We start from the raw sequence: 288358 nt of genomic DNA, 5'->3' as shown, positions 1-288358 counted from the left end.
CTTATTCAACATAGTTTTGGAAGTTTTAGCCACAGCAATCAGAGAAAAAAAAAAATAAAAGGAATCCAAATTGGAAAAGAAGAAGTAAAGCTGTCACTGTTTGCAAATGACATGATACAATACATAGAGAATCCTAAAGATGCTACCAGAAAACTACTAGAGCTAATCAATGAATTTGGTAAAGTAGCAGGATACAAAATTAATGCACAGAAATCTCTTGCATTCCTATACACTAATGATGAAAAATCTGAAAGTGAAATTCAGAAAACACTCCCATTTACCATTGCAACCAAAAGAATAAAATATCTAGGAATAAACCTACCTAAGGAGACAAAAGACCTGTATGCAGAAAATTATAAGACACTGATGAAAGAAATTAAAGATGATACAAATAGATGGAGAGATATACCATGTTCTTGAGTTGGTAAGTCAGAAAGAGAAAAACAAATACTGTATGCTAACACATATATATGAAATCTAAAAAAAGGAAAAAAAAATGGTCAGAAGAACCTAGGGGCAAGATGGGAATAAAGATGCAGACCTAATAGAGAATGGACTTGAGGATACAGGGAGGGGGAAGGGTAAGCTGGGACAAAGTGAGAGAGTGGCATGGACATATATACACTACCAAACGTAAAATAGATAGCTAGTGGGAAGCAGCCGCATAGCACAGAGAGATCAGCTCGGTGCTTTGTGACCACCTAGAGGGGTGGGATAGGGAGGTTGGGAGGGAGGGAGATGCAAGAGGGAAGAGATATGGGGACATATGTATATGTATAACTGATTCACTTTGTTGTAAAGCAGAAACTAACACACCATTGTAAAGCAATTATACTCTAAAAAAGATGTTTAAAAAAAAAAGAAAAAAATGAAGGGGGAAGGGGACCAGCCTTTTAAATTCCCTTGAAGTCACTTCGGCTGGATGGGTAGGGGCTTTCAACGATAGGAGAGGTACAGCAACAATGCTGGGCCACCTCTTTGTCTGTGCCTCTGTGATCAGAAACAGCAATTGGCGATCAGAGCACAGACCCCTGACATGTGGAGGACAGGACCCTTTTTGTTGACTCCAGCTCCAGCAAGCTACTCCAGGAACATATGCGCAGCTGCCTACCACATGGCTGGGATGGAGGGTGGGCAGCTGCTCCTGTGCAAAGAACTGAAATTGACCAAAATTAACTGCAATTTACTATCCAAGCCTTCCTCTGGAAGTTGCAAGCCTGGAACAGACTCCAGAGTACCAAAATAGGTACATCAGACAGATTGTGCCAAAGCAATTGTTGTCTAGGTGCGAAGATAGATTCCTGGGGTTTCTTAGTGTGCTCTGTTCCCAGAACCCCCTCTTGTATTTAGTCTTAAAGGATTGTTTGGTACACTAGATGGACTGAGAGGAGAGAGCATTCCAGGTAGTGGGAACAGCGTATGCAAGACTCAGACAAGGAAGGGTATGGGTATGCTGGGGAAATGATAGGAATTTCAGTATGGGTGGGGCAAGGGGAAGGAGAAGAGAAGGGAAAGTAAAGAGAGATGTAGACAAGGAGAACAGCCTTTGGCCTTTGTGGTAAATAAATTTTCATGGCACAATTCTTGCTGATGTGCAAACTCAAAATTTTATTCAAACATAGAATATGCAGTGACCAGCCAAAGGTCTTGAACTTGAAATGTTAAGTAAATTTTATTTATTCAATTTGTGTAAACACAGTTATGAAAAGAGCTAAATAACTTGAAGAGGATATTTTGAATTCTAAAAGGCAAGGGGTGGGGCAGAGTCAGAAGAACCTCTTGCTGTTTTGAGGGAAATTGTCTTCTCAGGGCTTTGGAACTGGTGACTGCCACCTTGCATAGTTAACAGAAGTGGAAGATCCTGTGGTCCCAGTGTCTCACGGGCACAGCAACCTCTCAGGAGCCTCTTCTGAGGCTTCTTTCTACAGGCCCACTGCTTTCCTCATCTCTGCTGCCTCCAGATTTTCTCCCCAGTAACCAAGCAACAGCCTGTTTATCCACAATCTAAACAACCAAGAGAATCAGGGAACCCCACGGTGGTGATGGTATATGAGAGCAGTTTGTATTCCATTCTATGAGCAAGAAATAATAAGAAAACATGCTCCTGTTAGGCACTTAGTTCAAAAATAGCCCCCTGGGTGGGTGTAGCCCCTCAGCTGGCACCATCCAACTTCTACTCATTTTGCGTGGCACTCAAGACTTTTCACAATAACATTTGTGAAATTATAACATGCCATTTGCATCTTTAAGAATCATTAAGGTCTGTTCAGTGAGGGCCATATTTGAGGACATTCAGACCCTTTGATTGAGTCAACCAGAAAGTTCAGTTAACTAGAAAGCTCCATTTTCCAAAGAATTCAGAATAACCAAGAATTCATTGGAATCTCTCTAAAAGTAAATCTTCTGGACTTACTCCCCAGAATTTAATTTAAGAACTTGAAGCTGCAGCAACACACTTCACCTTAACCTAGAGTGGTTCAACTTTCTAGGAATAGCCAAGGGGTAGGGGCCTAAGTGCGCTCAACTGAGCAGAAGGAAGAGACTGCACTGTGGAAATAAAGACCACCCAAATGAGAACAAACAGGGGCTGATTCCAAGCTTGCTATAGCAAAGGAGACGGCCACCATCACTTGCATTTGGCAGGCAAGGGAGCAGGAAAGCTTTATAGTGGAAAAAAAGTGAAGGCTTCAAGGGTACTCTGATTGGAGGTTGTTGGCAAAGAGGAGTGGAACAGCTGACTAGAAGAGGGACATCTGTGTAATTGGTTTGGGGAGCAAATTTGGTTTTCTCTGGCTGGTCCTGAGTTGAAGTGAGGGCAAAGATTCAAACAGCTGACCATTGTTGACTCAGTCCTGATTGTTTTGGGCTGATTACTTCAGAGGTTGTTGTTTTGCTTCCCAAGCTGGTTGCTGCAGAGTTTGTGGGTCAAAATTCAATTGTCAAATATGATCTGACAATTGTGTTTATATATTTGATCTCTCAGCACACACACACATCTATGATTTTCATTTTCAGATTGAGACATTTATCAAATAGGACACAAGCTAGAGGCAAAGCTGGGTTAAGAGGTGAGGAGGGGAGTTCAGCACAGTGATGAGTGGACAGCAGACATTTAATAAGTCCATGGTTTATTATTGACGCTGGGAGATAAATCTGGGACTTCAGGCTTCTATTATAGCTCATCCTCAATTCCCTTCAATTCATTCCATCCATTCAACAAACATTTTTATTTGTTATTGTTGTGTTAAAGTTGTCTTCCTTTTCTTCCACTAGTTCTTCCCCCAATAACCATCATCTGTTCTGATGTTTCAGCTTGGTTTCCCTCCCCCAAGTTTCTGAATTCCCCCCCCCCGTTTTCTGAATTCTCTTAAATGGCTTATAGTGGGTTGAATGATGGCCCCTCAAAAAGATATGCCCACATCCTCCCTGGGATCTGTGAATGTGACCTTATTTGGTAAAAGGATCTTTGCAGATGTAATTAAATCAAGGATTTTAAGATAAGTAGATTATTCTTGATTATACGGGTGGACCCTAAATCCAATGTCAAGTGTCCTTATAAGAGCGAGTCAGAGGGGGACCACACAGACACAGAGGAGAAGCAATGTGAAGACAGAGACTGGAGAGATGCAGGCACAAACCAAGGAAGGCCAAGGATTGCTGGCAGCCACCAGAAGCTTGGAGAGAGGCATGATTCTCCAATGAATGGGTTCTCCCCCAGAGGTTCTGGGGTGGAATGGCCCTGCTGACACCCTTTTTTTTTTTTTTTTTCTGTCACCAGGGAGCTGGGATTTTCTTTCTTTCTTTCTTTTTTTTAATTGGGGTAGAGTTGTTTTACAATGTTGTGTTAGTTTCTGCTGTATAGCGAAGTGAATCAGGTATATGTATATATATATCCCCACTTTTTTGGACTTCCTGACCATTTAGGTCACCACAGAGCATTAAGCAGAGTTTCTTATGCTATACAGCAGGTTCTCATTAGTTATCTATTTTATACTTATCAGTGTATATATGTCTATCCCAATCTCCCAATTCATCCACCCACCCTTTCCACGCTTGGTGTCCATACATTTGTTCTCTACATCTGTGTCTCTGTTTCTGCCTTGCAAACAGGTTCATCTGTACCACTTTTCTATATTCCACATATATGCGTTAATATATGATATTTGTTTTTCTCTTTCTGACTTACTTCACTCGGTATGACAGTCTCTAGGTCCATCCACGTCTCTACAAATGACCCAATTTCGTTCCTTTTTATGACTGAGTAATATTCCATTGTGTATATTTACCATATCTTCTTTATCCATTCATCTGTTGATGGACATTTAGGTTGCTTCCATGACCTGGCTATTGTAAATAGTGCTGCAATGAACATTGGGGTGCATGTGTCTTTTTTTTTTAAATAAAATTATTTATTTATTTTTGGCTGCATTGGGTCTTTGTTGCTGCATGTGGGCTTTCTCTAGTTGCAGTGAGAAGGGGCCGCTCTTCATTGCAGTGCATGGGCTTCTCATTGCGGTGGCTTCTCTTGTTGCATAGCACAGGCTCTAGGTGCACGGGCTTCAGTAGTTGTGACACGTGGGCTCAGTAGTTTTGGCTTGCGGGCTTAGTTGCTCTGCAGCATGTGGGGTCTTCCTGGACCAGGGCTCGAGCCCGTGTCCCCTGCATTGGCAGGCAGATTCTTAACCACTGCGCCACCAGGGAAGACCTGCATGTGTCTTTTTGAATTATGGTTTTCTCTGGGTATATGCCCAGTAGTGGGATTGCTGGGTCATATGGTAATTCTACTGTTAGTTTTTTAAGGAACCTCCATACTGTTCTCCACAGTGGCTGTATCAATTTACATTCCCACCAACAGAGCAAGAGGGTTCCCTTTTCTCCACACCCTCTCCAGCATTTATTGTTTGTAGATTTTCTGATGTTGCCATTCTGACCAGTGTGAGGTGATACCTCATTGTAGTTTTTTTTTTTAATTTTATTTATTTGCTTATGCTGGGTCTTAGTTGTGGCAGGAGGGCTCCTTAGTTGCGTCATGCAAACCTTAGCTGTAGCATGCATGTGGGGTCTAGTTCCCTGACCAGGGATTGAACCCAGGCCCCCTGCATTGGGAGCGCGGAGTCCCAACCACTGCACCACCAAGGAAGTCCCCTCATTGTAGTTTTGATTTGCATTTCTCTAATAATTAGTGATGTTGAGCAGCTTTTCATGTGCCTCTTGGCCATCTGTATGTCTTCTTTGAAGAAATGTCTGTTTAGGTCTTCCACCCATCTTTTCATGGGGTTGTTTGTTTTTTTGATATTGAGCTGGATGAGCTGTTTGTATATTTTGGAGATTAATCCTTTGTCCATTGATTCTTTTGCAAATATTTTCTCCCATTCTGAGGGTTGTCTTTTTGTCTTGTTTATGGTTTCCTTTGCTGTGCAAAAACTTTTAAGTTTCATTAGGCCCCATTTGTTTATTTTTGTTTTAATTTTCATTACTCTAGGAGGTGGATCAAAAAGATCTTGCTGTGATTTATGTCAAAGAGTGTTCTTCCTCTAAGAGTTTTATAGTGTCCAGTCTTACATTTATGGCTTTAATTCATTTTGAGTTTATTTTTGTGTATGGTGTTAGGGAGTGTTCTAATTTCAGTTTTTTACATGTAGCTGTCCAGTTTTCCCAGCAGCACTTATTGAAAAGGCTGTCTCTTCTCCATTGTATATTTTTGCCTCCTTTATTATAGATTAGTTGACCATAGGTGTGTGGGTTTATCTCTGGGCTTTCTATCCTGTTCCACTCATCTATATTTCTGTTTTTGTGCCCGTACCATACTGTTTTGATGACTGTACCTTTGTAGTATAGTCTGAAGTCAGGGAGTCTGATTCCTCCAGCTCTGTTTTTTTCCCTCAAGATTGTTTTGGCTATTTGGGGTCTTTCATTTCTCCATACAGGTTTTAAGATTTTTTGTTCTAGTTCTGTGAAAAATGCCCTTGGTAATTTGATAGGGATTTCATCAAATATGTAGATTGCTTTGGGTAGTTTAGTCATTTTCATGATGTTGATTCTTCCAATCCAAGAACATGGTATATCTCTCCATCTGTTTGTGTCATCTTTGATTTCTTTCATCAGTATCTTGTACTTTCCTGAGTACAGGGCTTTTACCTCCTTAGGTAGGTTTATTCCTAGATATTTTATTGTTTTTGGTGCAGTGGTGAATGGGATTATTTCCTTAATTTCTCTTTCTTATCTTTCATTGTTAGTGTATAGGACTGCAAGAGATTTCTGTGCATTAATTTTGTATCCTGCAACTTTACCAAATTCATTGACTAGCTCTAGTAGTTTTCTGGTGGCAACTTTAGGATTTTCTATGTATAGTATCATGTCATCTGCAAACAGTGACAGTTTTACTTCTTCTTTTCAATTTGTATTCCTTTTATTTCTTTTTCTTCTCTTATTGCCACAGCTAGGACTTCCAAAACTATGTTGAATAAGAGTGGCAAGAGTGGACAGACTTGTCTTTTTCCTGATCTTAGAGGAAATGCTTTCAATTTTTCACCATTGAGAATGATGTTTGCTGTGGGTTTGTTGTATATGGCCTTTATTATGTTGAGGTTGGTTCTCTCTATGCCCACTTTCTGGAGAGTTTTTATCATAAATGGGTGTTGAATTTTGTCAAAAGCTTTTTCTGCATCTATTGAGATGATCATATGGTTTTTATTCTTCAATTTGTTAATATGGCTGCCACCTTGATTTAGGACTTCTGACCTCCAGAACAGTGAAAGAATAAATTTCTGTTGTTTTAAGGCACTGAGTTTGTGGTAATTTGTTGCAGCAGCCATAGGAAAAGAATAGTCACCCATAGGAAGAAATTTCTTTTACTCAGGTCAAATAATTGTGTGATTTTGAGTACTATGTTTATAGAAACACTGTTAAAACCACCTAAAAGTTTTTCAAAAGAAACAAAAAAAATACCCAAGATCCTCACCAGGCATATTGATTCTTTCTATATCTTCATATTCTCTTCCATTCATTATACTTATGAGTATTATAAAACTAGTATTCACAATTCTTTATTTTCATTCAACTTCAGAATGGAGACATTATCCCATGTGACCCCCTTGTCTCCACCATTGTGTTCATGCTTATATTTCATAGAGTGAAGCTGCAGGCATGAATTATTTAATTATATCCCTATTGTTACATATCTAGGCTATTTCCAAACATTTTGTTACAGATAATGTTGCAGTGAAAAATAATAGTAATAATACCACCATTTATGCTGTGCCTATGATACCACATGCCCAGACACTTCCCTCTGTGTGGTTTTATCTAAGCCTCACAATCAATAATTCTTTGAAACAAAAAAGAGCTTGAGGGGGGAGATGGGTATTACAGATGAAGAAAATGGGGCTCTAAGAGGTAAATCAACATGTCCCCAAAGATTCATAAAGTTAGGAAGCAGGGGTGCCTGGAGTGGAATTTGGTCAGTCTGTCTCCAAAACCCACACTTTGTCATTAAGCCATACTTCTTCCCAAAAGTTAGTATAAATGAAAATTTTAATTGGCATCATATCCTCAAACTACGTTCCCAGGAGTGAGATGATAAAAGTCAGGGATTAAATGCTTATCATGTCTTAAAAACATCTTGTCAAACCACTTGGGCAAAAATTTTGAAACGAACCAAATTTTTAACTAACGGGGATTTGTCAACTAAATTGTGGAACAGCCATATAATGTGCTATAAAGAAGGCCTTGGGGAAATTTGGTTATTCATATGAAAAGATGTTCATAATATATCAAGAAGGAATATATACAATAGTTAAAAGGTAGAAGCAACCCACATGTCCATTGAGAGATGAATGGATAAGCAATATTATTCAGCCTCAAAAAAGGGAGGAAATTCTGCAATATTCTACAACATGGATGAACTTGAGGACATTATACTAAGTGAAATGAGGCAGTCACAAAAAGACAAATACCATATGATTCCACTTATATGAGGTTCCTAGAATAGTCAGATTCATAGAGATAGAAAGTAGAATGGTGGTTGCTGAGAGCTGGGGGTTGGGGAGAATGGGGAGTCACTGTTTAAGGGGCACAGAGTTTCAGTTTTACAAGATAAAAAGAGCGCTGAAGATGGACGGTAGTGATAATTGCCCAAGAAAATGAATGTACTTAATACTACTAAACTGTACACTTAAAAATGGTTAATTCCCTGGTGGTCCAGTGGTTAGGACTCCGTGCTCTCACTGCCGAGGGCTCGGGTTCAATCCCTGGTCAGGAACTAAGATCCCACAAGCCACACGGCCAAAAAAACAAAAATGGTTAAAATGATAAGTTATATTTTACGTGTATTTTACTACAATTTTTAAAAACTGGAAAAAGAAAGCAGTGTGTATGTGATCCAGCAATTCCGCTCTGGGGTACATACCCCAAAGAATTGAAAGCAGAGATTCAAACAGATATTTGTACACCCATGTTCATAACAGCGTTATTCACAAGAGCCAAAATGTGGAAGCCACCAAAGTGTCCATGGATGGATGAGTGGATAAACAAAATGTGGCATAGACATACAATGGGACGTTATTCAGCCTTAAAAAGGAAGGGAATTCTGACACATGCTACAACATGGATGAATCTTGAGGACACTGTGCTACGTGAAATAAGCCAGTCACAAAAAGACAAATAGTATATGTTCCACTTATTCGAGATACTTAGAGTGGTCAAATTCACAGAGACAGAAAGTAAAATGATGCTTGCCAGGGGCTGGGGAAGAGAGGAATGGAGAGTTGGTTTTTAAAGGGTACAGAGTTTCAGTTGGAAAAGATGAATGGAAAAGTTCTGGAAATGGAAGGTGGTGGTGGATGTACAACACTGTACATGTACTTAATGCCGCAGAACCATACACCGAAAAATGGTTAAAAGAGTAAATTTTGTGTTATGCATATTTTAGCGTAAGGGAAAAAGAAACAAGCAATATGAAAGCTTTTGCAAAACAATATTTAAACATAGAAAAATGTATGTTATTGAGCTGCATGAGCTGCTTATAAATCTTGGAGATTAATCCTTTGTCAGTTGCTTTATTTGCAAATATTTTCTCCCATTCTGAGGGTTGTCTTTTGGTCTTGTTTATGGTTTCCTTTGCTGTGCAAAAGCTTTTAAGTTTCATTAGGTCTCATTTGTTTATTTTTGTTTTTATTTCCATTTCTCTAGGAGGTGGGTCAAAAAGGATCTTGCTGTGATTTATGTCACAGAGTGTTCTGCCTACGTTTTCCTCTAAGAGTTTGATAGTGTCTGACTTTACATTTAGGTCTTTAATCCATTTTGAGTTTATTTTTGTGTATGGTGTTAGGGAATGTTCTAATTTCATACTTTTACATGTACCTGTCCAGTTTTCCCAGCACCACTTAAAAAAAAAAAAAACGTCATAAAGAACCTAGGGGTAAGACGGGAATAAAGACACAGACCTACTAGAGAATAGACTTGAGGATATGGGGAGGGGGAACGGTAAGCTGTGACAAAGTGAGAGAGTGGCATGGACATATGTACACTACCAAATGTAAAATAGCTAGTGGGAAGCAGCCGCATAGCACAGGGAGATCAGCTGTTGGTTTTTGACCACCTAGAGGGCTGGGATAGGGAGGGTGGGAGGGAGGGAGACGCAAGAGGGAAGACATATGGGAACATATGTATAACTGATTCACTTTGTTATAAAGCAGAAACTAACACACCATTGTAAAGCAATTATACTCCAATAAAGATGTTAAAAAAAAAAGAAAAATGTATGGGAGTATAAACTAAAAAGCTATTTCTGAGTGTTAGAATACAGGATATTTTTGTGTTTTTCTTACTTTTCAGCAATGAACACATATTCTTTGAAGCATTTTCTTTTTTAGCTGAAAAAAGGAACGAGACGGGCAGTACAGGTACAAACTGACTGGTGGGCCATGGTGGCAGGGAAGGGTGTACCTCCACTGGCAAGGTCTGTGTGATGTGTGTTTCCCCTCTGCCTCTTCAGCCCAAGACCCTCTTCTGGGCAAGAATTACTTCAGGCATTGATTGATGGAACACAGTTAACTTTAATGGTCTTCATGTAAGTTCCCCCACTGTGGAGCAAGGCAGAGCAGTGAGTCTGAATGCTGGGCCCACTGACGCTGCCCGTTGCCCTAGCATTTCACTTCTGCAGTCGAGGGGCCTGTGGATTCAGGTTGTTTCCATGTCTTGGCTATTGTGAATAATGCTGCTGTGGGGAGTGCAGCGATCTCTTCAAGATAGGAATTTCATCTTCTTTGGATATATGTAACGTCTTGAAGCTCTATATTGAATATTTAAATTGTGTAGGTTCTATTTTTCCCACCTGTCTCAGGAAGGCTGCAGTCCTTACCTGGACTTTGCAGAAGCCCTGGTAAGGGAAACAGTGGTAGAAATTAGTTTTATCAAACATGTTAAACTTCAGTGTCTCTGCTGGATCCCCACAAGCCTACCCCAGCAACACAGGAATATTTTAGCAGGAAATTCTTTCAAATTGCATTTTGTCTTGTGTTTTCATCATAAAACTTTTCCAGACTTCAGGTCTTCCTGTCTCATGGACCCAGTTTCACTATTGAAAATAAAAACTCAGTAAGATAATTATCATTCTAAACTAACTTGATTATATTTTTAGCCTTTACTGAAAACATCACAAGTAGATCATTGATCATTTCTAATGGGAAAAGTAACTTTCTTGGCAAGTGACATGTCCACGTATATCTTGTATTTGAATTATATTTGTCAGTATTTCTCACCTGGACTTGAGCTACTCAAGAGCAGGAAACCCATTATATGTCCACACAGTAGGTCCTCTTTATCTTTATGCTAATTAGTTAACCAATTAACTTATTTACAGACACCAGGAATACTAAATGCTGATGATAATGGTTAATACCTTTATTACTATATTCTTTCCTTTGCTGTGTTTCCTATGCTTATGCTACAGGCATTGTTCTAGGTGCTGAGGATACAGCAGGAAGTAAATATTACAGAATGTAATCCCACCTGCCCCCCACCAAAAAAAGCCTTACAAAATCTTACCAGAAGCTGGGGGCCATAGATTTGCCTATTTTAAAAAAGAGAAAGGGAGGAAGGCAGGCAAGACTATGTTGCAGTGCAGTAGAATAAGTGCAGGTTAGGACTCAGAAGCCTTGGGTTTACTTTGTGCTTTCTAGCTGTCTAACCCTGGGGAAGTTAATTGACCTCTCTCTGCCTCAATTCCCTCATCTATAAAATAGAGATAATGAAAACATCTAATAACATTGTGGTGAGGATTAAATTAATCAAGACAATGTAAAGTGCCTAGAATAATGCCTGGCGCATGTTGAATACCCAATAAACATTAGCTATTGATTGTTGTCGCTGGTATGAACAACCCTGAGTAGGTCACATAACACCTCAGCTTCAGTTTCTTCCCCTGTAAAATGGGGGATTGTAGTAACATCTACCTCATGGGTAAGGTTCAAGTGAGATGAAGTAAGTGAAAGCTCTTTATAAACTGAGGACTTAATCTAGGACTCAAAGCCTTCAGCGGGTAGCTGTTCAGGGAACCCAGGGAGATGCGGGGTGGTGAGGTGGAAGGTGGAGGAGTCATGGGGACTGCAGGCAGAGCAAGAAGCCAGCACTTTGTTCCAGTGATTATGGTCGTGCAGATGTTTCTAATGAAACCACAAATCCAGATTTTTATGTAAGATCTCTAGTTTTTAAATGTTGGCAATTAAGTCGGATTTTTGTAAAACACTTTGAAAGCCAATCAAAATAAAGATGCAGGCTGCCAACTTGTGACCTGTTATAAACTTTTACAGCTATTACTTAATAAACCCCAGGGGAGAACTATAAAAGCAGCTGATGCAACAACTAAATTGAAAAGCCAAGAAACAACTAACATTAATGGGGTTCTATGTGTCATGCACATTATAGCATTTGATTCTCCCAGCAACCTCAAGAGATGGGCATTAGCACTCCCATTCTACAGATGAAGAAACTGAGGCCCAGAGATGCCTAAGGTCACACAACTGGTGAGGGGCCAATAGGGTTGAATGCCACCTCTCTGTGCCTCCGAAACCCAATCTCTTTTCACTCTGATGACTTTGCAAGATTGCAACACAGTATCACCTGAGCCCATAAGCCCCTCTACTTCACAGCAGAAGTATAATGTCATGGCAGTGGGCAAAGTCTGTGCGCCCAGCATTCAGACTCATTGCCTTGCTCTGCTTCACAATAGGGGAAACCTACTTGAAGACCATTAAAGTTAACTGTGTTCCATCAATCAATGCCTGAACTAGACCTTGCCCAGAAGAGGGTCTTGGGCATTAGGGTATCTTTTCAGTGAGGCTTCCAGATCTACAATAGGCAGCCTAAAGAGATAGGAGAGAGAGGACATCAGTCTCCCGATCAAAAAGGGTCTTGGAACCAGTCCCAAAAGCAATGTACAAAAATGCAGCAAGGTCTATATACTAATACATTTTATGTTAAGAATACAAACCATAAGTCTCTAAATTGCTGTGGTTTAGACCAATGACTCCCATCAGCCTCAACCTAATGTTGGGTCCACCTCCCCACATTACATCAAAACCCGGGCATTTAACAGGGTCAGTGGTAAGTTTTAAAAGCTCCCCAGGTGATCAACCAAGGATCACTGACTGTCTATTAAGAGAATTCAGCAGATACTTTATTCATTCGACAGCTGTTTCTTGAGCACCCACTATGTGCCAGATACATAGTATGCTGGAAATTAGTGAGCAATAGAAAGACAATGTCTTGACTTTAGTCTAGTGAGGGGCGGACAGGGAGAAAAGCATGTAAACAAAATAACATCATTTTAGGTATAATAATAAGTGTTATAAAGAAAAATAAAACAGTTCAAGGGATAGAGAGTGATTGAGGAGCAGGTTATTTTATTGGACACATTGGTTTCTCTAAATTGAAATTTCTTTTTGAGTAGGTAATACTTTCATATGTTTAAAAAAAATCAAAGTGATAAAAAAGTATAAACCTTGAGAAGACTTACTCCAGCCTCTGACTCTATTCTATTTTTCTGGCCCAGTAGGTCTCAAAATATGATCCCCTGACTGGTAACCTGGGAACTTTAGAAATGCACAGTTTGGGCTCCATCCCAGACCTACTGAAGCAGAAGCTCTGTGGGTGGGACTAGTAATCTGTGCTGTAGCAAGCCCTCCAGGTGATGCTGATGCATGCTGGCATTTGAGAACTACTGCTCTAGTCTAATAAACATTTCTCTTCATTTCTGATGTATCCTTCCAGTGTCTCTTTTGTAAATAGCAGTAACGTGAATATTCATTCTTGTTTTTCCCCTTCTTATACAATTACTATTCTGCATCTTAGTTTTATTACTTAACGTGCACTAGAGATCTTTCTATTAAACACAAAGTTCATTATTTTCTGTACGTTCCTATGCTTTCGTAGTGTGGATATACCAAGGAGTATTTAACCATCTCCCGCTTAATGATTGTAGGTTATTTCCATCTTTTGCTATTACTGTTTGCTCTTACCATACTTAATATCCTTGTGCATGCGTCATTTCACATTTATTCGAGTCAGAGGATGAATTCCTAGAAATGGGGTGTAAGATCAAAGGGCAAATGAATTTGGAAATTTCATAGATGGTGTTCGCTGCTCACAGAGGTTTTTGCTTTCTTGTCTGCAATGATGAGAATGTTTGTTTCACCACAAACTCACCAAATACAATCTGTTGGATTTTTGCCAATCTTTCAGGTAAAAAATTGCACCCTCTAGTCATTTTAATCTATATTTCTCTTATTTTGAATGAAGTTGACCATCTTTGCATATGTTTAAGGGCCATCTGTATTTACCTGTGAACTTTTCATTCTTGTCTTTTGCCCATCTCTATTAGATCGATGTTCTTTTTCTCCTTTATTTCTAGAAGCTTTTTAGATATTAGGGGGATTAATCCTTTGTGACATGAGTTACAAATAATTTTTCCCAGTTTGTCACTTGCCTTTTGACTTTATGGAGTTTTTTGGTTTTACTTTCATTTTTAATTTTAATAATTGTTTTCTACCTAAAATTTAGTTCTTGCAAATCTGAATTTGGTAACTCATTCAAAATCAATTACAAGGCTTACCAGGACCTATCAGAAGCAAGTGACCAGGTCCTAAGGAAGGCAACTGAGACCAAAAACAAGTTAGTTTTTTTGTCTACAAATATTTTGTCTACAAACATGTATGCAGAATCTACTATGTGTCAGGAACAAACACATAGTTTTTTTTTGAGCTGCTTATTTTTCCAACAATTTTTCATTACAAATATTCATAGAGAATCCTAAAGATGCCACCAGAAAACTACTAGAGCTAATCAATGAATTTGGTAAAGTTACAGGATATAAAATTAATGCACAGAAATCTCTTGCATTCCTATACACTAATGATGAAAAATCTGAAAGATTTTTATACACTCCCATTTACCATTGCAACAAAAAGAATAAAATACCTAGGAATAAACCTACCTAGGGAGACAAAAGACCTGTATGCAGAAAACTGTAAGACACTGATGAAAGAAATTAAAGATGATACCAACAGATGGAGAGGTATACCATGTTCTTGGATTGGAAGAATCAACATTGTGAAAATGACTATACTGCCCAAAGCAATCTACAGATTCAATGCAATCCCTATCAAATTATCAATGACATTTTTTACGGAACTAGACCAAAAAAATCTTAAAATTTGCATGGAGACACTAAAGACCCCGAATAGCCAAAGCAGTCTTGAGGAAAAACAACGGAGCTGGAGGAATCAGATTCCCTGACTTCAGACTATACTACAAAGCTACAGTAATCAAGACAATATGGTACTGGCACAAAAACAGAAACATAGATCAATGGAACAAGGTAGAAAGCCCAGAGATAAACCCACACACCTATGGTCAACTAATCTATGACAAAGGAGGCAAGGATATACAGTGGAGAAAAGTCAGTCTTTTCAATAAGTGGTGCTGGGAAAACTGGATAGCTACATGTAAAAGAATGAAATTAGAACACTCCCTAACACCATACACAAAAATAAACTCAAAATGGATTCGAGACCTAAATGTAAGACTGGACACTATAAAACTCTTAGAGGGAAACATAGGAAGAATACTCTTTGACATAAATCACAGCAAGATCTTTTTTGATCCACCTACTAGAATAATGGAAATAAAAATAAACAAATGGGACCTAATGAAACCTAAAAGCTTTTGCACAGCAAAGGAAACCATAAACAAGACAAAAAGACAACCCTCAAAATGGGAGAAAATATTTGCAAATGAATCAGCGGACAAAGGATTAATCTCCAAAATATATAAACAGCTCATGCAGCTCAATATTAAAGAAAGAAACAACCCAATCCAGAAACGGATGGAAGACCTAAATAGACATTTCTCCAAGTCGACATACAGATGGCCAAGAAGCACATGAAAAGCTGCTCAACATCACTAATTATTAGAGAAATGCAAATCAAAACTACAATGTGGTATCACCTCACAGCAGTTAGAATGGGCATCATCAGAACATCTACAAGCAACAAATGCTGGAGAGGGTGTGAGAAAAGGGAACCCTCTTTCACTGTTGGTGGGAATGTAAATTGATACAGCCACTATGGAGAACAGTATGGAGCTTCCTTTAAAAACTAAAAATAGAGTTACCATATGACCCAGCAATCCCACTACTGGGCATATACGCAGAGAAAACCATAATTCAAAAAGACACATGCACCCCAATGTTCTTTGCAGCACTATTTACAATAGCCAGGCCATGGAAGCAACCTAAATGCCCATCGACAGATGAATGGATAAAGAAGTTGTGGTACATATATACAATGGAATATTACTCAGCTATAAAAAGGAACGAAATTGGGTCATTTGTTGAGACGTGGATGGATCTACAGACTGTCATACAGAGTGAAGTAAGTCAGAAAGAGAAAAACAAATATCATATATTAACGCATATATGTGGAACCTAGAAAAATGGTACAGATGAACCGGTTTGCAGGACAGAAATTTAGACACACATGTAGAGAACAAACATATGGACACCAAGGGGGGAAAGCGGCAGGGGGTGGGTGGTGCTGGTGGGATGAATTGGGCGATTGGGATTGACACGTATACACTGATGTGTCTAAAATGGATGACTAATAAGAACCTGCTGTATAAAAAAATAAATAAAATTAAATTTAAAAAAATATATATATATATTTCAAATCAAAAGGACAAGAAGAAAAAGATAAATCTGCTATCATGTTGTTAGATTTTAATACCCATCAGTAATTGATGGATCAAACACACACAAAAAAATGAGTACAGGTATAGAAGATTTGAACTAATGTATTCTCAAGTTTGATTTAATGGATATACATATAACACTGCACCCATCATTTACCGAATACACATTCTTTATAGGCACAAGCTGAACATTTATAAAAATCATTCACTGGGACATAAAGCAAATCTCTACAAATCTCAAAGGATTACTCTCATAGATCCTCATTCTCTGTCCACAATAGGGTTATTAGAAAACAAAAACAAGTTTTTTCAAGCAACAGTGCTGGAAGAATTGTATATTCACATGCAGAAAGGTTATTTATACCTTTAACTCACACCTTACATAAAAATTAATTCAAAATGACCATAAACCAAAATTTAAGAGCTAAAACTATAAAACTTTTAGAAAAAAACATGGGAGAAAATTTTCTTGACTTTGGATTAGGCAAAGAGTTCTTAGATGTGACACTAAAGTCATGATCCATAAAAGAAAAAATTGATAAATTTGATTTAATTTTTAAAAATTGGGGGAATTTCCTGGCAGTCCAGTGATTGGGACTCTGCACTTTCACTGCCGAGGGCCCAGGTTCAATCCCCGGTGAAGGAACTAAGATCTCGCAAGCCACATAGCACTGCCAAAAAAAAAAAAAAGAAAAAGAAACAGAAAAAGAGTAAAATACATAATAAATCTATTTTTTTTTTAAAAATTGTACTTTAAAAGACACTACTAAGAAAATGAAAAGGTAAACCACAGACAGGGAGAAAATACTTGTAAGTAATAATTCTGATAGAGGTCTTGTATTCGGAATACAGAGAACTTTCACAAATCAAGAAGAAGAAAAACAACCCAATTTTTAAATAGGCAAAAGATTTGAATAGACATTTCACCAAAGAAAATATATGAATAGCTAATAAGCACATTAAAAGATGCTTAACTTCATTAGTCATTAGGAAAATGCAAATTAAAACCACAAGGAGATGCCACTTCATACCCACTAGGTTGCCTATAATTAAAAAGACAGAGAATAATAACTGTGGGAAGGGATGTGAAGAAATTGGAATCCTCGTAGATTGCTGACAGGAATGTAGAATAGTATATTCACTTTGGAAAATAGCTTGGCAATCTCTTAAAAAGTTAAACATAAATTTATGTTTAACAACCTAGTAATTCGACTCATAGATATGCACTCAAGATAAACAAAAACATGTGTCCACAGAAACACTTGTACAGGAAAGTTCATAGCAACATTATTCATAAAAGCCAAAAAGTGGAAACAATACAAATGTCCATTAACTGATGAGTGGGAAAACCAAAGTATGCTATATCCATACAATATAATACCTTTCATCAATAAGAGGAATGAATCACTGATACCTGCTACAATCATGGATGAACTTCAAAAATATTATGCTCAGTGAAAAAAGTCCAATTAAAAAAAAGACCAAATATTTTATGTTTCCATTTATATAATATATCTAGAAAAGGCAAATCTATGGATATAGAAAGCAGATTGGTGTTTGCCTGGGTATTGAGGATTGACTAAAAATGAGCATGAGGGGGTCTTCTGGGGATGATGGAAATGTTCTAAAATTGGGTTGTGGTGATGATTGCACACTCAGTAAATTTACTAAAAAACATTGAATTCCATGCTTAAAATGAGTGAATCATATGATATGTAAATTATACGTAAATAAAGCTTTAAAAAAAAATAACACAAAGATAAGTAGGAAAACGTTATTCTGGGAAGTTCAGAAATATACTTATAAAAAAACCAAAAAACAAAAACTCTTTTAGCAAGTTAAGAATAAGAGAGTACTTCCTTAATCTAATAAAGAGCATCTACCAAAAAACTATAACAATAACAATACTTACTGATGAAATGCTGAAAGCATTTCTCTTTAAGATCAGGAACAAGACATGGATGCCCCAAATCATGATTTTCATTCAACTTTGTACTGGCGGTCTTAACCATGGCAGTAAGGGGGGGGGGGATATAAAATGTGGAAGCATTGAAATGGAAGAAGCAAAGCTATCATTATTTGCTGATAATATGCTTGTCTACATAGAATACCTCAAAGTATAAGAGAATTTGGTAGTCAACAGGATACAAAATCCAGGAACAAAAATCAGTTGTATTTCTATATACCAGCAACAAACAAAATGCAATAAAACAGGATACTATTTACAATTTCATCAACAAAAGTAAAGTATGTAGTAACAGATCTAAAAAAGGATGTTCAACACTTGGAGAAAAATGATAAAACTATTGAAACAAGATCTAAATAAGTGGAAAGATACATCATGTTCATGAATTGGAAGATTCAATATCATAAAGATATCAAATTTATCAGATTGATAAAAATAATTTCCATGCAATTACAATAAAAATCGCAATTTTTTTCTGGAATTTGACAAGTGGTTTCCTAATTTTTTTGTGCCTTTATTGAAAACTATTACATTCCTAAAAAGGAAGAAAAAGATATTTGCCTGACAAAGTATCAAGAATTATCATAAACTTATAGTAATTAAGACAGAGTGGCATTATAGATCCAAACACACACAAAACTTAATTTTACCGCAGAGCAAACATTTTAGTTCAAGGTGAAAGGATAGATTTTTCAACATGTGGTACTGGGACAATTAGCTAACCTTAAGGAAAACATGATAGTAGACTCTTAAATTAGTCTTTAACCAGTTGGTTAGACCCATATGAGAAAAGTAAAAGTACACAATTCTTAGAAATTTACCTAAAAGAGTAATTTAATAGAGGAGGGGAGATTTTTAAAATAAGACACAGACAAATCATAAAGAAAAAGACTGATACATTCAATTACGTTAATAGTTATAAATTCTATTTATCTAAAGATATCATAGATAAGCCATGAACAGGGAAATGCATATAAATGATAAAGAGTTAATATCCAGATTCTATAAAACAGGTAAAAAAGATTATATAAAGAAGATAAATCAATAAGAGAAGATAAACAACCCAATTAAAAATGGGCAAAAGAACAGGAATTTTACTGAAAAGGAAACACAGATGGCTCAAAAACATATTAAATATATTTAATTTCAGTAATCAGGGTTACAAATAGACACCATAACGTAATACTATTTCACACCTACCAGATTGGCAAGAGTTAAAAATTAATCTATACCAAATGTTGGTGTACACGTGGAGCAAGGGAACGTTCGTAGATTGTGGATGAATCTATCAACTGGTAAAAGTAATCTGGAAAAGAGGTGGCATTACCTAGTAAAGTTGAACATCTGCAGAAGCTATGAGCCAGCAATTTCATTGCAATGTATGTAACCTAGAGAGAGTTTTGCACAAGTGCAGCTGCAGTTAACGTTTATAGTGGCATTATTCATGATAGTCCAAAACTGGAAAAAACACAAATGTCTATCTACAATATATGATAAATATATAATATTCCAGGGAATTCCCTGGTGGTCCAGTGGTTAGGACTCGGCAACTTCACTGCATGGCCCGGGTTTAGTCCCTGGTCGGGGAACTAAGGTCCCACAAGCTGCTCAGCACAGCCAAAAAACAAAAACAAACAAACAAACAAACAAACAAAATATATATATGTATATTCCATTCATACCACGGAATATTACATAGCATAGAAAAAAGAAATTATAGCTACACTCGATGACACTGAATCTCTAGACCATGATATAAAGTGGAGAAAAAATTCAATGGCATCAATTTACATAAGTTCAGAAATAGGCAAAACCAATACATTCAAATCTATAAAGAAAAGCAGTAGAACGATAAAACACAAAGCTTGGGAGACTGGTTACTTTGGGAAGAGAAGAGAGACATAAAATAAAATCCCTCTTTTAAATATTCAGCACATGAGATGGTTAAGACTTATGTTCTTAATTATGGCATCCTTAGATTTTACTGATCAGAGCTAGGGGCCGAGGGAAGCACAACAGCCTTCTGCTAGAGCGAACTTGCCCCTTCATAAGAGTTTGGGACCAAGGAGCTGAGCCAGCCTTACTGACCCCAACAGGAGCCAACCCCTGACCTTGACCTCTTGACTCAAGCTAACGGCTAAAAATTCTAAATACTATTGCCCACATTGTTTTCCTCAAGTGCCACATAACAATCATTCAATCAATCAATGCATTAAAGAGTCCTGGACTTAATGAGAAAAGATAAGATTTAATTACAACTCAGAACCAGCTCACTTCTGACCTTTTGTAGTCTTTTGAACACATACTCTCTTTGGAAGAACAGAAAAGTTTCATACTCCCCAGAGATTATGATGTGGACCTTCCAGGGGAACATTCTCTCTCCCCTAGCTTTTTGGGAATTTTCTTGGCCGGCGGGGTTAGGTAGAAACAGTACCACCAGCCAAGAAGTTTTTGTTGAGCTTTACTCTGTAGCTCATGGAGTAAAAGAAAAGGGAATTTGTGTTTATTTTCCAAAATGAAATTGTGGTATTGGGCATGCTTTTGAAAGCCAAATCTCCTTCAGAAGTTGTGCCATGCCCGCCAAGGGACTGTGCCGCACCCCTTCCTCCCAGAGAGGAGAATCATTTGATCAGATGACCAGTCTGCAGTTGTGCCCAGGTCTAATGTCTGGTCTGGCTGTCTGAGAAGGCCCAGGAGGGCAGGTTTGTGAACTGCTTCCCTGAACTCCTCATTGCTGCTCCCATGAAGTCTCATCTCTGGCCTGGAGATTCTCTGTGATCACTGCAGATCCCTCTTTGGCCAGGCTGTGACTGAAGGAGTCCGCTGGCCAGCCACCTGAGCCATTTCCTCTCGTAGGACCAGCCCCCGGCTCTACGAAGGGGAAATCCAAACACAGGTGTGTGTGATGATGTGGAGAGACCTGTTTACAGTGGACTTTCCTGGTGGCCAGTTCTCAGCAGGATTTTCCTTAGTGTTGCCCAGATAAGAGTTTTCAGTGGTCACCACCCACCTCTACATCTGGGGTGGGGGTGGACTCTGTGTGGGAGAGGGTCTGGAAAAGATCGCTGAGGGCTGTAGCCCAGTGCCCTCCTCCCCTCACCCCTATCCCATTAGTTGCTTGAATCCCTTCTGTCATGTGCCCTCCAAGACACCTCCCAGCTTTTTTTGTTTTTCTCTGGGAACAAGGAATTTACTGCCTTCAGAGGTAGCCTATTCCATTCTTAGATATATGTGGTTGTCAGGTTCTAAAACGCTGAGCAATTGTGAAATGGGGATGTGGTGGGAAGGAGGGAAGGTTCAAGAGCTTTTGAATAAATTGCTCTTTTAAGTTTAAGTTTTCTTCATTGGGGTCTCTATACCTTGCAACCATTTACTGAGCAGTTAGTACGTGCCAAGCTCTGTATTAATTATTATGCATGTAAGATTCTATTGAAACTTCCCCAAGCCCTATGAGTTATGTATAATTACTATCCTCATTTCATAGGTGAGGAAAAACAGATTCAGAGCAGTGAGGCCACATGCCTGAAAAGTCACAAGGCGAGTTAATGGTGGGGCTGGGTTTACATTCAGGTCTGTCTGACACCAAAGCCCTCTTCCCCACCACTGTGTTTGCCTGTCTCACAGCCCCATTGCAGCCTCATGAAGCAAGGAGTCATCCTTGAGCTGAGAAAGCTAAGGCTCTGGGAGGTCAAATGACTTCCCCGAAAGCATCCCTCAGTACTGGAACAGGAACCTAAATCTTTGCCCTTCCCCTGACTTGTTCACCCTCCGTCCTGAGCCTCTGTGCATTGGCCTACTCTCACCACAGCTTTCATCGGAAACTAAGGCTGAATCCATTCCCTGTTCAATTTCTTAATCTGATTCCCTAACATCCGTGGTCCCAACTCCCCAAGTCTTTCCCCAGTCACTGACCACTGTGGCTCTGCAGACAGCTGTCCTGTGTCCCCTGCCCTGCCTCTCCCATTCAGCAACCACTGACCTCAGCACCTTCCCAAAGGAAAAGAGCATCTGACCGCCAGAGGCAGCGGCAGCAAGAGCCTGGACACAGGTTGTACAGGAATCAGTGGGCAGGGGGAGGGGAGGGGGCTTGTCCCAGAAGAGGGTCCATACAGTTACTGCCATGCAAGTTAGGAGGTAGAAGCAAAGTCTAGACCATAAAGGAGACAGAGGCTGCAAAATAACAGCCCACAGCAGAACGATTCTTTGCGGAGTGTTCCCGGCTTTAGGGAAGACGGAAGAGTAGGGAGAGGAAGACCCCAATTCTGTTCCTGACCTGACACCTAGTTTCCAGTGACTTTGCCCAGGTTCCTTTCTCTCTTTGGGCCTCAGAGAATGTTCCAGAATGTCTAGGGCTCCTTGTGGTCTTTAAGCCTGAGTGTTGAATGCTGGTTCACTAAGTTGGTGGCCTTGTGGACCCAAACAAGTGAGAAGCAGTGGGCTGAGGAATAAGAAATCACCTGGACCAGACGGTGGCCTGCAGTCTGTTCTGAGCCCACTGTGGGTGGGGCCCCAGGTGCCTGCTGCCATAAAGGGGAGAGATAGGCATCAGAGAAGGCAGAGCAATGACGAAAGTTGAGCAGCTGATCCTAAGTTCTGGAGCAGCCTTACAGGGGATAAGATGTTAGGCATTTTATACAAGAAAGAAAAGAAAGCCAAGAGCTGAATGACTAGGACAATGTACTACTTTGCTGTGTCTATTCAGTCCACTTTTCTAATTGCTACCACATACATCTACAGGGTTTCCATGAAAGTAGCAATTTTAAACAATGTGACCCTGCCCCCTGCCCCTACTAGCCACAGATGATTGGTCTAAGCTGGGCCAATCAGAACCTACCCTGGGAATTTTGGACTTGGAGTGAAAGGGAGCTCTGGTAGCCATGTTTCCTCCACCTGGACCAGAGCAGTAGTGGAAATGCTCCATTTTCTCCATTAGAGAAAGAATAATGTAGCACAAATATCACCACCAAAACGTAAGCCCTATGAGAGCAGAGATTGTTGACTATTTCTGTTCATTGCCGTATCCCTAGAATATGCCTGGAACATAGTAATAATGTTAATAATAGGAACAAATATATAGTGCTTATTATGATCAGACAACTGTCCTAAGTGCTTCACACATGTAATTCATTTAATCCACATAACAACCCTATAGGATAGAATAATATTATCACCATATTCCATATGGGAAAACTGAGACACAGGGTAACTTGCCTAAAGTCACACAGATCATTGGTCTAGGAACCGGAATTCAAACACCAGCCATGTGGTTCCAGAGTCTGTGCTCTTAATCACCATCCTACATGAGGTGTCAGTAAACCTGTGTTGAAGGAAGAATGAATGAATGGATCAGACAGGCAGAAAGGAGAGCGGGTGAGAGAGAGAATTCTGTAACAATTGAACACCTAGTTCAGAAGGTCTCTGCAGCTCAGTTCTACTCTTGCCCTTGGGTTCTTGAAAGCCTCACCAGCCAGTCTTTTAAACAGGACTGGTTTCATGGGCATCAGAAGGGCTCCATGCTTTGTTTAATGCTCTGCTATCACCACCTCTAAATTCTTTTTTTTTTCCTCTTACTGTTATTGTTTATTATTTTTTATCTTTTTATGTCAGGACATATATTCTCCTTGTTATCGTAACATTTTAATCACATTACAAATTGATCAGTGTTGTCTTCAGTGAAGAAAACTCTACTGAAGCAAGTTTAAGTGTGCGTGCTTGAACAAGTCCCAAATTTATGTAGGTGTGGCTAGCAGTCCATTTATTTGATTCAATGGCTCAAGTGATGACAACATTGGTTTGGCACCAGCTCTCCTTGTCAAAGTCTACACACACCAGGTGACCAGAAACTCTTTTCAAGGACTGCAGTAGTTAATTTTATGTGTCAATTTGACTGGATCAGCGGATGCCCAGATATCTGGATAAGCATTATTTCTGTGTGTCTGTGAGAGTGTTTCTGGCTGAAATTAGCATTTGGATCAGCAGATGGAGGAAAGTAGATGGCCTTCCCCAGTGTGGGTGGGCCTCCTCCAATCTGTTGAGGGCTGGGATAGAACAAAAGGACAGAGGAAGGAGGAATTTGCCCCTTTTTTCTGCCCTATTGCTTGAGCTGGGACATCTCATCTCAGAGAACTGAATTTTAAACTTTAGTTTTCATTAATTTCATTTTAAGTAGTGCTACTGTATTGGACTGAACAGAACCAGCACTTGTGCCCTTCTCCTGTACCTCAACACTTGACTGGATTCAGCAGTGCCTGTGGAGGGGCTGAATCACTCACTGGCTCCCTCTGGTGTGAGGCTCTTGGGCAGAGCCTGACACATAACAGGTGCTCAACAAACAGCAACTGAGTGGTTTCGTGCGTGCTTGAGGCCACTTCTATAGATGAAGAATCTAGACAGGGGGCTGGAAATGGAAGAAGGAAGGCGACTGTCACAGGAATGTCACTTTATCCCATCCTGAGGCAAACACAGGAAAGGACCAGCCTCAGCGGAGGTCGGACAGCCCCACGGTGACTAACGCTCACAGGAATCCACACCCAGCTGGGTTAGCTGTCCACAGAAAACCTTCCGAGAAGGGCCCAGCCTACAATGAGCTGGGAGACGTGTCAGGGAGGAGATGAAGGCGCCTCTGGTATGTCTCTGAAAAGCAGCCAACAGACCCAGAGCTGTCAACACCATAAACCCAGCTGGGAGCTCAGAGAGCTCAACCTAAACTCACTTGATACATGGTGGAAGGAGTGAGGCCCCAGGCCTGCTGGCCGCTCCAGCCCACTGGGTCAAGGGTTCCCAGAAGCAGCTCTTGCATCTCCAGCCTGGGCCCCTCTTTGGAACAAGATCTCCTCTTGCCTCCCCCTCGACCAGTGCCTGCCCCCCACCCCCAGGTTAACTCCTGGCTCATTCAGGTCTCTGACTAAATGACCCCTCCTCCGAGAAGCCTTCCTCCACCCACCTTCCTGAGCTGAACTGACCCCTCTGCCGGCCCTGGAGAATCATTAATAATTAGCAAATAAACTGACCCTGCAGCTGTCTACCATGGCACATCCTGCACAGGGTTGCCATGGTGAGAAACAGTCCGACTGCAAACTCACTCCTGCAGAGTGGGCAGCTCTTGTGATTTGGGGCTCTTTTTTGACAACACTGTTTATCTTCTCTGTCCATAGCATCTTAATCAGTGCAGCTCAAATCTCCCAAGAAGCATCTCCCGGGCTTCCTGCTGCCCATCAGTTTCCGCTGCTCTGGAGGGCAACTCCTTGCCCCTTGGGGCTCCCCCGGGCTCCCCTCTAACTTTGAGGATGATCCACCAAGGTGTTTCCAAATAACACGATAACAGAGACTTAATTTGATCCTCACAGATTTTTACTTCCTTGTCAGAGCCACTTAAAAGGGAACTGGGGGGAGTTTCCTGGTGGCCTAATGGTTAGGATTCCGGGCTTTCACTGCTGTGGCCCAGGTTCAATCCCAGGTCGGGGAACTGAGATCCCACAAGATGTGTGGTGCGGCCAAAAAAAAAACTGGGGGCGGGAACTGGGGTTAATCCCCGGTGGTGACTGAGGAAGGGCCTGAGTTAGTGGGAGCGGAGGGAGGGTGTGTGTATCTGAGGAGGTCAGCGAAGGTTTCAGGGAAGATGGGGCATTTGACCTGTGACTTTAGAGACAAAGACCTTCCAGGCAGAGGAAATAGCCTGAGCATAGGTGTGGAGGCCTGAGAGAGGATGCAGGGCTCAAGGAACTCAAAGTTGTTTGGTATTATAGGAACTCAAGGTATGATGCCGAGGAGGCCCAGGCGGTGTGCTGGAGAGGTGCGCAAAGCTCCTGAGGACCTCAGAGCCAGGGACTTCATCCTGGGGGCAGTGTTCCAGTGTGTATTCCCCAAACACTAGGCCCATGGAACTCTCAGCTCCAGAAGAGGGCTGGGTTTCTGTGTCCCCCACGTGGAGACTCCCTCCGACATATGTGAATTTTGTAAAGGTTTTGCTAAAACTAATAGTAACCACCTGTGAGTGTCTGCAAGGCACCAGGCAGGCATCACCAAATCGGACCCACCTCACCACCCTATGAACTAGGTCCTGTTGTATCATTCCTATTTTAGAGAGAGGTTAAGAAATTTTATAGGGGGGTAAAGGTCACACAGCTGGTAAGTGGTAGAGCTAAGATATGAACTTGAGCAGTCTGATTTTGAGCTTCCTGGAGTAAAGAATGGGCTTAACTTTATTTCATCCAACTTTTCCTGACTTGTTTTTAATTATGGAAAAATTTGTGCACATCTAGTAACATTGCAAGACAATTGATTCTGTGGGCAATGGGGAGCTATGAAAGGGTTCTTATCCAGGAGCTTTCTATCTGATTTGCAAATATCCTTAGTATGCTGTTATCAGTCACTTACACTTTGGTGTGAGTTAGTCCTTTCCTAGAGCACCTCAATAGTCTTGGTATCTCCCCAGTACCCAGGAGGGATGACATGAGATGGTGCTATAAGAACATTTGCTTGAGTGAATTGTAACTTCCCCTGTTGAAGACAGTGGGAGCAACGGAAGGAAAGGCCTGGAGCCTGGGACATGGTCATGTCAGAGTGTGAAGGACAGGAGGCAGGCAGGGACAGTTGTGAGGGCACCATGGGATCCAGAGTCTTGGAATTGAAATGCAAGAGCCAAACTCACCTACTTCACGGCTAAAGGCCAGGCCTGAACATTAAGTGCAAATCCAAATATCTATTCAGAATGTTTCCTCTTTTAGACAGCAGCTAACCCACCTGGTCAACCGGAAAATGAGGCATTTGTTGGAGCTGAAGGTGCATCAGTAGATTCTTGCTTTTAAGAGTCAGAGTTGGAGGGAAAAAAAATCACCCTCAGAGCCTATATCCATCCCCACACCCACAAAGCTACTGGCAAAGAGCAGGGGATTTGGAAGCTTGGCTCGTTGAACCAAGGGATCCTTAGAAAGCACCTAGGCTGTTTCTCTCATTCTAAGGAGGGCAGGACTGAGGTCTGGAGAGGGCAAGGTCACAGAGCCGGTTGAGACCAGAATCTGAGGGTCCCTTCCCAGTTCGGGGCTCTGCCCATGGCTTCGGGGCCTGCACTGCAGTCCACTGCCACTTTCTTGGCCCCGTCCCCTTTGTCAGGGGGGGCAGCCTTGTGCACACACCGCCCACCACAGACCCACAGACAGAGCTCCCTGCTGTCATCTGACTGCCCCTAATGAGATTACAGACTCCTGGTGAAATAGACGAGAGTTAATTCCCTCTGGCTTTAAAGGGCAGGCCAGGCCACAAGAAATAGCAAAAAACAAAACAAAACAAGCAAACAACCCCACCCAAAACAAACAAAAAAACACCTTTATCTAAAAACACTAAATATAGATGGTGACCCTAACAGCCATTTCCCTGCTTGGCATGTTGCAGTTCATTCCTGCTTTCACAAATGTTCTCTGGATGGAATGTTGCACCAGCCCTAACAAAGTAGATGCTATTATTATGTCTGCTTGGTTGGGGAAAGAGCACACTGAGGCAGTGTGCTCCTAAATGGCTGCTCCAGGATCACACAACTAGTAAGTGGCAGAGCTGGGACTTGAAAGTAGGTCCCTTGGGCACTGTCGTCTCTAAAAATAATAAGCCCTGAGAACCTACAGCGTTCCCAGTTTTAGGCTTAAAGCAGCCCTGAAGGACATACCTCACAACGGGTAACACAGCCCAAGTTTGAACTCGGGTCCACTGGACTCAAATCCTACATTCCCCACAATATTGGGAAGCACCTTTGAATCCATCCACCTGTACACGTGGTGGGAACCAAACAGCGTAGGCCTGATTTCCACTCTGCTACTTGCTAGCTCTGGCCGGAGTCCCATGGCCAAGGGACTCTGGCTCCTGGGGTCTCAATCTCATTTTACTTTCAGTAAAATGAAGGTTGGACCCCTGGGGTTGTTGGGATGATTCCCAATCGTTCACACAGGTAACGCAACTGGAACAGGACTCCCACACAACCTGCTCGTTTCCCGACCTCTCTTTGCCTCAGTTTCCTCATCTGTAAAATGATACTTATAGTACTTACTTCTTGGATTTAGTGCTAGGATTAAATGTGCTAATACAAGTAATGTGTGTCTAGAACAGCACATGGTGTACAATAAATGCTTAATGCTGACGATTGCTAGCATTGCTAGTTATTCATTATTTTGCTAGTTTATTGTTATTTATTATTGCCAGTTATTGCCTTGCCTTCAATGCTTTCTGGAATGAAGTGGAGGTAAAAATCAAACCAACCAAACAAATGTTTCTCTTCTTCCTCCCACCAGTCCCCTGTCCCCTCCCCTTTCTAAAAGGAGCACTTGGCTTTGAGGTCTGATCCCCCAACCACATGGCCTGCTCTAATTTCCCAGGCTCTAATCTGCTCCCGGCTCCTAATGATGCAGCTGGTAATAGGATTGTGGCCTCCCTCTGGGGCAACCACGCGGGCCATGGCCGTGGGGCTGGCAACTAGCGCTTAGCAACCCTGACCACCTGCCGGCTGAGGAGCTAGAGCCCCCAGCCAGGACCCTGTGCCCGGGCTGGCCTCCCGTGCATGGAATGGTGCTGTGCCCTGGGCCAGCAGGTTGGGCTCGCCATGGTGCTGGGTGCCATCCTGGCACGAGGGCGGGATGTGTGCAGGCGGAATGGACTGCTCATCCTGTCTGTGCTCTCTGTCACCGTGGGCTGCCTCCTCGGCTTCTTCCTGAGGACCCGGCACCTCTCACCACAGGTCAGCCATGCGGGGCATCACGGGTCCCCATCTCGGAGGGCTGGGTGGGCCTGAGGAATCTGGGGGTCACATTCCCACTCCGTGGCTCCCCGATGGCATGACAGTGGGTCACTTTGCCTCTCTGGGTCCCGGTTTTCTCCTCTGTGAAGTGGGTGTGATAAACGCATTGCAGGACTAGAGTGAGAGAGGAAGTGGCTTCACACCAGCATCTCCAGGTGAAAGAGAGGTAAGGATGCCTTCTTGGAATAACCACAGGCTAAGAGCTGTAGGGGAGGGAAGAATGGGATCCTATAAGCATGCAAAGCAGGCATCAGAGAATACCTCCTAAAGCAGCTCACGGGCAGAGAGCCGGAATGGGCATTCTAGGCAGAGGTAACAGCAGAAGCAAGGCAAAGGGGCGTGAAAGGTTTGCGGGGGGCTGGGTGGGGGGCAGGTGGAGCAAGCTGTTCACAGCAGCTGGAATGTACGCCGTGAGGCAGGGGCTAGAGCACAGGGGCCATCAGGCCTCTAGATCCCACCACCGAGCACGGGCTTGGGGCAACCATGAGAAGCTTTGAGCAGTGATATGGTCAGACCTGAGCTTGGAGACATCCCTCTGGTGCTGAGTGGAGGATGGGGTAGTGGTGGGACTGGCAGGGGGCCAGGTGAAGGGTGAGACATGACAGTGGGGATGAGCAGGGCAGATCTGAGAACTGTTTCCCAAAGAGGTAGCGTCAGGATGTGGTGGCTGATTGGATGTGGGGTTGGGGGGACAGGGAGGCAATGCAGGCCCCCAGGGTTCTGGCCTGTGTAACTGCAAGGGTGATGATGCCTTGCCTGGGGAAGGGCCCTCTTCTCACTTAGCGCTCATCTCATGCGGGAGACGGAGGGACACTCATGCTGTGGAAGGCAGAACTTTTCTAACACTGTTAAACGGTAAGAAGGACTTTATTCAGGACTACTGTGATAGGTGTTAAGACCATGGCGACAGGGGAGAGCGATCAGGAGCAACTCAAATACGGCAACTGCAGCTGGGGATTTACAGCCAATGAGCACAGTGAGGTCAGTGACTAGAAAATTACTAAGAGGAGACATCAAGGATAGGGGAGGGGGAGTCTTGCTAAACCCACTAACAAGGTCTTTGTTGAAGGCAGAGTTGGGGGGATTCTCACTAAATTGACTTAGCAGGGTTTTCGCTACAAATGGGTGAAGCAGGACGAAGAAAGGATGAGGCTTAGTTGAAAAGAGGGCTCAGAATGGCCGGTCTAAAGTTTGGTCAAGGAGAGTTTTCGTCAGTGGGCTCCTGGAAGATTCCTTATTTCATAATATTCCTCTTCCTTCAGTTCAGTGATATCTAATATGTTCTCTACAACCGGGGCTCAAGGTATCAGATTTCGTCTTCCATTAAAAGGAAAACACGCCTCTCTGGGAATTGAGCCCGCTATTACTATAGTTACACTGTTAAGGTGCTATCAGTTATTTAGGGAGAAGCATAGACTCTGGAGTCAGAGGAACCCTGAACTTGGACTCTACTAGTGAATGGCTGTGTGGCCCTAGGCCAACTCCTGTCTCCTTTCTGGAGCTCAGTTTCGTTATCTGTAAAATGGAGGCGGGTGGGACTGTATGTCTGCTAGAATTGCTGTGAGGAGTAAACAAGGATTCATCAGTGCCTGGATACAGCGGGTGCTTAGTGAGTGTTACTTTACTCCTCCCTCCCTTACCCACCTGTCCAAGTCCTACCAACATCAAGAACCGCCTCATAGATCCCGTATCTTATGAAAACTCTTCCAGACCTACCCACATCTGCCCACTCTCCTCCCACACTCACCCCATGCTCGTCCCTCCACTGGAACCCAGCTGCTGGAGGTCTTGCTTCAGAGCTGTTTGTTCAGAGTCTATTTCTCCCATCAGCCTTTGACTTGCTGACTATCACATGGGCTTTCTTGAACCAAAAGGTGAGCCTAGCTCAGTGTCACAGAGAGAACCCTCAACTAATGCCTGAATTAAATTGGCAATGGCACAAACAATTTGCAAGCCACTTTCTTTAATTTTCCTCAGCAACGAAAATATATTTCTTGCAGGAAGATTATTTTGTGAAAACAAATTGGAATGCCTATTCTTAAAAGCCAAACTCATCTGGCGCCTCCTTTGCCAAAGCTGCCTTCCCCATCTGTTTGGAAGCGCTAACATGTTCTGGTCTGGATTAACCTGCCAGATAAATTGAAGGAAGGATGTGGAGTCTTAGAACAATTACTTGTCAGGAATTGGCTTTGTCAGCATCTTATTTTGAAATCAAGGAGTTGTTTATTTGATCTCTGCCTGTGACTCAGAAACCAAACCCCTCTTATTTTGTAAGCTTATGCAACAAGGCAAAAATCATAAACAATATGCAAAATGGTAGAATGTCCTATTTGTGAAAAGAACTTACAAAATCACAAGATTTATCTTTGGAAATAAGTATCTCATTTAAAAATATAGATCATTTTGAGAGTTCCAGTTAAACCATGATGAATTTATAATTGTACCCATTTTTCTTTCCTTCCTGGGATACCACTAAAATTGTAGTAATGGAATTGTTTAAAAATATAAACTCCCAAGAACAAAGACAATACAAACGGAGACAACCGAGAAAAGAAGTCAAGGAATGACAATAATTCCTGGATGGGAAGTGGATAGAGTTGAATGATCTCATTTAGTAGAGCACAGAAAGCTGAAATCTTGTGTCTGTAGAAGTAGAATGACAGCGGATACCACCTGAGTTTGTCTTGGAGAACTCCAGAAGGGCTCTGGACCTGAAAGTGCAAGGCGCTGCAGGAGGCAAGGGTTAAGCATGCAGCTGAAATCAGGGACGTTGGTTAGAATTTTGTAACTGGAGCAGTTCGACCCCTAGGTCCCTTACAGTTCATGTAATCAGGGGACCCCTCATCCACTAACTCTATCCCCCTGCCTGTCCCAAGGAACCAGAGAAGGTTGACTTAGGGATGTTAGGCCCACCTGTAAGCGTTGGGGGAGGGGAGGTGGTGAGGCGCATGCTTCAGGTGAATTAGTGGACATCTGCATCTTGAGCGTGGGGTCCCCACAAGACTGCTGTCAACTGGGCTTAAGTACAGCCCCATCCCCCCACCTCCCACCCCACACACAGCCAGAGGCAGGAAGGGACTTGTCTCACTGAAGCCTCAGAGGAAAGATCTCCAAATTCTGCTGTGAAGGGGAATTCTCCCCATCTCACCCTCCCCCCAGTGAAAAAGCTACATCTTCACCTGTTAGCCTTCCTTGAGGAGCCATCAGTTGACAAGTCCCACTCATGCACACAGCAGTTTAGTGTGTCACACTTATACACAAGCAGAAGCCGAAGACCAAACGAACAGAACGGTAGGTCTCTAATGAAGCAGAGGCAATGCAGGGAGTAGAAGAAAACTCTTAAAACCTTTCCTCAAGTTCTTTGAAGATATGAGAGAAGGTACAGTGACCATAAAATAGAACAGGGTGCAAAAAGAAGAAACGATTCGAGAACAAGAAAGAACTTTGGGAAATTAAAAATAGATGAGCCAAGATAAAAATATCAATACCTGGGATAAAGCTGCAGAACTCTCCCAGAAGGTAAAACAAAATGAGCTAAAAATAGAAACATATAAGAAAATTAGAATGTCTAACATTCAAGTTACTAATAAGAGTTTTAAAGAGAGCTAACAGAAAAAAATGGAGAGAAAAATTTCACAGAGAAAACAAGAACATTTCTCTGAAGTAAAAGGTATACACAGCATTATGAATTTTTTTTTTTTTTTTTGTGGTACGCAGGCTCTCACTGTTGTGGCCTCTCGCGTTGCGGAGCACAGGCTCCGGATGCGCAGGCTCAACGGCCATGGCTCACGGGCCCAGCCGCTCCGCGGCATGTGGGATCTTCCCGGACCGGGGCACGAACCCGTGTCCCCTGCATCGGCAGGCGGACTCTCAACCACCGCGCCACCAGGGAAACCCAAGCACTATGAATTTTTTAAAAAGAAAGGAGAAAATCTCATACCATGGTATGTCTTCATGAAAAGTACAGAAAAACTGGAGATAAATAGGTGATCCTTAAATGGTTCTGAGGGAATAAACTGGGTCTAATGTAAAGAATAGGAAGTAAGGCTCCCAACATCTTAAGCAACACTGGAATCTAGAAGACAAAGAGGAAACACCTTTGAAATTTGGAGGGGAAATTCTTTAAACTAAGAGTCTTATATATAGCCAATCTATTATCAGAGTTAAAGCTAGAATAAAAAATTTTTACTATGTAAGACTCAGAAGTTTCTCTCCCATTGACGCTTACGAGGAAGCTACCAAAGGAGATATTAAAGCAAAACAAAGAAGTAAGCAAAGAAGGCAAGGGATCCAGGAAAGAAGGGTTCCGATATGGGAAAAAGTCCCAGAATGACAGCGAAGAAGAGACCCATGACAACCACTGGGCCTAGAGAGCAATCTGTCCAACCTGGAACAAGAGGATGGAGAGCTCTTGCACTGAGGTCCCAGGGGCCTAGAAACGGACCTATGTGTTTGAGTATATAGAAAATACTATTGTTAGACATTTAAAAAGCAATGTTAAAACACTTGGAAGAAATTAACGAGTGGCTCACAGAAAACAAGGTAAATGAAAAATCAGTCAATTCTTAACTTCAGGGAAAAACTGAAGGTTGTACAGAAAGGAGGCATGGTTGTCTCAACAGTGAGCAATATTTTGTGATCAAAATATTTTAAACCTTGACAATTAGTTAAACCAAAAATTGATATAATGGTGAAATGGTAGGAGGAAAAAAGGAGTAAGAATTAAGTCCTCATCTGTCATGGCAGGGAAGTTAATAGATGTCAAAAAGATATATCTCGAAATAGCATTATAACCATATTATTTACAAATAACAATACTAAAGGAAAAACAGCTAGAGGAGTTGGGGATGGTCACTCCTGGGAAGTTGGGGTTAAGCATAGAGATGGGTGAGGAACGGCTGCCTTTTTATCATTATAGTGCTATCTAAATTAAAGAAGATACACAGGGATTAAAATTAATTCAAAAGACATAGCCACGATGGGTAAATTTTTAAAAGTTGATTTTCTGGTGTGTTGGAAATGGTAATAGAAGGGGACTAGGAGGCCTGTTTTCCGGTCCTGCACTGTCACTAACTCACTCTGCGGGCAAATCACCTCCCTCTCCTGGCTCAGCTCCCTCATCTGTAAAATGTGTTGTCAGCTGCACTAGGAGATCTGTAAAACCCCTTCTCAGCACCAACATTCTATAATTTGCGACTTTTCAAAGCATCAGGCCAGTAACCAAGGGTTATGTTTGGCTTTGTGTTTAAAAAAAAAAAAGTTACAAGTACAAAAATTTAAGTCAGATGGTGTTTGCAAGTCCACGTACTGGCCTCACCCAGAAGCTTACCCTCTGAGGAAAGCGGACTCAAGCTAGCATTGCCAGAAATAGCAAAATTGAACTAAGTTAAATGTAAAAATTTTAAAAGAGCACATCCAGTTAAATTTGAATTTCGGATAAACAACAAATAATTTTTAGTATAAGTAAAGAACCAATATTTGTTGTTTATCCGAATTTCAAACTTAACTGGGCTTTGGGGTACCTTCCTCTTCCGCTGTTAGGTGCCAGTCATGTGACCGGTTACTCTGGCGAGAGCTGACTGGGCAAGAGCTTGGCGCACTAATCCAAGGGCCGGCAGATAGGCTGGAACCAGCAGCCCATGAGGAAGCCCGACGCAGGAACTCCGCCCAGTAACGGCTCTTTAATATTGAGAGTGGTGTCTCACAAACCAATCCGATTCTCTCTCTTTCAGCATTTTAAATGTGAGCCCTGCTTCGAGGGTCGGTAAGAATTTACGAAAGTGTGGGGCGAGGGAACCCAGTACAGAAGGGAAACTGACTCAAAAATGCTGTTTACGAGTCAGTCTTTTCATCAAGTAGACTGACAGTTCCTCCAGTGCAGGAACGGTGCCTAATTCACTCTTGGGTGCCCAGTACGATGGCTGCCAAAGTACGGGCTGAATGAATGTGTGAAGAGTACGCAGCCCTGCCCTCTCGCCACTTATCATCTGTTCCATGAGAACGATTTGTAGCAAGGCTAGGCAGGTGAATGGCGAAAAGGTGGGGGAGAGCTGTTATCTGCTGTGATTACTGACCATTTACTGTCCTCCAGACCCTCTGTCAAGTGTTCATGTTCTTCCTCTCCTTTAAGCCTCCCAGTGGCCCTGCGAAGTGGTTATTACCCTCACGTTACAGATGAGAAAAACTCAGAGAGGCCGAGGAACTTGCTTAAGGCCGCAGCTACTTCTAGGGGGCCAAGGTTAGAATCCAAGTCTGCTTGGCTCCAAAGCCAGTGTTTTCTCCATGGACTCTGCTGTCCATGGGCTAGACAGGAGAATACGGATGAAATGGTGCTTTGAAGATTGTAAAGCAGCTGTGAAGTCTGTACTACCTGCTATAACCCCAACTCCTGCTGTGTTTTCAGGAAATCAGTTACTTCCAGTTTCCCGGAGAGCTCTTGATGAGGATGTTGAAGATGCTGATCCTACCACTGGTGGTCTCCAGGTGAGGGGCGGGTGTTTGGCTGGGAGGTCTGGGGTGGGGTTGGAGGAAGAGGATTCTGTACGGATTCTGTAGGTGCCTCCTCCTGCTGTGGACAGCTGGACTGCAGGCTCTGGGTGGTGTGACTCTGGGGGCTTCATGGGGCATAGACTGTGGCACAGGCGCTGGAGTCTGGGTCATTCAGTGACACCAGTTGTTTCAGTCCCATTCAGTGGACATTTGAGTGACTTGAGTAAGTGATTTGGAGTCCTGGGACGTGACCTGACTCCAGGGTAGCTCGGGGCCAGGGTGTTCACACACTGTTCCCAGGGAGAGGCTCTTTGTGGTGATTGCAGCAAGACATGGGGGAAAAGATGACCTTGGAGATGATCACGAGATGATATCCTGGCTCAACTCTGTGCTGTACTGGCTGTGGAACCTTGGACAGGTCAGACTTCTCTGAGCCTCCGTTTCCTCATCTGTAAAATGATAATAGTAACACCTACTCCAAAAGGTTGCTGCGAGGACTGTAGGAGGCTATCTATTTGCTAAACGTTCAGGGCTGATCACAGGGTATGAGGGCAGACAGGTGGGAGATGAAGTTGGAGGATGGGTTCTTGCTTGATCATGAAAGACCTTGAATGTCAGGCTAAAGAATTCAGTCTTGGGGCTTCCCTGGTGGCGCAGTGGTTGGGAGTCCACCTGCCGATGCAGAGGACACGGGTTTGTGCCCCAGTCTGGGAGGATCCAAGGTGCCGCGGAGCGGCTGGGCCCGTGAGCCATGGCCGCTGGGCCTGCGCGTCCGGAGCCTGTGCTCCACCGCGGGAGAGGCCGCGGCAGTGAGAGGCCCACGTACCGCAAAAAAAAAAAAAAAAAAAAAGAATTCAGTCTTTACCCACTAGGGTGGGGCCACAGCAAATCCTTGGAGGTCACCTGGTCTCTACCACTGGTGTGCTGGTGACCTTGGACAAGCCCCTGGTCCTCTCCAGGTCTCAGATTTTCCAGATGTGTAATGAGTTGGCGGCTCCAGATGGTGTCTAAGAGCCCTTTGCTCTGAGACGGTGGGTTTGGAATCCTCACTTCCCAGGACTTGCGCGCAGGGAGGGAAGTGGACAAGCCTCTGAGTCCTGGGGGACGTACTGGGCTCTGTCCCCTGGGACAGGGTCGTCAGCCTTCTCAGCCTCCCTGCTGAGAACCCTAACCCTTTCCCTCTAGGGTGGTGGAGATAATGGTCCCCCCGCCCGGGAGGCCAGGTAATGGTGCTTTCTGCTGCCCCCAGGAGGCCTTGTTAAGCTCAGTTCGGCTTTGTGCAGGCAGCAGTTGGGTCTCTCAGGACTCAGCCTTCAAGTCTCTGCTGAAAGGCCACCTCCCTCCAGAAGCTTTCCCTGACTCCTCAACCCGCTTCCGTGGTTGTCTCCTCTTCATGCTTCTTTTGAGTCATTCACTGAGTCAGGGAATCTGTCAAGGTCACTGGTAGGCTCCATATTGCTAGACCCAAAGGACACTCCGAGTTCTTGTTCTGCGTGACCTGTCCACAGCAGTTGATACAGCAGTTGGTCACTCCTTCCCTCTTGAAACACTCCTCCCTATGCCCTTACACTCTCTGGCTTTATCTGCTCCCTGCTCCCCCGAGCCGAGTTTCTCTCTCTCTACCCAACCTCTGAACGTTGTAGTTTCTCAGGCCTTTTCCCATCTGTCCTCACGGCTTTAACGTACCACCTACAAGTCCAGCCCTTCCAAATATAGATCTCCCTCCCCAACCTCCCCTCTGAGTGCCACTCAAACTACCTACCTGACATTGCCACTCGATGTCTCACGAGGATTTCAGTTTAGCGTAACCAACTTGAGATTTTACCCGCAAACCAGTTCCTTCTCCTGTGTTCTGCTGGTCAGTAAGCGGCAGTTCCACCTACCCAGTTATTCAAGCCTCCGTATTTATTCTCTTCCCCCACCCCCAGCTCTTCCAGCAGCGACTCCAGCTGATTCTTCCCCCCAACTACAGCCCAGCATCACCCCTACCACAGGGCAGACTCCACAGTGACCTCACTGGTCTCCTGGCTCTGGTTTTTGTTCCCCTCCCATCTGTTCTCCACCTGGTGGCCAGAATGATCTTGTGAAAAGCCAAGCGGGCCATGCCATTCATTCACCTAAAACCCTTCAGTGGCTCCCGTGGCATTTAGAATAAACCCTGGCATCCTTAACATAACCTTGGAGGCCCTGCAGGATCCTGCCTGCCTGTGCCCCACCTCATGTCATGCCTCATTCACTCCAGTCCCCAGACCTCTTAGTTTCCTAAGCAGACCAAACCCTTCCTCCGTCTCAGGGTCTCCACACATGCTGTCCCTTCTGCCTGGAGCACGCTTCCTCAATGCTTTACACGTCTTTCCCTTCCTCTTCCTTTAGATCTCAACTTCCATGTCACCTCCTTAGAAAGGCCCTCCCAACCTGTGCCCCTTCACCACCACCTTCACTCTCCCCCAGCATGCCCATTTCCTTTTCCTGCACAGCACTCATTTTGTACTGTTATTCTATATGGATTCAATTGCTAACCTGTTTATCTTCCACTGGACTGTAAGCTCTGTGAAGGCAGATACAACACTCTGTTAAGGTTCCGCTCTGGCCTTCACACGAAAAGCCTGGCTCATCATAGGTGCTTATTAATACTTGCCAAGTGGATTAATGAATTCAGCAATCATGCACTGTGCTTTCTGGTACACGGCCCTGCCCTGGGGGACTGATGAGAAAATAAATATTTACCTGACAGCCAAGTAAGCATGTTGATGCAGGAAGCACAGGACTTTTTTTGTTGTTTCCCTTTTTCCCAGTTGTATTGCAATATTGTTAGGCAGCTTGACCATCCTTTATTGTGTTTTTGTTTATTTATTTTTTGCTGCATTGGGTCTTTGTTGCTGCGCGTGGGCTTTCTCTAATTGCGACGAGCGGGGGCTACTCTTCATTGCGGTGCGTGGGCTTCTCATTGCCGTGGCTTCTCTTGTTGCGGAGCATAGGCTCTAGGTGCGTGGGCTTCAGTAGTTGTGGCTTGCAGGCTCTAGAGCGCAGTCTCAGTAGTTGTGGCACACGGGCTTAGTTGCTCCTCAGCATGTGGGATCTTCCCAGCCCAGGGCTCAAACCCATGTCCCCTGCACTGGCAGGCAGATTCTTAACCACCGCACCGCCAGGGAAGTCCCAATCGTCCTTTATTGTTGACCTTACTTACTGCCAGGGCATTGCCTCTTACTCAGAACTGAAATGCCTCCAAGGCAGAGGCCCTTGAGTAGACCCTAGAGTCAGACAGACCTGGGTTCCTATCCTGGCCCTGCCATTTCCTTGCTGTGTGACCTTGGGCAAGTTATTTAACTTAAAATCCTGAAGTCAGAGTCAAAGGCCTGGGTCCCAGACCTGCTTCTCCCCAAATCACGTGATCTTGGGACAAGCACCCTCACCTTGAGTCTCAGTTTACCCAGGTTACCCAGTGACTTTGGGCCCATCCAGCTCTCTGGGTCCTGACTCTCAAAGGTTTGGTCTCTCACCACCAGACTCAAGTGCTTTCTCTTGGCTGGAAACGAAATGTGGTATTAACTTGAGAAAAGCCAGTGTGTGCTCATATGTTTCATTTGTTTATTATACAATTTCGGCTGGTTCAAAGCAACTGTGTCACTGAAAAATGGAAGTGCTTTAAAATTTTCCTACTAAGGGAGAATTAAACCTTCTTGGGGGAAAATGACACATTTCTGAGCTCCAAACCGCTCCATCCCTGAGCTCTCATTCCTTTAGCTTCAACTGGTCTATAATCCATCCATCCATCCGTCCATCCGTCCGTCCATCCATCCATCCATCCATCCATCCATCCATCGCTCACGGTCACCTGATCTCTTGCTCCTGGCCAGCCCAGGGCGGGGCATCCGTATCCTCAAGGAGCAACCACTCTGGTGTGGCGGTTGTCATTCCGGACAGAGCAGAGTCACCAAAGCTACTCTGGAAATTCAGACGTCAGGTCTCATGCCGGGCCTACTGAACCAGAACTGCCAAAGGGCCCAAACAGGTTTAAAAGCTCCACAAGTGTTCTAAGGGTTTGAAAAGAAACCCTGATGTCTTGGGATCAGGGCTTCTGGCTGGATAGCTGAAGAGCCTGGCATGAGCACTGCTGCTTTTCGGTCCCCAGGGCCCCCAAGCTGTACCCCCCACCAGGAGACAGAGGTTTCCTGCAGTGTAAATTGCTCCAGGGCAGTGGGAGGATACACATCAAGGCACATTTGCTTCAGTTCCAATAACCTGCAAGCCTGGGTCCCAAAGCCTGGCACCCATGACTCTGGGTGCTCCCACCTCTTCCAGTAGAACCTGCCACCCTTCCCTATGCCAAGCCTCTGGCATCAGGCTGGTCACCTCATTAGCCTCTAAGCGTGCCACATACCACCTCTGTTCATGCTGCTCCCCTCCCATGAACGCCCTTTTCTCTTAATTAGCTAAGTCCCCCTCTGTGTTCAAGACCTAGATCAAGTTTCTTCCGTGAAATCCTCCCAGCCCTTCATTTACTGGTAACTAGTGATGATGACCTGTCTCCATGCCTGATGCTGCTTTTAACCCTGGATGGACACAGTGTTGTTAGTTAAATGAATTCACACTCACAGCTGGCACACCACATTATGGGGTACAGACACCATTTTTTGCACAGTAGTGACATAGAAATAAATTAGCATTCTTATCTGGACTAGCCACTCATGCTGCTGAGCAAGAAATGGCCCAGCCAATGATGGGCAGAACCAGTCGCCATGACCTCTCTCTGGAGGAGAGCCATGTGCACTGCTGTGTTTTTATGTGAGATACTGGGAGGGGGCCAGTTCACTTCCCCCTTGTCATTCACACTAACCTCTTCCTGGTGGTCAGCGTAACAGATTTTTGCAGGAGACGGAAATCTAATAGACAAGCAAAGAGAGAGGATGAGATGTAAAGAAGTATGGGAGGTAATGGTGGGGTTGATGTGAGGGGAGAGAAGACCTGTGCCTGCCTTGGAGGGTCTCACCATCGGCAGGGAGACAGCCACAGAGCCACTTTGTTCCAGAGAACGGAGCCCCAGGGGGAGGGAGGTGGGGCTTGTGGCCTGGGTTAGAGCCCAACTCAGTCATTCTTCCCACAATCTGACATCTTCCAGCTCGTGGGCCTCTTTTCTCTAGAATCCACTCCAAACCAGCCCCCAGCCTGACCGCCTCCTCAGACAGGCACACGCAGTCCAGCGGAGGGCCACCTATCCTTGGCCAGTCGTGGCTTTGTAAGGCACAATGAAGGGAGTGAGCAGGCAGCAGAGGTTCCAGGGGAAGAACAGGGTCTCGAGTCACTCACCAGATGTGTGAACTTGACCAAGTCTCTTAGCATCTGAGCCTCAGTGACCTTGTCTGTAAAATGGGAAGAACACCTCCGTCCCTCGCAGGGTTATTCTGAGAATGAAATAAGATAATGCACTTGAAGCACCCAGCGTAGCTCCTGATACATCACCAGTCTTCTCCAAGGCCCAGATGAGATGTTTCATGAAAACCTCTACCTGTGTTCCTTCTCTCAGCAGGCAGCCCCTTGGGGTGACCTCTTCCTTCCTCGTGCTCCTTTAGCACCTGCAGCTTGTCACCTCCTCTAGAAAGTCTCCCTTGACTCAGGTATGCTCGGGTGCTCCCTCAACATTGATACAGGTACAGTGCATGTAGCACTCCTCCATCTGAGTCCTGCACATCTGTGTTCACGGCGGCCTTTGCAGGGGCATAGGCCACACGTCTCCATACTGCACATTGTCACCTTGCCCAGAACCATTCCCCATGCCATGATCGTCAAAGCCTCCTCATTTTCCATGAATTCCTAGTTCTTACTGCCTCTTGATTTTCTCTGCCCTCACATTCCTACAAGCAGTCATGAGGCACAGCCTTTGCCAGTTTCCCATTCAAGTATATTTCCCTTGCTTCAAGCAGTTCCTAAATTTTGCAACTTCACCAACAGTTGGGAGCAAGATCACGGGTGAGGATCACATCTAGAAGTGTAAGCCCTTCAGCCGTCTCTTGATTCTTTCTTTCTCTGTCTGTATATTAGCTATCTATTGCTGTGTAACAAATTACCACAGACTTAGTGACTTAACACCATTTACTATCTACCGATTTCCATGGGTCAGAAGCCCAGGCATGGCTTAGTTGGATCCTCTGCTCAGAGTCTCACAAGGCTGCAATCAAAGTGTCATCTGGGCTGTGTTCTCATCTGAAGGCTCAGCCAGGGAAGAATCCACTTCCAAGCCCATTCAGGTTCTTGGCAGAAATTATTTCCTTGTTTAAAGGCTATCAACTGGAGTCTGCCCTCGGGTCCTAGAGGCTACCTGTAGTACCCTGCCTTCTGACCATCTCCAAAGGCAGTTCCCAACATGGCTCTTTGCTTTGTCAAGGCCAGGAGGAGGATCGTCTCTCTCCAGTCTTCTAAGGCAAAGTCTTATATAACATAATCATGGGAGTAATATCCATCACCTTTGCCATATTCTATTAGAAGCAAGTCACAGATCTCACCCACACAGGGAGGGGGATTACAGAAAGGCATGGATCACTGGGGGTCACCTTAGGGTATGTCCACCTCTTTTCTCTCTCCACACCTTCCTTCTCTCTACCCTTCTTCCAAGACCAGCCAAAAATAGTGCCTTCCTTGTCTTTATAAGTCACCTCCACTCATGCCCTGTTCCTGGAGTGGGGTTAGGTGGACGCGTTGCTCAGCTTCTGGTCCAAGTGGCTCATCAAGGAATTTCTTCTGAACCCCCTTACCATAAAAAGAATCCTGAAGAATTTGAATTCACTGCTTTCTCAGGGACATCAAGGGTCTGGTACATAGTAAGTGACTAAGAACTGCTTATTAAATAAATAAAGAGCAGTGGAGGGCTTCCCTGGTGGCGCAGTGGTTGAGAGTCCGCCTGCCGATGCAGGGGACAAGGGTTCGTGCCCCGGTCCGGGAAGATCCCACATGCCGCGGAGCGGCTGGGCCCGTGAGCCATGGCCGCTGAGCCTGCGCGTCCGGAGCCTGTGCTCCGCAACGGGAGAGGCCACAACGGTGAGAGGCCCACGTACCGCAAAAAAAAAAAAAGGAGCAGTGGAAGGAAAGTTGAGGCAGAATTCAGGGAAGTTTTATGACCTTCATTTGAAATGACCCCTGGAGGATGATTAGGAGTTGTCTTTTTAAAAAGGTTGGTACTTTAAAAAGTTATGTAAGCAAATTACAAACATTGTGGATAACAACAACAAAAATCCCGTCATTCCACAGCCCTAATGCTGCCACTGTTCTTCCTGTAAATGTTTGTTCTTGTCATTCTTAAGTGAATTCACTAGGCCCAGCGTGTGGTCCTTGGCTGACTGGTTCAGAAGCTCAACCTCATCTGAGTCCCTGAGCTGGTCAGGGCTGTCCTCTGATGCTGACAAGAGGCAACCAAATAAACCAAATGCCAATTGATTCATCCACAGAGATAAATACAGTTGCTGAGGAGGACGGATGCACACAGCCTCTGGCCAGAGCATTTCCCCCTATAGGCTCATCACTTGGGGACCCTGCTGGTTAAATCTGTTTGCTGGCAGGACAATTTAATCATTTAATGGTACAACCAGTATGAGTCCAGGTTTGCCATTTTCAGTTAGTTTCTGGGGCCCAAGGTGGTGGAGTTCCATCGTATGTGCATTTAAATTTAGTGAATTCAATTACATATGCTATGAAAAAGAGAGGAAATCATTTAAAGGAGACAAGTGGCTTCCCCCATTTGAAGAGCTATGTCCAGGGTGAGTGTACCATGGGAGGGCTGGGCCTACCTCACTCTAAGCCAGTCTCAGTTCCCAAGTGCCTTTCAGAGTGAGCATCTCCCCACATCGTTATTGTGATTCTAGGCCATGAAGAGAGGGTGGTTTGGTTTCCTTTTTACATCATGGCTGCTAAGTGTATGCTGACTGCTTCAGCTGGTGTTCACCTTAAGAAAGAGCAACCCATTCCAAAACTGTCTTGAATGAAACCTGTCTTGAATGAAATTATATACCTCCTGAACTTAACGAACAACTTAAGGGATCTTCAAGGGCAAATTTAATTATGAGTGGTTTTTGCTTTATATACTGACTTGAGAACTGAATGTGCCGAATATGGTTCTTCTTCTCCTCCTCCTTCTTCCTCTTCAAGAGGAAGCCCAGTGTCTTCCTCTTGAGGCCTGCATCCATTGGCCAAGGTCAGCTTATAAGTAGGTAAAGAGAGAACTGGAACATCTGATCTCGCCACTAGCCCTGTTGCTCTGGTTCTTTCCATATGGTGTCACTGTTGAACACAGGTCTTGCATGGTTTGGTTCAAGCCTGAACATGGCCCCTTGCAGTGACACGTCCCTGCTCAAGCCACAGGGATGCTCTGCTCTGGCCCCTAGATCATACCAAAGAGCTCAATTGTTGTTCCTCAAAGCAACCTCAGTCATGCCCTGAGCTTAGCTCCCTGGGGTTGATCCCTGAGTCCATTTTCCATCCTGGTGGGTTAGCCCTGGAGACCTTTAGTGCTGACAGACCTTGATCATGGGCACTCTAGTATACCCTGATTCTAACTTCAAATTGCAAGGAGCAGGGGTTGGGGGTCTTAGTCTCTTTTTTCTGGGAAGGCTCCTGAGCCTCTCATGCAAATTGGTGCCCCTTTCCATCACTCTACAGATCTTAAGGTCTCAAGGAGGGGTACTTCCATCAAACCGCAAATCTCTCCCTTCCCCTGGACAACGTGCGCCGCCTTGCCTTGCATTCGCCATTTGAAAAATTCTTCTAAAAACAAAATCAACTGTAAGGAGACTTGCTGTCTCTACCTTTGAACACAAAAGCCTCAGACAAAATTTAGAAAACTCTGCCTCATGTTACGTTGGCATAGGAACTAGTAGTCTGATGATTAGGACCTGCCACGGCATTGTCGTGTCCTTGAACTAGGGCCCCCTCTCCCATGGGTGGTACTTGAACGGTGCTGAGTACTTTGCCACTCTCCACTCTCTTCTCTCTGCTCCACTGATGACTGATTCCATGCTAATTACACCTTCTTTCATTAGAAAGTCAAGACTTTGGAGCCTTCCTTTCCCATTTTCTCCCTGTAACGCCACTTGTTGCTACTCTGATCCCTTTTGCTTTTAATTTATGGTTTAACCCAAAGAATACTGGCAACTTTCTGTTCTTTTAAGTTCTTGGAGGAAACCTTACTGTTACTTCTGCAAAAGTATGTCTATCTGCTTTTTTCTTTTTTTCATTCAACATGATATAAAAATGCCCATGCCACACCCTCATCTTTGTAATCACATATGACTGTTCCACTCAGAGGCTGGAGCAGAGTTTGCAAAGCCCTTTTCCTTTCACTAGACACTCAGGATGCTGCTGGATACCCTGCTGGGGCATCACTATGCCCCAGGATTCTAGATGTACCTCAGCCTCTGTTATTTATCACACTCTTCACCTCGGCCATAGAATGGACACAACGCCATCTGCAGATTTACAAAGAAATTCCCAGCAGGTGCTGTGTGTGTTGGGGCCAGGGGGCGTTTTGTCCCCACTGAGGCTGGAGTTTGCTTCTCACGTTGGGAAGTCAACTGAACCTTGTTTTCACACATCTCCAGGCAAGAGCAATGCAAGGAACCAGGGGTGGGTCGAACCAGCATCTGAATCCAGCTGGGGCCTCCAAGTCTCCACTTGCTTTTTGCCAAACCCTCCTCTCCCCTCATTCTTCAATTTCTTAAACCAGGCATCATTCAAGCAAAACTGAATCCATGTGTTTGTGATTCACTGATGCTGAACATGGCAGAATGTTTTGTAAGCTCTACATCGCAGCAGAGAGATCCAAGGGCATGTGTGGGTTAGTATGTTAATGTGTGGTGTGGGTCCTTACATATGGGTATGTTGTGTGTGTGTGTGTGCATGTGTATGTATTGCTTTTCTTTCTATTGTAAGAATTTTAAACTGATTTTTCTTAGAATCAGGAAGTCACGTTTGGCCAAAGAAACCCAACACTCCCTTCTCCCCCTTCCTGAGGAACTCTAGTTTGGCAGAAAACTCCCAAACACCCACGTTCTAGCTTACTGGAGATGGTCCTGGGCCAAGCAGCCGTCAGAGTCTGGTTTGGGAGCCAGTGTGCCGGGGGCGTCCCAGGATAGACAGTGAGTGGGAGAGGGCAGGAGGAATGGGCAGCCACGGCTTCTGCAAGCCGTGGGGCAACTGTTCTTAGCAGAGCTCTGCTGACCTCTCTGATGGGAGCCCTGGGATCGCTCTTTGGCCCTCTTGCCCAGTCACCTGATCGCCTTACTCATCAGGAGGGGAAACATGGCCCAGCTGTGGGCTGCGGGTGGGATCAGACCGTCAGCCTGGTGACTCTGAAAAACTCCCATATTTTATCACCCAGCACAGACTCCCGTGCTCTTTCCCCCTTCCAGTTAGAGAATTCCTGTTCATCCTTCAAGGATCCAGTCAGCAGCCCCCACCCCTGATGCCCAGGCCGGGCTAGACCCTGCTTCCAGCCTCTCTCGATCCCAGCCATGACCCAGGGTTCCGTGTTGTCCAGACTGCAGGTCTCTGCACCCACCTGAGGACCACAAACCCACCTCCTTCGTTTCTGGGACCGCATAGCACACAGAGCAAGTGTTCAACATGGGGCGTGCTGGGGGCCTCTCTGAGCCTGGGGAGGTGGGTGAGGTTTTGAAAAAGCTGCTACTCTTCTCTGTGGAGACACTGCATGGAGAGGGTCTCGTTTGAGTGCCTGGGGCAGGCAGGCCCAGCCAGGGCCTTTGCAGGAGGGAGCCCTGATGCAGGAGGGAAGGGAGGCAGGGGACCTGTGTTCCCTCTGGGTGGGGTCTTTCCCTCCCGCTGGAGCAGGGCTCCTAACCATGGCGTAGTGGCACTGGTCGTAAAAACCAGTGATGGGCAGCCCAGGGAAGTCATTCCTAGCAACTGTCTGCAACCGTAGAGCAGAGTAACGGTCACCCGTGGGAACACTGTTTCCCTCCCACCTGCCATTCTTTGCCTTGTGGGAAAGAAAGGGGCAGGGGTTCCGCTCACATGGATTGGGAACTGGATCGACCCTTACTACACTCAGGAACGCAGCCTTTCCAGTGGAAAGGGGTTGAGACTGGTCGATGGTCAGAAGTGAGCTCTCGGAGGGCTGCAGCCGCGGCTGCTCCAGCGTTTGCTTTTGACTGAGCCCAAGCTTGTTATTTTATTATTATTATTTTTTAGATGCTGGGGGTAGGAGTTTGTTAATTAATTTATTTATTTTTGCTGTGTTGGGTCTTCGTTTCTGTGCGAGGGCTTTCTCTAGTTGCGGCGAGCGGGGGGGCCACTCTTCATCGTGATGCGTGAGCCTTTCACTGTCGCGGCCTCTCTTGTTGCGGAGCACAGGCTCCAGACGTGCAGGCTCAGTAGTTGTGGCTCACGGGCCCAGTTGCTCCGTGGCATGTGGGATCTTCCCGGACCAGGGCTCGAACCCGTGTCCCCTGCATTGGCAGTCAGATTCTCAACCACTGCGCCACCAGGGAAGCCCCAAGCTTGTTATTTTTGAGTTCCCAATCGATCCCCTCCCCATGCCCAGGGGCCTGGGAAGGAGAGACCTGCAGAAGGCAGTTGGGGATGCCAGGGTGGCAGCGCCACCCCAGGCCCATGCCTGTCTCTGTGCCACCTCCTCCCTCTCCCACCCCCTGAGCCCTGCATTCCCTCCCCACCTTCCTACCTGCCTCCATCCCGTGGAATCTAAAGTGGAACCAAAGAGGTTTGGTCTGTGTGGCTCCAGAGGGCAGGGCTGGGCCCAGTGTGGAAATTCTCTTTCCTGGAGGCAGATTTCATACTAATAAGCATAACTAGCCCACAGTGGAGGTAGTGAGTTCTCTGTCCTCTGAGGCGTGCAATCAGAAGTGGTAGAGGAATTTCTGCCCTTGGGAGGGAGTGCTGGGACCAGATGACCCAGACCTTAGCCAAGTGGGAGTCTGGCCTCCTGCCTCAGGTCTTAGAAGGAGTTGGCTTGAGGGTGGGGCTGTGGCAGGGACAGCCGGGAAGCATAATTCGGTGCTAACGTAGCACTTGCTGTCAACTGCTGGGCCTGTCATTTGCTCAGGGGAAGGAAAAAGACCTTAATATTTGGAAGGGCTGACGAGACTCCCATGGACCCCCAGATGCCTCCATCCACTTGCCTGTCGGGTGGACTGCCTGCAGCTGCACCCAGGGACCAGCTTGGGAGAGCCTCCCTGACTGGGTCACACGAAGCCACAGCCCAAGGATATGGCTCCTTCCTGCCTTTAACTTCCTAGTGCAGGATGTCGTGACTATGGATGTTGTCACGCTAGTAGACCAAGGTTCAAATCTACCTACTCACTGTGTGACTTTAGCAAGTTGCTTGCACCCTCCAGTGACTGGGAGTTCACTGCTTCTCAAGGTGGTCCCTTCCAGGACGGGACAGCTCTGTTTGCTAGAAAGTTATTCCTGGTGCTGAGCTGAGATCTGCTTCCCTGTGGCTTTCCACATCCATCCCAGTGTTCCCGGGGTCTGCTCTGCTGTGCTCACTGTCCCCTGCCACCTACCCCAGCTGCCCTCTATGGGACACACACCTCCCTCCCCTGTCCCTTTCCCAGGAGGGTCTTAACGTCAGGGCAGGTCCGTGGCCTCCTCAGCAAGCCCTCCGGGCTTCTAGCCCCACAGGCTGAGGGCCCCCCACCCCTTTGGCACCCTTATTCCCCAGTGACTCACCAAGCTGGCAGCAAACAAACCCCCAAAGTCCCCCTCCCACGTGCTGCCACTGCGGCTCAGGCCCCCCCTCCACCCCAGAGCTTGCGCTCTCCGAGCTGTTGAAGCCAAGCATGGCTCTGCATGTGTCCGTGTTCTTCTTCATCGTGTCAGTCAGAACTGGCCTGAGGTCTGCTCGGTTCCAACTCCCTCATTCAACACATTAGCTATTCCTCCCAGCTTCCCAACCTCTACAATCTGATCCACATGCTGTCAGTGCCCTTGGCCAAGGCATTGATAAAACAACCAGGAAGGAGAGGGCTGAAGGGAGAGCCCCGAAGTACACCTCCAGAGACCCTCTCAGGTTCTCAGCACTCAGAAGAGGGGACTGCCTGTGGTAATCATTCCCCGAAGTTCTCAGAGGACCCAGTGTCAACTGCTTGATGTCACACGGACACACAGCGCCAGGGGCCTTTCTCTAAACCTGGCAAGGGGCCCAAGGCTGGTCCAGGTGACTTTTCCTCCGGGAACCCACAGTGGTCACTCATGGTCATCAGAGCTCGGAAGTCACCCCTTTTCACAACTAGTCTAGAGTTCCACCCTGGCTTAACATCACACATACACACCAGCAAACCTGCACCCAGGCCAGGCCAGGCCCCGGGCTCTGAGGGCCTAGAACTGAGCCAGATTCAGCCTTTCCCTGGAGGAGCTCACAGTCTGCTGGGGCAGGTAGTCACAGAACAGACGATGCCATCACAGAAGAGTGCTAATTATTGGAATATATTGAATACTTGCTATGTACCAGGCGCTATTCTAAACCTAGATCAATGCTCACAATAAACCATCGTTATCCCCATTCTATCCTCCAGTGGAAACTGAGGCGCACAGAGGCTGAGGAACTTGCCCGAGGCTCCCAGCTAGTGAGGGCTGTGCGCAGGAGCCTCCAGGAGCTGCCTGGCCTAGTCAGCGGGCTCAGGAGGCCCTCAGAGGGAGGAAGTACCTGAGTGGAGACTAGAGAGATGGGTAGCAGCAGCAGGAGAGGATGGGAAAGTAAACCAGGGAGGACAGGGGCAAGGGGACTGGGTTCCTTCAGTGTTCACTGCTTCGCGCAGCACGTGTTCCCGCCAGCCTGCCCTGCGCCAGAGCTGGGCCGGGCCGTGGGGGTTCAGGGCTGAGCATGCCGGCAGAGTGCCGTGTAAGAAACTGGGAAGCACAGGGTGCCCTGGGGAGGTAGGTGAGATCGCCGTATCAGGGAAGACTTCCCAGAGGAAGGATGTCTGAGCTGACCTTGGAAAGGGCAAGTGGAAATTGGTTGGGCTGGGCAGGTATGTGAGGGCTTGGGGGGTGTGGGTGGAGAGTACCAGGCTAAAGGAACAACCAACACAAAGATGGTGCAAGGAGCAGCAGGGAGAACGGGGCGGCTGGAGAGGTGCCAGTGAGGAGGAGGAGAGTGGCCCAAGGCCTTGGAGGAGCGTGGACAGTTCCTGAGGGCGAAGGGGAGCCACCAAGACTTCAAACAGCGAGGGGCCCCCAGCAGTCTCAGCAGCCTGTCCGCCCTCCGCAGTGAAGTGTGCAGGCAGCGGTGGGTGCCTCCCGGTGTTATATGGGGTCACCATACCCACCTCAGGGTTGGTGTGAGAACAGGTGAGGGTCAGTAGTGGCCTTTTTCTCCCTCCATTCCCCGCCCCCTGCAAGTGGAGGGGTTACCAGATGGAAACAGGCTGGGCCCAGGAACCAGCCCGCTCCCCAGTCACATCAAGCTCTTGAACCATAATCCCGGGCCCTGGGGGCGGGGCGGAGGGGGTGGCCAGATGGCTTCGGAGGGAGTCCCAGACTTCTGGGCTTCCTGAGGCGCTTTGCCAGGGCCCTCGAGGATGTGGGGAACTCCCAGGAGCACCCGGCCATCGTGGGAGTCGCAGAGGCAAGGTTACCTATTCTCCCCTCACCGTAAATCAGAGAGCCTGAAGGAGCATTTGAAGTCATCCTCATGGAATCTCCCACTCAGCCTGGAAGCCTTGATCTAGCCTTCCAACAGGTGGCCACCCAGGCTCCATTTGGATACCTCCAAAGATGGGGAGCTCACCACCACAAATCTGAGGGCTGTAGCCATGGGGCAGGTCACGAACTCCGAGCGTTGAACTAAATAGGCATTACATGGGCTGAATCACATTAAAATCATGGTTAGCCAAAACCGGAAGGCTTTTTCTTGCACAGGAGTTAAACCGGGTCCTACCACGGAGAGTCACTGTGGGAGAAGGGAAACCCCACAGGGCTGAATCCCTGTTCCAGTCTTAACTTCACAACTAGGCAGCTTGGCCGGTTAGCTCCACCCCCTGAGCTTTATTGTCCTTATCTGTAACTCAAACTGCACAACCCGAGAAGGCAGTCGCTAGTCATAAGTGACTCCTGAACCCTTGAAATGTGGCTAGTGCAATGGAGCAACTGAACTTTTTGTTTTTAATTAAATTAAAAATTTAAACCAGAAGCCGTTTTTCTAAGCATTTTTTATGTTGATTACACAGTGAAATGATAATAATTTGGGTAAACTGGGTTAAATAAAGTGTTATTAAAGTTAATTTTACCAAAAATGAACTTCACCTGTTTCTTTTGACTTTTTTTCTTTTTTTTTACTGTGACTACTAGAAAATTTAACATTACAGTGGCTCACATTATCATCCTGTTGGGCAGCACTGACAGAACGCTAAGGATCAAATGAGGTGGATGTTCAGGTGTTTGGGGACAGTTAAGCTCCAGATGAATTACGGTTTCTGTGGCTGCTGGCCCTTGAGGGGTTGTGTTTTTCATCATACAAGCAAGACATGCTTATTCTCGAAATAATAGAGAATGTGGAAAAACAGTAAAAACAAAACAAAACTTGCCCATTATCCTACCACCCAAAGACAGCTACTGTTAAACTTTAGTTTTTCCCCTGTGCATGTCCATGTGACCTAACACTCCCTGCAGAGCACACCACCCCGGCTTGTAGGTTCTCAGAAAGGTCACATTAACAGCTTGGCCCAAAAGTCTAGACCTCGAGGAGCCCCCTCCAGCCAAATGGCAGGCTGTCAAGGAAGTCACTTGAACATCCTTTCCTGTGACTGTGAGTTCCGGGAGTGGCCGCCATCTCACGCGGAATCGAGGCCCTCCCCACACACTTAGCTCCCGTCTGCTCGGCCTCCGCCATCACCTGCGGTCACCCTGGCACTGCCGGCACCAGCCTGGGGAGGGAGGGTCTGCTCTGTCATACTGTCAAGCAGCTCCTCCCCAACCGCTCCCACCTCGGCTGCTCTCCTTTCTCTTCAGCCAGTAGAAAACCCCTTTCCATTCTGCGGGCGGGAGCGACGTTCCACAGCGGAACTGCTCGTGTCCCAGGTGATGGAATGCTTTCCATTTTATTCATCAGCCTTCTCCCTTCCAGAGCCCCTGTGTCCAGGGTCCACTCCTGCTATATTTAGAACCTGCACTCCCTTCCTTACCACATCCGCTCTATCCCTGAGCTGCACCACCCCCACGTTAGACCTCTTCTTCCTCAGAGTGGCCTTCTGAGGAGCCCTTTGCCCCTTTCTGAGATCTGATTTTCATCTGCACCCCTCTCCTGCACAATCCCTCAGGCATGTCTGTGTTTATCTGGACCACAAACCTCGAGAGGGGTCTGTGTCACAGGAGCTCCAGGGCACCCTGCAAACTATCTTGTACTCTGCTTCCTCCACTTGACATAAAATAGGAACATCTTTCCAATGACACCATCACTTCTGATGGCTGCTTAGAAGCCCACTGCATGGATATGCTGTAACTTTTAATCTAATCTGCCTTGATGATTGAAGTTGGTCCCAGCTTTTTGCTTTACAAATACCACTTCAGTGACCCTCCCTATATACTTGGTTTACTTTGATATTCTCAGATCTAAGGACTTCTTAGTTCTCCCTTCTCAGACATCCAGCAAATTCTGCTAGATATGTTGTGTGTTACCTCATTCTCCCCTGTGTGCCCCTTGGCCTGGCGCTCAAGGCCACTCCTACTCCTGAGCTCAGTCCATCTTTTCTGCCCCATATCTCACTCTGCCTCACATATGACCTGAGCTCTGACCACATTAAACACCACAGTGTCCCCACACTTTCCAGCCTCCCTGTTATCTTCTGGTGTCCCACTGCCTGGCACGTCTGCTCCATCTCCAAATCTGCCTCATCTTCCAGTGCCCCTTCCTCCACGTAGCCTTTCCTGATCCTCCTAGCTACAAGTGATCCCTCACTCCTCTGAATAAAGATAGCACGTCCTTGTCCCCTCCCTTGTGGTATTGATGCAAACACCTTGGCCCCTGGTTACCTGAGTCCAATTCTGTCCCGAGTGTCCATGTCCATCTTCTTCCCACCCCCCGCAGCAGCCAGACCAGGAGTTACTTGAGGTCAGGGACTGATTTCTGATTTCTTTCTGTGGGCACAGGGCATGGCACAGAGTGGGCACGTGCTAAAGGATTGAATAACTACATGGATGAAGGAGGACAGGCCTGGAGCTGGGGAATGAGTTCCGGTCCAGCTGGCCACTAGTGTCCTGTGTGACCTCGAGCAGGGCCTCTTCTCAGGGCCATGGCTTCCCATGGCTGTGAGGAAATTCTGTTATGGTCAGAGGCGTGTTTGGCCCTGGGCCGAGGTGCTGGCCCTTGTCTGGGGACAGCCCCAGAAATGGGTGGCCCCCATTTCTCCTGGCCACACAATCTCATTATGAGCCCTTCAGGATTTATATCTAAGACCCACCCTAAGCCCATCACTAACATATGGTGTCCTGGCAGACAGGCATGAATGGAGGTTGTAAACATTGACTCATTCATTCATTCATTCACTCCTTCATTCAGCAAACTACACTCCAGCAGTGTAGTTTGGTTCTGGCTCTGTGGACCCAGCACTGAATCAGACCCAGGCCCAGCCCTGGTGGTGCTTCCAGTAAATAGTCAACAGTTCAATGAGGTGGGGCTGGGACAGAGGGCAGCACAGGGGCCATGGGAGCCCAGAGAAGGGGCCTTACCCCTGCCTGATGGTCAGGGAAGGCTTCCTGGAGGAGGGGACCCTTTAACTGCATTTTAAAAGGGGAGTGAGGCTTTGCTACAGCAAGCAGGGAAGAGCAGGGTGCTCACAGGCAGCAGTTACCTTGGGGTGCAGGAAAGGCTTTCTGTGCTCAGCCCTGATGCTAGATGTAGCTTAATGATAAGAGGAGGTGGATGCAGAGAGATTATCTGCTCTTGTTTACATGATTAAAACCAGACAAATACTTCCTTTATCTGAAAGAATGAAAAGGCTTTGGGGAAAAATCCTTTTGGCAGCAAAGGGCAAGCATCTCCTTAGCTAATCTCTCGCTCCCCACCTGCCCCCATTCCGCATCCCCAGCCAAACAGTCATGAGAAAAATAGCTCCAGGGCTGACTTGCTCTGGTGGGCAGAGAGCCAGGGTCAGGGCAGGCGGGGAGTGGGGAGGAGCCAAGAGGAGAGAGACCCACAAGCCTCTCCATACAGTCTCGCGAGAGGAGAGTCTGGGCCGGGGCACTAACCCAAGACGGCCACAGGGTGGCACCTCTCAAGGAAAAATCTAACCATGGCCCCATTTTTTAGATGCAGATCCTGAGGCCTAAAGATGGAGGAGTGACTTGCTTGCCTGGGTCACATAGCCAATGGGCAGAACTGGGACTAGGACCCAGGTCACCAAGTCCCAGCCCAGGGCTCTAACTCACTCATTTACTCTCACTCATTAGTTCATTCAAAAGCCTACAGTAACCACCTGCTTGGTGGCAGGACAGAGAGCTCATGCTGGGCACGAGGGGCCCACAGAGAAGTCAGATCTGCTCCTCTTCTCACATGTCCTCAGTCTGATGAGAGAGACAGACAGTGACAGTGACAACCAGGGTCATGACAGAGGAGGCCGGGAGCTGTGGGACCCCCAGAATGGGCTCCTAAAAGATTTCACCCAAGAGGAGGCGCTGAGCTTGGTCTTACCTGCGGGTAGGATTTGGGCAAGTGAAAGGAGGTACTAAGAGGACACCAAACATGGAAAGGTCTAGAGGTGTGAACGGGCTCAGCTGATGACACTGGGCAAGGGGGAGAGAGCAGAGCAGAGCATAGAGAGGCTGGATGGAGCCTCGGGGACTGGATTAGTGGGGGGATCCCCATGCCTGCACATTCCCTGGAACGCTGTGAGGGTGCTAGGCAGAGCCAGGAGGGGGCGAGAGTGGGTACACCTGAGTGCCTGGCCTGCCCACCCACAGACGCTGACCCCTATCGCTCTCCCAGCTTGATGTCCGGCCTCGCCTCCCTGGATGCCAAGACCTCCAGCCGCCTGGGCATCCTCACTGTAGCATACTACCTGTGGACCACCTTCATGGCAGTCATCGTGGGCATCGTCATGGTGTCCATCATCCACCCGGGCAGCGTGGCCCAGAAGGAGACGACGGAACATAGTGGGAAGCCCATCATGAGCTCAGCAGACCCCCTGCTGGACCTCATTCGGTAACTCCTGCCGCCGGCACCCTGCTTGGGAACGCCATGCCGGGGCTGGGACTGCTGACCTCACAGTCCCAGCCCCGCATGTCACCCATGGGGCAGAAGAGGGTGTGGGGATGAGGTGCTCGGGGTCTGCCCTTGATCACTAATGGTAACAAGGGGGGCAGCCGCAGAGGCCACTCTCTGCCCCCTCAGCCCCCGTGCCTCCTGCTGGGCTCACACTGAACTGTCCACCCCCATCAAGATGGGATGAGTGGGAGGGCACAGGGGACACAGGAAGGGCATTCCCGAAGAAGGCAACAGCTGTGCAAAGGTCCTGAGCTGGGAGGTAGTATTATGGGGAGAAGTTATGGCCCATTCAGTGTGACTGGAGCTTGAGATGTGAGCGGGGAGTGGACAGTCATTGCTGGAGAAGTCGGTTGGGGCCAGACCATGAAGAGCATTGGCAATCAGGCCCCAAGTTGCATTTTATCCTAAACGCCCCCGGAAATGGATTTTAAACCTAGGAGTAGCATGTTCCAACTCAGAAGGCTCCCTCTGTCCGCCAGAGTGCTGGTGGACTGGAGGTGGGGCGCATGGCAGAAGGGGAAGACAGAGGCAGGGACTGGGCCAGGCTGGCAGCCATGGGCCTGGGGGAAGAGGGAAGACTGAAGGCTGCTCAGGAGGTAAAATCAGTCTGCAAGAGACGGTGAGAAGGGGGGAAGGGTGGAGGCGGTGGGAGTCTGATTGAAAGGGCATGAAGGTCTCTGGCCTGAGCACCTGAGTGGACAGCAGCGTGGTCACGGGGCCAGAGGACAGTGCTGGAGCAGGTGCAGACCTCCTGAGGGAGGCGTCAGCTGATGGTTGGCTGGTGGATCTGAATCCTGTGGGGAAGTCTGAGTGGGAGATGGAGGTTAGGAGAGCAGCAGGTAGAGGTGTTAGGGAGGCCCTGATGGCAGAGGGGTCTCCCAGGACAGTGTGGGTGAGGACAGCAGGGCTGGGACAGAGCTCGGGGAAGCACCACATTGGGAACAGTTTATTGGGCTCAATAGGGTGCCCCAGTAAACGTGCTCTGGGGGCACCTCTGGTCCCTCCCATTTTCTCACCAATTTCAGATATAAGAAACCCAGTCCAGTCTAACAGTAAAACTCCAGACTCATCCAGTTTAAAGCGAATCCTGTCCTAGCCTTTTGCATCTGATTCAGACGTGGAAAGCTGGAGTGGGAAGAAGGTCCTAGCAGGTTTTGCTCTCTTTCTTGCTGCACCTACTCCCCTGTTGCTAGCCCCGGGGGTGGCGCAGTGAAGAGGGAGAGGGAGTGAGCTAGGAAGGTCCTCCTTTATGTAGTGGGGTGAGCCGGGGTAGCTGCTCCCCGGTTGTTTTCCTTCAGCGGAGCTTTTGCGGGCTCTTTGGGGCCCCTCCTATCACTGGTGTCTCTCACCTGTTATTCCCTTGACTTGGGCGCTCCCTGCACCATCTGGCTGCTCACAGTACCCTCCTCAGGCCTGACCTCTGGTCAGCTCCTCTGCTGGGGACACCTCCCCGCCCCCCGCCCTGGTGATCCTCTTAGGCAGTGTCCCTTCTGCAAGGTCCGCACTGGCCCGTGAAAAACACACACATCCTTGCTGGAAACGCAGCCCTTTCCCAAGGCCTTTGGACGTGAGTCAGGCACCAGCCCCTACATACCTCAGATCTTAGGGGACACCGCCAAGGTCTCTTGGCTTAAAGTTAGGGAGAAGCACTCCTCTCATCCTCAGCATACAACCTCTCTCTCTCCCTTTCCCTTTCTCTTGAAAAACCCTCACCCTCTGCATCAGTTAGCTGTTGCCGTGTGACAAACCATCTGAAGACCTAGTGCCTCAAGACAACAACCATAAGTCTACAGGTCAGCTGGAGGTTTCTGCTGACTCGGACTGGGCTTAGCTGAGCTTGCTCATGTGTCTGCAGGCAGCTGGCTGCTGGGAACAGCTACTCCAGGGTGATCTTGGCTAAGATAATCCAGCTGGGCTCCACGTGATCCCTCATCTTCCCATAGACCAGCCTGTATTTATTTCATGGTGGTGAGAGGGTTCCAAGAGAGAGCCAGCATGTTCTTACGAGGAAGGTAGCAGAACAAGAGAGGCAAAGAGAAACATACAAGTATTTTCCCAAGTCTCTGCTTTTGTCAAGTCTGCTAACATCCTATTGGCCAAAGCAAGCCATGTGGCCACGCCCAGACTCAGGGTGGGAAGGGCTGGCAATGTGACAAGGCAAAGGCATCCACGAGTGAGGGCCTTCAGTGCAATCAAGCTACCGCTCCCTCCATTTTCTCCATTCTCCAGGTTCTTTTTATCCTTTGAGATGTGATGAACCAAAGATCACAAAAATACCTGCAGTTTTGTTCCTGTTGTGTGGTTCTCACCCACAGGGTCAAGAGCCAGAGAGACCCAGGCAAGGTCTGTTGTATCTACACTTACTTGCCTGGTGATCTCACCTAGTACCGTGGCGCTGTACACCTTCTGTACACTGACGCTGCTGAGTTTTGTTTCCAGTGGAAACCTCTCACCGGCACTCCAGATTCTTACATACACTTGTCTAAAGGCATCTCGAAATTAGCACATCCAAAGCTAAACTCTGGATTTTCCCCATAGATCTGTCCTTTCCTCAGTCCTGCCCATCTTGGTCGGATGCCTCTCTTATTCTCTCATATCCTGCATCCAGTTTGTCAGCAAATTCTGTCAGCTCTACCTTCAAAATGATATCTTAAACCTTGCCCCTTCTGTCTCCCTCTGCCACTCCCACCATCGCACAGACCACCATCGCCTCTCACTCGAGGGTCCTGTATGGTCACCTGCTTTCTCTCTGTTTCCCTACAGCCTGTTCTCAGCACAACAGCCAGAGGGATCCTTTAAAAACCTGCCCGCAACCTGTCACAGGTCGACAAAATCCACAATGCTCACTATGGCCTACAGGCCCGTCATGATCCCCCCTCCATGCACAGGTTGGCCTCTGACCTTTGCTCCAACTCTCCCTCCCGTCACTCCAGCCTGCTGGCCTCTGTGCACGCCTCCAAACGTGCTTAGGGTCCCGTCTGGGAGCTTGGTCTTCCTCGCTGCCTCTGCCTGGATGGCCCTTCCCTCCCTCCATTGACACCGCTGCCGTGTCACCTCTTCAGAGGGGCCTCCCAGCCTCCGTCAGCCTCTCTCCTCATAGCTTGGATTACTACCTGACACTACCCTCTCTGTGTATTTCTGTATTTCTTTTTCTGTCTCCCCCACTGGAATAAAATATGCTCTGGGAGGGCCAGTTAAAAATCACCCCACTATGGGCTTCCCTGGTGGCGCAGTGGTTGAGAGCCCGCCTGCCAATGCAGGGGACGCGGGTTCGTGCCCCGGTCTGGGAAGATCCCACATGCCGCGGAGCGGCTGGGCCCGTGGGCCATGGCCGCTGAGCCTGCATGTCCGGAGCCTCTGCTCCGCAATGGGAGAGGCCACGGCAGTAAGAGGCCCACGTACCGCAAAGAAAAAAAATTAAAAATCACCCCACTGTATTCCGGAGCCTAGAACAGCAACTGCACGGCAGAGGTGCTGAGTGTTTGCTGATTGCATATGTGGGATGCAGGGGCATCGGTGAAGCCGCAGGGTTTGAAGCTGCAGGAAGAAGCACCAGCACAGGGAGAGTGGCTGAGCACACGAGGCGCGAGGCCAGGTTGAGCCCCAGCCGCACTGGAGGGCTGTGTCCAGCTGCTGGAGCAGGAGGAGAACCAGGAAAGCCGACAGCCTGGAAGCCAAGGGAGGAGGAATTTTGAGAAGCTTCATGTCTAAGACGCACTATTTCTGAGATTTGGTGACTATGATTCATCATTTCTTGGATCCTATGATTTGAAACAGCCTTTCCTTGTGGTGGAAGGATTGTAGGCGCTTGGGGAGCCCCGCCCTCCCCAATGGCCTCCCCTGCTTGGGGGCTGAGGGCTCTGGATCCGACCCACATGTCAGAGTCAAATGTTCCAGGAGGAGTTCCTGCTCTCAGTTGCTTTTCACGTGGTGAAAATCTATCCTTCTGGTTTGAGGTTTTTCCCCCAGTCGCTCTCAACCCTGAGCAAGTTGTTTTGCAAAGCTGGGTGGTTGGACATCGCTGACACCATTTCTTAGTCAGAGAGCAGAGCTGCAGGGGAGATCACATGCTTCCTACAGGGAAGCTCGTCTCACCTCTGTGTGGTCGCTGTGTGGCTGCAGGCAGACCAGCCCCCTCCCGTGGCCTGTTTCCCCCGTCGGTTTCAAGATCCCTTCTAGCTCTGTGGTTCCGAAACACAAAGGCCTAGAGGCCAGTGAGGAGGCTTCTGGGCACGAGCAGAAGGTTCTGGAGGTGGGTTGGTTCCGGGACGAGGTTGGAAGGACGGTGCAGAGCTCAACCTTGCAGACCTTGATCCCAGGTGAGGGGGTGGCTCTTCCACTCGAGAAGGGGGAGGCCGGAGGTGAGTTTGGGAAGGATGGATTGGAGCAGGGTAGCGTGGAGTGGGCAGGATGTGCCTGGAGGCATGGGGACACCCTGGGAGCGGGTGCAGTCACTTTCGTTCCATTCAGCCCACTTTTATTAAGTAACTGCTCAGGGCAAAGACATTGTGCTGAGAGCCGGTGGGGAGGGAGAGGGGGGAAATGCAGGTCCCTGCATCCAGCTGACAGCCACCTTAGGACAGACAGACCAGAAGAGTGCCCTGGACAGCTACTCTCTGCAACCCTTTCTAGCTCTGACATTCTGAGAGACCATGCAGAAAATGAGGACACCAGCGATGAGGGTACCAGCGGCCCCATCACCCTTGCTCTGGCCCAGAGCAGTTGCCTACCAACCAAGAACACAGAGGACCAGGGCAGGGAACTGGGAAATGGAGGCAGGTGTGCCTAAGGAAAAGTCAGAAAGATGAGGGGTCCAACCGAACAGCGAAATAAGGCCCACTGCATCCTTCAGGGAGGGAAGATACGCGTCCGTCTCTCAAAGATGGTCCTGAGGAACACAATAGGCCATGTCCCTGGCTGACTCTCCAAGGCATGAGTTCATTTCCCAGGGCTCCAAGCAGGGGTTCCAGAAAACTGACGTCTGCTCACAGAGCAGCCTCACAGAACAAACCCAAGCAGAACACCAGTCAGAGCTGGGCCCCTTCTTTGTTTTCCAATCTTTCAAAAACACCAGAGAGATTAAGTAATGACTTGGGTCTATTTATAGCTCCCAGTTACCCGCTCAGGGATTGGATGAAGCTCTTGGGAGCTGTGCTTGGAAAGGAATAATTCCCACCTTTGGAGCTTGGCTTGGGGATGGGGGTGAGTTTGGAACCGTCACAGTGGGAACTTACAAATAGTAAGTGAGGTGGACTGTGGCCTTGCCCCAAGAGATGTGTGGGGAGGCCCAGGGCAGAGTGTGTGTATACTTGATGGGCTTGGCTGCCAACGTCTCCCAGGAACATTATGTCTGCATTTTACGTAACCACCACCGGGAACACAGGCCTCATGGGGCAGACAGGAAGGCTTCCCATGGGTCTTCAAAGCCAAAAGAAAATGGTGCATATTTTTTCATTTAATAATCAGAGGTATACTTCTTTATTAAAATCTGAGGGTAAGTTCATTGAGAATTAGTATGACCACATGTATTAGGAAATGCTTTGGGCTGCTACTTAACAGAAACCTGAAGCAGCAGAGGCTTAAGTAAGGTAAAGGCCTGCACTTTCTCCCAAAAATAAGCAGACCAGAGGTGGCAGCTCGTGGTCAACAGGAGTCCGTGCTCCCTCCACCTTGGTGCTTTGCTGGACTTATTAAGCGCTTGGCTTTTATCATCAGTGTGTCTCATGGTTCAGTAAGGTTGCTGAACCTCCAGCTATTATGTCCATGTTCCGGGCAGAAAGAAAAGAGCTGGAGGAAAGGACCAAAGGGTCCTGGCTGCATGGGCATCTTTTAAAGCTTTTTCCAGGAAATGCCACCCAATGACTCCCACTTACATCGCATTGGCCACCCCTTTGGCAAGAGAGGCTGGGAAACAGGGCTTGATGTCAGGGCCTTCTTGGTCCCTGTAACATGCCTGGGTTTCTGTTAGTGAGTAAGGAGACAGCATGGAGACTGGGCAGACAACTAGTCATCCGTGCTGCAGCACATAATTTAAATTATTGTCATTTTAAAGGAAGTTGTAGAGAGATGTATGTATGAGGTATAAGTTCCATTCCGTTTCTTACATACGGCCTTCTGAACGCCCTTGGTTTCTGCTCATGCTAAAGCAGCCTTCCCTCTAACCACTTTGTCACTCGAACCTACTGGAAGTGTACCCAGGGACATTTTCAAGCTGTTACCACGTGATGCAGTGTGGGCCTCCTCCATTCTGGTCAGGAGCGCCCAGGGCCGGTAGGTCATGCGCTCCGGCAGGCTGTGTGCCTGGCGTGACTTTGGCTCTGTTTGCTGTCCAGAGCCCTTGCAGGCAGCTGTTATTCTGGTGGCAGAAATCTGCTTACCACTCATCAAAATACAGCCTCATGTGAGCTTCTGTGATCTCAGCTCCTGACCCTGCTTCTTCTCTCCCTTGTGACAAAGCTGAAATCAGTGGGGAAAGCCAAGACCATTCTCTACCAGTTTTCTGCCATGGTAGCTCATTCCAAGCCCTCTTTCTCCTGCCATATGCTAACCCTGAACCTGTATTTTAGCAACAGTGAAAAAAATTGTAGTCTCTGCTTCCCAACAGTGGCTGCCAGGGTGTAAAGTTAAGAAAGAACGCACACTCATACTCATGTGTATAACTCCATGCATGTGTGAGCTGAGTCTCGCAAAAGGAGAGACTTGCCGAGAGCAAGAGTGAGCGGGACGGAGGGTCCAGGTAGAGGAGGAACGTGCACACGAGGCGCACGGCCTGTTCAAGGAAGTGCCAGCACAGGAGCAAAACTCCTTGTTAGCATCTCTGATTTAGGTTAGGTTCCTAAAGCAGATTATAAAGGCAAAGACCCTCGCTGTGAACTGCAAATTGCTTTACACAAAGTTTGCTGCCAGAACCACGTGAGGGAGTCACCAAACATCCTCAGCAGTGGGTACTGTCATTTGAAAATTTCTTTAATAGTTTGATAGGTGAAAATGTCTTTTTCAGTGAAGCCGAACATTTTTTTTTTAATGAGGGTTTTTTTTGGCTGCGTTGGGTCTTCATTGCTGCGCGCGGGCTTTCTTTGGTTGCGGCGAGCGGGGGCTACTCTTTGTTGCGGTGCGCGGGCTTCTCATTGCGGTGGCTTCTCTTGTAGCGGAGCACGGGCTCTAGGCAGTCTCAGTAGCTGTGGCGCACGGGCTTAGTTGCTCCGCAGCATGTGGGATCTTCCCGGCCCAGGGCTCAAACCCGTGTCCCCTGAATCGGCAGGCGGATTCTTAACCACTGCACCACCCTGAACATTTTTTAAAAGGTTTTTTGGCTACTTATGTTTTTTTTTTTTTCTGCAAAGTGAATAACCTGGTCAGGACGTTCCATCACTTTTCTATTGAGGTATTAATGTTTCTGTGGTCCATTTATGTATGCAGCAAATATTTACTGAGTGCCTGTTACGTGCCGGGCACTCTTCCAGGTGCTGGGGACACGGCGGAAAACAAAACAGAGATCCCTGCCCTCCAGGGAGCTGATGTTCTGGCGAGAAAAGACAGACAGTGAACATGGAAACAAGATCAAGATTTGTAAAAACTCTTTAAAGATTTAGGATGATAACACTTTGTTGTATAGTTTTCCCAGTTTGTCATTTGCTTTATTATTTTATTTGTATTGTAATCTGTCTTAGAGAGCTTCTCAATTGTTTTAGCTTTTGATTTTAGCATAATTTTAGATTTATAGAAAAGTTGCACAGATGGTAAAGAGACTTCCCAGCTGTGCCCGTCTTCCCCTGATGTTAGTGACTTACATCTAGCACATTTGTCAAAAGTAAGACATGAAATTAGTACACACTGTTAACTAAATTGCTTCATTGGATTTCACCAGTTTTTCCACTAGTGTTCTTTTTTTCTATTCCAGAATCCAATGCAGGATACTAAGTTGCACTTAGGAAATTCTTAATTTTAATGAAGTAAAATCTATTGATTTTGTTCTTAGAGTGTCCTTCCATATCCTGAGATCTGATAAAACATTAACCTGTGTTTCTTCTAGATTTTTATGGTTTCATTTTTTAAATTATTTATTTCTTTAAGCCATCTGGGATTTATTTTGGTGCAGTGTACATAAAGATCTAGTTTTTATTTTTCTGAATAGTTGGTTATGCAGTTCTCTAGAATGAGTCCTTCCTTTCTTCAGTGATTTGTGAAGCAACTTCTATCAAATATGAAATACTTAAATGTCCCAGGTTCTGTCTCTAGGCTACAGGTTCCATTACATTGATTTTTCGATTGACGGCTGTGTCAGTATCTCACCGTTTTGACAGTTACATCTTTATAGTATGCTTTCATATCTGGTAGGACAAGACTTCCTCCTCCTTTAGCTTTACGAAAATTATACTAACAAGAACAATGATCCCGTTTATGTGCCAGGTCCTGTGTTGGGAGCCACAGATAAGATATGAATGACCAAGTCCCACCTTCAAGGGAGCCAGTCTGTGGGGGAAGCAATCACGTGACTAGTGCCATCCAGCAGCGTGCTGGAGCATAGTTGACCCACAGGGCAAGGGCTATGGAGTCCACCTGGAGCAGTCATAGAAGGCTTGGCCTCTGCTTGATTGGAGTAGGAATCAGCCAGAGAAGTAGGCAGTGCTTTTCGGGCAGAAGGAACAGTGGTCAAAGGCCTGGAGCTGGAGAAGTATGCAGCGTGTTTTGGGAACCTTATGCAGATGGTGTTGGAGCTTTAAGTCCTGGGATGGGGGTGGTGGGAAGAAGTAAGACTGCATAGGGAGGTGGGGCAGGATCATAGAAGTCCTTCACTGCCAAGGGAAGTGTTCAGATGACCCCAAGGGCCCTCCTATCCTGGAATTCTTCAATTACTGACTCTCTTCCCAGGAACATGTTCCCAGCCAACCTGGTGGAAGCCACATTCAAACAGGTGAGTGGGTCCCCGGACGATGGAGAGGTGGGCAGGCAGGGCCAGCCTGGGCCCGGCTAAGGAATGACAGGCTTGCCCAGCCAGTCTCCCTGTCTCTGGGGTTGGGTCGCTAGGGAGAGGTGGTGGGAGGACCTGGATCCTTAGAGCCTCCTGGGGCCACACTCCTGCCCTGGGTTCCAACTTTTCACGAAGAAGAATTATGAGGGTGGAGGGAAGCCCCTGCTGAATGCCTGCTCTGCCCTCGTTTACACCCATGCGCGCACACACCATCCCCTTCAGTCCTCAAAACAACCCTGCCCTGGGGTAGGGCCAGCCCCTCTCCTGGACGAGGAATCTGAGGCTCAGGAGGGTTAAAGGATTTGCCCAAGGTTATATCACTAGTAAATGGCAGAGCTAGTAGGTGAACCCAGACCTGTCTGCATCTAAGCCTGTTTCCCCTTTCTTTTTAGAATAATCCTTTCCCCCTAATAAAAACAGTAATAACATTCACTGTAAAATATTAGGAAAATACTAAAAAATACAAAGCAGAGGATAAAAGCCACCTGTAGTTCCAGCACCCAGCAATAGCGATAGTAGAAGGTATGTTTCTAGTCTGTTTTTCTCTGCAGAAATGTTTTTAAAAATAAAATTAGGATCATAGGACATATATGGTGTGCATCTTGCTTTTTCTTCCCCACTCCCGTTATATCATGGGTACTTTCCATGGTTATTAAATGTTTCTTAAAAATACAATATTTAGTGATGATGCAACTGTTTGGCTCTTATAAGGCTGGCTATAATTTATTTGCCCATTTCCCCTTTCAGTTGTTTTCCAAAACAAGAAATTATGGTCAACAACCTTGTACACCAATCTTTGTCTGCACTTCTAATAATTTCCCATTCTTTTCCTCTTCTAAAATGTCAGCCGGTCGGTTGACTCAGTCCAACAAGCATTTCCTATCTTCTTCCCTGTGCTGGGGCCCTGTATTGGGCCTGGAGACACAGAGGAGGTGGCTGAGGGTTGTGGAAGAGGCTCCGAAATAAGGAGCTGTGAAAGCCTGAGCTAATCACTGTATCTTTCCTAACCTCCTGGGTCTTTATCTGTGAGATGAGCCAGGTAGTGAAGGTCCCTGAATGCTAGGCTAGGGAGTTTAGATATTATTCCAGCAGTGACGGGGAATTATTGAAGATGTGAGACAGAAAGAGAGAATATTGCTCTACTTCACTTCCCTGCCTGGAATGCCCTTTATCTTTTGGCAAACTCCTACCCATCCTTCAAGGCCCAGCACCCAGCACAGAGTGTTCAACGTTGGGATGTTGATTACGATGGTGATGGTGGTGGTGGTGATAATAGCAGTAATAGTTACAGAAGGCTTACCATGTGCCACGCCCTGCTGTCAACACTTCACATATATTGTCTCATTTAACCTAACGAGGTAGATTAACTATTAAGACCCCATTTTACAGATGAGGGAACGGAAGCACAGATCCTGAGTGGTTCCCTTTTTCCCCCACTAGAAGACTTGCTTTATTGATACTGTGGTGTTGGGAGGATAGGAGCCCTTATGTGGACTCCTAGTACCTGAGGAATGACAGGAAAAGACTCAGGAATGTCCTGAGGGCTGAGGAGGAAAGGTAGGTGACTCAGCCACTCAACTCTTCCCAGCTGGGGCCTCATCTCATCAAGAAAGCTCGGGACAAGCTGAGCTTTTCAAATAGAAAATCCAAGTTTCCATCAGTGGAAGGCAGGGCTGGCTGGCTGTTATGGATGGATAATGGATAGCTGAAAGGGGATAAACAGGTGAAAGGAGGACTATCCAAGTAGATTATCCAGGTAGGAGATGGATGGATGATTAGAGAGGGTCCCAGGTGGGTGTAATGAGGCATAGAAAGAAGAGAGAAGGCGGGATGGAGGGAGGTGTGGCTGGGTAGTGTATGGATGGATAAAGGAACCTCAGTTTTATTTTTGGTAAAATATTGATAATAATTGAGAATAATCCCTGTCCTGCCTGTGTCACAGGGTTATTGTCAATAAATAGTTCATGAGTGGATACAAATGTGCTTCCAAGATGTTATTATCATTGCTGTTGTTGATATTAATAACAACACTTGGACTCATTCCGGGTTGGGATGTCGCCCAACAGTACCGCACCAAGACCACCCCCGTTGTGAAGTCCCCCAAGGTGGCACCGGAGGAGGCCCCTCCTCGGCGGATCCTCATCTATGGGGTCCAGGAGGAGAATGGCTCTCGTGTGCAGAACTTCGCCCTGGACCTGACCCCACCGCCCGAGGTCATTTACAAGTCGGAGCCTGGCACCAGCGACGGCATGAACGTGCTGGGCATCGTCATCTTCTCTGCCACCATGGGTATGTGCTGCCCACCCGCCCCAGCGTGCCGTGGAGCCTGCTCTCCTTGCATTTACCCCTCCCTGCATCCCTGCGGCCAGTAACCTGAATAGCCTGGAGTCTCCCCATCTTCCAGGTGGTTCCTTCCTTTCCTTTCCAAGGGAGTGGCTCATGTCCCCATTCCATTGGGGGGGGGGGCAGGAGGTATCCCCAGCCGGAGCTGGTGTTCCTCACTCGGAATTCCCCATCCCTGGGTGCTGTTTACCTCCAGGGGTGTCGGCCCTCCCTATGAGAAGAGCATGCCTCTAGCCCCGTCCCAGCGGCTGTTTATTTAAAGCCCTCATTCCTCCCCTCCGCCCTCAACCACGGGGCCTTCTCTCTGCAGACCTGTCTGTGCCATTTCTTGGGGCCGCCTGACCACACCCTTCCCTTTGTTACTCTTCTCTGGGTCCCCAAGGCCCACCACAGGCTACTTACCAGAAAGCTGGTAATGCTTAACTTGCACAGGCCCCTTTTGGGGCCTGTACCTTTTTTCCTTTTTTTAATTTTGTATTCTTTTTCTTGAAGAGGTCCACAAACTGTGTAAGCTTCAGATCCCACAAAACCTCTGGCTACGCCCCTGCCTGTGCACCCATGGCCACCCCCACCAACGTACGCATACAACCTTCTCCCTCCTTTGGAGCCTAGGAAGTCCTAACCCCTCCACAGCAATCTAGCTTGTCCTCGTCCTTTTAGGCCAGCCCAGGGGTCATCACGAGTCTCACTATAAAATCACATCAGCCCCCCGTCGCCCCAGCCCCAGACCTGGGAGGGCCTCTCTGGCTTCCGACTCCTCTGCAGGGCTTTCTTCTCAGTGGAAGGCCTCCCCATCCTCCTGGATTCTCAGCCAAGGAAACTGGGGGTCACTTGCTAGCCCGCCTTCTGCCTCAGCCCACACCCACATCCAGTCAGGCCTGCCCCTGAAATCTCTCTGCAGTCTGTGCACTTACCTTCGGCGCACTGCCCCAGCCAAGGCCGTCGTCATCTCTTACCTGGTTTCTGCAAATGCCGCCTCAAGAATTCCGTATCCCGGTGTGTCCTCCTCACGGGGTCACTGAGTCTCCACGTGAAGCCTCCACAGGCTCCACTGTACTCCAAGAGGGGTCCAAACACCGCGCGCGGCCCGCACAGCCTGCAAGCTCCGGCCAGGCTGCCCCCTCTCGTCCTGCTCACTTCCCCCCGCCGCGCTGCCTGCCAGTTCCTGGAAGGCGCCTCCCGGGCCCTTCCCACCTCCCTCAGCCTGGCCGTTCCTGCCCCTCCCTCTCCCCTGCACCTTTCTCATCCTTGAGGGGCCTCTGCATAAGCATCCCGTCCTGGGGAAAGTCTACCTGGCCCCCCAGTCAGGTGCGCTGTGTTACTCACATGTTTGACCCAGTGCAGTTATGTAATTGTGTGACTGTTTCACGGCTGCACGGCAGCTGTGTACGCTCCATGTATGCGGAGACAGGGCTTGTTCTCCATTTAGCCCCATAGCCTCCACGGGACTGGCTGGAACAGGTGCTCAGTAAAATCTTCCAGAGAGGGCTTCCCCGGTGGCGCAGTGGTTGAGAGTCCGCCTGCCGATGCAGCGGACACGGGTTCGTGCCGCAGTCTGGGAAGATCCCACATGCCGCGGAGCGGCTGGGCCCGTGAGCCATGGCCGCTGAACCTGCGCGTCCGGAGCCTGTTGCTCCGCAACGGAAGAGGCCACAACAGTGAGAGGCCCGCATACCGCAAAAAAAAAAAAAAAAATCTTCCAGAGAGACGGGTAGATGGATGGATGGATGGATGAATGATAAGGGGTAATGGAGCACTTATCGTCGTGGTCAAAAGGCCAGGCGGGCACACAGAGGAGCCAGGACCTCAGAGACCCAAGTGTGTGAGGAGACAGTGTTTGGAAGCATCCTCAGTCCATCTGATAATCTGTCCCCAATCCTGGACTTTCCTCCTCCTCCCAGCCATCGCCTCTCTCTTAGGGGTGGGAACACACTAAAAGGACATCTATTGGCAGAGCTAAAGAAACCTTTGAGACCCTTCAACTCACCGTTTGCTGAGCACATGCAACTGTCCACGTGTCAGTGTGTATTTGTTGTGTGTGCCCAGCTATAGCTGCACCCACATCTGTGTGCCCACATCTGAGCGTGAGCGAGCACATTTGCACGGCTGCTCCCCTCACCGCAACCCCCTTCCCCATTTCCTCCCTGGTGCTGGGATGTGGCTGCTGCTAAGGTGTCATTGGCCCTGCCTGTCGGAGGAAGCCCACTGCCACCCCCTGCGTCCCATGCACACTAGCACCTAGCCAGCCGGAGCCCATGGATGCCCCAGAGAGCCTGATGAGGAACAGGAAGAGCCGAGAAGGGACAGAGCCAGCAGAAAACCTGGCTCTGAGCTCAGTCAGGCTTCCGTGGGCCAGATGCCCAGGGCTGGGCCCAGTGTCATCCGCATGTCTGGCCTCTCCTACCCACCCCGGCAGGGCGCCACCGCTCCGCATAACCCGTGGTAGCTGCTCCCCAGACAGCGTGGGTTCGGCTTCATGGGCAGGGAAAGAGCTCTTCTCTGGAGTCCCACAGACCAGGGTTCAAATCCTGCCCCTCCCCAGCTGAGTCAGTGGATGTGCCTCTCGGACACAGTGACGGTAAGCTCCATGAGGGCAGTCACAGGGTGTGATTTGCTCTCCAGTTTTGTGTCCCCAGAGGGAGAGCAGTCACTTGTCACTGTTCCAGGAGTGGCCTCACCGTGCTCACCTGCACGAGCTCACCCCACAGAATAGCACACTTGTGAAAGCTTCCTGAGTGAAGGAGAGCCCAGAACCCCAAGGGGAGGGGAACAGGGGCTCCGGAAAAGGCTTTATCATTCATTCATTTGTTCATTCATACGTTCATTCATCCATCCAATGATGAGTTGCCTTCATAGGGTTCACCTTCTACTGGAGAAGACAGAAAAAAACACCAGACGACTGTTGTAATAAGTGATATGAAGGGATCAGAAAGAAGTGAAATAGAGGGGAGTAGGTGGGGAGTCTGCCAGGGCAGTGGGAGCGGGTCTCCAGCCAGGCCAGAGCTTCAGGCATCGGGTACCATGCAGGCAAAGGCCCCACCACAGTCAAGAGCTTGATGTAGTCTAGAAACGTGAAGAAGGCCGCGACGCAGGAGCACAGCGAGGAAGGGAAAGCAGGGCCTGACGGAGGCGGGAGTTGTGAACGGGGTCGGATCAAGTGGGGCCTGAAGCGGGGGGTGTGGGAGTGCTGGTTGTGCCGTGTGTGCAGGGAAGCCGGTCGGGGGTGCTGGCAGGGAGCATTTCTGTCTTTAGAACATGGTACTTGCTGCTGAGTAGAGCGGGGTGACGGAGGAGGAAGAGATGAGAGCCCTGTGGGGAGGCCACAGCCTGCTCCAGCGGGGAGGAGAGGGGCGGTGCGAGGGAAGCGCTGGGGCGTCAGAGGCAGCTGGGCAGTCGGCTAAGCGCCGAGATCTGCGCGTGCCTGTGGTCTGTCCCTGCCTGGCCACCAGCCCGTGTTGGCACACGTAGGCATCATGCACATCTGCCGCCGTCTGCGGCGTCTGTGATATGCTGTGTCCCTGCCCCCCGCAGGCATCATGCTGGGCCGTATGGGTGACAGCGGGGCCCCCCTGGTCAGCTTCTGCCAGTGCCTCAATGAGTCCGTCATGAAGATCGTGGCAGTGGCTGTGTGGTAAGCCTCGTCGTAGGGGTGCGGGGGGCTTCTCTTCTACCCACTCCACCCCCTTCCAGCTCTGCCCTGGGCAGCTGGAGGGACACTGTGGTCCCGTAGGAGGGAGCAGAAGGCTGCCCGGGAGGCTGCGTTCCCCTGGATCCCCCCAGCCCTGACTAGGCCGGGTTCCAGCCCTGGGCCTGCCGCTTCTGGCTCCATCAGGCCCACTGGCGGCAAGCTAAGAGCTAATAAACCTGGCCCTGTGCTCTTGGCCTCAGTTTCCCCATCACCTGGGGACTCATCAGCTCAGTCTTTGGAGAAAGGAAACACTGGAAGTGACAACCAGCTGCCCCTTCTTGGTTCAGAGTTCAGACCTTGGGAATCTTCTAATTTAACCTTGCACAGTCAGATGGGGAAAGGCAGAGGCCTGCCAAGGTCACCCCCAGAGGCTGTGGCATTGCTGGGCTGAAACGTGGGCTTGCAGAGGGCAGGGGAGCTCCTCAAAGGCCTGGACGGAGGAAGGCAGAGCGGCAGGAGGCTGTGCATCGCTGGGCTGGTTGAGGTGGCATTCGTTTCACCACGTGCCAGGCACCTGGGCACACAGTCTCATTCTGTCCTCACAGGGGCCCCGGGAGGCTTAGAAGGGTGAGGCTAGGCAGTGATGCAGTGCCAGGGCCTCCCAGGACCTTTGTGTGCCCGGCACTGAGCCGGCTGCCCCGCCCACCCCAGGTACTTCCCCTTTGGCATCGTGTTCCTCATCGCTGGCAAGATCCTGGAGATGGACAACCCCACGACCGTGGGAAAGAAGCTGGGCTTCTACGCTGTCACCGTGGTGTGCGGGCTGGTGGTGCACGGCCTCTTCATCCTGCCCCTGCTTTACTTCTTCATCACCAAAAAGAACCCCATCGTCTTCATCCGCGGCATTCTCCAGGCCCTGCTCATCGCGCTGGCCACCTCCTCCAGGTAGCCCTGGGCAGCGGGCAGGATGGGGGAGGAGACCATGGCTGAATGCTGTCCTTCTGTCCAGCCATCATTTGTCCATAGCCATAGAACCACGGAAAGTGTCAGCATGACCTGCTTCACAAACTTGGGAGACGCTCCGGTAACAAGACGTATTCTTAAAATGTAACGCTTGAGGCACTACCTGCCCAAACGGCAGAAAACCCTCCCCCACCTGCCCACATACCCCGGGTTCACTCAGTCCACACGGGGCTCGGCTTCCACGCAACGGCGGCAGGGGGAGCTGGAGAGTGCTGAGTCTGCAGTCGCTATCGCTCTTGCCTTGCGCTGCCACGTGGTGCTTCTGTGGAAGTCAGGCCCTGTGCTGTTTAGGGACCTTGCCTGTCTACCGTCACTGGGACAGCCTGGCAAGTTGCCCCGTCACAACCTTGGCGGTGTCTCCAGACAGTGGGAACTTGCCTCGTGGTTCCATCACCCACTAGCTGTGTGGCTGTGGGCCAGTCACCTGACCTCCCTGGTGACCTCCCCGTCAGTTTCCTCGGATACAGACTGAGAATCATTGTAGCCTCTGCCACATAGGGTTACTGGGGGATTAATGGAGATAACCCACTAAGGCCGGCCTGGGCTTCATGAAGCAGCACCTGCCCTCAAAGATCCCAGACCAAAGCGAGTGCAGGAGACCCAGGGAGGTAGTGTCATGCAAACTTGGCTATTGAGCAAGGGGTGGGGTAGGGGAAAGGAGGTGGTCACATACTGGGCATCTAACCCTGTGAAGAAAGGGTGGTTCTCCCCACAGCAAATGTCCAAGCTCCGCATGGAAGAAGTCACCCGAACTTGAGCCCATGTCTCTGGCACCAAAGGCCTGGCTCTTCCCTGCATCCCTTACTGCCTTCTCTTCCCTGGGCCTCAGCTTCCCAATCTGTAAAATGGGAATGAGGGCCACCACAGACCTCCTTCCCTGGCAGCCACATGGCCCGCCCTTGGCAGCAGAAGCACCTCATACAGGACTCAGGAGGAGCAGAAGCCCAGTGAGGAGAAGCCCTAGAAGCCTTGTCCAGGAACCCTCACCCAGGGCCGAGGGAGGAGGTGAGAGGGAAAGACGAAGCCCCAAGCAGCTGCTGGCCCCCGTGACAGAGCCGGCAGCCCTTGCCATTTCCTGTTGGCAGGAACAACGGCCTCGGGCCCAGCATGCCTGGGGCCCATGAGGGGCTCTGGCAGGTGCCAGTGGGCTTCCCAGGCAATGGCCTGTGGTAGAGGAAGGGCTCTGGGGCCACGCTAACCCGAGTTTCAGTCCCAACACCGCCACTGGGAGCTCAGTAACAACACAGCTGCAACGTGAGCAGTGGCTACCACTGGTTGAGCGCCTACAGTATGCAGACGCTGTCCTGAGGGCCCACTCGTTAATCCTAATAGCTCCGTAATGTATGGACTGCTTGGGACAAGGAAACTACGGCACACGCAGGTTAAGGAGGTGCCCGGGCCACTGGGCTAGTGGGAGGCCGGAATCTGAAGCCAGCGGTCCCGCCAGAGCCCTGCTTTTGACTGACCTCTTCATCCGCACTTGGCACAGTCGTGCGACACAGGGTCAGCCCCTCCTCCCCTCTGGGCTTCAGTTTTTTCACCTGTAAAAGGGACTTAAAACCCCTCCCTCCCAGGAAGCCATGAGGATGTATAAAGCACAGTGCCCGGCGCATAGTAGGAGCTCGGCTGGTGGTAACTCCCTTCCTGACCCGTGTGTATGGGGGTCTCTGAGGCCCTGGGCCTGGGCAAGTCTGGCCATGTGACCATTTTCAAAGCCCCTTCAGCCTGTTCTCCACCTACCCCAGATGGGCCAACTGCCTGGTGGGGGAGGGGGGGCAGGGAGAGCTTCTGTCACTTGTCAGCGGACAACCTGGGGGCCCTGCCCATCCTGGAGGAGAGTGATGAGCAGACGCTGGCCCCTCTGCCCACAGCTCAGCCACACTGCCAATCACCTTCAAGTGCCTGCTGGAGAACAACCACATCGACCGGCGCATTGCCCGTTTCGTGCTGCCTGTGGGTGCCACCATAAACATGGACGGCACCGCACTCTACGAGGCTGTGGCCGCCATCTTCATTGCCCAGGTCAACAACTATGATCTGGACTTCGGCCAGATCATCACCATCAGGTGCACCCCCGACACCCTGCACCCAGTGTGGATTGGGGCGGGGGGTACTCTGGAACAGCCTTCAGGAGTCTTGAGCTCCCAGATCTCATGGAGTCTCTGAGGCCCAGAGAGGGCAAGGGGCTTATTCCAGGCCACACAGCAAGCCAGTGCTGGGGCTGAAACGTGACCTGGCCTCGTGACTCGGGGCACCAGGCTCCTTCCCCAGCGCTGCCCTGCAGAGGGGAGCTCTGAGCAGGCTAGGAAGCTTGGGGCCAGAGGAGGGCCTGCAGTCTGGACATGCAGAGCAGGGGAGGGTGATGCAGGCAGGCACAGGGTAAGCAGAGGCCAGGGGCAGGATTGAGGGATGGTGGAAGAGTTGCTGGTGTGGCTAGAGCTGAGGGAAGGGTGCTAGGGTGAGGGGCAGAGGCCAAGGGGAAAGCCTCACATGCCACCCCGAGGGCACAAGTCTGACCCTGGGGACCCAGTCCTAGAGGGAGGCTGGGCAGAGCTGTGCCAGTGGACAATCAGAATCTGTGGGCAGCTTGCTGGAAACCTACAGAGACAGTGGCTCCAGACATAGGGTTTTCCACAAACTTCTCAGGAGGTTCTGCTGAGGCCAGGGATGGGGGCCTCTGGGACCACAGGACCTTAAGCAGAGACATGCCTCCCACCCAGGGAACTCCCTGATGTGGCATTCCTAACAATTCCTGCTCCACGTGCTGTTCCCAGAGGCCCGGGGATTTTGGCCTCCTCCTTGGGTCCAGGGCCCAGCAATGCTCCCTGCCCCTCCTGCAGCATCACAGCCACCGCAGCCAGCATCGGGGCAGCTGGCATCCCCCAGGCCGGGCTCGTCACCATGGTCATCGTGCTCACCTCCGTGGGACTTCCCACTGATGACATCACCCTCATCATCGCTGTCGACTGGGCTCTGTGAGTGGGGTTCGCCCCACCCACCCCTATGCCTTGGGTGGTAGGCACTCGGGGTGGGCTGGGGAACTGCCGTGGTTTGGCACAGTGGGTACTCGCTGACACCGGCCCAGCTGCATTATTTGCGGGGCCCAGTTTTCAAAAATGAAAATGTGGGATCCCTTGTTCGAAAATTATAAAGAATTTCAAGAGGGTGGGAGCAGAGCATTAGCCCGAGTCCGGGCCCTTCTGCACACTGACCCTGAGCCACTGCACAGTCACATGCCTACAAAGCCGGCCCTGCATCACCCACTTCAGCATCACCGGGGGGGGCTGGGAGGACCAGGAAGGCGCCCATCCTGTGGGTGCTGCTGGGGTGAGCACTGTCCTCCCCCAGCTCCCCTCACAGCAGAGGGCCTGCCGCTCACGCCCATCTTGGCCCGCCAGCGACCGTTTCCGCACCATGATTAACGTGCTGGGTGATGCACTGGCCGCCGGGATCATGGCTCATGTCTGCCGGAAGGACTTCACTCAGGACACGGGCACTGAGGTGAGAATGGTGCCTCCCTCCCAGCCGGGCTGCCCAAAGACCGGGGGTGGAGCCAGGTGGGGTGGGCAAGGCAGCACATCGGCCACCCAGCTGGGCAGCCCTCACCTGATTCCTCCATGCCTTGTTCTCATCGTGGGCACCCGGGTGACAGATTCCTCTAACAGCAAATTGCTGAGCACCCACTGTGGCCAGCACTGATCCAGACACAGGAGCAGCAGTGGTGAACACAGTCAGTGCCCTCAGGGGGCAGTGCCCACAGCAATGCCAGCGTTCACACGTCTGCTGGGGCTCCTTCAGTAACCACGTGTAGCAGGCTGCCCCACTCCATGGGGAGGACGCTGAGGCCAGGCAGGGGAGCCGCCCATTCCCGCACTGGACCCCGTGGGCCAGGTGCCCTCCTCTACTAAGACAGTCCCAGGAGAAGGCAGGAACTGGAGCCCAGAGAGTCCCTGTGACCTATCAAGATCCCCCAGCACGTCTGTAGGAAACCCAGTCGGGTTGTTCCCAGCCCTTTGCTCCTTCAGTCCTCCCTACTGCCTAACCCCAGTCTTGCCTGCTGCTGCCAAGACCTGTTTCCCCTCACCAGAAACTGCCGCCCTGCGAGACCAGCCCAGTGAGCCTCCAGGAGATCGTGGCGACCCAGCAGAACGGCTGTGTGAAGAGCGTGGCTGAGGCCTCAGAGCTGACCCTGGGCCCCACCTGTCCCCACCACGTCCCCATCCAGGTAGAGCAGGATGAGGAGCCGGCTGCCGCCAGCCTGGACCACTGCACCATTGAGATCAGTGAGCTTGAGACCAACGTCTGAGCCTGCGGAGCTGTAGGGGCTGGGGGAGGCCTCCGTGATCAGGGTCCAAGGGCAGAATCTCAACTCACGACCTTCCTGAGCACAGGACCAGGCTCACACTACCTTCCCCCCACCTTGAGAGTCCGGAATGAGATCCACTGGACGGAAAGTGGAGTTTCAGAAAGGGGAAAGACTGCATGTGGGAGCCCCGGCTGGAGAGTTACAGGCAGGCGCAGCCCAAGCCCCGCCTGTAACGTTTCCATCGTGTTGGCCTGTGAGGGCGGCAGGCAGGGGTACGGTCCCCACTTTCTGGAACACAGAGTTGAGGCTCTGAGGGCTGAAAACAGTTGCCCCAGGTCTCAGAGCAAATAATGTCAGGGCCAGGACTCTAGTTCAAGGCTTTCAAGCCTCGGCCCCTCCCTCCCGGAGGATAGGGTTGCCTGCAAGGCCAGATGCCAAGAGAGAGGCTCCACCCCTTCCCAGGAGCCCCAAAGCCACCACTGCTTTCAATTTATGAAGACATAGCAATGTCCTGGTTCTGCCCCAGCTGTGTCCCAGCCCAGGCCAGCCCCCACCCTGCCCCGTAACACGTGGTCTCAAACAAACTGCTCTCCCCAAGGATGGGCCCAGCCTAAGGCCAAGACCGCTGCCTTCCGTGTGCCACGTGACCTGTGTGTATGGGGGCCCATCCTGTCTCCTGTCCTACCAGTCATCTCTCACAAAGCTCACCCAATGTGGAGACGAGGATGTCTTCATCAGAGCCACAGGGCCCTTAGAAACACCAGGGCTAGCCTCCCACTGAACAGGTGGGCTGGCCGGGACTGGGGAGGCAGACTCACCTGGGATGCTTTAGTCAAGCTACCCATGTGGCCCTGGGGTCAGCACTCCCCCAAAGCCCGTGTGATGAAGTGGAGTTAGGTTTTCTATTCCCTTCGGTGTTTGCAAATTCAGTGATGACTAAATAAAGGTATTTTCTTTTTCAACCTTGTGGGCCTAGCGACCATACTCTGGCCAGCATTTCTTTATTGGGTTAATACAGGCAGTCAAAGAGCAGACTGGCCTGTCTGGGCAGCCAGAGGACAGACAGGGCTGTCCAGGAAGCTAGAATGTCAACAGCCTTGTCCGTGTAGCTGAAGTGTAGACAGCTCTGCCTGGGCCGCCAGCGTGTGGACAGGCCTGCCTGGGCCGCCAGCGTGCAAATGAGCCCATCCTGGTGGCTGGAGTGGGGACAGGCCTGCCTGAGCCGTCACATGCAGGAGGTAGAGTGCAAACCAGGCTGCCCAGGGGCCTGTCTGGACAGCCACAGTGTGGACAGACCACTCTGCCCGCAGCCTGGGCTCTGCTCTGCAGGCAGGGCCCTGAGGTCGGCCCTCACAAAAGAAACCCATTTCCTCAGCCAGCCTGGCTCCTTTCAGTGAACGCTTTGCTTTAAGAAGGGGATGTGCCCAAGAAGTTTCCGGACTCTCCCTCCGTCGTTCTCCTCAGCCCCACGGTGCCTCCAGGAGGCTCGCAGGGGACACAGAAGAGCCCTGGCCACACGGCCTGCTCTGGATGTACTCTGGGGAGAAGATGCAGCCCCAGGGTCTTGCACTGTGGAGCCCCGGAGACACTGAAGCTGGGGGAGGGGAGGGCCCTTCCAGGGTCACTCCGAGAATCAGGAGGGTACCTGCCTCCCAGCCCCCACTCCTGAACTACTTCCATCCTCCTCCCAGGGCCATAGTCTGAGGAGCCCAGGAAGGGCCCCCGGCTCCCCCTCCCACTGCAGGGCTGAGGGCTGTAGTATCCACCATGGGAGCGTCTTTCCTTCCTTAAGGCCCAATCACCTAGGAGAGGTCAGACGTCAAGCTATCCTAACTCCCCACATGGTGTGGCCTGGCTTATTGGCCCCCTCCCTGTGTCACATCTCTAAGGCCCTTCGAGCAATGGTATCCGCTCCACACGAGGCAGGAACCTGCTCTTTACTGGGCTTGACAGGAGCATGCTTACACACCTGCAGTCGTGAGGGGCCACTACTTGCTGGGCATCTCATCCACTGTGGGGCAGCTCTGCCCGTCAGGGGTTCTTCTTTGCTCTAAGCCGGGTACGGCCTTCTGATCCAGCTCTGGCCCTGCTGGCGGTGGTGGTGCACTGGGCATGTCTGCAACCTCTTCCCTGGGCAGGTCTGCAGAGACCAGAGCCCCAGCCCCCAGACCTGCCTCCAGCCCCCAGACCTGCCTCCAGCCCCTTTCCCACTCCAGCATCCTCTATGGGACAGAGCCATCAGGAATGCCCACTCAGTGCACAGGAGCCCTGCACAGCCTGAAGCCCGCAAGCCCTTTGCTTGGATGCTCAGACCCTGGGAGTGCAGAGTGAGCTCACGGCCGAGTGTGGTGGTCCCAACCTGCTGACCTCCACCCCGCTGAGGGGCTGCACCTGCCTCCAGGCCGCCTTACCTGCCACTAAGCCCCGCGTCCCTGGACCTCTGCCTGTGTGATTGCTTTGTGGGCCCCGAGAACTGAACTCTGCACTGACTCCTGCTGGTCCAGAGGTGCTGAGGTGCTTGGATCCTGCCCACCCGGCCAGGCATGAGCCCAGCACCTGGCAGGAAGCACACAGAGACACGGCCACAGGCTGCCAGACTGGGGTAATGCTTTTATATTAGTTTTTCTGTAACAAGAAAAATCTGCTTTGAAGTTTTTATCATTTTTTTTTTCCTTAAAAAAGAATAAAAAAAACCAAAGGCACCCAGAACTCCCCTCAGGCCCAAAGAATAAAAAAGTTCTCTCATCGGTGCAGCTGGGCCCTTCGCTCTTGCTGTGCCCAGCCCCGTGGCCTCCGCCTAGTTCCAGCCCAAGGGCCCTAGCGGCCCCTGACCTTCCCTCTGGCCTCAGGGGGGCTGGTCCATCAAAGACGCGCCTGCAGCCGGCCAGGGCCTGGCGGGGAGTGACGGCCCCAGTGGTGGGGAGCCGGGTGGGCGGGCCAGGGCAGCAGTCCTGAAGGTTCCTGTCCCCAGATGGAGGGAAAGGAACAAAAGCCAGCTTTTGTGAATTCCAGAGGGTGCAGGCACCTGGCCGCAGAGAGGATGGAGGTAACTCTGTGTCTTCCGCAAGGGACAGACGGACGGGCAGACAGTCAGACAGCAAGCTGCTCTGGCCATTTCTGGCTGGGCCAAGAGCTCTCGGCGGCATAGGCCAGGGAGGGCTGTTTGCATGTGACTCGTGTATGTGTGTGTATGTACGTGTGTCCACAGGGCAGGGAACAGGCACCCATGAGTGCCGGGGCAGGTCAGACCCTTCATCGAGTCTGCAGGACTCAGGGAGTGATGGCGGTGTTGGGTGTGGGGCGAGAGTGGGACATTGGAGGATGATGTGCGGCTGTGTGGTGTGTGTGGGTGTGGTGTCTGCATGTGTCTGGCTGCGGATGAGCTGCAGGAAGGGGTGGGTGTGGGAGACTGGGTCCAGCCTGTGTGTGGAGCGGGGACCCGGCAGGTGCTGCGCTGGGTGTGTCCGTGAGCGAGGCAGAGTGGGGATGCACAAGGCTCAGGCACGTGCTGCAGATAGGCTCCAGCGGTCCGTCATCCTGCAGAACACGTGGGACAGTCAGGGGAGGCCAGGGCAGACCCACCAACCACGACCAGCCTGGGACAGGTAGATTAGAGCTGGGGGCTCTGGGAGGGTCAGGCAACTGCAGGCCTGAGGGGGAGGTGCCCCGGGGGTCCAGAGCCAGCGGGTCACCCACTAGGAGGTGCTCCTGGGGGGCCTGGTGTGGACTGGAGGGACTTCGGATCTCTCTGGCCTTTCCCAGGGCCTCTCCTAGGGTCCCGCTCAGCACACCTGACCGCGGCCAATGTCCTCTAGAGGGGGCAGATCTCCTCCACCCCAGGACCCAGGGTACCCCTCGTGAGGGCCACAGCGTCCTCACTGAATGGCCAGTCACCCCAGTCGCTGACCCCTGGCTCTGCCTGAGGACAATGTGTGGAGAGAAGGGGCTCCCGCTTCATGGCCCAGGGCCCCAGGAGTCAAGCAAGATGACTGCCGAGCACTGCCTCTGGGCCTGCCCTCCACGCTTGGATAGCCAGCCCAGCACACTGCTCTCTCTCTCCTCTGGACTCCTTTCCCCACCTCCCTCTGTCATCCACCCACGGTATCCTCAACGCCCCTCAGGCCTCTCTCTGACCCAGGCCCCACTTCAATTCAGCTTCTGAACGGTGGCCCCGTGCCCTCCTCCCATGGCCACACCCTGGCCCCAGGACTCCCAGCTAGGCTCACTCTGACTCTCCCTCCTGACCACACCTCTCCTCCTGGCTACTCGCCACCACTGTGCCCACTCTCCAACATCCCCCCCAGGAGACCAACCCCTCCTGTCCGCACCCTCTTCCCTTCCCAGCCTGACCCCCAGCCTCTGCGAGGCAGCCATTCTCTTGCCAGTACCCTCAGTTCCCTTGTTCCTTGCTCTCCTGTCCCACACACCTGGCCAAAACCCCCAGCCATGGAGGGATCCAACTGGTCATCGTCTCCACACACACCCCCATCTGCTGAGCACCTCCTGCTGCACAGAGAGGTGTGCATCAGGCAGGTGTGACTTCATGTCCGGCTACCAAGCCACTAGTCTGCGTGTAACTGCAGCCACTCGGTCCTCTGTCCTCACGCCACAGTGAAAGGAGCACTGACCCTCCTGCCCAAGCCAGTCCTTCCTCCTGTTTCCACAGGGATGGCTACACCCAGCTCTCTTCTCTTATATTTTTAAATCCCCCCTCCACACTGCCCCTCCCCATCAGCCCTCAAGCCAGCTCTATCCCTTAAAAAAGGCTTAACATGAACAGAGCCCTGCCTGAACTTCACGCCCCCTTTCCCACCACCACCCTCTTTCATCTCTTCACAGTCAAACTTCTTAGCAGTGTCTACACGCCCTGGACCCTCTCCTTTCCAGCTGCTTTCTCCACCCTCTTTGCCCCTGAAGCCGCTCCCCACAAGGTCATGGTGACCTCCTTGTGGATAAATCCGGTGAGTCTGTGGCCATGCTCGGCTCCATCAGTCTGTCAGAAGCACGGCTGATTCCCTCTACTTCCAGAGAAGCCTGTGCATGGAGGCATAATGGGCATGCACACGTATGTGTGTGTGCACGTGTGCACACAAGGGCACGTGTGCCTGGGGAGGCATGTGCGCATGTACTCGCATGCACACACGTGCACGCAATGGTGCACCTGTCCTGCATCTGTGAATGTGCGATGGAGTATATACATGTCTGTGTGTGCACGTGTGGTGTGTGTTTGAGTGTGTGCTTTGTGCTAAACATGTGTGTACATGCTTAGACGTGGGTGTGAGCATGTGTACATGTGGGTTGGTGTGCTGTGTGCACGTGCAGGTGTTTGTGTTGCATGCGTGTGTAATCACGCTCTGTCCTGGGCTGCCTGCATTCCTCCTGTCTCGGTGCCCCGGTGCTCTGTCCCAGCTCCTTCCACCCATTCCCCTCTCTCTCTCTCTCTCTCTCTCTTGCCATGCTCTCTCTCTCTCTCTTGCTCTCTCTCTCTCTCTTGCGCTCTCTCTCTCTCTCTCTCTCTCACCCCCTCAAGGCAAGCTCCCCCAGCCTCCTGTGGCTTCAGTGACTGTTTCAAGGCTGACGATGCCTGGACCCCTATCTCCAGCCCAGACCTCACTCCTGAGCCCCAGACCCACATGTCCAGCCCACCCTGGGCAGCCCCTCCAGCGCCCTCCAAACTCATCACTCCCCCCCCAAACCTGCTCCTCCCAGTACTATCGTTCACCTGGAATTCCAAGCTAGAACTGGTATCTTGTCTTCTCCCTCACCCCATGTCCAGCAGGACTACTTGGGCTCCTCAAGTGTGCACCCCAGACTCTTTTCAGGCCCAGCTGCTTGTCTGCATCCTTACCGTCTGCCCCCAGCATCTCTGGCTTGGAACCAGCAGTAGCCTCCTCCCGGGGCCCCACATTCATTCCCTGCTCCCGCCATCCCAGCCCCTGTGCGGGTCCCATCAGGGATGCATCGCCCTGTATGGAGGCCCCCGGCTCCGGCCGGCCTCCCACAGGTGCACTGTCATACCCGACCTCTCACTCAGGGCCTGAGCACACCAAGTGCTCTAACAGATTTGCAAAATGAACGATGAAGCAGGGGACAGAGGGTGAGGAAAGGACAGAAAGACCTAGACTGGGGTCAGGGCCAGGAATCTGGTGAAGCAGGTTAGTGCACCCCGCACGGACCACCTACCTATGTCAGGTGTGGTTACCCTGTCACTACCACCTTTCCTCGTCCTCCTCCTGCTCTTCCTCTTCCAACCGGCCCCGGTCCTTGGAAACGTCACCATACTCATGGTTGCCTTCTATGTCCAAGACCTGCAGGTGCTTCAGCCTCCGGAAGGCACTTTCCACCACAGAGCCCACGGCCAGCTTGTTAAACCTGTGCAGGCCACCCACGTGGGGTCAGTGCCGGGGCCTGACCGCGCCCACACCGACCCAGCCCAGAAGTGGAGCACGGGGGACGGGCCCTCCGGGAAGACGCGCGGCAAACACAAAAGGAGGCGCAGGAGCGCAGGTGTCACGGGGAGCTCAAGCTCTTCAGTGTGGCTGCTGCTGGGGGGAGGGGTGACCCAGAGCAGCGGAGGGAAGGCCTCCCCCATATGTGCTCTCACTATGACTTGGGGGGGGCAGACACAGACACCTCCTCTCTGCCTGCCCTTTGGCATTAACCTCTAGGCCTGAGGCTCCTGTGCTGCCAGCCTGGAGTCGCCTTGGTGCCGGGTGTAGAGGGGCACACAGACAAGGCCAGGGCCAAGCTGGGCCAGGGACACACTTAGGTTTGGGAAGGGGGAGGCTGGGCTCTGATCTCAGGCCCCCTCAACTCTCTGCACCTCGGTCTCCTGCAGGAGTCGAGAGGCACAGGTCACACTGCACCCCGACGTCACCCAGCCTGGCCTTCTGGCCACAAAGCCCCCTGGAGTGCACATACTGCCTTACTCTGTTCTGTCTCCTCTCTGACTTGGGGGATGGGGATGGTGGGAAGCACCACCCTGGCTCTGCTGTATGGAAGCTCCTTGCGTAGCTGGGTCCCCTGAATCATCTGAAACCCCCAGAACCCAGTGAGGACCTGAACATCTGCTGTCCTGGATCTGAGGCCCAGGCCCAGCCTGGACATCTGTGGACACAGTGGTCACCTGTGCTCTCTGGGCTTCAGGCTTCCCAGCTGTAAATTGGGAAGATGCTTTCTGTGGTCCCCTCCTGCCACAGGAACATCAATAACACCCACATGCTCTGCTTTTTAAATCTTCCAAAGCCCTTTCACAAACCTATGAACCTCACCAGGCCTGGCCAGGACTGTCCCCACCCTTGAGCGCTGAGGAAGCAGGGGCTCAGTGGGGTTCTGTGATGTACCCAGGGTCACACAGCTGGTCAGCAGGAAAGCTAGGCTTCAAATACTGACCCCTACCTGCAAGTGGTTCCCATGTGACCTGACTACCCTGCTGGAGCCGGGCCAGTCCCCAGAGGGGCACGTGCAGGGCCCCGGAGGACCTCCTACCTGAGAAAGATCCCTTTGAGGTTGGGAGTAGAGTCAAAGGCATTGGCAGGCACAGTACTAATCTTGTTGTTCTGCAGGTACAGGTACTCGAGCGACTTGGGGAGCCTCTCGGGGATATCTGTGAGCTGATTCCCGGCGATGTCGAGCAGCTGCAGGGGCGAGCAGGGGAGCCAAAGCACTTAACAGCATGCCAAGCTCCCACCAACCCCAGAGCCTATCTAAATCTCACAACCCTGTGAGGTGGGGTCTATAATTATCCCCATTTCCAGATGGGGAAACAGAGGCTTAGAGAGGGTCAGAGATCTATCCCAGGCCATACAGCCTGTACGGGCCGGAGGCCGGTGCACCTGACTCCAAACCCTTGTTCTAATTGATGTCCATCCTACTCCGCTCCTTCTGCCTTCCCACAGGAATTCACGGCCAAGATGTCTAGGTGTCAAAGTCCTCCCTCCTTAACACACCTGTCACCACCATCAGACTAAAGACCCCAGAAGGGCAAGGGCTAGGGGTCCTCCCATCTTTAAATCTCACCTCAGTGGTGTCAGATGAGGGTGGAGATGGGGCTGCTCATTCGTGGATCTCAGGGCCATGTGGACAGGGGCCAGGGGCAAGGGTTCAAAGCCCACAGTGACTCTGGCATGGCAGCCAGGCCCCAGGCTGGTCAGTCTCAGAGTCACCACAGGCCTAGAGTCCAGGAAGCAGGTGGCCAGGAAAATGGGGTAGTTTTCCCAGGGAGAAGGACGCACCTGCAGCAGGCAGGAGACCCGGACGTGCCCGGGCCCAACTCACTGCCTGCCCCTTGGGCTGTCAGCACCCTTGCCCCGACACACACCTGTGCAGCCACAGGTGGGCTTCCATCATCTCTAAGCTCCCTCCTCACCCTGACAGGCTGGGGCTCAGGGCCAGGGGAGAGCACTCGCTTCAGTCACCTGAGGGAGCCTCCTTGTCACCTCCCCTACCCAGCAGGGCTCCCTGCTCCCCACTGGGTTCCTTCCACATGGTTCCAGCACTTCCTCATTCATTCCAAACACCCTCAGTGCCTGCCCATGGGCACTGGGGGCATGGAATCCACTGAGACGCTGCCTCCGTGCTCAGGAAGCCAGGCTGGCAGGGGAGATGGACACAACAATCTGACAATAGCAGCAGTGGAACTGGGCTGTGATGGGGGAGCCTGGGGGAGGGGCCCGATCCAGCCTCGGGTCGAGGGAATAGACGGCAGCCAGCACAGGTGGGGGCTCTGAAGCAACAAGAGCAGCCGCTTGTAGAAAGATCCAACAGTGAGAGGAAGAACCCCCTCCACAAGACACCCCATCCCCGACTGGACTCACCTGGGCAGGCATCTAACCAGCCTATCACCGGTGGCTTCCTGGAGGAGGTGACACTTTAGCTGAGTCCTAGGTATATTATAAGCTCTAGGAGGGTAGTGACCCTGGGTCTGTTTTATTTCCCTCTGGGTCCTCAGTTCTAGAGCTGTGTCTGCACATAGTGAGGCTCGGTACAGGCTTGTGGAATGAATGAATGAGTAGGTGCCACCAGGGTGGAGAAGGTGCTTCCAGCAGAGGTGACAGGATGAACAAAGCCCAGTGCACCTGGGAAACTGAGATGCTAGGCTGGGAGCAGGGGCAGACTAGGCCTTGAAGGCTGTGGCAAGGGTGCTGGTCTGGGTTCTAAAGGCAGCGGGGAGACACAGAAGGGTCCTGGGAGGGAGTGTAAGGTGAGCGTGTTTTTTTCAAGATACCCTCTGACTGCATGTGGAATCTAGGAGTGGAGCGCTCCTAGGAAGCTGGGGTCCAGGAAAGAAATGGGGAAGGCTTGACTTAGTGGTATGAGCAGTAGGGATGGAGAGAAGTGGAGAGATGGGGAGATGTGATGGTAGAGTTGGCAGGGTTTAGTGACAATGGGTGTTGGAGGGCAGACAGCGTGCAAAGGGGGTGTCAGGGCAGCATCCACGTTTCCCGTGGACACCTGGGTGGATGTTACCCACTTCAGCGAGTTAGAAAATGCAGCAGAAGGAGCAAATGTGGAAGAGAGGATAATGGGGTTTGGGCCCCTTAAGAAAACCTAAGAGAGACCGGCACAGGTGGTTGGATCCTGGTGTCTGGCACTCGGCGGGCTGTCTGGGTTGGGAGAGACCCCAGCTGCTCCTGCAGGGCCAGCTGCCAACCCCCAACTCCACCCTCAGGGTTCTGCCCCACCTCCCAGCCTCCCACTCTCAGAGCCTCTCCCCTGTACTCCCCTCAGACATCCCCACGCTGACAGCTCCCCACACAAGCATGTACTATGCACCTATCACAACGAGGGCCCTGGTCCAGCAGGAAACACAACAGACTAAAATGCCCGCCCCTTGTTCTAGCAGGAAGAGCAGACAACAAACAAGCAAACAGATGATCTGTTGTCGGAAGGGATGAGGGTTATGAAGAAAATCAAAGCAGAGGAAGGTGGCAGGTGGTGATGGAAGACCTCCCAAGGAGCTGATATCTGAGCACAGCCCTGAGGAAAAGGGAAGAGAAGGCCTGAGGACATCTGGGAGAGAGGGGCCTGGTAAGGCAGCAGAGCCTCCCAGGTTTCTCTAATGAAGTTCCCTTTCCGCCCCTCATTGGGTCGGCAGGTTTCACTTGTAACCAAGGAGGCTCAGTTCACGTGGCCAGATAGCCCTCCTGTCTCAGCTCTGGCCACGGGAGCCACACTCACTGACCAGTCCCAGAAGCCTCAAGTACACCCCCCTAGACTCTGCAGACTGGTGAGGTCAGCACCCCTCACGGGCCTGCCGTCCTCCCCTGCCCCAAGCCCAGCCTTCTCTAGGCACCTATCCTTTGCCCACAGGGAGGTGAGCTCCACTCTCCCATGCCACCTGAACTGTCCCTGCCCCCCAGTCCTCCTGAACAATGCCCAGTGCCCCCCGCACCTGCAGCCATGACCTCCCCTTATCCCCACAGGGCTCCTCAAGCTTGTCCCTGCAGGTGGTGAGCTCTGCCTAGCCATGCCCGCTGAGCTCTACCCTGCGCTCCTGTACCGCGAGCCCACCATACCCTGGGTATGGCCCAGACCCCCTACCCTAAGGCCCAGACTGCCCAGCAGGTACCTCCCTCACGGCCCAGCCATCCCGCCCACCCCTCATCCGGGCCCAGCAGATGGGTGGGCTCAGGGCAGCCAGACCAGTAGCCCCCCACATGGGCACGGCCCTGCCCCCGCCTCGCCCCGCCCCCTCACCTGCAGACCAGCGAGGTCGGCCCAGGCACGGGGGGCCAGGGCCCGGCTGCGCAGCCGGTTGCCCGTGAGGTAGAGCTCCCGCAGCTGGGCCATGCCGGCCAGCGCCCCGCGCGCCAGGGCGGCCAGCTCATTGCGCTTGATCTTCAGCACGTGCACGTTGCGCGGCAGCCCGGGCGGCAGCGTGCGCAGCCGGTTGCCTGATAGGTCCAGGGAGCGCAGCAGGCGCAGCTTGCGGAAGGCATCGCGGTGCACCTGCGGGCTGGTGATGCGGTTGTAGCTGAGGTTGAGCTCCTCCAGGAAGTAGGTGGTGGCAAAGTCATCGCGGCCGATGCCGGTGATCTGGTTGTGCAGGATCATGAGGGTGCGCACGCGGCGGGGCAGGCCGCTGGGCACGCGCTCCAGCGCGTTGTTGTACAGGTGCACCGTGTGCAGCCGTTTGAGGCCCTGGAAGGCCCGCGGGTGGATGCCCTGCGCGCGCAGCTGGTTGCTGTGCAGCAGCAGGTACTCGAGGCTGCGGATGGGGGTCAGCACGTCTGCGTCCACGCTCCGGATGGCGTTCTTCTCCAGGTGCAGCAGCACCAGGCTGCGCGGCAGCCCTGCCGGGACCCGCGACAGGTTGTTGCTGGACAGATCCAGGTACTCCAGGCTGGAGAGCTTCCTGGAGGGAGGCGGGGGATCAGGCCAGTGGGCAGGAGCCCACATGGCACTTGTTTCCAACATTATTCCCAAGGGAGGTGGCGGGGGACCTGCCTCTAACCCATCCCAGCTCCGCCGCTAGCTGACTGGGGGACCTCAATCGTCTCCGAGCCTCTCACTGGTTTGATTCCATGATAGATATATTGGTATAGGAAGGATCTAGCATGGTTTCTGACACATAAGAGTTTATTTGAAAACTAATTGTTTTACTAACGCCTTTTGTCCTTTTAGGCTACCCGGGCCCTAAAAACTGAAAATAGATTTGCCTTCAACAAGAATGTCTGAGTTTCTATTTTGTACGAAGAAGACAGCCTCTGCAAACACTTCCTTGCCTTACCAGAATTTTGGCAGGCCTTACATACCATTATTCTTGGGGACAGAAATGTCAGTAAAGGCAAAAGTCTCAAAGTTCCTTCTCTGGAAACTGGCCAGGGGCAGGTGGGCAAGGGCCCGGCCATGTGAGCCCTGGGAAGGGCTTCCTGGGTGCCGAGCTCACACTGAGGGCCCAGGTAGGGGCTCACCAGAAGGTCTCGTTGTCCAGGCCCTCATCAGTCAGGTAGTTGTTCTGCAGGTACAGCTCACGCAGGTTGCTCAGCTCACTGAAGGCCCCTGGTGGGATCTTCTCCAGCCTGTTGTTCTGAGAGGTGGGACGGTAGGGAGGGGAGCATGAGGGACGGCCAAGGGGCAAGGGCAGAGCCTTGGGATGAGGTGTGGAGCGGGGTCTGGCAGAGCCACGGGGAGGGGCCCAGGCCTAAAGTACTCCATGTGGGGCTGACAGCCAGGTGCCCGGGCTTCTGCTTGTTTCTCCTCTGCAGACGCTGTGCCCGCCGGCACGCGCTCAAGGCCCCACGGCCTTACCGCTGTGCCCATGTGGGACCGGGCTCCTCCCCTGCTGTGGGTCCCTGCTGTGGCAGTGCTCCTCCCTGCCCTCTCCCTCCCACCTTGAGGTGCAGCTTGTAGAGGGCAGGTGGCAGGTGCTTGGGCACGTGGCGCAGGAAGTTGCTGGACAGGATGAGGATCTCCACGTTGCTGGAGCCATTGAACATGTTGTCCGGCAGCCCAGCGTCCGCCAGCTTGTTGTTGTGCAGGTACACAGACCTAGGGCGTGAGGCACAGGTGCTCACCCACCCAGGCCTCCCAGCCCCGGCACCATCTCACCCGGTGAGGCTCCAGACCTTGCTCAGGTTGGGCCTGGGGCCCAGGGCACCCTCCTCTCATCTCAAGAACCCCAGACCCCCCCAAATCCAATCCCCCCTACATAGCCGAGGGGACCAAGGACCCACCCCACAAGTTAGTGGAAGAAACAGGATTTCCTGACCCCAAGTTCCTGCTCCTCTATATCCTTCAAGGTTCTCAGTTGTTCCCCTAGTGTTGCAGCCCTGGAGTCCCTGCCTGTCGGCTTTACACAGCTGTCTCTGAGTTCTGTGGACTTCGTGAGAACGGTCCTATCCTTATCACCTCTTTATCCCTTGTGCCCAGCACAGGATCCTGGCTCAGAGGAGGTGATCCCTCAATTCATTCAGCAAATATACAATGAGTGCCTCCAGGTGACAAGACTGTTCTAGATCCTAAAGATATAGCAGTGGACAGAACCAACAAGCCCCTGCCCTCACAGAGCCACCATGCTACAAGGAGAGAAGATAAGGAACAAGAGAAATCCGCAGGCGATATAGCTCATTCTTGCTGCATGGCCTCTCTTGGGCCTCAGCCTTCTCATCTGTGGGAAGGGGCCATGCACAGCAACTCTGGCTCCTCCAGGGAACGGAGAGAATCGAGGTGACAGATTCAGGGACAGAGTGGCACCGGAGGTTGTCAGCACCTTCCCTCCCCAACACCACCCTGCACTGCTCACACACCTGTGCTGGGGGCCCTCACTCCTCCCAAAGCAGCTCTCAGCGAGGGATGGCTCTGCCTGTTGAAAGATGCTCCCTTCCCCCGGGGGCTGGGGAAGGAGGGAAACACCCTCACTTGGCTCCCCGCAATTCCCCAGATATCACCCTCTGTCCCCGCCTCCTGTACTGATTCCTCCTCATCTTTTAGGGGTCAGTCTTCCAGATCCTGTGCCCTTGCAGCCCAGGGCGTCTGTCACCGCAGCCCTGAGCATGGGGCATCATGCCTGCTCTGCACAGCATGCCCCTCCTCCAGGGCCTGTCTGGGCCCCTGGGCCCCACTCAGGGCTGGCAGCCTCTGCCTCAGCTCCTCCCTTTTCTCCAGCCTAAGACCAGGGCCCCCCTCTGACCTCTGACCTCAAGTTTGGCTTCTGCCCAAAGGTGAGCCCGTAGATCTTGGTGAGATAGTTGGCAGCAAAGTCCACACTGATCAGGGCATTTGGCAGGAACCGGGGTGCCAAGGTCAGCTGGAAAGGGAAGAGTTGGGTACAAGGACCAGTGGCAGGTCAGAGGCCGCCGCTGAGTTACACTACCTGCTGCTCATCTGAGCCCCTTCAATTTGTCTCCTCCCTGCAACCAGAGCCATCTTTCTCAAATCCCCAGTAACACAAAATCAGCTCCCCATAGTCCTGAGCTTGGCACTCCAAGCTCTCCAGCCTGTCCCCTGCTCTGCCTGTTCTCCTGGTCTCTCCCCTCATTGCCCCCTGACACTGGCCCTCTGTGCAGCCACAGTGAGCACCCACACTTCCCCAGACCCAGATCATAGTGTCTACCCTTCATTCACTCAATAGTAGTCCCTGAGTCTGCAATATTCCAGGCACAGTTCAAGGCAATATTCCAGGCACAGTTCAAGGCGCTGGACATGTCCTAGGGAACAAGATACAGAGATACCTGCTTCCACCTCCACTACCAAAGCTGACATCCTAGTGAATGAACAGGAATAAAAGTATCTGAGAGTGATCACGGCTCTGCAGGGAATTCAAACAGACTGATGACAGAGAACGACTGGGTTGGTTGCTTGGAGAACAGGTAACACTTAAGGCATGACAGCACCCTAAATGCTGTCTGTGGGGAGAGCCCCCACACAGCAGGGGCAGCGAGCAGAGGCCTTGTGTGTGGGGTCTGCCAGGCCTGGGGGTGAAGCGGAGTGTGACGGGGCCAGTGGGGAGATAAGAGAGGCAGGTGGGCCCAGACCACACAGATCTGCGGGCCTTGGGGAGACGTGTGGGTTTCTTCCTGGGCCAAGGGTGAAGCCACAGGAGGGTCTTAAGTGGGGAGGGGAGATGGAGAAGTAGAAGTGAGGCACGATTTTGTAAAGCCCCTCTGGCTGCTCTGAGGAGAAGGGGCAGCAAACGAGGAGGCAGGGGCTCCACGTCTGTGTCCCGCTGCGGGATGGCGGTCCTGGGCTGGTGGGTGGGGGGAGCTGAGGGCCTGCAGTGGGACCACACGTGCGTGAGCAAAGCACTCCTGGATTTGTGGCTCTGACCAGTGGTGTTGCAGGTAGTTGGAGATGCCCTTTCCAGAGGTGGGGAGACAACGGGAGGACTGGGGTTTGGGGGTTGTGGCAGGAAGCACCAGTTCTACTTCTATTAAACATCTGGAGGAGATGCTGAGGAGGCAGGTGGACCTTTGAGTCTCAAGTGGGAGTAGGGGAAAGGCTGGAGACTGCCTCTGGATGTGGCCATGATGTAGATGGGTGTTACAGACCAGGGAGGAGAGACAGTCTCCTTGAGTGTTCAGAGAGAGGGGGCCACGACAGACCCTGGGGCAGGCCAAATATCTTGAGGTTGAGTGCCTTTATGTCTTCACTCATGCTGTCCCTTCTACTGTGATGCCCTCCCCCTTGAGGCCTCTGGCTGAAATCCTATTACCCTTCATGGCCCTTCAAATGCCATCTCCTCCAGGAAGCCCTCCAGCGCTCCCTCCCCATGGGGATGAGCTCTCACCCCACTACGCCGATGTAGGTCTCAGCCTCTGCCATTATCTGACCGCTCTGAAGCCCTGGGTCTGGGCCATGTCTGAGCAGCAACAGGAACCCAGCAGCCAGCCCAGAAGAGGCCCTGGTGAAAGTTCCCTGAGCTTAGCCCCCGACACCCTGCCCTGCTGCAGGCCCCTCACCTTGTTATTGGCCAGGTACAGGTAATTGAGGTTGATCAGATGCTCAAATGCCTCTTCCGGGAGCCCTTCAAAGGACAGGCATCGGTCAGAGCCCTGGATGAAGGAGATGCTACAGGGGAGCACGTGAGCACTGACCGCCCCCGCATGCACCCCACTTGACAGGACCGGGAGGTACTCCCTGGGGCAGGTGTGGCTCTGACCCCTTCCCAGCCCCTCCCAACAGGCCTGCCCAGCCCCTTTTCCTTCCCCTGGCTCTCAGGGACCCTGAGACACTTCCCATCTGCTGAGAAGAGCAGATGGGAAGTGTCCACTGAGAGATGACTGATCCTTCACCTACTCAGGGCAGCCTGGGTGGGAATGGGCCCCCGTAAAGTCAGGACACAGGGCAGAGGACATGCCAGGAAGGAGTGCTTCCCTGGGGGCAGCCCCAGAAGGGTCCTCTTCATACCCAGCCCCACAGCAGGGCAGGGCAGGGCTGTGGCCTCTGAGCTTCCACCCCACCTGGCCCTCCCCTGCCCCATCTGGCAGATGCAGTGTCAGAACTGGGCTGTCACTGGGAGCCCAGCCAGGTTGGCCCTTCTCCAGTCCTGAAGTCGGCCTCTGACACTCGGTTCTGGGCTCCCAGACCCTCAGATGCTGGGACTCACCCAAGTATCTAACTAGAGGGAACAGTTACATAAACTGTGCAGCATCCCTCCACAGAATACCCTGTGTAAAGTAATAGCCACGGAGAGCTTTTAGCAACATGAAATTTGCGGCTGAGCTAATTGCTAAATGAAACAAAGCAGTTCTAATAGTTATAATATCCATACTATCAGACCAGCTATGAATTTAAAAACACAAAGAAAAAGGACTGGACTGAATTCTGCTGATGGTTGTACAACATATAAACTTACTAAAACTCATCAAATTGTACATTTAATTCGGGTAAACCTTATGGTATATAAATTATGCTTTTTCTTAAAATGGAAAGAAATATACCAACATGTCAATAGTGACTAAACTCCAAGTGGCAGAATTATGAGTGGGTTTTTTCTATTCCATTTTATTTTCTATATTTCCAAATTTTCTACTATAATCAGAAACTATTTTCATCATCAGAAAAATAACTTTTTAAAATTTGAGGACTCTACACTCTTTGATTCTAAAGGCCTTCTGTGAACTGAAGAGTCTGTGACCCTTCAGGCCCTGGAGTCTGAGTTGCTCTGAAGCCTCTCCCCGGATCGGACGCCTGGGTCTCAGAAACACCCAGTGGCGGCTGTTAGGCAATCAACCACAGGGAGCCCCTGCCATGGGGCCCCAATGCCAGCCCAGCCTAGGCCTGCTCTTTCGCATATGCCAGGGTCTGCAGGGCGGGGCTCTCCCCATGGGCCCCCAGTTCCCTGCCTGGGGTCCTGGTGCCCAGCTCTGGGTGACCCCTCACCTCGGGAAGTCAGACGGTTGTTCTGGAGGTTCAGAGTCTCCAGCCGATTCAGCCGGGAGAGCTCCCTGGGGTAGATCTTCTCCAGCTGGTTGTTCTGGGGAGTAGGGGGATGGGGGTGGTGAGGAGGCAGCATGAGGGGGTGCTGCCCCATTAGAGGCCTGCACCCACCCTCAGCCAGAGTCCCAGGAGCCAGTCCCTGTGTTGGGCGCTTCCCTTGGGATTCTGCCCCATGGTGGACAAACCCTGGGGACTGGCTCTGAAGCAGGCCCAGATGTGGGCATTGCAGGCTCAGCAGTAACAACAGAGGTGTGGGTCCCCCTTCTAGGAGTCCCGCGCACACGCACACGGGCATCCACAGGCAGTTCAAACTTGGAATGTGGTCTACCCTGCACACCTGCTCCCTGCATGCTCCCACTTAGTGACAGGTGTCCCAGCCCATTCTCCCCTCCCCCAAGCCAGAAACCACTTTTAGTTCCCTTTCTACACCCTGTAGACCCCACTTCCCTTGAGATGCTTTAAAACCTGGGTCAGGTACCACCTCCTCCAGAAGCCTTCCTGGGTTGGATCGGGGGCTGGATTAGGAGGAGCTGCCCTGGCCTCACAGCACTAGTCCTTCTATCTCTATTTGTTATCTCTACCTGTTTAGGTCTCTGCCTCCCTCACAGACTGTGAGAGCCTCAAGGGCAGAGCATGTCCGAGACCTCCCTACATGCCCAGCACCCCACGTAGGAGCAGAAGCATACAGCAGGTACACAGGAGCTATTCGATGAATGAAGCAACAATAAGGGCTGCCCTCAGCTCGTCCCTTTCCCTCACCCTTTCCCTCACCGGGGCAGCTACCCCGGTCTTGGGCTCCCACCACTGGCCAGCCCAGAACCCACAAGGCTACATGACGGTGGGCCAGTCACTTTCCTTCACTGGGCCTGGTCTCTGGAAATGGGTGCGACAGACCCTCCCTCTCCCCCAGGGCTGCTGGGCTGCACGAGGGTGTCATGGGCGCACCAGCGCTCCCAGAGTCCCCGTCTGGAATGCCGTGTCCCAATTCCTGAGGTTCTAAAATCCAGCCTGTGCCTCAGCTGGGGGGAGCACTCTGTACCCTGAGCCCCCAGGGTGCTCCAGGGGGGTCTGCTTTGCTCTCACTTTCCCGGCCTGTAATGGAGTCTGAGGTGCCCTGACTGTCCAGAGGGTCAGCTGCCGGGCAGGTCTGTGTCTGTTCTCAGGGCCTGACTCTGCTGACAGGGCCTCAGCCCAGACTCCTCCCGTGGGACAAAGCAGGTCATGAGGTCACTGTGCTTTGTGCCTGGGACGCGGGCCGGGGGGTAGGGGGTCACGGCCCGTGGTGGAGCCAGCCTCCTCGAGTCTGACCTGCCCTGCGTCGGGGGATGGGAGCCCCGGGCAAGAGCCGGGCCTGCGGCGTGGGTGGTTCTGGGGCGGGAGTCACCGTGTGGGGGGCGGGCCCTGGTGACCGCTGGCGCGGCGCCGGCCTCACCTGCAGGGACAGGTGGTTGGTGTGCTCAGGCAGGTCCCCCGGGAACTCGCGCAGGTCGATGCCGCCGCAGTCCACGACCCCCTCCTGGGAGCAGGCACAGTCTCGGGGGCAGTCGATGGTGGGCGGGCCGCGCCCCGGCTCCTCAGGGCTCAGGACCAGCACCGGCTCCTCCTCCACGAATTCATTCTCTTCAGGGCTCAGGCTGGGGGCTCCACTTCGGCCAAACACAGGGGCCCTCACGGCGAGCCCCGGTCCCAGCTGCAGCTGCAGCGGCAACAGCAGCAGGAGCAGCAGCGCCCCGCTCCGGACCATGGTGCCTACGGGAGGGGTCAAGTCAGACCCACCTGGGCGCCAGGGCTGACCTAACCTGTCAGGTAGAGCAGGCAGGGGACCAGGGCCCACGAAAGCCATAATGGGGCCCTCAAGGCCACAAGGCAGAGCCCACTCTGGACCCTGTCCTCAGCATGCATCTGACCTGCTGGCTGCTGCCCTCCCCTCCCACCCACCCCCTCAGGGCTGCCCTCTGGAGGGGTCGGGGTGAAGTGAAGCCCTGTCCTTAGGCAGGTCTGCAAAGCCTCCCACAACCCTCACCGGGCCTGGCCGCAAGGAATCTGTACCCCCATTTCACAGAAAGGAAAGCTGAGGCCCAGGAAGAACTGTGACTTGCAGGGCTTGGCCTGGACTTTGCTGAGCTCTCGCTGCCCTGGCACAGGCAGTGCTGAGGCCCTGTCCCTCCTCCAGCAGCCACAGGCCACGGTGGGCCAGCACCAGCAGGGTGTGTCCCAGCTCCTCAGCTTGCCATTCTAGGATCTTCAGGACGTGGCTCTGCCTCTCTTCCAATTCCCCCCCTCAACTGCCCCGCTTACACAGGTCTGTTTAGTAAGAGTAGCTCCTCCCTCCAGGCCTTCGCATGTGCGTTCCTTCTGCCTAGAACACCCTCCCCCTCTCCTGTGCAATCCGCAACTTCTCCAAGAACCAACTCCAGTGTTAGATCCCCTGAGGTAACTCTGAGATGTCCCAGGGCTCTGCATCACTTTGTTGCCCCAGGGCTTTGCATGAGTTCGGTTGGGTTTTGAATATGTGATATTGTCTTTCTCCCACACAGGGCTGTGAGCCACTTTCTGTCTCTGTGTGCCAGGCACAGAGTAGTCATTAGTGAATGGAGCTGCTGCTGCCCCCAGAGCCCCCCAAGTCCTGTTCCTGCTTACACCCTCAGCTGCCCTCACCAAGGCCAGCTTTGCTCACGTGACCACTGCCACCTGCAAGAGACCACTCCCCAGCATGTTCCCTTGGGACAGCAGGGAAAGGGGGTATAGGGATGGCCTCAGGTCATTGAGGAAGATGCTGGGGTTTCATCCTCCAGGCAGCCATGGGTGTGGCTTGGCTCTGGGCTGGTCCCTGGAGATCTCTTTACAGGGACTCACTTAGAAAACACGTCTGGGGGGTGGTAAGTTGTAACAGGTGGTAGCTCAGGTACACTGACTCTGGAGTCATACACACCCCAGTTCACGTCCCCCTCTATCACTTAGTGGCTCTGACCTTGCTGAGCCTCAGTTTCCTCATCTTACAATGCAGATAATATATCTAACCTCAGAGCTCCAGGGAGGAGTCAGCAAGATAGCAGATGCAAAGCACCTAGCACCCGTTAGGTGATGAGGCGCTGCTATCACTGCTGCAGTGATTATGAACGCAGGTGCAAGACAAGCGTCCAGGCCTGGGGGCACCTGCCGCAGTCTGAGCCTCTCTCCCCACCATTAGAGCAGGGATCACAACCCAGAGTGGTTAGAAGGGTCTGACGAGATGCTGGGCCTGGGAGGGTTGGGCACCCTGGGAGCTCGGTGATGACACTGATGTCTGGTTAAGAAAGCAGGCTCTGGAGCCAGAGAGCTGGGGCTTCGAGCCCAGCTCTGGCTCTTATCAGCCGTGTGACTTTGGGCAAGTTTTGCCACCCTCTAAACCTCACCTTCCTCACCCGTCCATTGGGTGGCCCCAGAGCTGTCCTACTGGGGATACTGTGAGAGTCAGTGAGATGCACGTACTGCACACAGTAAGTGCTCAATAGATGTTAGCTCTCTGCTAGTTAGCTCTACCACTAATATCTGATCCATGGGCACTGTTCACATCCCAACCACACCACTCTCCACTTCAGAACCCCCTGCTTCTTCCCTTTCCCGTGTAGCTCCTGATTGCGCTTTTCCGGTCCAGTCCCAGGCCCACCTCCTCCCAGATGTGGCCCTCCTCCTCCTAGCCTCCTGTGAATTCCTGCTGCCCTGTGACTGCTGTGGTATTTCAGATACTGCATTGCCTTACTCGTTGGCTCAGCCAGCTACCGAAGGTGAGGCCCCAGCTGCCCCCAGCCCTGTGCTGGGCATGGAAGATACAGGTAAAGTACACAAGGCCCCTGCCCTTTGTAGTCAGGAGGCAGCAGACCCCACTACAATAACCACTGCCCACCAGACTGGGTGAGCCCTGTAAAAGGGGCCCCAAAGTGCACGAGGCCCCAGAAAGAAAGCTGTGAGGAGAGAGAAGAGGGCTGGCAGCCTGGATTGCTTGACCCTACAGGCATGTCCAGAAGGCCTAAGCAGACTTGGGCCCCAGCCACTGGCCCAGCAGAGCACCAGGGAGCCCAGCACACACAGCTCCCAGGCTCCATCGGCTGCAGTGAGCGATGCATGCTGCAGCCCGGCCCTGCCTGCCCTACTACACCCCTGCTGCTCCGTGCCCTGACCAAATGCGCCATAAATCCTTGGCCAGTCTACAGACCAGCATTCCCAGGGCACATTATAACCCCCCAGCTAGGTCCACAGCCTTCAGCCCCTGGCGCCACCAGCATTAGACCAGAGTCTCCCCACCCTGCCTGCCTGCCTGCCTGACCCCACTGCAGATCCAGACTCCGGGAGGCGGAGTATGGGCACAGGCCCAGGCCCCAGATTCAATCAGGGCAGGAGGCCAAGGAGGAGGATCCTCCCCACATACCCTGTACACTCACCTTCAGTTTCATATCTATAAAGATCTCTAAACTGTATCTGTAAAAATATTTAATTTATATTAACATCATGAACCATATTGAAAATGTTATCCTCACCACTTTATAGATGAGGGGCCGAGGCCCAGTGGGATTGGCCAATGTAACACAGCTGTTAAGTGGCAAGGCTGAGCTCCCAGCCTGAGTCTTAACCACAAAGCCATGAGGCCCTTCCCTGGGCCAAGCACAGCTGGGCACCAAGGACCCAGACAGACGACTCAGGTATGTCTACTATCCTTAAAGAGCTCACACCTGCACTGCTCGATGTGGTGGCCACGTGTAGCTACCGAGCACTTGAAATGCGGCTACTCTAAACCGAGAGGTGCTATAAGTATAAAAGGTAGTGTACGTGGATTTCACACACTTAGTACAAAAAAGTAAAACATCTCATTAATATTAACGATATCTTATAAAATATCTCATTTATTTTTATAGTGATTACATAATATTTTGGATATTTTGAGTTAAATCATTAAAGTTTTGCCTGTTTCATTTTACTTTTTTAACGTAGCTTCTAGAAAATTTTACATTCCACTCTTGTGGCTTGCATTTGTGGTTCACATTATATTTCTAATGGGCAGCGGTGGTCTAGACATTATGTGTAAATTAAGTATTATAATCCCAGTGTCATCAGAGGTGTGACAGAGGGAATCTAGCGTCCATAGGGACCCAGAGAAGGCCTAGGTGTGCCCGATGCCTAAGTCTGCCCGATGCCAAGAAGACGTCCAAGAAAACGTGATGCTTTATTTAGCCACGAAGGATGAATATTAGGCAAAAGGGAAAGGGTGATACAAGCAAGGGGGTCAGCATGTGCAAAGGCCCTGGGGCAAGAGAGCCCATGTTACCTCTACAAAGCTCACTAGAGTGTCTGGTGTGGTTTGGGGACTGGGAGAGATGCAAGTGGGCAGGGGCCACAGTCCAAGCCAAGAAAGAACTTGAAAGCCGGGTTAGGAAGACTGACCCTTATCTTAGGAGAAATGAGGAGCCATTGAAGAGCTGGAGTGTGGCATAGGCAGGTTTATGGAGGGACCAGTGGGGAGCTCTCAGAGGCTGTGCCGTGGTGCAGGCAACGGATAATAAGCCTGGTCTGGGCAGAGAGAGGTGCTGGGCTGCAGGGATGGAGAGAAGGAGGTGGATTCAAGGGAGAGAGAGGAAGAACAGACAGGGCTTGGAGAGCAGTGGCCCCAGTGCCACGTCCCCCTCCTCCTAGCTTGGCCAGCCACCCTCAGGATGTTGGGATCCTGGTCAACTCCAGCTCCATCACCTAGTTCACTGTGTGACTTTGGCGACATCACTGACCCATCTGAGTCTCAATTTTTTTTTGTTTCTCTAAGAATGTGGAGCAAGATAAGCCCCCAAAGCCCCTTCTTTGTGCCTAGCCATGTTGGAGCTGGGTGTGGAAGAACGGAGGAGAGAGCCTTCCTAGTCTCTGGAAGTCCCCAGAGTGAGGAATCCCCCTGGTGAGCGACAGCAAATGCTGGGCGAGAAGGGCAGCTCCGTCTGTGGTGAGTGGTTCCAATCCTGACTGCTGTGTGAGCCTGGACAAGTCACTTCACTGCTCTGAGCCTCTGTTTACTGGTCTGGGCAATGGAGATGAGAGCTCCTCGTGAGGCGTCAATGAAACGACGTGCCCAGCTGATGCTGGCACCCAGCAAGCGCAACATACTTGGGGTTACTGTTACTGAGGAAGTACCTGGGACCCGCTGTCACCCACCCACCCACTCACCCCAGGGAACCAAACCTTAAGGTCCTGAACTGCTTAAGTGGGGGATTAAGGCAGGACTAGAAGAAGGAAGGGGAAGGGAGATCCAAATCAGGAGGTAGATCCTCAAACCCCAGCACCACCTTCCTTCTCCACTCAAATCCAGTAAAGATTTGCTGACCACCTGCTCTGTGCTGGGCCCTGAACAGCTGCTTCTTATTGACTATAACAGAAATCCCAAGGCCAAGAGTTAGTCTTCCTATTTTGCAGATGAGGAAACTAAAGCACAAAGAGGCTCCCACTGCTGCCCATCTCCAGCAAGCTCCTACTCACACGTTCCTGCCCTGGGAAGCTGCTCCTGCCCCCTTGGCTGGGTTAGGGAGTTCCTTGATGCTCCCACAGCACCCTTCGGGGCTCAGCTGAGCCTTCCCTGACTCCCCAGGCAGGTGCTCAGGAAATGTTTGCTGAATGAAGGAATGTATTTGTGGAAGGCAGGGTTGGAAAGAGCTACAGCATTATTATCTGGTCTGATTTCCTCAGTTTACTGATTAGTATTTTAAAGGCAAGGCCAGGATTAGAATTTGTGTCTTCTGACTCCTGCTCAGAGCCCTGAGCCGGTCTTGAAGACTGAGGAGGAGTTCTCCAGGTGGACAAAGGGGAGGAAAGGCACTCAGGGCAGAGGACAGGGTATGAGCAAAGGCACAGTATGGGGAGGGCAAAGAGGGGGGTATGTTTAAGGAAGGGTAACAGGGAATCGAGGTCCAAGTCTCCAAGGGCATCAGGCACTCTGCTAACGGGTTGATGATAGGGAGCTATCAAGGGTTGTAAGCAGATCATGGTTGGAGCTCTTACGTAGGACTCTACCAGGCCTAAAGGTGCCTCCATTAGTCACCCCTGTCCCAAGATTCAGTTAGAAGGGACAAAGTATGCTCCCACAAGATTTCATGAAAGCATTCATGTGAATCTGACATTTCTTAACTTGCACTCTAGTTTAGAATCGGCTGGGCCCCGGGCCCTAAAAGGGGACATGACCACCCAGGAGCTCCCGTGGTGCCTTATGTAGCTGAGTCGACCACACCTTCACCTTCCCCAGCCAGCCCTAAGTCGTAGAGCAGACGCTCAGGTTGCGTGACCCTCCGACGTTCCATGATGCCCTGCAAGCGCCTGGTGCGTATCCTTCTGCGCCTCCCGGACCGGATCGGGACGGTCAGTGCCACACGCATGCACGCTTGTGTCTGCTCCTCTCCTGAAGTTCAGGCTGCAGCTGCCTCCCACCCCCAGCCTCGGCCCCAGCCCCGGGGGCCACCAGGAGCTCGCTGAAGCCCCCTCTTCCACCTGACAGCGCATCAGGTATTCTAACGCCACGATCTTATCCTCAGCCCAGGCCAGCCTGGCGGTTCAAGGACCTTCAGGCTGGGGGCTTTGGCCGCTTTCGCCGGGGCGCGCCGGCCTCGCCCCCCACCCCACGCTCCGCGGCCATCCCCCTGCCCCCTGCTCAGTCCTGCTGTCCCAGCGGGGAGGCAGCCGGATAGACAGACTGATACCAGGCCCCCAGCTGAGAGCTCTGGCTCAGCGATTGCACGGCGCGGGGCCGGGGAGCCAAGCCAGGAGAAGGTCGGGAGGGGGACGCACGGGCTGTCTGCGCGTCCTGGGGGCAGATCTCTGTCCCTCTATAGGCCTCAGTTTCTCTGTCTGTAAAGAGGTCGAAGGGTGGGCTACCTGGGATGAGCTGACGTGGAAAGACACGGGCATACTCAGCGCCCAGGCTCTAAGTACAGGGGTCCTCGACCCTCCCTGGTTCCACCTGCCCCCCACATTCCCTGTTGCCTGCCCGCGTCCTTCCACTCCACCCCCCACCCCATCCGCCCTCAGATTCTTTCCAGATGTGCGCAGCAGGAGGGGCCGGGGCTGGGACCAGCCTCTGGCGGGAGAAAACAGGCCCCTGCGGGGTGGGAATCGCGGGGGGTCGCGCCCCCGAGGGAGAGCTCTCCGGCTGCGCCCTCCGTGTAGGGCTCCGACTGATGGGGCGAGATGCGCGGCCCCGCCGGGCCAGCTGCTGGAGCCGTCGCACCAGGCGGGAAGTCCGAGACCGCTGCCCAGCTCGGCCCCGGCCCTCGGCCCACCCGGCCGCCCGAGCCCGGTACCTGCTGCGCCCCCGCGCCGCGCCGCGCCCCGCCGGCCGACCGCGCTCTCCCGATTCTCGGCTGCGCTCCGCTGGCGCGGACTCCTTCCATTCAAGTCCAGCCGTGCGCTCGGCGACGCAAGTTTTGTTGTGGGTTTTCTCCTCCCCGCCTCTCCCCCGCCCCCCACCCCACCCGCCCCGCGCGCATCTGCTGGACGCCGGCCTCCCCCGGACACAGGCGTAGGGTCCCCGCAGGCGGGGGCAGGGGAGGGCCCGCCTCTCCCCGCGTTGGACTGGGCCGAGCCCCACTTCCCGGGGAGGCAGTGCCGCCGCACGGACCCCTCACCCGCTCTCCGCCCTGGCGGGGCCGCCGTACCCCCGCCCGGGACGCCCCCCCCCGCTCCAGGAGACGGGGAAGGCGGGGTGTCTAGCCCGCAACACTTCCTAGTTCCCAGCCTTCCCAAGTGGAACTGGACCCCCTCTAGGCCCCAGCACCTGAAAGGAGGGCCGAGAGAGGGCCCCTTCCACCAAGTGCCTCTTAGCTCTTCCTTCCTCACGACAGAGGATTCTGCAACCGCTCCAGGCGCGAGTACCTTTCCATTCACTCTCCCACCCAGGGGTCCTGGGCCGTGGCTAACGGGGCCTCCAGCCAAGACCCTGCTGGGCCCCTTCCCGGAAAGTTCCCCCCACACGTCCACCTCGGCCCTGGGCCCACAGCCTGCTGAGCCTTGAAGGACGATAAATTGCGCTGGGAGTAGGGTGCATGCGGATCCCAGTCGCAGGAAGACTAGGGGGGTGAGCCGTGAGCCCTCACGGCACCATACTGCTCCCAGGAACTGAAAACGTTTCCAAGTCAAGGAGCATTAACTACTAGCTGAAGCAACACCGTTTGGTGCCAGGGTCTTTGGTGGTAGAATGCGGTCAGGCTGGGTTTAGGTGGTACTTGGCACCTCCACGGCCTAACAAGACTCTCCCCCATACCTGCTCTGGCCTGTGGACAGAGCACCCCCAGCTACCTTACCTGGCTGCCCTCCCGCTGAGAGGGAAAAGGATAAGTGACTGAAACTTGGGACTACTCACTCAACTTAAATTGCCAGGGCCCTGAATGAATGAACAGCTGGTGTAAAGGCTCCAGACCTTTCACTGTTTCTGCTACCGGATCCTGATTGTACCACATGCATTACTCTCTAATCTTCACAACCCTGTAAGAGAAGAACTGCTGTTGCCTCCGTTCACAGGTAAGGAGACAGCCTCAGAAAGGGTAAGTGACTGGGTAAAATGGCCAAGTGTACTCTTCCCCACAGTCCAAGTTCTTTCCATGATGGAGACAGGCACGTAACTTGAGCAGCCAAGTGCCGAGCCTGGATTTGAACCCTGGACTGTTTCCATTACATCAGTAACTCAAGAACTCAAGAAGGGGAAAGGGAAATATTTTGCCTTCTTTGGCCTCAGATTCCAGCTTAAATTTATGAGTTGGTATGATTCACAGGATTGGACAGGAGCCAACACAGAGATGCATCTCATGTCTTCTCCTCAATTCTCCTTGAGCCTAGATTCAAGTAGAGCTAGAAGAGCACGATTCTACTGGTTTGAATACCCATGAACTAAAGACAACCTTCTAGAAGGACAATTAGAACCAGCACATACTGAGTGCCTACTGAGTGCCTACTAAGTGCCTACTACGTTAAATCCTTGAAGATCTTAATCATCCCAGCCCCGTGGGGAAGGTATTCTCCAGCCACGGGGCACACCACTTCCCCCTGCCGGCCCCACCCCCTCCCCTCAGAGAAATAGGCTCTTCTGTGGAATGCCAAGCCAGGGCCCACACATGCTCTGTGGCTGCCCAGTGCTGTAGGCACAAGCTAAATTCACCTGGCTGAAGTCTTATATGCAGAAATCACTTTGAGTGTCTCTGGTGGGAAATGGAGACAATCCTGGTGCTCTCGAAGCAGATCCTCTAACTTTCACGTGGGCTGTCAAGACAGAGCAGAGTTTGAAATTTAGGTTTCCTGAATCTGCTTGTGCTGCTTTGATGCCTTCATACCGCCCCTCAGTTTCAGCTCCTGTCTCGTATTGCTGTAGTGCATGGTGTCAAGTACAGGCTTTCGACTTAGGTTTGGGTTCAAATCCCAGCCCGGTTCAAATGAAGATAAATATTACCTACACCTCACAGAATGTCTAAATTAAATGAGAAGGTGGAAGTACAGGACTCTGCACAGCACCTGGCACATGGTCAGTGCTCAATAAATGGCAGCTGTATTACTACAAAACTATCACCGAGATCTGACTGAACAGCCACGGAACATTATTAAAGCAGAAATGACAAGTGACAAGAATTAAACAGAAACCTTTGCATTGCCCCAGCTAAGTGCCTTCTACTTCAAAACAGTACGAAACAAGAAAACTCAAAAGAGGGTAGGAGTAAAGACATATACACGGACGGAAAGAACTAGGAGTGAGGGACAGGAAGGCTCTCAAAGAGGGGGGTCTGATGAGGAAAAATCGGGGATAAGGGACAAGATAAGGGGAGATAAGGTGGTGTTATACTTCATCATCATAGAAGAAAATAACTCCTCTTACTCAAGACCTCAAGACCTTTCCTTATTAAGTAGCAGAGTCCCAAACACTGAGCTGTGGCAGCAGCTTAATTTTCTGGACATTTAGAAATCAAATTGCATGGTGGTGTTCTGTGTATATGGAGTCCATCTGAAGGATCTTGATAAATGAGATCAAAGAACAAGCAGGGCATGGTGAAAAAAACCACAGGCTAAGTCAGGTACAGAAAAAGTCTTCTGGGCTCCTATAACATCCCATACAAACTCTTTATTATTGGACTTTTCTTGCTGAATATTATATTTCTCATCTCTTTCCCCCTGGATTATAAACCCTCCAGGGCAAGAACCCCATCTCATGTTCTGTAAGGTCCCTTTCTAGCCCTAAAATACCATCATTGTAGTAGGCAGAATGAACCCCCAAAGATGTCCAAACCCTAATCCCTAGAGCCTGTGAATAGTTACATTATATGACAAAGGAGATTTTGCAGATGTAATTAAGGTTACGGACCTTAAAATAGGGAGATCATCCCGGATGAACCAGGTGGTTCTAACCTAATCACATGAGCTCTTAAAAACAGAGAACTTTCTCTGGCTGGAGGCATGAGATGAGGCAGAAGGGGAGGTCAGAGAGATCTGAAATGTGAGGACTTGACTAGCTTTAAAGATGCAGGAAATACAGGCAGCCTCTAGAAGCTGAGAACTACCCCTGGCTGCCAGCAAGGATACGGGGACTTCAGTCCCACAGCCGCGTGCAACTGAATTCTGCCAACATCCTGAACGAGCATGGAAGCAGACTCTCTCCCAGAACCTCCAGGTAAGAAGTTAAGCCACTAAGTTGGTGGTAATTTGTCACAGTAGCAATAAAAAAAACTAACACAAACACAACTACAACTGGTTCATTGTACAGCCGCATTCTCCTACACATCGTTTCACTTAATCTTCCCAAGCATGATGGGATTATTGCCCCCTTATTTTAGGAAATTGATGCTCAGGGAGGATAAGTAACTTGCTCAGGTGACCGGATAATGAGTATGTACTTGAGCCAGGATTCGAACTCAGCCTTCTGGTTCCAACTCCAGTGAGAGGTGTCTCCTACACTGCAGCTACCATTTGGTGGCTTTCAGATTCTACTACCTCAAGCTAAATAAAAAACAAACTAAAACAAAAGAAAAGAACAAACAAACAAAAATTCAGGCTGCTTTTTACAGTGTGAAAACTTAAAAGCTTCTGAATATTCATTTCTTTCTGTTTCTTCTGAAGGTATCTAGTAAGTCAGGGAACCCGTCAGGGTATAAACAAGTAAATATAAAAAGATATCGAAGTCTTCTTTCTGACACACAGAAGAAAAAAGATTTTGATAAATGGGATAAAGAGAAATCCTCAAGAGTGGCTGTCAATAAAATATTTCCTCCCATTCAGATGCTCCTTCGGCCACTGTTGAGGTACATCTTCCGCAATGAAATGCCCTGCTTTGCCGATTCGTTTAGGATCTTCTCTGTGGTTGGAGCGTTCAGTCCTCTCATGACCAATTTTTACTGTCAGGAAATTCAACTGATTTTCAGTCTGAAATTTTCCTTTCTATATTTCTTCTCATTACTTCTAATAACTAAGCAAAATAATCCCCTCCCCCTTTGGTCTTTGCACCTCTCAAATATTTGTAAACTGTTATCACCCCCTGCCCTTGGGTATCATTTTGCCAAGGGGAAGGCTCCTTTCAGCCTGCCTAAGTCAGCCGTTCTCTTATACTGCTCTGCCTTCCTGTCCAAAATTCGTGTCCATATATTCTAAATGGTGTTTAATCTTGAACCGAGTGTTCTGTACACTACAGAAGGTGCCATGTTCTAAAAAGTGAATTACACAATAACTTGCAAAGACCTACCACTGTTTGGTAGTTGATTAGAAAACTGTAGCACTTACTGCTTCTCTGCCTGCAGCTTAAATAAACAGCAGACTACAATTTTACATAAAAGTTTCCCCCAATTTTACATAAAAGTTTATGGCCACAACAAATTCAGGAACTAAAAGGTCAAGCATTTACTAGATGTTGCTGAAAACAGCACTGTTTACAAAGCATTTAAATGATTATTAATAGAATAGATAGACTAAGTGGACATTACTTTTTGCAATAAGTTTTGGATATGTTACATTAAAAAAATATTTCTCCAAGAAGTCTGGCTAAAGTTTCCGCACCAGATTAAACTTCCTGCCAAATGGAATCAAACACCACATTTCTTAAGGGCCAGAAATCTGGCCCAACAGTCTCTGTTCTTACCAAGAACTAAAGAGCTGTTTGTTTGCAGCAGTCTCCAGATAGATATTAATACTGGACCTTTCCAGTAGATTTTGTAACTCTCTATTGAGAAAAACTCTAAAATTTGGCCAGACATGGCTGTGGTTCCTGATAGCACATAAATCTTTCAGAGCCCTCATTAGCCGTTTAGTAGTATACCCAAAGTTCCTAATTCACATCAGTGTGGTCTCCAAACAAACTCAATCCCACAGAGTAAGTTACCCAGAGGTACAATCTGGCTGATTACCCTTTTTTCCCCCAGTCAGTAAAATCAAGCAACTTCTTTGTGTTCAAAAAGCAACCATGCCATGGACAGCTAGAACTGTAATCTTTGGATGAAATGCAAACCTTCTGAAAGTCTACATAATCCTATATTCACTCAGTTACAGAGACTATTAAATTTTAATGAATCTTGAGAAAAATGCAAGATGACAGTCAACGAGGAATGCAAATTGTCCCCAATCCTGAAGTTAGCTGATTATCTGAACTCAAGGGATTATTACAAAATGTTTCAATGAATAAATTCCTTCATGTTAAAAAAAATTTCTCAAATAACATTAGGCACCATCTATTGAGTACGTGACATCTTACAGCTACAATTGCTAACCCTCACAACCAGCAAGGTAGGCATTATTATTCTCTTTTTACAGAGTGAGAAACAGGCTCAGAGTCATTATCAGCTCAAGGAAGGTCCCCATGTTTAAGTGCCAGAGCTAGGACCAAAACCCTCATCTGATAGGCCCCAAGTTTTCCCACTATACCAGGCTGCTCTAAATGTATTATTTTCTCAAACTGCTAAAGTTTCAGAAGATAAAGCGGTTACTTACAGGATTTAACTTCATGTTTCTTTTTTCTACGGTGACACAGATGAAGAAAACAGAAGGAGTTCATGTTTATATGTAACTGAACTTTTACAAGGTATATTACAATTTTAAAAGAACTTTAATGGATTGTTGTCTACTCCTCATTTGTCTGAGAAACCTTTGCTGATGCTTACTTTGGTAGACATGGTATTAATACTAGAGACAGAGGTGAATAACAGTTTCTGCACTCAAGGTGTTCACAGTCTAATGAGACTATTTTTAAAAATATGAACAGTGGTCCCCCTTGTGCAGAGGAAGAAACTAAAGTCTGACGAAGCTTAAAGCCTTGTCCTAACTTAGCTTCCAGGAGGCAGACAGGACCTGATCTGAGATTCTTCTGATCCCACCTCAGTGACTCCTCCATCACCTCCACACTCAACTTCCTAATCATGTGCTCCATTACTGTTCTTCTAAACATGCAACAAGGATTACAGAAGCCTGAGATTTTTAATCCATCTGGACAAGTACAGCAAGAAGACTAATGATTTTAATGTACCTGGAACCAACTAGGCCACTTTGTTTTTTATAAACATGTAATAAAACTACAAATAAACTGACTTTTCTGATTACTTCAGGCTGCTTCAATCTTAAGTTGAAAGACTATTCTGAGAAGCTGCAAATATTTTCAAAGAAATAGCAAGATAGCACTTCCCTGCTGGTGCAGTGGTTAAGAATCTGCCTGCCAATGCAGGGGACACAGGTTCAAGCCCTGGTCCGGGAAGCTCCCACATGCCGCAGAGCAACTAAGCCCGTGTGCCACAACTACTGAGCCTGTCCTCTAGAGCCCGTGGGCCACAACTACTGAGCCCACGTGCCACAACTACTGAAGCCCGCATGCCTAGAGCCCGTGCTCTGCAACAAGAGAAGCCACCGCAATGAGAAGCCCACGCACTGCAACGAAGGGTAGCCCCGGCTCACCGCAACTAGAGAAAGCCTGCATGCAGCAACGAAGACCCAACGCAACCAAAAATAAATAAATAAAATTGATTCTTTAAAAAAAAAGAAATAGCAAGATAAGTCTGGCCAAAGAGGAATTTTTAATGTTCTCTTTCAACATCGGGGCAACAGAAAGTCATTGTCATAGAGAATGCATTGCTATGATGAGGTTCCTATCTTCAGGAAAGCCCCCTGTGAATATGAAATTGTTATTCAGCTTATCTCATTCATTCACTTTATGACAGTGAGCCAAGACTCTGCACCGGGGGTATCAAAATGGATGCATGAAATGCAGTCCCTGCCCTTAAGGGGCTCTCTGTTCGGTGGGAGACAGAAACATATTACTACAAAGGAATGATTACGTAGTGTTTGTTTTTTTGTTTTGTTTGTGTGTGTTTGTGTGTGTGTGTGTGTGTGTGTGTGTGTGTGTGGCAAAGAGGGGCAACTTCCTGAAAGCTAAGGCATGAAAGGGATGAAAAGGAAGTTGCCAAGTGGATAAGGTGGCAGGCAGCGGGGAGAGAATGGTGAGGGTGGGCACAGAGAACAGCATGTGCAAGATGACCTAATCTAGAACTAAAAGTATTAGCTAATGTGCTTGCTCTGTACTAATCACTTGGAAACTGAACATATTACTACCAAATGGAACTTCTCTGTTCTTGTTTTTTGTAGCTCTTTATGAAACCAATTCCAATCCAGCACTGAAAGTGATTTTGTAGTAATCACCAATGACTTCCATGTTGCCAAATTTACTCCAGTAGACACTTTTCAGACATCATCCTAACTGACCTCACAAGCAGCACAGGACACAGTTGACCACTGCCACTTTTAGGCTGTATCTTTTCTCAGGAAAATTTCCTCCACCTCTTTAGTCCTTCGTCCTCATACCCCTTACCAGATCCTCCTCTTCCGCCTGATCTCTAACAGCTGGGGTTCCACAAGGCGTACTCTAATCCCCCTTCTTCCCTCCCCAGGTAACACCATCCATTCCTGTGGCTTTAAATACCACCCATATGCTCATGACTTCCAAAAGTGCATCTGTAAGCTGACCCCACCTCTGAGCTCCAGTCTTGTAAATGCAGTTGCCTCCTTGGTATCTCCACCTGGAAATCTTTTCAGGCATCTCAAAGTTAACAAGTTCAAAAGTGGAGCTTATTATTTCAACCACTCTCCCTAAATCCTGCTGTCCCCTCCTCATTCCAGTCATGACCCACCATTCACCTGGCCAGTCACTGGAAGCCATTCTTGCCCCTATATCCAGTCACCAAGTTCTGTCAGCTCTACCTCTGCCTAATTTCCACATCTAAGTCCACCACTGACACCCTAGTCCAGGACACCATCTTCTAGCACCTTCCTTCCTCCATCCCTGTACTCCCAGTACGTTCTCCACACAGAAGCTACAGTGACAGTTTAAATTATTTCATTCCCCTGCCTACAGCCCTTCTGTGATGGTCTTCAGTTCCTTCAGAAACAATCCAACTCCATTTTCTTCTTCTGATACGTGGTAAGATTGTGAAGTTAGGTGAGGCATGTGACTTTCTTTGGACAATGAAATGGGAGCAGTGCTCCAGACAGAAGTGCTCCATTAGCCTGGGTTCTTGACTTAGGATATGAAGGTGAAGTGGATATGCAGCATGAGTGAGAAAGAAACACATGTAAAGCTACACCTTCAACAGCTCCCAAATGCACTAAGAATGAAATACAAATGCCTTACTGTAACGAACAGATTCCAAGATAACTGGCTCCTGTGTATCTATCCAGCCTCATCTTGGGCCTGTCCTTCTGGGTCCTTATATTCCACTCACACTGGCCCTCTTGCAATTTCTAGAACAAGCCAGGTGTCTTTTCCCCTTTCCTGCATGGTTCTATGCATGGTTCATTCCTCAACCTATAGATCTCAGCTTATATATTACCTCCTCAGAGATGTCTCCCTTAACCACTGTATCATAGTGAGTCAAAGCCACTATGACTCTCCATGACAGCACTCTGGCCATCTCCTGCACGGCACATCAGTCTGTAATAATTATTCATCTCTCTGATTTGACTGAGGAGCTCACTGCTGTCTCCAGTGCTTAGCATTACCCTCAATATGGTACCCAATATATGATAGGCACTCAAGAAGTATTTGTTCAGTGAATGAACAAATGAGAAAAGACTCAAAAAGTGGGACATAAAAAAAAAAAAACCACACTACAGACATCTTATCACATATCACAGAGGCAAAAGGTGGGGAGAGGAAGGGAACTCACATTTCCAGTAAGGGAACTAAGAATGACTACAATGTACACCTAACACTAATTTAGGTACTTTACATATGTTACCTCTCTAGATTCTCAATAATCCTAGGAGGTCAATATTAAAATCTCCACTTTCCAGATCAGGCAACTGAGGCTCAACCTGCGCAAGCAGCAAAACCAGTGACGGTATCAGTTTTAACCCAGACCTGTTAACCTCTTTCCTCCGAACCATGACGCTTCCCTAGAAATTAAACTGCTACTGTATTTTTATCATTAAGTACTTTCCTATTATACATATAAATTGTATTTATATGTGGATACATCCCTACCCCAAGAACAAGTTTTTGTTTTTCTTTTTTTCTTTGTTTTTGTCTTTTTCAGGTTCATCCTAAAGCCTAAAACAAACATCTCCTGCTATCTGGGACAAGCGAAGGCAGAAAAGTGCAGCAAATCCAAAGCACAAATAGATCAGACATTTCGTTGGAACTTTTTTCTTGAAGTCTTTTTTCTTCTCAGAGTAAAAAGCCTCTATGATTAGGAAGTCTGTGCTCTGAACTGATTTTATGGGACTTGAGATCAGCTTATACTGCCTTAATTTACCATCCTGTCCCATCCCCAAATGCTGTTCTGCTGGTCACAGAACATGCAAAGCTAAATGGCCTAGGGGGATCGTATCCACAGTCCTGATTTGACTAGTAGAGGCTCCAAACATCTAAACAAGCAAAATGAAACCACCTGGCTTTTTCCCTCTGACCACCTTTGGGTGAAGTAAACGTGTTCACAGCAGAAAGGTGGGACCTGGATAACTCCCAAACAGTTCTACTGGGCTCTGAGTAGACTCACAGGATTATCAGAACAGAAGGGACCTTAAAGACCATCTTAAATGCCCTCTTCTAACAGGTTAGCAAACAGGCTAGCAAACAGTTAGCAAACAAGCTAGCAGACAGTTACTTATTTGCCTAAGAAAAACAAGACTCCTGGCTCCTAGTCAAGTGCTCTTTCCACCACAACACAGCACCTCCCTAATCAAGAGCTAGTGATTGATTATGCCAAAGTAACCAGCAGATAGTAGTCTAGATAACACAGATCGTAAATCCCCAATGTTTCTCTTACTCTCCATCATTTAGAAAACCCTGAACAAAAAGAACATACACAATAAAAACAAAGGAGATGAGGAAGAGCTATTTTAATTTTCTATTAAACATTCTTCCAAAAACATTACTCTACCCCATATCTTACCGAGTTATTAGAAATAACATTAACATTAGAAAAACTAGGAAGGTAAAAGTAGGGAAAACACATCACATGCCAAAGTCTGGTATGAAATTTACCTTTAAAAACAAAAAGGAATAAAAAGCAATATTCCTTTAAATTGAATAAAAAAAAAACTAGGAAGGTAAATTAAATGTGGCTTGTTAAACTAAACATATGAAAAGGGAAAATTATAACAAAGGAAGGAGAGTTTTACAAATTAAATTAATACGAGATTATAATTTGAAAACTGTGCATCTCAAAGCAAACTTTATTTGTTCAATTATTTTTAACAACAGTGTTTATGATTCTAATACACTGATTTTTTTCCAGGAAGGAAACTCACTTAAAAATATTTTTGTTTTAAAAAATAGGCCTGTGTTCAGCTATATATTTTTTCTCCCAAGCTTTGATCATATTTCTTTGATTTGGGAAGAAAATACTGTTTGATGGCATGAAATGCAAAACTGTGAAGATTTTTTTAAAAAAACATCCCAGTACAGAATTTTAAAAATTATCAATGGAAAACAGATTAAGGTCATTAAGTGCACAACACTAATTACTGGCCAGCTACTGGTATCCTGTTTCTTCCCTAGTTCTCCCAAGGAAAACTGAATTAAATTGAATCTTCAGCAGAATAATCCTCAAATATACTTTATAAGCAAAATGAGAGCTTTCGTTTACATAGTTTTTGGATTTTGCTATTCCTAATTTTATTCTAAAACTCAATTTTACCCCAAACCATAATTACCATATTAACTTTGTAATGCACAGTTGTATGCGATTCAGCAAAGCAGTAGTACATCATCAGGTTCTAGTCACCCAGAGCTTAGGGAAAACAGGATTGGTCGCACCCATTTAAAAACAAATACGCTATTTGCCAATGTGTAGTTTCGATCTAAGTTCTGACAATGAAATATGTGGACATATATCTATGTATCTCATCTTGATTTTCAAAGGTAGGCAGAGAGAGTTCTTCACAGCTTAGCTTTGCCTGGCTGAAGCTGAAGGTTTTGTAACTTCATAGCCAGACCCATGTTGCCAGTGATTTTCAATTTACCTTGAAAGAAGGCCTGTGAGGAAGAAGAAAGAAAATTTATCATTTGGTGTTTTTTGTTTTGAGACCGCTGATATTTCTAGACTATCCAGCCCTGAGATGATTTATTTATCCAGGTTTCTTCAACTTTCTTCAAAATATGAAACTTGGCTTTCAGGAATAGATTTAGAACCAGAGTCTTCAAAAGGACGCATTTGTGAAAGTCATGCTTTACACAGAGCCGTCAAAAGGCACATCTTTCCCAAATGTGTTCTCTTAAAAATCGAGTCTGCCTTTACCTGCCTTCCTCACAGGTGGTACGTTTTCCAAATATTAGGCAGAGTGGATTCATACTAGACCCATTTTGTTTAAAACCATTACACATTTGTTCAGTGGGTCTGCTAGCAGGGAGAGAAAGCACATGCATAACACACTTATGAACTCTTGGGATTCAATACAATGCAGATGAAATGTCACCATTTTTCTCCCTCTTTTTGGTCTACGTGATAAAGATTTATTCCCTACAGAGGGAGGCCAGGCAGACTGCTGAGACTGAGGTGCCTGTGTTAATCTTTGGCTCAATAAGAAGAATCAAACCAATCCCAAGTGCAGAGCCACAGTTTGTTCCATTTAACAACCGCCTGGGATTAGATCACATGATGTTTGCTAAATTTATCATGTAACAAAATCCCAGGAAAACTTTAAAGAAATAGCAAAATTGGGAACATAGCATGATTTCCCTGCTACGATCTCAGTCTTTCAACTCAATTCTTAAAATAAGGAAAAGCTACAGGAAAAGTTCTGGTAGTCTTAGCTTCCTAACAAGTATATTCATGAAGCAGTGAGGGGCTCTTCTGCCTCATCCATAGGAAATCTCAGAGCTCTGCTTTCTCTACACCTTCTGGTGAGGGTGACTAATGCCTCTTTTTTTTCCTCCTCTGTCTGGACAAACTAAATATTTCTTTCTATATGGCACACAGCCTTCTGTCTGATGACTTTAAGGTCAGGTGTCTCAGAACACAATATATTTAACATATGTCCTTTAAAAATATGGACCAGTAGTACCTAGAAGAGAAACTCACCATATTTCCCTTTTCTTAATTAAAAGAGGAAATGACTTTTCACTTAATAATTATTACAGAGAAAAATGAGTCTTCACTTTTTAGAGAATCCGAACATAAGAGTCATTTAAATCTGGCCCCTAAGGTGTTCTACATTTGCTTTCTTCTGGAGAGCACATTGCTTTGTTTCAACCGTAGCCAAACACTGAAATTATAATTTCCACTGCATTTAATGGTTTCCAGTCAAATCTTCTACTGAGCATAAGGGAAGGCCATTAGCACATTAACAGAAACGTCTCCTATTTTTATCTTTAATTCCTTTGGGTGCTAACAGGTGTTCAGGAAAAGTAAGCTGACACTTCACTCCCCAAAATGGGTGGTAAACAGATAAACTGAGAGAACGAGTGCGAAGCCTGACCACACTGCCAAGGAAGTGCATGGTGTGCACCGTGGAGTAAGCAGCGGTGGGTGGGAAGGAGGACGTCGGCCAACTCCGAGATTGGTGGCCTCTGTTCTGTCCAGATTTTTGGAGAGGGCACAGTGGGTGGAAATGTCAATGTCAATAGTGTGTATTCAGTTGAAACATCACAGATGCAAGTCTCTCACTTGTCGACGCATCAGCTGAAATATGCTTAGTTGCTTAGAAAAAGCATTTTTAAAAGGAATACGAGTAGGAGTCAGATTTAGTTGTTTTATCCAATCTTTCAAATTACCAGGGTACCACAGGAACAAGACCTAAAACAAATCAGGCTGAGGCAACAACAAAAAAATAAGGTTACAGTGGAAAGCAGCATTTTAGCTTCCTTTGTGTTATCTATGGATAATGTATATCAAGTCTGTTCCACACTGTACAACTAAAGAGTATAAGAAGACCCCTGACAATCTGGGGGCCTGGAAAATCTACACAAGGCATAAAGACATTTTAGACAAATGCAAATTAATTGTGAAAACCCAAAAACGCAAGGCATCATGCTAAGTTCTGGAGACACAAAGATGAACAAGATGTGCTTTGTTCCCTTGAGGTACACACAATCTAATAGGGAAGAGATAGGCACATTATGACTAGTATAATGAGACAAGTGCCAGGCTAGCAGGCCAGTAAGTGGCCCAGAAGAGGGACTGACTATAGCTCCCCAACAATGTGGTAGGAAGTCTCTGGACATAACATAAGTTCATTTTGAAAGGCAAGGAGTTTGTCAAGGAAGGACAGCTCAGGCCAAAAAAAGAGCACGGGCAAAGATACGAAATGTGAAAGATCATGCCTTTGTTCACACCCGACCCTCCTTCTGTCTGACGGCCCCTACTCTCCATCTGTGCACTGCTAACTCCTGATCACTCCCAGGACTCAGCCAAGCATTGTTTCCTCTGTGAAGCCTTCTCGATGGCCCGGGAAGATGTGGCTTCTCCTCCCTCCACCCTCCCTGACCTCAAGTAATGCAGGGCACCTTGGATATTTGGCTGCACTTACTCTTAAGTTGTTTTTTTCTTAAATTTATTTATTTAATTTATTTATTTTTGGCTGCATTGGGTCTTTGTTGTTGTGCGCTGGCTTTCTCTAGCTGCGGTGAGCGGGGGTTACTCTTCGTCGCAGTGCACAGGCTTCTCACTGCGGTGTCTTCTCTTGTTGCAGAGCACGGGCTTTAGGCATGTGGGCTTCAGTAGTTGTGGTGCATGGGCTCAGCAGCTGTGGCTCGTGGGCTCTAGAGTGCAGGCTCAGTAGTTGTAGCGCATGGGTTTAGCTGCTCCACAGCATGTGGGATCTTCCCGGACCAGGGCTCAAACCCGCGTCCCCTGCATTGGCAGGCGGATTCTTAATGACTGCACCACCAGGGAAGCCCTGCGTTTACTCTTTTGCAGACCTGTCTCGTACCAAATTGTGGACGCCCTGAGCATGGGAACTATTTCTTCTACATCTGGACATTTCCAGCACACAGGACACTGTCTGGCACATCATTAGCTTCACAACTGTCATTTGTTAAGTGAACATTTGGGGAACACTGAGTTTTGTGGGTTTTACCACTTTGCACTTTATGGGATGAGGTTGAGGTAGGTGATGAAGTGAAACGGGCTAAAACCCACCTAAGAAAAGGATATAAGCGCCATCATACTTACCGACTGAGGATTCATTTTACCAGTCATCAAAGCCAGTAAGTCCGAGTCAGCCATTGTAATTGTGCAGTCGGCCTTCTTATCTAAAACACAGACATGCAGAAGGAAGGAGAAATGGGGAGTGTTCAGTTTCATGTATACATTTTAGTCAAAAGCCACTGACTGCCACAGAATCACATCCAGAATTAGTGTGGGCAAATGGGCACTCACATACACTCTATGGCAGCCTGGTGAAATGTGACATAAATCACAAGCAACCTCAATATTTAACAAGAGGGAATTTATTAAATAAATCATGGTATATTCATATAACGGGATACAATGCAGTCATTAGACGATGTGGATCTACATTTTATTGACCTGGAAAGATACGTATGTTATACTCTTCATGATACTGTTATATAAGCCAGTTACAAAACAAACTGTAAGTATGGACCCAAGTTTTGCTTAAAAACAGATATTCAATTATGTATGTACAGAAAAAACATCTGTAAACTTGGAGACCAATATATTAATAATAGCTACTGTGGCACACAGACTCTAAGGTGACCCCTGTGACCCCTGGCTTCTGGTATTCATGCCTTTGTATAATCCCCTACTCTCAAGTGTGGGCAGGACCTGTGACTTGCTTCTAGCCTGCAGAATGTGGCAATGGTGATGGGCTGTCATTCCTGTGTTCTGTTACACTGCATAAGACTCTGTCTTGCTGGCTCTCTCTCACTCTCCTGCTGGCCTTGAATAAACTAGATGCTATACTGTGAACTGCATACTGCATATGGAGAGGGCTACATGGCAGGGTACTGACCTTTAGGAGCTGAGGGCAGACTCTGACCAATAACCAGTAAAAAACTAAAGCTATCATTCTCACAGCTACAAGAAAATTAATTCTTCCAGCAACATCAGTGAACTTGGGCACGAACCACTTCCCCAGTCAAGTCTCTAGATGAGAACTCAGCCCTGGCCAACACCCTGACTGCGGCCTGCGACACCCTATGCAGAGGACCCAGCTAAGCTGTCCTCAGCCAACTTACCCATGGAAGCTGTGAGGTAATAAATAAATGTGTGCGTTTTTTTAAACCACTAAGTTTGTGGTAATTTGTTAGAAGATGAAGTCATCTAGACCAGGGGTTAACAAACTTTTTCTGTAAAGGATCAGACACTAAATATTTTAGGCTTTGCAGGCCACTAGGTCTCTACTGCAACTACTCAACTCTGCACCTGTAGCACGAGAGCAGCCATAGAGAATACATAAATGAATGTAGCTGTATTCCAATAAAACTATTTTCAAAACAGGTAGCAGACCAAGAGGGATAAGATATTTGCAACTCACAGATCTAACAGAGAATTTGTATCCAGAAAATATAAAAAACTCCTATCACTCAATTAGAAAAGGTTAGATAGTTCAATACAAAAGTGGGCAAATAACATAAACAGGCACAATACAAAAGATCTCCAAATGGTCAAAAAAAGCACATGAAACAGTGTTCAATTCCATTAGTCATCAGGAAAATGCAAATTAAAAGTACAGTTGAGATACTACAACGTACCTACTAGAATGAATGGCTTAAAAAAAAAAAGATAATACCCAGTGCTGGTGAGGATGAGGAGCAACTAGCAGGTCAGAACAATGCTGGAGGGACTGGAAAACGGTACAGCCACTTTAGACAACAGTCTGGACATTTCCTAGAAAGCTAAACATACACATGCCATATGACCTGCCAATCCCATTCTTAGGTGTTTACTGAAGAGAAATGAAAACATAAATCCACACAAAAACCTGTATGCGGATGCTCATAGTGGCTTTATTTAAATAGCCAAAAGCTGAAAGAAACCAAATATACTCCAGCTGGTGAATGGATAAACTACTCAGCAACAAAAAGGAACAAACTACTGATAATACATGAAAGAAGCAGGCTCAAAAAGCTGCATACTGTATGATTCCACTTGCAGTTTATGACATTCTGGAAAAAGTGAAACTACAGGGACAGAAGTCAGATCAGGGGTTGCCAGGGCCTGAGGGTGAGAGAAGGGGTTTGATTACAAAAGGACATGAGGACATTTTTTTTTTTAATTAAGGGTACTTTAATTAATTAATTAATTTATTTTTGGCTGTGTTGGGTCTTTGTTTCTGTGCGAGGGCTTCCTCTAGTTGTGGCAAGTGGGGGCCACTCTTCATCGTGGTGCACGGGCCTCTCACTATCGCGGCCTCTCTTGTTGCAGAGCACAGGCTCCAGACGCGTAGGCTCAGTAGTTGTGGCTCAAGGGCCTAGTTGCTCCGCGGCATGTGGGATCTTCCCAGACCAGGGCTCAAACCCGCGTGCCCTGCACTAGCAGGCAGACCCTCAACCACTCTCATATAATATGAAAGAGACTGTAGAATAGTATATCCATATCAAAAAACTGGCTATATGGTAGCTCATGACTTAGTATTTCTACTCCTGGTTATATGCCAAATGGAAATAAGTACATGTGTCCACTAAAAGACACATATGAGAATGTTCGTAACACCTTTATTCATAAGGCCACAAAATGGAAAACTGCGAAGATACAGCAACCATGAACTGAATAAATAAATTCTGGTGTATTCACATAGTAAAAATGAACTACTGCTACACGCAACAATATAATAAATCTTACAATGCTGAGTGAAAGAAGCCACACCTAAAAGAGTAAATATTGTATGGTTCCATCTATACGAATTTCCAAAATAAATAATATCAACCTATGGTGACAGAATTTGGAATAGTGGTTCCTTTTGGGAGTGGATAGTGATGGGAGGTGGTGTCAGGGAGGTTTCTACAGTGCTGGCAACATTATGCATCTTGATCTGGGAGATGTGTTCATTTGTTAACATTTATCAGGCTGTACACTACAGATTCATGCCCTTCCTTACAGGCTAGACTTCAGAAAACTTTTACACAAAAAAAACCCAAAAAAAAACAGGTGGTGGGATGAATTTGGCCCACAGGTCATAATTTGTCAACCCCTGATACAGATGGTAGGATTATAGGAGAGTAATTTTTTCATTTTGTTTCTCTATCTTTCCCAATTTTTTTTGCACTTAAGTATGTATTACTATATAAAAACAAAGTTTTAAAAATATTCATTTTTTTATTGGAGTACAGTTGCTTTATAATGTTGTGTTAGTTTCTGCTGTACAACAAAGTGAATCAGCTATATGTATGCATATATCCCCTCCCTCTTGGACCTCTCTCCCACACCCCCCATCCCATGCATCTAGATCACCACAAAGCACCGAGCTAGTATCTATTTTACACATGGTAGTGTATATATGTCAATCCTAATCTCCCACCCTCCCCATCTCCCCAGTGTCCACATATCCGTTCTCTTCATCTACGTCTCTATTCCTGCCCTGCAAATAGGTTTAAAATATTAATTTTAGTAGTATAACCAAAGTATAATGCAAAAAAGGCCGTACCACAAAGACTCTAATATCTTATTGCTAAATCAGCAATGTCTACCTTGGACAAGTGCAAAAGGAAAAATTCACCAAGAAATCAAAATTTTCAGTAGTCAGTGTTTCAGGCAATCAATATAACAATAGTACTCTAATAGTACTACTACCACTAATAGTAATAATATCAAATTACGGCCCAATAGTTAGATAATCTGTGCCTTAATAAAAAAAGATAGGAGTTGCTATGGTCTGAATGTTTGTATCCCCCGCAAAACTCGTATTTTGAAATCCTAATGCCTGATGTGATGGTATTGGTAGGGAGGGCCTTTGGAAGGTCATGAGGGTAGAGCCCTTATGAATGGGATTAATGCCTTACAAAGAGGCTCCAGAGAGACCCCTAGCTCCTTCCATGATATAAGCCCACAGCAAGATGGCACTGGCTATGAACCAGGAAGAGGGGCCTCACCAAACGGGACCATACTGATGCCTTTATCTAGGACTTCCAGCCACCAGAGCTGTGAGAAGTAAATTTCTGTTGTTTATAAGCTACCCAGGCTGTGGTATGTTCGATATAGCAGCCCAAATGGCCTAAGATGGGGGTAAACTATGAAAATACAGCATGCCTATATTATTAAGTAACGAAAACAAGATTGAAAACAGAAGTTTTTATTATATGTCTTAGAATGCAGGGATAGCCCATAAAAAGACTGTGATTCAATAGCCCCTCCATCTTTGCCTGTAACAAAATTTTCTCTTATTACTTGAAAAAAGGTCTGAAGTCTTAAAAATTAAGGTATTTACAACCTAGAAAATCCAGTTCTCTTGTAGATATATAACATCAAAGAGCAGGGAGAAAAAAAGCTAGCAAATTGAGATAACTGGACTTCATTCATAATTGGATTAGATCCTAATATGCCAAAAAAAGGACTCACAGTCAATAAAAAGGTGACTTTAGGAAATAAATGCTGCTGCTGCTGTTACTATATCAGCATTTACTGAGCTCTCACTATGCCGATTACTTCACATACCTAGACTCATACAATAACCCTATGAGGGTCAGAGAGGTCAAACAACTTGCCCAAGGTCACACGGCTACTAAGTGGCTGAGCTAGGTATGAAAGCAGATTCCTGCTGCCAAAGCCCACACTCCCAACTCGTAAGCTCTATGGCTTCCCCCTGTTACAGGAAGAATACAAACATTCAACAGCTCAGTTTTTTGTTGGTTTTTTTTTGCGGTATGCGGGCCTCTCACTGTTATGGCCTCTCCCATTGCGGAGCACAGGCTCCGGACGCGCAGGTTCAGTGGCCATGGCTCATGGGCCCAGCCGCTCCGCGGCATGTGGGATCTTCCCGGACTGGGGCACGATCCCATGTCCCCTGCATCGGCAGGCGGACTCTCAACCACTGCGCCACCAGGGAAGCCCCAACAGCTCAGTTTTAATTGAGCCTTCACCAATTCATCTGCATCTGATGTATCCCAGATGCTTTCTCAGCTCCCCTAGTCCTTTTGAGGAGTCACAGACAATTCCAATGTGTTTATGCAAAATTAATGTTTAATATATGGGTTGGGGAGGAAGCAATGATATACTGAGCACTTTCCATGCTAGGGGCTTTACACACCTTTTATCTCATTTAATCCCCACAACAGCTCCATGGATAGGCATTATTCTCACCATTTTCTAGATGAGACAACTGGACTCAGGGAAGGCTTACACCTAGGAAGTGACAGAGCCAAGGTCTGAACCCAGGTTTCGGTATCTCCAAAGGCTATGCTCTTTCCCCTGTACCTTGGGGATGAGAGACTCTGAGGCCTTCTGTATCATGTTCCCCATTAAGGGGCAGGGTTGAGAACTCAAACAGGTGCTGAGAGGGAAGAATATACGAATGAAAGAATAATATATCGTGTTAAATTAATTAAAGTTGGCTTCCTGGAGATATGCGAGTCATTTCAAAGGAGAGGAGGAAGGGGCCGAATTCATGGAGAAACACCAGGCAGCAAGAAAAGATTATGGAAAAATGCACAAAGCCTAAAAGTCCTGACATAACCAACTGTATCATTACCAAACTCTTAGAATATAAGCAAATGAAATACATTTAAGGAACTCTTACTTTGCTAACAGAAAGTAAACCTCTCAACAGTATGTACATGTCAAAAGATCTAGCAATTCTCTTTAAGATGCCAGTTCAAACTAGGACAGGTTATTAATGCTTTAACATAGCTGATCTCTAACAAATGGTCATTTGTTGGCTGATGTAAAAGGAGCTGGCAATTTCCCACGGTAGCTTTTACTGGTAAGTCCATATTTCACCGCCACTCCTAGCTGCCAACAAGTATCAGTTTCAGCAGAAATTCTGGGTAAAATCCCTTCAGGTATGGGATGGGGCACCTAATGTGGGGAGAGCTCGCTGCCAGGGTTCATATGCAGAGAGCAAGGTTTTTCTGAAAATTTGCCATATGTTTCCATAAGCATATAATCTTTCAAAACAAACAAACAATAACAACAAAACAGGAAAATTTTTCTCCAAAAATCTCCTTGGGGTCAGAGTCAAGATGGAGGAGTATGAGGACACAGAGTTCACGTCTCCTCACAACTAGGGCACCTACCAGGTACTGGTGGGGAACCACGGACACCTAAAGGGACGGGAGGAACCCCAAATGACCAGATGGGACGTGGCGGGGAGGGAGCAGGGAGGAGAAGTGGAGGTGGGACGGGACCGGCACCCTTGAGAGACGGCTGGGGGAGGGGAGGGGTTCTCACACCTGAAGGAGCCCATCCACAGTGAGGGGAGCAACGGGGATGGGGAGAGACCCTTGAGAGGCCAGAGGATCGGAAGGGAAGGCAGCCAGCGTTTCCCCCACCCACTTGGGTCCTGGGGAGCCTACTGAGGTCCCGGCCATGATCCTCTGCCCTCCCAGACCCCCTCTGGCCGCCCGGGTCCTGAGGGCGTGGGTGGGGAGTAGAGGCCAGACGGGGACCGGTGCACTGAGAGGCAGTTGGGGAAGGGTGGGGTTTCCACCCTTGGGACGGGCCCACTCACAGTGAGGGGATCAGCGGGGACCGGGAGGATGGGAAGGGCACTAGGCCAGCGTTTCTCCCACTCACTCGGGCACCTGGGAGCCTACTGTGGTCCCAGGCCAGATCCTCCGCCCTCCGAGGCCCCCTGCAGCTACACTGGGCCTAAACCCCGGCCCTGCACTCCCACCCGGGGCCTTAGCTCTGAACTCCGCTGTCCGAGGCGCCCTCCAGCCATGCTGCCTTTTCCTGCCTCATGGATCCTGAGCATAGGCCCCACCCCAACCTAAGCTCTGCCCCCACAGCCAAGGCCTTTTCTGGCCCATTTTTCTTTTTTTTTGGGGGGGGGGTTTGTGGTTGTGTTTTACCTTGTTGTTTCACTTGTATATTTATTTTTTCTAACTTTAAAATTTTTCTAATTTTATCTTTTATTCTTTGTTATTGTACTGCTCCTTTTTTTTTTTTCTTTTGCTGCACCGTGCACCTTAAGGGATCTTGGTTCCCAGGCCAGAGGTCAACCCTGAGCTCCTGTGGTGGGAGCACTGAGTCCAAACCACTGGACTAACAGAGAACCTCAGACCTCAGGGAATACTAATAAGAGTGAGATCTCCCGGATGTCCTCATCTCAGCACCAAGACCCAGCTCTATCCAACTGTAAAAACTCCAGCACTGGACGCCTCAGGCCGAACAACCAGTAAGGAGGAACACAGCCCCACCCATCAAAAAAATGAGATGACAAAAAAATATGTTACAGATGAAAGAGTAAGGTAAAAACCTACAAGGCCAAATAAATGAAGAGGAAATAGGCAACCTACCTGAAAAAAGAATTCAGAGTAATGATAGTAAAGATGATCCAGGGGCTTCCCTGGTGGTGCAGTGATTAGGAATCCGCCTGCCAGTGCAGGGGACACAGGTTCATATGCCGTGGAGCAACTAAGCCCATGTGCCACAACAAATGAGCCTGCGCTCTGGAGACCATGACCCACAACTACTGAGCCCGTGTGCCACGACTACTGAAGCTTACGTGCCTAGAGCCCGTGCTCCGCAACCTACCTGAAAAAAGAATTCAGAGTAATGATAGTAAAGATGATCCAGGGGCTTCCCTGGTGGTGCAGTGGTTAGGAATCCGCCTGCCAATGCAGGGGACATAGGTTCATATGCGGTGGAGCAACTAAGCCCATGTGCCACAACAAATGAGCCTGCGCTCTGGAGCCCATGACCCACAACTACTGAGCCCGTGTGCCACGACTACTGAAGCTCACGTGCCTAGAGCCCGTGCTCCGCAACAAGAGAAGCCACCGCAATGAGAAGCCCGCGCACCACAATGAAGAACAGCCCCCACTCACTGCAATAAGGGAAAGCCTGTGCATAGCAGTAAAGACGCAATGCAGCCAAAAATAAATAAATTAATTAATTAAAAAAAAAAGATTATCCAAAATCTCAGAAACAGGATGGAGGCACGGATCCAGAAAATACAAGAAATGTTAACAAAGACCTAGAAGAACTAAAGAACAAACAGTGATGAACAACACAATAACTGAAATGAAAAATACACTAGAAGGAATCAATAGCAGAAAAACTGAGGCAGAAGAACAAATAAGTGAGCTGGAAGACAAAATGGTGGAAATAACTGCCAAGGGGCAGAATAAAGAAAAAAGAATGAAAAGAATTGAGGACAGTCCTAGGGACCTCTGGGACAACATTAAACGCACCAACATTTGAATTATAGGGGTTCCAGAAGAAGAACAGAAAGAGAAAGGGTCTGAGAAAACATTTGAAGAGATTATAGTTGAAAACTTCCCTAACATGGGAAAGGAAATAGCAAACCAAGTCCAGGAAGCACAGAAAGTCCCTTCAGGATAAATCCTAGGAGAAATACACCAAGACACATAATAATCAAACTAACAAAAATTAAATCAAAAAAAAAATTAAAAGCAGCAAGGGAAAAGCAAAAAATAACATACAAGGGCATCCCCATAAGGGTATCAGTTGATTTTTCAGCAGAAACTCAGCAGGCCAGAAGGGAGTGGCAGGATATATTTAAAGTGATGAAAGGGAAAAACCTACAACCAAGATTACTCTACCCAGCAAGGATCTCATTCAGATTTGATGGAGAAATCAAAAGCTTTACAGACAAGCAAAAGCTAAGACAATTCAGAGCCACCAAACCAGCTTTACAACAAATGCTAAAGGAACTTCTCTAGGTGGGAAACACAAGAGAAGAAAAAGACCTACAAAAACAAACCCAAAACAATTAAGGAAATGGTAATACGAACATACATATCGATACTTACCTTAAATGAAAATGGATTAAATGCTCCAACCAAAAGACACAGCCTCGCTGAATGGATACAAAAACAAGACCCGTATATATGCTGTCTACAAGAAACCACTTCAGACCTAGGGACACATACAGACTGAAAGTGAGGGGATGGAAAAAGCTATTCCACGGAAATGGAAATCAAAAGAAAGCTGGAGGAGGAATACTCATATCAGATAAAATAGACTTTAAAATAAAGACTGTTAAAGAGATAAGGAAGGACCCTACATAATGATCAAGGGATCAATCCAAGAAGTAAGTATAACAATTATAAATGTTTATGCACCCAACATAGGAGCACCTCAATACATAAGGCAAATGTTAACAGCCATAAAAAGGGAAATCAAGACTAACACAATAATAGTGGGGGACCTTTACACCCAATTACAACAATGGACAGATCATCCAAAATGAAAATAAATAAGGAAACACAGGTTTTAAATGATGCAACAGACCAGATAGATTTAATTGCTACTTATAGGACATTCCACCTGCAAGTGGCAGAATACACTTTCCTCTCAAGTGCACATGGAACGTTCTCCAGGATAGATCACAACTTGGGTCACAATCAAGCCTTGGAAAATTTAAGAAAACTGAAATCATATCAAACATCTTTTCTGACCACAACACTATGAGGTTAGAAATCAATTACAGGAAAAGAAAAAAGGTAAAAACCACAAATACATGGAGGCTAAACACTGCATTGCTAAATAACCAAGAGATCACTGAATAAATCAAAGAGGAAATTAAAAAATACATAGAAACAAATGACAATGAAAACATGACAACCCAAAACATATGGGATGCAGCTAAAGCAGTTCTAAGAGGGAAGTTTACAGCAATTCAATCTCACCTCCAGAAACAAGAAAATCTCAAATAAACAATCTAATCCTATACTTGAAACAACTAGAGAAAGAAGAACAAAGAAAACCCAAAGTCAGTAGAAGGAAAGAAATCATTAAGATCAAAGCAGAAATAAATGAAATAGAAACAAAGAAAACAACAGCAAAGATCAGTAAAACTAAAAGGTGGTTCTTTGAGAATATAAAAAAAAAATTGATAAACCTTTAGCCAGACTCATCAAGTAAAAAAGGGAGCGGACTCAAATCAATAAAATTAGAAATGAAAAAGGAGAAATTACAACTGACACCACAGAAATACAAAGGATAAGACTGCAATGACGACTATATGCCATTAAAATGGACAACCTGGAAGAAATGGACAAATTCTTGGAAAGAAAAAACTCTCCAAGACTGAACCAGAAGGAATTAGAAAATATAAACAGACCAATCACAAGTAGTGAAATTGAAATTATAACTAAAGATCTTCCAACAAACAAAAAGTCCAGGACCAGATGACTTCAGAGGTGAATTCTATCAAACATTTAGAGAAGAGCTAACACCTATCTTCCCCAAACTCTTCCAAAAAACTGCAGAGGAAGGAATGCTCCCAAACTCATTCTACGAGGCCACCATCACCCTGAAATCAAAACCAGACAAAGATACTACAAAAAAAGAAAATTAAAGACCAAGATCACTGATAAATATAGATGCAAAAATCCTCAACAAATACTAGCAAACAGAATGCAACAACACATTAAAAGGGTCATACACCATCATCAGGTGGGATTTATCCCAGGGATGCAAGGATTCTTCAATATACACAATCATATTTTCTGTAGTGGTATGCTTTGATTCCCTTTTTGTTATTTTTGTGAATTTACTGTAAGTTATTGCTTTGCGGTTACCACGAGGCTTACATAAAATAGCTTATAGATATAACAGTCTTTTTTATGTTGATAACAATTTAACTTCGATTACACACAAAACTCTACCTTTCTCTTACCCTCCTTTTATGTTTTTTTATGTCACAATTTAGATCTTTTTATATTGTGCTTCCATTAAAAATTGTTGTTGTTATAAACTAAAATATATATACATATATATATATACACAAATCAATGTGATACACCACATTAACAAATTGAAGAATAAAAACCATATGATCATCTCAATAGATGCAGAAAAAGCTTTTGACAAAATTCAACACCCATTTATGATAAAAACTCCCCAGAAAGTGGGCAGAGAGGGAAAACACCTCAATGTAATAAAGGCCATATATAACAAACTCACAGCAAACATCATTCTCAATGGTGAAAAACTGAAAGTATTTCCACTAAGATCAGAAACACGACAAGGATGTCCACTCTCACCACTCTTATTCAACATAGTATTGGAAGTCCTACCATAGCAATCAGAGAAGAAAAAGAAATAAAAGGAATACAAATTGGAAGAGAAGAAGTAAAACTGTCACTGTTTGCAGATGACATGATACTACACATAGAAAATCCTAAAGATGCCACCAGAAAACTACTAGAACTAATCAATGAATGTGGTAAAGTTGCAGGATACAAAAGTAATGCACAGAAATCTCTTGCATTCCTATACACTAACAACAAAAGAGCAGAAAGAGAAATTAAGGAAACAATCCCATTTACCATCACAACAAAAAGAATAAAATACCTAGGAATAAATCTACCTAAGGAGACAAAAAACCTGTACTCAGAAAACTATAAAACACTGATGAAAGAAATCAAAGATGACACAAACAGATGGAGAAATATACCATGTTCTTGGATTAGAAGAATCAATATTGTGAAAATGGCTATACTCCCCAAAGCAATCTACAGATGCAATGCAATCCCTATCAAATTACCAATGGCATTTTTCACAGAACTAGAACAAAAAAATTTACAATTTGTATGGAAACACAAAAGACCCCAAATAGCCAAAGCAATCTTGAGAAAGAAAAACAGAGCTGTAGGAATCAGGCTCCCCAACTTCAGACTATACTACAAAGCTACAGTAATCAAGACAGTATGGTATTGGCACAAAAAACAGAAATATAGATCAACGGTACTGGATAGAAAGCCCAGAGATAAACCCACACACCTATGGTCAACTAATATATGACAAAGGAGGCAAGAATATACAATGGAGAAAAGACAGCCTCTTCAATAAGTGGTGCTGGGAAAACTGGACAGCTACATATAAAAGAATGAAATTAGAACACTCCCTAACACCATACCCAAAAATACACTCAAAATGGATTAAAGACCTAAATGTAAGACGGGACTCTACAAAACTCTTAGACGAAAACATAGGAAAAACACTCTTTGACATAAATCACAGCAAGATCTTTTTTGACCCACCTCCTAGAATAACGAAAATAAAAACAAAAATAAGCAAATGGAACCTAAATTAAACTTAAAAGCTTTTGTGCAGCAAAGGAAAACATAAGACGAAAAGACAGCCCTCAGATTGGGAGAACATATTTGCAAATGATGCAATGGACAAAGGATTAACCTCCAAAATATACAAACAACTCATGCAGCTCAATATCAAGAAAACAAACAAGCCAATCAAAAAATGGGCGGAAGACCTAAACATACATTTTTCCAAAGAAGACATACAGATGACCAAGAGGCACATGAAAAGATACTCAACATCACTAATTATTAGAGAAATTCAAATCAAATCTGCAATGAGATATCAGCTCACACCAGTCAGAATGGCTATCATCAAAAAATCTATAAACAATAAATGCTGGAGAGGGTGTGGAGAAAAGGAAACCCTCTTGCACTGTTGGTGGGAATGTAAATTGATACAGCCACTGTGGAGAACAGTATGGAGGTTCCTTAAAAAACTAAAAATCGAACTACCATATGACCCAGCAATCCCACCACTGCGCATATACCCTTAGAAAACCATAATTCAAAAAGTCACATGTGGGCTTCCCCGGTGGTGCAGTGGTTAAGAATCCACCTGCCAATGCAGGGGTAACAGGTTCGAGCCCTAGTCTGGGAAGATCCCACATGCTGCGGAGCAACTAAGCCCGTGCACCACAATTACTGAGCCTGAGCTCTAGAGCCCGTGAGCCACAACTACTGAGCCCGTATGCCACAAATACTGAAGCCCACGTGCTTAGAGCCCGTGCTCTGCAACGAGAAGCCACCACAAAGAGAAGCCCGTGCACCACAACGAAGAGTAGCCACCGCTCACCACAACTAGAGAAAAAGCCCGTGTGCAGCAATGAAGACCCAACGCTGCCAAAAAAATAAAATAAGTTAAAAAAAAAAGTTACATTAAAAACAAAAGTCACATGTACCCCAATGTTCACTGCAGCACTATTTACAATAGCCAGGACATGGAAGCAACCTAAATGTCCATCAACAGATAAATGGATAAAGAAGATGTGGTACGTATATATAATGGAATATAACTCAACCATAAAAAGGAACAAAATTGGGTCATTTGTAGAGATGTGGATGGACCCAGAGTCAGTCATACAGGGTGAAGTCAGAAAGAGAAAAACAAATATCGTATATTAACACATATATGTGGAATCTAGAAAAATGGTACAGATGAACGTATTTGCAGGGCAGGAATAGAGACGCAGACATACAGAACAGACATGTGGACACCGGGGGGTAAAGGGAGGGTGGGCTGAATTGGCAGATTAGGTTTGACATAAATACACTACCATGTATAAAAGGGATAGCTAGTGGGAACCTGCTGTATAGCACAGGGAGCTCAGCCTGATGCTCTGTGATGACCTAGGTGGGTGGGAGGTCCAAGAGGGAGAGGATATATTTATACATATAGGTGATTCACTTCATTGTACAGCAGAAACTAACACAACATTGTAAAGCAATTATACTCCAATAAAAATAAAAATTAAAGAAAAATAAAAAAAAAAATCAACTTGACATCTGTCTAGACATGTCAATATATAATCCTGAAGTAACCATTAACATTCAGTCTTTTAAAAAAATTGGCATTATTTCCCCAAAGTTCTTTTTATTTCTAAAAGCTAGAATCTAGATGAAGCATTTAGTTTTTCTTCGTACATCATGTTAGATGGCAGCTCACAGAATGTAAACATAGTTATTTTTCTGCCCACTCATTTTGAGAAAAAAAAATGCTGCCCACACCAGATGCCCTTACTACCACTCAGCTTTTCCTTCATTAATCTCTAGTTGATTCCTTATTCAACAGTACATATAACACTGCTCTTAACATCTTCTCCTTTCTCCAAGCTCTAAACTCTATTCCAGGATCTCTGCCAAACCCCTCTGTACCTCAAAATGCCCCTGAATATTTATCTACCCCCTCTTAGAGGAAGAAGTATCCATCCCTCCTTGTTAAGGCTAACCCTCCTTCCACCTGTGCTCCTGATGACATTGTCTCCTCCAGGACCTTCCCCAGTAATGTAGCAATAACGAACTCTACCATCTTTGATATATCTCCTTCTCCTTCACAGCTTCCAAGTACCATCAACTTCACCCCAAACACCCCTAGCAACTACCATGTAACAACATCCTTTTTTCTCACTGCCAACACTCGGCTATCCTTTTTGCTTACTTAGATGGTGGTACCATCCATCCTCCTAATTGCTCTCTCTGCTTCTGATTTCTTCATTTCTAATTCATCAGGTCGAATACACCAGCTTCATCCTCTAAAACAGCAGAGTATTTAGAAAGCTCTGACTTTCACTTTTCTACTCAAAAAGATTTAAGGGATTGATTATATATAAAATCGTTTTCAAAGTTCATAGTATAGCCCTCTAAAACGCTAGTTCCTATCCATCCCATCTCTTAATCGCACCAGGCTCTCTCCGAGAGAAACATAACATACAATATAGCTACCACTTACTGAGCATCATTCATTCATTCTGCTGTTCACTTTTTATTTATTTATTTTACTGAAGGCCTACCATGTGACAGGTACTATTCTAGGCACTGTGAATGCAGCAGTGAACCTAAGAGGCACAAAGCTCTGCCTTCATGCAGCTTACAACTCAAGTGGGGGGGGATGGACGATAAGTAAAGAAATAAGATATGGTATCAGATGGCGGTAAGTGCTATAAAGAAAAATAAGGCAGAAAAGGACAATAGGGAATGGTAATGGGGGTGTGATTTAGAAGTGTGGTTGGGGAAAGGCTCACTGAGAAGGTGACATTTGGGCAAAAACCAAAGGAAATGGGAGAACAAGCCATGAGGATATGTGAGGGATGACGACTCCAGGCAGTAAAAGCCCCTGAACTGCGAACGCCCACGTTCAAGCAATAGCAAGGAGGCCAGTGTAACTGGAGCAAAGTGAGGGAGAGTATAATAAGACAGAGAAGACTAGGGCCAGATCATGTGGTGTGATTATAAGAACCCTGGTTTTTACCCTGTGAGCTGGCTTGAGTTTTAAAATGATCACTCCAGCTGGTGTGTACAGAAACAGGGCAGAAGGTTAGAAACAGGGAGACCAGGCAAAAAATGATGGAGGACCAAGGTGGTAGTAGTATAGGATGGAATTTGCTGGCGGATTACACTGTAGAGTGTGAGAAAAAGAAGAGCCAAGGTAGATGCAAACTATTACATTTAGAATGGATAAACAACAGCTCCTACTGTATAGTACAGGGGACTATATCCAAACTCCTGGGATAAACCATAATGGAAAAGAATATTAAAAAAAGCACGTGTATATGTGTATAACTGAGTCACTCTGCTGTACAGCAGAGATTGGCACACCATTGTAAATCAACTACACTTCAATTAAAAAAAAAAAAGAAGAGCTAAGCATGACTTCAAGGGTTTTAGACTGAGGAACTGGTAAGACAGAGGAGCAATTTAGCAAGATGCAGAAGACAGTTCGAGGAGAACATAATTAAAGGGGAGTGGGAGGAAGATCAGCAGTTCAATTTCATACATGTTAGCCTTGAGATGCCTACTAAGGATCCAAGTAAACTTGTCAATTATGCAGCTGGATACACACCTTGGAGTTCAGTAGCTGAGTTCACACTGAAGATACCTGGGAGTCATCAGTGTAGAGACGGTTTTAAAAGCATGAAACTAGATGAGAGTCCCAGGGACTAAATGGAGATAGAACTGAGCCTTAGAGCACTCCAACATTTAGACTTTTAGAGATGCAGAAAAAAAAGGGACAGAGGCCAAGAAGGAACAGCCAGTAGGTAAGAAGAAAGCCTGGAAGAATAATATAATTATGAGGGCTGGGAATTAACCACTCAATTTACCAATATGGCGGTTACCTGACCTTGACAAGAACAGTTCTGGGATAATAATGAGGACCAAAGCTGACTGGAATGGGTGAGAGAAAGACTGGGTGAGAGAAGTGGAGGCAGTGAGTACAGACAGGTCTTCTGAGGACACATAACCATACACTGAAGCATATGCTTCACAGGCTAATCAGGAGATAATGCTCTTAATCCTCACGTGACCCTATGAAATAGGTACCATTTATTATTCCCATTTACAAATGAAAAAAACAAAGCTCAGAGAAGTGAAATAATTTGTTCAAGGCCAGAATCTGTGAGTGGCAGGACCAGGACTCCAAACCCAAGTCTGTTTAATTCCAAAGCCTATGGCTGGTGACAGTGATGGAGCCTTCCCGTCTTTGGGAGGAAGCAGCTGTGACCTATTCCTGTTCCCAAGGATTCCCCAGTTCTTTAACAAGGTCCTGGAACTCTAAAGCCAGCCCTTTTGGAAAACACCAAAGCAGGCCCCCATTTTTCTTTGTGAACTTGTCAGTACTCCTACAAATGAAGTCATCACTGCACTGACCTGAGTTAGGGAGCACTGATCCTTTGCCATTCTTCACGTCCACCACCCAGGTGGCTTCTTTACCTCCAGGGCCGTCCTTCACCTTGAAGGCAAAAATACCACCGATTTTCTTCACAAACTGCTCCCCTTCCTGGAAATAAAAATAACACAGAGTTATATGAAGTTCATTCCTCTGGCTTTTCCCCAAATTTTTAAATAGATACAGGATGTGAGCAGCTGGGTCAGCAGACAGTCCCCAAGCTCCCTTAGGATCTTTTACCCAGAAAAGTCTGAAAGGCAACCAGGCAACAACTGCGTCACCTGCCAAATCTTCTGTTGAAAATGGCTTTCTGGATACAACTGGTGGAAGGACAGGGAGAATGGGAGAGTGGGTGGCACAGCAGCATTTTCTACTGAAATAGCCTTCATTTGTCTCAATAATTTCTGAAAGATTCACTCCGGCCTCTCTCAATGTAGGAAGCCTAACGCCTCTTTTCTTTGTAGGTAAATTCCTTCACATGTATTTTTGTTCTTGCACAATCAGAATTTAAAGATAAGTGGTTCAACTCATTTCCTGGATTAGTATAAAGAATTATACAAGTAATATACCATCCACCACCTACTTTTGGATCTTGAGGAATGAAGCTGGAAAAATAACCTCAGATTCACATCTCCGTAGGTTGGTTTCCTTTCTCCCTCCCTCTCCCCTTCATTCCCACTCTGTTTCATCCTTCCTTACTGAAATATTGATTGACCGAAACAATGATTGGCACCAGACTTTATTCCAGACGCTACGGAGTTAGAAGGGTAAATGATAATACACTATGATCACTACGAAAAAGGGGAACACAGGGGCCTACAGGAGCACAGAGGACCCGCTAACCCGGCTGGCAGGGTGAATAACTCACACACCTTAAAAAAAAACACACACACAATAATTTTATTGCAATTATTTTTCTTTAGAGAAAAAAACATATTGTACTGCAGAAAAAATAGAAAATATTGAGAAGCAAAAAGAAAACAAATCATTCATAATTTCACCACTCAGAGAAAATAACATTTTGATATAAATCTCCTCTTTTTTCTCTACATATATATATATATATATATATATATATATTTTTTTTTTTTTTTTTTTTTTCTTGCGGTACTTGGGCCTCTCACTGCTGTGGCCTCTCCTGTTGCGGGGCACAGGCTCCAGACGCGCAGGCTCAGCAGCCATGGCTCACGGGCCTAGCTGCTCTGTGGCATGTGGGATCTTCCCGGACCGGGGCATGAACCCGTGTCCCCTGCATCAGCAGGCGGACTCTCAACCACTGCGCCACCAGGGAAGCCCCCATATATATATTTTTAATGAGTATATATACTGTTTTGTAATCCACTTTTCGGTTTAATATAGCTATCCTTATTACTGTGTCATTAAGTATTCTTCCATATAACTTTAAATGACCATACATAGTCTTTAATTGTAGACGTGTACTATACTTTATTTAACCAATACTCTGCTGCTTGATGTTTAAGGTTAGTCTTAACTTCTGGCTCTTATAACAATGCTGTACATAACGTTCTTACATCTAAGTATTTTCACATAACCTCATTTACTTAAGGTTAATCTCCAAGAATTAAATTTTACTAATTAATAACAATGAATTTGCAATCAGCATCGGTTTGAATTCCTGCTCTGCCATTACTTATATAACCCTGAGCAATTTACTAAATCTCTCTGAATCTCAGTCTTCTTATCTGTGAAAGGGAGATAATAATATAGCTACCCTCATAGAGTTGTATGGTATTTAAATACCCACAAAGCACAGAGTAACTGCTCAATAAACGCTGGCATTTTTCCCCATTATTTTACTGTATGATCTGTCTGCTATTCCTGTGCCAGTATTATAGCTTTATAAATGTACTTTACTCTTTGGTACAGTAAATACCATAATTCCTCTCTTAGAAAGATTCTTAACTATTCTTGGATTTGTTTTGGACATTTTTTCCTCTAGATGTACATTATAATCATTTAGTTAGTTCTTCCCCCGAAAATGGGGCTATAGGACTTCCCTGGTGGGGCAGTGGTTTAGAATCCACCTGCCAATGCAGGGGACATGGGTTCAATCCTTGGTCTGGGAAGATCCTACATGCCACAGAGCAACTAAGCCCGTACACCACAACTACTGAGCCTGTGCTCTAGAGCCCGCGAGCCACAACTACTGAGCTGGCACGCCACAACTACTGAAGCCTGCACGCCCTAGAGCCCATGTGCCACAACTACTGAGCCCTCATGCTGCAACTATTGAAGCCCATGTGCCTAGAGCCCATACTCCACAACAAGAGAAGCCACAGCAATGAGAAGCCCATGCACAGCAACAAAGAGTAGCCCCCACCCGCCCACAACTAGAGAAAGCCTGTGCACAGCAACAAATACCCAACGCAGCCAAAATAAACAAACAAACAAATAAATAAATGGGGCTACATACAATATATGGATCTGTTTGGAGGAAAAGTAATATCTTTACAATATTAAGTCCTCCCATCCATGAAGATGGTGTATCTTCAAGTTTTCCTTGATGTCCCTTGGCAATATTTTGTCATTTTCCCCCATATAGGCTTTTGTACATTTCTTGCCAAGTTTACTCTTAGTTTTTTAATATTTTATATTACTCTTGTTAATAATATATTTTTCATTATATTTCATGACTAGGTAATTGCAAATATATAGAAAATATATTCATCTTTACATATTTATTCTGGAATTGGCTATCTTTTCAGTTTTCTTATAATTTCTAATCGAGTTTTTATTTACCACCTTTTTTTTTTCAGCCTTACATCCCTGCAATAATTTATATCCAAGATTCCTCCTTTTGGTATCATAATATTTCTTCTTTTAACAAAGACTTTAGTGTTTACTATGTTCAGGCACTGTGCTAAGTACCTGAAATACTCAAATAATTATTATCAGTTACTAACCTCTGTTTCTACGTATGCAGAGAGTCTGGCCTAAGTTCTTTCTTTTTGTTGTGTTTTGTTTGTTTTATAACAAATTCACTGAGATATTTATATATTAAAAAATTAATCCTTTTAAAGTATATTAATTCAGTGGTATTTTAGTATATTCAAAGTTGTACAACCAACACCACTATCTAATGTTAGAATATGCTCATCACCCCCAAAAGAAAACCATACACATTAGCAGTCACCCCCACCCCCACCCCCACCATTCTCCTCTCCTGCTAGCCCCTGACAACCACTAACCTACTTTCTGTCTTGATGGACTTGCTTATTCTGGACATTTCACACAAATGGAATCATACAGTATATGGTCTTTTGTTACTGGCTTCATTCACTTAGTATAATGCTTTTAAGGTTTATCCACGTTAAAGCACGTTATCAGTAATTAGTTCCTTTTGATGGCCAAATAATATTCCATTGTATGGATGCAGCACATTTTGTTTAGCCATTCACCAGTTGATGGCTGTTTCCCCTTTTCAGCTATTATCAATGATACTGCTATGGACACTTGTGCACAAGTTTTTATATGGACATAGGATCTAATTCCTCTTATATTTAGAAGTAAAAATTTGGGTCATAAGGTAATGTTTAACCTTTCGAGGAACTATCAAGCTGTCTTCTAAAGTGGCTGCACCATGTTACACTCCTACCAGCAACAAATGAAGGTTCCAATTTCTCTACATCCTTACCAACATTCTTGTCTGTCTTTTTTATTTTAGTTATCCTAGTGGGTGTGTCAATCTTTTTCTTGTACATAGATAACACACCTGAACCTATCTAGAATGAACCATGGGTCTTAGGACTCCAAAGAAGCTATTCTAAAAATATTTAATCTAGGCCTACTTATCTCAACAGCCATGGAAGCAATTCTTAACATGTGACTGTCCTGAAATCAACTACCAACATTTTCTAATTAAATCAAGAAATCAAAATGATTGTCAAATTTTTAAAGTGAAGGAGAGAAATTCTCTTATTTTGGCTTCCCTTAAAACATCTCACTCAAATTAAGTTAACTTTCGGAAAAACTAGTAACAACAATAATCTTTTGGGGGCTATAAAGTTTTCAAGTGCTTTTATATACATTATTTCTTTAATTTTCATAAAACCCTGAAAGTAGTTGCACAGGTGTTAATATTAGCTCATTAAGCAGAAAAAATTACTGAGGCTCTAAAAGGTTAAGAACCCTTTAGACTATTCTCTATCCTACTGCCAACTAATCCCTCTAATATAACCCACCTAACACTAACATAAATATCACTTTCAGGTTTGAATTTAAATGGCTCCCCACAGCCTACAGGATAAAGTCTGCCATCATTCAAAATTCTTCATAATCTGAAGGATATTTATATGTTCTTATCTTCAGCCCCTTTTTCATCCTCCCCAGGTTTTTTTGTTCTGACCGCTTTGAATGCCATGAACATACATGCCTCTATGCCCTTGCTCATGCCCTGTCCCAGTTCACTCACCTCCTCCTACTCTCCATTCCCACCTAACTTCATCAATTCAAGTCTCAGCTCACACGCTAACTCTTCTGGAAAGGCGTTTCTGCCTCTACTGGACATTTTGATAGCCCTTTGCACATACACCCACCTGCAAGTTTCTTGCTAAAGCAGTTTTTTTTTTTTTCCCGGGAAAAATTTCCCATGTCTATTTTCCCACTAAATTCAATGTTCCCTGAAGGGCAAGGACGTATGACAAGTAAGCAACACAACCAGAAATCAATCTCAGGTTGGTTTAACTTCAAATTCAATGCTCTTTCCATTTGCTCATACCATATGGCAAAGTAGGTTATATCAATACTTCCAAAATTTGGCCTATAAAAGTAGTTTCTGTCACCATAAATAAAAGAAAGTTCAAGTCTTTTCCACATTCCTTAAAATCCTTTATCCTTCAAGGTTCTGTGGAGATAATCTAGAAGAGTAGGTAGTAACGCTGGTGTGCTGGGCCACCCAAGGAGCCAGGCTTCCTTTGGGGCCAAGAGCCCATGAACAGCTACTTCCAGCTGCATCTACGCATCATCTGCTTGCACAATGCCTCAGGAATAGTTATGTTAGACACCAACAAGTTAGAGCAGGAAATCACCAGCAAACGTTTAGGAATTCTACCTGAATACCTGGAAATTCCTCCCATTTCCTTAAGACAGATGTAGATTAATTTTGCACCTGCTGTTACTTTTGACAACCAACTGATCCTCTTATAAAATCAAATCCTTTGGTCAATAAAACATTTTCAATTGAAGAAGGAGTGAGAGAGGGCAAGGAAATGGACAAGGAGGAGAGAGTTAAAAGGGTAAAGAAAATACATATCTGTTGCAACACTAGAGATCACTAATACTAAGAAAGTTCTAAGTGCCTGCTTGCTTGAAGAAAAGTACTTCTTTCTGAGTAGGCAAAGGGTCAAGGAGTAGGTCCTGTTGTAAACTTAATAGGAACAAAAAATTAAGACAATTCAAAGAAGGGCAATGGGGTATTGCTATCGAAAACAAAAGTGGAAATAAAATCTCTTGTCAGGCTTCCTTTGCAATGCAGAAAATGCATGAATTGACAAAAGATTCCAAGACTTTCACTTTCTAGTACTGCAAACATTTAGGAAACTGACAATCGTGGGAAGGAAAAAAGAAACAAGGGGACAAGGTCCATGCAAGTGAGGTTACAGAAGGAGAAGAAAAGAATTAAAATGGAAGCAAGAGGCATACATTTGCAAAGCTAAAAGAAAACTGTGAAATAAAAACAGCACTGTTTCGTTAATCCCAGTAATGAAATATGCAATGGTTGACATATAGCCATAACAGATACTCTCTAAACTATTTTCTTTTTTGACAGAATAAAGTTGAAAAAAAAGAAAAAAAAAGGGACAACCTGGCAGAAGCAACTATCCTATGGATTATTCTGCAGGCAAATACTGGTGGCATGAAAAAAATTTTTTTCAAGCTGAGCCCTTAGAGAGTCCAGCTTCACTTTAGTGGACATTTGTAATAAAAGAAATTTAAAAAACAATAATGAGATATATTTCCCTACTATTGGCAAAGATTTTTTTAAAGCCAGCCAACAAAGCACTGGAGATAGTGTGAAGAAAAAACCATCACTCTCACGAACTGTCATTAAGTTTGTAAATAAGTTCCCTCTTTTTGGTGGATAGTTTGGCAACACGTATCAAAAAGCTAAACATACATATCCAACAACCCAACAATTTCCCCTTCTAACTAGTTGTGCTGAGGTAATCATGGCGTTAAGTATTTAAAAATGAGGGCAAAAGGAAATTTATTATACCTGTTTTTTTTACTTGCAAGATTTAAATACAACACAATGTTCAACACAGGAGGCTAGTTATATAGATTATGATACCTATATTCAAACGTGTACTATGGGGTCATTAAAACTGATGGTAAGGATTTATATTTATGGGCAGTGAATATACTATCAAGAGAAGAAAGCAGGTTATAAAATAACAGGTAGGGACTTCCCTGACAGTCCGGTGGCTAAGACTCCACACTCCCAACACAGGGGGCCTGGGTTCAATCCCTGGTCAGGGAACTAGATCACACATGCAGCAACTAAAGATCCCACATAGCGCAACTAAGACCTGGCGCAGCCAAAAAAATAAATAAATGAATATTAAAACAAAACAGGTAGACTAACAAGGGTGTATCCCTCAAGATGGCAGCAAGATAGGTCTGCAAGCTCCTGGGCCACTGCCTGCCTGCTGGGAACTGTCAGCCCTGGCCCCCTCTACATCAGGAAGATTGTTGATCATTATGAAAATTCTAGAAATGCAGGGTACTTTGTCAAGACACATCAGTCACTTTAGCTGTTTTCCCATACACAGCACAATCACCTTAAGGTGTTAAGAAATCCTCTGTGCTATAATAAGGGAGTTACAAGATATGCACAATGCTTGCCTTCACACTGTGGCTCTAACATGAGTGAAATGCACACCTTAAATGTTCTGAATCCTTTATTTCAGCCCACTGGTCAGCTTAATACATGTGTAATTGGAATTATGTGACTGTGGCTGTAACTGTGCCTCGTTGGTCACAATTAAAATCAATTATGAAATTCCAAGGTATCTTTAAGTTTGAAACAATGAAGTAAATACCTAATTTTGCCTGAAGAGAATAACTCTCTATTTTGGAGAGTTACTGTTAGATTGCTTTAGTATGATTATTATCTATCAAGAACTAATTACTGATCCTCCAGAAGGCAGACAGCAGAAGCAAGAAGATCTATAATCCTGCAGCCTGTGGAACGAAAACCACATTCACAGACAGATAGATGAAATGAAATGGCAGAGGACTATGGACCAGATAGAGGAACAAGATAAAACCCCAGAAAAACAACTAAATGAAGTGCAGATAGGCAACCTTCCAGAAAAAGAATTCAGAATAATGATAGTGAAGATGATCCAGGACCTCAGAAAAAGAATGGAGGCAAAGATCAAGAAAATGTAAGAAATGTTTAACAAACACCTAGAAGAATTAAAGAACAAATACCTAGAAGAATTAAAGAACAAACAAACAGAGTTGAACAATACAATAACTAAAATGAAAAATACCAGAAGGAATCATTAACAGAATAACTGAGGTAGAAGAATGGATAAGTGACTTGGAAGACAGAATGGTGGAATTCACTGCTGCAGAACAGAATGAAGAAAAAAGAATGAAAAGAAACGAAGACAGCCTAAGAGACCTCTGGGACAAAATTAAATGCAACAACATTCACATTATAGGGGTCCCAGAAGGAGAAGAGAGAGAGAAAGGACTCGAGAAAATATTTGAAGAGATTATAGTTGAAAACTTCCCTAACATGGGAAAAAAATAGCCACCCAAGTCCAGGAAGCACAGAGAGTCCCAGGCAGGATAAACCCAAGGAGAAACACACCAAGACATACACTAATCAAATAGACAAAAATTAAAAAGACAAAGAAAAATTATTAAAAGCAACAAGGGAAAAATGACAACACACAAGGGAACTCCCATAAGGTTAACAGCTGATTTCTCAGCAGAAACTCTACAAGCCAGAAGGGGGTGGCAAGATATATTTAAAGTGATGAAAGGGAAGAACCTACAACCAAGATTACTCTACCCAGCCAGGATCTCATTCAGATTTGACAGAGAAATCAAAATCTTTACAGACAAGCAAAGAGAATTCAGCACCACCAAACCATCTCTACAACAAATGCTAAAGGAACTTCTCTAAGTGGAAAACAAAAGAGAAGAAAAGGACCTACAAAAACAAACCCAAAACAATTAAGAAAATGGTAATAAGAACATACAAACTGATAATTACCTTAAATGTGAATGGATTAAATGCCCCAACCAAAAGACACAGGCTCACTGAATGGATACAAAAACAAGTCCCATACATATGCTGTCTACAAGAGACCCACTTCTGACCTAGGGAAACATACAGACTGAAAGTGAAGGTGTGGAAAAAGATACGCCATGCAAATGGAAATCAAAAGAAAGCTGGAGTAGCAATACTCGTATCAGATAAAATAGACTTTAAAATAAAGAAAGTTACAAGAGAAAAGGAAGGACACTACATAATGATCAAGGGATCAATCCAACACTTATAAATATACATGCACCCAACACAGGAGCACCTCAACACATAAGGCAAATGCTAACAGCTATAAAAGAGGAAATTGAGGGACTTTAACACTTCACTTACACCAATGGACAGATCATCCAGACAGAAAATTAATAAGGAAACACAAGCTTTAAATGATACAATAGACCAGGTAGATTTAATTGATATTTATAGGACAGTCTATCAAAACACAGCAGTATACACTTTCTTCTCAAGTACACACGGAACATTCTCCAGGATAGATCACATCTTGGGCCACAAATCAAGCCTCGGTAAATTTAAGAAAACTGAAATCATATCAAGCATCTTTTCCGACCACAATGCTATGAGGTTAGAAATAAACTACAGGGGAAAAAAATGTAAAAAACACAAACCCATGGAGGTTAAAAAATACATCACTAAATAACTAAGAGATCAATGAAGACATCAAAGAGGAAATCAAAAAATACCTAGAGACAAATGACAATGAAAATATGACAATCCAAAACCTATGGGATGCAGCAAAAGCAGTTCTAGGAGGAAAGTTTATAGCAATACAATCCTACCTCAAGAAACAAGAAAAATCTCGAAGAAACAATCTAATCTTACACCTCAAGGAACTAGAGGAAGAACAAACAAAACCCAAAGTTAGCAGATGGAAAGAAATCATAAAGATCAGAGCAGAAATAAATGAAATAGAAACAAAGAAAACAATAGCAAAGATCAATAAAACTAAAAGCTGGTTCTTTGAGAAGATAAACAAAATTGATAAACCTTTAGCCAGACTCATCAAGAAAAAGAGGGAGAGGACTCAAATCAATAAAATTAGAAATGAAAAAGGAGAAGTTACAATGGACACCACAGAAATACAAAGCATCATAAGAGACTACTACAAGCAACTCTATGCCAATAAAATGGACCACCTGGAAGAAATGAACAAATTCTTAGAAAGGTATAAAGTTCCAAGACTGAACCAGGAAGAAATAGAAAATATGAACAGACCAATCACAAGTAATGAATTTGAAACTGTGGTTAAAAACCTTTCAAGAAACAAAAGTCCAGGACCAGATGGCTTCACAGGTGAACTCTATCAAACATTTAGAGAGGAGCTAACACCCATCCTTCTCAAACTCTTCCAAAAAATTGCAGAGGAAGAAACAGTCCCAAACTCATTCTATGAGGCCACCTTCACCCTGATACCAAAACAAGACGAAGATACTATAAAAAACATTACAGACCAATACCATTGATGAATATAGATGCAAAAATCCTCAACAAAATACTAGCAAACAGAATCCAACAACACATTAAAAGGATCATACACCACGATCAAGTGGGGTTTATCTCAGGGATGCAAGGATTCTTCAATATATGCAAATCAATCAGTGTGATACACCACATTAACAAATTGAAGAATAAAAACCATATGATCATCTCAATAGATGCAGAAAAAGCTTCTGACAAAATTCAACACGAATTTATGATAAAAACTCTCCAGAAAGTGGGCATAGAGGGAACCAACCTCAACATAATAAAGGCCATATATGACAAACCCACAGCAAATATCATTCTCAATGGTGAAAAACTAAAAGCATTTCCTCTAATATCAGGAGCAAGACAAGGATGTCCACTCTCACCGCTAATATTCAACGTAGTTTTGGAAGTTCTAGGCACAGCAATCAGAGAAGAAAAAGAAATAAAAGGTATAGAAATTGGAAAAGAAGAAGTAAAACTGTCCCTGTTTGCAGATGACATAATACTACACATAGATAATCCAAAAGGTGCTACCAGAAAACTACTAGAACTAATCAATGAATTTGGTAAAGTTGCAGGATAAAAAATTTATGCACAGAAATCTCTTGCATTCCTATACACTAACAACAAAAGATCAGAAGGAGAAATTAAGGAAACAATTCCATTCACCACTGCAACAAAAAGAATAAAATACCTAGGAATAAACCTCCCTAAGGAGGTAAAAGACCTGTACTCAGAAAACTATAAGCCTCTGATGAAAGAAATCAAAGACGACACAAGGGCTTCCCTGGTGGCGCAGTGGTTGAGAGTCCGCCTGCCGATGCAGGGGACGCGGGTTCGTGCCCCGGTCCGGGAGGATCCCACATGCCGCGGAGAGGCTGGGCCCGTGAGCCATGGCCGCTGGGCCTGCACGTCCGGAGCCTGTGCTCCACAACGGGAGAGGCCACAGCAGTGAGAGGCCCGCGTACCGCAAAAAAAAAAAAAAAAAAAAAAAAAAGACGACACGAACAGATGGAGAGATATATCATGTTATTGGATTGGAAGAATCAATATTGTCAAAATGACTATACTCCCCAAAGCAATCTACAGATTCAGTGCAATCCCTATCTAATTACCAAGGGCATTTTTTAAAGAACTAGAACAAAAAATCTTAAAATTTGTATGGAGATACAAAAGACCCCAAATAGCCAAAGCAATCTTGAGGGAAAAAAACGGAGCTGGAGGAATCAGACTCCCTGATTTCACACTATACTACCAAGCTACTGTAATCAAGACAATATGGTACAATATGGCACAAAAACAGAAATATAGATCAATGGAACAGGATAGAAAGCCCAGAGATAAACCCACACACCTATAGTGAACTAATCTATGACAAAGGTGGCAAGGATATACAATGGAGAAAAGACAGCCTCTTCAATAAGTGGTGCTGGGAAAACTGGACAGCTACATTTAAAAGAATGAAATTAGAACACTCCCTAACACCATACACAAAAACAAACTCAAAAGGGATTAAAGACCTAAATGTAAGACCGGATACTATAAAACTCTTAGAGGAAAACATAGGAAGAACACTCTTTGACATAAGTCACAGGAAGATCTTTTTTGACCCACCTCCTAGAGTAATGGAAATAAAAAAATAAATAAACAAATGGGACCTAATGAAATTTAAAAGCTTTTGCACAGCAAAGGAAACTATAAACAAGACAAAAAGACAAACCCTCAGAATGGGAGAAAATATTTGCAAACGAATCAATGGACAAAGGATTAATCTCCAAAATATATAAACAGCTCATGCAGCTCAATGTTAAACAAACAAACAACCCAATCCAAAAACGGGCAGAAGACCTAAACAGACATTTCTCCAAAGAAGGCATACAGATGGCCAAGAGGCACATGAAAAGATGTACAACATCACTAATTTTTAGAGAAATGTAAATCAAAACTACAATGAGGTATCACCTCACACCAGTCAGAATGGGCATCATCAGAAAATCTACAACAACAAATGCTGGAGAGGGTATGGAGAAAAGGGAACCCTCTTGCACTGTTGGTGGCAATGTAAATTGACCTAGCCACTATGGAGAACAGTATGGAGGTTCCTTAAAAAACTAAAAATAGAACTACCATACGACCCAGCAATCCCACTACTGGGCATATACCCTGAGAAAACCATAACTCAAAAAGAGTCACGTACCACAATGTTCACTGCAGCACTATTTTTTTTTTTTTTTTTTTTTGCGGTATGCGGGCCTCTCACTGTTGTGGCCTCTCCCGTTGCAGAGCACAGGCTCCGGACGCGCAGGCTCAGCGGCCATGGCTCACGGGCCCAGCCACTCCGCAGCATGTGGGATCTTCCCGGACCGGGGCACGAACCCGTGTCCCCTGCATCGGCAGGCAGACTCTCAACCACTGCACCACCAGGGAAGCCCTGCAGTACTATTTACAATAGCCAGGACATGGAAGCAACCTAAGTGTCCATCAACAGATGAATGGATAAAGAATATGTGGCACATAATACAATGGAATGTTACTCAGCCATAGAAAGAAACGAAATTGAGTTATTTGTAGTGAGGTAGATGGACCCAGAGTCTGTCATACAGAGTGAAGTAAGTCAGAAAGATACATACATACAAATACTGTATGCTAACACATATACGTGTAATCTAAAAAAAAAAAAAGGTTCTGAAGAACCTAGGGGCAGGACAGGAATAAAGATGCAGATGCAGAGAATGGACTTGAGGACACAGGGTGGGGGAAGGGTAAGCTGGGACGAAGTGCGAGAGTAGCATGGACATATATACACTACCAAATGTAAAACAGATAGCTAGTGGGAAGCAGCCACATAGCACATGGAGATCAGCTCAGTGCTTTGTGATCACCTAGAGGGATGGGATAGGGAGGGTCGGAGGGAGACGTAAGAGGGAGGAGATATGGGGATATATGTATATGTATAGCTGATTCACTTTGTTATAAAGCAGAAACTAACACAGCATTGTAAAGCAATTTTACTCCAATAAAGATGTTAAATAAAGAAAGGAAAAAGAAAAACTAAAAATAGAATTACCATATGACCCAGCAATCCCACTACTGGGCATATATCCAGAGAAAACCATAATTCAAAAAGACACACGCACCCCAATGTTCATTGCAGCACTATTTACAGTAGCCAGGTCATGGAAGCAACCTAAATGCCCATCGACAGACAAATGGATAAAGAAGTTGTGGTACATATATACAATGGAATATTACTCAGCCATAAAAAGGAATGAAATTGGGTCATTTGTAGAGATGTGGATGGACCTAGAGACGGTCATACAGAGTGAAGTAAGTCAGAAAGAGAAAAACAAATATCGTATATTAATGCATATATGTGGATTCTCGAAAAATGGTACAGATGAACCGGTTTGCAAGGCAGAAATAGAGACAGAGATGTAGAGAACAAACATATGGACACCAAGGGGGGCAAGTGGGGATGGGGGTTGGTGGCGGTGGGATGAATTGGGAGATTGCAATTGACATATATACACTCATATGTATAAAATGGATAACTAATAAGAACCTGCTGTATAAAAAATTCTTTTAAAGAACTAAGTACTGTACATAAACATAGTTGCATATATAATATAAATTTAAAAACTCAACATGCATTGTATGATCCTCGTTATGTAAAACTGTATGTTAATACACACAGAGATGTCTCAAAGAATGTCAACCACTGTTAACAGTTTAGTGAACTCTTAGTAATGGCATTTCAGGAGATTTAAAATTTTTCTTCTTCTTTTTTTTTTTTCAGTATGCGGGCCTCTCACTGTTGTGGCCTCTCCCGTTGCGGAGCACAGGCTCCGGACGCGCAGGCTCAGCGGCCATGGCTCACGGGCCCAGCTGCTCCGCGGCATGTGGGATCTTCCCGGACCGGGGCATGAACCCGTGTTCCCTGCATCGGCAGGCGGACTCTCAACCACTGCGCCACCAGGGAAGCCCAAAATTTTTCTTCTTTATATGCTTCTGTATAATCCTTTTAATTAGATCATTTTTACAACAAGAAAAACAAATTTTAAAACTGTGAAAAACTCAAGCACAAAAGATTTCTTTTTAAAAGGAGTTTTGATATTAGGTACCTTTAAGGCTCCTTTAAATATTATTCTTTCGAATGGTTCTAAGTAAGATCTTCGTAATTCAGAAGGAAATTATACCAAAATAAATTAGAATCCCTTTACATCACTCAAATCTGGAGATTTATTCATCTCTGACATGCACTCTTACCAAAATTACAAGGAAGCCATAGTAGACACTAAGAAATATAAAATACACTCAATACTTGACAGTACGATATAAATTTTCAACTGGTACCACTCATGGCAACACGTGAAATCTATATCTGCTTCCTCTAGCCCCAGGGTCCTCCTGGTAGTATTGGGTTGACCAAAAAGTTCGTTCGGGTTTTTCCGTAAGAAATATCCCAATATTTTACATAAATCTTACCTCTTCAAGCTTCTTTTCAATCTCCTTAAAGACAAGACTTGCCTTAAATCCATCAACTGCAGAGCTGGTTGGAGCAGCCTCAATTTGATGAGTTCTAAAAGAACTGGGGGAAAGAATCGATTTCAATCCATGGAGTCATATAGGTACTAGGTTTTTCAACATTTATACAGTAGTAATTTTCAAAAACCCTAACAGAGATGCTGTGCCTTTTACCCAAAAGAAACTGTTATTAAGCCAATAAAACAATTAAGCTTTTCTTCCCATTTTTCAACAAATATTGCGTGCTCACTAGATGGTAGGCCTTGTCCTTGAAAATATACTAAACCAACGAACCTACCCTCATGAAGCTTCTAAGCCACTGGGGGAGACAATGAACATGCAAAAAATAAAGAATATAGTTACTATGAAGAAAATAAGGCAGATTAAGGAGATATAAAGAAAGTATATTTATGTGTGTTGGTCTATTTTATTTATTTTTTAAAGATTTATTTTATTATTTATTTAATTTACTTTTGTCTGCGTCGGGTCTTAGCTGCAGCACGCGGGGTCTTCTTTGAGGCGTGCGGGCTCTTTTGTTGCGGCATGCGGGTTATCTCTCTACTTGTGGCACACAGGCTCTGTAGTTATGGCATGTGGGTTCCAGAGCATGTGGGCTCTGCAGTTTGTAGCACACGGGCTCTCTAGTTGAGGCACACGAGCTCAGTAGTTGTGGCGCAGGCTTAGTTGCCCCGCAGGCATGTGGGATCTTAGTTCCCTGATCACGGATCGAACCGGTGTCCCCTGCATTGTAAGGCGGCTTCTTTAGACCCCAGGTGGTCTATTTTAGATAGCCTAGTCAGACAGGCCTCTCTGAGGAGGTGATATTTAAATTAGGTATTAAATTATGTAAATGAGCCAGCCATGTAAAGATTTAGGTGGAGAAGTCAGCTCTATACTTCCAGTACAAAGAACTTGATGTAGAAACTAGCTTAGCAGTTAAAGGAACTATAAGAAGGCTGGTATGGCTGGAGCAGAGCAGAGGAGAAGGATCTAAGGTCACAGAAACATGCAGGGCAAGATAACAAGGGGCTTTACAGGTCACAGTTAAGAGTTTGGATTTTATTTTAAGTAACTTGAGAACTGCAGGGTATAAGCTGGAGAGTAGCACAATCCATTTACATGTTTTAAAAAATAAATCTGGCTGCTAGCTGGAAAATGGACTATAAGAGGGCAAGTGAGGAGGCAGGGAGACCAATTAAGAGGCTACTGCAGTAGTCCAGGCAAGAGACGATGGTGATTAAACAGGGTATAATGAAGTGGGGAGTAAGCAGAGGTTGGACTCGAGACTTATTTTTTAGCTATGACACAAGATATGAATTTACTAACATCCGTCTATTGGTTGCTTGATACTTGGGGAACAACTATAGATAAATGGCCTGATGTGGCAGAAAGAACATAGTCCCTATAGCTACAAAAGCCTGGGTTAGAATCTCAAGGCTTCCTCCACTCACTAGCTATGCGATTCTGAGCAAGCTACTTCATCTCTGTGCAACCTCTGGTAGGGAGGCAGGGAAGAAGGTGGAGGGTGCCGGTGACTTTGCAGAATTAAGTGGAATCCCGTGTGGAAGGTACCTAGCAGAGATCCTGGCCCATGGTAAAAAATGACAGCCACGACTATTACAGGCTGCAGAGCCTCAAGCATTAGATGCTGAGAGAAACTGAAAGGTCTGAAGAAGATGAGGGCACTTTAGGATTTTAAGTAATTCCTCTGAAATACCACAAGCATCCTGGCGGTGGCTGAGGCCAGGACTGGAACAACAAACATCGGAAGGATATACTTGAAGGAGTCAAGAGCGTAGCAGCTGCTCAGTAAGCAAAGCATTTCTTTCCTTCTTTCTCTACCTCCTCTCCTTCCTTCTCTTTCTCCCCACCCACCCCACCCATTTCTCCTTTCCCTTCCCTTCCCTTTCCTTCTTTCTATCATTTCATAAATATTTAACGACTGCCTGCTACAGGCCAAGCATTGTTCGAGGTACTGGGAGTACAATGGCGAACAAGTCAGACCCAGTCCCAGTCCTCACTGAATCTATATTTTTCCAGGAAAAAAAGAAGAAAACAGACAAAATAATTACAAGTATTAGGAAGCAGACAAAAAGAGGAACCGAGGTTAAGGCAGTCAAGGAATGATGTCTCTGAGCAAGTGAATTTAAGCTAAGACCCAATTAAAGGAAGAAAAGGAGCTAGACATTCAAAGAGGAAACTTGCAAAGATCCTGAGAGAGAAAAGAGTTTAGCATGTTAAAAGAAAGTAAAAGAGGACCAGTCACTAGAGTACAGTAAGTGGGGGCAAAATGACACAAAATGAAATTGGGGAACTGGGCAGGGACCAGACCATCCAGGCCAAAGAAGGGATTTTGGGAAACCACTGAAATGATTAAACAGGGAAGTGAAATAGTTTGATTTGTGATTATTCTTACAACTGTGCAGACAATGAATTGGTGGGGTTGGGATGCAAGAACTTAGGTGGGGAGAGGGTTACGAGGCTGCTGGAGTGGTCCAAATAGGAAGTGGAGGCAGTCTGCCAGCGGAGATGGAGAGAAGGAAGTGGATTCAAAATATATTTTAAACATTGAATCCATAAGCCTTGCTGCTGGGCACGAGAGAGATCTAAGGGGGAGGGGAAAGAGCAAGGATGATTTAGGTGTTTGGCCTGAATAACTGGAGGGATGACAGTGCCATTTATTGACAAAAGGAAGAATGCAGTGAGAGTAAAGGGGATCAAAGTCCCATCTCAGGCACAGTCAGTATGGGACCTTTGTGAGATAAGAAGGCAGTTGGATATGACAGTCTGGAGCTCAGAAGCAGTCTAGGCTGGAGATAAAGTCGGATAATCATTAGCATAATGAAAGTATTTAAATCCATGGGAACAGACAAGCTCACCTTGAGGGAATTCTAGAGAAAGAAGTAAGCCTAGGACAATACCCTGTGGATCTCAATTATTTAGAAGTCTGGGAGGGAAGAGGAAGCAGTAGCCAGGGATGCAAGAGGAAAACTAGAAGAACATAATGTCATAGAAGCCAAGAGGGGAGAAAGAATCTGGGAGGGAGGGAGGGAGGGAGGGAGGGAGGGAGGAAACTATGTCAAATGCTGCCAAAGGTCAAATACCCACTGGACTGGCAACATGAAGAGTTCAGCTGACTTGGGCAAAAGCAATATTAAGCAAGTGTTGGAAGGCAGAAGTCAGTAGAGATTACAGTAAATTAAAGAGTGAATAGGAGAGGGAAATAGAAACAGTGTGTCTCTTTTGAGACATTACTTTCAGGGGAAATGGAGTGGTCTCTGGAGGGGAGGGTGGTATTAAGGAAAGTTTGTTTTTGTTTTAAGATTAACATATTAGAGCATGTTTGCTTGATGATGGTAATGAACCAGGGGAAAAGAGACAGAAGTCTTGAGAAGGTGAAGGGGGATGAGATCTAGTGACCTATGAAGGAAGAGGAGGAGACTCAAGGGAAGAAGAGGATCAGAAGGGTAGAATGCTAGATAGGTCTATAAGTCTTGGGATGGAAGATAAGGGAGTTTGGGTCTAATGACTTCTGTTTTTTCAACAACATACAAGGCAAAAGTAATCAGCTGAAAATGAGGGTGAAAGGAGGGTATGGAAAGTCTAAGAGGTTGAAAAGTGAACCTACTAGAGAAATCATATTAATATCACAACAAGGAATGGAAGTAAGCTCTCACCATGCTGAAATACATGCAATTCTCAGAGCATGGCATGCTACTTCATACTTCCATGCCTTTGCCCTTGCTGCTCCCTGTGTCTGGAATACCTCCGTCTTAGCAAATTCTATTTTACCCTTCAAGATCCAGGCCAGGAAACTCCCTTTCCGTGAAACCCTAGTAAATGTCAGCTTCTCAAGAGCAGATACCACAGCTTTTGAAAAAAATAATCTTTATTTATATCCCCAGTTCCTGACACACAATAGGTATTCAGTAAATAGTGACTGAATAGAACTGAATTACACTGAATTCTCTCTTAGCTAAATTCTAATTTTTTCCTGTTCCATTTAGAGCAGAATTATCTATGGTACACCATTTTCTCAGTCAAAAGTCTGAATGAGTGGCCTAAAATCAAGTGGCTACAACTAGTCCTCCACAAGCCAGTTTCATTTCATTAATAGTCCAACTTTTCAGCCTTTAATCATAAACATCACTGTGCCCTCTCCAAGCTTGACACTTCCTAACTGTATGTGATAAAATAATAACTGACACTTCTCAGCGTACATACAAAGTATCTTGATACTTTATGGGGCAGAGTTCAGACAAGTTCTGACAGGTCACAGATGTTTATTTTGCTTCTGTTGAAAAGTTCACTCAGTTAATGATTAACCAACTTTTCATCCAGATTAGGGAAAAAATTTATAAAGTTATATCAATATTTTCTGAAAATCCCTCATATCTTACAATTTATTTGATATGTGCCCTGCTCTAGGGAAGCTGAATATAACTTACACAAACTCAGAAAATAACTTACTCATATTACAAAAGGATGCACCTCATGATTTCTTTTTTTTTTTTTTGAGATAGATTTGAAATTTTAGTAAAAGCTTTTTTGCCCACCCAAATCATATTCTTCTTTCTTTTTTTTTTTTTTTAACATCTTTATTGGGGTATAATTGCTTTACAATGGTATGTTAGTTTCTGCTTTATAACAAACTCATGATTTCTTTATATTCGAAGTTCTTTTAGCAGAAACTAAAGTCTGATTATTTTTATTTTTTTTACCTTGGTTTATACATAAGTTTTCTGGAATAAATCTAGTATATAAAATGTTGGAAGGGACTCTGAAGATTAACTATTTAGTGTATGAATTCCCTCTATGCTTCCTGAAATTTTCATTCCAAGGTCTAGAACACAGGCACTGTTTCAACAATGTCAAAGATCAGAAGCACAGGGGCTTCCCTGGTGGCGCAGTGGTTGATTGTCCGCCTGCCGATGCAGGGGACACGGGTTCGTGCCCCGGTCCGGGAAGATCCCACATGCCGCAGAGTGGCTAGGCCTGTGAGCCATGGCCGCTGAGCCTGTGCGTCCGGAGCCTGTGCTCCACAACAGGAGAGGCCGCGGCAGTGAGAGGCCCGCGTACCACAAAAAAAAAAAAAAAAAGATCAGAAGCACAGAGTAGCCAACAAAACAGGAACTTTGAACTCAGATATATGAAGGTTAGAGTCTTGACCGCTACCACTTAAGACTCTCTTTAGATACATTGTTTTAACTCTGATCATCAATCTCCTCATCTATAAACAAGGTACAAAACTTACCATGTGGATTTCTATGAGGATTAAACAAAGCAGTGAAGAGGAAGCACCTAGCATGGTCTTGGTGCTCATACTAGGCCCTCAAAAAGTGGTTGTTAAAGAACTATTACAACTCAATAATAAAAAGACAACCCAATTTTAAAATGGCCAAAATATCTGAATAGATATTTCTCCTAAGATATACAAATGGCCAATAAGCACATGAAAAGATGCTCAGGGGCTTCCCTGGTGGCGCAGTGGTTGAGAGTCCGCCTGCCGATGCAGGGGACACGGGTTCATGCCCCGGTCCGGGAAGATCCCACATGACGCAGAGCGGCTGGGCCCGTGAGCCATGGCCGCTGAGCCTGCGCGTCCGGAGCCTGTGCTCCGCAATGGGAGAGGCCACAACAGTGAGAGGCCCACATACCGCGAGAAAAAAAAAAAAAAGCCGACAATAACAAGTGTTAATGAGGATGTGAAGAAATCAGAACCCTTATAATGGAATTTTATTCAGCCATAAAAAGGAATGAAGTACTACATTCATTTTTATAACATGGATGAACCTTGAAAACATTATGCTAAATGAAAGCAGCAGTCACAAAAGGCCACATATTGTATGATTTCATTTATATGAAATGTCCAGAATAGGCAAATCCTTAGAGACAGAAAGTAGACTGTGGTTGTCAGAGCCTGCAAGAAGTAGGACTGGGGAATGACTGCTAACGGGTACATGGTTTCTTTCAGGGGTGTTGAAAATGTTCTAAAATCGATTGTGATGATGATGGCACAACTCTGTGATATACTAAAAAACCACTGAACGTACACTTAAAATAGTGAATTTGTGGCATGTAAATTATATCCCCAAAAAAGCTGTTAAAAATCATTTTTAGGGCTTCCCTGGTGGCGCAGTGGTTGAGAGTCCGCCTGCTGAGGCAGGGGACATGGGTTCGTGCCCCGGTCCGGGAAGATCCCACATGCCGCGGAGCGGCTGGGCCCGTGAGCCATGGCCGCTGAGCCTGCGCGTCCAGAGCCTGTGCTCCACAACTGGAGAGGCCACAGCAGTGAGAGGCCCGCGTACCGCAAAAAAAAAAAAAAAAAAAAAAAAAACACAACATTTTTAAAGTGGCCGCTGCTGTTTGTACTGTTTAGGAAGAATACAGGATCCTACATTTTAATCAAATTTCCATCCCTAAATCTAACATTTTACCAGTTTTACCAGTAATTAGTCTGTTCAAATTAGAAATGGTTGTGCGACACACACAGGACAAAAGAATAGGGTTCATTTGCAATCAGCAACTCCCCTTGACCTCTGAACGGGCACACGGCCCCATCACAGACAGAAATCCAGCCCAGAAAGCCAAACTGTGGACTTCAACAGGTTGGATATATGCCTCACTCTGAACTAAAAATCAAAGTTCATCTTTTCCAAACTTCTAGGTGACATTTATAATTTAATATATAAAACCATTTTCAACAGTTTAACCAGTGACGTGAACTACAGAAATAGGAAAGAAAAAAGGAAAATAGCTAGATAAATCAGAAATCAACAGTTTATTGAGCAACTGAATGAGTGGCAGGTACTTTTTGTTAGTTTTCTAATCCCTGAAGTAGATATTTTCACTCTTTTCTAACTGAGGGAAAGGTGAACATGTCCTAAGCAAGCAGTGTGACGGAAAAGTTGATGGGGTGTTCTTTCCACTGATCAACACTGCCTCTCTGATAATTCCAGCCTATAAAAAAATTAAAAAAGATGTCGCATACAGATGGCATTTCAGTAGTTTTATAATTTCTTCATTCTAACTGCTAATTAATTGGTGGCTACATTAGTATGTTGAAAGATAAAAATCAGATAAGATTTTTGCATGTGTTCTTAAATATCTCTTTTTAAATGAAACTAAGGGACTTCCCTGGTGGCACAGTGGTTAGGAATCCACCTGCCAACGTAGGGGACACGGGTTCGACCCCTGGTTCAGGAAGATCCCACATGCCGCACAGCAACTAAGCCCATGCGCCACAACTACTGAACCTGCACTCTAGAGTCCGTGAGCCACAACTACTGAGCCCGCGTGCCACAACTACCGAAGCCTGCGCACCTAGAACCTGTGCTCCTCAACAAGAGAAGCCATCGCAGTGAGAAGCCTGTACACTGCAACAAAGACCCAACGCAGACAAAAATAAATAAATATTTTAAAAAATAAATGAAACTAAAATCGTGTGTGTGTGTGTGTGGTGTTGTGTGTGTGTCCACTGTGTCCCCTGAGAAGTCCTGGAGGTAATAACAACAAGCACTCAGCCAGCAGCCACACTGTGGTTTCTAAATACCATTCTCCACTAAAAGGAACTAGGGCTCTCTGAAGAAATGGTTGATCTTAGGGCTGGGGCAGGGAAAATACAGGATAAGCCTGGAATACCTTCTTGAGCTAGAAAGCAAGCAAGTAATAAATAGAATCACAAGACAGTACAAGTCAGCTAGAAGGGGCTTCTGCTGGCTAAAGCAGGGACATTTTGAGTGTCAAAATAAATGATACTAATGAATTTTAACCCACTGAATAAAATATGAATTCATGAGTTCATACCGATATATTTATCGACATAGATGAATATGAACAAATTTTTTAATGGGGGAGAAGAGAATCTCCCTTACAGCAGAATACCACTTAATAAATATAAGGTATGATGAAGTTAGAAAAATATCATCAGTGGATGCTAAGATGAATGAGTAATGGGTAAAAGTTGGATGAGGAACAGGATATTTACATAATCGCAAAACATCTCACCACAAATTACCTATTAAGTACAAAGGAAAAACAGTAACTCTTTCAGAGGAAAACATGGTAGATACCACCTTAGTCAAGAAATCAAAGCTAAACATCACCAATATAGGATAATGCACATCATGTGCTTCCAGTCATGGTGCATTACGTATACATCATCACTTCAGTGGTATTCCTGCAAAAAATGTGTAACCTGAACCTAATTACGAGGAAACATGTGACAAATGCAAACTGAGGGACATTCCATTCTTAAAGAATCTACTTATACTCTCCAAAAAAGTCAAAGTCAAGAAATAAGAAAGGCTGAGGGATTGTTTCAGATTAAAGGAAACTAAAGAGACATGACAGCTAAATGAACTCAGGATCCTAAATTGGATCCTGGACAAGGAGAAAGACTAAAGCTTATAGTATCTTTTAAAGAGATATTATTGGGATAATTGTCAAACTGTGAATACCTTCTTTGGATTAGGTAATAGCATTTTTTAAAATTTACTTATTTTTTAATATTTATTTATTTAGGCTGCGCCGGGGCTTAGTTGTGGCATGTGGGATCATTAGTTGCCGCATGCGGGCTCTTAGTTGTGGCATGTGGACTTCTTAGTTGTGGCATGCAGACTTCTTAGTTGTGGCATGCAGACTTCTTAGTTGCAGCACGCAGATTCTTAGTCGTGGCATGCATGTGGGATCTAGTTCCCCGACCAGAGATTGGAACCTGGGGCCCCTGTAGGTAATAGCGTTTTATCAGTGTTAAATTTCCTGATTTTGATAGCTATACTGTGGTTGAGTAATAGAATATTCTAGTCTTTAGAAATGCATACTAAAATATATAAGGGTAAAAGAGCATAATGTCTCCAACTTTCAAACATTTCAGAAAACACATGCATATATATATATATATATATATGCATATATGTATATATGCATGTAGAAAAATGATGAAGCAAATGAGGCAAAATATAAACAATCTGAGTACAAGGTATATAGGAGTTCCTTGTACTATTCCTGTAATTTTTATGTCAAAATCAAGGTTTCTAATTAAAATACAAAATTTAGAAAATGAAAAGGCTAATCACCTACAATCTCACCACTACCAACAAGTTTCCTATATTCATTTTTTCCACATTGCTTCCTCTAGTCCTTGTTTATGAGCACACATACATGGGTACAACTTTTACTTCTTTTAACTTCTTATATCACTTAGGGTTTTCACCTGTTGACTTAAACTTTCAAGCTAACTTAGACAATTTTCCATTAAAAAAGAAAAACTGGAGTGATCCAAATATGCCTCAACCAGGGAATGGATAAGCTGTGGTACATCCATACAAACGAATACCACTAAGCAATAAAAAGGAACAGATTACTCACACACAAAACATGAATGAATCTCAAATGCATTCTGCTAAGTGAAAGAAGCCAGACTCAAAGGCTTTTTGATTCTATTCACATGATATTCTGGAAAGGGGCAGAAAACAGATAGTGGTTGCCAAGGAATGGAGGACAGGGGGAAGGGTCGACTACAAAGGTGAACAAAGAATTCTGGTGGGTGATGCAATTGTTCTGTATCTTGATTATGGTGGTAGTTACTTGACTGTACATGTTTGTCAAAACTTTCAGAACTATGCACTAAACAGGTGGACTTTCACTGTATGTAAATTTTTATACCTTAATTAAAAATAGAAAAAACAAGCAGGGCTTCCCTGGTGGTGCAGTGGTTGAGAGTCCGCCTGCCGATGCAGGGTACACGGGTTCGTGCCCCGGTCTGGGAGGATCCCACATGCCGCGGAGCGGCTGGGCCCGTGAGCCATGGCCGCTGAGCCTGCGCGTCCGGAGCCTGTGCTCCACAACGGGGGAGGCCACAACAGTGAGAGGCCCGCGTACAGAAAAAAAAAAAAAAAAAAAAAAAAAACAAAACAAAGTTGGGTTTAAAAACAGGTTTCACTTAACAGAATACAAAATGCAAATCTATCCTCAATCTGTGTCTTACATAAAATGAATAGGATGTTATAATACAGAGTCAATACTTATATTCAAAAGTGGTCTAAAGGAAAGTTTAACTGTAAATTAAATGCAATTGGTCACAGTTCTTAAATAAGACCGCTCCTCTTCATTTTCATGGTCCCTGTTGCAGCACTAAACATTTCTTATCCACACTACTGCAACTGCTTCCTAAGGATTCCTGGCCTCTGGTCCCTCCACCACTCAACTCAAAGTAATACCAGACTGATCTACCTAAAGTAAAGTGCGATATAATCACATAATCTTTTGCTAAAACTCATATTCTGTAGGATAAATTTCAAACTCCTCAGCATAACATTGGAAGCATTTCAAAACCTTGATCCAATCTACTGTTACAGCTGCAACTCCTGTCACCTATGTATTACTGACTCTGCCCCTCTACCCAGGCACAACAAAATAATCCACCCTCTACCCACACAGGACAACCACTCTTATATTTTCAAATTGCGTACCTATGTACAGACCTGGGATGCCCTTCCTCTACACTTTTGCTGGGCAATCCTAGTCATCCCAGTTCAAATTTAGGTCCTTCATACTAATTTCTTCCTCTGGGCTTCTATAGCATTTTGAAAAAGGTATGTCTGCCTTCCGCATCTACTCAGAGGACCATACTTAGGGGCCTAAGCATATAGCAGCTGCTCCATCAAAGTTAGCTAAACGAGAAACTAAGGAAATCAGATCATGTGCAATCAGTACCTTAAAATTACTTTGTTTAAAACAAATCCTCATTTTAAAACTATATCTGCATCATCAGAGTTAGAATTATTTTCACAACTTTGGCCTTTGAAGTGGGATATGTTCTATCACTAAAACTATCAAAAATATCTTCAATACTTGAAGCCAATTTCTTTCAGTCATTAATATATCATCTGGATTTGTTCATTCTTCTGGCTTCCCAGAAATATCAACTATAGTTATCGTGAACAATTCTATCTCCCAATTATTTAGTCTCCTGAAAATAAAAGAACTATGAGGAGGGACCTCCAAGATGGCAGAGGACTAAGATATGGAGATCACCTTCCTTCCCACAAATACATCAAAAATACATCTACATGTGGAACAACTCCTACAGAACACCTACTTAATGCTGGCAGAAGACCTCAGACTTCCCAAAAGGCAAGAAACTCCTCACGTACCTGGGTAGGGCAAAAAAAAAAAGGAAAAACAGACACAAAAGAACAGGGACGGGACCTGCACCTCTGGGAGGGAGGTGTGAAGGAGGAAAGGTTTCCACACACTAGGAAACCCCTTCGTGGGCGGAGACTGAGGGTGGCGGAGGGGGGAAGCTTCGGAGCCACAGAGGAGAGCGCAGCAACAGGGGTACGGAGGGCAAAGCGGAGAGATTCCCACACAGAGGATAGCTGCTGACCAGCACTCACCAGCCCGAGAGGCTTGTCTGCTCACCGGCTGGGACGGGTTGGGGCTGGGAGCTGAGGCTCCGGCTTCGGAGGTCAAACGCCAGGGAGAAGACTGGGGCTGGCTGCGTGAACACAGCCTGAAGGGGGCTAGTGCGCCACGGCTAGCCGGGAGGGAGTCCAGGAAAAAGTCTGGAACTGCCTAAGAGTCAAGACACCATTGTTTCAGGGTGCGCAGAGGAGAGGGAATTCAGAGCACTGCCTAAACGAGCTCCAGAGATAGGTGTGAGCCACGGCTATCAGTGTGGACACCAGAGACTGGCACGAAATGCTAAGGCTGCTGCTGCAGCCACCAAGAAGGCTGTATGCAAGCACAGGTCACTATCCACACCTCCCCTCCCAGGAGCCTGTGCAGCCCGCCACTGCCAGGGTCCCGGGATCCAGGGACAACTTCCCCAGGAGAACACACGGCGCACCTCAGGCTGTTGCAACATCATGCTGGCCTCTGCCGCCACAGGCTCGCCCCGCATTCCGTACCCCTCCCTCCCCCAGCCTGAGTGAGCCAGAGTCCCCTAATCAGCTGCTACTTTAACCCTGTCCTGTCTGGGCGAAGAACAGGCGTCCTCAGGCGACCTACACGCAGAGGCAGGGCCAAATCCAAAGCTGAACCCCAGGAGCTGTGCGAACAAAGAAGACAAAGGGAAATCTTTCCATGCAGCCTCAGGAGCAGCAGATTAAATCTCCACAATCAACTTGATGTACCCTGCATCTGTGGAATACCTGAACAGACAACGAACCATCCCAAAATTGAGGCAGTGGACCTGGGGAGCAACTGTAGACTTGGGGTTTGCTTTCTGCATCTAATTTGTTTCTGGTTTTATGTTTATTTTAGTATTTAGAGCTTATTATCATTGGTAGATTTGTTTATTGATTTGGTTGCCCTCTTCCTTTTTTTTTAATATTTTTTTTCCTTTTTCTCTTTTTGTGAGGGTGTATGTGTATGCTTCTCTGTGTGATTTTGTCTGTATAGCTTTGCTTTTACCATTTGTCCCAGAATTCTGTCTGTCCACTTTTTGTTTTGGTTTTGGTCTGTATACTTTTTAGCACTTGTTAACATTGGTGGATTTGTTTTTTGCTTTGGTTGTTCGCTTCTTTCTTTTTTTTATTACTTTTTTATTTTTAATAGTTTTTTTTAAAAAACTTTATTTTATTTATTTTTTCTTTCTTTCTTTCCTATTTTTACCTCCCTTTTCTTCTGAGGTGAGTGGCTGACAGGGTCTTGGTGCTCTGGCCAGGTGTCAGGCCTGAGCCTCTGAGGTGGGGCAGCCAATTTCAGGACAATTGGTCCACCAGAGACCTCCTGGCCCCATGTAATATCAAATGGCGAAAGCTCTCACAGAGGTTCCGTCTCAACGCTAAGACCCAGCTCCACTCAACAACCAGCAAGCTACAGTGCTGGACACCCTATGCCAAACAACTAGCAAGACAGGAACACAACCCTACCCATTACCACACAGGCTGCCTAAAATCATAGTAAGTTCACAAACACCCCAAAACACACCACCAGATTTAGTCCTGCTCAACAGAAAGACAAGATCCAGTTTCATCCACCAGAACACAGACACCAGGCCCCTCCACCAGGAAGCCTACAGAACCCACTGAACCAACCTTACCCACTGGGGGCAGACACCAGAAACAACGGGAACTAAGAACCTGCAGCCTGCAAAAAGGAGACCTCAAACACAGTAAGATAAGCAAAATGAGAAGACAGAGAAATACACAGCAGACGAAGGAGCAAGGTAAAAACCCGCCAGACCTAACAAATGAGGAGGAAATAGGCAGCCTACCTGAAAAAGAATTCAGAGTAATGATAGTAAAGATGATCCAAAATCTTGGAAATAGAATGGAGAAAATACAAGAAACCTTTTACAAGGACCTAGAAGAACTAAAGAGCAAACAAACAATGGTGAACAACATAATAATTGAAATTAAAAATTCTCTAGAAGGAATCAATAGCAGAATAACTGAGGTAGAAGAACCGATAAGTGCCCTGGAAGATAAAAGAGTGGAAATAACTACCACAGAGTAGAATAAAGAAAAAAGAATGAAAAGAATCGAGGACAGTCTCAGAGACCTCTGGGACAACATTAAACGCACCAACATTCGAATTATAGGGGTCCCAGAAGAAGAAGAGAAAAAAAAGTACTGAAAAAATATTTAAAGAGATTACAGTTAAAAAATTCCATTATATGGGAAAGGAAATAGTCAATTAAGTGCTGGAAGCACAGAGTGTACCGTAAAGGATAAATCCAAGGAGAAACACGCCAAGACACATATTCATCACACTATCAAAAATTAAATACAAAGGAAAAATATTAAAAGCAGCAAGGGAAAAGCAACAAATAACATACAAGGGAATCCCCATAAGGTTAACAGCTGATCTTTCAGCAGAAACTCTGCAAGCCAGAAGGGAGTGGCAGGACATATATAAATAAGTGATGAAAGGGAAAAACCTACAACCAAGATTACTCTACCCAGCAAGGATCTCATTCAGATTTGCCGGAGAAATTAAAACATTTACAAACAAGGAAAAGCTAAGAGAATTCAGCACCACCAAACCAGCTTTACAACAAAAACTAAAGGAACTTCTCTAGGCAGGAAACACAAGAGAAGGAAAAGACCTACAATAACAAACCCAAAACAATTAAGAAAATGGTAACAGGAACATACATATCGATAATAACCTTGAATGTAAATGGATTAAAACCTCCAACCAAAAGACACAGACTGGCTGAATGGATACAAAAACAAGACCCATATATATGCTGTCTACAAGAGACCCACTTCAGACCTAGGGACACAAACAGACTGAAAATGAAGGGATGGAAAAAGATATTCCATGCAAATGAAATTCAGAAGAAAGCTGGTGTAGCAATTCTCATATCAGACAGAATAGACTTTAAAATAAGGACTATTACAAGAGACAAAGAAGGACACTACATAATGATCAAGAGATCAATACAAGAAGATATTAACAATTGTAAATATTTATGCACACAACATAGGAGCACCTCAATATATAAGGCAAATGCTAACAGCCATAAAAGGGGAAATCGACAGTAACACAATCATAGTAGGGGACTTTAACACCCCTCTTTCACCAATGGAGAGATCATCCAAAATGAAAATAAATAACGAAACACAAACTTTAAATGACACATTAAACAAGATGGACTTAATTGATATTTACAGGACATTCCATCCAAAAACAACAGAATACACTTGCTTCTCAAGTGCTCATGGAACATTCTCCAGGATAGGTCATATCCTGGGTCACAAATCAAGCCTAGGTAAACTTAAGAAAATTGAAATCCTATCAAGTATCTTTTCCGCCTACAACATTATGAGACTAGATATCAATTACACGAAAAATCTGTAACAAATACAAACACATACAGGCTAAACAACAAACTACTAAATAACCAAGAGATCACTGAAGAAATCAAAGAGGAAATCAGAAAATACCTAGAAACAAATGACAACGAAAACACGATGACTCAAAACCTACGGGATGCAGCAAAAGCAGTTCTAAAAGGGAAGTTTATAGCAATACAATCCTACCTCAAGAAGCAAGAAACATTTCAAATAAACAACCTAAACTTATACCTAAAGTAATCAGAGATAAGAGGAACAAAAAACTGTCAAAGTTAGCAGAAGAAAAGAAATCATAAAGATCAGATCAGAAATAAATGAAAAAGCAATGAAGGAAACGATAGCAAAGATCAATAAAACTAAACACTGGTTCTTTGAGAAAATAAACCAAATTGATAAACCATTAGCCAGACTCATCAAGAAAAAAAGGGAGAAGACTCAAATCAATAAAATTAGAAATGAAGCAGGAGGAGTAGCAACTGACACTGCAGAAATGCAAAGGATCATGAGAGATTACTACAAGCAACTATACGCCAAAAAAATGGACAACCTGAAAGAAACGGACAAATTCTTAGAAAAGCACAACTTCCAAGACTGAACCAGGAAGAAACAGAAAATAAAAACAGACCAATCATGACCACTAAAACTGAAACTATGATTAAAAATCTTCCAATAAGGGCTTCCCTGGTGGCGCAGTGGTTGAGAGTCTGCCTAACGATGCAGGGGACACGGGTTCATGCCCCGGTCTGGGAAGATCCCACATGCCGCAGAGCGACTAGGCCCGTGAGCCATGGCTGCAGAGCCTGTGCGTCCAGAGCCTGTGCTCCGCAATGGGAGAGACCACAACAGTGAGAGGCCCGCGTATCATAAAAAAAAAAAAAATCTTCCAACACACAAAAGTCCAGGACCAGATGGCTTCACAGGCAAATTCTACCAAACATTTAGAGAAGAGCTAACACCTATCCTTCTCAAACTCTTCCAAAATATAGCAGAGGAAGGAACACTCCCAAACTCATTCTACGAGGCCACCATCAGTCTGATACCAAAACCAGACAAAGATGTCACACAAAAAGAAAACTACAGACCAATATCACTGATGAACATAGATGTAAAAATCCTGAACAACAACAACAAAATACTAGCAAACAGAATCCAAAAGCACATTAAAAGGATCATACACCATGATCAAGTGGGGTTTATCCCAGGAATGAAAGGATTCTTCACTATACACAAATCAATCAATGTGATACATCATATTAACAAACAGAAGGATAAAAACCATATGATCATCTCAATAGATGCAGAAAAAGCTTTTGACAAAATTCAACACCCATTTAAGATAAAAACCCTCCAGAAAGTAGGCATAGAGGGAATTTACCTCAACATAATAAAGGCCATATATAGCAAACCCATAGCCAGCATTGTTCTCAATGGTGAAAAACTGAAACCATTCCCTCTAAGATCAGGAACAAGACAAGGTTGCCCACTCTCACCACTATTATTCAACACAGTTTTGGAAGTTTTAGCCACAACAATCAGAGAAGAAAAAGAAATAAAAGGAATCCTAGTCAGTAAAGAAGAAGTAAAACTGTCACTGTTTGCAGATGACATGATACTATACGTAGAGAATCCTAAACATGCTACCAGAAAACTACTAAAGCTAATCAATGAATTTGGTAGAGTAGCAGGATACAAAATTAAGGCACAGAAATCTCTTGCATCCCTATACACTAATGATGAAAAATCTGAAAGAGAAATTAAAGAAACACTCCCATTTACCATTGCAACAAAAAGAATAAAATACCTAGGAATAAACCTACCTGAGGAGACAAAAGACATGTATGGAGAAAATTATAAGACACTGATGAAAGAAATTAAAGAAATTAAAGATGATACAAAAAGATGGAGGGATATATCATGTTCTTGGATGGAAGAATCAACATTGTGAAAATGACTATACTACCCAAAGCAATCTACAGATTCAGTGCAACCTCTATCAAACTACCAATGGCATTTTTCACAGAACTAGAACAAAAAATTTCACAATTTGTATGGAGACACAAAAGACCCCGAATAGCCAAAGCAATCTTAAGGAAGAAAAATGGAGCTGGAGGAATCAGGCTCCCTGACTTCAGACTATATTACAAAGCTACTGTAATCAAGACAGTATGGTACTGGCACAAAAACAGAAATATAGATCAATGGAACAGGATAGAAAGCTCAGAGATCTACCGACGCATATATGATCACCTTACCTTTGATAAAGGAGGCAAGAATATACAATGGAGAAAAGACAGCCTCTTCAATAAGTGGTGCTGTGAAAACTGGACAGCTACATGTAAAAGACTGAAATTAGAACACTCCCTAACACCATACACAAAAATAAACTCAAAATGAATTAAAGACCTAAATGTAAGCCCAGACACCATCAAACTCTTAGAGGAAAACATAGGCAGAACACTCTGTGACATAAATCACAGCAAGATCCGTTTTGATCCACCTCCTAGAAAGAAAAACAAAAATAACAAATGGGACCTAATGAAAGTTAAAAGTTTTTGCACAGCAAAGGAAACTATAAACAGGACAAAAAGACAATCCTCAGAATGGGAGAAAATATTTGCAAATGAAGCAACTGACAAAGGATTAATCTCCAAAATATACAAGCAGTTCATGCTGCTCAATATCAGAAAAACAAATAACCCAATCTAAAAATGGGCAGAAGACCTAAATAGACATTTCTCCAAAGAAGATATACAGATTGCCAACAAACACATGAAAGGACGCTCAACATCACTAATCATTAGAGAAATGCAAATCAAAACTACAATTAAATATCACTTCATGCTGGTCAGAATGGCCATCATCAAAAAATCTACAAACAATAAATGCTGGAGAGGGTGTGGAGAAAAGGGAACCCTCTTGTACTGTTGGTGGGAGTGTAAATTGATACAGCCACTGTGGAGAACAGTATGGAGGTTCCTTTAAAAAACTAAAGATAGAACTACCATATGACCCAGCAATCCCACTACTGGGCACACACCCTGAGAAAACCATACTTCACAAAGAGTCATGCACCACAATGTTCACTGCAGCACTATTTACGACAGCCAGGACGTGGAAACAACCTAAGTGCCCATCGACAGATGAATGGATAAAGATATGGCACATATATACAATGGAATATTACTCAGCCATAAAAAGAAACAAAACTGAGTTATTTGCAGTGAGGTGGATGGACCTAGAGACTGTCATACAGAGTGAAGTGAGAAAGAGAAAAACAAATAACATATGCTAATACATGTATATGGAATCTAAAGAAAAAACAACAAAAATGGTTCTGAAGAACCTAGGGGCAGGACAGGAATAAAGATGGAGACGTAGAGAATGGACTTGAGGACACGGGGAGGGGAAGTATAAGGTGGGATGAAGTGAGAGAGTAGCACTGACATATATACACTACCAAATGTAAAACAGACAGCTAATGGGAAGCAGCTGCATAGCACAGGGAGATCAGCTCGGTGCTTTGTGTCCCCCCAGAGGGGTGGGATAGGGAGGGTGGGAGGGAGATGCAAGAGGGAGGAGACATGGGGATATATGTATACATAAAGCTGATTCACTTTGTTGTACAGCAGAAACTAACACACCATTGTAAAGCAATTATACTCCAATAAAGATATTAAAAAAATAACTATGAGAATTCCATGTTTAAAATAGAATTTATTGCCCTACATGCATAATCTTCTATTCTGAGCAAATTAGACAGCTATACTAATATTCTGACTCCGGTAGCTCTTTATAGTTTGGCTTTTACTGAGGGTTTTCAACTCCGAATATGAACTACATGGAATACCAGAGGACGATACAGAACCAATGAATCAGATTTAGGAGGAAACTTAAAATTCAACGTCTTAACATCTTTTTATTTGATGCAATTCAATAAACGTTTACTCACTTTGAGAGAGATCCTCAGAGGGGTTAGGAGAATCAAAGTCTTAGATCTCAAGGATTTCACATAACAAACAGGATACAAAACAAGGTAGATACTCTACAACTAAACAAAAATTGGATAGGGACCCAAAAGTTACAAAGTGCTGTGGATATTCAAAGGGAGATGGTACCTAAGATTGGCCTTAATTGGAAGTTAGAATTTTCACACAGAACTAATATTCCAGGCATGAAAGAAGAAAGGATAGAGAGAAGAGATTCAAGAGTTTACAAAACATGAGAATATAACGGACTCTGTAAAAAAGTGTTCACATATCCTTTGTGGAACCAAAAGTGTGAAAAAATGAATACATAATTACCAAGAACTTCAGGAGAGAAAAAGGAGCCAATTAGTGTTGAAAGCTACAGCAGGGTTAAGAGAATAAAGATAGAAATTATCAAGAATGTATCATAATCAGGTCATTGGTGGCCTTACCTGACCTCAGTGGTGAGATCAGAAACTAAAGACATTTCAGAGTAGAAAAACAAAAGTGGCTCAATATAAAAGGCTCATCATGAAAGAGAATAATTAAGGTAAGGAGAAAAACAGAGTTTTAGAATATGGAAGACCTGAACATGTTTGATGACAGAGCGAAAGGAGTCAACAGAAAGGTAAAAATGGAAAGATTCAAACGAAAGAAGGTATACTTAATATTTGGAACAAAGTTACAGAAAGTGGTTGGAAACAAAAGCATGCAAAGAGGAAAGATGGGCCTTGGAAAGGAAAAGGGACTTTTTTCCTCTGGGAAAAAAGGATGAGCATTTCTCTGAGAGAAGAGCAAGGAAGTTGAGGGATCCTGAAAAGGCTTGAAAAGAAAGTGCTTGGAAATCTTAGGAGCACAGGCATTTGACAAGGGCAGGAAGAAAATCAGCAGGAGACAAATAGAAAGGATTCTAGCAGCAGTGAGGGCTTAGCTGGATTCAGAAACAGAAATCTGCGGAGATACAATCAGCATATTTGATGACTTTCTCCCAATAACCTCAGAAGCCCGGGACGCTAGGGGAAGAAAGCAAATTGTGGGAAAGGAAACCAAAAAATGACTTGCCTGAAATAAAATTACTCAAGTTGGCAGGGCTGAGACAAGTGCCCAGCCAGCTCTGGCTTCTAGTTCAGCACTCTCCTTTGACTATGCTGCCTTCTTTTTAAACAAAACTTTCCTAAAGATGGTTAAGTTTAAAAGTTAATTGCCAGTTTTAAAGTTTTAAAACCATGCTATTAAAGCAAGGTAATGAAATAGTTGTTCTTTGAGCACTAACACAATAAAATTAGGACTTTTTTTTACTTGTATAACGTCATCAGTTGTGAAAAGTCAGAAGGGTTCATTGCCAGACAAAACCCAGAATGTCACTTACCTGGCAGCTTCAGGAAAACCCATCTTGTACAGCGTGACAACTACTGCTCCTCCGAGGCCTAAATTATGCTGCAGAGCAACCTTTGCACCAGGAACTTGCCTTTTTCCGGCTTCCCCTCTCAGCTGCCAGCAGAGTTCAGCGCACTGAGCCAGACCTAACAAATCGAACGCAGAACAGTCAGATTCCGTTGGTTTAGAAAGCTAAAGGCAGCCAAGGGCTAACGTTTAATTGTGACTTTTAACTAAACCATTTTATTCAGCCAAGACGACGTTTGCCTAAGTAAGAACTTCTCTTAAAAGCCTGGAGGGTTTTTGCAGCTAGCTATTTTTTCTCCCTAAGTAATCTCTGTATTTAGACAATATTCAGGCTTCAGAAATTCCTTGTGCTCTTTAAATTTATCCAACCTGCCATTTTTTGGCAATGTTGAAAGAGAAAACACTGAATATACCGTTCTCTGGCTGACGCAAAACAGCATAAAATAATTTAATTTTACCATTTTTAATGTATCTAAAGAATATAATCTAGGACTTGGGAGTTGACTTTCCCTAAAATATTTAGCTGGTATGGGAAATTTTCCTATTATTCTCCTCAAAAAGTTCCTAGAAAGAATGTTTTCTAGACTAGCTATTCACAGCTATTCCAAAAATAGCACTGGATTCACAAAAATAGCATTTTGTCCTCTGGATAATAAAATCAGAGATTTTTAGAGCTGGAGAGAACTAAATAATGTTGAAACCAAACCCCCCTAAAACTGAGTTCCCTTACCGAGTTTATGATTAATCTCTCTATCCAAAACTTTATTCCCTTACTTGTCTCCTCTGACCTCAATCCCTTTCTTGTCCCCTCAATTCTGTGCTAACTGAACACTAATTAATCAGAGTCAGTTGACTAAGATTGCTGTTGTTAATAACATCGTTACTGTATTCAAATTGCTGTTGTAGATACCATCATACAAACTCAAGTTGTTTTTCCAGGCAAGATGAGCTCACAACCCCCAGAGCCATGGACCACCTGGCCAGAGAATCATAAACCAGACACATTCTGACTCCCAAAACCATGATTAAGAAATGTCACACATATACACACTACTATATATAAAATAGATAACTAATAAGAACCTACTGTATAGCACAGGGAACTCTACTCAATACTCTGTAATGACCTATATGGGAAAAGAATCTAAAGGAGTGGATATATGTATAACTGATACACTTTGCTGTACAGCAGAAACTAATACAACATTGTAAATCAACTATACTCCAATAAAAATTAATTAATAAAAAAATACACGTGTTCAATAATGAAAGAGAAATGTCACAGAAATGTCTTGAGACGATGATTAATTACAGTTTCCTTGTTCTTCCCCTTTAAAACATCCTTAACTCAAAGACCAAGATGGAGTGGATCTGAGACTTATCTCCCACTCCCTTTCTTGGCGCCCTGCAAATAAACCCTTACTTTGCTGCAAACACCCACTATCAGAGTTTGCTTTCTGTGCCAAGCCATGGGCACAGGAGCCCTTGCTTAATTACAAAGGTAGCAATGAGAAACTGTAAAATTAAGTAATTTGTGAATGGTCACAAAGCAGGCTAATTTCAGAGTTGAGATTAGAAGCCAAGTCTCCTGATTTACATTTGTTTTTCTCCCACACCAGCTATTCAAGGATAGTTTAGTTAAGAATGTTGGATAGACTGGTTTCATCGTTCCAGAAGCAGAGCAAACTGGTCTACCTATAAAGTCTTTTCTTCTACCTACACCCCCAATCACAAGGTCTGATTCCCGAATACCTATGACAGTTTTCTGTATAACCCCAAACTTCTCAAGAAATTTAACTGCCATTTCTCCTTTCTAAGCAATGTCTACATATTTTTACAGAATATATATTTTAAATACTGTTTTAAAAATAGGTAATTCTACATCTTGTAATGAATTTTTGAATTGTGAACATTTTGAATATTAAGGTCAAAGTGAATAATTCTACTAATATATCCAAACTTTGGGGCAATCAGTTTTACTTGAAATCTGCCATACAAAAAGCTTAAACATTTATGAATACATAAGACCAAAAAAAGTATTCAGACTGGTCTTATGTATATGTGGGTGGGGAAATAGGGCTAGTTCTCTTCCCCAAAGAGTAAATATACATAGTTTATAAATATTTGAGAAAAATACTCAACTTTACCTTGATCAAATAGAAAGATACTGTTTTAACCAATCACATTGGTCAGGATGTTTAAAAATGGAGGTAATCAATGCTGGGGAGACTATGGCATGACAGCCACCTTCATACAGTAAGGGTAAAAGTTCAAACTGGTACAACCTTTTTGGAAAGCAATGTAAAAAATTATTAAGAGCATTAAAAATGCCTTGAAAACCATTCTATGGAAATAATCAAGCATAGGAAAAGTCTTACACACAAAGCTATCTGTTTATCACTTTCTTAGAATAGTGAAAAACTAGATAATCTACAAGTGAAATAACTGGCGAATGGTTATATGAATTATGACCTATCCACATGACAAAGTACTATGTTCCTATTTAAAATGATGTATCCAAAAATTTTAATAGTTTAGGAAAATGTTTATGATATAATCTTAGTAAAAAATGCAAGGAACCCTTTAGATATTCATCTACCCATCCATCCAACAAATATTTACTGAATGCCTAATATGTGCTGACACTGCTCAAGGCTCAGAAGATCTAATAAATAAGATAGGCATATAAAGGTACACAGCCTACTTAAGGAATAGAAAGTTAAGTGAATGAGGCTAGAGAGTGCTCAAGACAGCCAGTGAGAGTGAGAGAGAAGGGGGTGAAAAGGGAGAGAGGGAGTTGGGGGAGGGAGGCTGGCAGAAGGGGAGAGAGTGAGGGGGAGAGAAGGAGGGAGAGAGAGAACATGAATGTACTGGAAGCACCAGATTTTGCAATAATCTCAGTCACACCATACGACTGATACTGTAGAAGATGTGGTATACTGTGTTAAATCTCTACTCATGATTTGCTAAACTCACTTGTGGCAAAAAAAGGAAGAAGGGAGGGAGGGCGGGAATAAAGATCCATGTTAACTTATTTATTCACTTTTAACAAAAGACGACAGTGAGAAAACATACTGATTATATGAGCTTTCTCGTTACCTGCTTTCAGAATAACCTGGCATTTCTTGCATTTCTAGAATCTAGATTTGTGAAGGGTGGAAGTCAAAAGTTGGCCTCAGAAATCTACTTGCCAAGAAGACGCAGAAGATAGTTATGAAAGCATAAACTATATGAGCAACACATTTTAAAATTTTTCCTTCCTTGGATAACTTCTGGCACTGAATTAAAAACCATATTTTTCCTCTCCTTGGGGAAAAAAAACTATCAAACATGAACACAATGTATTTATAAATTGTGGAGGGAGATAGGAATGGGCATCCTGTCAAAGTAGTATATTCAAACAGTAATGTCCTTCTTAAAGTCTCTTACGAAGGGGAAAAAATGTTTTAACCTTGTTACTTCATTTTACTACCATCTTGCTGCAAAAATTTCCTAACAAGATGTTGGTCAATCTTTTAATACAAAAATAATTAGCCTAGGACTCAGCTACATAGTTATATAGTCTGGTTGCTACTGAAAATAAGCTATTCAAATATGTATCAGGCACTCCACTAAGTACTGAAGATACAAAGAATTCACAGTGTAATATGAAGTGCTAATAAAGATAAGTACTAAGTGCTATGGAAATCCACAGAATGGAAAAACTACAGGGAATAATATCTTGAGATATTACCCGAGGTCTTTTCTTCCTCCTGCTTCCTTGAACCCATAGCTCTTCCTATACCATTAAGACAGTCAAGTACAAAAAGTCATAATTTAGCTTTAGTTTCAAATTAGACATCTAAAGACCTTAGCATAAACAGCATAAAAAAGCATGTTTTTCTATTGTTGGAGGCTGGCTTTTTGAGAAAGCAAAGATTTTTGAGCTTTAAAGGGCAAAAAGCGTTAATGGACTCAGCATCCACTGAAAAATGCACAGTTATTAAGATCAGTTTTTCCCTCCAAAAGTTATAAAATTACCAACCTAGAATGCTATCAAAAGTACAATATATTTCAAGAACAAAAGTAACAAGGATATTTTCAGACAAAATAAGCTGAAAGAATTCATCACCATACTGTAACACCCACACTATAAATGTTAAAAGGAAATCCTTTAGGCAGTAAGAAAATGATAGCAGATGGAAATATGAATTTACACAAAGGAATGAAGTGGTAACTACATTAATCTTAAATAGATAAGGTTTCTTATTGTTTAATCTCTTTAGGAGATAACTGATTATTTAAAAATAATTTCTTGTGGGGTTTAAAACATATGTAAAAGAAAAATTTACAACTACAGTATTATAAGGCCTGGACAGGAAAAATGGAAGTATACTATTGTAAGGTTCTTTTACTATTAGTGAGCTCGTATAATAACACTTGAAGATAGGCTATGATAATAAAGGTAAAATGGAGAAATAAAAAATAATCCAAAAGTAGGATGATAAAAAGAGAGAAATGGGAATAAAGGACAGCTGGGACAAAGAGAACACAAATAGCCATACCAATAATCATATGAAATATAAATAGTCTAAACACCCCAATCAAAGACAGAGACTGTCAGTGTGGAGAAAAAAAACAAGAGCCAACTAAATGCTGCCAATGCACTTTAAACATAAAATCACAAATAGGTTAAAACTAAAAAGATAGAAAAAGATATACCATGTTAGCACTAGTTAAAATCTGAAAGCTGGAGTGGCCATATTAAATCAGCCAAAGCAGATTTCAGAGCAAAGACTTGCCAGAGCAAAGAAGGCCATTTCATGAAGATAAAGGGGAAAAGATAAAACTGTCTTTATTCACAGATAATATGATTGTCTATATAGAAAACCTGATGCAGTTTTTAAACAACTACTAGGATTAATAAGTGAGTTTTAGCAAGGCTATAAGATAAATAAACAAAAATTGATTGTATTTCTACATACTAGTAATGAAAGCTTGAAACTGAAAAAATACCATTCACAATAGCATCAAAAATATGAAATACTTAGGGGTAAATCTGACAAATATTTACCCCTAAGTATTTACCCCATAATCTGACAAATATGTGCAAGACCTGTACAGTGAAAACTGTATTTCTGAAAAAAGTTAAAGACTTTTTAAAATAAATAAATGGAGACATATATTTTGTTTATGAGTCAGAAGATTCACTATTGTTTGAATCTCAATTCTCCCCCAGATAAATCTATACATTCAACATAATCCTAAAAAAAATCCCAGGAAAATTTTTTGTAGAAATTAACAATCTTATTCTAAAATTTCTATAAAAATACAAAGGAGCTAGAATAGCCAAACAACTCTAAAAAAGAAGAATTAAGTTGGGGGGCTAAGGCTACCTAATATCAAGAACAATTACAAAGGTACAGTAATCAAAACGGTATGGTACTCATGTAAAGACAGACACATAGATTAACTGGACAGAAAAGACAGACTACAAATAATGCCCACATATTTATGAACAACTGATTTTTGACAAAGGCAATGCAGTGGACAAAGTATAGATAAATAAATGGCACTCCAACAACAGGAAATCCATATGTAAAAAATGGACTCAGATCCACACTTTGTGCCATACATAAAAATTAATTCAAAATGGGTCACAGATCTAAATGTAAGGCTTAAAGTATAAAACATCTAGGAGAAAACATAGGAAAAGATCTTTGTGACTCAGGGTTAGACAAAGATGTCTTAGACAGGACTTAACCATAATTAAAAACTTCTGCTCTTTAAAAGACACTAGCAAGAGAATGAAAAGGAAAGTCACAGACTGGGAGAAAATCTTTGCAAAGCATATATTTGGTAAAGAACTTGTATACAGGATACATAAAGAACTCTCAAAACTCATCGAAGAAGATATAAAGATGACAAATAAGCACATAAAAAACTGTTTAACATCATTAGCCAGTAGGAAAATGCAAATTAAAACCACAAGAAGATGCCACTACATACTGATTAGAATGGCTAAAATTTAAAAAGCTGACCATACCAAGTGCTGACGAGGATGTGGAAGAACTAGAACTCTCATACACGGCTGGTGGGAAGGCAAAATAGTATGACCACTTTGGAAATCAGTTTGACAGTTTCTTTTTTTGTTGTTTTTTTAAATTAATTTATTTATTTTGGCTGCGCCGGGTCTTAGTTGCAGCATGTGGGATCCTTTAGTTGCAGCATATGGACTTCTTAGTTGGGGCATGCATGCAGGATCTAGTTCTCTGACCAGGGATCGAACCTGGGCCCCCTGCATTGGTAGCGTGGAGTCTTACCCACTGGACCACCAGGGAAGTCCCCAGTTTGACAGTTTCTTAAAAGTTAAACCTACTTGGGCTTCCCTGGTGGCACAGTGGTTGAGAGTCTGCCTGCTGATGCAGGGGACATGGGTTCATGCCCTGGTCCGGGAAGATCCCACATGCCGCAGAGCGACCAGGCCCGTGAGCCATGGCCGCTGAACCTGCACGTCCACAGCCTGTGCTCCACAACGGGAGAGGCCACAACAGTGAGAGGCCCACATACTGCAAAAAAAAAAAAAAAAGTTAAGCCTACACCTGGCATATGATCCAGTCATTCCACTCCTAAGTATTTACACAAGAGAAAATATAATCCGTGTTTATACAAATATTTACCCATGAATGTTCACAGTAGCTTTATTTGCAATAGCCAAAAACTAGAAACAACCCAAATATCCATCAACAATAAACATGATATATCCATACAGTGGAATACTACTCAGCAATAAAAAGGAATGAACTATTGATACATGCAAATATATGGACAACTCTCAGGCAGACAAAAAGAAAGATAACATACTGTAGAATAACATTTATACAAAACTCTAGAAAATGCAAATTAATCTATAGTGACAGAAAACACTCCTTTGGGATGTGGGGTAGGAAATAGTGGGAAGGAGGGATTACAAAGACGTATATATGACAAAACTTTTGGGGTTGATGGACATGTTCACTATCTTGACTGTGGTGATGGTTTAACAGGTGGATATATTATGTCAAACTTATTAAATTGTACATTTTAAATATGTGCAGTTGAAGATGGCAGTGTGGGAAGATGCGGAGTTAGTGTCTCCCCACGACTAGGGCAACTGCCGGCTGCTGGTGGGGGACTCTGACGCCCAAGGAGATGGGAGGAACCCCAAAGTGAACTGGTAGGATGTAGGGGGACTGAGTGGGGAGGAGAACTGGAGGCCAGACAGGATCAGTGCCCCTGAGGCTGGGAAGATCAGGAGAGGCAGGTGGGAGGAGTCATCCAGGAGAACGAGGAGAGGAGCGGAGGGTGATTGCCCCGCCCACTGGGGCCCAGGGAGCCTGTTGAGCTCCCAGGCTGGTCCCCTGCCCTCCAAAGCCCCCTCCAGGCCGTGTGGGCCCTTGGGAGCATAGGAAGGAGGCCAGGGAGATCAGGAGAGGCAGGCGGAAGGGGTCCTCCCAGACCCAAGGAGCAGGAGAGGAGAGGAGGGCGTTTGCCCCGCCCACTCGAACCCAGGAAGCCTGTTGGGCTCCCAGCTGAGGTACCCTGCCCTCTGAGACCAGGGGTGGGGGGCACGCCTGGACCCCTTCTGTTCCTTGAGCCTAAGCCCCACGCCCCACATTCCCCAGGGCCTTTCCAGGCCTGTGGGTCCTAAGCATAGGCCCTGCCCACTACCCAAACCTCACCCTTGCTTAGGCCCCGCCCTCCAGAACCAAAGCCTTTCCCCCCTTTTTATTCTTTTCTTTTCCCTCCTCCTCTTTTTTACTATTGTGGTACTGATATACCTTCCGGTTGTTGATTCATCTATATTTTTTATTTTTATATTCTCTCTAACATACCTGTTAGTTTCCTAATCTAATTTTACTTTTTACTTTGTTATTGTTCTTTTCTTTTTTGCCACCCCACATGGCTTGCGGGATCTTGGTTCATGAACCAGGGGTCGGACCGAAGCTCCTCCAGTGGGAGCTCTGAGTCCGAACCACTGGACTAACAGAGAACCTCAGACCCCAGGGAATATTCATCAGAGTGAGATCTCATGGAGTTCCTCATCTCAGTACCAAGACCCAGCTCTACTCAACAGCCTACAAACTCCAGTGTTGGACGCCTCAGGCAAAACAACCAGTAAGACAGGAACACAATCCCACTCATTTAAATAAATTTTAAAAATGAGACGGCAAAAAAATATGTCACAGATGACTGAGCAAGGTAAAAACCTACAAGACCAAATAAATGAGGAAACAGGCACCTACCTGAAAAAGAATTCAGAGTAATGATAGTAAAGATGATCCAGAATCTCAGAAACAGAATGGAGGCACAGATTGAGAAAATACAAGAGATGTTTAACAAAGATCTAGAAGAACTAAAGAACAAACAAACAGAGATGAACAACATAATAACTGAAATGAAAAATACACTAGAAGGAATCAATAACAGAATAACTGAGGCAGAAGAATGGGTAAGTGAGCTAGAAGACAAAATGGTGGAAGTAACTGCTGAGGAGCAGAATAAAGAGAAAAGATGAAAAGAATTGAGGACAGTCTCAGAGACCTCTGGGACAACATTAAATGCACCAACATTCGAATTATAGGGGTCCCAGAAGAAGAAGAGAATAAGAAAGGGTCTGAGAAAATATTTGAAGAGATTACAGTCGAAAACTTCCCTAACATGGGAGAGGAAACGGTCACCCAAGTCCAGGAAGCACAGAGAGTCCCATATAGGATAAACCCTAGGAAAAATACACCAAGACACCTATAAATCAAACTAACAAAAATTAAATTCAAAGGAAAAATATTAAAAGCAGCAAGGGAAAAACAAAAAAATAATATACAAAGGAATCCCCATAAGGTTATCAGCTGATTTTTCAGCGGAAACTCTGCAGGCCAGAAGGGAGTGGCAGGATATACTTAAAGTGATGAAACAGAAAAACCTACAACCAAGATTACTCTACCCAGCAAGGATCTCTTTCAGATTTGATGGAGAAGTCAAAAGCTTTTCAGACAAGCAAAAGCTAAGAGAATTCAGCACCACCAAACCAGCTTTACAACAAATGCTAAAGAAACTTCTCTAGGTGGGAAATACAAGAGGAGAAAAAGACCCACAAAAACAAACCCAAAACAATTAAGAAAATGGTAATAGGAACATACATATCGATAATAACCTTGAATGTAAATGGATTAAATGCCCCAACCAAAAGACACAGACTGGCTGAATGCATACAAAAACAAGGCCCATATATATGCTGTCTACAAGAGACCCACTTCAGACCTAGGAACACATGCAGACTGAAAGTGAAGGGATGGGAAAAGATATTCTATGCAAATGGAAATCAAAAGAAAGCGGGAGTAGCAATACTCATATCAGATAAAATAGACTTTAAAATAAAGAATGTTACAAGAGATAAGAAGGGACACCACATAATGATCAAAGGATCAATCCAAGAAGATATAACCATTATAAATGTTTATGCACCCAAGATAGGAGTGCCTCAATACATAAGGCAAATGCTAACAGTCATAAAAGGGGAAATCGACAGTAACACAACCATAGTAGGGGACTTTAACACCCCACTTGCACCAATGGACAGATCATCCAAACAGAAAATAAATAAGGAAACACAAGCTTTAAATGACACAATAGACCAGACAGATTTAATTGATATTTATAGAACATTCCACCCAAAAGTGGCAGAATACACTTTCTTTTAAAGTGCACCTGGAACATTCTCCAGGATAAATCACATCTTGGGTCACAAATCAATCCTCAGGAAATTTAAGAAAACTGAAATTGTATCAAGCAACTTTTCTGACCACAACACTATGAAATTGTAAATCAATTACAGGAAAAAAAACTGTAAAAAACACAAATACATGGAGGCTAAACAGTGCACTACTAAATAACCAAGAGATCACTGAAGAAATCAAAGAAGAAATAAAAAATACATAGAAACAAATGAACACAAAAACAGAACGACCCAAAACCTATGGGATGCAGCAAAAGCAGTTCTAAGAGGGAAGTTTATAGCAATTCAATCTCACCTCAGGAAACAAGAAAAATCTCAAATAAACAATCTAACCCTACACTTAAAACAACTAGAGAAAGAAGAACAAAGAAAACCCAAAGTCAAGAGAAGGAAAGAAATCATAAAGATCAGAGCAGAAATAAATGAAATAGAAACAAAGAAAGCATTAGCAAAGATCAATAAAACTAAAAGCTGGTGCTTTTTTTGTTTATCTTTGAGAAGATAAACAAAATTGATAAACCTTAGCCAGACTCATCAAGAAAAAAAAGGAGGGGACGCAAATCAATAAAATTAGAAATGAAGAAGGAGAAATCACAACTGACACCGCAGAAATACAAGGGATTATAAGAGACTACTACAAACAACTATATGCCAATAAAATGGACAACTATGAAGAAATGGACAAATTCTTGGAAAGCTACAATTTTCTAAGACTGAACCAGGAAGAATTAGAAAATATAAACAGACCAATCACAAGTAATGAAATTGAAACCATAATTAAAAATCTTCCAACAGGGCTTCCCTGGTGGCGCAGTGGTCGAGAGTCTGCCTGCCGATGCAGGGGACACGGGTTAGTGCCCCGGTTCGGGAGGATCCCACATGCCGCAGAGCAGCTGGGCCCGTGAGCCATGGCCGCTGACCTGCGCGTCTGGAGCCGGTGCTCCGCAACAGGAGAGGCCACAGTGGTGAGAGGCCCGCATACCACAAAAAAAAAAAAATCTTCCAACAAACAAAAGTCCAGGGCCAGATGGCTTCACAGGTGAATTCTATCAAACATTTAGAGAAAAGCTAACACCGATCCTTCTCAAACTCTTCCAAAAAATTGCAGAGGGAGAAACACTCCCAAATTCGTTCTACGAAGCCACCATCACCCTGATACCAAAATCAGACAAAGATGTCACAAAGAAACAAAACTACAGGCCAATATCACTGATGAACATAGATGCAAAAATCCTGAACAAAATACTAGCAAACAGAATCCAACAGCATTCCAAAGGATCATACATCATGATCAAGTGGGATTTATTCCAGGGATGCAAGGATTCTTCAATATACACAAATCAATCAATGTGATACACCACATTAACAAATTGAAGAATAAAAACCATATGCTCATCTAAATAGATGAAGAAAAAGCTTTTGAAAAAATTCAACACCCATTTATGATAAAAACTCTCTAGAAACTGGGCATAGAGGGAAACTACCTCAACATAATAAAGGTCATATATGACAAACCCACAGCAAGCATCATACTCAATAGTGAAAAACTGAGATCTTTCCCACTAAGATCAGGAATAAGACAAGGATGTCCACTCTTGCCACTCTTGTTCAACATAGTTTTGGAAATCCTAGCCACAGCAATCAGAGAAGAAAAAGAAATAAAAGGAATACAAATTGGAAAAGAAGAAGTAAAATTGTCACTGTCTGCTGATGACATGATACTATATATACATAGAGAATCCTAAAGATGCCACCAGAAAACTACTAGAGGTAATCAATGAATTTGGTAAGGTTGCAGGATACAAAATTAATGCACAGAAATCTCTGGCATTCCTATACACCAACAATGAAAAATCAGAAAGAGAAATTAAGGAAATCCTCCCATTTACCATTACAGCAAAAAGAATAAAATACCTAGGAATAAACCTGCCTAAGGAGGTGAAAGACTTGTACTCAGAAAGCTATAAAACACTGATGAAAGAAATCAAAGATGACATAAACAGATGAAGAAATATACCATGCTCTTGGATTAGAAGAATGAATATCGTGAAAATCACTATACTTACCTAAAGCAATCTACAGATTCAATGCAATCCCTATCAAACTACCAATGGCATTCTTCACAGAATTAGATCAAAAAATGTTACAATTCGTATGGAGACACAAAAGACCCCGAAGAGCTAAAGCAATCTTGAGAAAGAAAAACGGAGTTGGAGGAATCAGGCTCCCTGACTTCAAACTATACCAGAAGCTACAGTAATCAAGACAGTATGGTACTAGCACAAAAAAAGAAATACAGATCAATGGTACAGGATGGAATGCCCAGAGATACACCCACGCACATATGGGCACCTAATTTACGACAAAGGAGGCAAGTACATACAATAGAGAAAAGACAGCCTCTTCGATAAGTGATGCTGGGCAAACTGGACAGCTACATGTAAAAGAATGAAATTAGAACACTACCTAACACCATACACAAAAAACTCAAAATGGATTAAAGACTTAAATGTAACACCGGACACTATAAAACTCTTAGAGGAAAACATAGAAAAAACACTCTTTGACATAAACCACAGCAAGATCTTTTTTGACCCACCTCCTAGAGTACAGGAAATAAAAACAAAAATAAAAAAATGGGACTTAATTAAACTTAAAAGCTTTTGCACAGCAAAGGAAACTATAAACAAGACAAAAAGACAACCCTCGGAATGGGAGAAAATATTTGCAAATGAAGCAACTGACAAAGGATTAATCTCCAAAATATATGAACAGCTCATGCAGCTCAATATCAAAAAAACAAATATCCAGTTAAAAAGTGGGCAGAAGACCTAAATAGACATTTCACCAAGGAAGACATACAGATGGCCAAGAGGCACATGAAAAGATGCTTAGCATCACTAATTATTAGAGAAATGTAAATCAAAACTACAATGAGGTATCACCTCATGCTGGTCAGAATGGCCATTATCAAAAAATCTAGAAATAATAAATGCTGGAAAGGGTGTGGTGAAAAGGGAACCCTCTTGCACTGTTGGTGGGAATGTAAATTGATACAACCACTATGGAAAACAGTATGAAGGTTCCTTAAAAAACTAAAAATAGAACTACCATATGACCCAGCAATCCCACTACTGGGGATATACCCTGAGAAAACCACAATTCTAAAAGAGACATGTACCACAATGTTCACTGCAGCACTATTTACAATAGCCAGGACATGGAACCAGCCTAAATGTCCAGCGACAGATGAATGGATAAAGATATGGCACATCTATACAATGGAATGTTACTCAGTCATAAAAAGAAATGAAATTGAGTTATTTGCAGTGAGGTGGATGGACCTAGAATCTGTCATACAGAGTGAAGTTAAGTCAGAAAGAGATAAACAAATACCAAATGCTAACGCATATATATATGTAATCTAAAAAAAAAATGGTACTGATGAATGTAGTTACAGGGCAGGAATAAAGAGGTAGACATAGTGAATGGACTTGAGGACTTGGGGTGGGAGGGGGAAGCTGGGGCAAAGTGAGAGTAGCATGGACATATATACACTACCGAATGTAAAATAGATAGCTGGTGGGAAGCAGCACATAGTACAGGGAGATCGGCTCGGTGCTTTGCGATGACCTAGAGGGGTGGGATAGGGAGGATGGGAGGGAGGTTCAAGAGGAAGGGGACATGGGGACATGCGTATGCATATGGCTGATTCGCTTTGTTGTGCAGCAGAAACTGACACAGTATTATTAAGCAATTGTACTCCAATAAAGATCTATTAAAAAGATAATAGATAAATATGTGCAGCTGATTATATGTTGATTTTACCCCAAAAGAGCTGTTAAAATAAGAAAATAAAATATGGGATATATAGGCACGATATTCCTTCTCTGTCTTTCTTTTTCTTGTCAGGAGCAATAAAAGCCAGGGCCTGCTCCTAGCTATCTCTACCTGGCAATAGGTATCAAAAGTAAACATTCTCTCTCAGGCTCCATTTCTCCTGGCACTGAAGAGTGTTCATTAGAGTCTAATGATAAAACTTACCTCCCCTCACAACACAGTGATAAATGTGCAAAATTCTGGGCAACGGGAATGAGGACAGGTCAGTGACCTCTAGGATATGATGAGAGATGAATTTTGGTAAAATGCTATTTAGGCTTTACTGAATTACTGACTTTTTAGAGTCAGTATTGGATTTAGGTTTTGTCAGTCATCATCCTAGAATGTACTTCTTTTAGTGACCCCGTATAGAGTACAAGAAGAGCCAGGCCATGGTTTGAGTATGTTAGGTCAGCTGGCTAAAATTCCATTTACTCTCATTTCATTTTCACCCAACTCCTTAAAACCCAAGTTTATAATACCTTTAAAGGTACTGACGCATGTTAAAAAAAAAAACAAAAAAGGCACACAATAGAATAATATACGTACCATTAAAAATATTAAGAACTATGTGAACTCAGGAGGAGACATAATTCCATCCCTTTGGGATATTAGAGCATCTTAGAATTAGGAAGGATCTAAGAGTGTGTCAAATCTAAGACCCTAACAGATGGGCAATTCCCCTTACAACATTCCCATCAAGTTGTTAACTTGTATTTCTCATGCACAGCCTCTGTGACAGGCAATATATGCTCTCAGGAGGCAATCTATTCCATTTTTGAAATGCCATGTTAAAAAGTTCTTTCCTGAACAAATATTGCACAATTCTACTTATGTGAGGTACTTAGAGTAGGCAAAATCATGTAGACAATTGGTAGGATGGTGGTTGCCAGGGGTGAGGGGAGAAGAGAATGGGAAGTTATTGTTTAATGGATACAGAGCTTCGGTTTTGCAACCTGAAAAGAGTTCTATGGATGGATGGTGGTTACAGTGACACAACAAGGTAGATGTACTTAATACCACTGACCTGTACACTTAAAATGGTTAAGATGGTAAATTTTATGTTATGTGCATTTTACCACAATTAACAAAGTTTCTTTCCTGCCACAGCCAAAATCTACCTTCCCATGAATTCTTCCCAATGATCCTAAGTCTTCTCACACTAAACAAGTTTATCCCCTCTGCCCCATATCACCCTTCAGATATTAAAGGAGAAATAATTTATTCAACCCTCTTTAGATGTGCAACGTCTTGTATTGGGCACTGTTCAGGGTACAGAGACAAATGAAATATGGATCCTGTCCTCACAGCTCTTAGTCAAACAGAGATTTTTTAAAAGGACATAAATAATTATAATATGCACTACACGCATAAATGTCAAAAGAAAAGTACTGAGAAAGTATAGCAAGAGTTCAGAAAAGGGAAAGATTAATTTATGGAAAGGATCAAGAAATCAGGAAAAGCTTCATAAGATAGATAACACTTGAGATCGACCTTGAAGATGGGCATTTCCACTGAGGAAAAGGGCACTGAAGTAGCGTGTGGTGGTTAAGAGCCTGGACCCTAAAAATACGCTGCCTGGGTTTGAATCCTAGTTTTTCTACGTTCTACCTTGGTGACTTTGGGCAAGTTACTCTGTGCCTCTACACTCCTCTTTTATAAAATATAAAAAAATAGATGTGAGAATTAAATGCATTTGTACATGAAGAATACTTAGAAGAATGCCTAGAAATTAGCACTGTATACGTGTATTGACTGTTGCTATTATTGAGAAAACAGCAAAGCCAGAGTTTGTAGAGGTGAGAAGGAATTAAACACATCTGAAACAAGCAAACAGTCCAGTTTAGTTTAAATATGCTTCCTCTTTCTACATCTCCTCCCCCAAAACGCAACTAGATATAAGTGCTAGCATAGAATCTGACATGTGGTGGGTATTTAGTAAATCATCACCCCCCCCATTCTCCTTTCCCTTTTTCCTTTCTTCATAGTTCTGGTTTGTGCTTTGCCTAAGGCACCTATATTCTGCCTTGGATTCTAATCATTTGTGTTACATTATCTGCCTCTTGTATGCTTCCTTAGGGCAGTGGTTACCTTGTGTACTCTAGCCCTAGTTCCTAAACCTGATTGGGCATGAAAAGCTCTTGGGGGAACTTTATAAACACATAAGCTGTTTGGATCGACCAGGCTTAGGAACCAGAATTTCTAATGGTAGGGCAGGAATACATATTTTTTAAAGCCACAGGGGATTCTGAATCAGTCCATCAGTAGACACCATATTTGAATACCAGTTACCTACAGCACCTAATGATAATGTAGACATACAATAAGAATTTATTGAACTTTCACAGACTGAAAAATGGAAGATCAGGACAGAAAACGAGGTTGAAGCCTCACTGGAAAGGCACTAAATGCCAGGCTGAATTGATATAAAAGACCAAACTAAATAACCAACTTTCAGCTTCAAAGCAACAATCCCTTATTAAGAGTTTTATCTCAAAAGCACTTTCATGCCCTTTCAGTAGACCCCAGACACTAATATGCATTTTCATAAATCAGAGATGGCTAAAAATGAGCTAAAGTCAAATTTTACTTATTCATTTTAAACAAACATTCAATGTGTTGAACAATATATGTGAAAGAATTTTAAAAACTGGAATAAAATATGATACTATTATTTGGACACTAATTTGCTTTTTGTCGTATGACAATTGCAAAGTAAACCAAAAAAAAAAAAAAAAACCCTAAGGTTTATTGTGATTTTTCTAATTGGAAAATCCAAAAGGAATTCATGTTTTTAAACTGACAATGAACAAAAGACCACTCAATTCAAATGCATAAACCTCTTTCTCTTCTATTATAAGTACCATTATGGAAGTTAGAAGCTTTTTTTAACCCGGACCGTAACAAGTTAAAATCAGAAACCAGTATTATGGAAAGTTAATTTTAAAGCTAATTCTCCAATGCTGAGTTCCCAGCAAAGTAGCAATATCATACAATTAAAAGAATACCATTGGTAGAAGAGAACCTTAAACCTTCCCCACCCCACCTTAACATGTTTTGGAAACACTTACTTGACTGTTTTCTGATTTTCTCAGAATCCTATTGCAGTTTGTTATCCAAGTAACTAGGGCAAAAATATTTAAACAACTCTGAGCTGTCATTCTGATATATTTTCTAGGAGTCTGAATTCTTTCTTGGGCTCCAGCTAATGGCCACGTGTCAGATTTACTTGAAATATATCCAAATCCTCAGAGTGTAGCAAGTAAACATTTACTCTTCAGTAATTCCTCATTTTATGCAGACTACCAATAAAGTCATCAAGATTTATAAATTTTCCTCCCAAAATGCTATACCACCATTAAACACTATCCCTCAAAGACTGATAAGAGGAAAATGTTACCAACAGTGTAGACTCAAATATTGAAAAGAGTTTTCAAAGAATACTGCAGAAGGTACGAGTCTCTCTTTGAAGTATTTAAAAATTGGGCAAATTCTACCTTCCTGAGTGTTTTAGGTTAGTTTTTTTAGTGCCCATGGGAAAGAACTGGATGACCTATCAAGATTGGCAAAATTGTCTACATTTGATTTTTAAAAATCCAACGTTGACAAGGTTGTAGGAAAAAACACTCTCATACGCTGTTGCTGGGAATGTGCATTGGTATAATCTTTTTGAAGAAAATGGGGCAATATCCATCCATTTTAAAATACGTACTATCCTTTGACATAGGAAGTCCACTGTTTGGAATTTATCCTATGGGTATACTTGAAAAAGTATGCAAAGACACAAGATGGTTAGTGCAACATTGTTTGTAATAACAAACTTGACATAACCTATATGTCTATCCATAAGTGAATCACTAGGTAAACTTCTTGTAATCAGAATACTATGCAGGCATTAAAAAGAATAAAGACTAGCTATAAGTGATAATACAGAAAAAATTTTAAGATGTAAGCAAAAAAGCAGTCTACAATATGATAAATATACACATATACAAACATACATTCAGAAAGACTATAAATACATATATACATATGTATTTGTATAAGTATAACAATTTTTGGAAAAATACAAAAGAAATTTTAAAAGGGGTTGACTCTGAGGAATAGAACTAAACCTAAGGAGAAAGAGAAATACTTGTTAAATGTTAAAATTTGTCCAGCACAGGGAACTCTACTCAATTCCCTGTGATGACCTATGTGGGAAAAGAATCTAAAATTGAGTGGATATATGTGTATGTATAACTGATTCACTTTGCTGTACAGCAGAAACTAACACAACACTGTAAATCAGCTAGACTCCATTAAAAACTAATTTAAAAAATGTTAAAATTTGTCATCCAGCTATAATATTAAAAAGCATATGACAACCCTTTGGAGCACTATCTGGAAGTTTCTTATAAAGGTAAACATATGCTGCCCTATGACTCAGCAACTTCACTCTGAGTTACTAACCCAAGAAAAACACAAAAAGTATGTCCACAAATAGTCTTGTACAAAAATATTTATAGCATCCTTTATCATAATACCCCTAAACAGAAAAGAACCCAAATGTCCATCAACAGAAAGATGGGTAAACAAACTGATATATTTTAACAATAGAATACTATTTAGCAATAAAAAAGAATGAACTCCTGATACAAGAAAATTTTTGATAAATCTTACATTCTACTGAGTTAAAGAATCCAGACACAAAAGAGCACATATACACACTATACTGTGCCATTTATATGAAGTTCAAAGATCAGCAAAACTAATCTACCATGATAGAAGTCAATAAGTCTTAGCTTGGTTGGGGGGCAGGGTTGGAGAGTTAGAGTGGGGTGATTGAGGGAAGTTGGAGATTTACTGGAAATAGATACAATGGAACTTTCTGGGGTGATGGAAATGTTCTAATGTCTTGTTTCGGCTGGTAGTTACATGGATGTACCCAATTGTCTAAACCAATCATCCATTTAAAGATTACAATTCAATGGTTTTTAGTATATTCAGAGATATGTACAACCATCACCACAATCAATTTCAGAGCATATTCATTACCTCAAAAGGAAATTCCATACTCTTTAGCTATCTCTCCCAATCCTAGGCCACTACTAATCTGCTTTCTGTTTCTACAGATTTGCCTATTTTGGACATTTCATATAAATGAATCGTGTAATATGAGGTCTTTTGTGACTGCCTTCTTTCACATAGCAAAATGTTTTCAAGGTCCATCTATGTTGTAGCATGTATCATTACTTCATTTCTTTTATGGCCAAAGAATATACCATTGTATGAATATACCACATATTGTTTATCCATTCATCAGTTGATGACAGACATCTGGGTTGTTTACACCTTTTGGCTACTATGAATAATGCTGCTATAAACAATTGTGTTTTTGCTAGAACTGTGCATTTTATTTTATGAAAATTATACCTCAATTTTGAGAAAGAATATGGATATGAAAAATCATATCGTTACAACAAATCGTTATTTCTGAGTGTTTTCGTGGATGACAGAATAAAAATATCTCGGAATGGCCAACAAGTCAATTATAATAAAAACATGTTCTTTCAGGGGAGAAAAAAGTTATGTGTCAATAACAACAACTAACTGAAATGTCACATTCATCTCCTGATGAAAACAGAAGTTTCCTATATGAGAGTGAGGAAGCTGTCTGAAAGGAGAATTTAAATCACTGTCTCAAATGCAAACCGTAACTCTTTAAGGCTTCAATTATCACCCTGACTACATACCATTAGCAACAAAATCAACACTGAAGTATGACCTCATTCTTTTGAGGGATAAAGGAAAAGGGTTAGTCTATTTACCAAAGGCAGAGCATAGTATTAAAATAATGTCTGTGTAGTATTGGGCACAATATTTACATAGTGAAATTGGTGCCTTGAGGCTGTCATACTAGAAGGAAAATTATTTTCTTTACAAATTAACAATCTTCTTTTCCTGAAATGGTTATAAATTATTTTACATACTGAGATACAAACAAGTGCTTTATTACTAGCAACAGTTAACTGGATCCATTTTGGCTTTCTTTTGTAGGAATGGTGGGAAGAGAATACTAGCAATTATTGTTTTTCTACTCTGTTTTGGGGACTCACATATTTACTCATTTGATCCACAGCACAACCCTATTAGGTAGATACTATATTTTATTCCTATTTTACAGATAAAATGACTAGGCCGAAAAGAGTGAAGAGGTTAAGATCAAAGCCATGACTTCATTCATATAGAACGTATACCTGCAACTGAGGTACACCCTCTACGTATCCCTTTCCAGTCACAGCCACTACTCCTAACAGTTTATCTGCACTGCTGTTGCTACTTTCTCACTTCTAATTCTTTCCAAATTCCCATGTGCTTCCGTGCAAAACATTTCACTAAAATTGCTTCAAGGTTGCCAATGACTTGATAATAGCCAAATCCAAAGAACACTCTTCACTCTTTATCAATCTAACTTTTCTGGCCTGACCTCTAACTTTTGAAACATTCTCCTCCCTTGGATAACGGACCATTTCTTCACAACATTCTTAAACGTCTCTTCTCCACCTACACCTCTAATTTTTATACTCCTTAGGGTTTTATACTTGATCTTTGTGCTGGGTGGATGTGCCAACATGGTATTCCACATAATATTTCTCTGATTAAGAAGCTCATTTAACAGCCTAAATAAATGAAATGCAGGAATAGACTCCTGCTTACAGCGTGCACTGGGCTTACCATGTATTCTATCACCCTGAAGCAGTTGGTCTGATAGAATAATGTAAAAGCCTTTAGAAGACTCAATAATGGTGCCAGCAACACTTTGCAGGGCTGGGGAAATATCCTCCAAAATGTGGAACATGGGCTTCCCTGGTGGCGCAGTGGTTGAGAGTACGCCTGCCGATGCAGAGGACACAGGTTCGTGCCCCGGTCCGGGAAGATCCCACATGCCGCGGAGCGGCTGGGCCGGTGAGCCATGGCCGCTGAGCCTGCGCTCCGCAATGGGACAGGCCACAACAGTGAGAGGCCCGCGTACCGCAAAAAAAAAACGTGGAACATGCTCTGAATCAATGATGCTGTTTCTCCATAGCCAGGATACAAAAAGGATCAAAGGATAGAAAAGGGAGCAGTTCCTCTCACTATTATCCTAAATGATCCACTAACAACATTTTATTTGCCATTCCTGAAACTTTGGGCTCTGCTGGTTTAGAAGTCTTAGACAAAACAGTGATTACACTGAACTGGAAGCAGAGACTGCTACCTGGACACTTAGGGTTCTTCATGACACAGAACTAATAGGCAAAGAAGGGGATTTATTGACTGGGGTGACTGACCTGATTATCATGGGAATATTGGGTTGCTACTATATAATGAGGACAAAAAGGATTAGCTTGGAACCCAAAAGTACTATGGGGTGCCTCTTAATACTCTCATGTCTTGTAATAAAAGTTAGTTTACTACAATAACCCAAAGAAGCAGGACTGCTAACAGCACAGACTATTCAGGAATGAAGGTTTAGTTTATTGTACCAGATGAGAAACTACAAATGAGGTACTTACTAAGGGCAAAAGCAGTATAGAATGGGTAGTGAAAGAAGGAAATTACAAATACCAGCTATCACCACCTACAAGTTGCAGAAATAAGGACTTTAATAGTGACAAGTAGCAGAAAAAGGACTTTAACAATTTAACAGGACTATCTTCCTTGCTTTGACATAAATATATCTGTATATATTAACCAAATTGCTTTTGTTTTCCTGTCTTCCATTATCTATCATCTAACATAAATGTATGTTAACAAAGATTAACTTTTTTTACACTTTCCTTTTTAGGGCAGTTTGAGGTTCATAACAAGATTTAGTAGAAAGTACAGAGATTTCCCATATTCTCCCTGTCCCCACTACGTGCATAGCTTCCCTCACTATCAACATCCTGTCCCAGAATGGATCATTTGTTACAACTGAAGAACCTACATTGACATATAATTATCACCCAAAGTCCATAGTTTACATTAGGGTTTGCTCTTGGTGTTGTATACATCTAACAAATGTAAAATGACACATAGTCACTATTAAAGCATCAAAAAAAACAGTTTCACTGCCCTAAAAATCCTTTGTGCTCTACCTAGTCAACCCTCCCTTCTCCAACTGCTGATCTTTTTACTGTCTCCATAGTTTTCCCTTTTCTAGGATATCATATAGTTGGAATCATAGAGTATGTAACCTTTTCAGAGTGGCTTTTTCACTTGGCAATAAGCATTTAAGGTTCCTCCATGCCTTTTCATCACTTGATAACTGAATTTTGGGGAAGGGCTGAATAACATTCCATTTTCTGGATGTACCACTGTTTATTTATCCATTCACCTAACGAAGGACATTTTGGTTGCATCCGAGATTTGGCAATTATGAATAAAGCTGCTATAAACATCCACGTGTAGGTTTTTGTGTAAATAAGTTTTCAACTCATTTGGGTAAAGGCCAAAGGAGTACAACTGCTGGATCCTATGGTAAAAGGATGTTCCACTTTGTAAGAATCTTCCAGCATTTGGTGGTGTTGCTGTTTTGGATTTTGGAGATTTGAATAGGTACGTAGTAGTATCTCATTGTTGTTTTAATTTGCAATTCCTTAATGACATATGATGTTGAGGATCTTTTCATATGCTTATTTGCCATTTGTATATCTTCTTTTTTTATATATATTTTATTTTATTTATTTATTTTTGGCTGCGTTGGGTCTTTGTTGCTGCGCATGGGCTTTCTCTAGTTGCGGCGAGCGGGGGCTACTCTTCCTTGAGGTGCACGGGCTCCTCACTGCAGTGGCTTCCCTCATTGTGGAACACAGGCTCTAGGTGCGCAGGCCTCAGTAGTTGTGGCTTGCAGGCTCTAGAGCACAGGCTCAGGAGTTGTGGCACACGGGCTTAGTTGCTCCACGGCATGTGGGATATTCCAGGACCAGGGCTCGAACCCATGTCCCCTGCACTGGCAGGCAGATTATTAGCCAGTGCACCAGCAGGGAAGCCCCTGTATACCTTCTTTAGACAGGTGTCTGTTTGGATCTTTTGCCCATTTTTAAATCAGATTGCTCATTTTCTTACTGTTTACTTTTAAGAGTTCTTTGGGGGCTTCCCTGGTGGCACAGTGGTTGAGAGTCTGCCTGCCGATGCAGGGGACACGGGTTCGTGCCCCAGTCCGGGAAGATCCCACATGCCGCAGAGCGGCTGGGCCCGTGGGCCACGGCCGCTGAGCCTGCGCGTCCGGAGCCTGTGCTCCGCAACGGGAGAGGCCACAACAGTGAGAGACCCGCGTACCGCAAAAAACAAAAAAACAAAAAAACAAAAAAAGAGTTCTTTGTATATTTTAGATAATAGTTCTTTAGCAGATGTGTCTTTTGCAAATATTCTCTCCTAGTCTGTGGCTTCCCTTCTCATTCTCTTGAACTTTAGTCTTTTTTAATCCCTCTATTCCTCCATTATTTCCTTCTTTTGTGTTAAATAGGTATTTTCTAATGTACCATTTTACTTCTTTGTCATTTCTCTTACTATGTATTTTTCAGTTATTTTCTTAGTGGTTGCTCTAGGGATTACAATTCACATTTTAATTTATAGCAATCTAGTTGTTCAAATTAATACTGACTTAATTTCAAATAGCATACACAAAAAATCTGCTCCTATATAACTCTCTTCCCTCCTTCCTCCTTTGTGTTATTGTCATACAAATTATATCTCTGTGCATTGTATAAAGCAACTCAGATTATTGCCCTTTATAGTTGTATTTTAGATCAGATAGGAGGGGGGAAAATGTGACAAACAAAAAAATACACTTATATTGTCTTTTATATTTACCAAAGTAGTTACATTTACCAATGCTCTTTCTTTCTTCATGTGCTATTTCACTGTCTAGTGCTCTTTCATTTCAGTCTGAATGACTCTCTTTAAAATTATTTCTTATAGGGGAGGTCTGTGATAAATTCTCTCAATTTTTTAAATCTAGGAATGTCTTAACTTCTTCATTTTTTAAAGGTAGTTTCACTGAATACAGAATTCTTGGTTGGCAGCTTCTTTCATCACACTGCCTTAATGGTTACAGAAGATAAATCAGAGGTTAAGTCTTATTGGGGATCCTTTGTACGTGATGAATCACTTCTCTGTTGTTGCTTTCAATACTCTCTTTGTCTTTTGCTTCCAATGGTTTGATTATGTGTCTAGGTGTGGGTCTTTTTGAGGTATTCCTACTTGTTAAGTTTCTTGGATATGTACATTCATGCTTTCTCTTCAAGTTTAAGGAGTTTATCAGTCCTCACTTCTTCAAATATTCTTGCTGCCCTTTTTTTTCCTATCCTCTCCTTCTGGGACTATTAGTATGTATGTGTTGCTACACTTTGCTAATGTCCCACAAGTCTCTGAGGCTCTGTTCATTTTTCTTCATTCTTTTTTTTTTTTCCTGTTTCGCAGACTGAATAATATCAATCGACCTATCTTAAAGTTCACCAATTTTTTTCTTCTGCCTGTTCAAATCTGGTATTGGGCCCCTCTAGTAAATTCTTCATTTCAGTTACTTTTCTCCTCAATGCCAGAATTTATTTGGTTCTTTTCTATAATTTCTATCTAGTAATTGATACTCTCTGTTTGGTGAAACATTATTATACTTTCTTTTACTTCTTTACTATATATAAAGAAGTAAAAGAAAGTATACTTTTATACCTTTACTTCTTTGAACATACTTAAATAGCTGATTTAAAGTCTGTCTAGCAAATATTTAGGCTACCTCAGTTTCTATGGACATTTCATTCACCAGCTTCTTCTTTTAAGCTTTTCTTTTCCTTTGGTTAATTTGTTGTTTGCTCCAGTTGTTATCGGCATCTCAGGCAGCTATGTTGTTAAACGGTTGTTGCTGATTGTTCTTGACAAATGACTCTAAGGAAAATACTGTTTACACTGGACAAGTTCTCTGTCAGGTTACATAAAGACAAGCTTTTTGAGACTGGTTTACCAGGGAACTTCCAGACAGGTCAAATAATGACAAGTCTCTGAATATGGGGCTTTGAAAGAGCTCCAACTCCATTTTGACTCCTCCAGTGCTGGGCAAAATGCTAGTTTTCACCATGATTGCAGGCTGTTGGTTTTCAAGGCTACCATGGAGCTGGAGAAAGAACTGTTACCAGAGCAAGTAAAAAATGCCACAAAGCTTGCTGTTCTTACAGAGAAAACGCTGTTGACTTGTTTTTAATAAATGCTGCCCCAGATCGCTGTAAGCCTTTGGTTAATTTCCAAAGTTCTGAAAAAGTTGAGCTTGACAATTTTTGCAAGTGTTCTTGGTAATTTTATAACAGAGTATTTTCAGATGTGGTTATTCTGCCAGTCTCAGTAACATCACTCTCGTTCACCTCATTTTAAGATTACTTTTAAAGACATTAAATTATTTAAAGCAATAATAATAGTATATTGTGGGGTTAATAATATATTTAGAAGTACGTGTATGACAATAATAGCACAAAGGATAGGAGGAGGTACATGGAAATAATCTGTTGTAAAAATCCCATACATTATAAGTGAAATTGTATGACATTATTTGAAGGTAGACTACAGTAAATTAAAGATGGATGTTGTAAATCCTAGAGCAAACACTAAAAAAAAAAAAAAGAGAGAGAGAGAGAAAAAGAAATAATTCAATAGAAGAGAGAAAATAAAATACTAAAAAATACCCATTAATAAAAGATATTATGAAAAACAGAAAAGAACCAAAGAACAGACAGGACAGAAAACAAATAGCAAGGTGGCACATTATACTGCAACTGTATGTGCCTGTCTACCTATCTCTCTCTTATGCTGTATCTTTGTATACCCATTTTCTCTACTAGATTATAAACTTACCTAATTTAAGTGATAAACAGAAACAAGCCAAAGTTAATTGCTGTAATAAATACCCTATAAATTCTAACTTCTCTATTTTGGAATTTATGATAATTTATAAAATTTTACTTAATATATAAGACACTATGAAAAAATACAAAACTCACCTGTCTTCATAAAATAAATCTCAGAATTTTAGTGCTAAGTTATTTCAGAAACCACTTTGTACAATTTCATTTTACAATTAAGGAAACTCAAAGTGACTAACTGACTGATAATTAATCAAAAGCATCACACGGCCAGTCAGCAGTAGAGCCATAGTAAAATTCTTATTTCATATCTTTTAGTCCAGTTCTCTCAAGAGAAAAAAATTTCTATGCAACACCAACCACATATGCAACTATATATAAATAACATGCTTATTTCAAATGATTCTTATCTAGCAGATCTAGAAACATCTTGTTAAGTTGTACACAAACTTTAAAATAATCAAACTTCTTAAAATGCCTATTGTTGAATTTAGAGTTTCAACTAATTCAAATTCTCATCAATTAATCAAGATTATTGAACTATACTATACTTAGCGAAAATCGAAGATACCGTGGCTAAATAATCATTTAAAACACTCGCTACCAAAATCAGAGAATACAATCATTCATTCAAATCAATGACCAAATCATTCACACTTATGCCAAAAATGACTTAAAAATTATAAAATCTGTGTGTATTATTACCTGTAGCTCCAAGTGGGTGTCCCTTTGAAATCAATCCACCACTAGGATTTATGACCCACTTTCCTCCATAAGTATTATCTCCTCTATCAACCAGTTTCCCACCTTGACCTATAGAAGGAAAAATAATATTCATAAATGTTAAAAATAACATCAGAGCAAATGATATGTTTGTTTTTTTTAAACTTACAGATAGCCAAGAATTTCTTGGAGCAAACATTTCTTGATGGCTCAAACTAACTTCAAATTGATACAAGCACTTCTAAAAGTGAGGTAATAAATATTGAGTAATAAAAGCTTATATTTTCAGAACACTTCCTGCATGAAACAAAGCTCCTATTAGCTCCTAAGAGCTCTCTGCTTCCAAAATTGCTACAAATATAATCGAGATTCAGAGAACCAGAAGAAAAGCATCGAAATAGATACAATACTGTAAAATAATATTAGGTTTAAAAATTCATAATTTTGACAAAATATTCATTTCCATTTCAACTGTACTATTACATTCTATATAAATATTCTTAGTAAACAACAGGGGGGAGAGGGACAGAAAAAAAAGAGCGCTTTCATGAAATGAAGGAAAATGACTGAAAATACCATTGAGCATAAATGTAAGCTTAAAAGAAAAAAATTACATCACATGCTTGGCAGCTTCAACATTCCTATCGATTCCCTGGTCATTCTTCCAGGTGGTTAAGAAGTAAATAAAAATGCATGTACTGTATAAAATATTCTTCCAGATGATATTTCTGGTAATGAGAGGTGGAATCTCCAAATGGTGGTGGTGGTGTTATCAGAGGCGGCTAATAGCTGTTACGTACTCACTCTGTGTCAGGCCTTGTTCTCATTATTTTACGTATATTTACATAATTTAATTTAATCCTCAACCCTATGAAGCAGGTACTATCATTCCCATTTTACAGATGAGGAAAGAGACACATAGATATTAAGTAACCAATCTAAGGCCAAAGTAGGGGATCTAGAATACTCAGGCAGCCTGGCTCCATAGCCTGTGTTCTTAGCCAACACATTTTATTGCCTTCAAAAACAAGAGCGTTCCTCTACTGGCAAAATGAAACATACTAATCACAGAATTTGAGATGACTTAACACTTTTAATTTGATTTTAAATCTAGGTTGTAGATTAAAAACCATCCATTGAGACATTCTTCTATTTTTTGATGTGTTTCTAACATAGAACCTGATACAAGGCTCTAGTCATAACAAGTAAACTATCTGCTATTACTGCTTTCATATTGTTAAATATTGTCACTGTACTGAGTAATAGCAGACTGAACACAAACCGACCCCAAGAAGTGAATAATTTACTGCATGATTTTCCGTAATACATACAATCCTATGAAGTATCAGAATATTCCACTGGCGAATTAACATTCCAGAAGACCTGCTTTATAAGAAATGCTAAAGTAAATTCTCTAGAAAAATTTGGATCAGCAAGAAAGAGGAAAGAACAACAGAAATAATAAATATCTGGGTAAATATAAAGGACTTTTTTCCTCTTAAGGTCTTTAAAATATGTGCAACTATTGAAAACAAAAATTATAACACTGTCTTTGGGGTTTTTTTAATGTACATAGATGTAATACATATGATAATTTAACATAAAGGTGGGTGTAAGGCAGAAGGGAATTGGTTAATGGACGTATATGTTTGCAAGGTTTCTACATTTTATGTGAAGTGGTACAATATTAATGCTAAGGAGACCCCTATAGCAGTGGTTCTCAGCCCAGAGAAATTTTGTCCCCCAGGGGACATTTGGCAATGTCTGGAAACATTTTTGATTATCACAACTGTGGGGGCAGGTACTACTGGCATGTAGTGGGTAGAGGGCCAGGAATGCTGTGAAACATCCTACAATGCCCAAGCCCCACAAAAAAGAATAATCTAGCTCAAGTGTCAACAGTATTGAGGTTGAGAAACCCTGCAACCACTAAAACAAAACAAAACTAACCAAAAACTAAGCTAAGAATAAACAGATATGGCCAAAAAGCCAATACATACTAAAATGTCATACTAAAAATATTCAGATAATCCAAAAGGCAGCAGGTGAGAGAGAAAACAGAGTAACAAAAAACAAAGGGACATATAGAGGAAACATAATAAAATGGTCAACCTAAAGCCTACAATATAAATATGTAATTACATTAAATGTTAATGCTCTTTAAATCACACTGCCCAACAGAAATATAATGCAAATCACATATGTACTTTAAATTTTTCTAGTATATATTTTATTTAATATATATTTTATAATGTTTAACCCAATATATCCAAAGTATTTTCATTTCAAAATGTAACCAATATAAGGACTTCCCTGGTGGCACAGTGGTTAAGAATCCACCTGTCAATGCAGGGGACAGGGGTTTGATCCCTGGTCCAGGATGATTCCACATGCTGTGGAGCAACTAAGCCCGTGTGCCACAACTACAGAGCCTGCGTTCCAGAGCCCACGCACCACAACTACTGAAGCCTATGCTCTACAACAAGAGAAGCCACCGCAATGAGAAGCCCGCACACTGCAACAAAGAGTAGCCCCCGCTCGCCGCAACTAGAGGTAGCCCGCACACAGCAACGAAGACCTAACACAGGCAAAAATAAATAAATTTTTTTTAAAAATGTAAGCAATATAAAAAATTATTAATGAAATACTTTATATTCTATTTTTCATATTAAGTCTTCAAAATCTGATGTGTACTTCATACTTACAGCACATCTCAATTTGTACTAGCCACATTTTAAGGATTCAATAACCACATAGAGCTAGTGGCTACTGTATTAGACGACACTCTGTCAAACACTCCATTAAAAGGCAGAAACTGACAAAGTCGATAAAAAACAATACACTACTGCCTACAAGAGACACACCTTAAATAGACAAATAAATAAGTAAATAAATAAATAAATAACCCAAATATGTCGAAAGCATCGGATAGAAAAAGATATATCATGTAAACAGTAAGCATAAGAAGGCTGGCATGCTATGTTAGTCAGATAAAAGACACTTCTAGACAAAGAATGTAACCAGAGATAAAGCAGAATGTTTCATAATGAAAAAAAACACAACTCATCAGGAAGACATAACAATTATAAATAAGAGAGCCTCAAAATAAATGAAGCAAAAATTGACAGAAATAAAGAAAGAAATAGTTCCACAATTGTAGTAGGAGATTCTAACACCCCTCTCTCAGCAAGTGATACAGCAAGTCAAATAAATTAGTAGAGACACAGGTCTTAAAAATTCTATCAATCACCTTGATTTAATTAACATATATAGAACACTACATCTAACAACCACAGAATCTGCATTATTTTTCAAGTGCATAAGTTCACCAATATATACCATATGCTGAGCCATAAAGTAAATTTCAATTCATTTAAAAGGATCAAAATCAAACAAAGCGTAATCTCTGACTACAGCAAAATTATAATAGACAGCAATAACAATAAGATACCTAGGAAAATTCCAAATACCTGGATATTACACAGCGCACTTCTAAATAATTACAGGTCAAAGACAAAATTAGACATTAAAGGGAATTTTTAATATTTTGAAATAAATGACAATGAATATATCAAAATCTGTGGAATGCAGCTAAAATACTGCTTAGAAGAAAACGTATAGCTTTACATACTTACACTAGAAAAGGAGAAATATCTAAAATAAATGATCTGAGGATCTATCATAAGAAACTTAAAGCAAAGCAAAACCAAACAAAAAAAAGTAAACCCAAAGTAAGTTAAAGGAAGTAAATAATAAAGAGCAGAGATCAGTGAAATGGAGGGGGAAAAAAAGACAGTAACAAAGGCAAAAGCTGATTCTTTGTAAAGCTCAACAAAATTGACAAACTTCTAGCTAGACAGATGAAGAAAAAAAGGAGAAAGAACAAAACCCATCAATATCAGGAATTAAAAAAAAAAGGTTATCACCATAGATTCTATAGACATTAAAAGGATACTAAGAGAATACTTTGAACAACTTCAGTGAAGAAATTTGGCTACTTAAATAAAACTGACAATTTTCTTGAAAAATATCTTACCAAAATTAATAGGTACAGGAAGAAACAAAAATTATAGATCAGACCTTCAAGATGGCAGAGGAGTAAGATGTGGAGATCACCTTCCTCCCCACAAATACATCAGAAATACATCTACATGTGGAACAACTCCTACAGAACACCTACTGAACACTGGCAGAAGACCTCAGAATTCCCAAAAGGCAAGAAACTCCCCATGTACCTGGGTAGGGCAAAAAAAAAAAAGGAAAAACAGACACAAAAGAATGGGGACGGGACCTGCACCTTTGGGAGGGAGCTGTGAGAGAGGAAAGGTTTCCACACACCAGGAAGCCCCTTCGTGGGCGGAGAGTGAGGGTGGCGGAGCGGGGAAGCTTCGGAGCCACAGAGGAGAGCGCAGCAACAGGGGTGCGGAGGGCAAAGCGGAGAGATTCCCACACAGAGGATCGCTGCTGACCAGCACTCACCAGCCCGAGAGGCTGGTCTGCTCACCGGCTGGGACGGGTTGGGGCTGGGAGCTGAGGCTCAGGCTTCGGAGGTCAGACCCCAGGGAGAGGACTGGGGTTGGCTGTGTGAACACAGCCTGAAGGGGGCTAGTGCGCCACAGCTAGCCGGGAGGGAGTCCAGGAAAAAGTCTGGAACTGGCTAAGAGGCAAGAGACCATTGTTCCAGGGTGCACGAGGAGAGGGGATTCAGAGCACCACCTAAACGAGCTCCAGAAACAGGCACGAGCCACGACTATCAGTGTGGACACAAGAAACGGGCATGAAATGCTAAGGCTGCTGCTGCAGCCACCAAGAAGCCTGTGTGCAAGCACAGGTCACTATCCACACCTCCCTCCCAGGAGCCTGTGCAGCTCGCCACTGCCAGGGTCCTGGGATCCAGGGACAACTTCCTCAGGAGAACACATGGCGCACCTCAGGCTGTTGCAACATCATGGTGGCCTCTGCCGCCACAGGCTCGCCCCACATTCCGTACGCTTCCCTCCCACAAGCCTGAGTGAGCCAGAGCCCCCTGATGAGCTGCTACTTCAACCTCGTTGTCATGTCTGGGCAGGGAACAGACGTCCTCAGGCAACCTACATGCAGAGGTGGGGCCAAATCCAAAGCCGAACCCCAGGAGCTGTGTGAACAAAGAAGACAAAGGGAAATTTCTCCCAGCAGCCTCAGGAGGAGCAGATTAAATCTTCACAATCAACTTGATGTACCCTGCATCTCTGGAATACCTGAATAGACAAGGAATCATCCCAAAATTGAGTTGGTGGACTTTGGGAGCAACTGTAGACTTGGGGTTTGCTTTCTGCATCTAATTTGTTTCTGGCTTTATGTTTATCTTAGTTTAGTATTTAGAGTTCATTATCATTGGTAGATTTTTTAATTGATTTTGTTGCTCTCTTCCTTTTTGTTATATATATACATTTTTTTTCCTCTTTCTCTTTTTGTGAGGGTGTATGTGTATGCTTCTCTGTGTGATTTTGTCTATATAGCTTTGATTTTACCATTTGTCCTAGGGTTCTGTCTGTCCGTTTTTTGTGTGTTTTTTCTCTGTTTATTGTTTTTTTAGTATAGGTTTTAGTGCTTGTTATCATTGGTGGATTTGTTTTTTGGTTTGGTTGCTCTCTTCTTTCTTTCTTTTATTTTTAAAACTCTTTAACTTTTTATCTTTAATAAGTTTTTTATTGTAAAAACTTTATTTTATTTTATTTTTTTCTTTCTCTCTTTCTTTATTCTCACTTTTCTTCTGAGCCGTGTGGCTGACAGGGTCTTGGTGCTCCACCCGGGTCTCAGGCCTGTACCTCTGAGGTGGGAGAGCTAAGTTCAGGACACTGGTCCACCAGAGACCTCCTGGCTCCACGTAATATCAAATGGCGAAAGCTCTCCCAGAGATCACCATCTCAACACTAAGACCCAGCTCCACTCAACGACGAGCAAGCTACAGTGCTGGACACCCTAAGCCAAACAACTAGCAAGACAGGAACACAACCCCACCCATTAGCAGAGAGGCTGCCTAAAATCTTAATAAGGTCACAGACATCCCAAAACACACCACGGAATAGAGTCCTGAGCATCAGAAAGACAATATCCAGCTGCATCCACCAGAACACAGGCACCAGCCCCCTCCACCAGGAAGCCTACACAAGCCACTGAACCAACCTTACCCACTGGGGGCAGACACCAAAAACAATGGGAACTATGAACCTGCAGCCTGCAAAAAGGAGACCCCAAACACAGTAAGTTAAGCAAAATGAGAAGACAGAGAAACACACAGCAGATGGAGCAAGGTAAAAACCCACCAGACCAAACAAATGAAGAGGAAATAGGTAGTCTACCTGAAAAAGAATGCAGAATAATGACAGTAAAGATGATCCAAAATCTTGGAACTAGAATGGAGAAAATACAAGAATCGTTTAACAAGAACCTAGAAGAACTAAAGAGCAAATGAACAATGATGAACAACACAATAAATGAAATTTAAAATTCTCTAGAAGGAATCAATAGCAGAATAACTGAGGCAGAAGAATGGATAAGTGACCTGGAAGAAAAAATAGTGGAAATAACTATCACAGAGCAGAATAAAGAAAAAAGAATGAAAAGAATTGAGGACAGTCTCAGAGATCTCTGGGACAACATTAAACACACAAACATTTGAATAATACGGGTCTCAGAAGAAGAAGAGAGAAAGAAAGGGACTGAGAAAATATTTGAAGAGATTATAGTAGAAAACTTCCCTAATATGGGAAAGGAAATAATCAAGTCCAGGAAGCGCAAAGAGTCCCATACAGGATAAATCCAAGGAGAAACACGCCAAGTCACATATTAATCAAACTATCAAAAGTTAAATACAAAGAAAAAATATTAAAAGCAGCAAAGGAAAAACAACAAATAACATACAAGGAAATCCCCATAAGGTTAACAGCTGATCTTTCAGCAGAAACTCTGCAAGCCAGAAGGGAGTGGCAGGACATATTTAAAGTGTTGAAAGGGAAAAACCTACAACCAAGATTACTCTACCCAGCAAGGATCTCATGCAGATTTGACAGAGAAATTAAAAACTTTACAGACAAGAAAAAGCTAAGAGAATTCAGCACCACCAAACCAGCTTTACAACAAATGCCAAAGGAACTTCTCTAGGCAGGAAACACAAGAGAAGGAAAGACCTACAATAACAAACCCAAAACAATCAAGAATATGGTAATAGGAACATACATATTGATAACTACCTTAAATGTAAATGGATTAAATGCTCCAACCAAAAGACACAGACTGGCTGAATGGATACAAAAACAAGACCCATATGTATGCTGTCTACAAGAGACCCACTTCAGACCTAGGGATACATACAGACTAAAAGTGAAGGGATGGAAAAAGATATTCCATTCAAATGGAAATCAAAAGAACGCTGGAGTAGCAATTCCCATATCAGACAAAATAGACTTTAAAATAAAGACTATTATAAGAGACAAAGAAGGACACTACATAATGATGAAGGGATCAATCCAAGAAGAAGATATAACAATTGTAAGTATTTATGTACCCAACATAGGAGCACCTCAATAGATAGGCAAATGCTAACAGCCCATAAAAGGGGAAATCGACAGTAACACAATCACAGTAGGGGACTTTAACACCCCACTTTCACCAATGGACAGATCATCCAAAATGAAAATAAATGAGGAAACACAAGCTTTAAATGACACATTAAACAAGTTGGACTTAATTGATATTTATAGGACATTCCATCCAAAAATAACAGAATACCCTTTCTTCTCAAGTGCTCATGGAACATTATCCAGGATAGATCATATCTTGGGTAACAAATCAAGCCTTGGTAAATTTAAGAGAACTGAAATCGTATCAAGTATCTTTTCCGACCACAACGCTATGAGACTAGATATCAATTACAGGAAAAAATATGTAAAAAATACAAACACATGGAGGCTAAACAATACACTACTAAATAACCAAGAGCTCACTGGAGAAATCAAAGAGGAAATCAAAAATACCTAGAGACAATGAAAACACGATGACCCAAAACCTATGGGATGCAGCAAAAGCAGTTCTAAGAGGGAAGTTTATAGCAATATCATCCTACCTCAAGAAACAAGAAACATCTCAAATAAACAACCTAACCTTACATCTAAAGCAATCAGAGAAAGAGGAACAAAAAACTGCCAAAGTTAGCAGAAGGAAAGAAATCATAAAGATCAGATCACAAATAAATGAAAAAGAAATGAAGGAAACGGTAGCAAAGATCAATAAAACTAAAAACTGGTTCTTTGAAGATAAACAAAATTGATAAGCCATTAGCCAGACTCATCAGGAAAAAAGGGAGAAGACTCAAATCAATAAAATTAGAAATGAAAAAGAATTAACAGCTGACACTGCAGAAATACAAAGGATCATGAGAGATTACTACAAGCAACTATATGCCAATAAAATGGACAACCACGAAGAAATGGACATATACTTAGTAAAGCACAACCTTCCGAGACTGAACCAGGAACAAATAGAAAATAAAAACAGGCCAATCACAAGCACTGAAATTGAAACTGTGATTAAAAACCTTCCAACAAACAAAAGCCCAGGACCAGATGGCTTCACAGGCGAATTCTACCAAACATTTAGAGAAGAGCTAACACCTATCCTTCTCAAACTCTTCCAAAATATAACAGAGGGAGGAACACTCCCAAACTCATTCTACGAGGTCACCATCACCCTGATACCAAAATCAGAAAAAGCTGTCACAAAGAAAGAAAACTATAGGCCAATATCACTGATGAATATAGATGCAAAAATCCTCAACAAAATACTAGCAAACAGAATCCAACAGCACATTAAAGGGATCATACACCATGATCAAGTTGGGTTTATCCCAGGAATGCAAGGATTCTTCAATACACACATATCAAACAGTGTGAAAAACCATATTAACAAATTGAACAAAAAACAACATGATCATCTCAATAGATGCAGAAAAAGGTTTCGACAAAATTCAACACCCATTTATGATTAAAACCCTCCAGAAAGTAGGCATAGAGGGAACTTAACTCAACATAATAAAGGCCATATATGACAGACCCACAGCCAACATCATTCTCAATGGTGAAAAACTGAAACCATTTCCTCTAAGATCAGGAACAAGACCAGGTTGTGCACTCTCACCACTATTATTCAACATAGTTTGGGAAGTTTTAGCCACAGCAATCAGAGAAGAAAAAGAAATAACAGGAATCGAAATCAGAAAAGAAGAAGTAAAGCTGTCACTGTTTGCAGATGACATGACACTATACATAGAGAACCGTAAAGATGCTACCAGAAAACTACAAGAGCTAATCAATGAATTTGGTAGAGTAGCAGGATACAAAATTAATGCACAGAAATCTCTTGCATTCCTATACACTAATGATGAAAAATCTGAAAGAGAAATTAAGGAAATATTCCCATTTACCATTGCAACAAAAAGAATAAAATACCTAGGAATAAACCTACTTAAGGAGACAAAAGACCTGTATCCAGAAATCTGTAAGACTGATGAAAGAAATTAAAGATGATACAAACAGATGGAGAGATATACCATGTTCTTGGATTGGAAGAATCAACATTGTGAAAATGACTATATTACCCCAAGCAATCTACACATTCAATGCAATCCCTATCAAACTACCAATGGCATTTTTCAAAGAACTAAAACAAAAAATTTCACAATTTGTGTGGAAACACAAAAGACCCCGAATAGCCAAAACAATCTTGAGAAAGAAAAATGGAGCTGGAGCAATCAGGCTCCTAGACTACAGACTATACTACAAAGCCACAGTAATCAAGACAGTATGGTACTGGAACAAAAATAGAAAATACAGAACAATGGAACAGTATAGAAAGCCCAGAGATAAACCTACGCACATATGGTCACCTTATTTTTGATAAAAGAAGCAAGAATATACAATGGAGAAAAGACAGCCTGTTCAATAAGTGGTGCTGGGAAAACTGGACAGCTACATGCAAAAGACTGAAATTAGAACACTCCCTAACACCATACACAAAAATAAACTCAAAATGGATTAAAGACCTAAATGTAAGGCCAGACACTATCAAACTCTTAGAGGAAAACATAGGCAAAACACTCTATGACATAAATCACAGCAAGATCCTTTTTGACCCACCTCCTAAAGAACGGGAAATAAAAACAAAAATAAATGGGACCTAATGAAACTTAAAAGCTTTTGCACAGCAAAGGAAACCAGAAACAAGACAAAAAGACAACCCTCAGAACAGGAGAAAATATTTGCAAATGAAGCAACTGACAAAGGATTAATCTCTAAAATATATAAACAGCTCATGCAGTTCAATCTCAAAAATACAAACAACCCAATCCAAAAATGGGCAGAAGACCTAAACAGACATTTCTCCAAAGATGATATACAGATTGCCAATAAACACATGAAAGGATGCTCAACATCACTAATCATTAGAGAAATGCAAATCAAAACTACAATGAGGTATCACCTCACACCAGTCAGAATGGCAATCATCAAAGAATCTAGAAACAATAAATGCTGGAGAGGGTGTGGAGAAAAGGGAACACTCTTGCACTGTTGGTGGGAATGTAAATTGATACAGCCACTGTGGAGAACAGTACCAACGTCCCTTAAAAAACTAAAAATAGAACTACCATACGACCCATCAATCACACTACTGGGCATATACCCTGAGAAAACCATAATTCAAAAAGAGTCATGTACCACAATGTTCATTGCAGCTCTATTTACAATAGCCAGGACATGGAAGCAACCTAAGTGTCCATCGACAGATGAATGGATAAAGAAGATGTGGCACATATATACAATGGAATATTACTCAGCTATAAAAAGAAATGAAATTGAATTATTTGTAGTGAGGTGGATGGACCCAGAGTCTGTCATACAGAATGAAGTAAGTCAGGAGAAAAATAAATACTGTATGTTAACACATATATATGGAATATAAAAAAAAAATGTTCTGAAGAACCTAGGGGCAAGACAGGAATAAAGGTGCAGATGTAGAGAATGGACTTGAGGACACGGGGAGAGGGAAGTGTAAGCTGGGACAAAGTGAGAGAGTGGCATGGACATATATACACTACCAAATGTAAAATAGATAGCTAGTGGGAAGCAGCCACATAGCACAGGGAGATCAGCTCAGTGTTTTGTGACCACCTAGAGGGGTGGGATAGGGAGGGTGGGAGGGAGATGCAAGAGGGAGTAGATATGGGGATATATGTATATGTATAGCTGAATCACTTTTTTATAAAGCAGAAACTAACACACCACTGTAAAGCAATTATACTCCTACAAAGATGTTAAAAAATAAGTACATAAATAAAATTATAAATAGGCCTATATCTATTAAGAAATTTTAATTTATTGAAAACATCCCCCCCAAAGAAAACTTTAATCTACTTGATTATACTGGTAATGAAACAGTCAAGGAAGAACTAACACTAATCTTACAGAAACTACTTCAGCAAATAGAGAATGAGTGACCACTGCTCAATTTATTTTATGAGACTGGAATAAAACAACTTGGAAAAAAAGAAAACTACAGACAAATATCCTTCATGAATATATAAACAAATTTCATTAACAAAATGCTAGCAAATTGATTCTAACAATATATTAAAAGGTAGGATTAATCCCAGAAATATAAGATTAGATTAACACTCAAAATTAATGTAATTCACCATGTGAAAAGAATAAAGGACAAAATCCACATAGATCATTTTAATAGATGCAGAAGAATTTTTTGAAAATTCAACACCCCTTGATGACAAAACAACAACAAAATAAAAAACCTCAGCAGGCTAAGAATAGTAAGGAACTTTCTCAACATGATAAATGGTATCAACAAAAAACCTATAGCTAACATTATATATAATGGTAAAATATTAAAGTGCATCCCCTGAGATCATGAATAAGGTAATGATGCCCACTTTCACCTCTTCTATTCAGTATGGTACTAGAGCTCACAGTCATTGCAGTAAGGTAAGAAAAAATAAAAAGATCAGAAAGGAAGACAAAAAACTGTTGTTGGCAAATGGCATGATTGTTTATATGAAAAATCACTCATAATCTGCAAAATAACAACTAGAACAAATGAATTTAGCAAAGTTACGGTTTCCAAGCTTTTTTTAATCAATTGTATTCTTATATACTATCAGCAAACATTGGAAAATGAAGTTTAAAAAAAAAAAATTATGCCAAAACCCATAAAATACCAAGGAATAAACCTAACAAAAGACACCTAAGGGCTATACTGAAAACTACAAACATTCTAATAGAAGTTAAAGGAGAGCTAAACAAATGGAAACATATACACATCTAATGGACTGGAAGATTCAACATTGTTAAGATGACAATTCTCTCTAAATCAATCTACAGACTCAATGAAAATTCCAGCAAGCTTTTTATTTTGTAGAAATTGACAAACTAATTCTAATATGTACATGGAGATGCAAAGGACCTAAAATAACCAAAATGATTTTTAAAATGAACAAAATTGGAGAACTTATCCTATCTGATATAGTATAGTATAGTAGAGTGTAGTAGAATAAACACAGTAGCCAAACTAACTTGGTATTGGTGAAAAGGTAGACATGTAGATCATTGGAATAGAACAGAGAATCCAAAAACGGACCCTCACATATATGGGCAATTTTTGACAAAGGTGCCAAGGCAATTCAATGGGGAGAGAAAAGTCCTTCCAATAAAAGGTGCTGAATATGTGTATGGGGAAAAAAAGAGTAATATCAACCTCTACCTTACACCAAACATAAAAATTGACTCAAAATAGATCATGTACTTAAATGTAAAATCTAAAACTACAGAACTCCTAGAATAAAAATAGAAGAAAATCTTTATAACCTTGCAGTAGGCAAGTTTCTTGGAATGTAAAAGGCCTGAACCATTAAAAAAATTGATAAGAAAATATGTAATTGATAATCAAAAATTTTTTAATTTGTCCTTCAAAAGACACTATTAATAAAACAAAAAGGTAAGCCACAGACTGGGAGAAAACATTCACAGCCCACATATATCAGACAAATTACTTGTATCCAGAATATACCTTTATATAAATTTTACAACACAATAAAGACAAGTAACCCAATAATCAAAGGGCAAAAGGTCTGAACAGACACTTCACAAAAGATATATGAATGACCAACAAGCACAAGAAAAGATGCTCAACATCACTAGTCATGAGGGATATGCATAATAAAACTAAAATAAAACACCACTATATACTCTTTTGAATGGCTGAAATTTAAAAACTGACCACATCAAGTGTTGATGAGAATGTGAAACAACTGAAATCTCACATACTGCTAGTAGTAATGGAAAATGGTACAACCACTTTAAAAACAAAAAGAAAAAAAAAAATCCTCCAGATCCCACCAACTAGTCTTTCCATTTTCCTTTCTTCAGGTCTTTATTCAAACAGTTTGAAATAGCTGGAATTACATATGTGATTTTTTTTATCCTTTTTTTTTTTTACTTAACAGTGCATTACAAGTACCCCTGATTTACATAAAACAAATTATTTGTATACTCTGTCATCTCATTTGGTACTGTCCAAGACTACATGTTCTAGAAGTCCAAGATCAGGATAGCTTCCATTCGCTTTGCACAGTGTGGCAGAGTCAACATGGAGGGAAAGGCAATTAGTGAATTGTTTTGTTTTATGATGAAAGTGAAATGTTCTCAGTGACATGTAGTAAGTTAATCTGCATCTCATCAAAGATATTACCTTCTGGACAGAGTCCCAGTGCCTCATAAGTAAGAAGTTCATTGGTGGAAAAGCAATCATGAAGTTCTATTACATCAATATCACTTGGTCTCAAGCCAGATTTCTCATAGCACTTTCTGGCAGCTTCTTTACTCATATCAAAGCCAACCTAAAACCAAAACCATATATAAATAAATTAAGGGCATCAAAACTGGGACTTTTATATAAGGCTTATAAGAGATTAATATGTATAACCTTAACAGTTGAGAACTGACCATAAATATTGAAATCTCAGTTAATTCTGTATTACACAGAAAGTCCAAATAAAAGAATATCCAGGAGGGAGAATGAACATACACATTACATTTTGTCCTATAAAAAGGACTTACAATTCCTCATGCCATATCCTGTGCAAAGTTACAAAAACTCTATCAAACCACAATATATAGTTGTGGTAGATAGGTTGAAGAGATTTATCAAGAGATCATTATGATTCAGATACACTGAAAAATATGGGTGAATTTCTATATGAAAATAAACAATCTTCTTTTAGAAGATCATATAGGATTCAAACCATTTTTCCAATATTCATGCTATTAACACCCCTTTGGTCTCAGATAATAACATGCAAACTCACCTCTTTTCCAAGGAATAAAACTGTGATGTGATGGAAAATGTACTACAATCAGAAAACCTGAGTATAAGTTTCACCTCTGCCACACCCTAGCTTGTGTGATCTTGGGCAAGTTACAGAAACATTTTAAAATTCAAAGCATTGTTGTAAAATCATTTTGTAAACTCTAACATAAACCATATGCTTATTTATATATGTGTGTGTACATAATGCAATTTTTATATGTGTATATATGTATGCATCTTCAAATATTCAACTAACTCAGGTCAGAATTCTTATCTTTTTTACTTCCTCCATTTTGTACTCAATCTTCAATCAGTGATTTTTAAAGTGCAAAAAAGTTCCTGAAAATATCTTTGTTTTTCCCTTAACTCTGTAAGACTGGAGTTCTGGGCATATTTAGGCAACTCAAAATTTTTAAAAACAGCACACTAGTTAGTTAAAAGTGCATGCATATGTTCTTATCAGTTATTTTCCCTTAACAGATTCTTAAGGATGGATTATAATATTAAATTTTCTAGACCAATTTTTTTCAAGCAAATAACGTTCAGAGCTGATGACATGATGTCACCTTGAAATTTTGAAAAAGAAATCCCTTGACTGATTAATAAAACAGAATCTCAGACGCACCATTTTAATAATGCTTTTTTCTTCAAACGTGCTTGGCATATCAGTCACCATCTCTTGAGCCAAAATTTCCACAGCTTTGGATTTCAGGCCGTGCTTCTGTACAAACGCTTCACTAGCCAAAATTGCCGCTGCAGCACCATCTGAAGTGGGACTAAGAGGAGGTGAAAATAGTTATTTATACCTGGTTCACCTCGGTCTTAGGATTTCAGTCTAGGAGTTCTTTCAGTGTGGAAAGGCTGGGTGTATGCTTGCTGGTCACTGGACTGTCTTTGTAATATCTGCAGTTAAAAATTATACATGCTTCACACCTGAAGACTGAACTTCTAACAAGAATTTAAATGCTATCAGTCACTGCTTGGTCTCTAAAGGTCTCTCCCAAAAAGTTCTTATTGCAAAGAATCCCAGATTTGCCTCTGCAAATACATAAGGTATTTTCTGGTGACTTCTGAGGAGTCCACAAGGTTATTCCTGAGCTAATAAAGATTCTACTATAGGCCTAACTAGCTCCAACTTTGCTATCTCCCAAATAATCAGTCTTGGAATCCTTTTGGAAACTGGGAAAGGATGGAACAGGAGATACCAGAAAGCCCATGGTTTGGTTAAGACTCTTGAGATCTCCTCAAAATAGACCTTTTCCTCAGAGCAGCTGTGAAGGAAGGCAGCAGACACAAGAAGCCTTCTGTGAGTTGAGCTGTACTTTAAAAATGGGCAGACACTCATACTGCTACAGATAAAAATGGACGTCACTTGTTCACTTGCATCCCAGACAGTAACTCCAGGACACATCCAGGTGAGAGTTAGGCACAGGTAGGAGCTATGCAATACTAACTCAGTCTTCCAGGAGACAGATATTGTCAAGCAATTTTCAAGACAGAGTTACTATCATTATTAGAGCTTTGATTTTTTTTCTTGTTTTACCTTTACTCGTAGTTAGTATGATTGAGTAAAATTTCCTACAGTAGAAATACACAGCAGAGAAAACAAAATGGTCAAGGGAAAAACCTTTGGACTCCACTGGCCTCCCAAGCCACATTTAAATGAATAAATACTATTAAAACAGAGTAGCTGGAAGTCATGAGAAAAGGAAGTAAAATATATAATTTTCCAAGAGAAAAGACAATCTGTGTCTAGACAGGAATAGGAAGCAAGGGTGCTCACTCCAGGGTAAGGACTATACTTGGTAGGAGTTCTATAAAAGCAGATATAGATATAGATATACCCAGATACAGAGCCTACAGTCTACCCAAGGGATGGGGGGGCGGGGTGGGGAGAAGGCACAGTACTTCTATTAAATATTAAAATGTGTTTTTCTTACCAACATTGTAAGATAGTCAAAAACTCAAAAATTTTTTGAGATGCCATCACTTCATCTAAACTGTACTCCTTTTGGAACTGGGAATACCTAAATATAAAATAAGTAGTTACAGAATGTGAGGTAGCAATCACAATTTTTGTTGAAGATGTTCTGGTCCAGAAGTTAAAGAGAGAATAACACACAAATACTCTTTTCACAAACGAAAGATAGGCTTTCAATAAACCATTTCAATCTACAATAAATAAGTCATTTGAATTGAATTATTAAAATTCCTAACTCCAAAATATCATGTTGTATAAAAAACTTTTGTCTAATTTTTGTCCTGGGTTCCTGGCATGGAGATTCTAAAACCCTTGGAATTTCCTGAGTAATAGAAGTGTCTTTGTTATGCTAATTAGGTGACTTGTGGTGGTCCCCTTGTTAGCTGGGGGATAAGGGAGGGATGAGCCAGGGGTCTGGTCACCAGAAAGATCAACCATGCGAATACAAGATTGGGACTATTGAACCAGTTTGACCCCTAGGGAGAAGAGGGGGACCTAGAGATCTAGTGGCCAATGATTTAATTGAATATGCCTGTATAATGAAGCCCCAATAAAAACTTTAGAAACTGAAGCTTGGTGAAGCCACCTGGTTGCCGAGTACCTTCACAGGAGAGTGTTATGCCCTGACTCCATGGGAAGAGGGCATGGAAGCTCTGCACTAGGAACCTTCCCAGTCATTATCCTATGTGCCTCTTCATTTGGCTGTTCCTCAGTAAGTACAGTACTTTCCTGAGTTCTGTGAGTCATTCTAGTGAATTATCAAACATGAGAGGATCATGGGAACCACTGAATTTATAGCCAGTTGGTCAGAAGTGCAGGTGGCCTGGGGATCCTACTTCATCTGGCATCTAAAGTGAGAGCAGTCTTGTGAAGTCTTAATTCATAGAGTCTGCATTAACTCTGGGTGGCAGGTACCAGAATTAAATTGCAGTACACGCAGTTGGTGTCAAACCAGTTGCAGGTTAAAATAAAATACCTTTTTTTTTCCTGAAGAATTACAAAAATATTAGTTCCTTAAAAGCAAAATTAAATGACTTGCAATTCAGCCAACTTTTGTGGTGATAATATTATACAACTACATTTAATGAAAGCTAATGGCATTCTTAAATAAATGTATAAAACCTATAATAAAATATCTGCATTCTTCAAAACACATTTCCTTTCTCATCACTGCCAAGAAGAAACTTATTTTCATCCCCTTTGGTGCCTCTAACAATATAATCAGATGGTTTTAGAAATTGCTCTGGAAAGACAGCAGCACAAATAGATACAATAAGGGAGTTTCTAAAAGCAAACTTCAACTGGTATGGAAATTAAGCAATTCCAGTGTTTAGAAATCAAGCCCATGTAACTGAGATCTGCATACTACTGTCTGCACCTTTGCTTCTGAAGCTAACTTTGACCATCACCAACTTTCAAAAACATGCTTTATTTAAGCCAGATCCTGTACTAGACAGTGGGGACATGGACATAGTCCCTACCCTCAAGGAACTCAGTCTGAATCCACAGCAATAAATACACCATTCTAGTATGATAAATGCCATGACAGAAATGTTATACAGGGTGCCATGGGACCAACAGGATACACATCAAACCCAGATACCAAAGGGGGCTTCCTCTCTGAGATTAGGCATATAAGAGGAAATAGGAGGTAGAGAATTCCTGGCAAAAGGGTCAGCACATGCAAAGCCTCTTGAGGTGAAACAGTTTATTGAAGCTAGAGCGTGACATCTGGGAAGGAATATGGAGGCAAGATGAAGAAGAGGGGGCAGGAGACATGAACAAGGATCAGATCATGAAAGGCCAGTATACGGTGTTTACATTATACTGAAAACAATTAGGAACTACTAAAGGATATTAAGCTGGGAGTGACATGACCAGATTTGTATTTCAGCAAGAAAGCTGTGGTATGGAAAAGGGACACTAAAAAGGCATTACCAAAAGCAAGTAAACCAACTAAGAGATTGAGGCAATAATTAAGGCAAGAAATGATAAGGGCCTAAAATAGGGAATTGGAAGTAAAAGATGGAGAGAAGCGGGACTTCCCTGGAGGTCCAGTGGTTAAGACTCCATGCTTCCAATGCAGGGGGCGTGGGTTCAATCCCTGGTCAGGGAACTAAGATCCCACATGCCGTGCGGTGCAGCCAAAAAATAAAATTAAAAAAAAAAAAAGATGGAAAGAAGTAATGAATTCAAGAGATAGTAAGGAGGGAGAGTTATAGACACAGGTCTGAAGGCTCAAGTGGCAGAAGCTATCCCTAATCTTATACTACTGATCACAGATTCTCACTGCCTTTAGGTATTCTTATAATCTATGAGGAAGCACTTGAGAAGGTTCTTAACTCAATCTTCCTAGAAATATGTAACAGGTTATCTCTAATGACTGGTCAGCAAACACAGCATTATCTTTCTTCACTAGTCAAGCAAAACCTAGTGTAAGAAGTTAGCATCTGAAATTTGAGCCAAACCTAGAAGGCTATTCTTGGTTGTTTCAGTGAGTTTTAAATGATGAAGCTGACATTCAGAAATAACATTTGCCGGGCTTCCCTGGTGGCGCAGTGGTTGGGAATTCGCCTGCCGATGCAGGGGACGCGGGTTCGTGCCCCGGTCCAGGAAGATCCCACATGCCGCGGAGCGACTAGGCCCGTGAGCCATGGCCGCTGAGCCTGCGGGTCTGAAGCCTGCACGTCCGGAGCCTGTGCTCCGCAACGGGATAGGCCACAACAGTGAGAGGCCCGCGTACCGCAAAAAAAAAAGAAAAAAAGAAAGAAGTAACATTTGCCTATTCAACATAATTGAGAACTTATAATACATAGCAGAAGATCCATGAGGACAAGGAATTTACCCATCTTGTTCACTGCTATATCACTAGTAGCTTTACCAGCGTCTTGCACATAGTAGGCTACTGAATACATAATAGCTGAGTGAATGAAAATCCTTTAGAAGAATGCTGTAATGAGTGGATAAATGAGTACCTGGTTAGGCAGGGAGTTAAGTAAAAGAAAGACTTGGAAGTTTTGCTTCTCTGGGGAAGGTCAAGAGCTGCTCTTTGGAGCCTCAAAGCCAGGAAACTGCATACTGTCAACTCCTCAATATGTTGGTACAGTTCCTTACTAGTTTCAGGAAATCACAAGGATGTTTAATGGTCCTCCAAGTTCTAAGGACAAAGAAATCAGCTCTAGACCATATTTATGGGCTTAAGACTGCTTATCCTAACTACTATTCAGTAACAGCAAAGTTCTATTGAGCATATACTATGTTCCAATACCCTACTAGGTACTGAAGATATAAAGATGAGACATAATCTCTGCTCAAGGATCATCATCATCAGAGGAGAAAGATTTATAAATAAGTATGATACAGTGTGATATGTTTTAACAGACATATACAGACAGTACAATGAAGCTCATGAGAAAAAATAATTATGCCTATTTAAGAAGGTACTAAGAGAAGCAATGATATTTGGGTTGAGACTTGATGAGTAAGTAGATACTTGCCAAACAAGAGAAGGGGAGAAGGATATTCCAGGGAGAGTTAACAGCATAACTAAAAACACAGAAACAAGCACAGTATAATACACTTAAGAAATACCAAGTAATCTTGTGAGAGATGAGATTGAGAATAACCAGGGAAGTGGCAGGAAATAAGACCAGCAAGGTAGAACGAGGCCAAATTATAACAGGCTTGTTATCTCATATGAAGGAATTTCTATTTTATTATATAAGCAAGGGAATTAACCAAAGCTTCCACAACACCCTTAGATCTTTCACAAAATACCACTAAATTTAGGGCATGGGAGTAGATATTATTTGTTAATTAGGTATACCCTGAATTCAAATATCAATTCAAAATCAGAAGAATGAGGAGAACAAGTAGTAGCATAGAAATATGTGGTAATGACCCACTTGTGGTATAAAATGTCCCTTATCATGTTTTTATGTTTATTAAACATGGCAAAATTTGTTTAATAGTTCAGAAACAATTTACTGAGCACTGATTATGTTCCAGACTCTGTGCTAAGCATTAAGAACATAAAGATAAGAGATGGCTCTTGCCCTCAAGGAGTTTATAATCTAGTAGAAGGAAAAATATAAACACTATTTTACCACTATTTAGAATGATCCTGAGCAAGTTGCCTAATTTCTGTAGTCCTTATTTTCATCATCTATAAAATAAGAATAAAAATAACTACCTTATAGGGTCCTTGAGAGAATTAAATGAAAATGTACATAAAAGCACCTAGCACAGTGACACAGAGTTGGCATTTAATAAAGTTAGCTACTATTCTGTTATTGCCTAGTGGTTTGCTTTTGTAGAGATTCTACTTGTGTGGCACTAATTCATTTCCCAGTGAACCAATTTTATTCAGCAACCATTAAGTACATGCTATGAGCCATGCATTGCACTAGGCACTATGGATTCAAAGATTAATTATCAGTAATACATATGATGTAATTTTACTTCAGACTATTTTTTAGGATATAAATAACCATATTATTCTATCAGAGTAAGAGTTAATGACACTAACATAATTAAAATGCAAATAATTTAATATAAAGTAATTAAAACAACCACTAATACGTGTTTTACAGACATTTTAATTGATCACAACAAACTAAGAAAAGTTTTAAAAAATGGTTTAAAATGGGGCCTGGTTATTTCCAACTAAAATTATTATAATAAATTTCATTTACTAGAGTTAGAACCTATGACCAATTACCTCTTTTAACGCTAGCCATTCACATTCTTTCTTAAAAGAGCAACTAAGCTTAAATGGCATTTTAAATATAAATAGACCAAAACCTAAACTGAAAAGTAGTCAAAAGTTTACTTGGGCACAAGCCTTTCATAAGAAGAAAAACATTCTAGTTAACATCTCTGAGGTCTTACATTTGCTTTTCAAGTATAAAGTTGCATATTACATAGCAGGATAACCCAGATTCTCACTATTTCATATCTCTGAAATACTTACGGGTTATTAACTGAATGTTTATGATTTTTCCATCCAATTTTTGCAAAGTGTTCAAGTTTTGTTCCTGTAGAGAAAGCAAACTTCTATTAGTGAGTTAATGCTTTCCTGTTGCTTGTTAACAAATGTTGCCATGATACTCAGTATCGTTCTAATATTTCCACATTTTCCCATGCATAGATACCAGTATTGGAAACTTCAACACTGATCCCTCACATAAACATTTCTTTATAATTAAACTGGGGTGTATTTCATGAATTGATTCAACAAATAAGCATATGATATGAAAATAGTTCAAACTGGCCTATTCAACCTAGTACAACTAGGGTCTACTTTCAAAACCCAGAAAATATAGCCTAGGACCACAGTGGTTATAAGGCAGGAAAGCACTGCCAGCAATACTTCAAGGAGTCTGCCAAAACATCCCAACATCCCTGGACGAAGTGAATTTTACAATTCAAACCTCTAGGGCCTGAACTTCTTTTGCCTTATGATAAGGCAGAAAGGTCTTCAGAAGAGTTAGTCTAACAAGAAAAGTGTATACTTTTTAAATTCTTTAACAGAAAGTTCAAAGAGTAGTGTCCGAAAATAAAAGCAAGCACATTAATGAAGTAAAATTTGTAAAAGTCTTGTTTATTATTTTTAAGAAGATGAAACAGAATAAAATAGGTTTTGAATCCTCCTTTGGAACTAGAAAGACCAAGGAATGAAAAAGTGCACTGATCGGAGCTGATAATATTAAGTTAATACACAGCACAATAAAGTGGAGAGTCCCCATTTCTGTTTTATCTCTACCTTTTCTGTCAAGGAGGGTGATCTTCAGAGCAGAAATGACATACATATAATTGAACAAATCTTCTCTCAATTCTAATAAAAATGGAAAAAGGTAGAGACCACACTAGTGATCTCATACCAATAAGAGTAAGTGACTGATCCAGAGGCAGTCAGAACGGGTCCAGTAAGAACAAGCCAAATCAAATTCATATCTTTTTTTTTTGAATTTTAATTTTTTTATACAGCAGGTTCTTATTAGTTACCTATTTTATACATATTCGTGCATATATGTCAATCCCAATCTCCCAATTCATCCCAGCACCACCCCCATCCCCCACTTCCCCCCATGGTGTCCATACATTTGTTCTCTACAACTGTGTCTCTATTTCTGCCTTGCAAACCAGTTCATCTGTACCACTTTTCTAGATTTCACATATATGCATTAATATACGATACTTGTTTTTCTCTTTCTGACTTACTTCACTCTGTATGACACTCACTAGGTCCATCCACGTCTCTACAAATGACCCATTTTCGTTCCTTTTTATGGTTGAGTAATATTCCATGGTATATATGTACCACATCTTCTTTATCCATTTGCCTGTCGATGGGCATTTAGGTTGCTTCCATGACCTGGCTATTGCAAATAATGCTGCAGTGAACACTGGAGTGCATGTGTCTTTTTGAATTATGGTTTTCTCCGGGTATATGCGCAGTAGTGGGATTGCTGGGTCATACGGTAATTCTATTGTTAGTTTTTTAAGGAAACTCCATACTGTTCTCCATAGTGGCTGTATCAACTTACATTCTCACCAACAGAGCAAGACAGTTCCCTTTTCTCCACACCCTCTCCAGCATTTGTTGCTTGTAGATTTTCTGATGATGTCCATTCTAATGGGTGTGAGGTGGTACCTCATTGTAGTATTGAGGTGCCTTTCTCTAATAATTAGTGATGCTGAGCAGCTTTTCATGTGCCTCTTGGCCATCTGTATGTCTTCTTTGGAGAAATCTATTTAGGTCTTCTACCCATTTTTCAACTGGGTTGTTTTTTTTTAAATACTGAGTTGCATGAGATGTTTATATATTTTGGAGATTAATCTCCTTTGTCCATTGATTCGTTTGCAAATATTTTCTCCCATTCTGAGGACTGTCTTTTTGTCTCGTTTATAGTTTCCTTTGCTGTGCAAAAGCTTTGAAGTTTCATTAGGTCCCATTTGTTTATTTTTGTTTTTATTTCCATTACTCTAGGAGGTGAGTCAAAAAAGATCTTGCTATGATTTATGTCAAAGAGTGTTCTTCCTATGTTATCCTCTAAGAGTTTTATAGTGTCCGGTCTTACATTTAGGTATTTAATTCATTTTGAGTTATTTTTGAGTGTGGTGTTAGGGAGTGATCTAATTTCATTTTTTACATGTAGCTGTCCAGTCTTCCCAACACCACTTATTGGAGAGGCTGTCTTAACTCCATTGTATATCCTTGCCTCTTTTGTCATAGTTTAGTTGACCATAGGTGTGTGGATTTATCTCTGGGCTTTCTATCCTGTTCCATTGATCTATATTTCTGTTTTTGTGCCAGCACCATATTGTCTTGATTACTGTAGCTTTGTAGTATAGTCTGAGGTCAGGGAGTCTGATTCTTCCAGCTCTGTTTTTTTCCCTCAAGTTTCCTTTGGCTATTCGGGGTCTTATGTGTCTCCATACAAATGTTAAGATTTTTTTTCTAGTTCTATAAAAATGCCATTGGTAATCTGATAGGGTTGCATTGAATCTGTACATTGCTTTGGGTAGTATAGTCATTTTCACAATATTGATTCTTCCAATCCAAGAACATGATATATCTCTCCATCTGTTTGTGTCACCTTTAATTTCTTTCATCACTGTCTTACAGTTTCTGAGTACAGGTCTTTTACCTCCTTAGGTATGTTTATTCCTAGGTATTTTATTCTTTTGTTGCAATGGTGAATGGGATTGTTTCCTTACTTTCTCTTTCTGATCTTCGTTGTTAGTGTATAGGAATGCAAGATATTTCTGTGCATTAATTATTGTATCCTGCAACTTTACCAAATTCATTGATTAGCTCTAGTAGTTTTCTGGTAGCATCTTTAGGATTATCTATGTGTAGTATCATATCATCTGCGAACAGTGACAGTTTTACTTCTTCTTTTCCAATCTGTATACCTTTTATTTCTTTTTCTTCTTTAATTGCCATGGCTAGGACTTCCAAAACTATGTTGAATAATAGTGGCAAGAGTGGACATCCTTGTTTTGTTCCTCATCTTAGAAGAAATGCTTTCAGTTTTTCACCATTGAGAATGATGTTTGCTGTGGGTCTGCTGTATATGCCCCTTATTATGTTGAGGTAGGTTCCCTCTATGCCCCCTTTCTGGAGAGTTTTATCATAAACGGGTGTTGAATTTTGTCAAAAGCTTTTTCTGCATCTATTGAGATGATCATATGGTTTTTATTCTTCAATTTGTTAATATGGTGTATCACACTGATTGATTTGCATATATTGAAGAATCCTTGGATCCCTGGGATAAATCCCACTTGGTCATGGTGTATGATCCTTTTAATGTGTTGTTGGATTCTGTTTGCTAGTATTTTGTTGAGGATTTTTGCATCTATATTCATCAGTGATATTGGTCTGTAATTTTCATTTTTTGTAGTATCTTTGTCTGGTTTTGGTATCAGGGTGATGGTGGCCTCATAGAATGAGTTTGGGAGTGTTCCTTCCTCTGCAATTTTTTGGAAGAGTTTGAGAAGGATAGGTGTTAGCTCTTCTCTAAATGTTTGATAGAATTCACCTGTGAAGCCATCTGGTCCTGGACTTTTGTTTGTTGAAAGGTTTTTAACCACAGTTTCAAATTCATTACTTGTGATTGGTCTCTTTATATTTTCTATTTCTTCCTGGTTCAGTCTTGGAAGGTTATACCTTTCTAAGAATTTGTCCATTTCTTCCAGGTGGTCCATTTTATTGGCATAGAGTTGCTGTAGTAGTTTTTTATAATGCTTTGTATTTCTTCAGTGTCAGTTGTAACTTCTCCTTTTTCATTTCTAATTTTACCGATTTGAGTCCTCTCCCTCGTTTTCTTGATGAGTCTGGCTAAAGGTTTATCAATTTTGTTTACCTTCTCAAGGAACCAGCTTTTAGTTTTATTGATCTTTGCTATTGTTTTCTTTGTTTCTATTTCATTTATTTCTGCTCTGATCTTTATGATTTCTTTCCATCTGCTAACTTTGGGTTTTGTTTGTTCTTCCTCTAGTTCCTTGAGGTGTAAGATTAGATTGTTTCTTCGAGATTTTTCTTGTTTCTTGAGGTAGGATTGTATTGCTATAAACTTTCCTCCTAGAACTGCTTTTGCTGCATCCCATAGGTTTTGGATTGTCGTATTTTCATTGTCATTTGTCTCTAGGTATTTTTTGATTTCCTCTTTGATTTCTTCAGTCATCTCTTGGTTATTTAGTAACATATTGTTTAGCCTCAATGTGCTTGTGTCTTTTTATATTTTTTTCCCTGTACTTTATTTCTAGTCTCATAGCACTGTGGTCGGAAAAGATGCTTGATATGATTTCAATTTTCTTAAATTTACCAAGGCTTGATTTGTGACCCAAGATACGATCTATCCCAGGGAATATTCTGTGTGAACTTGAGAAGAAAATGTAATCCACTGTTTTCGGATAGAATGTCCTATAAATATCAATTAAATCTATCTGCTGTATTGTATCATTTAAAGCTTGTGTTTCCTTATTAATTTTCTGTCTGGATGATCTGTCCATTGTCGTAAGTGAGGTGTTAAAGTCCCCTACTATTACTGTGTTACTGTCAGTTTCCTCTTTTATAGCTGTTAGCATTTACCTTACGTATTGAGGTGCTCCTATGTTGGGTGCATATATATTTATAAGTGTTATATCTTCTTCTTGGATTGATCCCTTGATCGTTATGTAGTGTCCTTCTTTGTCTCTTGTAACATTCTTTATGTTAAAGTCTATTCTGATGTGAGTATTGATACTCCAGCTTTCTCTTGATTTCCATTTGCATGGAATATCTTTTTCCATCCCCTCACTTTCAGTCAGTATGTGTCCCTAGGTCTGAAGTTGGTCTCTTGTAGACATCATATATATGGGTCTTGTTTTTGTATCCATTCAGCAAGGCTGTGCCTTTTGGTTGGAGCATTTAATCCATTCACATTTAAGGTAATTATCATTATGTAAGTTCCTATTACCATTTTCTTAATTGTTTTGCGTTTGTTTTTGTAGGTCCTTTTCTTCTCTTCTGTTTCCCACTTAGAGAAGTTCCTTTAGCATTTGTTGTAGAGCTGGTTTGGTGGTGCTGAATTCTCTTTGCTTTTGCTTGTCTGTAAAGCTTTTGATTTCTTCGTCAAATCTGAATGCAATCCTTGCTGGGTAGAGTAATCTTGGTTGTAGGTTCTTCCCTTTCATCACTTTAAATATATCGTGGCACTCCCTTTTGGCTTGTAGTTTCTGCTGAGAAATCAGCTGTCAACCTTATGGGAGTTCCCTTGTATGTTATTTGTCGTTCTTCCCTTGTTGCTGTTAATAATTTTTCTTTGTCTTTAATTTTTGTCAATTTGATTACTATGTGTCTCAGCCTATTTCTCCTTGGGTTTATCCTGCCTGGGACTCTCTGTGCTCCCTGGACTGGGGTGGCTATTTCCTTTCCCATGTTAGGGATATTTTCAACTATAATCTCTTCAAATATTTTCTCGAGTCCTTTCTCTCTCTCTTCTCCTTCTGGGAACCCTATAATGCAAATGTTGGTGCATTTAATGTTGTTCCAGAGGACTCTTAGGCTGTCTTCATTTCTTTCAATTCTTTTTTCTTTATTCTTTTCTGTAGCAGTGAATTCCACCATTCTGTCTTCCAAGTCACTTATCCTTTCTTCTGCCTCAGTTATTCTGCTATTGATTCCTTCTAGTGTATTTTTCATTTCAGTTTTTGTATTGTTCAACTCTGTTTGTTTGTTCTTTATTTCTTCTAGGTGTTTGTTCTTTAATTCTTTTAGGTGTTTGTTAAACATTTCTTGCATCTTCTCGATCTTTGCCTCCATTCTTTTTCCGAGGTCCTGGATCATCTTCACTATCATTATTCTGAATTGTTTTTCTGGAAGTTTGCCTACCTCCACTTCATTTAATTGTTTTTCTGGGGTTTTATCTTGTTCCTTTATCTGACACATAGTCCTCTCCCTTTTCATTTTGTCTATCTTTCTGTGAATGTGGTTTTCATTCCACAGGCTGCAGGATTGTAGTTCTTCTTGCTTCTGCTGTCTGCCCTCTGGTGGATGAGGCTATCTAAGAGGCTTGTGTGAGTTTCCTGATGGGAGGGACTGGTGGTGGGTAGAGCTGGGTGTTGCTCTGGTGGGCAGAGCTCAGTAAAACTTTAATCCACTTGTCTGCTGATGGGTGGGGCTGAGTTCCCTCTCTGATGGTTGTTTGGTCTGAGGCGACCAAGCAGTGGAGGCTACAGGCTCTGTGGTGGGGCTAATGGCGGACTCCGGGAGGGCTCACGCCAAGGAGCACTTCCCAGAACTTCTGCTGGCAGTGTCCCTGTCCCTACCATGAGCCACAGCTACACCCTGTCTCTGGAGGAGACCCTCCAACACCAGCAGGTGGGTCTGATTCAGTTTCCTATGGGGTCACTGCTCCTTCCCCTTCGGTCCTGGTACACACACTTCTTTGGGTGTGTCCTCCAAGAGTGGAGTCTCTGTTTCCCCCAGTCCTGTTGAAGGAAGTCCTGCAATTAAATCCCACTGGCCTTCAAAGTCTGATTCTCTGGGAATTCCTCCTCTCGTTGCCGGACCCCCAGGTTGGGAAGCCTGATGTGGGGTTCAGAACATTCACTCCAGTGGGTGGACTTCTGTGTATAATTGTACTCCAGTTTGTGAGTCACCCACACAGTGGTTATGGGATTTGATTTTATTGTGATTGCGCCCCTCCTACCCTCTCATTGCGGCTTCTCCTTTGTCTTTGGATGTGGGGTACCTTTTTTGGTGATTTCCAGTGTCTTCCTGTCGATGATCATTCAGCAGTCAGCTGTAATTCCAGTACTCTCGCAAGAGGGAGTGAGCACATGTCCTTCTACTCTGCCATCTTGAACCAATCCACCCAAATTAATTATCTTTTTTATTGTATTGGCTAGTAGATCAAATGAAACATAGTATCTAGTATCAGCAAGACAACAGACAAAATTTTTCAGGCCATCTTTTGGGACAAGACAGGGAAATACTGTAGTGTGGGTTTTTTTCCCTTTTGTTTTTCGGGGTTTTTTTGGTGTTACTATAAAAATGAGGGTTCTTCTGTCAGGTTTACATAATACTGGCTTAAACAAAGTTAAATAAATTTCTTTATGGCAGAGCATTTAGAGACTTTCCTTTACTATTGCATGTGTATTATGATTGTCCAAAAGGGAGTTAAAGTATGAAGCATTTTCCAACTTAACTGACTCACGTCATGGAGCATCTTAAGAGTCAACAGAACACACAGGCACTGATCAATGACAGGCACTGATCAAAGTATTAACCTAGAGCAAAGTCTCTATTGCTAACCTCTAACCTCAGCCATGCTCTGGTTAATATTTCTACCAAAAATTGGATTAGAAAATTAAAGGGTAAGAGTAGCCCCTGCTCACCAAAACTAGAGAAAGCCTGCATGCAGCAACAAAGACCCAACGCAGCCATAAATAAATAAATTTATTTTTTAAAAAAATAAAGAAAATTCAACGGTATGCTAACCACACCTGAAGCTGAGAGAGACTGCTATAATGTTGGATCCAAATAGACGTCAGTGAGGTTTATCAATGAGATGGATCAGAATGTAATTAATTAAATGCCCTGTTCTATTCTTGACCACCCAAAACTACCTAAGAAAAGGAGCAGCAATCATGAGAAAGGCTCTGAGGTTCTGTTCGATTATAAGCTCAATATGATTCAACAGTGTGATGCAATTACCAGAAAAGTTTACATGCGATCACATGTAAACATGGGGATGATGGATCATGAAACAAGTCTAATAAGAAACAGTTAAAGGGAACAAGTCAAGCTGGCTTCAGATATTTGAAGGGCTGTAAGGTGAAAGAGGCTTGCTCTATGAGTCTCAGAAGACAGAAACTATAGGGAGAGAGATTTGAGTTCAACATGAAAAAGAGCACTGTAACAATTGGAATGATCAAAAAAATGGAATGAGTAGCCTCTGTGGCAAGTTTCTTGTCACAGGAAGTTCAAATGCTTTATTGTCATCTATTAGAAGGTTTATAAGCAATTCACAAACGGATTTGTAGGAAGAAGGGCAGCTAAACTATATAAAAGCACTTGGCATAGTGTCTGACATAGGAGATATTCAGTAGGTACTGATGTCTTTTCTTCTTGTTTCCTTACTATGGGATCCAGTTAATCTACAGAAGATAGCAACCCTTTGAAAAATATTCTGCCAATCACTTACCATTATTTACTAATCCTGGACACTGATGAAGGGCTTGTTGACTACTGACTCTGAACTGCCAATTCAGATTTTGGGCTGTTCTAAGAATATGAGTGGTATAAAAAGACCTCAATCTCTTTGAATCAAACCTTGAAGTCACAAATATCTCCTGATTCTATAGCAGAATGTAAGCTACTACAAACATTCTTACATATTCATTTCTAGAGCACATTCACAAACAGCAATTTCAAACAACTTAAAATTCTATGAAATTCTACAATTCATTAGAAATCTTTTGGATGAAGAATAACATTTCAACTAAAATACTACACATTTACACTTCAGACTTTAGACTAGAAAAAACTGTCCAACTACTCTGAGTAACGTAAAACGTGAGAAAAGGTTGAAAACACACCAAACACAGATTTCCAGCTAGCTGCGGGCAATGAAAACTGCCTAAATCTCTCTCCATATCCTCTAAAAAAATACAGAATAGGTCTTCCCTGGTGGCGCAGTGGTTGAGAGTCCGCCTACTGATGCAGGGGACCCGGGTTCGTGCCCCAGTCTGGGGAGATCCCACATGCCGCGGAGTGGCTGGGCCCGTGAGTCATGGCCGTTGAGCCTGCGCCTCTGGAGCCTGTGCTCCGCAACGGGAGAGGCCACAACAGTGAGAGGCCCGCGTACCGCAAAAAAAAAAAAAAAAAAAAAAAAAAAAACAGAATAAAAAGAAAAACAAATAAAACTGCACAAAACCACACCCTCAGCATAACTAGACAAAAGAAAACACAAAACTTCAAATTATCTGTAAGAGAAAAAAAAAAGGGAAAGGGAAAAAGTGACCAAATCCCTGCCAGCAGTCATTCACGCTCCCACAGTAAGCCTCCTAGGGAAGAAGGGCAGTCTGAAAAATACTGCAGAGGAGAGAAGAGGGGAGCTAGTGGCAGGCCTACAATTGCTCTGAAACTACCACCAGGAAGAAAAAGACACCCTGCAAGAGTGAAAATATTGAAAAAATATTCCTGTAGATCAAAACATGACAACAAGGAAGGGTTAGAAAAGAACAGGAGACTCAAGGTGGTAATCTTTGAAAGGTATAGCTTCTAGGAGAAAAAAAGAGGGGAAAAAAAATTGTGGGGGGGAAGGTCCCTTTGGCAATTGGATGGTGAAAGAGAAAAGAAGTAAACAGGGAAATTTCTGGGGTCCCACAAGACAAAACAAACAAACAAAAAAGAAACAAGAAATCTGAGGACACAGTCCATCTTTCAAAAAATCCACTACAGAAATAAGACTTTACTACACTGACATTAGAGGACATCAGATAATTAGGAATCACTCCAAATTTAAAAGAACACTCTCAAATCACAATGTAATAAAACTAGTAATTATTAATAAAATGTAAAAATTAAGTCTACCTGGAAATTTTTAAACTATTTCCATAAAACAACTCTTGGACAAAAAGAAGAAACACAAATGATTGCAGAGCTTCTGAAAAAAATGACACTGAAAACTAAAACACTACATATCAGAACCAATGTGATATGTTTAAAGCTGTAACAAGAACATAGCACTAAGAATGATTAAAATGGAACATACTGATCAATTAAAAAGAATGAAGTCCTGATCCATGCTACTACATGAATGAACTGTGAATGTTTTCTGTGCTGAGTGAAAGAAGCCAATCACAAAAGGTCACATACTGTAGGGTCCATTTAAATGAAGTGTTCATAATAAGCAAACACATAAAAACAGAAATTAGATTAGTGATTGCCAGGTGCCTTAGAGGAAAGGATTGCTAATGGGTATGGGGTTTCCTTTGGGGATGATGAAAATGTTCTGAAAGTAGATAGTGGTGATGATTGCACAACTCTGTGAATATACAAAAAAACACTGAATTGTACACTTTAAAAGAATGAATTTTTATGGTATGTCAATTTTATCTCAATAAAGCTGTTATTCACTAAAAGGATAAAAATTGAATTCAATTCCCAATTCAAAAAACAACAACAAAATAAACCAATAAAAATCACAAGGAAGATAAAGGCAGAAAATAATGGAATAAAGAATTAGAAAGAATAGACATAATCAATCAAAATCCTATTGTTCTGAAAAATTTAACAAAAGAGACAAACTGCTACCCTAATTTAATACGAAAAAAAGCAGAAAGCATATATACACAAAAATAATAAATAACGAGAGAAATACCGCTGAAGTAGAAATTTTATGTAAAAGACGACTTTTCACACTTCTATACAAATAGATTTGAAACTCTAAATGAAACGAATAATTTCCCAGAGAAATACAGACTACCAAAATTGACCCCACTGGAGATGGAATGTTTAAACATAAATAAATAGATAATTACCAAGCAACTACCAAAACAAACTAACTAACAAACCATACACACCAAAAAAACAGTCACAGGGTATTATATCAAACCTACAAAGATCAAGTAGTCCCAATGCTCCATAAATTGTTCCAGAGCACCAAAAATGAAGAAATGCTTCCTACTTCGTTTTATAAAGTAAGTATAAAATTAACACCTAAACTTGATAAAGACATTAAAAAAGAGAAAATTAAAAACCAATATCACTTATGAATGTTGATCTGAAAGCACTGAATAGTGACAGAGCCTAACTCCACATTAAAAAAAAATCAATACATCATAACCAAGTGGCATTCATTCCAGACATGCAACCTTGATTCAATATCAGGAGTCCATTAATAAAATATTCTATTACTAGATCTAAGTGGAGGACATAATGAAATCCACAGATGCTGGAAAAGCATTTGACAAAATTCAATACCCATTCCTGAAAGAAAAAGAAACTCAAGAAAATAAAAATTGCTGAATACATTCGCAACACAATTAAATAAATAAATAAATAAGTGAGTATATAAATAAATATATATATGAGATCTTGAAGCCAGGATTGTACTTAAAAGTAATATTAATAACTATTAATATAACACCTCCCATAATGGACTGTTGTGAGAATTGAATGAGATAATATGGGTATGGAAATTCACTCATTCATTCAACAAATATTTATTGAATATTTAAATATGCTAGGGATTGTAGAAGCGAAGGGGGAAAAAACTTTCTTCTGGCCAGATTACATGTCAACCACTGTGCTAGACTGGATATATTGAAGGTAAACAAAACAGACATGGTTCCTGCTTTCATGGAGTTTATAAGACAAATAAGGAAGACAAAAATTAAACAAGTAAAACCACACACAATAAATGTATGAATATAAATAGTGCTAAGTGCTATGAAGGAAAGCAACAGGAAACTATGAAAAACAATAACAGGAGGGATCCACTTCAACTGAATGATCAAGGAGGGTCTTTCTTTGAAGATTAATTAATTACAGAAGACCTGCTCCGTGCCAGGCACTCTACTAGGTAACAGTCAAAGAGCAGGGAATAAAATAAACAAAAATCAGGCCCTTGTAGACTTAGATTCTGGTTGGAAGAGACAGTCAATAAATAAGAAAATATATATATGCCATATTTTCATAAGTGCTCTATAAAATGATAAAGTAAGGGCTTCCTTGGTGGCACAATGGCTAAGAATCCACCTGCTAATGCAAGGGACATGGGTTCGAGCCCTGGTCCAGGAAGATCCCACATGCCGTGGAGCAACTAAGCCCGTGCACCACAACTACTGAGCCTGCACTCTAGAGCCCATGAGCCACAACTACTGAAGCCCGCGCGCCTAGAACCCATGCACCACAACAAGAGAAGCCACCACAATGAGAATGCCCGTATACCGCAACGAAGAGTAGACCCCGCTCACCGTAACTAGAGAAAGCCCACGTGCAGCAACGAAGACCCAACGCAGCCAAAAATTTTAAAAAAACAAAACAAGATAAAGTAAGAGACAGAGGATAGGGAGTTCTGGGAAGGAGGGTGATGAAAGAAAGCAGAAGATGACATTTAAGCAAAGACCTGATGGAAGTAGGAAAGCTAGCACTGATGATATCTTAGGGTAAAGTATTCCAGAAGTGGAAATAGCAAGGCTTAGGCCCTGCCTGAGGTAGGAATGTGCTTACAGTGTTTGAGGAACCGAAAGGATAGTGTGGCTGGAGCAGAGTGGTGAAAGAAAAAATGGTGAAAGATGAGGTCAGAGAGCTAATGAGGGTGGAGGGTCAGATCATATAGAAGTTTGTAGGCCATAATAAGACCTGTAGATTTCAATCTCAGTGTGTTAAGAACACAGTAGAGTTCTTAGCAGAGGAGTGAAATGATCTAGCTTATATTTTAAAAGCGTTGCTCCGGACATAAAGTGAAGAATTGACTGAACAGGTACACAAGCAGAAGCAGTAAAACCATTTAGGAGATTCCTATACTCCAGGTGAGAAATTATGATAGCTTGCACTATAGTAGAAGTGGGGAAAATGTGGAGAAACATTTCTCCTTCTCATATTTCTGGATATTTTAAGAAATGAGTAAAAAGGTTTGCTGAGACATACTTGGGGGAATCGGGAAGATGGCAGAAGAGTAAGACGCGGAGATCACCTTCCTCTCCACAGATACACCAGAAATACATCTACACGTGGAACAACTCCTACAGAACACCTACTGAACACGGGCAGAAGACCTCAGACCTCCCAAAAGGCAAGAAACTCCCCACATACCTGGGTAGGGCAAAAGAAAAAAGAATAAACAGGGACAAAAGAATAGGGACACGACCTACACCAGTGGGAGGGAGCTGTGAAGGAGGAAAACTTTCCACACACTAGGAGCCCCTTCGCGGGCGGAGACTGCGGGTGACGGAGGGGGGGAGCTTCGGAGCCGCGGAGGAGAGCGCAGCCACAGGGGTGCGGGGGGCAAAGTGGAGACATTCCCGCACAGAGGAGCGGTGCTGACTGGCACTCACCAGCTCGAGAGGCTTGTCCACTCACTCGTGGGGCGGGCGGGGCCTGGGAGCTGAGGCTCAGGGGCTGCGGTTGGAGCCAGGAAGAGGACTGTGGTGAACACAGCCTGCAGGGGGTTAGTGCACCACGGCTAGCCGGGAGGGAGTCCGGGGGTAAGTCTGGACCTGCCGAAGAGGCAAGAGACTTTTTCTTCCCTCTTTGTTTCCTGGTGCGCGAGGAGAGGGGATTAAGAGCGCTGCTTAAAGGAGCTCCAGAGACGGGCGCTAGCCGCGGCTACCAGCGCGGACCACAGAGACAGGCATGAGATGCTAAGGCTGCTGCTGCCGCCACCAAGAAGCCTGTGTGCGAGCACAGGTCACTATCCTCACCTCCCTTCCGGGGAGCCTGTGCAGCCCGCCACTGCCAGGGTCCCAGGAAGCAAGGACAACTTCCCCGGGAGAACGCACGGCGCCTCAGGCTGGTGCAACGTCACACCGGCCTCTGACACCGCAGCCTCGCCCCGCATCCGTGCCCCTCCCTCCCCCCCGCCCCCCCCCGGCCCCCCCCCCGCCCCGCGCCCAAGTGAGCCAGAGTCCCTGAAGCAGCTGCTCCTTTAACCCCGTCCTGTCTGAGCGAAGAACAGACGCCCTCTGGCGACCTACATGCAGAGGCGAGGCCAAATCCAAAGCTGAGCCTCGGGAGCTGTGCGAACAAAGAAGAGAAAGGGAAATCTCTCCTAGCAGCCTCAGAAGCAGCGGATTAAAGCTCCACAATCAACTTGATGTACCCTGCATCTGTGGAATACATGAATAGACCACGAACCATCCCAAATTGAGGAGGTGGACTTTGAGAGCAAGATTTACTATTTTTTCCCCTTTTTCTCTTTTTGTGAGTGTGTATGTGTATGCTTCTGTGTGAGATTTTTTCTGTATAGCTTTGCTGTCACCATTTGTCCTAGGGTTCTATCCATCCGTTTTTTTGTTTGTTTGCTTGTTTTTAATGTTTTTCTTAAAATTATTTTTTATTTTAATAACTTTATTTTATCTTTATTTTATTTTATCCTCTTGCCTCTTTCTTTCTTTCTTTTCTTTCTTCCTTCCTTCCTTCCTCCCTCCTTTCTTGCTTTTCTTTCTTTCTTTCTTTCTTTTATCTTTCTTTCTTTCTTTCTTTCTTTCAACTTTTTCTCCCTTTTATTCTGCGCCATGTGGATGAAAGGCTCTTGGTGCTGCAGCCAGGAGTCAGTGCTGTGCCACTGACATGGGAGAGCCAACTTCAGGACACTGGTCCACAAGAGACCTCCCAGCTCCACGTAATATCAAACGGTGAAAATCTCCCAGAGATCTCCATCTCAACACCAGCACCTGGCTTCACTCAACGACCAGCAAGCTACAGTGCTGCACACCCTATGGCAAACAACTAGCAAGACAGGAACACAAACCCACCCACTAGCAGAGAGGCTGCCTAAAATCATAGTAAGTCCCAGACACCCCAAAACACACCACCAGATGTGGACCTGCCCAGGAGAAAGACAAGATCCAGCCTCATCCACCAGAACACAGGCACTAGTCCCCTCCACCAGGAAGCCTACACAACCCACTGAAACAACTTTAGCCACTGGGGACAGACACCAAAAACAACAGGAACTACGAACCTGCAGCCTGCAAAAAGGAGACCCCAAACACAGTAAGATAAGCAAAATGAGAAGACAGAAAAACACACAGCAGATGAAGGAGCAAGATAAACACCCACCAGAACTAACAAATGAAGAGGAAATAGGCAGTCTACCTCAAAAAGAAATCAGAATAGTGATAGTAAAGATGACCCAAAATCTTGGAAATAGAATAGAGAAAATGCAAGAAACATTTAACAAGGACCTAGAAGAACTAAAGATGAAACAAGCAATGATGAACAACAAAATAAATGAAATTAAAAATACTCTAGAAGGAATCAATAGCAGAATAACTGAGGCAGAAGAACCGATAAGTGCCCTGGAAGACAAAATAGTGGAAATAACTACTGCAGAGCAGAAAAAACAAAAGAGAATGAAAAGAAATGAGGACAGTCTCAGAGACCTCTGGGACAACATTAAACGCACCAACATTCGAATTATAGGGGTTCCAGAAGAAGAAGAGAAAAAGAAAGGGACTGAGAAAATATTTGAAGAGATTATAGTTGAAAACTTCCCTAATATGGGAAAGGAAATCAAGTCCAGGAAGCACAGAGAGTCCTATACAGGATAAATCCAAAGAGAAATACGCCAAGACACATATTAATCAAACTGTCAAAAATTAAATACAAAGAAAGCATATTAAAAGCAGCAAGGGAAAAACAACAAATAACACACAAGGGAATCCCCATAAGGTTAACAGCTGATCTTTCAGCAGAAACTCTGCAAGCCAGAAGGTACTGGCAGGACATATTTAAAGTGATGAAGGAGAAAAACCCACAACCAAGATTACTCTACCCAGCAAGGATCTCATTCAGATTTGATGGAGAAATTAAAACCTTTACAGACAAGCAAAAGCTGAGAGAGTTCAGCACCACCAAACCAACTTCACAACAAATGCTAAAGGACCTTCTCTAGGCAAGAAACACAAGAGAAGGAAAAGACCTACAATAACGAACCCAAAACAATTAAGAAAATGGGAATAGAAACATACATATCGATAATTACCTTAAATGTAAATGGACTAAATGCTCCCACCAAAAGACACAGACTGGCTGAATGGATACAAAAACAAGACCTATATATATGCTGTCTACAAGAGACCCACTTCAGACCTAGAGACACATACAGACTGAAAGTGAGGGGATGGAAAAAGATATTCCATGCAAATGGAAACCAAAAGAAAGCTGGAGTAGCAATTCTCATATCAGACAAAATAGACTTTAAAATAAAGACTATTAGAAGAGACAAAGAAGGACACTACATAATGATCAAGGGACCGATCCAAGAAGATATAACAATTGTAAATATTTATGCACCCAACATAGGAGCACCTCAATATATAAGGCAAATACTAACAGCCATAAAAGGGGAAATTGACAGTAACACATTCATAGTAGGAGACTTTAACACACCACTTTCACCAATGGACAGATCATCCAAAATGAAAATAAATAATGAAATGCAAGCTTTAAATGATACATTAAACAAGATGGACTTAATTGATATTTATAGGACATTCCATCCAAAAACTACAGAATACACATTTTTCTCAAGTGCTCATGGAATATTCTCCAGGATAGATCATATCTTGGGTCACAAATCAAGCCTTGGTAAATTTAAGAAAATTGAAATTGTATCAAGTATCTTTTCCGACCACAACGCTATGAGACTAGATATCAATTTCAGGAAAAGATCTGTAAAAAATACAAACACATGGAGGCTAAATAATACACTACTTAATAACGAAGTGATCACTGAAGAAATCAAAGAGGAAATCAAAAAATACCTAGAAACAAATGACAATGGAGACATGATGACCCAAAACCTATGAGACGCAGCAAAAGCAGTTCTAAGAGGGAAGTTTATAGCAATACAATCCTACCTTAAGAAACAGGAAACATCTCTAATAAACAACCTAACCTTGCACCTAAAGCAATTAGAGAAAGAAGAACCAAAAAAACCCAAAGTTAGCAGAAGGAAGGAAATCATAAAGATCAGATCAGAAATAAACGAAAAAGAAATGAAGGAAATGATAGCAAAGATCAATAAAACTAAAAGCTGGCTCTTTGAGAAGATAAACAAAATTGATAAACCATTAGCCAGACTCATCAAGAAAAAAAGGGAGAAGCCTCAATCAATAGAATTAGAAATGAAAAAGGAGAAGTAACAACTGACACTGCAGAAATACAAAAGATCATGAGAGATTACTACAAGCAACTCTATGCCAATAAAATGGACAACCTGGAAGAAATGGACAAATTCTTAGAAATGCACAACCTGCCAAGACTGAATCAGGAAGAAATAGAAAATATGAACAGACCAATCACAAGCACTGAAATTGAAACTATGATTAAAAATCTTCCAACAAACAAAAGCCCAGGACCAGATGGCTTCACAGGCGAATTCTATCAAACATTAAGAGAAGAGCTAACACCTATCCTTCTCAAACTCTTCCAAAATATAGCATAGGGAGGAACACTCCCAAACTCATTCTACGAGGCCACGATTACCCTGATACCAAAACCAAACAAGGATGTCACAAAGAAAGAAAACTACAGGCCATTATCACTGATGAACATAGATGCAAAAGTCCTCAACAAAATACTAGCAAACAGAATCCAACAGCACATTAAAAGGATCATACACCATGTTCAAGTGGGGTTTATTCCAGGAATGCAAGGATTCTTCAATATACATAAATCAATCAATGTGATAAGCCATATTAACAAATTGAAGGAGAAAAACCATATGATCATCTCAATAGATGCAGAGAAAGCTTTTGACAAAATTCAACACCCATTTATGATAAAAACCCTGCAGAGTGTAGGCATAGAGGGAACTTTCCTCAGCATAATAAAGGCCATATATGACAAACCTACCACCAACATCATCCTCAATGGTAAAAAACTGAAACCATTTCCACTAAGATCAGGAACAAGACCAGGTTGTGCACTCTCACCACTATTATTCAACATAGTTTTGGAAGTTTTAGCCACAGCAATGAGAGAAGAAAAGGAAATAAAAGGAAGCCAAATCGGAAAAGAAGTAAAGCTGTCACTGTTTGCAGATGACATGATACTATCTATACATAGAGAATCCTAAAGATGCTACCAGAAAACTACTAGAGCTAATATTTGGTAAAGTAGCAGGATACAAAATTAATGCACAGAAATCTCTGGCATTCCTATACACTAATGATGAAAAACATGAAAGTGAAATCAAGAAAACACTCTCATTTACCATTGCAACAAAAAGAATAAAATATCTAGGAATAAACCTACCTAAGGAGACAAAAGACCTGTATGCAGAAAATTATAAGACACTGATGAAAGAAATTAAAGATGATACAAACAGATGGAGAGATATATCATGTTCTTGGATTGGAAGAATCAACATTGTGAAAATGACTCTACTACCCAAAGCAATCTACAGATTCAATGCAATCCCTATCAAACTACCACTGGCATTTTTCACAGAACTAGAACAAAACATTTCACAATTTGTATGGAAACACAAAAGACCCCGAAGAGCCAAAGCAATCTTGAGAAAGAAAAACAGAGCTGGAGGAATCAGGCTCCCAGACTTCAGACTATACTACAAAGCTACAGTAATCAAGACAGTATGGTACTGGCACAAAAACAGAAATATAGATCAATGGAACAGGATAGAAAGCCCAGAGATAAACCCACGCACATATGGTCACCTTATCTTTGATAAAGGAGGCAGGAATGTACAGTGGAGAAAGGACAGCCTCTTCAATAAGTGGTGCTGGGGAAACTGGACAGGTATATGTAAAAGTATGAGATTAGAACACTCCCTGTCACCATACACAAAAATAAGCTCAAAATGGATTAAAGACCTAAATGTAAGGCCAGAAACTATCAAACTCTTAGAGGAAAACACAGGCAGAACACTGTATGACATAAATCACAGCAAGATCCTTTTTGACCCACCTCCCAGAGAAATGGAAATGAAAACAAAAATAAACAAATAGGACCTAATGAAACTTAAAATCTTTTGCACAGTAAAGGAAACCATAAACAAGACCAAAAGACAACCCTCAGAATGGGAGAAAGTATTTGCAAATGAAGCAACTGACAAAGGATTAATCTCCAAAATTTACAAGCAGCTCATGCAGCTCAATAATGAAAAAACAAACAACCCAATCCAAAAATGGGCAGAAGACCTAAATAGACATTTCTCCAAAGAAGATATACAGATTACCAAGAAACACATGAAAGAATGCTCAACATCATTAATCATTAGAGAAATGCAAATCAAAACTACAATGAGATATCATCTCACACCAGTCAGAATGGCCATCATCAAAAAATCTAGAAACAATAAATGCTGGAGAGGGTGTGGAGAAAAGGGAACACTCTTGCACTGCTGGTGGGAATGTGAATTGGTACAGCCACTATGGAGAAAAGTATGGAGGTTCCTTAAAAAACTACAAATAGAACTACCATATGACCCAGCAATCCCTCTACTGGGCATATACCCTGAGAAAACCATAATTCAAAAAGAGTCATGTACCAAAATGTTCATTGCAGCTCTATTTACAATAACCAGGAGATGGAAACAACCTAAGTGTCCATCATTGGATGAATGGATAAAGAAGGTGTGGCACATATATACAATGGAATATTACTCAGCCATAAAAAGAAACGAGATTGAGTTATTTGTAGTGAGGTGGATGGACCTACAGTCTGTCATACAGAGTGAAGTAAGTCAGAAAGAGAAAGACAAATACCGTATGCTAACACATATATATATGGAATTTAAGAAAAAAAAAGTCATGAAGAACCTAGGGGTAAGACAGGAATAAAGACACAGACCTACTAGAGAATGGACTTGAGGACATGGGGAGGGGGAAGGGTAAGCTGTGACAAAGCGAGAGAGTGGCATGGACATATATACACTACCAAACGTAAAACAGATAGCTAGTGGGAAGCAGCTGCATAGCACAGGGAGATCAGCTAGGTGGTTTGTGACCGCCTGGGGGGGTAGGATAGGGAGAGTGGGAGGGAGGGAGATGCGGGAGGGAGGAGAGATGGGAACGTGTGTGTGTGTGTGTGTGTGTGGCTGATTCGCTTTGCTGTAGAGCAGAAACTGGCACACCGTTGTGGGGCAATTATACTCTAATAAATATGTAAAAAAAAAAAAGAATTAATAATAATAATAATATCCCTGTTGTCCGATGGGGAATTTATAGGGTTTTAAAAAGTGAGCTCCACAATGTTCTCTAGCAAGATCATTGCTTAAATTTGTTCTCCGTGCAGTGCTAAGTTTTCTGGGGGGTAAAAAAGGAAAATAAAAGAGTATCTTGATAAACTGCAAAAAAAAAAAAAAAAAAGGTTTGCTGGTATATTGAATGTTGAGTATAAGAAAAATCAAGAATGGCTCTAAGCTTTTTGGCCAAAGGTCCTAAAGAGATGGAGTTATCATTTACTGGATAGGAAAAACTTCTGGAGGAACAGATGGGGAAGGTGGAAGTTCAAGAAAGAATTAGGAACTCAGTTTTAGACCTGTTAAATTTGAAAGGCCTATTAGACATCCAAGCAGAAATACTTTTGTAAAGTGTTGGAGATATGAGATAAGATTTTTTAAGACCTAAAGCATGAAAAGAGTTGACCTTGAAAGAATAAAGAGCACTGTAGCCAAAGAAAATATGAGACTGGGGCGCAGGGAAATAAGTTTGGCTTACCGAACACACTGAAAGGCCAGTGAGCTTACACATAGGAAGACTAGATAACAGGAATTAAAACAAGAAATGATTTTTAAAAGGAGAGTCTCACCGTAACAAAGCAATAGAAAATACTGATACATATTTTGGTACCTGAATGCCATGGACAGAATTGTGTCCCCTCAAAATTCATTTGTTGGACTTCCCTGGTGGCGCAGTGGTTAAGAATCCACCTGCCAATGCAGGGGACACGGGTTCGAGCCCTGGTCCAGGAAGATCCCACATGCCGCAGAGCGACTAAGCCCGTGCACCACAACTACTGAGCCTGCACTCTAGAGCCCGTGAGCCACAACTACTGAAGCCCGTGTGCCTAGAACCCACGCTCCACAACAAGAGAAGCCACAGCAATGAGAAGTCCATGCACCGCAATGAAGAGTAGCCCCCGCTCACTGCAACTAGAGAAAGCCCACACTCAGCAACGAAGACCTAATGCAACCAAAGATAAATAAATTTATATAAAAAAAGAAAATTCATTTATTGAATTCCTAACACTCAATGTGATGGTTTTTGGAGATGGGTCTTTTGGGAGGTAATTATGGTAGATGAGGTCATGAGGGTGAGTGCCTCCTGATAGGATTAGTGTCCTTATAAGAATCCTTACAAATAGTGGAAGACAAAGATGTTTCTCTCTCCCTCTCTCTCTGCACCCACATAAAAGAAGAGGTCATGTGAATACACAGTGAGATGGCAGTCACCTATAACCCAAGAAAAAACCTATAAAACCTATCGTGCATCAGTATAAAACCAGTATCAGTATAAAACCTATCGTGCGCCTTGATTTTAGACTTACCAGCCTCTAGAACAATGAGAAATAAATTTATGTTCTTTGAGCCACCCAGTCTATGGTATTTGCTATGTCAGCCCAAGCAAACTAATATAGTGGAAATGGAGTTACACTGAACAAAAATATAAGATATGTGAATGGCTTTGGAACCATTCTAGTTCCAAAGTTTGGAACAATTGCTAGCAAAAGCGTAAAGTGCGTTGAAGAACCCATTAGTAGTAGCCTCAAAGTCCTTTGAGGGGATGCTGCAGGTGAGAGTTTGTGAAAGGACAAAATCTTACTGAAAACTGGAGGAAAGGAGAGCCCTGTTAAAATAGAAGCAGAGATTACAGTAATACTATACTTGCAGTTATGTAGAAACTAGTTAATAAGCAAAATATAGAAACTGCCACATGGTTTCTTCTGGCTGCTTACAGTAAAATTCTATAATGCTATATTGCAGAAAGAACTATTAAACAAAAAGGATTCAGGACTTGATAGTTTTGAAAATTCTCAGCCTTTCAAAGTGGTAAAAGATGCTAAAATTAAGAAATAGTCTTTGACGGGAATAAAGACGCAGACTTACTAGAGAATGGACTTGAGGATTCGGGGAGGGGGAAGGGTAAGCTGGGACGAAGTGAGAGAGTGGCATGGACATATATACACTACCAAACGTAAAATAGATAGCTAGCAGGAAGCAGCTGCATAGCACAGGGAGATCAGCTCGGTGCTTTGTGACCACCTAGAGGGGTGGGACAGGGAGGGTGGGAGGGAGACACAAGAGGGAGGGGATATGGGGATATAGGTAGATGTATAGCTGATTCCCTTTGTTATAAAGCAGAAAGTAACACAACATTGTAAAGCAATTATACTCCAATACAGATGTTAAAAAAAAAAAAAAAGAAATAGTCTTTGAGCAAAGATCAAATCCAGGGCATTGCCAGGAAAACATGGTCCAAAAATGAAGCCCATATTGTGACAAATCTTTTGTTAAGACCTCAGAAAGATCAAAGGTGATGCCTCAGAATGTTGTTCAGAGAGGAAAAAAAACCCTCTAAAGAGAAAAAACCTGTGCCTCACAAATCCTCTCAATCAAAGGGTTGCTAGGAAGCTTAAGAACGCTGCTCCTCAGCCATCTCAGAAAGGACCCAAGGCAGAAGGGCACTGAGCCCAGAGAGATTTGCAGGCGTAGCTTGTTGACTGATGGCGTGACCAAACAAGATTCACAGGAGACCCACAAAGTTCTTAAGATAAAAATTATCTACAGAGAGGATTCTTAAGTGTTAGCATTCTATTTTTGACCTGGGAGGTAATTTAGGTCACAGTTATGAGCTTGATTCATGAAGCTGTGTATTTATGTTGTGTGCATTTCTCTGACTTGAGTTATAATACACAACAACAACAAATGTCATATTTTTTTAAAATGCTGGGTTCAATCATTACTTTGAATCTTTAATTTCCTAGCAGGTCACAGATCAAAGTTTGAAAAATTATGGTCTGGGATAAGAGCTGCAATAGTAAAAGAAACTGGGGGAAAAAAAACATAATTTGGAGTTTGAAGATAGAACTGATAGGACATAGTGATGGACTGGAGTAGGGGAAGAGCAGGGAGAAGTGTCAAAGATGACTCATGTTTTTGCTTTGAACATCTGAATGGATGGAAATGCCACTTACTGAGATGAGGAATAGTAGAGAAGGAGCAAATTTAAGATATGGGGGAACAGAATGAAGAGTTTGCATCTGAACATGTGAAATTTGAGACATCTGTTACATACACAAGCAAAGATGCCAACTGGATATACAAGTATAGAGTGCATCACTGACTATCCTAAGTTTGCCTCCCTCTCCCACAAGTGCCTTACCTTGTTTTATTTTCTTCACAGGACTAATAATTGTTTGAAATTATCGTAGTTTTTTTCATATGCTACTGTCTCTCCTCGACTAGAAATTAAAGCAAAACCCTCACATTTCATTTGCTTATTTGTTGCTTGTGAATGAATGCACTGATGTCCCTAATTCTTTTTCCCTCCTGAATATCCTTTATGGTCTGACTTTGAAGTTTCCTACCACAAAAGAAGTAGAGTATATTACCCTATCCCTTGATTCCAAGTTTGCCATGTGACTTGCTTTGGTCAAGTCTCAAAAGGCCTTGCATGTTGCAGATTATTCTCTTGTGCTTCTGCGGTGACCATGAAAAGGACATCCCAGAGCTGGCCCTCCGGTCCCAAGAGGAAAATGAGCGACATATGACCCAGCCAAGCAGTGCTAAAACAGAGCCTCCAACCAACCTACAGTCATATGATCAACCCAGACAAAAAGAGCTGAGCATGACTTAGATCATCTGATTCCCAGTCAATCTACAAACGTGTAAGCTATAATAATAAATAATCATTGTTTAAAATTGCTGAGTTTTGGAGTGGTTTATTACACAGCAATAGCTAACTGATATACTGCTATATTCCAGTGCCTAGAATAGTGCCTGAAATATAATAATAGCTCAATATTTTAAATGAATTATTTAATTCAAAAGGAAATGGAGGGACTTCCCTGGTGGTGCAGTGGTTAAGAATCCACCTGCCAATGCAGGAGACACAGGTTCCAGCCCTGGTCTGGGAAGATCCCACATGCCACGGAGCAAATAAGCCTGTGCGCCACAGCTACTGAGCCTGCGCTCTAGAGCCCATGAGCCACAACTACTGAAGCCCATGCACCTAGAACCCATGTTCCTCAACAAAAGAAGCCACCACAATGAGAAGCCCCTGCACCACAACAAAGAGTAGCCCCCGTTCGCCGCAACTAGAGAAAGCCCATGCAAAGCAACGAAGACCCAACACAGCCAAAAATAAAAAATATAAATAAATAAATAAATTTTTAAAAAATCATTCAAAAAAATTAAAAAGGAAATGGACAAGGAATAGCCAAAGAGGTAAGAAAAACCAGAAGAACGAGATGTCACAGAGGCCAAGAGAAGAGAATGTTTTAAGAAAGAAGTGATCAAAAGGGACTAATGGTGCTGAGGTCTATTAAAATAGGATTGAAAAGTATTTACTTGATATGGCAACGTAGTGATCAGTGGTAGCCTTGAGAAAGGAGGGAAGCCAGATTGGAATGGACTGAGTTTAAAATGGTAAGAAATAGCTACAAGAAAGAAAATTTCCATGGCCCCAAACTGGCAGTGCTCCTCTATACCATCCTACCATTCTTCCTTGAAGATTTCTTTCCTTTCTGATTACTTGATCTTGACTATCAAACCTGGGATATATTTCCTGCAAAGAATAGGAATGCTGAACTTTCAAGCACAACTATTTTCTTTCTTATCTCACAGTACACAACAAGGCACTGGTTCAGGGTCATACAATAAAAACAAAAACAAAATCAAAAACTCTATCTGCACTATCCCATGCTTTATCTAACTGGCTAAGGCAGGCCGATCACTGATCATCAGTCAAAAAGCTAGGATGTTTACCTACAAAATAAAAATCAACTATGAAATTTAAATCTCGTAAAACACTATGGATTGACAGATGATGATGGACTCCTGATGGATTCAAATACTGAGAATAAAATTTGGCTACATAAATCTATTACCAAGAGCTAGCTTTAAGTCTCATTACCATATTCAGAACTAATGAGCCTCAACTTATAGTCTATGATTAAAGGAGACAAGATTTATGTGATTTTTCCTATTTCAATGTCTTGTTTTGGAGCAGTCTAGGTACTTCTCATATGATGTCCTATGTATAAATACTTTTAGAAAACTGAATTCTATACAGACTATTTCTTCAACTTAATTGAAAAACCATTTCATATTTTATACATCTTGGCATCCCCCACAGTTTCTTAAGAAATACCTATTGTTTCTCACACATGTATGTAACTACCAATAAGACTTGAAGTTTTTTAACATACCATATTTTTCCATGTGCTCTTTTCCAGCAAACCCAAACATCTGAGAAGCAACTGGGTGGGCTGACAATCCGTACTTGTTGATCAGGACTTCGAGATGCTTATCAATTGGATTGGTCCTGTTTGAAAACTAAGAGAGGGGAAAACACAAAATTGAATAAGTACTTGACATGATGATAGGTGTCTCTTTTAACTATTACAGCGTTACTAAGACATTTACTTATTTGAAGTGTAGAGTAAGCCAAAAATGGACAATGTGAATAAAATCAGTCAGAAAACGCTTTGCAGGGAAACATGGGAAGGAAAAATAATCAAGTGACCAAAGAGGTATTAATTCTTTCAAGAAACATGTATAAAGAATCCATATGTGCAAATAACTACTCAAGGTGCTGGGGATAAAACAGTGAACAAAACAGATAAAGTCCCTGCTCATCTGGCATTTACATTTGAGGGAGGAGGGGACAGAAAGTAATGGGGATGAAAATTAATTAAAATGTAAATAGTAATGCTATAATGAATAAATTCAAGTATAGGGATAAAGATTGAAAGTGGGAAGTGCTACTTTATAGAAAATAGTCAAGGGAGGTCACATTGACAAAATGACATTTGAGCAGGGATGTGAAGGAGTAGGAGCAAGTCATTTGGACACCTTTGGGAGAGGAGCATTCAAGGCAGAAGGAACAGCAAGAATAAAGACCCAAAGGCAGGAGCAGGCTTGGGTATTTGAGAAAAAGAGTGAATTAGGGTTAGGATAAAGTGATACTCAGAGTGCAATCACCTCTGTTTCCATGGTTCTAGAATAGAAAAACACAGTTCCTACTGCAAACATTCTACAAAGGGAAAGCTAACTGTTTCTTACCAGTTTACCTACTAGACTATGAACACACTGAGGGCAGGAACTCTGCTTCACATACTTCTGTATGTGTATCCAATGCCTAGCATACGGCCTGTTACATAGTAAACATTCCATAAATAATTGTTAAATGAAATAAATCAAGATTTTTTTGGTGCACAAAGGGGTTCTAAAGGGAATGCTATGAAAAAACTAAGATTAAGAAAAAATAGGCTTACAAGAGGAAAATTATTTAGTTAGATATGATAAGTAACTTGACAATCCAAAGGAGTAAGACAAAATGAGCTGATAAATGGGATCTGTGGAATCTGTGAACACAAAAATCTTAAAAATAAGTATATATAATTATGTGTTTGGATTTCCATAGATGTAAATTTTTTTCTGTCAAAAGAAATCTAAAAAAGAACATTTAAAAAAATACAGAAAATGTTCATACCTAAGTTAAAAAGGAATGTGAATGAAAACAATGATATACAACTTCTGCTTCTAGTCATGATGCACTATAGAAACCAGATTTACCCTTCTGTCTTAAGCAACTAAAAACCTGGACAAAATATACAAAGCAACTGTTTTCAGACAATGGACAACATAAAGCTTAGTATAGTGATCTCTGAAAGAACTCACAGAGAAGAGTAATGGAGAGACGAGAGAGAGAGAGAGAGAGAGAGAGAGAGAGAGAGAGGGAGAGCTGAAGATCTGAAGAGAGTTCCTCTTGAGTTTTCAATGACTCTAATCAACACATGAATATGAGGAAACTACTGAGACCAGGGAAAGAATCACTGGAAAGGAGCAGGCAGAATAATTCCCAATGTTCCCACAGGGACAGGAATAGTTCTTATTCTCCTAACATATGGGGCATCAATGGAATCCTGAGGTTACTGCTTGAGTAACAGTGTCAGTTTAGTCTTAGAATAATAAAGGCTGTTCTGATTCTACCTAATGAAGCTTAAAAGCAAGTCTCAAAAGTATCAAACCACTTCTAAAAAACACCTACCCCAGAACAAACCCCTAAGTAGTTAACAGAACATAAAAATTCAACACCCAACAAAGTAAAATTTAAAATGTCTAGCATTCAATCACAAGTTATAAGGCATGCAATGAAACAGAAAAGTACAACTTGTAAAGAGTGGATTAATCAATCAATAGAAATGATATAGCTGATAGAATTAGATGGGAACATTAAAACAGTTACTATAATATACTCCATCTGTTCAAGAAGGTAGAAGAAAGCATGAACATGACAAAGAAAAATAGGGAAGATAGAAAAAAATGACCCACATGAAACTTTTAGAGATAAAATATACATTGTCTGAAATGAAAAGTAAATTCAGTGGAATTAACAGCAGATTAGACAATGCAGCATAGATTGGTAAACTTGGAGAAGTAGCAAATTAAAATATGGAGGAAAAAAATCTAGAAAAAAATGAACAAAATCAGCGAATTATGGAACAGCAACCAAGAAGTTTAGTAGATATGTAATTGGAGTCCCAGAAACAGAGAAAATGGAGAGAGACAAAAGTCAGAAAAAAAATATTTTAAGGCATAATGGATGAAAAATTTTCAAACCTGATAAAAACTATAACTCATATATCCAAGAACCTCAACAAACCCCAAGCACAAGAAACACAATAAAACTACACCAAGGTACGTCATAATAAAATTGTTCAAAACCAGTGATAGATAGGGCTTCCCTGGTGGTGCAGTGGTTGAGAGTCCGCCTGCCAATGCAGGGGTCACGGGTTCGTGCCCTGGTCCGGGAGGATCCCACATGCCGTGGAGTGGCTGGGCCCGTGAGCCATGGCCGCTGGGCCTCCGTGTCTAGAGCCTGTGCTCCACAACAGGAGAGGCCACAACAGTGAGAGGCCCGCATACCATGAAACAAACAAACAAACAAAAAACAGTGATAGGGCTTCCCTGGTGGTGCAGTGGTTGAGAGTCCGCCTGCCGATGCAGGGGACACGGGTTCGTGCCCCGGTCCGGGAAGATCCCACATGCCGCGGGGCAGCTAGGCCCGTGAGCCATGGCCGCTGAGCCTGCGCGTCAGGAGCCTGTGCTCCGCAACAGGAGAGGCCACAACAGTGAGAGGCCCACGAACCCAAAAAAAAAAAAAAAAAAAAAAAAACAGTGATAAAGAAAAATCTTAAAAGTAACCAAAGAAAAATACACATTAAGTATATAGGAACAAAAAAATAAGAATGACAGCAGACTTTAAATTGAAAACAATGAAAGCCAAAAAAAAAAAAAAAAAGAGTGAAGCTAAACTAGAATTCTGTACTCAGCAAATACATCTTTAAAAAAAAAGGTAAAAAAAATAAGGTAAATAAAGAATTATTAGAACATACAAAACTGATAAAATTCATCACCAGCAGACCAGCACTATGTGAAATGTTAAAGGAGAATCTTCAGGCAGAAGGAATATAATCCTAGAGGAAAATTGGAATCAATAATAAAGGAATAAAGATCACTGAAAATTATAAACATGTGGAGAAATATATGTTTTTTATCTACTTTAAGAATTCTTTTAAAAATAATTGACTATTTAAAGCAAAATCAATAGCTGATATAGGGCTTATAACATGTATAGAAGTAAAATGTGCCTCTAGGAAGAGGTAAACAAAAAAATACTTTGTAAGGTTCATGTAATACTAAAGTGAACAGTCGTAACATTACTTAAAGGTGGTTTGTGAATAAGTTAAAGATGAATGTAAACCCTAAAGCAACCACTAAAAGCAAAACACCTGAGGCATAGTTAATATGTTCATAAAACAGACAAAATAAAATTATAAAACATTCTCAATGAACAGAAAAGAAGACAAAGAGGAAAAAAGGAATAAAGATATTGAACAAAAAGAAAATGAGTAGAAAGATGGTAGATTTATATCAGTGGTGTCCTAATAAATGTTTAATAGTCTCATGGGGGGTGAGGGTGGTCTTATTGATAGCATTTGTCTATTTTTGTGTTGTAAATACTCCCACCATGGCCAATTTGAATCTACTAGCATGATGTCACTGAAAGCAAAGATGAGAAGAGATATGCATAATCAGATCTTGCAAGCTGGTACAAGCCGGTAGGCATCAGTTTCAACTAACCACTAATGTAAACCCAGCTATATCAATAACCACATTAAGTGGAAAGGATATAAAAAGCCCAATTAAAAGGCAAAGATTATTATATTGTTAAAAAGCAAGACCCAACTAAATGCTGCCTAAAAAATATAATTCAAACATAAAGACAGAAATAGGTAAAAGGATGGGAAAAGATAAACAATTCTAATTCTACTCAAAAGAAAGCTGAAATGGCTATGTTAATATCAGACAAAATAGATATAACATCAAAGAACACTACAAGAGATAAGTTCTTATAAGTAGCCTAAAATCCTTCAAAAGGCAGGGTCTGACAAAGGGAGTACCTGGCTGGGATCCATAAAACTTTCACAAATGCGTTTTCAGTTTCATGATATAATACACCTCACATCACCTCACAATGATGAAGGGGTCAATTTATCAAGGACATAACAATCTTAAATGTTAATACACCTAATATGAGAGCCTCAAACTACACGAAGCAAAAACTGATAAAACTGAAAAAAAAATAGACAGATCCACAGATTTAGCAGCAGATCTCAATACCTCCCTCTCAATAACTGATAGAACAAGTAGACAGAAAAACCAGTAAGGATATAGAAGGCAACCGATATTATCAACCAACTTGACCTAGAATTTATAGAACACTCCACCCAACAACAGTAGAGTACACATTCTTCTCAAGTGCACAAGAATATTTACCAAAACACACCACATCTGGAGCCAAAAAACAAGTCTCAATAAATGAAAAAGCATTCACATCATACAAAGTATATTCTCTGACCACAGATAATTAAAATAGAAACAAATATCAGTAACAAAAAGGTATCTGTAAACTGCCCAAATGTTAGGAAGCTAAGCAACACACTTCTAATGTATGGGTGAGAGAAGAAATCACAATGGAAACTGCTAACTAATTTGACCTAAATGAGAATGAAATCATGACATAAAAAATTTGTGGTATGCTGCTTAAGCAGTGTTTTAAAAGAAATCTATAACATTAAATGCCCATGTTTGAAAAGATTTAAAATCAATGACCTAAGCTTCCAGCTTAATAAACTACAAAACAGAGTAAATTAAATCCAATGTAAGAATTGAAATATTAAGGTTCACAGCAGATATAAACAGAAAATGAGCAGAATGAAGTAGAATGGATAGAAATTAGTAGAATGAAATAGAAAAGAGAAAAAAAATAGAGAAAAGCAATGAAAACAAGGGCTGGTCCTAGTAGAATGAAATAAAAAAGAGAAAAAAATCAATGAAAACAAGGGCTGGTACTCTGACAAGATCAATAAGACTGATAAACACCTTTTGTTATACTGATCATGGAAAAAATAGAGAAGACAAAGGTTACCAACATCAGAAGAAGAGAAAGGACATATCTAAAGATCCTACCTTAAGGGGATACTATGGGAATAATATGAACAAGTTTTTGTCAATAAATTCAACAATTTAGATGAAATGGACAAATTCCTTAAAGGGCACAAACTATCAAAGCCCACTCAAAAAAAGAAATAGATAACCTGAATAGTAATATACTTACTAAAGAAACTGAACTTTAAAACCTTCCCATAAAGAAAACTACAGACATAGATGTGCACTGGTGAACACTACCAAACATTTAAGGAAAAAAATACCAATTATATAAACAAACTCTTCCTAAATAAAAAAAAAAAGAGAGAAGGGAACAATTCTCAACCATTCTATGAGGCCAGCATTATGCTGATATCAAAAGTAAATAAACATTAAAACAAAAAAGAAAACAAATCAACACCATCACAAACATATACACAAAAATCATTAGCATAATTTTAACAAATTAAATCCAACAACATATAAAAGATAAGACATCACAACCAAGCATTTACCCCAGAAATACAGGATGGGTTAATATTCACATATCAATCAATATAATTCACCATATTAACCAACTAAATTAAGAATAACAAACAAAATAAGGATCTCTCATAGGTACAGGAAAAGCAAGTGAGAAAATTCAACATATACTCAGGACAGAAACTCTCAGCAAATTAAGAATAGAAGGTAACTTTCTCAACCTGATAAAGAACATCTGTGAAAAACTTACAGCTAACATATTTAATAGTGAAATCTGAATGTTTTCCCCTATGATCAAAAACAAGGAAAAGATAAATGACCTCACAACCTCTATTTCAATTTGTTGTGACGACCCTAGCCAGTGCAATCATAAGGCAAGAAAAATAAATAAAAGGCATACAGATTGAAAAGGAAGAAATAAAACTGTCTTGTACATAATGATACGATTGTTTATGCAGACAATCCTACAGAATCTTAAAAAAGCCACTAGACTAGGAAGAGAGATTAGCTAGATCACAAAATACAATGTACAGTTGGAAACTGGTATTAAAATAAGTGTTATTTTTAATAACATAAAAAACCTGAAATACCTGGGGAAATTTTTAATAAAATATGTAAAAGAGTTACACATTGAAAACTAAAAAACATTACTGAAAGAAATCAAAGGCCTAAATAAAGACAGATAAACAATTTTCATGGACTGGAACATTTAATATTGTTAAAAATGTAGAGATCCCTATGTATTAACCTATAAATCTACTACAGGAAGCATTTTTATAGAAATTGACAAGCCAATTGTTAAAATGTATATGGAAATGCAAAGGATTAGAATAGCCAAATCAATTTTGTAAAAGAAAAACAAAGTTGGAGAATATGCATCCCAATTTGATTTCAAGGCTTATTATAAAGTTACAGTATTCAAGAAAGTAAAGTATTGGTATAAAGACTGATCAAGGAAGAGTCCAAAAAATGATCCACACTACATGGTCAACTGATTATCAGCAAAGATGTCAAGGCAGTTCAATGGGGAAAAGATAATCTTTTCAACAAATGGGGCTGTATGAAATATGGGATACACATTTTTTTTTTAATTTTAAACTTTGATCTTTACTTCCTACCACTTACAAAAATTAACTTAAAATTTTCTTAAATAGGATACAAAAAGCACAATAGTAGAAAACAAACAAACTAGACTTCATCAAAATTTTAAACTTTTGCTCTTCAAAAGATACCATTTATAAAAGGAAAGGGCAAGTCCAGAGAGCTGGAGAAAATATTTGTAAAACATATTGAACAAGAGCTTGTATCTATCTGGAATATATAAAGAACTCTTACAACACAATAGTAAGAAAATAACCAACTAATAATTGGGCAAAATATTTGAACAGTCATTGAATTCATCAAAGAAGATATACCAATGACAAATAAAAACATGTAATGATGCTCAACACCATTAAATATTAGGAAAATACAAATTAAATCCACAATAAGATACCACTGTACACCCACTGTGTGAAGAAAATTAAAAAGAATGATGATCACAAGAAAACTATACACCAATATCTCTTACGAATGTAGATGAAAATATCTTCAATGAAATGCTAGCAAACTGAATCAACAACACATTAAAAAAACCCATGACAAAGTGGGATTTATCCCAGGAATGCAAGGTTGGTTTAATGTCTAAAAATCAATTAATGTAATACACCATATCAATAGAATAAAGGGCAAACACCACACAATCGTCTCAACAGACACAGAAAAAGCATTTGACAAAATCCTAAACAGATTCCTGATAAAAAAAAAAACACTTTTAAAAAGCATGGAGGGGGCTTCCCTGGTGGCGCAGTGGTTGAGAGTCCACCTGCTGATGCGGGGGACGTGGGTTCGTGCCCCGGTCCGGAAGGGTCCCACGTGCCGTGGAGCGGCTGGGCCTATGAGCCATGGCCGCTCAGCCTGCGCGTCCGGAGCCTGTGCTCCGCAACGGGAGAGGCCACCGCAGTGAGAGGCCCACGTACCGCAAAAAAAAAAAAAGCATGGAGGAACTTCCCTGGTGACACAGTGGTTAAGAATCCGCCTGCCAATGCAGGGGACACGGGTTCGATCCCTAGTCCAGGAAGATCCCACATGCTGCGGAGCAACTAAGCCCGTGCACCACAACTACTGAGCCTGTGCTCTACAGCCTGCATGCCACAACTACTGAGCCCATGTGCCACAACTACTGAAGCCCATGCACCCTAGAGTCTGTGCTCTGCAACAAGAGAAGCCACTGTAATGAGAAGCCCACGCACTGCAATGAAGAGTAGCCCCCGCTCGCCACAACTAGAGAAAGCCTGCATGCAGCAACAAAGACCCAATGCAGCCAAAAATTAATTGACTAAAAAAAATTTTTTTTAAGTGTGGAAAAGAAGGGAACTTCCTCAACCTGATAAAAGGCATCTACCACAGATAACATGCTTAATGGTGAAAGACTGAATGCTTCCCTCATAAAAGCAGAAACAAGATGAAATGTCTGCTCTCACCATTTCTATTCAACATAGTTCCAGCTAGGGGAATTAGGCAAGAAAATAAATAAAAAGCAACCAAATTGAAAAAAAAAAGAAGAAAAACTATCTCTATTTGTAGATGACATTATCTTGCAAATAGAAAATCCTAAGGAATCCACTAAAATCTATTAGAATACACAAGTTCATCAAGATTACAGGATATAAGATCAATATATAAAAATTAAATATATTTCCATACACTTGCCAAGAACAACTCAAAATGAAATTAAGAAAATAGGGACTTCCCTCATGGTCTGGTGGCTAGGACTACATGCTCCCAATGCAGGGGGCCCGGGTTCGATCTCTGGTCTGGGAACTAGATCCCACATGCCGCAACTAAGAGTTTGCATGCCACAACTAAAGATCCTGCATGCCACAACCAAAGATCCCGCATGCCACAACTAAGACCCAGCACAGCCAAATAAATAAATATTAAAAAGAAAGAAAATAATTCCATTTACAAAAGCATCACTAAAAATAAAACACTTAGGAATAAATTTAACAAAAAAAGTATAAAACTTACACTCAGAAAACTATAAACATTGTTGAAAGAAATGAAAGATCTATTTTAAATAAATGAAAAGACATTCCATGCTCATGAATGGAAGATTTCAGATGGTTAAAATGGTAGTACTCCTCAAAATGATATACAGTCAACACAACCCCTATCAGAATCTCAACTGGTTTCTTTGCAAATATTGATAAGCCAATCCCAAAGTTCATGTGGAAATTCAATGGACAGAGAACAGCCAAAACAATCTGGAAAAAGAAGAATTTAGAAGACTCTTACTTCCTGATTTCAAAACTTACTAAAAAACAATAGTAACCAGGGAATTCCCTGGTGGTCCAGGGGTTAGGACTCTGTGCTTCCACTGCAGGTGGCATGGGTTTGATCCCTGGTTGGGGAACTAAAATCTTGCCTGCCACACAGTGGGTCCAAAAAAACAAAAACAAAAAAAAACCAGTAACTGAAACATTGTAGTATTAACTAGCATAAGACTATATAGATCAGTGGAATAGAATTGAGAGTACAGAAATAAACTCTCACAATTAAAATCAATTTTTTTAAATATTATTTTTATTAAGTCTTTACCCTTGACAGTGTGGTTTGTTTTTTTTTAAAATATTTATTTATTTATTTACTTTATTTGGCTGCGCTGGGTCTTAGTTGCAGCATGCAGGCTCTTAGTTGCGGCATGCGAACTCTCAGTTGCAGCATGCATGTGGGATGTAGTTCCCTGACCAGGGATTGAAGCCAGGCTCCCTGCATTGGGAGCACGGAGTCAAGTCCCAAAATCAAGGGTTTTTTTGGTTTTGTTTTGTTTTTTTTTGCGGTGCGCAGGCCTCTCACTGTTGTGGCCTCTCCCATTGCGGAGCACAGGCTCCGGATGCACAGGCTCAGCGGCCATGGCTCACGGGCCTAGCTGCCCCGCGGCATGTGGGATCCTCCCGGACCGGGGCATGAACCCACGTTCCCTGCATCGGCAGGCGGACTCTCAACCACTGTGCCACCAGGGAAGCCCTATCAAGTTATTTTTTCAAAGGTACCAAGACAAGTAAATGGGTGTTAAGGATAGTCTTTTCAGTAAATGGTGCTGGGACAACTGGACACCCACATGCAAAAGAATGAAGTTGGATCCCTACCTCACACTATATTAAAAAAAAAAACCTCAAAATGGAAAAAAGACCTAACTGTAACAGCTAAAACTACAGAATTCTTACAAGAAAACATAAAAGTAAATTGTCATGACCTTGAATTTGGCAGTGTTTCTTAGATATGACACCAAAAGCATAAGCAACAACAACAAAAAATAGATCAATTGAACTTCATCAAAATTTAAACTTTTATCCTCAAAGCAGGGGTCCCCAGCCCTTGGGCTGTGGACCAGTATCAGTCCTCTGCCTGTTAGGAACCAGGCCACACAGCAGGAGGTGAGTGGTGGGCAAGCAAGCGAAGCTTCATCTGATGCTCCCCATCGCTCACATTACCACCTGAACCATTGCTTGTATTACCGCCTGAACCATCACCCCACCCCAACCCCATCCGTGGAAAAATTGTCTTCCATGAAACAGGTCCCTGGTGCCAAAAAGGTTGGGGACTGCTGCCTTAAAGGATACCATTAAAAAACTGAAAAGAGAAGCCACTGAATGGGAGAAAATATTTGCAAATCATCTATCTGATAAAGGACTTGTATCTAGAATATATCTTACAACTCCGTAATATAGAGACAACCTAATTTTAAAATGGGCAAAGGATCTGAGTAGACATTTCTCCAAAGATACACAAATGGCCTTTAATACATGAAAAGATATTCAACATCATTAGCCATCATGGCAATGCAACTCAAAACCACAAGGAGATACTGCTTCACACCTACTAGGATAGCTGTAATAAAAAAGACAGACAATAACAAATTTTGGCAGATGTGGCAAAATTGGAACCTTCATTGCTATGGACTGAATCTTCTCCATCCCAACAGTTATGTTGAATCCTTTACCCCCAATGTTACTGTATTTGGGGGGAAAAGGGCTTTTCAGAGACAAAGATTAAATGAGGCCATAAGGGTGGGGTCCTCCTCCTTAGGACTGAAGAAAAGGAAAAGGTAATTCATTCCCTCTCCCTCTCTCTCTGTCTCTCTCTCTCTGTCTCTCCCGCTCTCTCACCCCTAATAAGTGTTAATGAAACTGGGATTTGGGAAAACTTTTTTTCCTCTTTGGATTTTACTGTATTGTTTGAATTTCTTTATAATTAGCATGAATTCCTTTCTGAAAATAATAAAGTCATTAGTCTTTAAAAGAAAAAGTTCATATCTTTTACTAAATAATATCAGTTTGGGATCTGTCACAAGAAAAGAATCAAGTGCAGAAAAATATTGCTGAAATTGTGTTCATCACAGCATACCTTACAATAATAATAAATAAAAATCTAAATGTCCAATAACAGGAGCAATCCTAAGTAAATTATAATACAGCCATGTGATAAATTGTAATGCAGACATTAAAAATTTTTTGCTTATAAATAATTTTTAACATGACATACTCAAAAAATAATGTTAAGTGAAAATGAAGTAAATCGAATTATAGATACAGCACAATCTCGACTTTTTTTAGCTAAATTAGCAAATCACTAATGATGACTGTCATTACAGGTGATTATTTCTTCTTTATTTTTTCTGTATTCTTCCTTTTTTATGACTTTTACAACAAGGAAAATAAAATTTTTACTTTTTTAAATTTTTATATTTATTTGGCTGTGTCAGGTCTTAGTTACAGCACACAGGATCTTCATTGGGGCATGCAGGATCTAGTTCCCTGACCAGGGATGGAACCCAGGTGCCCTGCATTGGGAGTGCGGAGTCTTAACCACTGGACCACCAGGGAAGTTCCAGGAAAATAAAAATTTTTAAATAAGCAGCTCCTGTAAGAGTGGGCCATGAAAATGTAAGAAGTAACTATGCAAATCCTTCCAAACATATATACAAACACTCATAAAAGTTTGGCATCTGTCATTCTAAGTATCTGGGGATGAAATATCTCTTTTGCTCCTTGCCCCATGTCTTAGCCAGTTTGGGCTTCTATAATAGAATACATAGACCAGGTGGATTAACCAACATATTCTCACAATTCTGAGAGCTGGGAAATCCAAGATCAAGGTGTCAGCACATCTGGCATCTAGTGAAAGCCCACTTCCTGGTTTGCAGAGGGCTGTCTTCTCAATGTATCCTCACATGGCAGAGAGCAGAGTGGAAACAAACTCTCTCCTGTCTTTATAAGGGCACTAATCCCATCATGAGGATTCCTCCACCCTCACAACCTAATTACTTCCCAAAGACCCCACCTCCAAATACCATCACCTTGGGAATCAAGAGTTTTAACATTTGAATTTTGAGGGGATAAAAACGTTTAGTTCACCCTAGGAAGTTAAAAGCAGAGCAACAGCTCTTGTTCTCAGCCTAAAGAGATAATGAAGAGATGTTTTGGCAAAAAATAAAAAACAGGAACACATGTTCCTCTACTTCTTTGGTAAATGTAACTCCTAATTTTTCCTATGTTTGTCTGTGCTATGAACAGCCAATCCCAGGCTTTCCCTGATGCCTAAAGTTCAACCAAGAGCTGACTTCAGCACTCCCTCCTTGCCTGCTGCTGACCTGAGGATCGAAATCACATCAAATCACATGCTTAGATGGACCGAAAAATAAGTGGTCAGAGGCCAAACTGAGTGGCAACATTCCAACTCTGAAGAAATTATAAAACTAACCAAAATAAATTAACTGGTAGGAAGTGCCAACAACGGGAACCATAGATCCGTTTCATCTCATAAAAGCAGCAGCCTCTTAAGTCCCTTTCTTGGCTACATTCAGGCCAATAAAGAAAAAAATAATGTGTAAGCCATATATGTAATTATAAATTTTCAAGCAGCCACATTAAAAAAAAACAGGTAGAATTTATTTGAATATATTAATTTAACCCAATATATCCAAAATATTATAATTTCAAAGGAATTTTTTTTTAAAAAAATATATTTTTTTAAAGTAAGAGTGGTTTTGTTTATTTATTTATTCTTGGCTGCGTTGGGTATTTGTTGCTGCGCGTGGGCTTTCTCTAGTTGTGGCGAGCGGGGGCTACTCTTCGTTGCGGTGTACAGGCTTCTCGTTGCGGTGGCTTCTCTTGTTGAAGAGCACGGGCTCTAGGCACACAGGCTTCAGTACTTGTGGCACATGGGCTCAGCAGTTGTGGCACACGGGCCTAGTTGCTCCGTGGCATGTGGGATCTTCCCAGATCAGGGATCGAACCCATGTCCCCTGCATCGGCAGGCGGATTCTCAACCATTGTGCCACCAGGGAAGTACCAAAATTATTTTTTTTAATATTTTAGTTTATTTAAACAATATCATTTATGTGTATTGTGCTGGCACAAATATGCAGAAATATTTTTAAATTGTTGAGACAGTTTCATTCTTTTTTCATATGAAATCTTTAAAATTCATGTATATTTTATGGTTCCAACACATCTCAACTTGGATGCTAAATTTTTATCAGAAATATTTGATCCAGGTAGGCAGCCACATATATTTGTTTGTTGTGAATAGTATTCCCAGTGGAACAAGTATCCTTTTTAGTTCAAGGTAATAATTCTCTCTTGTATAAGAAATTATTACCTTTGTTTGCAGCATACCCATAAAAAGGGAAGTTAGGACACATGATCTGAAGGGAAAGACATAGGACAAAGATAGAAACCAAAACAGCAATGCAGGAGTGGTAAATTAAGCCCTCTGCTATAGAGAGCCACCTAGGGGCCATAAACAGAAACAGCAAGTTATTTTTGTTACGTTCAAATAGATTGTTCAATCACCTGATTTTTAAATTTAGGATTCTAAATACAAAATCTTAATAAATTCAGTTACAAATTGCTATAATTAATAAATGAATAAGGGAAGAAAAGAAGAAAATGAGCAAGAAAAAAAGAAGTGCAGATGTATATGGAAATAGGGGGGTAGTGAAATGCCAACAAAAGGATTTCATGTCAGATAGAAATAAAAAGGAGGAAAAGACAAAGTATAAAAGAGAAATGGAGAAGAAACTCATAGTGAAAGAGAAGGGGAAAAATGATAGGTTCTCCAGGTACAGCAAGAAGTTTATTTGGATTAAAAGATCTGGTCTCAGTTGAATCATTAACTGCTAACTGGGCCCAATGTCACTGGATAATCACTTCACTCTGGGCTTCACAGACTCACTTTAGCTGTAAAATATCTTCAGGATCATCTCTAGCTAAAACATTGTCTAAGTTGCTTGCCTGCCCCAGGAATCTATCCTATAGAAATAATAGCTTGAGGAGGGTGGGAGGGGGAAAAAAAAAGAAAGAATGCCTGGAGAAAGTAAAGATATATGTACAAGAATGTTGACTGGAACACTGTAATAGCAAAAAAAAAAGAACATGTAAAACTAAAATTAAACAACCTAATCAGAAGAGCAGAAGGGACTGATTGAAAACCCTACAGCCATGTAATGGGATACTAGGCAGCTGTTAAAAATAAGGAAGTATCAATATGTTCTAGCCAGGAAAGCTGTCCATTTGCCATGTGAAAAAGCAATATGTATAAAATCATTAATCTTCTCCATGAACATATCAGTGTTTTTTAACATTCTGAACATGTATATGCATGTATATGTGTATGAATGCTTAGGTAGATATGTCTGTATAAACTTGGAAAAAAGAAAGGAGATATAGATACACTGGTTACCTCTGAAGGACAAGATTAAACAGGCAAATAAGGACTTTTAATATATATGCTTTTTAAAATTATGGGACTATGGATGAATTTTACTATTTTATAGCTTTCAATAATTTTCTAATAAAAGTTATCAAGGTACCTACCATTAACTATGGAAGAAAAACATCTATTTTTCATGTGTCATAAATGTTAGGCACTTCTGTTAGGCAACACCTAATCATCTTACTTTGCATCTTCTCCAGCTGCCACCCTCCAATCCAGTTTTTCAAACTGTTCCCTGAACATACTATATTCACTCCAACATTCATGACTTGGCTTATGATGTTTTCTCCAACTCCCAGAAAGATCTTGTCTTCCCCGATCTTCAATTATCCTTACTTTATTTTTATCTTTATTTATTATATAGCCTGTAAGCCACAACTACTGAAGCCCATGCACCCTAGAGCCTGTGCACAGCAACTACTGAGCCCACGTGCAGCAACTACTGAAGCCCGCATGCTCTAGGGCCTGCGTGCCGCAATTACTGAGCCCACATGCTGCAACTACTGAAGGCTGTGTGCCTAGAGCCCGTGCTCCACAACAAAAGAGGCCACCACAATGAGAAGCCCACGCACCACAACGAAGAGTAGCCCCCACTCGCTGCAAATAGAGAGAAAGCCCCAGCACAGCGCAGCCAAAAAAAAAAGAGAGAAATAGATGGCAATACCATAATAGTAGGGGATTTTAATACTCCACTTTCATCAACAGATAGATCATTCGGACAGAAAATCAATAAGGAAACATCATCCTTAAACAAGATACCAGACCAGATGGACTTAACAGTCACTTGCAGAACATTCCATCCAAAAGCAACAGAATACACATTCTTCTCAAGTACACGTGGAATATTCTCTAGGACAGATCACGTGCTAGGCCACAAACAAGTCAATAAATTTAAGATTGAAATCATAGAAAGTATCTTTTCCAACCACTGTGGTTTAAAATTAGAAAACAATTACAAGAAGAAAACTAAAAAATTCAAGTAAGTGGAGATTAAATAACAATGCTACTGAACAACCAATATGTCAAAGAAGAAATCAAAAGAAAAATCATAAAATATCTTGAGACAAACGAAAATGGAAATACAGCATACCAAAACTTACGGGATACCACAAAAGCAGTTCTAAGACAGAAAGTCATAACAATAAACGCCTACGTTAAGAACAAGAAAGATCTCAAATAAACAAACTAACTTTACACCTCAAGGAACTAGAAGAAGAAGAATAACCTAAGCCTAATATTAGTAGAAGGAAGAAAATAACAAAGATTAGAGAGGAAATAAATGAAATCGAGATAAAAAGACTATAGAAAAGATCAATGAAACTAAGAGCTGATTTTCTGAAAAGATGAACAAAATGCCTACACCGTGTTTTCTCTCTCACCACTTCATTAATTCCAATTACACATTTATTATACCTTATCACACTATCCTCCATATAACATAACTTCCTGCCAATTTCCAATCTTTTCCCTCTCTATAGTGTATTCTAAATAATCACTTCTAGTCCAGTTTCACTAATTCTCTTTTAGTCATGTATAATCAGCTATCAAACCTATCTTTTGAATTTTTAATTTTAATTATTTCATTTTTCTTTTCTATAAATCCTATTTGGTTTTTTTTTTCAATGCCTGTAATGTCCCTTTTTGCAGTTTCTTATACCCCTGAGGTATTTCCAAGCTTGCCTTTTATTTTTTAAAACATAGCAAGCATGCCTAAAACTAGATCCAATAAATCTCGTTTCTGAGGTCTGCAGAGATCACTTTTTACTGTTCCTTCTTTATCCTGGTCCTCAACTATGGTGCCTTGTTTCTTTAATGCTTGATTATCTTTAATTGCATGTCCTTGAAAGGTTAGTTGAAGAGTTCTCAAAGCCTTCTAGAAGGAAGATGCTTTCTTCCAAAAGAACATTTGCAGTTGCTTCTGTTAAGTGTCATGGTTAACTGGAACCAACTTAAGACTCACTTCATGGTCTGATGTTTCTTTGACCACCCAGCTAAATGAGAATTTTGGCAGCAATCCCTGTGGTTTATTAGTTCTCAGTGAAAGGTTTTCTGGTTATTTTTTTCTTCTCTTTTCTCTCCCTTGCTCTGCTCAGTGCCAAAGCAACTCTCCCTGTAATCTACTGAAAGTGGGGAAAAGAGGACATAGGGGAGGTGGGGTAGTTTTAATTTTGTGTTCACCCTTACCGAAAAGGTTTACCCCTAACCAGTTTAATGTGGAGAGCTGGTATTTAACTTCTGATCTTGGGGGGACCTGAGCTGTGACTACTTTCCTCTTCATCTAGGGGGCCATCAAAATTGAAGTTCACAGCTTCCTGATCAGCGAAGGCCTTCAAGGCAAAAGCAGCTTCAAATGCTGATCTTAATTTTCCGGCATTCACCAGCAATTCCTCTCTCATTAGCTCTTCAGTGTCTTTAGGATATCTTGCTTCTATTCCATTCAAATATTTTAGTTGTCATTAGTAGGAGAAATGATTCAAACACCTGGCTTGCCATTACCAAAAACAGAAGTCCCAAACCTTATTAACGCTCTTCAGTTTGTTGAACGGAAATAATTTTTGAATGAATGAATGAATGACTTTCAAATTAAACAGACATGTCACCCTCAGATTCAATCATCTAACCTGTCTGAACATCAGTTTCACAAAATAAAGGGGATGAACAAAATTATCTCTATGATTCTTTATTGTCTAAAATAGCAGGATCTATTGCATATACATGCGATGTCACCTTTCAGCTTTTGCAGGCTCCATTTATGGTAGTCAGATGGGCAAAGTTTTCTCACAGTGTTACAACAATTCCAAGATAAGAATAAATGAGACTCACTGTTGATCCAAGGGATCCCTTTTCCATCTTCTCAAATCCAAGAGCCAAGACACAATCTGCCAGACCTTGAAAGAAAATGTAATTAGTTTGAAAAACTTATATTTCCAGACACCCAACAAAATATCATTAAATACTTCAATTTAACTAAGCATGTCAGTTTATACAAAATGTAAAAACATGGTATAATCCTATAAAATTTTTAATAAGTGAAAAATTACAGAGAAAATTCTTATATGCTTCTAAATAAGAGGAAAAATTAATAAATTATATAATTCTTTCTTTGATTCTCAGTGTTAATAAGACTTTTGATTAATGTGGAAATATGTTCCAGTGAAGAACAAATATAAATAGCTAATTTTCAATTTTTAAACATTAAGTAAAATTTTAAAAAATTTTAAAGCAACTTGATGAAAATCTCAACAGAATTATTTTTGGAGGGAGGGGACACCTAAAAATGATGTTAAAGTTCAACTAAACAGCAAAACAAGCAGAATTGCCAAAATTTTTCCTAAAAAAGAGGAAAAAACAATAACAACATAGGGGGCACAGGGGATACTAGTATTATCCAATAGTGAGACATTATAAAGCTCAAACAATTAAAACACCAAAGAGTAGAGCAATAATCAACAATCAATCAGAAGAAAGAACAGAGGGCCTAATAAAAGAGCCTAAATATTTGGAAATATAGACTATGATATATATCCGAGAGAACTGAAAATATATGACCACAAAAAAAATTGTACACAAGTGCTTACAGCAACATTATTCATAATAGCCAAAAAGCAGAAACAATTCAATGTCCATCAACATGTAAATGGATAAACAAAATGTGATATATCCATACAATGAATTATTAGTTGGCCACAAAAAAGAATGAAGTACTGATACATGCTACAACATGGATGAACTGTGAAAATATTATGCTAAGTGAAAGAAGCCACAAAAGGCCATATATCATATGATTCCATTTATATAATGTTCAGAATAGGTAAATCCATAGAGACAGAAAGTAGATTAGTGGTTCCCAGGGGCTGTTGGGAGAGGGAAATGGGAAGTGACTGCTAATGGGTACCACTTTCTTTTTGGGGTGATAAAAACGTTCTAAGATTAGATAGTGGTGATAGTTGCATAAACCTGTGAATATACTAAAAAACACTGAATTGTAAACTTTAAAAGGGTGAATTTTATGCTATATAAAGCACCTCTCAATATAATTGTTTTTTGTTTGTTTGTTTTTTGTTTGTTTTTGTTTTTGTTTTTTGCGGTACGCGGGTCTCTCACTGTTGTGGGCTCTCCCGTTGCGGAGCACAGGCTCCAGACCAGGCTCAGCGGCCGTGGCTCACAGGCCTAGCCACTCCACGGCATGTGGGATCTTCCCGGACTGGAGCACGAACCCGTGTCCCCTGCATCAGCAGGAGGACTCTCAACCACTGCGCCACCAGGAAAGCCCTAATTGTTATTTTTTTTAAAAGAAATACATTATAAAGCAATCCCTCTGATGGTCGTATGGAGAAATAATAAAAGGGGGGCAATAACTCCACATCTATTTAAGTTTACTAGACAAATAGGCACTTCTCACCACCCTGAATCAGTTGCCGGGCCATAAACAAAGCCGTTGAACCAGTAGAACAGTTATTGTTGACGTTGATTATAGGAATTCCAGTCAGTCCCAAACTGTGATAGATAGCCCTCTGCCCACAGGTAGAGTCACCTATATATTAAAAAAAAAAAAAAAATTTATATATGCAACAGGAGAATTATGGAGCTGCAAAGCAACATAATACTACATTATGGTTTTTCCAGTGTTTTGTCTTTGTCTAACATACAACATGGGCAGAACAATAAATATACTATTGACATCTTACTCAGAAAGAGTTTTAGCATGAAGCATCATTTACTCTGCAAATATAAAAATTCTCAAAACACAGAATATATATGCACTTTCTTTACACAATACAGAGGTAGGAAAGTAGAGACATGACCAAGTAATAGCAAACAATTCAATCTGGCTAGGGCTACATGACAGGCAGCAATACTTCATGTATACTGTCAGATATAAATCTTTTAAAACTAAACCAATTGGGCTTCCCTGCTGGTGCAGTGGTTGAGAGTCTGCCTGCCGATGCAGGGGACACGGGTTCGTGCCCTGGTCAGGGAGGATCCCACGTGCCGCGGAGCGGCTGGGCCCGTGAGCCATGGCCGCTGGGCCTGCCCGTCCGGAGCCTGTGCTCTGCAGCGGGAGAGGTCGCAACGGTGAGAGGCCCGCGTACCGCAAAAATAAAAAACTAAACCAATTAATTAAAAGGCCATGATTTTTCTCTTCACGTAAAATTTTGTAACTTCAAAAAGTTAAAAGATTCTGCATGCCAGGGTATTCCAGAGGAATGTAATCCAAGTAAAAACACATTTGACTCCCTTTCCCAAGGAACATGTCCACCAAGGCAGACATGCTGGAACAGTATGATGGAAACACCTGAAGATACAGACACTCCAGAAGTCTTCAGGGAAAACAGTAAGGTTCAGGGCCTCCCTTTCGTAAACACATTGTGCATCTCTTTGAACTAGTAAATTTCCCTTCAAGAATTCTCTTGATATCTTGAAATCTCAAAGAAATAATCACAGATATAAATAAAGATTCATCTACAGTAATGCTTACTATAGCCTTTTATAATAACTAGAAATTAGAAATAATTTAAAATGTCCAAGAATAGGGTATCATTCCTACTGCTAAATAAACTGTAGTAAATCCCCAAGACTAGAATATCATGAGGTAATTTAAAATGCTGTAAAAAGACTGGGGACATTCTAAATGTCCATTAAAAGGGGATAGATTAAATAAATCATGAAATATCTATTCAATGGAACACTATGCTATCATTAAAAGAGACCAAGAAAGCTCCTTATGAAACAATTTGAATAGTCACCAAGAACTACTAAGTTAAAAAGAGCAAAATATAGGGACTTCCCTGGTGGTCTAGCGGTTAAGACTCCACGCTCCCAATGCAGGGGGGCCTGGGTTCAATCCCTGGTCAGGGAACTAGACCCTGCATGCTGCAGCTAAAAGATCCCGCACGCCACAACTAAGATCCTGCACACGGCAACTAAGACCCAGTGCATCCAAATAAATAAGTAAATAATTTTTTAAAAAAAGCAAAATACAAAATAATGTGTATATTATCCTACCATGTGTGTAACAAAAGAAAGGGGGAGGGGGTATTTATACACCCACACATACTTAGTTTTATATGGATAAATTACCTATGAAAAGATACACTAGAAATTAGTGAAATTGCACTACTATACATAAAATAGATAAGCAACATGGATTTACTATATAACACAGGGAACAATATTCAATGTCTTATAATAACCTATAATGGAAAATAATCTGAAAAAATATATATATAACTGAATCACTTTCCTGTACACCTGAAACTAACACAATATTATAAATCAAATATACTTCAATAAAAAAAAGAAATTAGTAAAATTGGTTGTCTAAGGAAAGGGAATCATGAGACAGGGAGACAGGAATAAGAGTGAGACTCTCCACTACATGAACATCTACCTTTTGTATTTTTTTTTTTTTTGCAGTACGCAGGCCTCTCACTGTTGTGGCCTCTCCCGTTGCGGAGCACAGGCTCCGGACGCGCAGGCTCAGCGGCCATGGCTCACGGGCCCAGCCGCTCCGCGGCACGTGGGATCTTCCCGGACCAGGGCACGAACCCATGTCCCCTGCATCGGCAGGCAGACTCTCAACCACTGCACCACCAGGGAAGCCCTACCTTTGTTATTTTTGTACCGTGTAAATGTTTAATCTATTCCAGAAAAAAGAAATTTGAAAAATATTAATGATGAAATGAAAGAAGACTGAATCACATGGGAAATATTGAATACAATAAAATGAGAAAAGCAGGTTACCAAAAAGTATGTAACTAGGACCTAAATTGAAGAGAAAATTATGTGCGCATACGTATTCACACATATTCATACTCACTGAAGGACCTACACCAAAAAAGTAATGGTAATAATCTCTGGATAATGAGATTACAGGTGACTTACTTTTTCTTGCGCTTTTCTGTGTTTCCTTTTTTTAATTACAATAGTATATATCATTTTTCTAATTAGAAAAAAATCTTAATGTTATTAGATACAAAAAATCAATAAATACAAATTTTAAGACAACAAAGAAAAAAGATAAAAAGTGTTTTAATTTAATAAAAAGTGTACTGTTTTGGCAGTACAATAATGGCAAAAAATATATATATATATATACACTAAACTAGGCTGACACATAAGGGAAATCTAGAAATGATGAGAATAAGACCCTGAACTCTGAGTTTTGAGGGTTAAAATTCAGAAATTCCTCTGCATTGTTTATGTAGTTGCTGTAATTTTTAGAATACATAGTTTACTACGTACCATAAACATAGCCAATACATGCCTGTTCTACTGCAGAATAAGGGATCTGTGCATCCGCTAAAGCCTTCTGGCCTATAAAAACAAAAAAAAATTATCACGTAGCACTTTGAGTAAAAATAAGTTTAGAGTTTTCCCAGAGTAAATCTACCTCTAGTTAGTCTATGTTCAATTCAAATGACAAATCCTTCATCAAATCATCTCAGACTTTCAGAAGTTATCTTACCTTTCAAAAGTTATCATTTCTTCCTCTAAGCTATTGTAACACTTTTTCATACCGCCTTTTTGATATTTAACATTTCCTATTCTAACTGTACACCTAACTATAAATATCAATATATTAAATCCCAATAGTCTTAACGCTCCTTAATGTCGAGGTGTGTTATTCATCTCTGTGGCTCTATCGTACATCTAGAGGACAAAATAGGATAGAATGTTATTGTTGAGCAGGAGTGTGGGAGCACTCATATCGTCATCTTACAAAGCCAGGATCAAGAGATGACCCTGTCTATGGAACAAGAAATGAAGCTTTAAGGATGCTATCCAAAGGTACAGAAATGACCAATGGAGGAACTGATAAAAATTATGAAAATAAACTACGAAGAGGAGAGTGGAACTTAGAGATAAGATGTAACCTAAATCCTCATCTACCATAGTGAGAAGCAAACAGATGTCTAAAACTGATAAGTCAAAAACTGGAATAAGTGTGGTGGAACAAATATTTAGAGATATGGAGATAACCACCAGAAGAACTAAAGCCAAAACCGTTAAAAGAAGTTGCCCGCTGGGGAAGGGGCCTGGGAAGTATAAGCCATCTGTGTGTGTGTGTGTGTGTTTCAACCATATGAATGTATTACTTTGAAGTTTTTTTTAACTTAAGAAGATATATGATTGATTATGGGATTGGTTTAGTCACACTAGTTATCTTTTCCCACTTAATGTCTGAGCAAAAAAATTAATGTTTTACTTATAATAATGTTGATGAGATTATGTTTAAAAGAGCATTCTCATATGCTGCTACTGAAACTAATAATGTAAACAGTCTGAAAAATAATCTGACAAGAGTCTTAAAACTGTTTATGTTCATTGTTCCAGTGAGTCTACTTCTAGGCTTTGTCCTCAACAATAACTAGAGGTGAGAACAAATATTTGTGTTCAGCAAGAAATTTACTATAATTCTTCTAAAATATCAAAAAGTTGTGAAGCAAATATCCAACAAAAATTATGGCATAAATATATAATAAAATATGCAAAAATTAATTTTTTCCAGTTTTAAGTGGAGAAATCTTTATAATAATAAGTTTTAAAAATCAGGATACAAAACTACATATAGAATATGATCCCAGATAGCCGCAGAAAAAGAAAATTAAAATAGAATACACCAAGGGAATGTAAACTGATACAGCCACTATGGAGAACAGTATGGAGGTTTCTTAAAAAACTAAAAATAGAATTACCACATGACCCAGCAATCCCACTACTGGGCATATACCCAGAGAAAACCACAATTCAAAAGGGCACGTGCACCTCAGGGTTCATTGCAGCACTATCTACAATAGCCAGGTCATGGAAGCAACCTAGATGCCCATCGACAGACAAATGGATAAAGAATATGTGGTACATATATACAATGGAATATTACTCAGCCATAAAAAGGAACAAAATTGGGTCATTTGTTGACACGTGGATGGATCTAGAGACTGTCATACAGAGTGAAGTAAGTCAGAAAGAGAAAAACAAATATTTTATATTAATGCATATATGTGGAACCTAGAAAAATGGTACAGATGAACTGGTTTGCAGAGCAGAAATTGAGACACAGATGTGGAGAACAAACGTGTGGACACCAAGGAGGAAAGCGGCGGGGGGTGGGGGTGGGGATGTGATGAATTGGGAGATTGGGATTGACATGTAAACACTGATGTGTATAAAATTGATGACTAATAAGAACCTGCTGTATAAAAAAATAAATAAAATTAAATTTAAAAATTTAAAAAAACAGAAAACCAATTTAGAAAAATAAAAAAATAAAACATTAAATGAACAGTGTCTACCCGGAAAATCAACATCAGTTAATCAAATTTCATGAACTTTCCTTTTGGGGGCAGAGATTTCTGATTCCCTGTATAGTAATATCTAAATACTGAGTTGAATGATGGAGTTGAAATGAAACCTAATTTATGAACACTGAGTGCACTAGGTACCTGTAGAGACAAGCAGTGTCTAATTAAAAACCACAGTAACCCTTTTTGGGTTGCTGGCAGCAAGCTGGCAAGAATAGGAGGAAGGGGAAGGCTTCCTAGGAGGAGGACTGTACCTGAACAACTTCATGGGACCACCGAGCTCCCAAGGTCTCCATGAGTGGGAAGCCTGTATTCCCCAGCACTCCCTTAAACAGCTGATACCTAAGCTTAGACTGCTTGGCCTTGAACTTAAAACATCTCCTTTGACCCAGCTTCCTGTTAAGGTTGCAAGGCTGCTCCACGATCAAGACAGACCACACAATAAACTACAATGTTCAAGGATCTGAATGTTCTATATTACCTGCTTCCTTTGCCAAGTCAGGGTAGTCTCTTGAATTCTCAACTCCAGGCTTTGTGAACTAGAAATATAGGAGATAATAAATAGAAACAAATATAGTTAGATTTTTTCACAACAGAGAACTGCAGAAATTCATTCGTCTATTCATTTAAACAAAAACATACTGAGCACCTATCATGTTTCTGGACTCTGATAATAAATAATATACAGTTCGTACCCTCCGGGAGCTTAGCATCTAATGGAAAACAGGCAATTACACCACAGTGTCATAAGTACAGAATGATTTGGGAGAGACAATTACCCAGCTTTGGAGGACTAGAAAGGCTTCCCAGAGGAACTGATGTTTAAATTAAGTCTTTAAGGATGAGTAGGAATTAGCCAAGTGAAAGAAAAGGAAATTCTAGAGCAAAGGCCTGGAAATGACAGAATATAACAGTTTTACATGCAAACAATTTTATATTGCAGAGGCTGAAACATGATTTGAAATGGCAAGTGATAAGGACAGAAAAATGACTGAGGACCAAACGATGATAATTACTAAAATTTATTGGGCACTTACTGTTGTTACTCACTGTACTAAGAACTTCACATGTATTAACTTGTTTAATCCTCACAACAGCCCTCAGAGGTAGGTACTACTCTTATCACCATTTTAAGATAAGAAAACAAGGGCAGAGATTAAGTCACTTGCCCAAGGATACACAGCTAATAATTAGTGGAGCTGAAACTTCAACCTGGTTCTAGAGCCTATTCACAAGTGACCTTATATGCCCTCCTATGACACCCGGGCTTTATCCTGAAGACAGTGGATTTAAAAAAAAAAAAAAAAGACTGAAATAAACAATGAGATACACCACAACACCAAACACTGACAGGATGTGGAGCAGCAGGAACTCTCGTTCACTGCTGGTGGAATACAAAATGGTACAGCCACTGTGGAAGACAGTTCGGCAGTTTCATACAAAACTAAACATCCTCTTAACATATGATCCAGCAGTTGTGCTCCTTGGTATTTACCAAATGAGTTTAAAACTTATGTTGACACAAAAACCTGCACATGGATATTTACAGTAGCTTTATTTATTATTGTTTAAATTTATTTATTTATTTATTTTTGGTTGCACTGGGTCTTCATTGCTGCACGTGGGCTTTCTCTAGTTGTGGCAAGCAGGGGCTACTCTTCCTTGCCGTGCATGGGTTTCTCATTGCGGTGGCTTGCCCTTGTTGTGCAGCACAGCCTCTAGGCACGCAGGCTTCAGTAGTTGTGGCATGCGGGCTCAGTAGTTGTGCCTTGCAGGCTCTAGAGCACAGGCTCAGTAGTTGAGGCGCATGGGCTTAGTTACTCCACGGCATGTGGAATCTTCCCAGACCAGGGCTCGAACCCGTGTCCCCTGCATTGGCAGGCGGATTCTTAACCACTGCGCCGCCAGGGAAGCCCTATAGTAGCTTTATTTATAATTGCCAAATTTGGAAGCAACCAAGATGTCTTTAGCAGGTGAAAGGTTAAATAAACTGTAGTAAAACCAGACAATGGAATATTATTCAGCACTAAAAAGATATGAGCTACCAAACCACAGAAAGACATGGAGGAATTTTAAATGTATATTACTAAGTGAAGAAGCCAATCTGAAATGGCTACATATTGTATGATTCCAACTACATGACATTCTGGAAAAGGCAAAACTATGGAGACAGTAAAAAAAAATTAGTTGTTGTCAGGGACTGAGGGAAGGGAGGGATGAAGAGGCAGAGCAAGAGGATTTCAGGGCAGTGAAACTATTCTGTATGATGATGTAATGTATACGTGTCACCACATATGTGTCTAAACCCATAGAATATACAACACCAAGAGTGAACCCTAATGTAAACTATGGACTTTGAGTGATAATGATGTGTCAATGCAGGTTCACTGACTATAACATATGTGCCACTCTAATGCTGATCATTGATAGTGGGCAAGGCTTTCCGGCAGGGTCGGGGGCAGTGAGTATGTAGGAACCCTCTGTACTTTCTGCTCAATTTTGCTGTGAACCTAAAACTGCTTTGAAAAATAAAGCCCTACTTTAAAAAGAGAGAGACAGAGAGTCTGGGCCGAGAAGACGTGCACGTTAGATCATTCTAAATGCAATGTTGAGAAATGAATGAACGGAGCAAGGCTGGAGGCAGTGAGACCAAATGGCATAATTCTGAAATAGCCCAAGTGAGAGTTAACTAAGATAGCAGCAGAAAGAATGGAAAGAAGCAAAGAGACTTGAGAAACATAAGTGAAATAAAATCTACCAAATACAGTGATCAATTAGATAAGATGGAGTGGTCTGCTAGTCAGAGGTTGTGCTAACGAGAAATGGCTTTCAAAAATTTTTAACTGCAAACCACGATAACATACATGACCCAGTAGACACATAGTGAAGCAAAATTTTCATGAAATACTTATTCTTGTTATATTGATACAGTATTTTTGATTCTATTTCAATTTTTTTAATGCTAGAGGCAACCTTCTAAACAGACATCACTACCCTTGCAATGGATCACAAAACCCAGTTTGAAACACTGTATAGATACTAGACTTAAATGCCACACTTTATTACACAGTGCCAAAATACATCTGTTGAACTGAACCAAAACAAAATGTTTAACATTTGTTCCTATCTCTTACCCACCCCAATTCTTCATAACTTCTGAATTAGGGAATCCTTCATAATTCCCTAATTCAGCAGCCCCAAATTACCTATTTCACCTGTAGTTACTCTTCAGTTCACTAATTACAATCAGAGCATGTAGTATAGAGAGCACTTACTGTAAGGAGAGAGTACTGTGCTACTAGGCTCCACCAAGTAATACCTATTAATAACCACATTATCATCCAGGTAGTGAAATGACTGCACTTTCTCATTTCTTACTGAAATCAAGGCAGTTTTTAAAAGATTAGTCAAGCAAATAAACACATACAACATTACTCCTTCAAAATGAGAAGCATGTTTAGGTGGAAACTACCAAATGTCCATTAACAATAAATTGAATATATTATGGAATGTTCACACAATGGACTATGTTACCTCAATGAGAATGAACAATCTATAACTACACATAGAATTAAGGATGAATCCCAGAGACATAATGTTGAATGAAAAAGCCAAAACTAACCTATGATATTAAAGGTCAGAAGTCAGGATAATGGTAACCCTTTGCAGGCAAGGAGTCAGTGACTGGAAGAAGGCACAGAGTAATTTCTGAGGTGCTGGTAATGTTCTGTTTACATTTGCTTTTTAGTTTTTATTTTTTTAATATAAAATAAAACTAAAAACGTACCTCAAGGCCTATAATAAAAACAGCAATCTTGTTCCACTACTCTCCACCCACTAGTCGTACTTGCTCCCAAAACATCCATTTTCAATTCTTTTAGATATTTCTTCTTTTATAAAATGCCATGTTTCTAAATATTCTTATACTATTATTTCTTTATCAATGTAAGAAATTATATCATAGTCTCTAATAAGGGCCAATGAGAATTAGGTCTCTCAGGCCACTTCACATATACATTTACAGTTCCCCCATCCTCCTTATACAGTTGAATCACAATTTTTTTTATTAAATCAGTATGTAGTGCTTACCTTATAAAGTTAATGTTTCTTAGTATTGGGCTAGGTTGTATACTATGATTACATGTGCTTTATTGTACAATTTTGTTTTGCTTTGTTTTTCCTGGAGTTAACTGCCTCATTTTTAAAGTTTTAACCTTTTTATTGTAAATAACAGAGATACAGAAAACCACACACACACACACACATCTCCTAATGAATTACTTTAAGGCAAACACTCTTGTAACCATTGACAAAGATTCTCTCCTTTACCAAATTCTAGCCAAGCTCCTCTGAGTCCTCTTCTCTACTAGGTCTCAACCTTGGCCTAAAAACTTAAACACTAACGTAGTTTTTATGAGTTCTAACTTGCTCAAGGCCAGGTCCCTAGGAGGACCCTAGCCCCACTTAAGGCACCTGCCTGAGAAAACTCAAGGCTGTCAAAAGAATTTACTGCTTCTTCCAGCCAACACCTGAACACAGGGCTGGTCTCCCAGTCTCTGTGGGAGGGTAGGAGCCTAAGCTTGGGTAAGCACCAGTTAGCAAATCCAGATGGGTTTCGTGTGAACTAGCCTCCCCTCTCCCCACTTTATGTAAGTTTTCACTTCCCTGACCCTACAGCTGGCCCTCTGCATCCGTGGGTTCTGCATTCACAGATACAGAGGGCCAACTAAGGGGACTGAGAGTCCATGGATCCTGGTATCCAAGAGAGATCCTGGAACCAATCCCCCAGGGATACCAAGGGACTACTGTATTGTGTCCCTACTCACCACCCTCCCTATTCCCTTATTATCCCTTTAAAATACCCAGTCACATCTGTATAAAGTTAGTTCAGTTCACACTGGACTTTTTCCCTTTTGCAATAGCATATTACTAATTAAAATCTGTCCTAACACTTTACCTAGTGTCTACCTTTATCTTTGACACCAACCACCCAGACTAAAAAATTGAACCCTGCCTGCCCCTCCACAAACTCCTCTAAGCACTCTGTTCCAATCTCAACCCCGCTCCACCCCCAAAGTAATTATTATCCTGATTCTTACAATAATCACTTCCTTTTAGTATTTCATAGTTTTACCACCCAAGTGTCTATCTGTAGACACTATTGTTCAGCCCTTTTTTAAAGTGTTTATAGGCCTTTCAAATTCTCTTTTAATCTACAGGTTCCCCTCCACTACTTTCTTTTCCTCTCAATACATCTGTTAAAGAACCCAGAGCACTTGGCCTGTAGCTTCCCACAGTCTGGATTTTGTAGATTGCATACTCATGCAGTTCAACATGTTCCTCTGTTCTCTTTATTTCCCACACATTGGCAGCTGGATCCAGAAGCTTGCAGACTCACATTCTATCTCCCTGACAAAACTATAGGTAGTGGTGTATTCTTTCATAAGGAAGCATATAACATCTGATTATTTTTTGCTCTTTGTGTTTCTAACAGTTGTTGGTGCTCAATGACTAGATCCAGCAATTCTCAAAACTTCTCGGTCTCAAGACCACTTTAAACTCTTAAAGATCACTGAAGATACCAAAGGGCTTTTGATTATGAGGATTATATTTACCAGTATTTACCCTCTTGGCACTTAAAATAGGACATTTAAAAATAACTTTTAATTCACTCAAAAAAAAACCATTACATGTTAACATAAATAATTTTTATGAAAAATAACTATATCTCCCCCTCAAAAAAGTGATGAGTGGCATCATTTTGCATTTCTGCAATTCTTTTTTTTTTTTGGCTGTATTGGGTCTTTGTTGCTGCACACAGGCTTTCTCTAGTTGCAGCAAGTGAGCGGGGGCTACTCTTCGTTGCGGTCGCGGGCTTCTCATCACGGTGGTTTCTCTTGTTGTGGAGCACAGGCTCTAGGTGCACGGTCTTCAGTAGCTGCAGCACGCGGACTCAGGAGTTGTGGCACGCAGGCCCTAGAGCACGCGGTCTTCAGTAGTTGCAGCTCACGGACTCTAGAGCGCAGGCTCAGTAGTTGTGGCTCACAGGCTTAACTGCTCCATGGCATATGGGATCTTCCCGGACCTAGAATTGAACCCATGTCCCCTGCATTGGCAGGCGGATTCTTAACCACTGCACCATCAAGGAAGTCCCCTGCAATTCTCTTTATTGTCTGGTTTAACAGGAGGCAGCTGAATTCTCACAGCTGATTCTTCATTCAGCATTTGGTGTTATGCTGTTTTGGCTGACGTCTATGAAGTAAATCTGACCTCACACAGATATGTGATTGGAAAAGGGAGGAGCATTTTAATAGCCTTTTTAGATAATTGTGGATATTCTTTTATACTACACTAAAACTTGACAAGTGGGAGTTTCTTACAGGTTAGTTGCAATGTTGAATTTAAAACAATATCAATGAACTTTTCATATTCTTGTTATATTCAAGTCCATTAAAATCTTGCACTTTTTTTTTTTTTGCAAAACCAAATTTTACTTAAAGCACAAATACATTACTTTTTGCAAAGAGATTCATGACACAGGACTAGACAGTGAGGTCAGATAGCCACTTAGCACACGTTTAAGTCCACGGCACCTCCTAGGAACTGAGGGAGTGGCCCCATGTCCCTGGATACAGCTGTCTGGGCTGATTCTAGGGGGTGACAGAGTTCAGGCTGAAGTTTAATGCCTTAAATACTGGCTTCACTTGAGTACCACACAGTGGCAGCTCTTGACATTATTAAAAAGGAAGCAACGCACTAAAGGGAAGGTACAGACGGGTTTGGTGAATGACTAATTCTCACTACACAAACAGGCAAACTTAAGTTACCATATCAGCCATTCTAACATCTGTATAGAAATTCCCAGGAAGATGTGTCCCTCAAGGCTAATTGTAAACCAGGATGTACACTTTGGAAGTCGGTCCCTTGCAGTGCCTGTAACAGGAGTATCCTGGAGACGCTGTGGTGGCAGGACAGGCCACTTTGCAGAAGAGTTACCTGGGGCCTAGCAGCTTCATCCTTCAAGCCCCACTTGGTGCACACTGGGTTTGGGGGCCGTCTTGGGGAGGACAGGGAAGAGGCACTCCTCAATAAATAAGGTCGGGAAACAGACTTGGGCTTCACACTCCATCCTGCAGTCCCCCTTAGCCCAAGCAAGTGACTGAGGAAGAAGGAACAGCAGCCAGCGGAGTGGGAGTGGCCGTCCCACACCCCTGCTGGGGTCTCAGCTGAGTTGCTGGTGGTTGAGTGCTCTGATGATGGCTGGCATCTCCTTTCTGCAAAAGCATCAGTCCACACGGGTAGGATGCAGGGTGGGGCAGTCCCGGAGCCCCTCCAGTGACAGGTTTAATGGACAGCAGTAGGGAAGCAGCTTAATGGCCCAGCCAACACAGTCCTTCTTGAGAGCAGCTGACCCGTGAAGGAGAAGCTCTAGTCCTCCGTCTTCAGTGTTTCTGGTGGGGCAGCAAACGGAAGAACTGGGCGACATGTAGCATGGAGAAGCTGATGTGCTGGGCACAGACCTGCCCAGAAGGACAATGAACAGCTCTTGGGGTCTGCTTGGTGTGGCGGGCTGTTCCAGCCAAGGTGGCTTCCACTTCCTGCCTGGGAGGAAGAAGGCATGGGCTCCCGCCCTTGTGGGGAGGCAGGACTGTGAAGTGGTCTGTCTCCTTCCTGCTGAAGGGTCAAGTGTGGGTCAAGTCACAACTTCAGCAGACCTCGTTTAACCAGTTTTTGTTCTCTTACAAAAAAAAGAAAAAAAAGACCCACAGAACCAAATCCTACATGACAATAAATATGGTTTTTCTCCATAATATTGCTTAGGAAGAGCCCGCAATCCAGTCATCCTGAAGGTCCCAAATATCACAGGCAAGTGGGGTTTTCCTGGTGAGACGGATCCCTGCGTGGAGTGGGTCGGTGTCTGTGCCGAGAGGCCTGCTGGGGTGCGTGACACCCGGGGCATTGACGTGATCCTCAGAAGAACAGAGGTCCGAGAGTAAAAATGACATCAAAAGCAACCAGGCGTCTGCTCTCCTTGCCTTAGGCTGACGCCAGAGCTCTGCTTGTGGAGGCGGGCGGACACCCCCAAGAGGCTGGGCTGGGCTGGAGCCAGGCCAAGATGGGGCGGGGGTCCCACAGTGCGAAAACCCCAAATAGCCGAGATTGAGGCGCCAACAGGTTAACGCCAGCACTCCAGCGCATGCAGTGAGATCTGGAGACCCAGGTCTCCAGGAGACGCTGGTGTGGTGTCTGTGATGGCAGCGGAAAGCTGGGTGACGCAAAGAGGAGAAACGCTGTAAAGTCAAGATTCGCCACCACGCATCGTGAATCAAAGTCCGGGTGCCAGACCAGTCGCAGGCACGGAAAAAAGGAATAACGAAACCCCACATTTTGTGCACGGAAGAATGCAGGAGGGTTCTCAGAAACACCGTGGTGGGCTGGTATGCTTTGGAATGGAAGCAATATCTCTCCAAGGAAGCAAGAAAATCCTGCACTTTGAGTGGAGTGGTAATCTGGCTTTTCTCTGGAGCCATTTCACATAATTTTCCACACCTCTGCCAGGAAGCTGGTATGTGTCTGATTGCCAGTGTTCTGGGAACAGGGCTGGGAAGTACCATCATTTAGTATACAGAATTTCACTTGATTCCCTTTTTTTCAACTTGGGCCTCACTCCCGCCTTCCACTAAGCCTAATGGTCAGATGATTCTAGAGACTCATCTGTTCAGTTTCTCCAGAAAACAAGCCTCCAATACCCTGACAAGGAAGGGATAGTCACCTAGTGGTAAAAAGGATCTTGGAATCCAATTATTCCATAGAAGTGTTTTCCTTCCCTCTCATCCCCACCTTACTTGGCATCTAGTACATGCTGGTTCTGAGCCTTCTGGAGTTCTGCAGGAAGACCCAGCCAGTATAACCCCTCTCCAGGAACTTGGGTTGTGGGTTTCTCTGTTCTGAGTCAATGACCACTTTTCCATCAGCTTTTAATCATCCAATGTTTTTCTGACATCTTTCTGCTATTGCTTCCTCTCCTAGTCACTTCACCCTTACTGTCATTTTCATGGTATTTGGAAAGCACCAATAGAGATAAATTCATATTTTCAACCTGCCATGCTTATCCAAATGTCCTAATACATCATATTTAAATTACCTGTTTATCCTTTCCTCCTCCATATTATACATTCCTTAAGAACAGGAACCTTGCTTTTTTCATCTTTGTACTCCTAGCATATAGCACATACTATGTTTATTGAATATATGCTTAAATGATGAATTAACTACCCTATAACATTAACATGCGTTAGAGATAGCATGGAAGAAACATGAGATTTTAAGTAATGCAGTTTCAAAAGTTGGGAGCAGTATCAAGATAGATAAATTACTTAGCCCCTCTAAGCCACAAAGATGGACAATAAAATGTGGATAATAATAATCCCTTATGTGGTGAGGATTAAACACGATAATGTAATATTTTATTTATTTATTTATTTTGTAATATTTTTTTAAACCGTAGGTTTGTAGAGTGTGACAAAATTAATTGTAAGGGTTGTGGGTTGTGATCAGCATTTTAAAAAATGAAACAAAATAGGAAATATCAAGAGTTCATCACACATAGTAAGTGTTGCTTTAGCAAGCTTGTTTCAGTTTTGTGAGTGCATGTGTGTACGGAGTTGTGATGTAAGATATATTTCTTTCTGTGGGCTGTGGAATTATATATAAAAGTATAGAAAAATCAAATCCTTAATTATATGGTCCTGACTATAACGGCACCAGAATTTCTAAAAAAAAAAGTGGCCAACGTAACTTAGAGCAGTCTGGGGAAGTTTTAAGAAAATACAGGACTTGGACTCTTGCTATAGACTGAATGTCTGTGTCCTCGCAAAATTCATATATTGATATCTAACTCACAAATCTAATTCTTCATTTTTGGAAGTGGGGCCTTTGGGAAGCCATGCAGATGGAGCCATCAGGAATGGCATTAGTGCTCTTATAAAAAAGAGCCCAGAGAGTTCCCTTGCCCCTTCTGCCATAGACAGCTGTCTATGAACCAGAGAGCAGGACCTCACCATGCACCAAATCAGCCTGTGCCTTGATCTTGAACTTCCCAGCCTCCAGAACTGTGAGAAATAAATATTTCTTGCTTAAGCCACCCAGTCTAAGGTATTGCAGTTATACAGCCCTAACCGACTAAGACAGACCAGTTCTTGAAGACAGCCAGAATTTAAATTGATGAAAAGAGGGCATATCAGGAGGTAGGCAGCATAAGCAAAGGGACTCGGCCTGCTGTCAGCCAGGTAGTAGTTGTGATTTAGTTGTGTTAAAACCTCTTGACATGCATCATGCGAATTCTAATTTACCATAGGAATTAATTTCCTACACTGATAATAAAACCTCACTAAGAGAACTTCAAGTTGTCTAGGAATTCAGCTATTCAAATTAAGAACCACAACCAGTTGAGATCTACCAACAGAGCTTAAAGTATTATCTGCTAAATCTCTCCCTCTTCATTAAACCCTCCCCCAAGTTCCAAAAGATCAAACCCAGAGAGAAGTACATTGGCCTAGTAAGCACATCAATAAAGCTGCTCTCCATAGTCCCAATCTCTTCCCTGAAGATTGTAACTAACACCTCCCACACCTCCACCTCTCAACTTGAGGAAACATAAATACATCTCCTACTTCCCAAAGCTCAGTGCTTTTCTATATAGCCAATATAACCAGACATGTAACAGCCAGTGGTGGAGGATCTGACTGTATTTATACCGTACTTTAAAAGGTTTTACTGTCCACCTATACCAGAAGTTCCCTTTCCCATGAAACAATAGGTGATCTCCAAGTATCTGCTTCATAACGTATTAGCTGACTTTTCTACTTACATGTCTTTATTGCTTTGTGTACTCTCAGCCCACTGGGTAAGATAAAAACAAGTTTAAGGCTGTTTTCTCAGAAAGAGAACTTCCCCTAGGAACTCTCTTTCATAAAGCATATCCATTTAATATTGTTCAACTAACATTCACTGAGGTCTTCAGGCACAAGGCATTTTCAAGGTGCTAGAGGTACAGCAATGAATTAGACATGGTACTCACCTTGGAGGAGCTTACGTGCAAAAGAAGAATATAGACATAAAAACAGAATTTCAGGATAAAACAGTAAGTATTAAGTTAACATGTGGGAAAGTCAGGAGGATCAGAGGAGGCTTCTTGGAGAAGGTCTGAATTGATCTTTTAAAAATGTAAATAAGGGCTTCCCTGGGGGTGCAGTGGTTAAGAATCTGCCTGCCAGTGCAGGGCACATGGGTTCGAGCCCTGGTCCGGGAAGATCCCACATGCCACGGAGCAATTAAGCCCGTGCACCGTAACTACTGAGCCTGTGCTCTAGAGCCCGCGAGCCGCAACTACTGAGCCCACGTGCCACAACTACTGAAGCCCATGCAGCTAGAGCCCGTGCTCCGCAACGAGAAGCCACCGCAGTGAGAAGCCCACGCACAACAACAAAGAGTAGCCCCTGCTCGCCACAACTAGAGAAAAGCCCGCGTGCAGCAACGAAGACCCAACGCAGCCAAAAATAAATAATTTTTAAAAATAAAAATGCAAATAAGTTAACCAGTGAAGACAAACGGTCTTAAGTAGTGGGAAAAACAGAAAGCAAAGCAACAGAGGCATAAAAAAGTTTGGGGTGAAACTAAAAGCAGTTTGGCATCACTAGAGCACAGAGGTGGTGAGGATGTCAAGAAGTGAGACTGTAGGAGTCTCTGGCCTCCTGAGTACCAAGAAGAGTATCACTTGAGGAACAACAAAGGTCGGAGGATCCAGAAAACCTGCCACCTGTGCCGAGACGCTGAGCATCACTAATGATTCTCCTCCTTATCTACACTGGAACTGTCCCTGAGAAGGGATCCTACAAGGAGTATTCCTGGAAGGGCAGACTGGCGACATTCACGACCTGCTTTCCTTTCGGGTGTGAGGCGGACCTTGCCTCTGTCAGAGGTCCACACATCTTAGGATTCCACCCAGATTCAAAGGAGGTGCGGACTTTGGGTCATCTTGGGGCGTCCTTCACAAACTGCGCCCCAGGGAGAAAAGGAAAAAATGAGGAAGATATGGCCGCTGGAACAACCCTGCGATATTACGATCCTGCAGACACGCCCTACATCACAACCCACCCGAGTCGCCACTCTGATGCCCCCAGGGCCAAGAAGCCAAGCTGGGCGGTGGGATGCCCCGGGCGCCCTCCGGGTAGGAAGGACAAACCGACGCACGGCCCCAAATCTGATTCTCCCCCGCCCCACCCCCGGTTCCCGGTCACCTCGAATCTCCCCAGGCCTCACCCAGACAGAGCAGAGCAGGGAGCCCGCCTCCGGGGACACGCGGCTCTGCTTACCTTGGTCATCCCAACGCCCACCACAAACACCCGCTTCCGGAGCGGACACTGTGAGATGTCCACATGCATGGCTCGGACACTTCTGGGCACGGGAGCCGCAGCTAACGTAGGAACGACTGGCCTAACGATCGCGCAGAGCTATTGAAACCTCTGCTGCGCCGGAGCAATTAGAACCGGGGGCGGGGCGGGAGGCGGCCAGGGGGCGGGGCGGGCAGGCGTGGGCGCGCGCGCGTGCGCGTACACTGAGGCGCCTGCGACGTGGCCGAATGGTCGTCTGGCGGGGCTGCGCGGGTTAGGAAACCCTTTGGGGACAAGGCTGGAGTTCACAGGTGGGCTCGAGACCCAGGCCCCCTCAGCCCTTGCAAAAAAGCTCTATAGCCTGGTACCAGCCGCTCAGGTTTAGGTTCTCTATGCTGAGAGGGAGTGTGGCGTGGAGCAAGGCCTGAGGCTGAGGGCAGGGCCAGAAACCGGACTCACAAAAGGGTAGCCTCAGGAAGAATTTCGGAGTGTTGGAGTTGTTCTGTATCCTATTGGTCGTCGTAGTTAAAAGAGTCACTGCACGTGTAAAACAAATAGGACTGTACACTGGGGGAGGGGGGACGGATTTTATTACATGAATGTCTAAAACGAAAACCAAAGTTCTGTCACTAGCTCTGTGACCTTTTTTAACCTCTCTGAAACTCATTCTCATGTGTTGTTTTGTGAGGATTAAAGGAGGTGAGAGAAACAAAGCCTTCAGCACTGAATAGAAGGAATATGTATATATGTAGGTATACTGTGGATGCTTTTTTTTTTTTTTTTTTTTGTGGATGCTTTTTATTGGCTGATTTTGAATTTGCAGATTTTCCTGCTCACAAAAATCTATTTGTAACCCCAAGATCAATACTAGAAGAACCCTTGAGGTGGCAGAAAATGTGAGTTGCCCCACGTGCCTGTTCTCAGCTGAGGTTAAACAAGAACCATGCTCTGTTTCGGCTCATGCTGTAAACCAAGGTGCTTCTCATGATCTATTTAGTGCCACCTTATTCGCATTTTTGTGTTTTTTGTTGATTTCACTGTTTAAAAGTGGTCCCCCGGGCTTCCCTGGTGGCGCAGTGGTTGAGAGTCCGCCTGCCGATGCAGGGCACACGGGTTCGTGCCCCGGTCCGGGAAGATCCCACACGCCACGGAGCGGCTGGGCCTGTGAGCCGTGGCCGCTGAGCCTGCGTGTCCGGAGCCTGTGCTCCGCAACGGGAGAGGCCACAACAGTCAGAGGCCCACATACCGCAAAAAAAAAAAAAAAAAAAAAAAAAAAAAAGTGGTCCCCAAGCATGATGCCTGAAATGCTATCTAGTATACCTAGATACAAGAAGGGTGTGAGGTGCACTATGAAGAAAATACATGAACTTAGTTCAAACATGTTATAGTGCTATTGGCTCTGAGTTCAATGTTAATATATATATGTGACTAATAAGATGTCTTTAAACAGAAACACACATAAAAGAAGGTTATGTATTGATCAGCTGACAAAAAACGCTGTGGGCAGAAACTTGCAGGAGCCTAACACTGCATTTCCCCTAGGAGCAATTGTTCAGTATTCACTAATTTGTGTTCACAGCAACTTTCAGAACATAAATACCACCAAAAACTGAGAACCGACTCTGCGTGTGTGTGTGTGTGTGTGTGTGTGTGTGTGTGTGTGTGTAAAACTTCTGAGGCCCCTTCCAGTCCTAAGGGTGTGTGATAAGAGCCCCTCCTAGATCTCCATGGCGTAAAGCATCATATGCTGGAAGTTCACTCCCTCAGGAAAACTTCCTGTAGTTGTTCCTAGCACTGGTGGAATTTAAGGCCAGATGCTGATTTAGCAGAAACTCCACTTGGCTGCTGAGGAGCCGTTGGGCAGGAAGCGGAACAAGGAAGCTACACGGAAAGGCAAGGGAAGAACATGTGGCAAGCAGAGGTGTTCTGAGACTGATCACACTATCTCTATGGGGACAGAGTAACCTGTCTCTGGGGGAAGGGACATGTTCAAATTGAGGCTGACTGGCCTCAGGGTTATTGCAGGAGACAGCCTTACCCCTGGAAGGGAAACTGAACCAAGTGGACCCTCAGTTCACAGGTGATTTTTATTATTTCAAAAGGCCTTATAGAAATTTCATATGTATATACACCATACCACCCCCAATAAAAATCACCATAGGTTCAAAACATCCGTATCCAGAACCCACTCTCTACTGAATCACAACCTGTGGGAGTAAAGCCTAGGCATCAATATTTAGAAAGTTGCTCCTAGTTGATTCTAAGGAGCCTCCACTAGGCTGGGTAAAGAACTCCTGGGCTGAGAATGGGTCAACTTAGTAAAATCTTCACGTGACCAGAGAAGGGGCAAAGAATCTCCCCTTTTCCTGCCTATTCCTAGAGTCCAGCATAAGGCTGGCACTGAAGAGGCTTTTACTAAGTGTAGAGTTGTTTCTTGAAACTCTGATTGGCTGATAAAGACAGCACTGTGATTGGTGGATAAGATAACCCAATAGAGCAAGAAGTCAGAGAGTCCAGTTTAATTATTATGTAACAAATGCTGCCTGTCCCATGGACATTGGTTTCAAAAAAGGAGCCCAGAGGTGGAGAGGGAGTAATAATAAACATTGCTGTTAATGCTGAAAAGATTGGGAAAGGGCACTTCCCTTTCCAATGTGGAAGACTAGATAATCCAAAAATTCTCCTGCCCCAAAACACCTAGAAATGCTGCATAAAATACAACAAACTTCTTTTAAATGCATACAAGATGGAAGAGGCAAGTTTTTTCTTTTAATTTTATATCCATCTGTACTGTTTGAATGTTTTGATCTTGTGTGTACGTTACTTTTATTTTTGTCTTTATCATGTACTTATTTTAATTTTTGTCGTGTTTTGTTTTCATTTTAACTATTTATTTTTGAGTAGATAATACTTAAAACATGAATCAAGATTCAAAAAGTACAAAAGGTCAAACTGTAAAAATTCTCCCTCCTACCCCTATTGCCAGCTTCCAGTTCCTCTCTCCTATCCTAGAAATATTTTATGTAACTACAACCAAGTGTATATATACCCACCTAAGTAATGCTGTCCCTCTTTATAACACAAATTTTAGCATTCTTTACACACTATTCCACATCTTGATTTTTTTCATACAAAAATAGATTTTGAAGATCATATCAGAGCTTCCTATGTTTTTTCATAACTGCATAGTATTCAATTTACAAATATACTATAATTTATTTAACCAATCCCCTGTTGTTGGATATCAACACTGTTTCCAGTCTTTTGCTATTATAAGCAATGCTGCAATGAATAATCTTGTACATATGTCATTTCACACCTGTGTGGGTATATCCGTAGGTTAAATTCCTAAAATTGGAATTTCACAGTAAAAAAAAAAGAGGTGATTTATACTTCTGAACATATATTGCCGATTGGCCTCCATTAAAGACATTACTATCATCATTGTGAGAATGATCTGCAAATATCCTTTAGTAACTAAAACAATAGTTAAATTCATATTATAGTTCAGAAGGGATTACTGAAGAACTTTTTGCTTAAAGCCAGCAGGATTTAAAAGAAAAAAAATGTTACTACCTATGGCCATATTATTACTACCACTCTCATCCTACCTCCCTTGCTCCTTTGCTAAGCTTCCTTGGAATCCCAGAAATAATCATAATGTAGAGAGGAGGAGGTGCACCTTGTTATTTTAAAAATCAGGCACCAGATTTCCTCTTAGGAAAAGAACTTCCTTTACTTGGTGTATTAGTTTGTGAGGGTTGCCATAACAAAGTACCACAAATTGGGTCGCTTAAACAGCAGAAATTTATTTATGCACAGTTCTGGGGGGCTAGAAGTCCAGGATGAAGGAGTTGACAGGGTTGGTTTTGTCTGAGGCCTTGGCCTCTCCTTGGCTTCTAAATGGCCATTTTCTCACTTTGTCTTCCTGTATACCCATCTGTGTTAAAAAATTTCTTCTTATAAGGACATCAGTCATGTTGGATTAGGGCTAACCCTAATGACCTCATTTTAACTTAATTACCTCGTTAAAGACCCTATTGCCAAACACAGTCACATTGTGAAGTACTGAGGGATAGGACTTCAACACATAAATTTGGGGGGGAGACACAATTCAGTCCATAACGGTTAGCATTAACCTCCTTAAGTATGAGATGTGAAGTCCCACAATTGCTCCCCAACCTTCTGTAAAAATCTTTCTCATGCAGCCTCGTGTCCGTGATTCTTTAAGGAGTGGCAGAATTGGAGTTGTGTCCAGTAACATGTAAAAAAGGGACAGGGAGGGATGGCCAGGTGATCCATAACCTGAATTAATTCATTGGAAGCAAGAACAGGTCACAAATGACCAGGAGTGACATAAACCCCAATTAATCTTGAGGGTCACAGAGAGGAAAGAGTTTCCCACTGGACCCAGGAAGGAGATTAGATACCAGTTTTGTTTAAACCTTGATGGACATAGTGCTGACCTCAGCAAGCACCAGTGACTTTAAAAAGAGAGTTTTATTTCTAGATCGCCTAACAGTCCAGCCATTGGTTGGAGGCCAGGATTGTTAGTGGCTTTGGGGTCTTCAACAAGTGGAAAGTGAAAGAGGGGAGAGTGTTTGCTGAACACTATTGATCCACCCAGAATGAACTAAACAAGGCCACTGATGATCTCTGCAAAAGCATTTTGGGTATACAGTGGGGGCAGACGCTTGAGATTCTCATTCACAAATATGTTTGCAGTCCAGTTATTGAGTGTAAAATTGAGATGAATTGAGATGCAAATGGGAGGTGAGGTGGTGAAGTCCATGCATGTAGACACTATGACCGAATGAATAAATGAAATAACATTTTTTAAAGTGAGATAACATTTATTGAGCATATGTGTAACCAAGATTCACACATCCCATCCAATCATCATAACACCACCACAAGGTAGTGACAAAGATTCTCTCCATCACCAAACTCTAGCCAGTGTTCTCTGAGCTCTCTTCTCCACCAGGCTTCAGCCTCCCCTACAAAGACTTAAAGGAACACTAACATAGTTTCTAACAGCTCAAGGTCACATCCCTAGGATGACTCTAGCCCCATTTAAAGTGCCTCCCTGAGAAAACTCAAGGCTGCTGAAAGAATTTACTGTTTGTTCCAGCCAACACCTGAAGGTAAGGCTCCTGTCTCCCAGTCTCTGTGGGAGCCTAAGCTTGCATAAGCGCCAGTTGCAAACCTAGAACGGTTTCATGTGGACTAACCCCCTCCGTGCATTTTGTAAGTTTTACTTCCCCGACTGTACATAGTCCCCGGTCACCCACCTCCCTAATCCTTCATTCTCCCTGTAAAACTCCCAGTCACCTCTGTACAAATACAAGTTGAGTTCTGTGTCATGCTGGACACTTCCCTTTTGCAATAGTATATTAACGATTAAAATCTGTTCTCACTACCTTAGTGTCCGGCTTTCTTTATCTTTGACACTAGTCACTTTTATATCCGCGCTTTACAGATGGACGCTTAGAGAGGTTGGCAGCCGTGTCCAAAATCACACAGCAGAACTGGGCTTTCTCCTACCCAGGTCTTCCGGTCTCCAAGAGCCTCAGAGAGCCGCGCCGGCCTCCCGGCCCATAGGCGGCGCGGTTTACGAAGGCCTGGGGCTGAGCGGCAAGCTTTCAGCCGGAGAGGAGGGGGTGGTGGAGGGGCCGAGAGGCACCTTCCCAGACTGGTCCGAATGCTGCGCGTCCTGACCAGCGCCCTGCGCCTTCCGAGCCCCCGGAGGCCCCTTGAGGCCCGTGGCTGCGCCGCCAATCTCGCGGCCGCAAACCGCGAGATCCAAGTGTGCGCTCTGGCGGGTCCAGACCAAGGTAAGTGCTCTGTCCTGGGAGGCCCGGGAGGCGGCTGGGGCGAGCGCTGGCGGGCTGTCCGAGGCCCTCCCGGCGCCTGGCACTACTGCCGGGGCGGGACCCATGACCAACGCGCCCACTGCCCCGGAGCAGACTGAAACTGATCTCGGAGACAGCAGTGAACGGTCCTGAAGAGATCTTAGTTCCCTGCCCAGGAATTGGACCTGGGTACCTGGATGAAAACCAGGAATCCTAGCCAGTAGACCACCAGCGAGCGGTTAGAGGCTAGAAGCAAAGTGGCCCTGGCTCTTTCCCCCATTTGAAAGCAAGAATGTTTCACGGAGGCAAAAACTGTAAAAACATGTACAAAGTTTATTATTAGAGACACAGCACAACATGGGAGCACACACAGAGAAGCAGTTTAAGTCAGAAGCTAGGCAGAAATACACAGAGAGAAAGAGTATGGGCTTCCTCTAATGAGGAGCACAGTAAAGAGGTGATTTAAATTACTTATATAGGACAGTCCTTCCAGGTCTTTGTTTACATTTGGCCAATTATCTTGTTTCTTTTCCACACCTGACCTGCCCTAGGGCCCTCCCCAACACGCGTGCGCAACTTTTTGCTAAGATGGATCCCACCAGAGGCCTGTGGGTGCATGTCCACACTTATTATGGGGTGGCACCTCCTCCCTTTTTGACCCCCACGGAGCCTTCCTGCCCATGTGTAGACAGGGAAGTTTTCCTTGACCTCAGGAGTGGTCATCTTATCTCTTTCTTCCAGCAGAGCTCAGCTTCTGCCACTAGCTTTGTCCTTGGATTGTCTGGGTGAGAACAAAGCTTCAGTTTTACTCCACTTGACAAACGCCAGCTGTCTGGCCCAGGGGCCCACCTATATCCTACCTCAAATCCCCCCTGAGAGACGTGAACCCCTCAGAAATCTTTATTGGGAGGATGAAGGGCAATGGTCTGTCTTCTGTAGCTTCTGCAGGCTGGAAAGGGGCTTGTAGACCCTACCTAGTTGGGGTCACGGAGCTCTCGCCCTACCTCACTAAGGGGTCCCAGGGCGACTTCTGTTGTTATTCCGGCAAGATCTGTTCCGAGGAGTGGCTGGAATCTCTGCGTCACCGTCATCTTGATGTGAAACTATTGTAATCTGGAAGAGACAAACTTAACAAGTAGATTAAAAAGGCAGGAGCGGGCTTCCCTGGTGGCACAGTGGTTGAGAGTCCATCTGCCGATGCAGGGGACACGGGTTCGTACCCCAGTCTGGGAAGATCCCACATGCTGAGGAGCGGCTGGGCCTGTGAGCCATGGCCGCTGAGCCTGCGCGGCCGGAGCCTGTGCTCCGCAACGGGAGAGGCCACAACGGTGAGAGGCCCACAAACCGCAAAAAAAAAAAAAAAAAGGCAGGAGCCACAGTGAAAGAATTATTGTAACCAGAGGCCCAAGCAGGAGTAAGAACCAGGATACATTTGGTAGCATTCCTTTAACTGTGGTCCGGATATAGTCAGCACTTAGGTTACCCTGTCCAAAGGAATGAAGCGTTAGCATGGTCATATATCTTTTGATGTTCTCTTTTATTAGCCAAGTGTGATTGATGTAGGTGTAACAGACTCAGAAGTAGTTGGAAGAGTGACAACCTGAACATTAATAGACAAAATAGGTCTCTTTTTTTTTTCCGGAGAACAAGCCTGAATCCCAGTCTAGACCTGGCACTTCGAGGAGACTTGTAGCCAGTAGGTTTTAACTTTTGATGCGGTATTAACATATAAACCAAAGCAGTTGTCACCATTAATAATTTTAGTGTTTCTCTAGGTATGAGAAGATGCAAGAATTGGGGCTTATAAAAATCCTTACCTGAAAATATCTAACTATCTGAAAGCCTGTTCTGCCAGTTTTTCCCGGAGCACAGAATGCCTGATTCCTGATCTCCACGCTGTACTCCTTTCAGGGGGTGTTGAAGGTCAACAGCTGCAGCAGCTCCTGATTTAATCTTTGTTGAGGCAGATGGCAGGTGCCAGTTTCCAGTCGGCAGGGCCCCTTCATGGCCATAAATTTGACCATGGTTTGGGGGGCATTTCATGTCCGTTTTGTCCCACAGCGCTAGCAATGTTTATTTCCTCCGCTGATAGGCCACACAATGCATTGTTACTGGACTAGGCCTCATTAGTAGTACCCGAAAGTCTCTGCACCACCTGAGACTAGTCTAGTCTCTTATGGTCCAGGAAAATATTCCCTCTTGTTGCTTTTTCCCATACCTAGAGTTATACCATTACAATCATTGATCTTATATGGGACTATCATTTTATCAGAGGCTCAGTCACATATTTGGTAATGTAAGAAATAACAATTTTGATAAGGCTGCTCAGAACCCAATGGTCTCCAATTTCTGGAGGGACCAGGAAGAAAGAAAAGAAAAATGTTTTAATTTTACCTACAGGTGTAAATTACCAAATTGTTGTAAACCATAATTAGCTTGAGAAGAAGAGATTCTTTACATCTGAAAAACAAAGATTAAAAGCTAGCAATATGTCAGACAAAAAGTAATAAAAGAATTATATCATATTTAGCAGTTCATTTAATCCCATGTAATTAATTTTTGTTGTGAGTCCAGTTTTTCTATTAATTTTGTTAACCTTGCCTGATGATTGAGAATGCTAGTGACAGTGATAGTTGTTTTTTTTTCTTTTTTTGCGGTACGCGGGCCTCTCACTGTTGTGGCCTCTCCCGTTGCAGAGCACAGGCTTCAGACGCACAGGCTCAGCGGCCATGGCTCACAGGCTTAGCCGCTCCGTGGCATGTGGGATCTTCCCGGACCGGGACACGAACCTGTGTCCCCTGCATCAGCAGGCGGACCCTCAACCACTGCGCCACCAGGGAACCCCAATGGTGATAGTTTTAAGAAGTTTGTGAAGTTTTTGCTAAGGCTTGTATGATTTATCCAGTGAAGTGGGTGTCTTGACCACTGGAGATTGTAGAAAGTATACCGCAAGTGGAAAACACTTTTTCTTTTTTTTTGGCCGCATTGGGTCTTTGTTGCTGTACATGGGCTTTCTCTAGTTGTGGTGAGCAGGGGCTACTCTTCATTGCAGTGTGTGGGCTTCTCATTGCAGTGGCTTCTCTTGTTGCGGAGCACAGGGTCTAGGCGTGCAGGCTTCAGCAGTTGCAGCACACAAACTCAGTAGTTGCGGCCTGCGGGCTCTAGAGCGTGTGGACTTGTGGCGCACAGGCTTAGTTGATCCATGGCATGTGGGATCTTCCCAGACCAGGGATCAAACCCGTATCCCCTGCATTGGCAGGCGGATTCTTAACCACTGTACCACCAGGGAAGTCCCAGAAAACACATTTTTAATCTTTTATTTTTTTCATTGTGAGGGCATTAACCCTCCAGCCAAGGAAGGCTTTAACCCATCAAATTAAAAAATGAGGTTTGTCAGGGAGCCAGGAAGAGCCAAGCGGCCATCTTGGATTTCCCATAGCCCTGTTTAATTTACAGTCATTGTTTATCCATTTTATTTATTTATTTTTTAATAAATTTATTTTATTTTTGGCTGCATTGGGTCTTCGTTGCTGGGCGCAGGCTTTCTCTAGTTGCAGTGAGCGGGGGCTACCCTTCGTTGCTGAGCACGGGCTTCTCATTGCGGTGGCTTCTCTTTGTTGCGGAGCAGGGGCTCTAGGCACGCAGGCTCAGTAGTTGTGGCTTGCAGGCTCTAGAGCACAGGCTCAGTAGTTGTGGCACACAGGCTTAGTTGTTCTGCGGCATGTGGGATCTTCCCGGACCAGGGCTCGAACCCGTGTCCCCCACATTGGCAGGCGGATTCTTAACCACTGCACCACCAAGGAAGCCCCTGTTTATCCATTTTAAATTCTCTGACTTAGGAGTAGACCACTGCCATAAGTGGTCTAGGACCAGTGACAAAAGTCTGACAATGAGGGGTTAATCTTTGTAGAAGCAGAATGAACTTTATCTACATGTGCCATAATCTTCACAGATCATTGTGAAATAATATTTACTTTAACAAAGTAACAAAAGATTTTAAAAACAAATATAAATCACTTAAATGCAAAGAAATTCACACAGTCTATTATCAAAAGCAGCATTCCAAGAAAACTTTGTTCTCTTTTTATTTATTTATTTATTTATTTTTAGCTGTGTTGGGTCTTTGTTGCTGCGAGCGGGGGCTACTCTTCATTGTGCACAGGCTTCAGTAGTTGCAGCACGCGGGCTCAGTAGTTGTGGCTCACTGGCTCTAGAGCACAGGCTCAGTAGTTGTGGCACACAGGCTTAGTTGCTCCGCAGCATGTGGGATCTTCCTGGACCAGGGCTTGGACTCACGTCCCCTGCAATGGCAGGCGGATTCTTAACCACTGCGCCACCAGGGAAGCCCAAAACTTTGTTCTCTTAACAGAGAGAGAGAACCAAATTTCAGTCTGGTACCAGCTTACTGTTAATCACAAAATTTCTTTACCTAATTAAATTTAATCTAGTCTTAATCAGTCTTAACAACATACAAAATTCTATTCTCAAATTCCTTTTTCACAAACCTTTTATCACCCCTTCGATCCATATTAACTTGTCCCATTTTTTCCCATCCATAAACAATCAGCTCTAGGACAAAATTATTTTCCTCTTTTTTTTTTTTAACAACAACAACAAAATATCTCCAGTCTTTATATATTTACTTGCTGACAACAAATATCCTACTTGCTTTACACACTGAAATGCTTCCCTTGTCACTTTAGTAGCTTTGATTACATATTATAGTTTTTAACCCCTAAAAAAATCTTAACTTGTAGTGAAAAGCAAGAAGAAAGCAATTGTGAACTGCTTGTCATATTGGCATTCTCTGATTAGCAAACTTAAGAGCATATTGATTAGCAAACTTAAGAGCATATTGATTGAGCATTGTTGGGTTTTGTTTGTTCAGTTGGTTGGTTTTATTTTGTTTTGTTTCTGTTTGGGGGTAGTTTTATTTGCGGGGGTGGTGCTGGGGGGCGGTGGTTGAACTTTGCATTCAGTGGTGTTATTCACACTCCACAGTCTGCTGCCTGTTACCATCAGGGCAAGGTCCTTCTCTTGTCTTTACTTTCTCCCCAGTCCAACCCCTCTAACCTTCCCTGCGTTTTATGTAGCATTGTTTGTGTCCGAGTTTTAATTTACACAGAAGGCACTATTCTAGACATCTCATGTTTCTTCCTTTCTCCCACTTGATACTAAGTTTTGAAGAGCTGCTTTGCCATATAAATGTTCCTTGCTCCCTGCTGTTGTATACTACTCCCTAGTGTGCATCCCCCACTTTTGATGGACATGTAGGGGCTTCCAGTGTCCGATTACATCACTTGGTGAGAATTCTCTGGCCATGTGGGATGGCTGGTGTTAGACAATACCCCTTACTCTCATGCTTAGTTCACTGCCAAACTGGTAATGGCGCTTGCCTTGAAATAATTATAGTTATTTTCCCAACTTTACAGATTAAGAACCTGAGGAATAGAGAGGTTAAGCAATTGGAACCAGCTCTGATTTCAAAACCTGTGTTCTCAACTATTAGGTCATCACTACCTCTTCTGGTAATTCAGTGACTCAAAACACAGACTTGTACATTAGTTAAAAAATTACCACAGGTCATAGACCTTAGGGCTCACTTGTACAAAAGGGGACTTTTTTATCCACAAATAACAAGCATCAGGGGATTAAGCCTCTGGCCCTGCCAGAGGGCATATGGAAGGAATGAGATAAGGAAATCGAGGAGAAGCAGTGGAGGAGGCATGAGGAGGGGACCCGCACACAGGAGAACCACCCCACCACCCCGTTAGAAGCCACCCGTTCTGCCTTCCACTTGGCATGATGTCACCAGAGCATAGTCACATTGTGCCTGTTGTCCTTGAAAATGGGATTGTTAACCCACTCTTGGTTAACTCTTGTTAACCACTCTTCACTCTTCCTTATGGCTCTACTCCAGCTCCTTAGCTGGATGTTCAAGTTTCTCCACCACAACCCGACATTGTCACCTTATCTCTTCTACCCATGTGTTTGTTCATTTCAAGCTGTCCCACCTCAGTGTTTTGTTCTAACTATGCCCCTGACTTGGGTCCTCTTCTTTCCTCTCTACCTTTGTAAATCCTTCTGGAATTACACCCCCCCCACCATTTTCCTTTTACATCCCCTGTGTCTGGACTTGTCTCCCTCATCAGTTGTTAGCTCTTTGAGAGTGAGAATTGCTAGCTGGGTCCAACTATTAACTTTGGCAAATTCTCTTCTTTTCTGGGCCTCAGTTTCCCCTTCTATATAGTAAGGGATTGTTAAACCGATTGGTCTCTATACTATCTCCCAGTAGTTTCTATTGACTCCCACCCACATCACCTGGTGATTCAGACCATCCCGTCAGATGTGACTCTAGGTCATCTGCTAAGGAATTCAAATCATCAGCCAGTGGTATGGGGGGGTCTGGTAAGAGTAGAGAGGGTGCAGTGCACTACTGGGGCCCAGCAAGGGCAAGGGGCCCAGCAAGGGCAAGGTTCCCAGAATAGGGGCTCAACTAAGAAGTCAGGGACCATGGCTGAGTCCTCTCTATTCCCCTGGGGCCTGGCATGTGGTAGTACAACTTGCACATTGTCAGGTGAATGAATTAAAGCCAAAGACACCCTGTCTGGCTCCTCAGGGCTCCCAGCTTAGATTTCTCAGCTCATATGGGGCCCTAGACTTTCCCCAGCTTCTGTGCATCTTCCCCACTCACAATACCCACAGACTATGTTTAAGCACTTGTGGGCATTATCTCTTTTAATCTTCATTACAACCTTTTTAGCATTTCTATTTACAGATCGGGAAAGTGAAGGTCAGAAGGGTAAAGTAATTTGCCCAAGGCCATGAAGCTGGTATGTGACTGAGCTGTGACTTGAGCCAAGCACCACATTTACATTCTGAAAGAGGGAAATAGAGATGAAATGTGGGAGAGAGTCAGCCAGAGAAAAAGGAAAGACAGAACAGGAAAGCAAAGAGAAGAGAGCAAAGTTTCTGTCAATCCCAAGACGTCATGACCATATTAGTTTTCTATTGCCATGTAACAAATTACCACAAACTCTATGCTTAAAATAACACACATTTATTTTCTCACAGTTTCCGTAGGTCAGAAGTCCAGGCACAGTTTAGCTGGGTTCTCTGCTTCAGGGTTTTAGCAGGCTGCAATCCAGGAGCTGGTGGGGGCTGTGGTCTCATCATAGGCTCAACTGGGGAGAGGTCTGCTTCCATGTTCCTCAGCTGTTGGCAGAATTCATCTCCTGTGGTTGTAGTACTGAAGTCCTGTTTTCTCGCTCTTGGCCAGGGGGCCACTCTCAGCTCCTAGAGGCTGACCGCAGTACCTTGCCACACAACCCTCTCCATAGGTCCACTAGTTTCTCTAGTGTATGCTAGTAATATAGAGTCTTATATACATCATAACCTAATCACAGAAGTAACATCTCATTACCTTTGCCATATAATTAGACCTAATCTTACAAGTGATATTTTATGACATTACCTGTATTTTCTTGGTTAGAAGCAATTCACAGGTCCTGTCCACATTCAAGGGAAGGGGATTATGCAGGATGTGAACATGGGGGCCACTCTAAGGTCTGTCTGCCACAATGACCTTGGACCTAGACTGTTCTCCTCAACCCTTCTGATGTGGTTTCTCTGTATCCACCAGTTTCCCTTCCCCAAAGCTGCAGCATTTTCTCATCTGGAGAGGATCTTTGGGACATCTGAGTTCCTCAGTGGGACCTCCAGGCCTGCTGGGCTCAAAGAACTCTATGAAGGTTTCTGGGGAGGCTAAAGAAGCCCACCTAGCCTGCATGTTACAGTTCTCTGTCCTGGACCACAGTTCTCTAACTGTGGCTGGAAACCCTGTCCCTTGAGAGCCCTGAAACTTTCATTGGCCCTTCTCTGTGTCTCAGATCAACTCACACTGAGAATGCCATCTTAATAAATCCTGTTTGTTCTTCAAAGCTAAACACCCTGAGAGAAAATAATAAGGGGGCTTTGAAGCCCAGAGGATTGGTAAACACTCCTCTAGTCCATCCTGCCACTTTACAGGATGGGAAATGGCCAAGAAGGCATAAGAGTATTTGAGCCCCTGCCCAGAGCTGTTCTCTCTTCCCCACACCTGACCCAGATTTGGCAGGTGAGTTGAGGCCAGAGTGA

The 288358-nt window shown here is 43.2% G+C and overlaps 4 protein-coding genes across 16 annotated transcripts in view; 2 read left to right on the top strand and 2 right to left on the bottom strand.

Moving 5' to 3' along the window:
* The first annotated feature begins 28781 nt into the window (after window positions 1-28781).
* Window positions 28782-75935, top strand: SLC1A7 (solute carrier family 1 member 7). Of its 5 annotated transcripts, XM_067726172.1 has the most exons (11): window positions 28782-28931; window positions 35395-35474; window positions 54424-54639; window positions 63574-63616; window positions 65740-65962; window positions 69548-69647; window positions 70356-70589; window positions 72539-72733; window positions 73508-73642; window positions 74066-74168; window positions 74755-75935. In XM_067726172.1, the coding sequence occupies exons 1-11, from the start codon at window positions 28797-28799 to the stop codon at window positions 74971-74973; spliced, it is 1683 nt and encodes a 560-aa protein (XP_067582273.1). In that variant the 5' UTR covers window positions 28782-28796; the 3' UTR covers window positions 74974-75935. The 5 variants fall into 5 exon arrangements, with proteins under 5 accessions (XP_067582273.1, XP_067582277.1, XP_067582275.1 ...); XM_067726174.1 differs by lacking the exons at window positions 28782-28931; window positions 35395-35474; window positions 54424-54639 and adding an exon at window positions 58709-58954 and having other exon boundaries at window positions 73388-73642; XM_067726173.1 differs by lacking the exons at window positions 28782-28931; window positions 35395-35474; window positions 54424-54639 and adding an exon at window positions 58709-59021 and having other exon boundaries at window positions 73388-73642.
* A 1631-nt stretch (window positions 75936-77566) lies between these two features.
* PODN (podocan) lies at window positions 77567-100275 on the bottom strand. Of its 3 annotated transcripts, XM_067726169.1 has the most exons (11): window positions 100158-100275; window positions 93287-93603; window positions 91798-91891; window positions 90375-90439; window positions 88614-88723; window positions 87309-87465; window positions 86889-87004; window positions 85672-86329; window positions 82462-82610; window positions 81157-81345; window positions 77567-78510 (listed from the first exon to the last, which is right to left on the bottom strand). In XM_067726169.1, the coding sequence occupies exons 2-10, from the start codon at window positions 93596-93598 to the stop codon at window positions 81183-81185; spliced, it is 1824 nt and encodes a 607-aa protein (XP_067582270.1). In that variant the 5' UTR covers window positions 93599-93603; window positions 100158-100275; the 3' UTR covers window positions 77567-78510; window positions 81157-81182. The 3 variants fall into 3 exon arrangements, with proteins under 3 accessions (XP_067582270.1, XP_067582272.1, XP_067582271.1); XM_067726171.1 differs by lacking the exon at window positions 81157-81345; XM_067726170.1 differs by lacking the exon at window positions 91798-91891 and having other exon boundaries at window positions 90375-90467.
* A 9909-nt stretch (window positions 100276-110184) lies between these two features.
* On the bottom strand, window positions 110185-274529 carry SCP2 (sterol carrier protein 2). Of its 3 annotated transcripts, XM_067726166.1 has the most exons (17): window positions 274353-274494; window positions 273915-274034; window positions 262460-262517; window positions 259919-259990; window positions 257076-257207; window positions 255497-255561; window positions 238084-238210; window positions 212935-212998; window positions 207922-208008; window positions 206607-206757; window positions 205364-205511; window positions 191555-191662; window positions 165327-165480; window positions 145144-145246; window positions 130853-130982; window positions 114474-114553; window positions 110185-111337 (listed from the first exon to the last, which is right to left on the bottom strand). In XM_067726166.1, exons 2-17 carry the CDS (start codon window positions 273966-273968, stop codon window positions 111242-111244), a joined length of 1629 nt encoding a protein of 542 aa, XP_067582267.1. In that variant the 5' UTR covers window positions 273969-274034; window positions 274353-274494; the 3' UTR covers window positions 110185-111241. The 3 variants fall into 3 exon arrangements, with proteins under 3 accessions (XP_067582267.1, XP_067582266.1, XP_067582269.1); XM_067726165.1 differs by lacking the exon at window positions 273915-274034 and having other exon boundaries at window positions 274353-274529; XM_067726168.1 differs by lacking the exons at window positions 262460-262517; window positions 273915-274034; window positions 274353-274494 and having other exon boundaries at window positions 259941-259984.
* Window positions 274530-279851: 5322 nt separating this feature from the next.
* Window positions 279852-288358, top strand: part of ECHDC2 (enoyl-CoA hydratase domain containing 2) — a 26532-nt gene continuing 18025 nt past the window's right edge. Inside the window, exon 1 of one of the 5 annotated variants that reach the window (XM_067726164.1) lies at window positions 279852-280204. In XM_067726164.1, coding sequence (XP_067582265.1) covers window positions 280072-280204 — 133 coding nt within the window. In that variant the 5' untranslated portion in view covers window positions 279852-280071. The remainder of the gene's footprint in view (window positions 280205-288358) is intronic. The other 4 variants (XM_067726162.1, XM_067726160.1, XM_067726163.1 and 1 more) reach the window with 4 other exon arrangements.

Source organism: Pseudorca crassidens, chromosome 2 (genome assembly GCF_039906515.1).
Source record: "Pseudorca crassidens isolate mPseCra1 chromosome 2, mPseCra1.hap1, whole genome shotgun sequence".
In the NCBI taxonomy this organism is placed as follows: domain Eukaryota; kingdom Metazoa; phylum Chordata; class Mammalia; order Artiodactyla; family Delphinidae; genus Pseudorca; species Pseudorca crassidens.
The sequence above is the reverse complement of the archived record's forward strand: the minus strand, read 5'-3'. Positions and strand labels throughout refer to the sequence as shown.

Coding starts and splice junctions, on each gene's coding strand:
- SCP2 (XM_067726165.1), bottom strand. CDS start 274,421: ATGCATGTGGACATCTCACAGTGTCCGCTCCGGAAGCGGGTGTTTGTG. Junction 262,518..274,352: donor TGGGCGTTGGGATGACCAAG/GTAAGCAGAGCC, acceptor CTATATTTCTAG/TTCACAAAGCCTGGAGTTGA. Junction 255,562..257,075: donor CCGGCAACTGATTCAGGGTG/GTGAGAAGTGCC, acceptor TTTTCTTTCAAG/GTCTGGCAGATTGTGTCTTG.
- PODN (XM_067726169.1), bottom strand. CDS start 93,598: ATGGTCCGGAGCGGGGCGCTGCTGCTCCTGCTGCTGTTGCCGCTGCAG. Junction 88,724..90,374: donor TGTACCTGGCCAATAACAAG/GTGAGGGGCCTG, acceptor TTCCCTTTCCAG/CTGACCTTGGCACCCCGGTT. Junction 82,611..85,671: donor CCGACCTCGCTGGTCTGCAG/GTGAGGGGGCGG, acceptor TCGCCCCTGCAG/CTGCTCGACATCGCCGGGAA.
- SLC1A7 (XM_067726172.1), top strand. CDS start 28,797: ATGGTGCTGGGTGCCATCCTGGCACGAGGGCGGGATGTGTGCAGGCGG. Junction 54,640..63,573: donor CCCCTGCTGGACCTCATTCG/GTAACTCCTGCC, acceptor CTCTCTTCCCAG/GAACATGTTCCCAGCCAACC. Junction 63,617..65,739: donor TGGAAGCCACATTCAAACAG/GTGAGTGGGTCC, acceptor GTCGCCCAACAG/TACCGCACCAAGACCACCCC.